Source organism: Nyctereutes procyonoides, unplaced genomic scaffold (assembly GCF_905146905.1).
Source record: "Nyctereutes procyonoides isolate TBG_1078 unplaced genomic scaffold, NYPRO_anot_genome, whole genome shotgun sequence".
NCBI lineage: Eukaryota > Metazoa > Chordata > Mammalia > Carnivora > Canidae > Nyctereutes > Nyctereutes procyonoides.
Window position 1 is genome coordinate 5521704 of NW_026575035.1, and position 288358 is coordinate 5810061.

General features: G+C 35.4%; 2 protein-coding genes across 7 annotated transcripts; both read right to left on the bottom strand.

Moving 5' to 3' along the window:
* Nucleotides 1-71521: 71521 nt before the first annotated feature.
* HNF4G (hepatocyte nuclear factor 4 gamma) lies at nt 71522-193425 on the bottom strand. 6 transcript variants are annotated; one of them, XM_055318136.1, is made up of 16 exons: nt 193381-193425; nt 191856-191945; nt 144496-144550; nt 141621-141710; nt 99352-99527; nt 98206-98282; nt 97449-97633; nt 94144-94315; nt 89348-89442; nt 86198-86304; nt 83866-84021; nt 80765-80852; nt 78605-78757; nt 78242-78478; nt 77177-77299; nt 71522-74081 (listed from the first exon to the last, which is right to left on the bottom strand). In XM_055318136.1, the coding sequence occupies exons 5-16, from the start codon at nt 99388-99390 to the stop codon at nt 73960-73962; spliced, it is 1554 nt and encodes a 517-aa protein (XP_055174111.1). In that variant the 5' UTR covers nt 99391-99527; nt 141621-141710; nt 144496-144550; nt 191856-191945; nt 193381-193425; the 3' UTR covers nt 71522-73959. The 6 variants fall into 6 exon arrangements, with proteins under 6 accessions (XP_055174111.1, XP_055174110.1, XP_055174109.1 ...); XM_055318135.1 differs by lacking the exon at nt 193381-193425 and adding an exon at nt 192453-192589; XM_055318134.1 differs by lacking the exons at nt 191856-191945; nt 193381-193425 and adding an exon at nt 192453-192582.
* A 27596-nt stretch (nt 193426-221021) lies between these two features.
* On the bottom strand, nt 221022-222229 carry LOC129505357 (RNA-binding protein with multiple splicing 2-like). The gene has a single exon (XM_055318371.1). The coding sequence runs from the start codon at nt 222227-222229 to the stop codon at nt 221585-221587; it is 645 nt and encodes a 214-aa protein (XP_055174346.1). The 3' UTR covers nt 221022-221584.
* Nucleotides 222230-288358: the final 66129 nt, after the last annotated feature.

A 288358-nucleotide genomic window follows, 5' to 3' on the forward strand; every position in this document is an offset into this window, starting at 1 on the left:
TCTCTTGCTAAAAATATGTGACATAACGTTTACTAGGAATCTGTGTGTTGGTTGTATATAGTCTGAATATTCACTTACTTTTATATGCAGACTTAGCTAATAATACATATGCATGTATGTATACACACGTATGTATATGTCTTTGTGAGTAAAGTTAAATGATTAAACTAAGAAGTCATTGTAAAAGTTTTCACATCATCAATCTGATCTCTTTGTGACTGTCATGACTTCTATGAACTCACTCCCCACAAATAGCCCATTTGCACATACATGTAGCATCTGGCATGTCGTTTCAGGACAAATCCAGCTCTGGAGTCTAACCCCAAAACCCTGCAGCTGCTGCCTTCAGCTGTATAACTTAGCAATCTTGTTGTCTTTGTAGATTTGTTTTAGATGGCATTGTTATTTTTTAAAATAAAATGTTAAATTGCCTCATATAAATATTATTTATGTATTCATCATTAATATTGATTAAAATTGCCAAGAGGCAATAATACAATAACACAGGAGCCCTGGGGCGCCTCAGTCAGTTTAGCAGCCAACTCCTGATTTCAGCTCAGGTCAAGATCTCAGGGTCCTGGGATTGAACCCCAAGTCAGTCTCCTCGCTCAGGAGGATGTATGCTTGAGGATTCTCTCTCTCTCTCTCTCCTTCTACCCCTCCCCCTGCTTGCCTTCTCTTTCTCTCTCTCTCAAATAGATAAATAGATCTTTAAAAAAAAAAAAAAAACAGAATCCCAATTCAGAAATCAGACTGCCCTCACATATCTCACCTCTCCCAGTATCAGGTTCATTGGTAAGTCATTTGACTTCTCTGTGCTTTGACTACCTCATTTTCCAACCATAAATAAAAACAATTAATACCCCAAAAACACAAAGCATCAATCATGGAGAACTATTACTATTTTCAAAGCCTATCCCTTAAGGTATTGATATGGTTGCTGCTTTATGTCTTCTTCTTTGGCCATCTTCTGAACTCTCCTTTTTCATATTTTATTGCATCTCATTCCTCTAATGTATAGGTTATTAAAGTTTCTACTTGTAGCGGTTAGGAAAAAAATGAGGAGGGTTTGTTTGTTTTGCTTTGCTTTTCCAAGTATCATGCCTCCATGAAATGGACTTCACAAACTGAATACAATCATGATAGTAATTAGGATATTCAACTGCAAAATGTGGCAAGGTGAATTAGAAGCATGCCCACTATTGTAGATCATTTCCCCTGCCACAAGTTAAAAATATACGTTATAATAAAAAAGATAAGACACTCTCAGTTATAAAACAATGACACTCAAGTTTTCCTTCATCCACTTCTTGAATTCAAGAAATCATTAGAAATTTTAATAATGCCTAATGCCAACATTTGATGAAAGCTTAAAATTGGCTACTGGCCTTTGATAATTGGCTTACTAATATAAGAAATTAGATAAATGCTACCTGGAATCTTGTTGTAGATTCCACATGATTAATCAGCACAATATGGAACACAATGATTCTGAAGCCAAACAATTTGGCTTGAACAATATACATTAGGAGCCTAGTACAAAAATCAATCTATAAACTGTTTCCCATTTTCATTAAAAAAGAATTTTGGTAATGCAGTGATTTAATAGCTCAGCAGCACAAATATTTGCCTGGACAGTGCTATAAAAAAGGGAACTAGACTGGAAAATCGGGCACTACAACCCTAGATAAAGATATCTAGGCAATGTTTTCATTTTCCTAAATCTCAGTTTAGTGCCTTGTACTATACAGTGATATAATTTGACTAGATTTGAGTAGCAAATAGGGTCCAATGTCTATTTTAATCAATTAATGATAACTCCCTGGAGTCTCGTGCTAAGACTCATTTTTATATTCTATTTTCATCTGGCCTAAGGAGAGGGATGCCATGGACGAAGGCAGAGGTAGTGGTTGCATGCATGTCCTATTTTTACTACAACAGAATTGCATAAATAAAGAAGAGCCTTTGTAACTCTAAAAAAAATGTATTAATTGCTATGGTCATCATTAAAATTATTTATAGTAGTACTTTCTGGGCCATCTTTTTTTGAAAATAAATTTCAGATATGGCATTCAACCGAAATGTATTTGATCTGATGAAAAAATGAGTACAACTCTGTGTTTTAAACAGAAATCGTTCTTTACACAAAAATTCAAATTACCCAATATGATTTGGTTTAGATCACATGAAAAACACATAAAACTCTGCTTGGGAAATTGTTTCCTCCACACAATTGGTATCTGATTCTTCCTAAATAGCAGAGCATACACTAATGTGGGTTGTGCACACACTGGAAATGCTGCTGATCCAGTAGCTTCTTGAGAGCAGAGGCCACATCTTAGTTAACACTCTGTTCCTCCCTAGGGACTGACACATAAATGATGTGCAAGAAACATGGATAAAACCATACTGTTCAACTGTATCCACTTAGTATAGCATTCAGTCCAAACATTTATTGAGCACTCGTTTATTCTAGTATCAAGCAGTGTTAGGTGCTATTAAAGTTTTTTTTTCTTCAATCAGTTATTCATTCTTTAAGGTCTTTTTATGATCAAAAACTTGTTTATGGAATAAAATGAATTGTCTTATCACAGCTATGATCTACAGTTTCTCACTGTAAAGCACAATGGAGAGAACTAAGTTATATTAAAAGGTACCCTGGCCTCTATTTCAGTTAGCATCCTATCTTCATACAGGGCACAGCTTGGATGCCTCAGGAGATAGGCTTGCGGGTCAGGTTCATGTGCAAGAGGGTTGTCCATGAATGCCCAAGGAACAGCCCCTGTACAAGGGGAAGTGAGCAAGCAGCACTGAGGAAAGGGAGAAGCTGAGCTGTGATGCACTCTCCATGGAAGTCCCACCCAGTTCTGTGGAAAGTTCTGGAGCTGGGGTGAATGTTAAGAAGTGCCCCAAGTTGAGGCTGATCCCCGCATGGTTTACATTAGGCAGAAGTCTCCCCAGAAAGGGAATGCAATCTTGGGCCACAAGCTTCTGTTTGACAGAGAGAATCTGCATGGGAATCCATGGTAGTGGAGGCCTGGATGGGGCACCATTTGCAGCAGGGCAGGAAGCAAGCCCTTCCTTTCTGAAGCAAGGGCTTGCATCATGCGTCACTGTCTGCAAACAGTGCTATGCTTCTCTCTTAAGAAAGTAGAATTATCTAAAAAAAAAAAAGAAAGAAAGAAACGGAAGAATTATCTAAGCACAAGACAGCATCGTCACGAAGACCATCAAATCATATGCTTGGCCATCGTTTCTGAGAATTCCGGGAGAAGGAACATCAGCTGTTGGTGGGTATAGCAATCAATTTGCAAGACTTGGTGCAAACTGTGGCTTGCACTGGGCTGCATCGCCAAGGTGGCAGGAGGTATGGGGACCGAATCAAGCTTCCACGCAACTTAGCAAGCCTTGTCCTGGTGACAGGCTGTGTCTCCCCAGAAGAAAGAATTGTCTTCTTGTAATCTGCCTGCCATAGGGTCAACATACCCAGCTTTTAAAGAAGTGCTGTGTGTTTTCAAGAAAGACTCTGTCATTATTGCTCTGCTTACTTACATATAAACACTGTGAGCACATATATAGCCTGTTTTATTCCTTTTCTTTTTTCCTTCAGATGTTAACAGTGACTATGCTGGCAGTGGTGAAAGAATTTTACTTCTGTACTATCAGTCTAATGAATTGCATATTGTCAGGAATTACTATTTAACCACATACACATCACATGATACCTTTCTTATTTATACCACTACACAAAAAATGCCAGAAGAGACCTGGCAGTAATGGAATGAGTTTTGTTAATCAAGTTAAGCATTCTGAATTGAATTGTCGGGGTTTGAGAACAACTGAAAATCTCCACTGCTAATTCCCACAGGATTAGGAATTTCTAAAGTAAAATTTTGGAGGAAAAACATTAAGCGGTTTATTTTTATTTGTATTAAAAACTCACCATTTTCACGACTCATACTAAAAGTGTACCTGTTCAATCGTACTTACTGTCATAAGTTTTCATCTGTATTTCTTTTTGACATACTGCTGGCTGTATAAATAAAAATAGTAAGTAATAATGATAACAAAATAACTCTCGGAATCTTTAAAGTTTACATCTGTGTTCTCATTTGTTTACGTATATGAAATTATATATGGAGACGACCCATTTCCACTGTTCTTCAATTCAAATCAAAGAGTATTTAGGTAACAGTGCCACCTATTGCTACAAAGTTAAAGTAAACCCTATTTGTTACCATGCCCTTAGCATTTGATGCTACAATTCTAATTTTTTTCTGTTTCTGTCTGTTATCCTAAGTTTTCATTTTCATTTTAAAGTAACGGATGATTTCAAGTAATTTAAATATATGAACTTTTTCAGGAAAACTACATTTAAAAAGATTTATTTGAAGGTTTAAATACCCAGTGGGTCAATAACCAATATAAGAATAAAACGATTTAGGCTTGATTTGTTTTCTGCCTTTGAAAACTAGATCATAAAAAAGTATGGCAGAAATTTGTATTTTTAATTAAATTTTATATCAATATTAAACATAAATAATAGGTCTTCGATTTCGTCTGTGGCAAAATATACTACAATATATTTAAAATAGACCACTGGAAAAAAGGAAATAAAATTTCCATTGCTGTGAAAAAAATCATGAATTTCTTTTTAAAAAAAATTGTTCATAGCATTAATTTGGATTTATGTCAAAACACGTAAATTGTAATAGTTTGAACATTTTATTTCATTGTTTCCATTTTGTAGTAATAGAGTTAAAAATCTACTACACATTCACATTCATACAATTAGTATCAGTTGCCTATTTTCAAAAACTTGTATATGAATATCTTTTTAAATAAAAGTAAAATTTTAATATATATAAAAATTAAAGTTTACTTGCTTAATTCATTCTAAAAGACCACTCATTTAGACATATTGTGGTATTGTTTTTGTATATTTTTTTTATTGGAGTTAGATTTGCCAACATATAGTATAACACTCAGTGCTCATCCAGTCAAGTGCCCCCTCGGTGCCCGTCACCCAGTCACCCCATCCCCCCACCCACCTCCCCTGTGATATTTTCTATTTATTCTTTATTGTATGTTAAAAATAACTGCATAAGGCTGCATGAATGATAAGACTGTCTAAGAATATAAAAAGAAGTTCTTGAATTTTCCAGCAGCAAAGTCATCAATGAAGTTAATTTTTTAAAAAGCAGAATTTTCTCTTTATCTTCCCAAATGAATTGTGGTATAAAGTAGTATTTATAGAGTCTGGTATTTAAAGTTACTTTAGATGAGCAAAAGAACAGTTGAATTTTAATATATGCTTCTTGGTCCTTAGGGAAGATATCATAAATCATGTATTTCTAAACCTAATTATATAGATTATATGGTTTTCGAAATTGCAATTACTGGAGTTTGTATATAATCTTTGTAACTTAGATGTAAAAATTATTTCAATCTTTTGATTGTATCTTTTAATTTTTATATTCAATTACATTGAGCTGTTTTGTTGATTATATATGTTTATATGAAAAATGGTGATATTCTTGGATCATCTCAAATGGTGCCGTTTAAATTCAAATTAAACTTTATGAATGCCATATACAGTCTCAGTATGCTGAAATACTGAATTAGTTTTAGTATCACTGTTTGTATAGCTATGTGTATGTTTAGAAGACATTCGAGTTTAGTGAAAATGTGTCCCATTACATATGTAGGAAAGTAGGAAACATCTTTTTTTTCTTGATTCCAAATAATTTATGCTATGTGTAAAAATGTAATAAAACATCTTGCAGACCAAGAATTTTGCTCACAATAGCTAGCACAGTTCTTGGTACATAGTAGGTGTCAAATACCTATCTAATCAAGATTAAAAGAATAAATACTATGTGACCCTAGAAAGACCAAAGACATTTTTTTCTCAGTTTCGACTCTCCTGTGTGTAACTGCTTTTCTTATTTGATGTAATTAATAGTTTTAAACAATTCCCTTCAAGTATAGATAAGTTAACCTTACAAGACAACATATATTTTGAGGTAAAAAAAAAAATTGGGGGAAAGATCCATTTGTTTCAAAAATCTTTGTCTTCTACAATATAAAAAATACTTAAAAATTGTCAGTGTCTTCACAAACTTTTTGAATTTCCCCATCTTTGAAATAATCATTACGTTTCAACTGGAGAAATAGAAATATCATAAACTAGAGAAGCTGGACTAGGGGAACAGTGGAAATGTACCAACGAACTATTTTAAAATATGCTCACCCAGCTCTGTAGAAAGCAATGCATAAGAGACACCGCTTATGTAAAACATGTATCATTGTCCATAAGAGTAAAGGACATTGATAATATATATCAGAAACAAAAAGAACATGCTTGCTTGTGAAAAATAAATACACACTACTGCCTAGAGACAGAACTTGATCATTCTTGCAGTCTGAGCAGTTTGGCATATTTTGTGCTGTTAGAGTTAAAACAAGTATTTTGTATAAAGATCTTCAAGGTGTTGAATTTGAATATTGGAATCATGTTTCTTTATATAAGATTATCATTAAGGTATAATTCAATTTGGAATAAGAATGAAGAGGGTTAGGCAATTAGGCCTAATGCTGAATTATTTGTCTTCGTTCTCTACCTAATTTTCTAAGAATGCGGACTAGGAATGTAAAGATAAGATGGCTGTACCCCAACAGCTAACATCATCATCGCTTTTATGTCTTAGCTTGACTAGATCATTGCTTTAAATGAGCATCACAAAACCAATGGAGCTTTAGTCTCTGCATTACCTTTTCCTCATAATCATTTTCAATTTATTTTTTTCTTGCATGTCATCATTTTAATGTAAATCTTTCTTTTTCTTTTCAATAAAATGAAATGATTAAGTAATTCTGCCTTTTGCATGATTAAAGATGATGGATAAGCTTGGGTGGATAAATATCAAGGCTCCTAACAGAAACTGTGCACCTCACATGTCAGAATCCTTCTAGCTTGCTCACTGTTAATGACAGGAAAAATTAGCATGTCTGTGGATAGCCTAAGAAGAATCAGCAGATAAGGAAACTGTATCATCTTTTCTTAGGAAAATTTAAATCATTTTCTTTCTTTCATTTATTCTTTCTTTTTTTTCCTTTCTTTCTTTCCTTTTTCTGTAATTAATCCCTAGCATAAAGAGTAGAATTAAATTATATATATAAGTCCTAACCACAATACAGGTTCATATAAATTTTTTTTAAAAAGCCTAAAAAGTCAGTAGTTTTTAATAATTGTTTAGTAAGTACACACATATAAGCCAATGTAGGATAGAGAGAAAATATTAATGTAAGGATATGTACAGCATCATTGATTATATAAAACACTGAACGCCATAAAAGCTAAAAGCATTACTTTGGTCACCTTGTCATAATGATTTAAGGGGTAAACACAAAGAAAATTAATGATAATTACCACTTTATTTTTCGTAACTCCTTTATCTTTCAGTTTTCACAGTTTACTCAGGCATGTATCAGAAAGAAACTTTTACAAGAGAGCACATATTATATTGTCATTGCTTCAATATATAAGAACTGAAATGGTGCTAAAAATTAGTTTGGGAGCCTCTTGAGATTCAGATTTTTTTTTAATTTAATGCTAAAATCACGATTATTTTTTAATTTTAATATTTTCAAGGACTCACTCATATTTTCCTCAGTCAATCTTAGTTCTATCAAATGAAAACCACTGGCTTCTAAGCAGAGGTCTATGATAACAGTAAAGCACCCCCTGCATTCGTTTTGCCAACCAGGACCACACAACAACATTCCCTGACCTAAGTTTTGCAGACATCTGTATCATGGTAGTCTTGTATTCCTTTTTTGACAGAAGAAATTACCATGCTCTGATTTTTTTTTTTTAAAGTATGTTCTGGATGGCAAAATTTGGGCCACAAAATGCTAATTTCTAGCCTAACACCATGACAGCAATCACGGCCATCACAAGGATGGAATAAAGAGAGCAATCTAACATCCAGGGGTATGAGTTTCTCATCAGTGGCTGGCAGACTGCCGTGAAGGCTTACAGTAATCCCATTGGACAGCCCTGGTTGATGAAGCCTGGGAACAGGCAGCCACAATGTAGGGAGTTCACAATTGCAAGCATTTGTCCATAATTTAAAGCTATACGAGAAGTGAAGAGTATTCATCTGAACAACAAGCTGTAATTTTACTGGAGTAACATTTACACAGTTTTTAACCCATTAACTTCTTTCCTTATGCACATTGACTTTCTTGTTTTAAAAAATACCTCTCTAAAAGGCGACGTGCAAACACTAACACAATCTTATCTGTTAAGCTGTGCAAACCTGCCATAAGAATAAAAGCTTCTTGTTTGGAAACAGCATCAGTGAGTGACATTTCTAAATCTCAAACTTGGCAGTTTTTTGATAGTTTCCTCTTATGTGGTGCTTTTAGTACTTGAAATTCATTTTTAGCATATCACAAGCATATCTAGGCTGGTATTTAGCTTTTTTTTTTTTTTTTTCATTTTCATGTGTGCTGGGTCTGACCATGTATTACTTCAGCCTGAGATGTTACCAAATGTAATAATTCAAGAAACTCCAATTTTGACGTTCCCATGGAATTGTGTGTGTGTGCACATGCAGGTGTCTGTATGTGCATGTGTGTAGGGGTGGATAGTTGCCCCATTATTTTACAGAAATGTATAAATCTTAGCAACTTACATTTTGCTTCTCTTATTACCTTAGAAATAGGGCATCTTTTCAAGAAAAAGAAAAAATGTATTTTTTGTATCAAAAATATGGAATGATAGTTATTAAATGTCTATAGCACTTTTTAAAAGATTTTTATTTATTCATGATAGACACTGAGAGAGAGGTAGAGACATAGGCAGAGGGAGAAGCAGGCTAACCACAGGAAGCCCTATGCAGACTCAATCCCAGGACGCTGGGATCATGATCTGAGCAAAAGACAGCTACTCAACCTCTGAGCCACCCAGGTGCCCCACAAAGCACTTCTTTTAAGAACACCAATGGTTAGATTACCTAAGAGGTCATTTTTTAAGAGATCACTTTAAATTGAAGAGTTTGCTATCATCCAAAGCTCAGAATTGGATAGTTAGTGCTGCTTTCTCTCCTTTATACACAATCTACTCTTTTGTCCAACCCCTTATACTTTTGCCAAAATACGCTCACATACATACATGTTACCATCACACCACATTTTACTTGTTATCCGAGCTTTAAAAAAACTAAATGCATTTATGTATCACGCTATTTCAAATATCCATCCTTCACCCAGTGTTTGAAGAAAATCTATTTTTACACTGTAGCAAAGGCTGCTTCTTTACATCACTGTTCCTTACCCCATCTCACTCCTTCCATTGAAATCATAGGGAAGTGGGATACCTGGGTGGTTCAGTGGGTTAGGTGACTGACTCTTGGTTTCAGCTCAGGTGACGATCTTGGGGTCTTGGGATCAGGCCTCACATTGGCCCAGTGATGGGCTCTGTGCTCAGTGTCTGCTTTAGGATTCTCTCTCTGCCTCTGCCCCTCCTCCCACTTGCTCTTTCTCTCTCTCCTTCTCTCTTTAAAATAAATAAATAAATAAATAAATAAATAAATAAATAAATAAATAAATAAATATTTTTTTAAAAAAGATTTTATTTATTTATTCATGAGAGAGAGAGGGTTGGGGGGCAAAGACACAGGCAGAGGGAGAAGCAGGCTCCATGCAGGGAGCCTGATGTGGGACTCGATCCTGGGTCTCCAGGATCATGCTCTGGGCTGAGGACGGCATTTAACCACTGAGCCACCCAGGCTGCCCAATAAATAAATCTCTAAAAAATAATCCAATAAAAATAAAATAAAGTCACGGGGAAGTTCTCTGATACCAGAGATAGAATCTTTTACACTTTGGTCTTCTAGTTTCAATTACTCTCTTTCTCAATAAATCCATTAAAAGCTATTGTAATTTTGTTTGCCTATTAATCCAATCATTTTAAGGAGATCAAACCTCCCATTTGAAATCTGTTTATTGAAGTAGCAATAAACAGAATGAATATCAGCAAATTGTTTAAAATTTAAATATATTATTGGGGCAAAGATCACATTCTCTACTATCTATTGCTGCAATATGCAAGTACAAGAAGACCAAAGGTTCACTGGCATTAAACCACAGCATGTCTGGCACGCATAGGTCCTCTCTTCCTCCTAAGCCAGCTTCCTCTTTTTGTGAAGCTGTCACAGATACACTGTGGTTATTACACCAATATGTCTATGACATATGAAGAAACAGTTTTTTATTCATATCTGATCGAGAATTCTCAAGAATAGCAAAGTATTAATGCCAGATGGCTCTAAATGTGGCATTTCTAATTACTCAGCTATTCTCAAATTACCCTTTGGGATTCAGGCTATGTTTCTATTATTTCTTATATTTCTTATAAGAAATATATATTTCTCTCTATATATATTTTTAATATATTTCTTGTATTCAGGCCTATATTTCTCCAAAATCTGTTTGTTATGCTAGAGATCATCAATAAATAGTTGTACATTATCAAGTTAAATTCAGACTCCTTATCTTAACACTCACAGCCCCAACTGTTCTTTCTTCATTTTTAAACTTTTAAACTTTTTATTGTAAAATAAGACACTGATCTGGAAAACTACACATACAAAAATAGTATTGCTTGGTGAAATATTATAAGGCAAAACACTCCTGTGATCCCACTCAGGTCAAAATAAAACGTTGCCAGCCCAGAAGCTGCACCACATGATTCATCCCAGTGGAAGCCCCTTTCTCTGCACTTGTTTATGGTTTCATCACCCAAGTGTGTGTGCAGCCCTAGTCACTAGAACAGTGTCTTGCCAAAATTTTAATTTGATATCTTTTACATTAAAAAATTATTCATATTCTCCTGCTCTCCTCTTCTTTTCTCTATAATTTTTCAGGTAAAGAACACACCACTGACAGCATCTTAAAGAACTTACAAACATGCAGCCTGAGTTTATGAATCCAGATTAGCTAATTGAGTTCTCATGGCACAATATAACATTGTCCTCTGTCTTTTAGAGTTCCTGAAAATTGCTAACTGTAGGCAGAGACTCCATCAGGCTCAGGATTGATTCTTTTGATGGTGTGTTCTTTCATCAAGAGACAGAAAATCTCTTTTCCTTTTATATTTGCAGCTGAAATGCAAAATGCTCAGATCCATTCATTCATTAAGGATTGCAAAATAGTGATAGCTTAATTCTATTATTTTGTTTTCACTTATTAGGTGGAATGATTTCACAAGAAGGCTCTATAGGATAGAATTAATCTACAGCTGGCCTTAGAAAGTTGTCTCTATTTCCAGGGATACCTAGATGTATGGCTTTGACTCTTGACCAAGATAAGTGCAATGGAATTTATGATATATTGTTTAAAATTCTAAACTCCCCTGGTGACTCCCAAACACTAAGGCCAATTTATTTACTAAGAGATTTCAACTGGCATTAACTAATAAGATAGCCCGAGTGGTTATGTACCAGAGAGGTATAAAAGACCTCCTGGAAGCTTCTGCCTTGAGCTCTTCTGAACCCAAAATTCATTGCTCAGATCTTGGTAATTGATAGGATGCCTGGGTGGCTCAGTAGCTGAGTGTCTGCCTTTGGCTCAGGGCATGATCCTGGGTCCGGGATTGAGTCTCGCATTGGGCTCCTTGTGGGGAGCCTGCTTTTCCCTCCTCCTGTGTCTCTGCCTCTCTCTGTGGGTCTCTCATGAATAAATAAATGAAATCTTAAAAAAAAAAAAAAAAGATCTTAGTGGTTGAGTCAAAAGGTGAGGTGTATCTTTCTATGAATAAGAACCATGGAGAGCTTACACCTGAATGTCTCTTGATCTCTAATGTCTACCTGCATTCTTTCTTTGAATGTATCATCCTTTTTGACTTTAGAAAATATCCATAAATGAGCATGTTCTGTTGAGCCTTAGGAGTCTTTTAAAAAATCTAAAACTAAGAAATCTTTTCAAAGACAACTCCCCTCATCTACTAGTTTTCTTAAAGAAAAGAAGATGTGGTATATATACACAATGGCATATTACTCAGCCATTAGAAAGGATTAATACTTACTATTTACGTAATCATGGATGGAACTGGAGAGGATTATACTGAGCAAAATAAGTCAATCAAAGAAGGACAATTATCATATGGTTTTCCTCATAGTTGGAATATGAGAAACAGTGCAGAGGATCTTCAGAGAAGGCAGGGAAAACTGAATGAGAAGTCATCAGACAGGGAGTAAAACCATGAGACTCTTAACTATAGGAAGCAAACTAAGGACTGCTGGAGGGGAGGTGGATGGGGATGGGGTAAATGGGTGATGGGCATTAAGAAGGGCAAGTGAAAAAAAGGATGTATTTATTTATAATAGACAGTGTATGTGCAAAGGGACAGGGAGACTCCCAAGCAGATTCCCTGCTAATCGTGGAGCCCAAGGCATGGTCTATCTCACAGCCTGAGATCATGACCTGGGCAGAAACCAAGAGTCTTATGCTTAACCTCCTGAGCCACCCAAGTGCCCCTCACCTATTAGTTTTTTTTATCCAATGGTTTAATTCATATGGAAAGGCAGGATAATGTTGATTTCTTTCCTCTGAATTCACCAGTTTTCGAAGTAGTGAATTGATTCCCTGTTATCTTCAGCAGGTAACTAATTAAGTTTTTTAAATATATTTTTTAAAACTTGCTTGTTTAAACATATTTAACAAGCTTATATTAATTTCAATATTTAACCTTTATTTTTTTTATTTACTTTTTTCCTGAGCCTTTAACTACCTTCATTTTAATAAGAATGCTGTCAATAGTAAATTATGACTAGTGATTACAGTTATTTTCAAATATTCACACAGACCCTGGAAACACCTTTCAGAACTATTCCTTTAAGATACTTTTGCAAACACATCCATGTGATGCCAAGACACCTTTCATGGAATGTAATACTATGATGGTGAATGGAGGTAAGATACTTCAGTTTCTCAAAGTGCAGTCATGTCTTTATGTACCCGATTTGGCATTTATCCTAGGTTCCTCTGGTTCTTGTCATGGGCATAATTGGAATAACAGCCACCTGAACTGGCCTATCCTTCTGAATGTTGCCTGCCATTCTGAAAGCATGACCTTACATTTGGAGAATAATGGTGCCACTGACTGGTGTGGATATTGAGATGGTACTGAGGCTAGGAAGTGAGGGACACATCATTAGTTCAGAGTGCCTACCGGGCTGCTCATCAGAACCACCTCAGGAGCTCTGCAGCCCCTAGAGCTTAGATCTCATCCCTAGAGCTTCTGAATCGATCAGTCCACGGTCTCAATGTTTACCCTTTTAGAAGCTCAAAGCTACCCTTTCTCTCATTTGTCCCAGTAATCTTTGATGACTGTCATGCTTCCTGGTATATCAAGATGCTCTAGAGTTATCTTTTGTGTTTCCCCTCTGCCCAAACTTGGTATTATCTATTATTCCATCAACACAATCTGTATCCTGGGAAGGCTCATTGTTAGTGGGTCATTTTCTCTAGGCTTTTTCAGTGAACATAACTAATTAATAAATAAATATTTAAAAATATTTTGAGTTCATTCTTATATTTTGAATTCAAAGTGAGAACTATAGGGTGTTTACTAACCCTCTTCTTTGCATATTTTCTCCAGACTGAATACACAATGAACTCCAATGGATATTTGAGGAGGTTTATTTTAAATGGAGAGAAGTTACAAATGTTTAGAATATAAAGAAATCACAAAGATTAGGACGATAACCCAGAGCTTGTCACTAACCCTATGTACAAATGAATGAGAATGAGAGTATTGTTTCGGAACCTGAAAGGATAGACAATTATGTAGAGTCAATTGTCTTATTAGGAAATATGATTATGGTTACTGGACACAGCCAGTTCAAGAAAAACTTGCAGGGAGGAAATCAAGAATTATTACTCTTAATCTCACTCTCTCTTTCCTCCTGATTTCCTTCTCCTGGCAAAATTCATGTTATACATATTATTTTATGATCTGTTTCTTATACTTACTCTGTCAATAACTATTCATCAAAAGCAGTATTTCAATTGCTGTCACATGCATATACCACAAATAATGTAGTCAAGTAGTAAATTTTTAATCTATTTTTCTGTTAATTTTCTACTATTATAAAAAAACTTTTTTATGGAAATTTATGTGACTATTTGCATAGGCTTGTAGCTCTATCTTGGGTAAATTTGTAGAAATACAATTGACATTCTAAACAGTAAGTACATTTTTAGTATTTGGGGGATATTTTGTAAAATTCCTCCCTAGAAATACAGTACCATCTTGTACTTCCCCCAACAATATTTTTTTTCACACTCCTGATTAAATATGTGAGCTCTTTCCTGGCATCAAAAACCTGACTCCACTGCTTGCTAGCTCTATGAGGCAAGTTATTTAACCAGTCTCAGCCTCATTGTACTATAAATACAGATGGTAGCTATGATATCTTCCTATAGGTCTGTTAGAAAGAGTAAACAGGATGCTGAATGTTTAAAACAGTGTCAGACACATAAAAATCAGGCAATAAATGTCAGTAGACATTATAACTAAAAGTACATCTTTGCCAATTTGACAAGTCCAAGTTACTCATTAACCTGAATTTCTTTAATAATCAGCTTGTATATTTTCCCATTTCCTTATAGGTGATTTAGGTTCATACTTTATGAATTATTTATTTATGATTTTACACATTATTATTTATTTTTGTGGCATTTATTTTAAATACTAAGAAAGGCATCTGTATATTAGAGATAGTTTGTATATTATATATGTTTCAAATTATTCTCAGGTGGTCATTTGGATTTTAATTGCACATGTAGGTAATTGATTCTGTAAATTTTTTAAATGATTTCTGACTGTTGCCAAGCTTAGAAAGGCCTCCACAACCCAAAATTACATAAATAACTTTATATTCCACCAAAAACAGACTCTTAACTATAAAAAACACCCTGAGGGTTATCAGAGGAGAGGAGGGTGGGAGGATGGGTTAAATAGGTGATGGAGATTAAGGAGTACACTTGTGATGAGCACTGGGTGTGGTATGCAAGTCTTGAATCACTAAATTATATACCTAAAACTAATTTAAAAAATTTTTGTTAGGGATCCCTGGGTGGCGCAGCGGTTTGGCGCCTGCCTTTGGCCCAGGGCGCGATCCTGGAGACCCGGGATCGAATCCCACGTCGGGCTCCCGGTGCATGGAGCCTGCTTCTCCCTCTGCCTGTGTCTCTGCCTCTCTCTCTCTGTGACTATCATAAAAAAATAAAAGTTAAAAAAAAAACCTAAAAAAAAAAAAAAAAATTTTTGTTATATAACTTTTTAATATAACAATAGTATATAATTTTTATAATATTGTTTTTACACCTATGTTTTTTATGCATTTGCAAATTATTTATTTATTTAGTTTAAATTCAATTTTCCAGCATATAGTATAACACCCAGTGCTCATCTCTCATGTGCCCCCATTAATGCCCACCATCCAGTTATCCTATCTGCCCACTCCCCTCCCTTCTGCAACCCTTCCCTTTGTTTCTTTCCCAGAGTTAAGAATCTCTCATGGTTTGTCTTCCTCTCTAATTTTTTGCCACTCATTTTCCCCCTTTTCTTTATGGTTCCTTTCACTACTTCTTATATTCCACATAGGCGTGAAACCATATGATAATTGTATTTCTCTGATTGAGTTATTTCACTCAGCATACCACCCTCCAGTTCCATCCACATCGAAGTAAATGGTAAGTATTCATCCTTTCTGATGGCTGAGTAATATTCAATTGTCTACATATACCACATCTTCTTTACCCATTCATCTGTCGAAAGACATCATGGCTTCTTCCACAGTTTGGGTATTGTGGACATTGCTGCTATGAACATTGGGGTGAGGTGTCCCAGTGTTTCACTACATCAATATCTTTGTGGTATTTACCAGTAGTGCAATTGCTGGGTCATAGAGTAGCTATATTTTTAATTTCTTGAGGAACCTCCACACTGTTCTCCAGAGTAGCTGCACCAGTTTTCATTCCCACCAACGGTGTAAGAGGGTTCCCCTCTCTCCACATTCTTACCAACATCTGTTGTTTCCTGTCTTGTTAATTGCAAATTATTTAGATATAAGTTGTGATATAGGGAATCTAAACATCATTTTTCCAAATAAGTAAGACCTAGACTAATAATTTTTTGTGTACAATGTATGATCTTATCCCTGATTGGAACTATATATTTTATGTGAAATTATTTATATAAACACAAGTATAACTCAGGACTTTCTACTATTTCACTTGATAACTATACTTTCTTATACAGTGAATATAAAATAAGGTAAAGATTCTTCTATAACTCTTATTTTCAACAATTTAATGAATATTTATAAAACAATATATTTTAAATGTAAGTAGGTCATAGCTCATTTAAAGTTCTGGGAATTAATTTACTAAGAGTCATCAACATTTAATAAATAAGAACATAGATAATGTTAGACTTCACTATACATATTTGGGTTTTTTTAAATATTTAATTTATTTATTCATGAGAGAGACACAGGGAGAAAGAGGCAGAGACACAGGCAGAGGGAGAAGCAGGCTCCACGCAGGGAGCCCGACATGGGACTCGATCCCTGGTCTCCAGGATCAGGCCCTGGGCTGAAGGCAGCATTAAACCACTGAGCCACCCAAGCTACCCTATTTGGGGTTAATATAATTTTATGAAACTTATATTGCTTTTGTAGGTGTGTGTGTATGTGCATGTGGATCAAGTCACATGCTAAATATGCTTCATACTATAGGTTACAATAAAAAAGATTAAAAATCACTACTGTGATATAATTAATTATTTCAGATAATATTACAGTATTTTTTCCAAGTTCCAACGCCCCCTCCAAAATTTGTCCATATGGATATGTACTGGCGTTATATTAAGGATCACCACCTTTACTTCTCATTTTAAAAAAGTTTGTCCAAAGTAGTATGCCGGACATATCCATTCCCATTACATTTTAGCATTTTTCAACATGTTAAAGAAATCTAATTTGGATCTAATATGGATTTGTCTTCTGTAATTTCTTCTCTGCATCTCCCTGAATTTTATTCACTACTAGGCAATATAACAATTACTCACTGAATTTGCGAGCTCCCTTCACATCAAGAAAATCTTATTCCAGGGGTGCCAGGGTGGCTTAGTCGGTTGAGCAACAAACATTTGGTTTCAGCTCAAGTCATGATCTCAGGGACCTAGCTCAAGCCCATCAGGCACCAAGCTCTACTGAAAGCTCCAGATTCTCTCTCCTTCCTATTCTTCTCTCTCCCCATTCCTCTCACTCACCCCCCTCACCCTGCTTGTGCGTACACATGTGCGCTCTTTCTCTCAAATAAATAAATAAATAACCTTAAAAAAAAAAGAAAGAAAATTGTATTCCATTGCCACATAGGTAAGAGCTATTTTCCCTGTCAAATGAATGGGCATTTTTATCCTAGATTTTTTTTTTAAGATTTTATTTATTCATGAGAGACACAGAGAGATTGGCAGAGACACAGGCAGAAGGAGAAGCAGGCTGCCCTCAGGATGCTGGATGAGGGACCTGATCCAGAACTCCAGGACCACTCCCTGAGCCCAAGGCAGATGCTCAACCACTGAGCCACCCAGGCGACCCTATCCTAGAATTTAAAAAGCAACTGACATGTTACTGAGAGTTACAAATAACAATAAAACATCTGCCTACACTGAGAAATTGAAGAAGTAAAGTTTTCACATGTTACCTGGTGCTATATAAACTGTGATAGGAAAACAGTGATGCAATTAAACTCTTTTCTAAACTGAGCATTCATAAATTAATTGTCTCAGTGTTTGAGATACATGCATAAATATAGTTATATAAAGAGTTCTTTTTTTTAAGATTTTATTTGTTTATTCATGAGAGACACACACACACAGAGAAAGACAGAGGCAGACACAGGCAGAAGGAGAAGCAGGCTCCATTCAGGGAGCCCGATTCAGGACTCTATTCCGGGTCTCCAGGATCATGCCCCGAGCCAAAGGCAGACACTCAACCACTGAGCACCCATGGGTCCCTATAAAGTTCTTTATGGTACACTCACCATCACCAAAGCCTCACGTCAGCATGTAATATGTGCCTGAGATGTGCTAAGAACTCAGTATGCATCACCATATTTCAACCCATTCAACCCAGCCAGTGAAGTTTAAATCTCCATTGTACAAATGATGCAACTGATCCTTATGAGTTTACAGACTCACCTAAGTACACAAAACTGGAATGTGGCAGATCCAAGACCAGAAGTCAGAGTTGCTCACTCTTCTGCACTCCAAAAAGGGCAGGCAAAAGAGAGAGAGAGAGAGAGAGAGAGAGAGAGAGTTATTTTATGGGTTCTATTGTTCTGGAAGCCAAGAGACAGGGAGATTTTTTTTCCCAATGCCAAAATCCCCTTGTGGCACCTGATGCTCTCTCTGGGGGGACTGGTTCCCATTCTCTCCCAGCCATTCCTTCTGCAGCAGCTGGCCCACGTTCAATCTCTCTCCTTTTCCCCCTTTTTCCTGAATTCTCATTTTTCATTCATGTAACTTTTTGAGAGAATAAATGATTCATCTAATTGAACTTCATATTCAGGACAAAGCAAGACAAGTTGAATGTTTTCATTTTTCACTTTGGGGGAAAAAATAAGCTTTTAGTCAAATCAACTTAAGAAACAGCTTGAATTGCAAGATAATACTGCTCCTGTAAGTAATTGCTTATGTGCTTGTCCTATTCATAGTGGAAGAGCTGTGATTTATGAACATTTTTATTTAAAGTATAATCTTGGATTTATTCCAAATAATTGTCATCTTTGAAATGTTGTCAACCTGGCTAGCCACAGGGATGCCAGAATTAAAGTATATATCAGCTCACCACATGGTCTGCCCATTGGGCTCAAGTACGTTTTTATCCGCTTCTCTTTTATCGCAGATTTCCTTACTTCACATTTATATTTAATCCATTGGCTTCTGTGATTTCTTTTATACCAGAGAGCATGTAAAACACAGGAGAAAATGACTAGACATATTCACTTAGCAGGAGCTTTCTCCCTGATTCTCTCTCACTCTCTCTCTCTCTCTTTCGGCTGAAACTCCATTAGGCAAAAGCGCCCCTGGTATTAATCTAAGATGATTAGCTGTGAAGTGGCACACAAAGGCAAGCCCGGGGTGGAGCCATCTGAGGGTGGGAAGATACTTTAGAGCAAAAGGATCAAGAAGAACATGAGTTTAAGAGGCAAACTTTCAAATAATACTAGGCACAGGAAATAACGTTAGCTACAGCTGCAAACCAAATGGGAAAATAGATCCACCAGGGTAGAGATGAATATGGGCCTCACAGAAGCTGTGCAGGGAGCCCAGAGAGCTGGGCTGTTGTTGTTATACTTCAGTTACGTTGTTTTACCCTCTCCTTGCCTCTCTCTTCTTTTCTTAAAAATTTAAGCATTTGACACCTTTTCTCCTACATCCTGGCCACATCTTACTCCTGTATCTAGCCTAACTCACCATTGATGTTGTGTTTACAGGCAGCACTACTCACCATATATACCACACACTCTCCCAAACTATATATTATATACTCCCCTTGCAATCACATTAGGCCATGAAACTGGTTCCAGCCAATACTAATTTATCAGAGGTGATTTGTTTCACTTCTAGGCCAAAGAGTTAAGAGCTACCGTGCCATCTCCACCTCCCTGGGGAGAGGTTAACTAACATTACAACATGTAGGAACCTGAATGGGTCACGTGATGAAAGAGCATCTCCATTCACTGGCATCAGACTTCCCATGAATAATTATTAAAAATTGTATGTTAGGGGAGGCCTGAGTGGCTCAGTGGCTGAGCATCTGCCTTGGGCTCAGGGCATGTTCCCAGGTCCAGGGATCAAGTCCCACATCAGGCTACCCGCAGGGAACCTGCTTCTCTCTCTGCCTATGTCTCTGCCCCTCTCCGTGTCATAAATAAATAAATAAATAAATAAATAAATAAATAAATAAAATCTTTAGAAAAATAGTTGTATGTTAGACTATTGAGATCCTGAGGTTAGTTTGTTCCTAATCTAGTATATACATTAAACTATGTTTTATTTTATCTTATGGCGGGGGGGGGCGGTTAGTGTTATTTATTTACTCAACAAATACATGCAGGGAGAAAGGAGAAGTCACAGCTCTCATGGAACTATCACTGTAGTCGGGGTCAAATACAAAGTTGTATAATGTGGCAGGCTGTATTTTTCCAAAAATGACCACAGAGATATTTCTTATATCTTTTCTTAATTTTTTTATTTGCTTACTTATTTTAATTTTTTATTTGAGAATACTTGACACACATGAAGCTACACTTTACTTTTTTATTTTTTTCTAAAGATTTTATTTATTCATTCATGAGAGACACAGAAAGAGAGAGAGAGAGAGAGAGAGAGAGAGAGAGAGGCAGAGACACAGGCAGAGGGAAAAGCAGGCTCCATGCAAGGAGCCCGACGTGGGGCTTGATCCTGGGACTCTGGGATCACACCCCGGGCCAAAGGCAGGTGCTAAACCACTGAGCCACCCAGGGATCCCCCCAAAGCTACATTTTAAACTAACATGTACATTGGTATTCATTTCTAACATACAAATTAAATGTACAGAATACACCGGCCACATTTTAGGAAACTGGGATTTGACTTCCATCCATTTGATATTCCTTCAAACAATATGTATAGAGTTTCTACAGTACTTTATTAATTGTTTCAGCTATGCCCTGGGAATAGTAAATAAGACAGTTCCTTGTTCTCAGAAAAAGGGTAGGATAAAAATTAGGCAAACAAATAAATTAGTGAGGTAATTCAAAAACTAATGTTTTGTTAAAGGTAATGCCCGTATTATGTGAGAGAGCTGACTGAGGGACTGTCCAACTGAAGAGTTAGGACAGGCCTAACTATAGGCCTCTTTGTCTTAGAACTAGACATGAATGAAATAAAGAAGCTAATCCAAATATTTCAGAGAGAGGTCCTCCGGTATAAATGATCTTAGTGCATGAAGGAAAAGAAAGAAATCCGATATGATTAAAGCTTCAAAGCATAGTGAACCTAGAAAGAGTAGTAGTATATGAGGCAAGAATCTGCAGTAAAATTTTGCAATTTTTAAAAGAATTTTGTGAGTATTAAAGAAATTTAAGTAGGAAAACATACTAATCATGTTTGCATTTTCATAAATTCATTCTGAGCATAGTGCAGAGAATGGATATATTTTTAAGGCAAAACTGACCAGAACTCTAATAAGCTAGATGTGCAAGGTGAAGAAATAAATAAATCAATAAAAGCTCCTAGGATCCAGATCCATGATGATACCATTTGCTAAGAAGAAGGAAGCTGAGAGAAGTACTTGCTTCCAGAAGGGATTTATGATGTCAATTACTCATTCAAGTGGAGTTGTTTAATAAGAAATCAGTTGTAAAATACAGAGCACTGTGGAAAAGTTAGAGTGAGATAAAATTTGGGGATATATTTATGAAAATTTCATATAACTGGATTTGGTTAAGATCACTTAGTGAGAAGGCTTAGTTAGAGAAGAAGAGTCAGCTGAGGATAGAATTCTGGAATATTCCAGTATTTGGTAATTCAGAGTCTCAATTCCTCAATCTCTTACTCGGCCTCAAAGCAGACTACTCAAAATTGCTAAAAGCTTTGCCTTGATGGGATCCAGAGGAGAGATTCTAGTGAAAATTTCAGGTATGGTGGTAAGCTATTGGTAAGAAATAAAATCAGTAGGAAAACACTTTTGAAAAATCTATAAATCATGTTGTTTAGGGGGTTGCTCACTCTATCTGCAGCCTAGGCTTAGGTATGAAATTGTTACCTAACTCAGAGAATCCTCATCATATGGCTCTACATAGGGAAAGTCAGGGCAAACCACTTCCTTTAACACGTACAGGCCATACAATCATAAATTCGAAATAAATTATCACCCTGCCACAAATCTTGATTGGGTCCCAATGAATAGCCCACTAGTGAAATATTCACTTGGCTAGTCAAGGAAGTGATAAGGGGGCCACAGAAATGAGTAATTGTTCCAAGAATGATCTGACCTAGTTTGTTATATGGCTTGGGGACATCACTCAACTTTTCTGTCTGTGTTTTGAAGCAAGTGCTATGAAATGACCAGCAGAAGAAGTTCCATTTGCCATCTTCATGGCCTATTTTCACAGGGAAACCACCATCATTGCCTACCAGGTAGCACATGTAGAGTTGTTATTGGTAACAAAAGAGACATCAGGGACAGAGGCAAAAGATGTCTCCATGAAATAATGATGTTCAGCTCTTGAAAGACCGTTGATGAATTCCAGAACCCCAGCAATAGGACTTTCTATAACACTGCAAGAACTGTATCCTGAACAAACCAGAGAAAGAAAAATGTTTGTATTGCAGTCTTAATTAGCAATCTCATGAAGGATCTTAATAAGAAAGAATTGTTTGAGAAGGAGAAAAATTGTTCACTCAATTTATTTTGGTAATTTCTTGCATATAACTAGTCAATCTTTTATAAATATACTTAGCAAAAGTAGACTTACAGAATGAGCATGGATTGTTTTGATTGTCATGAGAGATCTTAGTGCCACAGATTAAATGTTGCTTACATTGGATTGTAGTTGCTGTTATCAGTTTGAAGAGGAATAAAAACAAAGAGAAAGGGAGAAATGGAAAGAGTATAAAGGGACAAATGAATCTTCACCTTAGATGAAGCCATAACTCCAGGGATCTAGCAGTCTTCAGATTCATATGAAAGTTAGGATCCTGCCATTCACCATCTCTTCTACAAAGTTTCTCCCATCCCAACACATGCCTAATTTACTTAACAATCTTCTATGAGATTTACCATTTTTTAAAATTTATTTCCCAGTTATACCTCTCACACCTGGAGTTCCCAATTCCCTCTGCCTTCCCAGCAAAAAATTAAGCTAGTTAGGAATTGAGTGTACCAAAGTTTATATCCATTACTAGTGGAACATCTTAGAAGCCAAGATAATACATGGGCTTAGCTTGATGACTATGGTATATCCAGTCATCCTGTCTTACTTTTAGATTTAGGATTTTTTTTTAATTTAAGTAAGCTCTAGGCCCAACATGGGGCTTAAACTCACAACTCTGAGATCAAGAGTTGAAAGTTTTATCTACTGAGCAAGCCAGGCACCCTAGATTTTTGTTTAATTTTGCCTGAACTTTTAAATACCAAATACCTTTAGATGGTCAACCAATTAATTAATTTAACTATTAAACATTTATTGAGCACTTATGCTATACCAGGGATCCCCTTATGATATTCTGGGTATTAAGCAGTGAGCAAGATAGATGTGTTCTATGCCCACAGACAACATGTGGTCTTGCATGGAAGTTGCCATTCTATAAAAAATCTCAATGAAATTAGATGACTGTTATGTACAGAGTGATTCTGAAGCTCATTGTAACTATCATCAGGAGCATCAAACAAATCATGTCCTGTCTTAATATGCAGAAAGTCTATGGAGAAATGAATCCCAACCCTCTCCTGAATTCTGATTCACACTGGCATAAATTCCTGACTTTCAAATAAATTAGTATCACTAAATTCTTTGTCTTTAAGGTAATCAACTGATGCATTTCCCTGACATCCCTAAAATGCACACTTTGTTTCCAATCCATGTAAATCCTGAATGCATAATATCAGACACAGAAATATCATAGAATAAATACTGTCCAGTAAATCAGAGATGGCAATGTAGTTTGAACTTAGGTGCCAGTCTACACTTTTGAGAAAGATATTTGAATCACACATGAAGATCAGCAAGAAAAAGGACCAATAGAAGTATGAGTGATGTGGACCTAAGAAACATAACTCATAACATAATTTTCCAGCCCTACGCTACATGGAGCACACCCCTTTGGACTAGATGGAGAACACCTCTATAAGACTGAATTTCTTGAGGGCTAGACAGGGTCCTACTCATTTCTGCATTTACTGAGGAGCTTAATAACTGTAAATGCAAAGACGGTTCTAGACAACCTCCCCCTACTGAGAATTATTACTAGGAAAGTTCTTTGAAACCTCATATTTTTTAAACAAATGGAAGAAGATTTGTTGGGTTTTTCTTGGAAAATGATTTATCGCTCCACTCTTCACTACTGCGTGATCAAACTGCACCTTTCTAATTCATACGATGTCTCTCACATTCATATGTTGATGACATTATTCTCTAAATTCATGCTCCACTCAGAGAAGATGGAAGCACCAAATGCAGAAAAAAAAAGTTATATCAATTTGGCAAGATATGACATATATGCAATAAAAGGGAGACACTCTTTTTTCTACTTTTTTAGTGTATTTATCCAACAATTCAAGCTCTTATAGGCTAAAAATTTATAGAATAGAGAGAAAAAAGAAAAAAATATGCATTTGTACTCAAATAAACCATGTATAACTCCTTATTAAAAAAAACTCCAAGTTCTGATAGTTTTCTCTCCATTAAAAACATTTTATTGGTAAAGGATCACCTGGGTGGCTCAGTGGTTGAGCATCTGCCTTTAGCTCAGGGCTTGATCCTGGGGTCCTGGGATTGAGTCCTGCATCTGGCTCCCCACAGGGAGCCTGTTTCTCCCTCTGCCTATGTCTCTGCCTCTCCTTCTGTGTCTCTCATGAATAAATAACTAAAATCTTTTTAAAAACACACATTTAAAAAATAAATAAAAAACACACATTTTATTGGTATGAATGCATAATAATTGAATTTTTTACCTGAACAAAATGGCAAATTATTGTGATGTTTGTTCTAATAAGATTTTCTTTGTTTCTTCAGGTAAAAGTGTTTTCACGATTTTCTCTTTACCAGTACATTTCTTAGATCTTTCTCCCCCGGTATTTCTAAGCAACTTGTCATTTCACATGCTTATTTGGCACTTCCCTAAGTGCTTATAAAAAGCCTTTCAAATAATCATTCAACCAGATTAAAATTTTAGAAGAGAATGCAATCAGTAGTTTTGTTGGAGATAGGGTCGGCAACATTAAAAGAAAATTGTTAATGTTGTCTATACCACTTACATTGATTCATGGTGAAAAATGTTTCTTAGTTTATTGCCTCCATCTGAACAGCAAATCTATGTAGAAAATCTGATCAAAGCACACTCTTTAATAATGCATCATGTCTCACTATTGACATTCTTAAGTTGTGTTGACTTTTACAACACTGGTAATGGTAGGAGAAGCCTAACATTAATAAGTAGACTGATATTTAAAATATATATGCTCCACCTGAGTATTTGGAAAGTCATTTGAATGCTGTCTGAGGTCAAATATATTGTAGAAGAAAAAAGTCTTTCCAATGGCTGATGGAATAAATGTAGATGAATGCAGACTAGTATTTGTCTCTATGCATTTTCTTCTCATCTAGTAGAAACATGAGGCTGTGTATCAGAGTTGCACTTTAGCTATTGGGTACCCAGTGGATTGGTCATGAAGTGGCTGATTTGTGAGTGGTGAGTTTTCTGATTTCAACACTAGCAAAGGTGTTCCAAGAGTGTTGTCTCCTCAGTCGGTATTCTAATAACCTTTCAGCGCTGAATTGAGATAAAGCAATGGACGCTACTAATAGAATTTGCTGCAGGGAGGCCCATGGTGAATTGCTGACTTCATCATGAACTCTAGTGGTATAGGACACTAAAACAAAGCTATAGTGAAGGGAAAAAAAGTGAATAGAACATAAAGAGGAAATATAATTTACAAAAATTCTGTATATTCAGAGACTGTGTAAAACATTATGTGGTTTAACATACAACAACTTTGTTCAATAAATCTGGCGTCCTCTTAGGTTATATAAGCACTATGGCAATGCACATGTTTTTTATGCTGTTTTGCAGTACTTAAGATGGTATTATACATTATAATAAACAAAATGCAGGAATGTCACAGTTGGCTAAATTCCTATCAATTATGAACTTAATTTTTACACACATTTAATACTTATCTCATTTCAGACTTTGCTATACTGAGAAATTTTCTTTTAAAGAAAAATGGTTTATACAGTTCACTTCCTGCCATAATCAAGGTCTTTCTAACCTGATATCTGAAGGTTATGCTTCAGTGAATAATTCAGTAGGTTAGTGAAACTCTGGCAGCAAAGAAAGTGCTAATCTTAGATGGAAGCTGTGAGGGATATTAAGAAACAATTGCAAAAAGTGACATATTTAATAGAGAAAGATTACGCCGTGCTACATCTATTTAATTTGAATTGATAAATTTTGCCAGTATTTTATGAGATGCAGACTAGAAATTATGTGAAACTTCAGAGTGTCACTTTAGTCTAGGAGAGAGAATAAAGACCTTAAAAATATTTTATTGTGATTTGGAAGGCTTCTCTACCACTGAAGAGAATTTTGAAGAAACTGAAAATGAATTCACTGTAGGTGTTTATTAATTTGAATTTTAAAAATAAAGGATATAGAAGATGATTTGCCAACAGACACATAAGGTATGGAACCAAAAAAGGAATAGTGTCATGTGAGTCCTTGAAATGCGGGAATTCCTTCTGGACTATGACCCAATGCAACTGGCTTCTCTCTCCATTTTTCAAGGGAAATTTAGTTGATCTGGTTGAGACAAGTCTGAAATTATGAATAATAGCAAGTGTGAAAATGATATTGGGCAGTTTGTGGCCTTAATCACTAAATAGATCCACATATGAACCCATCTTTGACATTTATAATTATCTTTTGCAATGTGTTCACCTGACAGTATTTCTAAAAAAGAAGGCATACATTCTTCTAATGCTTCATCTAACAGTCCTTAATTCAGGAAATTTAAAATGGAAAATTTCTTAACAAATGAACTTGAACAACATTTATGTGTGGGGAAAGATATCTAGGATAAAATATCCCAGAATTCATTCTCCCTACCCAGAATACAGTCCATAAAAAGTAGGAGTCCACATCAAATAATCTTGGGGGAAATACATACTCTGTCTTCCTGACTAGTCACAATATAATTTAACAAATTAAAAAATCTGAAATGTCCTGCAGGAAAACAAATACAATTGTTTAAAGTATATATTAACTAAAAATCACATCACTTAGACATATCTCCCTAACTTGTTTGACTTCTGTAGTCAATCCTCTTCCATTTAATACCTATAAAAATTCTGCAAAATATATATTTTTTAAAATTGCTCCTTATATTACCAAACATTTGTTGAACTGAAATTCATATGTTTAAGTCTTAGCCCTCAATGTGATGGTATTCAGAGGTGACACCTTTGGAGACTAACCAGGTTTTAAATGAGATCTTGAGAGTAGAGCCCCTCATGATAGCATTAGTGCCCTTATAAGAAAAGGAAGAGACACCAGAGCTCTCTCTATCCATACACATGTACCCAGGAAAGGCCAGGTGAATGCACAGAAAGAGGGTGGCCATCTGCAAGTCAGGAAGAAGCCTCTCACCAGAACCCAGTTCTACTGGTACCCTAATCTTGGACTTTCAGTCTCCAGGAATATAATGGAATAAATGTGTCTTGTTAAGCCAGTCAGTCTATGGTGTGTTGTCATAACAGTCCAAACAGATGAAGACAATTGCTTTATCATTTCTCATTTTATATCTTATTTTATCCATATCATACCTTGGATCACCAAAGTGTCTTCTGTCCTTAACCCACACAGAGACATGCATCTCAATCTTGTAAAAGATAGGGCCTTTTAAAAGTAGAAAGGACAGAGGCCTTGGCATTTATTTTCATATGCAGGTTTTGCTGCTATGTATCCTGGAATAATTTCCATACTGAGTAGTAGTCTTCTCACCTCAAGTTTAGTATAGTAACATTACATTGTAAAAATTAAACAAGTCACTTTATATAAAGATTAGAACAGATTCTGTAGTCGGTAGACAATTAGTGTGTACCAGGACATCATTATGATCATCATTACGGAAAATCTAAAAACCAAACCAACCAACTCAACAATTACTAGTATGCATGTGTGTGCTATAATAATACCACAGCAACTTTTCAGTACTGCGATATAGTAGGCAGCCTTAGGAAAGAAGTCTGCTGGTTTTCTGATCCCTTTCCTTCCTAGCCCTCTGGCAGATTGAGAGAAGTAACCTTGCCTATTTAGTTACAGTGACATGCTGTCAGTGCCTTTGCTCACATCCTGTGGATCTTAATCTGTCAAGATACTCCTGCCAACCTACAGTCTGTAGGCTATGAATGCTTGAGTGGGCTTTTTATTGGCCACTTGGCCCATAAGAAGCAGGTTGGACATACTGGTGAAATCAATTATCTAACACCCCCGTTATTCTTTAAGAAATGACTCTTGAGGATGTGAAGGTAATCTGGCTGCAACATATGTTACCCCATTGATCATCAGGGTTGATTAGGGTAGGCAGGTGTCACCTTCCTCCCTCACCACTCCAAGTGCATCCCTCTCTCCAGAAGCTGCATCCTCAGGAGAAGAGGACAATCTTCCCCATAGAGGAGGACCTATCTTCCATCAAGATATAGGAGTAGCCACAGTGTCCTGCTAAAGCCTCCAAACAAGCTCTCAAGGTCCATTTGCAAGACAATGTAGGGTAGTCAAACTTCCAAGACTCCACACACATCCAAATGAGATGCTGCATGTGGTAGTCTAACTTCCCTGAAAGAAGAAAGAAAGAAAGAAAGAAAGAAAGAAAGAAAGAAAGAAAGAAAGAAAGAAGAAAGAAAGAAAGAAAGAAAGAAAGAAAGAAAGAAAAAGAAAGAAAGAAAAGAAAGGAAGGAAAAGTACTCTTGAGAGTACTCATTTGCCATTGAGTGGGATAATTCTGAGATACGTGCATTTCTCAATTTCCTTGGGGAAAAGAAGCTCACTTCTCAATTTTCTTTTACTTCATATTCCAAGTAAACTATTTGCACTTGCAGCTTTGTCTCAAAGTCTGGTTCTAGAAGAACCCAATCTAAAACAGTTGCACCTTCTTAGAGTGAGTAGGAGGCATTTGTGATATAGTTGTGACTCACACACACAGAAACAGCTTCCTCAGGGATGCTAATTTTTTGATCAACATACTCTGAAGTCTAGGCTAGTGACTGCAATTGTTACAAATTCCATTGATTTCATTGCCTTTTCCTAAAAATTGTGAAGACTTATTTTCTGGGAACATTATGAAAACTACCAAAACCAAATGAACAAGCTGGGAACTGAATGTGCACTTTATGTAATGGAAACACTAAATGTAATATAATTGACCCAGAGTCTGAAATCATCTCAGATCTCTGAATTCCACCATAGGAGAGTCCAAAGTACTTCACAAATTTCTTGAAATTTCTAGGTAAAATTGTGAATTTGTATAATCACCTGTGTCCCGGGGACCATACTTCTATGTTAGCATCTTAAATTTATACAAAATCCCTACTCATACAAATTAGCAGTAAGTGGTAACTTTACTGAAAACTGGCACAAGTGGGAAGTGAGAAATAGTTTATACTGTAACAAGGAAGAGAGTCATTTTTCTCTCATAGAGCATTACACAACCCATTGTCAAAATATTACCTGGCTATTTTTACACTGTAACAGATTTTACCCTGGTTTTACCAAAAGCCATCCCCTGAAGCATACTCTTTCATGCCCCAATCTCTCTCCCTTCCTTTCTCTTTATACCTCCTCTTTGAGAACCAAATTATTTGTTGCCTAGACCTTCAGGATTTCACCATCTTCCCCAAAGTCACTACAAGATATTTTCCCCCCTCTTAAAGAATTCTGGTGCTACTTCTTTACATCTATAATGTTTCTCTTTATCTCAATAGAATAGCAACAGCCAAAATAATGGGTGTTTGTAATTACCTATCTCTTCTCACTCCGCCTGTGGTTAAATTATAGTGTTCAAAACAACTTTAGAAGATAAACAAGTGAATATTGTTCATTGGTTATATATTTATTGTATCTCTAGTTGAAGTAACATAACTATAATATTGAGTTTTAAAGAAATTCTTGTGTAGGAAAAAACTACCTATTATATATTATATATATATATATATATAATTTTTTTAAAAAAACTACCTTTATAAATTCAAATTAAAATCGATGAAAAATTTTATAAAGTAGTCTAATACTTCTGACATAGGCAAATTGACATGGCAAGAATTACAAAGGTAGTGTTTGAATAAATGAATGAAATTTTTGAAATATTTCCCTAGGGTAATGGTGACATTTTTATTTTTGTTTTTGTTTTTGTTTTTAATAGGAGTCTAATGTGGGGCTTGAACTCAAGAGCCTGAGATCATGACTTGAGCTGAATTCAAGAGTGGGACGATTAACTGAGTCACCCAGGAGCCCCTATGGTGATGTTCTTAACAAAAAGTGTTTGGGGTAATGTTCATCGTGATTCAGATTCTATTTCATTTATTTCAAATTTTTATATATTTAAAAAATGTATTTGCTATTCCCAATTGTACCATTAAATTTATTTTATCAGAGCTAATATACTAACTTCAATTAGTTGTGACTCTGCACTTTACCAATTGTTCAAAGTTTAATACTGACCCTATTAGGGAAAGTTAGATTGCTTTTCTTATTTAACATGTCGTACACACCCCCTGCATAGATACACAGATAGAAGATGATAGATGATAGGTGGATAGCTAGATCTATGAGAGAGAGAGAGAGTTCCAACGGTGGTACTCTTTCAATGAATTGTCTTCAATATTTCTACTTTCAAAATGTCATCTTCTACCCTTTCCTAAAGTGAGTCAGCTTCTATAGTCTACTGAATATTTGAAATAAAAAGAGTAAATCCCAGGCTAAGTACTTCCTCAAAGAGGTTTCCTCTCTACTTATTCCATGCTTCTTTAATACAAGATTCTAATTCTTTAGACTCCAAATTTCAGAAACAATGACAAAAAAGACCTTCATGCTGCTCCACTAAGCTTTCATTATTTAACACCTTTTGGATACTTAGTTACTTTTAGATTGCTTCAAAAGTTTGGAACAGGAGAGGGTGAAGGTCAGAGCAACCCTCCAGAATGCTTCTCAACATCAGCAGTCATTCATCCACCATATGTATACAACATTATGCTATGAAGACAAAATGGATTTTGTTTTACAACAAATATAAATTTTATTTTTTACTTGCTGATTTTCAGAGTGAATGCAGTAAAGTACTCACATTTCTATTAAATGTTAAAACATTTGTCTTTGGACTGAATGAGCCACAGCTTAATTTCAAACTTCACCATCAGTGCAACAGATTTCAGAGTCTAAAATAATTAAGCAAAATCTTCTCCATCTGTATTTTGTTTCCTACCTGTCTTTCAAGATACATTACACTTTTTTTTTCCAAAATATTGTCCTTATATTGACCAATTCTACCCTCACAAAAAATGGGTAGGTTATGTCATTGCCCCAAATTCATCAATGAAGTAATAGATGAGAAAAGCAGCTGGCCCTTAAGAAGGGCAAACATATTTCCATCCCAGCCCCTCCCATTTTGACTATATCCCCTATCACCTGGTTAGTTATGAACAAACAGTTCTATGAAGAAGTAGTGGCTAGGGAAGCAGTCATTCAGTTGTAAACCTCAACTATCCAACCATTATCTTAAAGCAATTGTGCTTTCACCTTTGTACCCGGTAAAACAGTCCACCAACACATCGCTCCAATCACTGCTATTGATAGAAAAACAAACAAAAGAACGACCCATCAGCTTTTGTCCAAAATATGTGATTCAGTGGCTCTGTTTAGACACCATATAGAAAGGACATTTGTCTTGTAAGATACCAGCCTTTCCACTTCTGCCCTAAATCCTATAATTTTCACTTACCTTCTATTTCATTTCCTCTCCATCCATCCATCTCCTCACTTCTGCCTTCGAGCACACCCAGGACATTTACTATTAAAGAAAAAAAGAAAAAAAACACTGTAGCTTCGAACTAGTATGTATCTTATTTTTCTTCCCATTGTGTTTTCAAAAACTTAACTTTTCACCATGTCTCTTAATAAACTTCAAAAGATATGTATTATAAATACTTGACTGTATTCAAATCTAACATTTGAAATATATTAAATAGCACTCAGTGAAAAATACTTCTTTCTCCCAACGACTGCCCAGCCTCCCTCCCCAGAGGAAATCACTTTTATCAGGGGATACATCCAGAGATAGTCTAAACGTATTTAGGCATGTATGTTTATATCCTGATTGTTTTTTACACAATGGATTACATACAATGTGCATTGTTCTGAATTGCTTTTTTTTCACCTGATATTAATTATCTTGAAGGCTGCAGCATATCAGAACATATGAAACAGTCTCGGTTTATGTTTGGTGTTTGTTTTATTTGTTTGTTTGCTTATTTGTTTTAACAGCTGCTCAGCTGTCATTGGGTAAGAGTACTATAATTTATTTACCTGTCAATGAGCACTTAGGTGTCTCAAAATTTAGATATTTCAATAATACTGCAAAGGTTATACTCTAGAGATACCATTGCTCACATGGGCAAGTACGTATACCAGATAAATTTCTAGGCGTAAAATCGCTTATGTATGTATGTATGTATGTATTTATTTATTTATTTATTTATTTAAGATTTTTTTTATTTATTCATGAAAGACCCAGAGAGAGAGAGAGAGAGAGAGAGGCCGAGACATAGGCAGAGGGAGAAGCAGGCTTCCTGCAGGGAGCCCGATGTGGCACTCTATCCTAGGACCCTGGGATCACAACCTGAGCCAAAGGCAGATGCTCAACCACTGAGCCAGTCAGGCATCTCAAATTGCTTATTTAAAAACAGAAAACAAAAACTTCTTTTAAATCTTTTCTCCCAATGTATTACTGAATTATTCTATGCTTTAGTAAAAATAATGACCCACTAATCACTAATCTTCACTACCCTCTTGTTTGCTTGCCTTTCTGCTGATATTCATTTTATGCCCTTTTCTTTATTTGCCTTGACCACTATTTGCAGACTCAGGTCATCTTCTTTTTAGTTAACCAGAATTCAACTGCTTCATGAACCATTCTCTAATTCTTCATTCCTTGAAAACACACCCCTGTCTCTTAAGATCTCCATGAAATCTTCTTTACAGTGAACTTTCATGACACTTATTGGTCCCAGCTTTATAATGCAGTCATTTGTGTTAATATTTCAGTAGATCCCCCCTGGTTTCTGTGAGGGCAGTCTATACCTTTTTTATTTGCTTGTTCCTTAGTTGCGCTTGGCACAGGCCAGTGTATTAATAGACTCAATAAACGTTTGCTGAATGAATATACATATTACTAAACAAATGAATGAAAAGACATGAATGAGTAAATGAAAGAAATATAAATTTTGCAGAGAATAACATTTAATTCAGTCTGAGAGGGCGAGGTGCATCCTTCTGGACTCTTCAGTTTGTATCTACTTGATAAATTTTTATCTTCAAAGCCTTTGTTAAATGAATAAACTCAGGGTTCTCTACCTACTAAAAAACAGATAAATTGTAATCTCTTCAATAGTGTTATCCTTATACATTTAACATCCAAATAAAGACGTCGTTTGGAAAGTATTATCCTACTTTGATCATACATAAATGGTCTACATATGAATCTTTGTGTAGTATTTGAGAACAAATGCATTGTTCATGAGGCAGTGTCTCTACAGCCCATCATGGCTTGAGGAAGTTTTGCCTTCTCTGCATCCCCTGCATTGTTTCATGTTAAAGTCTAGATTCTACTGGGGTTTGGGGAAAAAAAAAAAAAAAAAAAAAAAAAAAAAAAAACACCCTGGGCTCCATATAAAGCAAACTCCAGGGTTTCTGATTAGTTCTGTGAGAATTCTACAATTGAGAGAACTGCTATCATGAGGCACTGCTAACCTCATTTGCTAGCCCCACTGTACAAATAACAGAATGTGGGATCTTATGAGATAAAGCACTGTCCTTCACAGACAGCCCATGGAGGCCACTTTCTTATCTCTGACTCAAAGAATTGAGTCAATTGTGCAATATTATAAGCATTAGGAGGGCTTCAAAAAGAAGTTCAGACATGCTCAAATTTTGTAGGAAAAAAAACTATTTAAAATGCAGTTCATAGGATATGGGAGTATAGAAAAAAAGACCAATGAAATATAAATTACAATGAAGGGATCTTGTCCTAATTCTACTTCTTTCTTACATTGTCCAGGTCCTTTTCCTCTCTGTCCTCCATCTTCTCATTGAATAAATAACGATTTAGACTAGAAAATGTGAAGGTCCATTTAAGTCCTAATGATCTATTTAGGAGTGGGAGCTCTGCAGATAGAAAACCTGCCTCCCAGATACAGTTCCACTATTTCGTGCTAAGTGAGTCTTGGCAAGTTATTTAAGTCTCTGAGCTTCTGTTGCCTTATTTTTTTTTTTTATTTGGAGCTAATGATGCCTACTTTACACAGTTATTTTGAGATTCAAACAAAGCAAAATAAGGAAAAATAGTTGTAAATTCAAAGTCTATTCAAATGTAGCTATTATAACAGTATCATTATTTCTCAATTATGAATTGAGACAATTCTCATTCTCATTGCACAGTGTTTTTTAGATAGCATATGTGGTGAATAAGCGCGATGGGGTTTTTTGATGATGATGATTGGTTTCCATAACCTCAGCTCTATTGTATGTATAAGGTTTAAAACTTTGGGAAAGTCACATTGTCTTCCACCTACAAGCTTTCAATACTTCTGGAAAACAAACAAACAAAAAATTAGAGAAAGGAACAAATGATAATATAAAAGTGTCAAATACCACGCAGAAAAATTTGAAAATAAGCCAACTAATGCCAAAATGTGCTAAAAACATTTCCAGATTCCATATAGTCACTGCCATCATCATCATAATCACCATCATCATCATTGGTAACATTTTACATTTGAGCTCCAGATACTTTTTTAAGGATTTTGCATGCATTAACTCAATTAATAGTAAAATCAAGTATATATCATTTTCATTTTGCAGGTGAAATTATAAGGAATAGCTTCTTTGATCAAAGTCACATTAGCAGTAAATGTCGTCATTTTAGTTCACACAGTCCAGTTCATAATCTGAGATTATCAATGTAAACTACCTTAATTTGTTGAATAACAACAACAGAAAAGACATAACTTAATAGTAAGAATTACTCCAGGTTCATAGAAATAAAATTCAGTATTGAAGCTTTTCTGATTACTCCTATGTTTTCAAATATAACATGAAAAGAATGAAGAGACAGAGTGTGTGTCTGTGTGAGATGAGAGGTCAGCAAAGCAGAAGAAAACATTGGGAAAAATTACTTGAGGGTTCACGTTGATTTTTGTCTCTTTAAGGTAAATTAAAGAACCACTCTTTCTAATTTATCATTTCTGCGGAAGATGAATATTGATGTTAATTGCAGTTTGGGGACCATTATCAATGACAACAATAATGGATTCAGTACGGAAACAGTATTAGTACATAGCATTAATGCATAAAAGATATTTCCATGCATCAAAATGTAAACAGAATGCATTAGCCAGTTTATTTTCTTTGTTTTTCTGCTTTGATTATTTGCATATCTTAAAAAGACTGCCAAAAAAATAGAGAGGGAAAATGATGAAGAAATGCTCATTATTAAGCCCATGTGCCTATGCCAAAACAGGAATAGTATGTTATTACTGTTTTTTGTTTCTTTATCCAAGTGTGAAGATTGACACTATTTTTCTTTTTGAAGACTTATTTTATTTGGTTATAGAATGCAACATTTTCATAATCAGTAACATTTGTCTCTACTCCAATTAAGAATTAAATGAAAAGTCTAAAACCATCAAACATTATTATTGCACTAATGCTACCAACTGGAAGCAATTTGAAATTTTGAGAAACTAACTTGCCTTAAATGCTTTAGGCTTAAAAAGCTTTTAGAATCTAAGAGCAATTATATCACTGATTTTAACAACATGGATTGGTCAAAGGCTCAAATTGGTAAAGGTTGTGTTTCACTGAGCATGATTTATTTACTTTCCATATAGAAAATTCTATTTTATTTTTAAAATAATAGGCTGCTTGACATATGCCTGGCTAAAGTTACCATGAGTGTGGGTAATATAGAATTGAAAGGACCATCCGCACAGATAACCACAGAGAATGAGAGAAAACTATTTCCCCAAACCTCAAAGACCTTGAGTTCATTTGCATATGATCAAATGTACTTAATGGGTCTAAACAATTTACCAAAGTGAAGCAATTGAGTTTCTTTGCTTTTGTGTGTTTGCTTGTATGGACTTTGGGGTAGGTGCCTTCATTTACAAATGAACCTTTGTATGTGTATATCCCAAGAGATGAGAAGTGGTATTGTGAGAGAGATCCTTGAACTTCAGGATTCTATTTCTTGGGAAGAGAGGAAGAGATCCTGACCTCCCAGTGTTAGTTACTGTGCTTGGTAACTCAGAGCTTCACATTAAAAACTAGCTCTTGAAGTGTTGCCATTCCTAGATTCAGGCAGTTATAGAAGTTCTTTGTTTTTAAGTTTAGTCTGTTCTTACCCAGGAAAGAGCATTCTTCTGCCTGAAAATTTAAAAGTCCCAGTTTCCTGAAAGCACTTGAATAAGATTCACAGGAAACATTCTGTTCTCTAGCAAAACAAGAAAGAAGGAGGAAATAAAATGCCTAGATTTCTAATAATATGTAATTAGCAAATTGTTTCCCCTAAAACAAGACAGAAAAAGGAGTCCTCTTAAAAGTACTTCTTTTATTTCTTGCCTTTTAAAAACAAAGTTCTTAACTGTGTTTGTTTATAGGATATGCATACAAGACATAAATTGCATTATATAAAATTCTAATATAAATTCAGATATGTGCATATGTATATGTACATGTATCTATATCCATCTAGATGGATAGGAGTATCCATATGGTAGATATAAAGAGAGAAAGCCAGAGGGAAAAAGAGAAGAAAAGAGAGGAGAAAGCAAATAGAAAAAAAAAAAAAAAGGATAGAGAAGAAGAGACAGATCTTTATGACTTGGGATCTTACAGGATCTGATAACCGCTTCATTTGCTTTCATTCCTTTTGCTTCCTAGCAGTCATAGAGCTAAGTGGAGCATTCTTACCTGACTCAGAAAAAAGGAAAATCTCCTAACTCTTCTCTAACTCCTCCAATTAAATCCCTGCCAACAACCTGTACTTAGTCTCAAAGCATCAGTACATAATGCTGGGGATTACATTTTATTCTACTCCAGAATTGTGAATACTCATTCAATAGTATTTTCCCACAAATAAAAGTAAATCATAAAACTGAAATCAATTCAATTTGTAGTCTATATTTTAAAATCAATAATAAAACACAGAAACAAAAGAGGAAATGTAGACCGATATAAATATAATATTCAGGAAAAATATAGATTAAGATAAGAGCATTTATGAAGCAACAATTAGCCGGTGCATGTTCAAATTGTGAAAATGAATATTCCTTTCATAGAGCATCATAAATGTTCAGGTTGGCCTAAACCTAAAGAAATATATAATTTTATCTCCACCTAGTGGATACTGATGGTAAGGCAGGTATTAGAAGTAAAATCTAAGAAATTCCCAGCATATAGTATAGCAAAGTAGGTTTGCCCTAAAAATCTTGGAAATGAACCCCAAATTGGTTTATGACGTCTTGAGGAATTCTAAGGAATGCTTCAGTACTCATGTGTTTCATTTTTTTTAAATCTAGGACCAGATTATTCTGTCTCTGGATGTTGGAAAATGGGCCCTGCTCCTCTGTGAGTGACGGGTCTTTTTTTAACAACATTAAACCAACTTTATATTCGTACATTTGAACTATGTATTGCAGTTGGTCTTATATAGGAAAATATGAACTCTCAATGGAATTGGGATTGCTTTATTTGATTTGGTGGATATTTGGGTGAAATTTTTGTCTAAAGAAAATAGCAAGGTTGATGATTAACATTGGAAGCTGAAGGGAATTCCAGGTAAAAAAAAAAGCTAAAAGATAGGAAGTGATCCTTAGATTGTATTGAGGACCTGCCTCTTAGCCATTATTTTGATGCTCAGGAAGGAAAAGCTGAACACTCAGGAATACTCATCCAATACCAAAGATTTAAATAGGGGTTATTTAGTCTAACATAATTTCTTTAAAAAAAAATAAAAATAAAACTATTTCTTTAACCAGCAAAAGCATTTTTACTCTAAGAGCAAATGAAAAATTTTATTTTGGCTTTCTCCTTTAAGTGTTCAAGGGAATGTTATAAATATTTAAAAGCTGTGATTTACGGCTATAAGATCTAGAAGTACTGGACTGAGGTAATCTGCACCATGTAATATATTTAGCACAATAATGTTCATCACAAAGACAGATATCTGGGGTATGTGTTGGGGGGAGGGTAAAATGCACTTCCTGGAAAGCCAAAGAATAGATGGCATTAAAATACCATGATTTCTGAACACACAAAAATGTGCATTAAAATAAATCATTGCTAGAAAAACAAGGTCATTGGTAGTTTTAAAAAAAAATATTGGGCCCAAACCAAGGAAGACTTCAAAAATCAAAAATTTTGTTTCAAAAATATAGCAAGAGAAAAAAGAGAAAAATTCTTTGGTATCAAACAGTGAAAAATGTTAGAACCTATAGATTTTCCATGGTAGATAGGGATTGAAGACAAGTAATTGAAGGACGAGATAGCCACATATATAGAAAGGTATATTAATACTAGCAAAATATTATTCAAGAATATAAAAATTATATCACTTAAAACTGTAATTACAGGTAAAAAATAAAATAAAATGACAGCAGAAAAATAAATAAAATTCCAAAGTGGTCCAGCAACTGAAACATAAAGATTTATTTTGTTTGTGCTTTCATTGTTTGTTTCTTTAGATTGCTCTTTGGTTTTTGTTTTTAATTTCCCAAACTTCTTATATATAACTTATTCCATTCTTTCCATTTAGAAATCTTGGGACACATTAGTTCTTACTTTATAGATCAGGTTTTCTAAACCATACTTTCAATTGATAGTTTCAAATAAAATTTCCTATCCAATTATATTTTCCCTTTGATTGAAAGTTATTTATAGCTCTGTACTATCCAGCATCCTGCTTATTTTTTATTATTTCTCACAATCCTTTACTGGTTTTATATTTGGAAAAGGTTTTGGATATCATTTTCATAATGTTAGCATATTTAATTTCCCGCTACTTTATTCTACTATTTTAAAATTGGTATTAAAAACAATATTCTTATTTAGTAAAGATTTTTATTAAAAGCTTGAAAATGTTGCAAAGATTCCTCTTCTAAAACAAATCTTATACTCAAATCCAAAACTGAACTATGCCTATCAGTATTTAGTATATTTTTTCAGGCCTGTGTCATGGTAGCTGAGAAAACTAATTTAGTCACATAGTTGCTTTTACGTAATAACAGCAATGAAACTTTTTCCTATATACACTTGCAAATGTTTTTGAAATTGTTCCTGGGCCTTCTTCTCATTTCTTGTGAAACTAAATTTAGATACTATGCCTGCTGTTGTCCTTCTACTAAAGATTTAAATTTAAGAAATAATAAATGCCTGTCTAGACAACCCTAAAATTGTTTTAGTTACTGATGTATGGATGACTGATAAATGTCATCTTTTCTGCATGCAGTGCATTTTGAATCTACTCTACTGACATTTGTCTATAGCTGACCTGTGTCTGCATTTTAGATTTACATGAAACATTTAAGTTTTACAACTATAAACTTTCAATTTCATTGTTCCTACTCTACATCCAATACAATAAAAAAATTAGATCCTCTACCATGTTTCTTCCTCCTCACATGGATATTTTTAATTAAACCAGCAGGGAAGATTGTAATCAAACGAAAGGCAATGGAATTTACTTCATCCCTTACCTAGTGAAACAATTATTAAATTCCCTAGCTTCATATTTCTCATACCGATAAAATTAAATCTGCAGCTCTGCAAGGAAGGGCAAAAAAAAAAAAAAAAAAAAAAAAAAGCAGTCCCAAGTAATCAAAGCCTATAGGTCTTCAGAACAATAATGCAAAATATATAACTCTGTTGTCTGGAAAATTGTTAGCTTACTCCTGTAGATATCATATCAGTTTTCCTCATTTTCACTTTATTGGGAAGTGTTCCTATATTTTACACATAATAACAGAACAGTAGCCCTTAGAAATGTGGTTATAAGACCTAATTAGGTTATTTCTGAACAATGTTTTTATAGAATAATGGCTTACCTTGAGTTGACCCACAATTCTACTGAAAGAAATAGTTTTCTTGGCTTATGTTATATTATAAACAAGAAATTATCAAGAACATGAATATGAAGAAGAGTTTTCCAGGCTGTATTTCTATGAGTCTTTGTTAGACATCTCATTAGCCTGATACACTGTGACATGTGACATTCCCACTTTTCACCCTTTACACTGTTTACAATGCTTGGACAAGTTTAAAAATTTATATAAAAAACAATCATCCTTACATTTTAAACATATGGAGAAAGCAATTTACATAATTCCTAGCCAATAAAGAAACAAAGGCTGAGCGGCTGTAGAAGTGATCACTTCAGCAACATGAGCAATGATTCCTGACAGCCCTCCATCTGATTTAGGTTTGCACCAGACATTTAGCTGGCAATGGCCAGTGAAGATGTTCTTTCCAAGTACATATTTCGTTTACAGAGCTTATCTCAAATGTATCAGTATTTGTCTCCATCACTTGACTGAGATTAAGAGCAGAAAACATAACGTTTATCACCATCAAATACTTGACTCGGGGTAGGCACTAAATGAATGTTAAATGAATTAATGAATTAATTAATATTAAAAGAATGAATACACATGGTGATAGTTGAAATGTTGATATTGTTACCAAATCCAGACTCCATTGTCTTTAATGTTAAAATACAGAAATGCTTATTAAGTTTCTGCAGGATCCTATAAAGAAACCTGAAAGTTGCAAATGAGATTAAGCAGCCTGTAAAAGCACAAAGACCCTGAAAACAAAGGGAGAAAAACATCCTAAGTGAATACTATATGTGGATGAGATGGGAAGAAAAATAAACAATTACTATGGACGTAATCTTACAACATTTTGATTATGAATTGAAGCTTTAAACTATGTTAATGAAGGAGCTTAATGAAAATTAGGCTGCAATCCTAACTTCATGACTCTCCTATATGATTTATTTTGTTTGGATTCAAAAACGAATCCATTTTCTGTGAGGAATGCAGACTCTAATTTATGGAGTGATTTATATGGGCAGATGCAGACAACGTTGGCTGAAACTGGTATTTGGTCAGAGATCCAGGAAATGGAGTTATATCTGTGGTAAATGTGACTAGAGTCAATGCAAATTTTGCAGACAATATAATTAGTAAGATGATAATGATTTTTGAAAGCAATTTACAAAGATAAATTATGCTATCTTGCACTGTTTGGAATATGGATATGGATATAGGAAATCAAGAATACAGTACAAAAAAAAAGTAAAAGGAAATCTTCTCAGGAAAAAAAAAAGAATATTCCCCAAAGAGGATATAATGAATGAAATTTTAAAAAGTAGGTGAATCCATTATTATTCTCCTTAAAGGGAGTATTATTATCTTCATTAATTTCCTTAGTTATTTTTTAATCAATTTCTTACTTATTCTCTGCTAGTTAACATAAATGGAAAGTATAAAAAAATCCTTGCAACCTGAATAGATAATAAATGAGAAGATAGAGTCAATAAATTTGCCCAGAATGCATTACAGAGAGATTAAAACAAAAACATACGAACAAGACTTTGAAATATCATGATCAGAATGCAGATACTAGAAATGTCTAACAAGTGGTACTAAGTTTAACTTTTGATAATGCCATAATATGTTTTCAGTGAACTGACCTTTCGACAACTATTTATTGTTATAAACTCTGGGCAAAATACCATAAAACAGCTAGCTTATGGGTTTAAAGAGTCAACAAAAGTAAGCCTGTTTTGGTTGAGACCAGAGCATTGGACATAGAAACTTTCAAAGGATGCTTTGCCTATCCTTGTGGCTTTGGCCTGAGGGCAGGCTGAGCTCACAACCTGGCACAACAAATCGAGAATATCTGCCATCTTTTTGGCCTCAGGAAAAGGAAGACAGGACAACCAGAGAAGCCAGAAAGCAAGGGAGGAATTTGCACAGAGAGATCTAGAAAAAGGGAGCCCAGTTCTCTATATAAAATCTATCCTAGTCTTAGACACTGGACCCTGCATGTAAGAAGTCCAGAAACCTCCCTGCTAATATAAACCCTCAAACTGAGCTGCCCACAGCAGTTGGAACAGAGTTTGCTGTTTGAGTCTAACCACATTAATTAGATGGCAGATCAAGTGTCATATTTTTTGGAGGAAGCTAACAGAATCCAGAGACTCCACACCCCAACATGCAAAATGCAAATAATGCAATCCCAAATTGTTCATTGCATAAAGCACTCGGGAACTGTGATTTGTTCCAAAGACAGAAGATAATCAACAGCAATGACTGTGACACTGCACAGATGTTGAGATGAGATAAGGATTTCACAGCAGCTAATATAACTCTGCTCAATGAGACAAGAAAAATATTTTTGTAATTGAAGATAGTAAACTTTCAGCCACAAGCAGAAAGTGTAAAAAAGAATTGAAAATTGAACTGTGTCTCCCCCAAAGTATGTTGGAGTCCTAACCGCTGGTACCTATGAATGCAACCTCCTTTGGATATAGGGCTTTTGTTAAGATGAGGCCAAACTGGATTAGCATAGGCTCTGAATGCAATAAATAGTGTCTTTCTAAGAAAAGACCCAAATGAAGAAGAGACTGAGGGAAGAATGCCACGGGAAGATGGAGGCAGAGATTCACGGGAGGTTACCACAAGGAGAGGAATGCTAAGAACTGCTAGCGATCACCAGAAGCTAGAAGAGTCATGGAAGGATTCTTCTTGACTTCTGAGAGCCTTCTGATGGAGGGTGGCCCTGCTAACATCTTGATTCCAGACTCATAGAACTGGGAGAGAATAAATTTCTATTGTTTGAAGTCACCCAGTTTGTGTTAATTAATTTGCAGCTACCCGAGGAAACCGAAACAATCATCAAATGGAAATGTTAAGACTGAAAAGCAATATAAAAAAATTTAACATTCACTGCATGGGCAAAATAGAATAGAACAAAAAGTCAGTAACTTTGAATCAACCCAGTGGAAAGCATCCAACTGGAAGACTATACAGGGACCTGCAAGAGAAGTGAAACTATCATAAAAAAGAAAGTTGAAAAGCATAAGACAATGTAACCTAGATGAATAACTGTTTCTCTACCAAGGTGTAGGACGTTGAAAGAAACTGCAAGAACTATAAATTCAAGAGAAAAAAATGTGAGAATATACTTATAAGTTTATAGACTTTTTTTTTATTGGGACCAAGAAACCAATGATCAAAAGAGGAATGAAAGTGTATTTATATAGAAATGAAAGTAAGGGAAAGGTACCTTGCAGAAGATGCTGGGGATGACCCATTCTGAATGAGAGTGTGGTCTCAGTTATAGGTGTGCTCGTGGATAATTGAAGTAGTTGAGAAATTTTCCTGGAATATAAGGATTTTGGAAAATGAGGAACAGCATTAATAATAGAGGCATTAACATAGATATGAAAATCACAGAGGCTGGTGAGAGGGAAGACAGGGAAGGATTAGTGGAGGTAATAAAACAAGTCTTGTTCTAAAATTTCAGAATAAACTCATTTAAATAATATTTATTGAGCTCTTACTTAGTACCAGTCACTGGGTATAATAAAGCAAAAAAAAAAAAAAAAATAGCTGGTCTAATTTTTAAGAGCCCGAGACATAGTAGGAAGTCGAGAAGTGGGAAGTGAAGGGTGGTCACACTTCTGGGAGTGGGAAGTGAAGGGTGGTCCCACTTCTGGGTACTGAAGAAGAAACAGCTGCAATCTTAAAGGGAAATGGTAGAGATAGGAGAAGTACAAATTAGGAAGAAGAGATAAAAAGATGGGAGAAACAATTGTATCATTTCAGAGAAGTCAGAAGGAATTGAAAGCTGTCCCTTAAAGAATCCATAAAGTGGAAGGAAAAATAGTCACAAGCAATTGGTCAAAGGTTGATTTTGAAAGGGACAAGATTGAGCTGAATAGAAGTGAGAGAAGTAGGAAATAGATTTTTGTAATTAATAAATCGGTTACCCAATGGGGTATAACTGTAGATAACGGATGGAAGGAACTGCACTGTGGGTGAGTGTTCATGTGACTGTGTACATGTATATGCTTGTGTGTAAGTGTGGGTATAGTGAGAAAAAGTGAGCTTAAGAAATATAAAGGCTAGGGATCCCTGAGTGGCGCAGCGGTTTGGCGCCTGCCTTTGGCCCAGGGCGCGATCCTGGAGACCCGGGATCGAATCCCACGTCGCTCCCGGTGCATGGAGCCTGCTTCTCCCTCTGCCTATGTCTCTGCCTCTCTCTCTCATTCTGTGTGACTATCATAAATAAATAAATAAATAAATAAATAAATAAATAAATAAATAAATATTAAAAAAAAGTTCCTTTAAAAAAAAAAAAGAAAAGAAATATAAAGGCTAGAGAGTTAGTGTAGCCGATATATTTTTCTTCTAAAAATTGCTTAAATTTAATGAAATCTGGTCGCAATAGAGTAGAGTAAGATATTTTTCCAAAGAGTAAGAACAAAGGCATAATGTTGGTATGTGAGTGCAGGTGGTAAGCAATTCAATTTTTAGAAGCTTTTCTTTTCAACAATCAGCCAACCATACCCATCTACTCATTTAAAGTCACTGCTTTTTATTTGTTTTTTTTGTTTGTTTGTTTGTTTTGTTTACTGCTTTTTATTTGTGACGGTACCCCTTGAACTAACACAATATCATAATAACATCTCAGTGGTTTTTAGAAAGAGAAGATCTGACTTAAATAAATTGTTGTCTCTATCTTCTGCAAGTACAAATTTACAAATACAATGTGGTGAGTAAAAATTTACGTGACACAGAATTGAAAGCAGTAGCACATGGAGCAGGAGAAGGTAGGAAAGCATAAAAAGAATTTTATAATTTAGCAAACAATCACTATAAGTTTTGTTCTGTAACAATAAGAACAAACGTACATAATTATATTTATGAATAGCAAAACTTGTTGCTTTTATGGTTGTAGTTATTAAATCTAGGACTAGTCAGTCCTTTTCACCCAAAATAAAAGCGATGCCATTTATCACCACTCTGCAGAGGGCGCTGTTGACCTGGTTTCCCACACTGGTCACTGGAATGGGGATAGACAGTCTTTTGATCTATTCAGTTTTTTTAAGTGTGGGGAGAGGCCGTGGGAGCCGGAAGGAAAGAATCCTAAGCAATTTCCACGCCCCAAGGTGGAGCTGGACCCGGGCTCAATTCCATAACCCTGAGACCATGACCTAAGCAAAAATCAAGGTTGGTCGCTTAACCAACTGAGACACCCAGGCACCCTAATCTACTTAATCTTGTTTTTTTTTTTTTTTTAGATTTTATTTATTTATTCATGAGAGACAGAGAGAGAGAGAAAGAGAGAGAGAGAGAGAGAGAGAGAGAGAGAGAGAGGCAGGGACACAGGCAGAGGGAGAAACAGGCTCCTTGCAGGGAGCCTGATGTGGGACTCGATCCCAGGACCCCAGGACTGAGCTGAAGGCAGGCGCCAAGCCACTGGGCCATCCAGGAATCCCCTAATCTACTTAATCTTAATAGTTTAATATCTAAACTGGTTCCTCAAAGAAATGGAAACTTTTAAAAAAAGGTTTTTAATAATGCATACTCATCTTTTAAGAAAAGGAAATTAATCTTAACATCATTTCAAAATAAGCAGGGCTACAATATCTTCTCATATTTTAGAATCTTTAACAATTTCTGCCTTATCACATATAATTTGCTGCCCGATTATTATTCATTTTATGTTATATTGCAAAGCATTTTGCTATGTTTCTAAAATTATTTTTTAAAATGGCTTTAAATATGTGACTACCCCATTATTTATTTGAAAGGTATTTTTTCTTTTTTTTTTTTTCAGTTCATATCCTTAGTGAAAAAGTTAATTACAACACACAATGCTGTCAAAAATATGTCAGCTTGAGCATAAATCTGGAAAACAATTTGTTTGGATACATACAACACACGCATAGATGCATATGAAGTGTAGGATTGACCTGGTACTCTGGTGTTAACTACGGAATCCTTCTCATGAAAATTCATAAAATCCCCAGTCAGTTGTGGCTCTGGAGAACATCTCTCTTCTGATTCTGGGTTAGGTCCTCAAATTCTGTTATTCTGGCTTTCAGTTATCTGATTTCCATCTGCCTCTCCTGTAAGAATAAAAACAAATTTGCAAAGAATTCCTTTCCAAGTTTATAAATGTTCAACAGTAATTTTTAAAAGTAAAACATATGTTATAGGCAGTATTTCCAAAGCTCTGGCCATCCCTGTTTCTCCTCACTACTGTACAGGCCTCAGAGGTTCTAAGTCCCAGTGGTCCTTTGCAGGCGACTGGGACTTCTGGGGAAAGCCTTCCTCTAGGTGTTGATAGGGTGACAGAATTTTTGAGTCCTCCAAACCACTCAGTGATCTGGAAAGAGCTGCTCCTACTGGTGCTGTTTGGAATGGAGAAATCCTATAGTTGCATTTTGTATTGCTTCATCGACATTTCTCCCAGTGGCTGTGATTTGATTAAATAGTCCAAATATTACTTAGGGGTTTGTGTTGTAACTATCTATCCCTGTGAATATTTAAATTAACCTAATCTTTTTTGGAGTGCATAGCACAAATATAAATACAGTTTTCTACAGACCAAATATCTCCTCACAAGGATCTGGAGAGAACTAGAGGCAGTTGTGTATGAATGGAACAACGGTCAATCTCCGTTCAGATATTCCAGTTCACTGTAAAGATGACAAACTTATTTTACCGATTTAGCCTGCAGAGGTGAAGTGATGGTTTATTTAGAGGATGCTTATCCAGTACTAAAAGATCGATGTGATAAAAAGATATACAGTGGGAAGGAGAAGTATGGTATGAACTTTTCTTGCTGATTTCTTTTTGTTGGTTAGGGTTTCGTCACTTGCTTGGTTTTATTATCACGTAAGTATTTGCTTAAAACAGTGGGAGTAGGATATTCTTGCATTGCTTCCTCTGATTCTGCAGTGATTGGAGCTGCTTTAAGACATATGGCCACCCAGAGAAGGCTCACAACCTAATGCTCCTTCAAATAAATGTCAGACTCCTGTTTTACATTTATTTATTTATTTGTTTATTTGTTTGTTTATTTTAAGATTTTATTTATTTATTATGAGAGACACAGAGAGAGAGTCAGAGACATAGGTAGAGAGAGAAGCAGGCTCCATGCAGGAGCCCGATGTGGGACCCGATGTGGGACCCGATCCCAGAACTCCAGATCACGCCCTCAGCCAAAGGCAGACGCTCAACCTCTGAGCCACTCAGGCATCCCCTGTTTTACTTTTTTTTTTTTTTAATAAGAAAGATGCTGGGATCTATAGGTAGAAGGAGGGAAAACAGAATTGTTTGTGGCAATACTATAATGCCTTGAAGGATTCCTCTCCGAAGTCCAAGCTCTAAATTTGCATTTTCCTCTTAGCAGAAGACGAAAATTTCTTGAGTCAAGAGGCTAGCATGACAGCTGGGAACGAGGGGTGGGGAGGTGCAGACAGGCTAAGCTCACCCTAAATATTCCATCTTTCCACTATTGACAGAACTTCCCATAAAGAGAGTTCACGGAAATACAATTTCCTTCATCCTCTAGTGTTTCTGGTGGTGTTTAAGTGTCTAGAGAATATTGAGCAACTTCCATTCTTGTCTTCTCCTTAAACCAGGTCTCATATTTTCAACATTTTAACCTTAGTTGTCTGAATTATTTGGCAAGGATTACTTCTGTGTCTTATAAGCATTACATATATGATGATTTTTTTTAAAAATTTCTTTACTTGCTCAATATACAAATGGGCATTAAAAACACTGGACAGATATGAGTAGTACCAATCCTAAACCAAAGAGAAAGTTAAGCTTACTTTCATCAGTTTTGTCTCTCTCCTTCCATCCCTCCCAGTCTCTGCCTCTCTTCCTCTCTCTCCTTCTGCCTCCATCTTTGTCTTTATCTATCCTATTTCTCTTTCAGCAATCTTCTTCTTCTTCTCCTTCTTCTTTCTTCTTCTTCTTCTTCTCCTTCTCCTTCTCCTCCTCCTCCTCCTCCTCCTCCTCCTTCTTCTTCTTCTTCTTCTTCTTCTTCTTCTTCTTCTTCTTCTTCTTCTTTCTTCTTTTCTTTTTTTTCCTTACACAAAGCCCCATGTCACAGCTTCCTTCCCTGGCTTCATTGCCACATGCTAATCCTTTCAGTAAGATTTGTCCCAGCCTTATCTACTCCCTCGAAATTTATCCTTTGGTGTCATGTATCTTTGGAATAATAGTTATGGATATAATGAATAAAAGACACAATGGGATATGCGTAAGTTCCTCGATAATTTATTTGTATTATTGAATTAATTGATATAAATTTTCAACCAGGTCCACAGTGAAGTTTCCTTCTTTCTTTTTCTTGTTTTCTAATGGGTAGACCGTTTCAAATCCCTTCAATACACCAGGTAGAAAATTTGCAATATTTTTAAGGTAATTATTTATCTAGGTAATGAGAATAAACAGCTGTCAAACATCTCTATATGAATCCAGGTAGGCTATGATTAAGAATCACCTGTGAGTACCAGTTACTGACTTTGTGCTCTGAGAAAGCTATGAAGCCTCTCTAAGCTTCAGTGTCTTCACTGCAAAATGGATACTAGTGGTACCTACTTCACAGAAGGGTTTCAGAGTCGAAGGAAAAAAATGTACATAAAGTACTTAATATAGCATGTGAGAAATAAAAGACTTATGATAAATATTATCTTTGTTACTTGTCTTAAGTCATCATGAAAATAATCAGATCTTGTTGGTTTAATGGCTTAATTTAATATATTCTGTATTCAAATGGTATAGAATACAGGAATAGCAGAATTAAAAGTGACATAATCTTTAAAGTATCTTCAAACTCTAGGGTCTAATGACTCTATGATTCATACAACTATGAATTACCCTTGCGAATAAGTTTCCAGTCAAATACACCTCTAAATATAATATTATTAATGGTTTTTGTTGTTGTTGTTTTCCATTCTTCTTTGTAGATGTTTAACAGAAACCTGATGAAACTCAAAAGCAATGAGATTCTAGGATCAATTTTCTTAGATTTACTTGAGTATCAGATAAAATAAATGTGGGGAGGGTCCCTGTTTATTGATGTTGAGAAAGTGTAACTAAAATCACCATTGAAACAAATGGAGGTTGATGATTCCCCCATCACTTTAGATGACATCATTGTTAAAGATCATTTCTTTGGGGATGTGTTTGCTGTCGAGTCCTATTGACATCAGTGAGGATGCCTTCATTATCTGGTTGCCCTGACTGGATGTTCATGCCGTGAAACTTAGAAAATGCTTCTGCCAGTACACAGCAACAATTTGATGATTTTAATGTTTTGCTCTTTCAAAACTCAGAGTTGTGGGTTTTTTTTTTTTCTAAATGGCCAAAGGCAGTAATGCCAGACAGGCTGTCCGATTATTTGGTTTAAAAATCAAACTAAACTCCTAAGTCCAGTTATCATCTTTCTGACAGATTTTGAAACAGAGCACCAGAGCTACACTACAAACTGTCAAAAAAAAGTTGTGTTTCAATTCTATAGTTTCCCCAAGGCCTGGTTACCATTTGGTATTCTTAACTTACTTATTGAATTTTCACTCAAGTAGTCTGGGTTTCTGAGAATTGTCAAGCTGTTCAATTAGGAAGAAAAGCTCGTTTGTAGAATGGCAATGTAAACATAGCTGAACTAGAATTATGTCAATTCACTAATTTTTACCTCTTATAGGAATATGTGTCATATTTGAACATGATTGTCACTTGGCTCAGGACGATCAATTTCTAGAGTTCTCAGTGCAATGAATAAAATTAAAGAGGGATGGGATTTAATTTTATGCCAAATTTAAATATTTTGTTTCAAATTAGTATATCTATTGCAAAATGGTTTTACGAATTATATTAATAGAATGTAGTTATTTTCTAAAGAGAGGAACATTTGGAATATGTTTTTCCCCCTCAAAAACTAAATGAGTGACAGTAGTAATTTTGCTCTACATTCTTGACATATTTCATTTTCAGGACATTTTTATACTTTCCTATATTCCTTTCAAAATGGAAACATTATGGAAATATCAGTTATTAATGACCCTAGAAATTCAAGTAATTTATAGATTATGAATAATCTAGATATAAACAAAAGCAAGCAAGCCAAACTTCCAGGTATGTGGCAAATGTTTGCTTATAAATGATTCAGGTGGTTTCTTTGTTTTGTTTTGTTTTTTAAAAAAAGAAATCAGGTAGATTTTTAGATGTTCATTTTAGAAAATATATAGCATAAACTTCTCATTTTACAGATATGAGGAAAATACACCAAAGAAGGCAATGAACTTACTCATAGCCAGTCTATAGTGTCACAACAGAAGCTGTCCTGTATGGTTTCCAAGAGCTCATGCTGCCAAATGTGATCTTTTATTCATTCCAACTTTGTTGACCCACACCAATGAATATAGCAATGAGGATAACTAAGAAGAGTTCTGATAACCATTCACCAACACAAATATCCCAAGATTCTCCGTTTATTTCAAAATATCTTGCAAAGAATAGAAAGGCAATTTGAAACAGGTTTATGATGTGAAACTTGGTTCCCTCTAAGATGGAGAGGTCACTGTGGAAACAAATTAAAGCTCCAGTATACTTTTTTTTTAAGTAAACATGGTGATAAATGAGGTGGGAAAGATACAATGGAAAAGGAAAATATTTTATACCTTAAAAATGGAAAGTTGGATATTGATTGACATAAATTCTTCATCTTTGCCCCAAATGTACATCTAACTGGCAGCTGCTTCACAGCACTACTACTTTTGTATATTTGCATATGTCTATATGCCTACAAAAATAGGCAGAAAAAATAAAGAGGAGAATAAAATTAATCATAGTGAGTTCATCTGTATGTAATTCATTTCTCATAGCATTTTTGATGTTGTTAATTCTTGACTTTAAAATTGTTGGGTTTTTTAAAGATCATGAGCTCAACACCCAGAATATATTCTTCTCTTCCTTAAGTATTTAGACGTGTCTCCAAAGATCCACAACTTCACACTATGTTTCCCGACAGTAAAATGCAATGATAGAAAAAGCCAATTACCTGGAGTACTGTGTGGATACCATATTAATATTTTCTGTCATTTTTATTCAGGTGCATGAATGATGTACTGTGCAGTTTGTTTGATATTCAATGATAATCTATTTTAATTAAAATGTGTCTGTCCAAATAAACATTATGGAACATATAGTAATTTTACATGCAAATGGAATGAGATGATTTTCTTTTATACCATTTGCTAAGGTGTATTTTATCATTTGGATTTAAAAAAAAAGCTCTTCCTATATTGTAATGATTTGGCATGAATTAGTTACAGCAGTAGCCTTTTTATGAAATCCTCCAGAACCTCTTTGACTAGTTTTGACCATTCTGTCAGGAAAGGAATGAGAGAGACGAGGCAGAGCAAGGGAAGAGTATTTGATATTTCATTCTATGACCAGCAGGCTAATTTGCAATTTGCAGAGTCTATAGCCCAACATTTCCTATCTGCCATGTACATGTGGAAATATGACACATAATGCATATATCTTAATTCCAGAAATTGAGAAGTAAAATTAATTATTTTATCTTTCTTAAAAGATAGCAATAAAATATAACAATATCACTGTGTCATGAAATTTTTAAACTTATAACAAAAATCAGTTTTTATCTGTTTCCCTTATTTGTCATAATCTTGCCAGTCACATTATTGAAGGGTGTCACCATAGTATTAAATAATTTAATTTTGTGTGCTGCATAAAGTGAATATCGACAATACCCAGTAACTCAAACTCAGATCATACGCACTGGCTTCAAAGAACTTTGCTGTGCCAAATGTGCTTTTTCCTTTATAATAGCTCTCTGTCTCTCTGTCTCTCTCTCTGTTTCTCTCTCTTTAGGTCAGTAACATATGTACTGTTTCAAAAAGTAAACTTTATTTTTTGTCATAGGTTGGCAGTGTCTTTAATTATTTAAACTAATCTTTGGAGACAAACTTTACTTTTGCAAATACTGTGTAGAAGATTATATAATTCTCTCTATTATTCTTTCATTATTAATTTTAACAGAGCATTTGCTTTGCTTTGCTTTCCTGCGTAGGTTATGGCAGTCTGAAATCTGCTCAATTGCATGGGTGCTCTGCAAGCAATTTGTATTCATTTCACTTGAAAAGACAAAACACATTTTGAAGCTGTACAAAATATTAAGCCAAAACAAGCAGAAGCTGATCTGGTTTGAAAAATGAAAAGCAAAAGCAAAATTTGGAAAATTCTCTATGGAGTCACTTGATGATATGATGTAGGTAGGATTCTGAGAGAAGAACAGTTAAGATGGTGCTGGCAAGATTTGTATCCTTTAGAGGTAGCAAGACAGCTACCAGGCAGGATTTTGAACACGCAGTAATGACTAAAAAGTTGTAAGGCTAAAAGAGTTTGTACAAAGTTGTATTTATCACAAAGTTTGTGGAATTATTAGCAATTTCTTCTACATGGATCAGATAAGGATAGTTGAGGTGTAACAGCTAGCTGGGATGATTGGTCTTGAGTGGGAACAAAAGCTTTTCCATTTTTAAATACCAAAATCATTTAATCATTTAGTTTCTTTTTTTTTTTTTTTTTAAATTTTTATTTATTTATGATAGTCACAGAGAGAAAGAGAGGCAGAGACACAGGCAGAGGGAGAAGCAGGCTCCATGCACCGGAAGCCCGATGTGGGATTCGAGCCCGGGTCTCCAGGATCGCGCCCTGGGCCAAAGGCAGGCGCCAAACCGCTGCGCCACCCAGGGATCCCAATCATTTAGTTTCAATTCCTTATGTGGGCATTCTTATCTTGTTCTTGATCTTAACATGATGTAATATATAATATTGGAATACTCTAATATTGTCATATGGTAATATTCTAATATGTAAAATAAAGAGAAAAGAATAAGCTAAGCCCAATGTTAGTATAATAAGGAAAATAACTACAATCAGAATAGAAATAGATAAAATAGAGACCAGAAAAACAAACAACCAAAAAAAATCAATGAAATTAAAAGATTTTTTTTGAAAAGATAAAAAGAAAACCTGACAAATTTTTACTAGACTAAGAAAAGAGAAGACTCAAATAAATGAAATCAGAAGCAAAAGATGAGACATCACAACTGATAACAAAAATACAAAGTATCAAGAAAATACTATGACCAATTTCATGCCCATAAATTGAATAACCTAGAAAAAGGTGGACAAATTGCTAGAAACAAACATCCTATGAAAACTGAATCATGAGAAGATAAAAAGCCTGAAAAAATGAAAAATGATACATACAATATTACAAAGCTATAGTAACCAAAACAGAATGGTACTGACATAAAAGCAGACACACAGATCATAGAACAAAGTCGGAGGGACACTCAGGTGGCTCAGTGGTTGAGCATCTGCCTTCAGCCCAGGGCATTATCTCAGCATCCTGGGATCGAGTCTCACAGCTGACTCCCCACAGAGAGCCTGCTTCCGCCCTCACAGAGTCTCTGCCTCTCTCTGTCTCTCATGAATAAATAAAATCTTAAAAAAAAAAAAACTGAATCAGAGTCTGGATATATAGGTCAATAATTTTTTTTAAAAGATTGCTAAGAGCACAATAGGAAAAAGATAGTCTCTTTAATAAATGGTATTGGAAAACTGGATATCCAAAACTGGTATCCAAAACTGGATATCCTGTAAAAGGAAACTGGATCTGTATCTTACACTATTCCCAAAAAATTAACTTGAAATGAGTTAAAGACCTAAATGTAAGACCTGAAACCATAAACTCTGAGAAGAAAACATAGGGAAGAAGCTTCTTGAAATTGGTTTGGCAATGATTTTTTATTATTTTTCTTTATTTTTTATTTTTTTTAAGAGATTTTATTTATTTATTCATGAGAGATATATATAGAGAGGCAGAGACATAGGCAGAGGGAGAAGCAGACTCCATGCAGGGAGCCCAATGTGAGACTCGATCCTGGGATCACAGGATCACGCCCTGAGTTGAAGGCAGGAGCTCAACTGATGAGTCACCCAGGCATCCCTGGCAATGATTTTTTAGATATGATACCAATAAATAAATAAATAAATAAATAAATAAATAAATAAAATAACAAAATTAAAAAAAAATAAGCAAGTAGGATTATATCAAACCGACAAAGCTTCTACACAGCAAAGGAAACAATCAGCCAAATGAAAAAGCAACCTATGGAATGGAAGAAAATACTTACCAACCATGTATCTGATAAGGAGTTAATATCCAAATATATAAGGAACTTCTACAACACAAAAGCAAAATAACAATAACAATAATAATAATAATAATAATAATCTGATTTTAATATGGGCAAAGGACTTGAATAGACATTTTTTTCCAAAAAAGATATACAAATGCCCAATAGGTACTTGAACAGATTCTCAGTATCACTAATCATTAGGGAAATGTAAACCAAATCTACAATGAAATTAGGATGGCTTTTATCAAAAAGACAAAAGATAACAAATATAAATGGTGGTAATGTAGAATAGTGCTACCACCACGTAGAATGGAACTGACATTTCTCCAAAAATTAAAATAGAACTACCATATGATCCAATAATCTTTTTCCAGGTATATATCCAAAGGAAATGAAATCAGTGTTTTGAAAAGATATCTTCATTCCCATGTTCATTATAGCATTATTCATGATAATCAAAATATGTAAAACAACTTATATTGATGATGAATGCATAAAGAAGATGTGGTATATATAGACAATAAAATATATAATGGAATATTGTTCAGTCATGAAATGGAAGTCTTGCCACTTGCAACAACATGGGCAAATCTAGAGTCATGGATGAATCACATTATATTAAGTGAAATTAGCCAGATAGAGAAAGACAAATAGTTATAATCTCACTTATATGTGGAAACTAAAAAAAAAAAAAGGTGGAACTTCTAGAAATAGAGAGTAGAATGGTGCTTACCAGGGGCTAGGGGGATGGGAAAGGATTGATGAGGGGAGATGGGGAGATCCTAGTCAAAGAGTTCAAGCTCTGGGTTTCTATCATATATGGTGACTGTAGTTAATTATAGTGTGTGATATACTTGAATTTGCTGAGAGAGTAGACCTTAAGCCCTCTCACTATACCTACATGTTCATAAAAACTTAAGTATGTGTATGATGGATGTGTTAATTAACCTGATTGTGGTAATCATTTTGCAAATATAGAGGTCAAATAATCACATTGTATACTTTAAATAGATACAATTTTATTGGAGTGCTGGTTAAGCAGCTATCTTTGGCTCTGGTCATGGTCCCAGGGTCCTGGAATGTAGCCCTGTGTGGGGCTCACTGCTCAGCAGGGAGTCTTCTTCTCCCTCTCCCTCTGCCTCTCACCCCCACATGCTCTCTCTCTCTCTCTCTCTCTCTCTCTCTCAGATAAATAAATGAAATCTTTATTTTTTTTAAGATTTTATTTATTCATGAGAGACACAGATGAGACACACACACAGAGAGAGAGAGAGAGAGAGAGAGACAGACAGACAGACATAGGCAGAGGAAGAGACAGGCTCTATGCAGGGATCCTGATGTGGGACTCCATCCCAGGACTCTAGGATCACGCCCTGGGCCAAAGGCTGGTGCTCAACCACTGAGCCACCCAGGCGTCCCACTAAATGGAAGCTATATATATATATAAAAAGAGAGACAATTTTATGTCAATTATACCTCAAAAAAACTGAAAAATAAAGAAAACTCTATGTGAGTAATATTACCATCCAAAGCAACAAGAGAACACAGAAGACTAGTTAGTGATTTTATGAAGTCATAAACCAATAAATGACTGTCACAGGGCTTCAGAATAAAAGAAAAATGATCTTATAGATATTTTTGAATAGCAAAAATTGGGATACATTTAGTCACTAAATAAAAGTCTTTTAGCTAGTCAATGTCTTATAAATATTTGACATAACAGGCAAAGTCAATTAAAAATATTATCTACGGAAACATCTCTTGGTTGGCCAATTGATGATACAGTGAACCTATAAAATTTCACCAAAATACTCTGCCAACAAAATGACAAAAACAACATCCAAATTAACATTCTTATCCTTGGTTTTCTGTTTCCACACAAATTGTAGTTAAGTTCTCAAGTAAGGTGATAGTCTTAATACATTTACGCTATAGAAATGTGGCTATGAAAATAAAACTTTTTGTTTTCTTTAATTTTGTTTTTGGTAAAGTTTGGAAGCATCTGTGAAGTATATAGAGGGATACAATCACCCATTAGCTAATACATCTAAGCTAACTGAAAGTTCCATGAAAAATATATCTGCTCACAATACATTAGAACACAATACATTAGGATGGAAGAGGTGCTTCTATGACTAAGAAATTTAAAATGCTCTTTATTTGTTTCTCAAAGAGCTTTTCAAAAATAAAGCTCTATTTATAACATTTCTTTGGCAAATGCTTCTCATGGTAGATCTTCAAGGGATGTTTAGTAAGTTCTAATGATCCTAAACTGACAGAAATCCTTACAATGGAAAATTCAGATCAGACGAACACCCATTCTTTAAGACTTAAGCTGAGTGAACATCTAATATGGTTTTTCTCTATTTCTTATGCTTGAATTGTTGTTGCTTTTAGTTGTTTCCATTAATATGCTCATCAGTTGATCTAACTGCTTTTGAAAGAAAAATTACACTGTGGCAAAGTCATTGAAACCAGCAGATAGACCATTCCATAGTGTGGATGCACATCTCCTCAAGTACCTGAACAAATATTGTAGGAAGTAGGATTGAAAATAATTCTCTCATTTGTAATATTCCATTGTCTGTCTTTTCTTATTAGGTATTTTAACATTAATTTTGTGCCTCACTTTTCTCTGTCCCTCTGCCTCTCATAAAATAATCACAATTACCATTCATACATTGACAAAACTGAATTCACTTCCAAATATCTACCTGGTAGTATAAATTCAATACCATTGGACTCCTTGTGCCTTTTTCTGGGCTAGGATCAGTTGTCATATTCAAGGTATTTTCTCTGCATTTGGTTGGAAAGAAAATTTTAACTCTACCTTTTAGCACATTGTTATCATTCCCTCTAGTTAATTATTACTCTACAGTTTAAAGCAAGGGTTTGTATCTGATATCTCTAAATTTCCTTTCATCATATAAATTATGTACTAATTTTTTGTCACATATAAGTTAGTATATGGGCCCATCGATTTCACGGGATTTTCAAAGTTTTTAGTTGGTTACCTTTCATCAATATCTTACGTAACAAGCAGGAATAATTAACAAAACTATTAACTGAAGTGTCCCTTGACTAGCCATCTGATCATATACTGAATCTAACAATTTTCCTCATGCAACACTTACCCAAAAAACCCCACAAGTTATCATCCTAACATACAAATTAGCTCCGGGTTTTCTCTTATTGATGTTTTTGTTTTTAGAAGTTGAAAACCTCAGGTTAGTAGGCAGCAAATATGACCATCAATGATACTGAGTTCTTAAGAAATTACTGAGGATATGAATAACAAGGCAATAGATAAGAGGAAACAAATATTTCTGTACTTAATTTTGCCAAGAACTTTTTAATGATTTATATACTACCGTATGAGCTCTTTTTTTTTTTTTTTTTTTTTTTTTTGGTCCTTGTATGAACTATTAATGGCAGCCACATTTTTAAAAAAATACAACAACCTCATGGACAATGTTATTTCTTCCATTGGAACTCAAACTATTAAATCCATTACCCATTTTTGTTTCCTTGTCAATGCAATCTGTCTCTTTGCTTTGCCCCTATTAACGCCACATTGAAAAATTGAATCTGTTCCTTAAGCTCGTCTCTAACCTCTTTTATTATTTGAAAGAGAGTTTAGTGCTTGGAAACTTGCTCAGGGAAATAGAATTCCCTTCCTAAAATTTTCCACAGCACAAACATCAGTATTGCAAGCATGTTCAGCAGTGAGCCCCTGGCCTGCTTTTGAAGAATTGCTGAACAAAATGACTGAGGTCAATATGGGGCCTCTCAGAGGCTCAGCTAATTCATATGTTACAGGTGATGCAGATCCCGTCAGACTAAGAGAAAAGCCACTGTTCTCCAAGGTCCATTGTGTGTGTGGGGTGTAGGAATGGAGGGGGAGAAGGGGAGATTGTTTGTCTGGTCTGTGTGCTTTCTGGACCTAAAGGAAAAAACCTTAATAAATTCAAAGCCAGTTTCAGATACCTTAAAAGCCCATTGCTTTTCTAGTCTAAGCTAGATTCTGTTTTTTTTTTTTATATATATATATATTAAATTGTTTTATCACTTGACAAAATTATTGATCATTATTAAATGTGATTTACATATATTGAATCAGCTAGAATAATTTGAGTGTTCAGTATTGAACACATTCTGTGAATGAGGTCATCTATAAAATAGGTCAAGGTTTTTTTTTTTGTTTTTTTTTTTTTTTGTTGTTGTTGTTGTTTTCTCAGATGTATGGGGAGAAAGATAAGCCTAGCAAATTCAGCCATCTGAGCTGTCCTGAACTCTGATCTCTGCCTTCTGGCCTCCTCAATTCAGTGAGACCACTTTGCTTTGCTTTGGAGTCCTTTCCCAACCTCCTACAGGATTTGGTTGTTTTCTTCACTTAAGGAACTGAGGTGATTGTAGGAATCACATGATTTTTTTTTTTTCCTAAGGGATCATGATCTTGAATTTTCAGCTCTCCAATGCCTAAAAACAGTAGTTGCATTTACTTTATCCACTTTTCTCTCTTTTTAATTATTTTTACTGTAGCAGAGAAAGTCCATTCTCAATGGCTTCCTCCAGACAAGAAGCAGAAATTCCTACATTCATTTTTGAATTCTAAACATTTTAATTGCAGTGTAGCCAGTATAAAAAAAGTACACAAGTCGTAAACACATGGACTAATTTTAATAAGAGACATCCATTTATATGGCACCCAGATTAAAAATAAAACATTACCAATTGCCCAAAGCCCTCTGCATGCCTTTTTCACCTGCCATAACCACTATTTTGACCTCCAACAACATTGCCTGTTTTTTACTTTTATTTATAATACATATTCTTGTGCCTTACTTCTTTTACTTGGCGTTATGTTTTTGTGACTGTGTGATTGCATGTGGCTCATTTATCTTATTGTTGCAGAATATTCTAGTCTCTTCCATATACATACCACAATTGGGCAATCTCTGATTTGAAGCTATTACTAGTGGTGCTGCTATCATCATTCCCAAAGAGCTTGTTTAAAAAACACATGCACATATCCAGTTAGCTATCGCCCTAGAAATTAAATTGTTGGGCCATAAGACATACATTCATTTAATACAAGTATATGTTGAAAAATATTGTCTTCGTCTTCTTTTCATTCTTTTCCTTCCCCTCTTTCTTCTTCTCTTTTGATTGATACTGCATTTATTACATTCACTACTACTGAAAATTCACTATTGTATAGCAGTATGGGAATAAACACTATTGGGTCTTGCAATCTATACATCGGTATATCTTTCCTCTCTACTTTTTTCTCAAAATATTTTTGGTACTCAATATGTGGGTCTTGCATATATTTTATTTTTTTTCTTAACTATATTTTGATATTCCTGTAAATGGTATTTTTATTTTATTTCCCAATTGTTACTTGATACACAGAAATAATTTCTTTTTTCTTCATTCTTTATAGTCTTTATGTCATTTCTTTCTTTTTTTTTTTTTTAGATTTTATTTATTTTTTCATGAGAGAGAGAGGCAGAGACACAGGCAGAGGGAGAAGCAGGCTCCATGCAGGGAGCCCCATGTGGGATTAGATCCCGGGTTCCCAGGATCAGGCCCTGGACTGAAGGCAGCGCTAAACCTCTGGGCCACCTGGGCTGCTCTGTGTCATTTATTTTTTTTTTTTCTTACTTTAGCCCACTGGATTTAACTTCCAGTAAAATTTTGAATAGAAGTGGTAAGAATAGATATTTTTGACTAGCTCCTCAAAAAGAAAATGACTGATATTTTATCATGCCTTTGCAGACTGAAGAAGTTCCACTCTTGCTTTTGTTTTCTGAGAGTTTTGAAATTAATTTTACCAGTTTTTCTCTGCATTTACTGAGATTATCAGATGAGTTTCCTCCTTTATCCTGTTACTGTGCTGAATTACATTTGTTGAATGTTAAAACAACCTTGCATTCTTGGGATAAATTTCTCTTCTTTGTGATATATTATCCTTTAAATATATTGTCAGGACTTATTTGAAAATATTTTTGTTCAGGATTTTTGCATCTGTGTTCATGAAAACTATGTCTGTCAGCTTTTTTACTTAAATTGTCCTTTTCAAGGTTAGCTCTCAGGGTTATTCTGGCTTCAGAAGGAAATTGGGAAGTATTTTGTCCTCATTTATTTTCTTAAAGGTGTGTACAAAGCCAGTCATATTTCTACTTTAGATGCTTAATAGAATTTTCCACTAAAGTCTTCTAGGCCTGGAAGAAGGTTTTGCATTAAGAATTCAATTGCTTTGATAAATATATGGTTACTTAAATGTTATAGTTCTTCTTATATCTATTACAGAAATTTTTAAAAGAAACATCCATTTCTTATAAATTTTTGTATATTCCCATAAATTGTTAATGATTTTCTGTTTTACTTTAATGTATGAAGAACTTATATTGATGATTACTCTTTCTTCCCTTATGTTGGTACTATGTGTTTTCTCTCATTTTTTCTTTATTATCCTTTAAGGGTTTATCAATTTCATGAATGTTTCCAAGAACAAATTTTTGCATATATTAATTTTCTTGAATATGAGCCTCATCTTATTTCATTGATTTTTCTTCCTCCAGTATTTGTTATTTTTTTAAATTATTTTGGATTTACTTTATTTTGTTTTTCTAGCTTCTTAAGGAGTAAGGGTACTTCCTTATGTTTTTCAACATTTGTTTTATAAAACAAGCATTTAAAACTATACCTTTTTTTCTAAGCACTGCTGTAGCTACATTCCACAAGTTTAGACATGTTATGCTTTCATGAGATTTCAGCACAAATGTATTCTAATTTTCCTTGTGATTTCTTCTTTGACCTAAGGGTTATAGAACCATGCCACTTAACTTTAAATATCTGTGACTTCCTAGATATGCTAATTTTATTGGTTTCTAATTTGATTTTGTTGGAGTCAGAAATCATATTCTATATGATTTCAGAAATTTGAAAATTATCAAGACATATTAATGGTACCACATATTGTTTATCTTTGTGAATGGTCCATCTGGTTTTGAAGAGGGCCTAATCTGGTTATTAGGTGTAATATGTCTCAATTAAATAAAATTGGATAATTTTGTTTACATCCCTTCTATCCTTACTGATTGTCTATTTCTCAATAGATTTTTGTCTCTATCAATTATGAAAAGATGAGTGCAAAATCTCCTCTAGCTATGAATGTGAATTTGTCCATTTCCCTCTCTAGTTATCAATTTATTTCATTTAGTTTTTAGCTCTGATATTAAATGATGCAGATTTATTATCGTTGTGTTCTTGATTAATTGAATCTTTAATATTATAAAATGTCTCATTAACATAGTCAATAATTTTTTGTTATTGCATTTTTAAAGAATATTTCTATCCTTTATTTTTAGTATATCTGTGGCTTCATTTTTAAAGTATGACAACGTATAGTTGGATCTTGCTTTGTATTCAGCCCAAGCATCTCTAACTTTAAATGTTAATTTATGTTAAAGGCTATTATTGATAGATCTGTGTTTATCATTTTGTATTTGTTTTTTATACATCCAATATGTTCTTTTTCCCTCCTTTTCTCATTTCTACTTTGATAGTTTAATTCAGTATTTTTAAGTATATTCCATTTTGTCTCTGTCATTTTATTGACAGCTCTTCATAGTACTTTTTTGTGGTTGCTCTAGGGATCAAAGTATTGCTGTATGCAATACCTCTGAAGTTGAATGTCTCTCTTTTAATTAGTGAATTCAACAAACACTTGTTTATGTAAGCTTCATTCCATGTAGCTCCACTAGCAGTGCAATGGTGAATAAATTGGACATGATTTCTTGTCTCATATAGCTTACTTTCTAAATGGGAGAGAGGGCAAGACAGGAGGTGGATGAACAAATAATAAAATGATCGTTAGTTGAGATACACTGTGTCAACGACAGGGAAGATAACTCTCAGGGGACAGAGTCAAGGAAAGTCTCTGAAGAAGTGACATAGAGTGGACACATCAATTATTAACAATATGTTAACCATGTGAAGAGTATTCTGGATAGAGAAAACAGCATGGCCAAAAGCCCTAAATATCACTAATCAAAACTGTCCAATTTTGTAATTTCCTAATGTGTTTTTCTGTGCCAAATTTTTTAAAATGACTTTTTCAAAAGCTATTTAAAACCTAACAAAATATCTTCACTTGCATGAATTGTAATTTCATTTGTTAAGATGTAACTGTTAATAATAGTCTTTCTTTTTATACTTATTGCTACCAAAATGTCAGGATTTTGTAGCTGTTACTATGCACAAGGTGAATAAATAATTTTGCAGTTTTTCAGGTGGTTTCCTAGAAAAGGCTGTTCTTTGTATCTCACCTTATCTGAATCCACCTGGGAGTCAGGAAGCAGTCTTGGCCCAGAATGAATTGCTGTGAATACTTGGCCAGGTCTCAAAATCTATATGTGACCAGCACCCTGAGCTTTTTGTAATTATAGAAAATTCTCAACCTATAGGAATTAACTTAGAGTGATTCTCATTTACAGCACTCTTGCAATTGCACTTGTGTAATTATTTATGGCACTTAGGGCAGCAAGAACACAGACTATGTCACTCAGACTGTCTGGATCTTAAAGATTGCCACATAAAATTTGGACCCTTGGGGTGTGTACTCGGGGTCATGCTAGCTACCTGGTTCAGGTGCACTATTAATTCTTGGATGAGGATTAACCACTTCCTTGCATATCTATCATTCTCTTTTTAGCCAGATGTATCTTATATAATAATAGAAATACGTATTAAAGTAGATATTGTATATCCCCTTTAATTATTGTTTATAATGTCAAAATGCTTTTTTCTATACAATACACAGATGATTATTTTTCATTTCTTAGTTCAATGATTATGTTTCTATTCATGTTTGTAAAATGTTGGTCAGCAGTTCCTTTAGCGAGTTTATGGAATTTCCTATTGCAATGCTTTACCACAATATGAAAATAGCATTATCATTTTAGAGTACCATATAAAAAAAGCATAGGCAATATTTTTTTGAGAATTCCTGTATGGGGACGCCTGGATGGCTCAGTGGTTGAGTGTCTGCCTTTAGCTCAAGGCATGATCCCGGATCAAATCCAACATCAGGCTTCATGCATGGCGCTTGATTCTCCCTGTGTCTCTGCCTCTCCGACTTTGTCTCTCATGAATAAATAAATAAAATCTTAAAAAAAAAAGATTTCCTGTATGCATTTGAGTTATGATCAATACCGGGTTTTGGGGATCACATTTTAACCTGAGATTTTATTTAACTATTTAGAAAAATAGATTTATTCCTTGAAAATCATATGACAGCATTATGAAGATGATTTATCATAAATAGCATGAAGAAGAACTTCATTATTTTCTAAGATGATATTTTAAAGAGAATTTTCTCCAGAACATGTTCTAAGAAACTTGGAAAGGAATATGTAGATGTCAAAATATATTTAAGACAAATATCTAATACTTGCCTTAGATCATGATTTTGAACTAAACATTCAATAATCATAATCAGATATTACTGATTCTTTAAATCTGTGCTCTCAGGCTTCATCCTGCGTACCTCTAATAATTGTTGTGAATATTCTTTTTAGTATTTTCTAAGCCTCAGATTCCATGATAATCACATTTTAGAAACTCTCTCAATTCATCCTTATCATAGCCTACCCAATGTTAATAGTATAATCACTCAGTTGTCTGTGTTTGTTTTGTTTTATTTTGCTTAAAGATGAGGAAATTGATACACAAGAAGAAGCTGCAATAATTTTACAGATACTGCACACTAGAGCCCACATTTGAATATAGGCTGAGCCATAATCTTTATGGTACACTGCATCCTAACTTACTGCTTTGTCTGTCATAAATATTAATAACTTGTCAATTATCCTCACTAAATTTCAAACTCCTTAAGAACAAAAATGTACTTTCTTTATTTTTTGTATTTCTGTCCAAATTCAGTTTAGGACATTAGTTCATTCTTTGAACCTAGTAGGTCTAAAATAAATATTTGTGAGGTATTAGATAGGCTTTATATTAAAATTCCCCTTAATTTTATTTTTATTCAAGAATTATCATGATATATTTTATGGTAAAAATATTTTCTGCATATTGGTAAAGAAATGTAGAGGCGATTCTACAGCAGTTCTGTAGCATAATACTTTCATTATCCTGCAGATATGCTGTCATGCTGTGTGTCTTGTGATGGGATTATGAAATGGGATTATGAAATGAAATCATTTCAGATTTTCCTCTGTAGACAAAGCAAACCAACCCTAGATTAAGATCAGTGTTTTTCTAGATACACACCACTACGTTTTGATTTGTGTTTCTGATCTTATTCATCTGCCAGATAACTGCTCATTAGATCTTTACATTTATATTTAAATTGAATTATTATGCAGTACAAGGGCACCAATGACTTATAAATAAAATAATCAATAATATAACCTAATTTCATTTCTCTCTTTTACTATCATTATCTTAGGGTAAATGGGCTTTACATGTTTTTCCTAAATTATCAGTATATTAAATCAACATCATTCCATAGCTTTAAAAAATAAACAGGCAATATTGTAACTATCTACTAACCTGCCTGCAGCCCTAATGTCTGGTATAAGCAGGTGAATGACTTGTGTGAATTACAATTTAGATTAAATGAGCACAAACCCCTAATATAATAAAAAACCCTTTGTGTCTTGATGGTTTTTTTGCCATATAAAATATAATACATTCGTGCTGCAAAATATCTTTTTAACAAAGTTTGTATTTTAAAATATGAAAAATAAGTTGATGAAATCTGTCTTAAAGTCTCTGAAAAAGATCACAATTTAATAATATAGCAGGGATTAGGTGATAATGTTCCACTTATTAGCAGTAAGTTGAAGGGCACCTGGGTGGCTCAGTGGTTGAGCATCTGCCTTTTGCTCAGGTTGTGATCATGGCGTCCTGGGATGGAGTCCTGCATCAGGCTCCCTGGGAGGAGCCTGCTTCTCCCTCTGCCTATGTCTCTGCCTCTCTCTGTGTGTCTCTCATTAATAATTAAATAAATAAAATCCTTTAAAAAAGTTGATTTTTTTTACTATTTTCACTTTTAAAAGTTAATGTGATAAACTGATTATCTTATAATAATAATGTTACCATTAGCTAAAAATAATCCACTGAATTAGAAGTAAATATATTCTCTTCAGCTTTTTTGCTTTTTGAGCTTTACCAACAAAAAAGAATTCACAACTGTGACTAATCTTCTGTCTAACTTAGAAATCACTACTGATCACCTAATAATTGCCAGGAATTTGCTTGAATCTTGGGAATGCAAAATGAACCCAACTTGTACCTGCTCTTCTGGGTTCATTCTAATTGGCAATAAGCAATAATTTATAGCATTGAAATAAGTGCTATAAATATTCAGTATAAACAACAAACAGTAAAACATGTAAAGAAGTCCTTAATTTTACCTGAGAAGGTTATAAAAATGTTTACAGAGGGGTGAAGGTGGTAATGTTACTACATCTTATAGAACAAGTAGGAGCATGCAGAGAGGCTAAAGAAGAGAAGAAAACATCAGCAAAAAGAGAAATAGTGTGAAAAGGGGAAGCTAGAAGTTTGTCATCCAGGATTCTTCCATTACAAAATCCTTAACTATCATAACTTTTTAAATTTTTTTTATTTTAGGGGAGGCAGAGGGAAACAGAATCCCAAGCAGGCTCCATACCCAGCACAGAGCCTCACTTGGGGCTCATCTCCCTACCCTGAGATCATGATCTGAGATGGAATCAAGAGTCCGTTGCTTAACTGGCTGAGCACCCAGGTGCCCCTAGGTAACTTTTTCTAATGAAAACTCAGATCTCACCAGCTTTTTCACTTCCATTACTATTTCCATCTGTAATTCGACTTTGTCAACACTTTCCATGCTTTCTTTGCCTTCTCGTCCATGCTGTAATCGGTACCTTAATTTATCTGAAGATAAATTTCAGAAACGTTTCATGGTTTTCAACATTTCAACATCAATAATTTTGTTAGATTATTTTTATAAGTTTGACTTCTGATGGTATTGTAATCTACACCTCATAAATCTGATTTTCACCAATTTTGTTTTTGATGATCTTGTAATCTGCAGGATTGATTAATTTCATCAAAATAATATAAATGAATTCTGTATGCTGTTTCAGGTTGATTTCCCTAGGAATCAGACTCTGAGATTAGGAGGGAAGATATTTAGTGCAGAATGCTTTAGGATGCACACCCAAAAGGGAGCACCCAGCCCACCTTTAGCAGAACAGAAGCTGTGATGCCTGCTCGGTAGAGATGGTCCTGCCATTAATGATTGATGGTCAAATAGTAACCCAATCATGCATTTCTGGAAGAAAGTCCACTTGAATATGTTATACTATCCTTTCGTTATAGCATTGAATTTAATTTTCCAGTATTTTGTTTAGACATTTTGCAGTTATAGTCATAAGAGTTATCAGCCTGTATGTTTCTTTCAGCTCCCTCCATTTATCTTGGGTAGTTTAATCAAAGATTTCACCTAATTTATTTGTCATTTCAGAGCACTAGTAACTGGATTTATTACAAATTATATATTTTTTCTATTTCTTAAGTTATATTTCTTTTTTACTTTCTTGTTTATGTATTATTTTTATAGCATTAATTAGGTTTATTTCTTGTTCTTTTTGTAATTTTTAAATAATATAGTGCATTTCACTTTTGTGAACTTTATTGAGATATAATTTATATACAGTAAAATACATACATTTAAATGTAAAGCTTGGCTGGGCACCTGGGTGGCTCAGTGGTTGGGAGGCTGCCTCTGGCTCAGGTTGTGATCTCAGGGTCCTAGGATCAAGTCCCGCATCAGGCTCCCTGCAGGGAGCCTGCTTCTCCCCCTGCCTCTGCCTGTGTCTCTTTCTCTCTCTCTGTGTCTCTCATGAATAAATAATTAAAATCTTTAAAAAAAATAAATGTAAAGGTTGGCAAAGTTTGACAAATATGAACACCACCAAAATCAAGCTGTAATTTATCACTACCCCCACACCCTCAAATGTCCTCCTGCCTCTTTGAAATCAGATTCAAACCTAGGCAATAATTGATTTGCTTTCTCGCAGTATAGACCAGTTATCCTTTCTTTCTTTTTGTTTTTTTCCAGTGTATACTTTTGTCTGGTTTCATTTGCTCATCATGTTTTCAAGATTTGTCCATTTTGTAATGCTTATCAGTAATTCATCTCTTAATTTCTGTATTAATTTAATTTGTGTGAATATACCACAGTTTCCCCACTAACAGTTTTGGATGTTTAGGTTGTTTCCAGTTTTCAGTTATAAGGAATAAAAAACTCTGCACAAGTCTTTATTTGACACATATTTTCAATTCTTTTGGGCAATATCTAAGACTGGTATTTCAGGCTAATATAGTAATTGTATGTGTTTTTTTTTTGTATGTTTAATTCATGTAAGAATATGAAAATTCTTTCCAAAGCTGCTGTACCATTGTACATACCCAATATCAAATTTGGAAGAAGTCTCATTGTGTCTGCTTCCAAAACAGTGATATATATTGGTATATATTTAGTTGCATGTATTTGTACCAAATTTTTGGTACTTTTACCCTAATCCAGAATACAAATATTTCTTTTTATTTCTTTCAGTGAGGATGTTTCTGGTCCAATTTGACTCATTTTCCATTTAGCAGAGTGATTGATTGCAAAAAATCAGTGTGGATCATATTCTGTCCTACTTAAAAGCATTTGGTGAATCACATGGAAATAAATTAAAATCTGAAATCCTTAGCATGGCCCATTAGGAACTGTGTTGTCTGCCCTCCACCCACCTTTATACCTTCTGGTTTTGGCCCTAATGGGTTTTTTTGTTTGTTTTGTGTTTTTGTTTGATATTTTATTTATTTATTTATTTATTCATGAGAGCTCAGAGAGAGAGGCAGAGACATAGGCAGAGGGAGAAGCAGGCTTCTTGAGGGGAACTTGATGTAGATTCCATCTACATAGAACTCGAATTCCAGGACCGCAGGATCATGACCTGAACCAAAGACAGACATTCAACCACTGAGCCACCTAGGTGCCCTGGCCTTCATGTTCTTATTCACTGAGCCTTAGGTACAGTCTTCTTTCAGTTTTTTCCTGAGAGCTCTTTCCTGATCTCAATGTAAATTTATCTAGGCAACTCAAAATGTCTGGTTATTGGACTACAAAGTAATGATTGGTTATCTGTAATTATTTGTATGACTATGGCTTAATGTTTTTCCTCTTCAAAATTCCCTTAGAAACTGAGAGCTCCAGTGCCTACAAATTTGTGGCAAAGTGTAGAGGTTTAATATATTTCGTATATTATATTGCATCAATGTCACTGGATAACTTTGTAAAGAATTATGTACTACAGAATTATGTGATAAAAACATAAATGAACTTGTATTCTAATCTAATCTAAAAATAATTATATCAATCAGGTGATTTTTTTCAACCTATAAAACTTAATGAGATATCAAAGTTTTGTCATATATCTCCCATGTTATTTTTAGTTTTCTGTTTCCTTGATATTTTTTAAGACTCCTCTTTCATGAGACTGCTCGATTTTTCTTATTCTTTTTTTCTACAATGGTATATTCAATTAATCCTATTTTATTTTTTTAAAGATTTTATTTATTTATTCATGAGAGACAGAGAGAGAGAGAGAGAGAGAGAGAAAGAGAGAGAGAGAGAGAGAGAGGCAGAGACACAGGCAGAGGGAGAAGCAGTCTCCATGCAGGGAGCCAGATGCGGGTCTCGATCCTGAGACTCCAGGATTACACCCTGGGCCAAAGGCAGAAGCTCAACCGCTGAGCCACCCAGGGATCCCCTATGAATCCTATTTTAGTTCTATTAATAGTTATTTGCAAATTTTTAATTGTATTTATGAAATATCAATAAGAAATACACACACACACACACACACACACACATAGTTTTACCCTGTTATTTGCAACTAGTGTAAAATTAGAGTCCTGGCATACAGTGTCTTCTTCCCTTTCATCTCTCCCTGAACCCCCTTTGAAGCACCTAGTACTTTTTTTTTTAAGATTTTATTTATTTATTCATGAGAGACGGAGAGAGAGAGAGGCAGAGACACAGGCAGAGGGAGAAGCAGGCTCCATGGAGGTAGCCTGACAAGGGACTTGAACCTGGGTCTCCGGGATCACACCTCAGGCTGAAGGAAGCGCTAACCACTGAGCAGCCAGGGCTGCCCCACCTAGTACTTTTTTGTATTGTAGGGCAAACTTTGTGTTTTCTAAAGAATCGTTTTTTCCAAAAAATGGATCCAGCCGGATATAAGAAATGGAGCACTGGCTACTTTTGACAGGTGGTCACCACAGGAAAGTTCACAGATTTCTTCAGTAACTGTTTGTTTCCACATCTGGGTGGATAGAAAGAATTGTCTTTGTCCCTCATCCTATCCAGTTCCATCCTCCCCACCCAAGGCATTGCCTTCTACTTAAATATGCCTGTGTATTTTACAACTTTATCTGTGCCTGTAAGGAAGAACGGGGTCGGGGGATGACGGGGAAGAGGGAAAGCTGTAGGGGACAAGTTCACCATTGAATCGAGTCCCTTCTTTCATATAATTATTACACTACTCCGAAGTTAGGATTGCTCTATCTCTTCTGTAACTGAATACAACTCTCACAACTTGGAAATTGCTGTGGCTTAGACCCTCCTTTCCTGACAACCCATCTGCCTCAAGGGAAATCAGGTGAATCACACTATGAGCCCCCCCGCAGTGGGTCACTGCTGTTGCTCTTTATGTCCTTTGATTTGACTTTCATTGGCTGTCACAAGCTCTTCTCTTGGTCTTAGCCTCTCCTGTAACAACTTTGAAGTTTTTGAGGATTCTATATCTGGAATTTCATATCACTTTCACAGATGCACCATTATGCTTTTGGTTAATCACGGGCAAGTGTGCATTTCTTTTACTCTGATGTCGTCTGCCTTGTATTTTGCAGAAAAAAAATTGAAAGTTTCAGGACACATACTCTTACTCTTAAAAGGCTTTCTTTCTGGGCAGTTCAATGAGATCTTGGAGGGAAGAAAGTGACGTAAGTTAAAAAAGATCAGCTCAAATGCCCACGTTGAAATGGATGTCAAATGGCACTGGAATATAGAGTACAATACACCTTATTATTAATATATGCAACATTTTATCTTTATTCTAAATTGCAATCCTCCTGTGACTTAGAGCAAGAACTCTTCTTTCTCTTCTGAATTTCTCTATAAAATTAGAGTATATTTCTTATATTCTCCACAAAAATATAAAAACTATATGTTTCATATTTTAACAGAGTACACAGTTACTTAAGTAGTAACTACTAAGGAAGTAAAAAAATATATTGATTTGTAAAAAAATTGGGAGGATATGGTAGGAGTTGAGTGTTTGCCCGGAGATACAGTCTAAAACTGAAAAAAAAAATTGAAAAACGGTGATATGATCTAATGCTTTCAAACTATGGAGAAAAAACACCAGATAAAGCAGCTACACTATTGGAGTGTTTTGCTGAAAGACAAAATGTGGAGGCAGTGGTCAAATGGGAGTACTGCAGGTTTTCACTATAAATCTTAAATATAATTTGTGTTTTTAAATGATGTGGACATGTTACCATGATAAGAGTAAAAATAAAAGTAGAATCTTAGAAAAATGAAATTTAAAGTCTTCATATTTTAAGAGATTTTACAAAAAAAGGTTTAAATATGAATGGAGGACAATAGCAATGAAAACATCTAGGTTAAAAAAGTATTGCCAGAGTATATGTACACAACATTTAAGACAGGCTGGCTCATTTATTTTAATTACTGTCACAAAATTCTCAAGAAAAACTACACAATGTAGTGTAAATGTGAGTATTCTCCCTTCAATCAGTGTCCAATTCTATGATTATTTGGAGATGTGCTAATTAATTTTGCTCTGGCTTCTAAAGATCAATATTGGTGAACTCTATTTGAATTTAATTAAATGTCCACATAAAAAATATTATTAGTATCTCTAGAATTTCAAAATCATTTTAAACAATAATGAAGCACTCTACTTCAGGTTTTTTTTCCTCAATTTTTATTTAGAAAGTTCAGTGAAACAACATATCACAGTTTAGAAATATTTTAATCTCACTATAATTTAACACTTACAAAATTTAGTAAGTTTTGATTTTCAACAATAAAATTTATAAAAATAATTTTACATTTATAAAATGAATCACTATTTCACAATAAATTATTCATACTTATTACCTGAAAAAAGTTTTGTGCTATATAAAAGCCATGTTTTTCATTACCAGTATTTTGAAAATATGCTGAAAACTTCAGTTCCTCTTTGGTCAGCATTTTTGGCAGTTAAGTATACAAAAATATTATATTAAAAATTCCCTGACCATAGTTATTAAAACAAAGTCGTTAGCAATAATTTCTAAAACAAAGCTGTTTAATAAATGTATGCAGATAAGTTAAAAGGCTCACTAAAAATGAATCTTCTGGTTTTATGTTTTAAAATTTTTTTTTAATATCTATTAAGAGAACAGCACAAAAAGTTAAACAGAACCTACAAAGGATATTTGTATTTTTAAAGATGAAAAACATGAAATTGAGATGCTAAATTTCCACAAAATAATAATTAAATAAATTTTGCTCTTCCCTCACTCACTCTCAAAGATACATTTTATAGTTTGCAGGTACCAGGTATTGAAGGAATTTTGATTTTATTAACTCAATGATACCTTCTAATCAGTTTTCTACTCTGAGGTAATAAGTTAGTTAATAATAACAGAACATTTTTATTTGTAGGGTAAATGGGGGTTATGAAATTTTAGAACTTTTGAGGCTCTGTAAAAATCATTGAATTCAGTCTCTTACAGATTGGGACACTTTCTTATATCGCTGATAATTACTCAACCAGTTTTTCACTACTTCAGGACATGTGTATGTTGCCTCTGTGTGTGTGAGAGAAAGAGAGAGAGAGAGAGACCACGGTTTCTTGACGTGGCCCATCATAATTGTTTTTAAATAAGCTTCACTTTACATCAAATAGGGCTCCAATGAACTATACTCCTCAGTCCACTTGATTTTTGGAAATCTGCCGCGTCAGTGATTTGAATTTGTGTTTGTTTTCATCATAACCTATTTTGGATTATATCTTTTATTTTCTTTAATTTGTTTTAAAGTGTTTTTTAAATAAAGTTTTTTTTTTAATAAAGTTTTGTGTTTTTTTTTTTTTTTCCCAGAGAGAAGGCATTAAAACCACAGTGGTTTCTTATTCATGCTGCAACAAATTTACACTCATTGATTACATGTGAATATGTGCTAAGGTAAAAGATGGATAAGATTCTGTCATTGCTCAATTGCATATATTTAAAACCATAGTGAAAAACTCACATTTTTCATTCCACCCCAAAGATTTGTTTTCCTTAATGTCAAGCAGACCTGGGCATAAAGGTGGTGGCTATCCTACTCTTCAGGTTTAAGAACTTTGGTTACATATCCTCAAAGCAATAGATTTCTTCATTTGTAAGTGAAAGATAATAATAGCTCTTTGACAGGTACCTGTGAGGATTAAATGAGGCAATGCATATGTGACAGATGGTGGTCTGTCGGCCAATAACAGTCTCTCAAACTGGTGCAGTTTCAGTGGGCACAAAGTTTATCACCTAAACACTGCTCTCTCAGCTTCCCTGGGAACTGGATACACATATTCGGTTAGTTTCTAGTCAATAGATGCTGACTTCTAGACTGTTTTAGGAAAGAAAATCAGTGTCTCTCTTGGTCGAGACACTGTATTAAGGGTTTCCCTTTTTTTTTTTTAACCTTTTATCCTGTATCTTAACTGTTAAAACAAACATGCTTTATCTTAAGATACATCTTCAAATAGAGGCAGATTTCAAGGAAGAACCAGTCATCCTTGGAATGGTTATTTATAATTTCCTAAGCTAAAGACAGGCATATATAACTGTGAGCCAGAAAGATATTTCTTAGCCACAGGATAACCAAAAGTGATTCTTCTTCAAAGAAATATTTCCTCTTCAATAGCAACTGCTTTATTTTTCTAATTTGCAAGTTTAAAATTGATAAAAACAAAACAAAACAACTTGGCATATTTTACACTGATCTGGAGTTGCTGATCTACTGTTCTTAGTCAAAAAAGAACACTTAATTCTACATCACATCACAATGAAGCAATTATTTACAGATTTAAATTAATATCAAGACAACAAATGAAAGTAGTACATGAGATTCAACTAGTTGGGGAACAGTGCGAGGGAAGTTGGAAAAATATATACAAACATACTGAAACTCAGATACACATTGTTTGTATCTGAAAGTTTTAAACAACAGCAACAACAAAAAACATGAGCCTATAAACAAAAAAACAAGATACCATCTTATAACAGCACCATGCAGAAGCCTTGGCTCACAGTTTGCCAAAAGTACTATCCTGAGTTATTTCAAGATCAACAAGTTTTCACATTTATGCAGTGCCGTTTGCGAGTAGACACATCCTCACAATTGCTTTTGTTTGGAGAGAGGCTGGTGTGAAATCACTGAAGCTTGGTTGGCAGCTATTTTGTACTGTTCTTGTCCAGAGCCTTGTGGTGGGGAAGGGAGTGGGGTCTCAGGAGTTGCTAAAAAAGAAGCAGAGAGTTGTATGTGATTGTCATCCTAGCCCAACCCATTAAGTCCTGCATGATATCAGTATGCATTATTTTTAGTTTGGAGATATTTTTAAAAGCCATATATAAAGTGATTATAGAATACGAGCTCATTGAGGTCCTTTTGGAGTTGCACTGCCTTCTGAATTCCTAGACAGCATTCAAATGGAATAGAGCATGCTTAAACATCTTAATAGTTACTTAATAGTCCCTTATAAGTCACTTCCTGCCTTTCTTAATAGCATTTATGAGTATTTCATTCTTAGAGACAGACCCAGCAGAAAAAAAGTCAATGAAAAGAATTAACAGAAGGTCAGTTCTTTTTTTTTTTTTTCAAATCTTAAAAAACAACTTCACATTTTTTGCAATAAAAATGCACATAAAATAAAATAACTTTGGCTTGGATTCCACTAACTCAAACATATTAGATGATATAATAAGGTAAGATACTTTTCAAGTGCTCTGAAACCTATACTGTAGTTAAAAGCATCTAAAAACTAATGGCTTTTCAGCTTCAAAATTACTATTACAGTTGAGCTCACCCTTCCCTTCCCCATCAATGCAAAGAGCAAGCCCAAGTAATTAAAAAAAGTTACGGTTTGAATACTTCATTGTCTTGAAGAATATTTCCTCCATATTGCAAACTTTTACTGTACAAAGGCCAGGAAAATACACATGAACTTAATTTTTGTGTGTGAATGTGTTTAATGTTTTGCTTTGCATGATTTATGAACTATTCCAAATAGGGGCAAACAGAGCGAATTTTCCTTTAAAAATGATTCTTGTAATTTTGTTGAAAGAGGGAAAATAAAAAATAGGATGTGAATTTTAAAAGATGAGGGTCAGCAAATATGCTTTTAAAAATACTAGAAAACTAACATTTAAAAAGTAAAAGATTCAACCACCAGCAGAATTGTTAAACTTTCTTGCCAGTTGATGCCTATAATGTTTAATATGTTGTTAATGTGTTTTATTTTCTGGGTTTATGAATAACTAATCTCTAAGAGAGATGGTATTGGGTTTGTCTCTCTCTGCTTTTGACTGAAATGAAAATGTTAACATTTACCTCACAAAGATGGTTCCAAATTGTCTTTCAAGTACATTTATATCCACAGGTTAAGTATGTCCTGCTATTTCCATAATTTGTATATTTTTCTAATAATTGTATTTCTACCTGTATGATATAATCAAAGAACTCTGTGTTTCAGATATAATTTACACATGGGTTTACTAGTGCTTGTATCTAAGGGATAGCAGTGGTAATAAGTATTTGATTTAGTGTTAGGAGGAGATAGGTCAAAGGCAAATCTGGGATAACTTAGTATAAATTCAGAAACAATTCTAGAAATTTTGTCATATACAGATTTTTAACCGAGGGGTAGCTTATAAACATAGAATTTGTGTTAAATCTGTAATACTATCAGATTAACTTAGCTACTAACCTCTACTATTTATAACCATTTTAGTTCCAAAGAGCTTTCCCAGCAGTCCTCACTTTGCACAAATTTCACACATACGAATTTCAGTTATCACAGCTTAGCTAAATAGCACCAGTCCGTGGTTTGAATTTCAGTGAGCATGGTAACTCAAAGTTAACTGCGAGTAACTGCATACGTACAAACTTCACTGCTAACTCTTTGGTCTATTAATTACTTTGATGACAGATGTGCATTATGATCAGTGACCAATCACATCACAGCTTTCAGTCTGTTAGTGATTGGCCACTGAATATGTTTTATTCAGTTCATGTACCGACAACTTAAATGTGTAGTTGTGCGCTGCCTCCTTGTCTCCTAGTGATAAATTCTCATGATATTTTGCAAAAAAAAAAAAAAAAAGAAAGAAAGAAAAAAGAGCAAAAAGTCATAATACAGGAGGTGAATGGAGCACGGATGGAGTTACAGAAGTAGCTGCCCCCAGGAATGCAGACACTGCTACTGTTTGAGTTTCTAAATCTGCATTCTGGAGCTTAGTGAAGGAAAACTGAGGGACATTAGTGAAAAAACTGATCGCATTGAAAAGGATGAAGACATGGAAAGTACAAAAGGTAAAATGTTGGCAGCTGATCCAAACTTTCAAAAAAGTAAAATTCATCAAGGCAAAGAAGGGTACCCACTTCCACTTGCAAGTTAGAGGACGGAAAAGCAGCAAACACTGTTTAAACTACACATTATAATATATTTTTAAAGATTTTATTTATTTATTTGAGAGAGAGAGAGAGCATGAGTGGCAGGGAGGGGCAGAGGTAAAAGCTAGGTGCGGCTCAGGGAGCACAACTTGGGCTGAATCCCAGAACCCCGGGATCATGACTTGAGCCAAAGGCAGGTGCTTATTTAACTGAGTCACCCAGGAGCCCCTACACTTCATATATATTTTTTAAATTTTATTTATTTATCCATGAGAGAGAGAGAGAGAGAGGCAGAGACACAGGCAGAGGGAGAAGCAGGCTCCATGCAGGGAACCCGACGTGGGACTGGATCCTGGATCTCCAGGATCACGCCTTGGGCTGAAGACAACACCAAACCACTGAGCCACTCGGGCTGCCCCACTTCATAATTTTTTTAACAAAGAAATAAAACTCATTAATTCTCAGTGAATCTAATGTTAACATTACCATGTACCAAATAAATATCAGGATTCTTATTTTTCAATTTCCCTCTACATTTATATCCTGTAGTTAAGAGAGTCCTTAATATTTTGGCAAGCCTTTTTAAAGGTCACAAGCAAACTATAATTTTCCTATTGATTATTAAGATTCCTTTGCATGGTTCCAGCTTGCAAAGTCCTTTTTACGATCCTACACTACCAGACAAAACCAGGACTGCGTGTAGATCCTGTCATACTTTAGAAACATTTACGCACTCACATCCCATTTCAGGAAGCAAACCTGTGCCTAAGGAGAATAAGTGATTTGCTGAACACCACAATCTCCCACTGTTGAGTCCTAGAGAGGAAACTGTACTTAAGTTTTGCAGTTCCTGGGTACTGATAGATTCTTTCCCCAAATGCCACTTTTTCTCAATTAAGTTTAAAAGTTATTATGGTTGAAAAGTAGCTCAGGTACTTACAGATCTGGTCTGTATGAACCAGTGACGACATGGGACCTAAAAGTATAGTTTGTCCAGTTAATGGATCTTGAGACAAATGTGGATGCATGGGATGATGGAGATGACTAGCGTCATTGGAAGCACCTACAGAAGATAAAAAGATGCTTGCGTTAGTGATATTTAATCAGGGACGGCAAGTTTACCTTGCAACAAATGTTTTGATTGACAGCGTGGATATTGCTATTTTTGCAAAGTGCTTTTTGGGATTTCAAAAATAAATTAATAGAACTGCCACCATATTAAGGACAAGGGCAGCTTTCACTGTGCATTGGCTAGATTAATGTTGTATCATATTATGGTGTGTATTAATAATGGACCTTGTGTGCCGTTTCCTGGAATCATTAGGTTTGCTGCCTGTTGTTAAGGCAATTCCAAGAATCACTTACCTCAAGTTGATAATATTTGGGATCACACTGATAGCATAAACAACTTTTATTTCAGAAAGATGTCATTAGGAACACATTAAGAATCAGAAAACTAAAACTAAAATAAAATAAAATAAAGTGATTTTACAAGGAAATGTAATCTAGATCAGAACACAAAATAAATGATTTCTTAACTTATTCCTGACATTTATTGCAGCAATGAAATCTCATTTTTTCCTTTCTCACTGTGTTACGTCAATTAATTACTTCAGGAGGAAAGTGTTTATTTTTAAGGTATTTACTATGAACATTTCTATAGGTTATGTTGCCATGCTGGTATCTTTGAGCTTTTAAAGGAGTCAAGCTTAGAAAAAAATAATACACTCCGAGGAGAACTAAATATAGGAAATATATTTCTATTTACCACCTTCGAAAAGATAAAAACTAAGGCGAGAGGAACTGGGTGGCACAAAGATGGTGGAAACTGGTAAGAATGAGGATTTCAACACATTCAGGTATTTTTGTCTCCATCCAATGAGTTTTGCAGACTTTCTAAATGTAAAAAATTGGGTTCATTATGCCACGGACAAACAGTAAATAGGTCAACTCTGTACAGAGTGCGATGCTAATAAGTAAAGTGGAAATTCTCAAATGTACTCACCACCCAGTAGCATTTCCTGAAGTAGGTTGTCAATTTTAACCATTCCAAAGAGCTTAACGAACTGTATTTGCTCAATCATTTGCCAAGTGATGCTCTGCAGGGTGGGCAGGAGCAGAAGCAGCTCTCCAAACCGCCCCCGGGAGTCATACTGCCTGTCGTTGATGTAATCCTCCAAACTGAGCTGCACCTGGAACCGCATGTTCTTAATCTTTACTGGATCACTTAGCCCCTTTGCATCTAATAAAGGAAGACAAAGGGCAATCTAAAGATCGAATCTTACTAAAGTGTGAGGAGTAAACGTTCTAATATGAAATAGTTCACTTTTCATTATAATTATTTTTTAATGGAAATCTGAAAACAAACCTGGATCAAAAAATACAATTGCCTTCAAACAAGCATATTCGTTGTCATCAATCTGAATTTCTTGAAATGGTCGTACCAGCTCGTCTAGAACCCGGTTGGCCACACGGCTGATCTCGACTTCACTGCTGTTGCGGTGAATTACGTAGTTGTTTCCTAGGAGAAAAAAAGATCAGCCGCTGTCCAACAAAAAGATCATCAGATGGGATTTAAGTGTTCTTCCCTTGAAGGAGTAGTAATAGTACTTCCTTCCAGTACTGTTAGCTGGTTATGTTAGAAAAGTTTAAGAACACGTCAAGGATCAATGACATTGATAATATGATCACATGCATTTTAACAGCCCCAGTCACTAGTGATAACACGAAAGTACAGACCAATAACAAGCTAATAATTGACAAGGGAGACACAAAATATAATGATTAGCCTGCCACTGTGTCAGTTATCTATTAGTGTCTTACTCATTAATGAGCGTAACACAAAACCTAAAGAAACTTTCCTGCTTACACTGGATAAAACTAGGACTCCTTTACTGATGTAGGGGTGTGTAGCTGTAACAACTCTTGGGACGCAATTTTAACAACTAGAAGTAGATGAATTCAAGAAAATTCAGAAACTGAATCGAGACTAGACTACCTAATCCCTAAATTCAGAAAATCCCTATCTAATTCAGAAAGTCTCTGGCTCTAAAAGACAAAAACTCCTAGGATAACAGCCTAAACTGTTATTTTCTGGTTTTATAAAAAGCAGTATATTCTGAATTTTTTCACTGCAGGCAAAGACAATTTTCAGTATAACAACATGTGCAAATGAACTTAAAAAATGTAGCCTTGCTCTTATGAAAAGTTAGTTATCTAATTATTCGAGGTAAAACACTTTAGAATTAGGTAGCAAGGACATTTGGTTTTTTTTTTTTTTTCATTTGGGTTTTTAAGTATATTGTATTCACATCTATAATGTGTTATAGGTGTGAATTTACAATTTAAGTATATTGTATTCACATCTCTTGCAGTTTTCTAAATGCAAGAGAGTGTTTAATAGAATCTAACAGCATAGTCTATGCAGTCATATTATGCGCTTTAGAATCCTGGCTCTATCCCTTACGAGATTTGTGATCTTAGGTAAACATTCTCTGCCTGCATTTCTTCACCTGCAGAATAACAGTACCTACCTCTTGGGTTATCATGAAGATTACATGAGGTGTGTGTATTTACATGTAAAGCACTTAGAGCAATGCATCTTACATAGTACGTCCTCAACAAATATTAGCTATTGTTATATCACATTTAATTTATTTCTATTTTGAGACACAGTATCTATCAAAAAATAGGATACACAATCTGGTCATCATTTCATACAGCCAGAGAGAGGTGGGGGTAATAATTATTAGAGGGATCTCAACTCTCTCAACAGGAAACCTAATTTAAAAGGCAAGTAAGACTTGGGGATTGGAACAATTGCTTAAGGAAAACAAAAGCTTTCCCTTTGTACCTTATCCCATTCAACCTGCCATCTTACTTTGCCTCTTCCAGCACTGCAACTTAACTATCAGAATTTTCAGACATAGTCACCAAATTATTTTTTTTTAACCTGGGATGTTGCATCATACTGTAAGCAATAAGATTATGGGAAATAAACATGTTCCTTGGAAGTGTATAAAACAATATAATTATAAGTATTAAGTAGACACTGAAAGAATGTGAAACAACACGGAGATTCCAATAAAGTGGTCACATGAATCACTAATTCTTTGTCCTGATATGATTTAAACATAATTCAATTTACCTTTATTGAGCAACATCTTTTATTTTTAAACATTCTCCCCTAGTTTTATTGAGATATAATTGACATACATCACAGTGTAAATTTAAGGTGTAGAGCATGATGGTTTGATTTACATATATGGTGAAATGATTACCATAATAGGTTCAGCTAACATCCATCATCTCACTGATAACCCTGAGTGTCTCAATGCCCTCTAAACTTCCTTGCAATCAAGTCAAGGAAATATAGGGCCTTGAGTGAGGACAATATCAATTAAATCCAATTTGTGAAGTGAGAGTACCATTTGACAGTGTCTACGAATGCTTGTTACATACAGAATAGATCCTGTGTAAGGATGAAGCATGCATAATTTCTTCTTAAATTAAAAAAAAAAAAACTTACCCAAAAGCAAAATATCTTTATACACCATGGATCTCTTCGTAGCTCCAAGCAGTAAATGTTCCCCTGCGTGAGCTCTCAACAGTGCCACCTTAATGAAAAATTTCAAGTTTAACAATTAATTATAAAATATAGTGATTAAAAGACGTTATAATATATATCTGATTAACTCCGTGTTCTTTAAGTCTGGGACCTTTTTTTTGTTTTAATAAACTATAATCTTCATAGATACGTGCCATCGTGAACGCTTCTATTTTTCCACCTTAGCATGTAATAGAGTTTTACTTTTCAAAATTTCTAAAACTTCCAAGTCAATACAATGGAAACAAACAAACAAACAAAAAAGTAGAACAAAAAAGAAAGAAAAGTGTTTTGGAGTGAAATAGAATCAAACAAATCAGAATTCACATTGTGGCTTGGCCACATACTACTATTTCACCTTAGATAAACTAAACTGAAGGTTTGGGACTCATTTGTTTTCATCTCTCACAGGGAGGCAATGATAAAAATCTCAAAGTGTGGTCATGAGGGCGACATAAGAAAATATATGTAAAACACTCTGTTACACATAAACTGAATAAATAAAAACAACGCAAAGACTTGTGACATACTGAGAAGAGGATGAATGATTTGCTTGCTGACACACTTTCTAGACCGAACCTCTCTTTGCACTAAGCTCTCAACTAAGCCTTATGTGTGTACTCAATTGCCTACTTTAACATCTCCACCCCAAAGAACAGGAAGCATTCCAAATATAACACATCAAAGTAATGTGTCTCCAACATCTTCAGCATCTTAGTCAATGGCCCCATAAGCCGAAATGCTTGTTCAGGTCAGAAACAGAGTCCATTTTTATTCCTTTCTAATTGTACAGCAAATCTGGGTGCTGCTTCCCCATTGCTACCACCCCAGCCAGAGCCTTTACCATTCTTCTTGCTTGCCTCAAGGCCCTTCACTGAGCTAATGCATATTCCTGCTTCCTTTCTGGCTCCCCAATCCTAAATCCTTCTTGATGGAGTTTCCCAGATAATATTTGTAAAATAATAATCACTTAATATCACTCCTCTGCTGAAAACTTCTCACTGGCTTCTTATTGTCTTTACAATAAAACTCAAACTCCTTAACAGTGGCCTCACGGGGGCTAGCTCAATGCTTTGCCCCCCACTCACTTCTCTGGTTTCATCTTGTGACAGCCCTTACTCACTTTTCTCCAGGCACATTACTCCTACTTGCCTCAGAGCCTTTGAACATGCTGTTCCTGTTGCTAGAATGCTTTGTCCTTAGATCTGGGCATGCCTGGCCCCTTGTCGTTCAGGTGTCAGGAAAAATCTCTGATCTCCAATTTAAAGTGTGTCTTACCATCCCACCCCAGTCATTCTCCAACAACTCATTCCATTCCATTTTATAGAACTTCCCCCACCTAGAATTCACTTAGTCATAATCTGTATATTTTTTATTGTCTGTCTCTCCCAAAGAGAGTGCAGACTTTATGGGAACAGTGACGCAATGTGTATTTTTTACTGCCAAATCCTTACAGTTCCTAACACTGAACTGTAGTCCTACTAAATATTTGTTTGATGAATTTCCTGAGTGAATTTCACTGATCTAGGATCAGTTTGAAACACTGTTGATTGGAGATAATAACATTCATGAACTCCAGAGAAGATTAAATAAAATAATATGATATATAATGCAACTGCAAGCTACTTCGCTAGTGCCTTAACCACAATGGGTATTTGCCAACCCATGGCTATTAATTATATTGTTAGTATTCAAGTGTCATTTAGTAAATAAAAACTATTTCTGACGGCTTACTGGATTTTAGTTTTCAAATTTTTAAATCATCGTCTTCATACATAAGTCAGCAACTTTTAAAGAGGAGTGATAATAAAAATATAAAACTGATAAATAACATAACCCTACTTATATGGCTTGGAGTGAGACACGTAGGTTTTAGCAATTTAGCATTATTCACTCTGAAATAACCTTCTGAGCCAGCTATCTTTATGGTATGTCAATAACCATGACTCACACCAGGAAGGCAGTTACAGAATACTTTAAGAATGATTTCAGATTTCATAGCACTTTTTTTTTTTTGGTCACCATATGAAACGCTGTCCTAGAAATATAATTGCTAACTTCTTATGATCACTTTTCATTCTGGTTGTGTAAATATTTTGCCTTTCTTGGGTTTTTAAACAATCATGCACCTTTCCTTTTCATTGTTTCTTTGTTTTTATATATTAGTGGTAAAGAGCACTGGTTAGAGGGTGCAAAAATATGCACTGGCTATAATACACACTATGGTTTACTCAATGTGGGGAATTAAAATTTTTCAAATTTCATCTACAAAATATTAACTACTTAGATGTAGGCATTCAAAATGAATCTGAAGCGAATCATCTAGTTTTTACAGACTAGGAAATTAAAATTCTTAACTATTAATTAAAATGTCTTAAGATATATCTGACAAAATATGAAAATATATGTATTAGGGAAAGATAATTGTATCTGAATTCTATTTCTCTGTAGATTTCAGAGTATGATTCTAGAAACATTTTTGCCAAACCTATTATTTTTATATAGTAAGTGTTAGAATAAAATTGACAACATAAAAGGCAAACTTTTATGTTAACTGAATAAAGTACCTACAAAGACACCAACACAACCTATGTGGTTTCTGTCCAGGAGTGGCCTGGTATTTCGGTGGAATTTTATATGGAACCTTCCATAAACACCACGAGACAATAGTGTACCATTGCCTCCCAGATATTTACTCTGCCAGTACTTTTCTCACAATGGCAGTTCCTTGCTATTTGTTTTTCCTCTTTACTTAAGATTTTTAAACTCCAAAAGGGAAAAACTGTGTCTTCCTCAACTTCACCCAATTAATACATTTGCAGGACCCCTAAAAGAGAAGTTAAACAGTTGTGCCTCTTGAGAGAACAAAGTGAATGGACAAGAAAACCAATTATTTTTCTCATTATTTAACCTTTGTTAAAGATGGTCAAATCTATTACACATATAATTTAAAAAAACACAAAAACTTAGTAAAGTTCCAAAGACATTTCCAAAAGCATTCATCAAATCCTTTTAATTTATACCTGATCATCCAGTGGCAACTCAGAGAAGGCAGGAATATATTTAGCCCATTCCACCAAGACTAAGAGCTGTTGTTTCATAGATTCACAGACATCACCGATACTGGCAATTTTCTTAACATTTATGTCAGTGCTTGCACCAGGGCTTGAGACTGAGATCTAGCATTAAGAAGATCACATTAATTTTTCATTTAACATAATATGTGAGCAATACTTCCATGACTGCAATAAGTAAACACCTTTGAAGTGGGCACTCTCATTGCCACAGTATCTTGAGATATAGGAAACATTTTAAAATTGAGAAAAAAAATACCTATCAGCACAAGCTACATTGAAAACATTCACTTGTGGGATGCCTGGGTGGCTCAGTGGTTGAGCATTTGCCTTTGGTTCATGGTGTGATCCCAGGGTCCCAGGATCGAGTCCCACACCAGGCTCCCCGCAGGGAGCCTGCTTCTCCCTCTCTGCCTGTGTCTCTGCTTCTTTCCCTGTATCTCTCATGAATAAATAGGTAAAATCTTTAAAAAAAAAAAAGAAAAAAAAAGAAAAAGAAAAAGAAAAAGAAAGGAAAGGAAAGGAAAGGAAAGGAAAGGAAAGGAAAGGAAACATTCACTGCACAGTACCATATTCTGGGAGCAGTACCTTTTTTTTTCCCTCACTGGCAAAACCATAAAATAAGTTACTCAACTTTCAGGATTTTCCTAATTCACAATGACTATACAAAACGATATGCCACAGTCACATGAAATATGCTCTGTGATATTATTTTTAATTAAAAAATGGTAATTCTACTAAGAAAGCCTATCTATAACTTTTTGAAATATACGAGGAAAATGTTTTCAGTGGATATAGTTTACTAAACTGAAGAAAAAAAGATTTAGAAGAGAAGCCAGAACTAGTTATGTTGCTGCATTAAAGGGAGGCCATCAAAGTAAAATTAAGAAACCAACTTTTGACTTAGCAATATTGAAAAGCTTAATGTGTGGAAAAAATTTTCAAATTATATATGATTTCTAAGTGGTTGAACTGTATAAAATAAGACTGTATATAAATATAAGTTTTAAAATGTTTTTCTAAAAATTACTTTCTAAAAGTTCTTATAAACTTAATTTTTGGACATGTATGTGGGTGAGTGTGACTTTCTATGCTTATGTTTATTTCTTCACAGCTTCCTTTTAAGGTATTCTATAAATGCTCTACAGGATCATCAAGTAATCTTCAGTACTGATGATAATGGTGATGTTAGCCTCATCATTCCACCCTCATGCTATCAAAATAGAAAGTAGTTGTGCTGACTCATTATAGAACCTGATTAATAGTTAGCTATTTCATAATTTTTTATAATAGAGAAATATCATTAACTTTTCTAATGGGGCAATGCTAAAATAAACTGTCTTCAAAGGTTTCTTCTTTGATACTTTTTTTTTCCTTAAGGTGGGCTCCATGTCCAGTGTGGAGCCCACATGGGGCTTGAGTTCACAACCCTGAGATCAAGACCTGAGTTGAGATCCAGTCAGATGCTCAACTGAATGAGCCATCCAGTCATCCTTCTTCATTTGATTTTTTAAAAAGATTTTTTATTTATTTAATCATGAGAGACAGAGAGAGAGAGAGAGAGAGAGAGAGAGAGGCAGAGACACAGGCAGAGGGAGAAGCAGGCTCCATGCAGGGAGCCTGACGTGGGACTTGATCCCAGGTCTCCAGGATCACGCCCTGGGCTGAAGGCAGTGCTAAACCGCTGAGCCACCTGGGCTGCCCTCTTCATTTGATTTTTAAATGATTTATTTTTATGTATACAACTAATGACAGATATTTTTAGACTTTGGAACTGATATGCTCATTTAGGAATTTAAAATAATTAACTTTCTTCATTGGTTTCTGAATTCTGGCTCTTCCCTTAAATATTTGTTTCCAAAGCAGATGCCAAGGTGAGTTCTTGAGTTCAGAAACCATTTTCATGGAAGGAAGCTCTGATGATAGGAGTCAACCAAGCTCCCCAAAAGTCATAGTAACTGATTTGACAGATTTTATTAGTAAACAACCTACTGTCCCCAGAGCATTGTGCTATGCATTTAGTATTTTAAATCAACCTTGTAAACAAACTTTTATTTAATAATATTAGACTGAAATGCATTGCATTTTTTTCGTTTAAAGACAGAAGTTGTTCAGGATGTATCAAAATTAAGTCAATAGTCCATCTAATATTTTCAAAGTAAAACTGTAATTTATTTTAGAAATGAGCCCATTTAAATGAACTCACATTATTTTCTAATTATGCCTAAATAGACATTTGATTCTGTTGAACAGGACTAGATACTGAAGTGCAGCAAGTTACCTGGCGAGACCGAATTTCTGCTTGTGCCAGCGTGTTAATGGAGGGGATGTTGCTGCCATCAAATGTGCTTCTTCTGGTGCTTATTCTATCGCGTTCGTTTTGCACAGCTAGGGGAGAAAAATCACAGTATTCACTGGTCAGTTCTTTTCGATATATGTCAGGAAAAACAGTTCAAAGTTTAAAAGTAATAGTATAAAAAATAAGAAGGGGCTAAGGGGCAGAGGGGAAAGTATGGTACAACTGAAGATATTTATCATTTTGTACCACTTTCAAAAAGTAGAAGGCCAGTCCTGTCATTAGAATTCATGAAATATTGCCTTTTGAAGCTTCATGATCATATGCGTGTCAGAAAGTGTTGGGTCAGTCAGTTCAACCATGCTGTTATCTGTAATAGGACGGCCTTCCATTCTCTCCAAGTTAATAAAACTGTAAGATAAGTAGAGGAAAAGAATTGCCCCTACGATTGACCAACTCAAAGATTATATTCACTGTCAGAAGATATGAGTCATACACTTTGAAATGTTCACATTTTTTTTTCTAAAATAGTAACAGAAATAGAAAGTAAATTTATTTAGTTAAGGTGGTTTTAAGCTTGCAATCTTATGATCTCTCATGAAACAATGTCCTTGGGACAGTTTACAAACATTATTAATAAAGCAAAAGTTACAGTAAGGGGTGTTTTTGGAGGAGACTGAGATTTGAACATCAGCATTTTGGAAACGTGGAGACATCTTCAGTATTATATAAAAAGCTTCTTAGAGGGAGCCAGATCTACTTGTTGCAGAAAAGAAAGGAAAAGCAATGTGTGTTGAATTCCTTATTGAAATTCCTTATTAAAAACTACATTTTAAATATAAGGAAGAGTGAGAGAGGGAGTATTACCTTGTATATATCAAAGTTAGATTTTGTTTATTTACTTATTTTTTAAAGATTTTGAGAGAGAGAGAAAGAGAGAGAGAAGAGAGAGAGAGAGAGAGAGAGCAACCACAGAAGCAGGAAAGGCAGAAGGAGAAAGAAAACATCTCAAGCAGACTGATGTGGGGCTGGATCCCACGACCTGGAGATAACGACCTAAGCCAAAACCAAGAGTTGGATGCTAAAGTGACTGAGTCTCCCAGATGCCTTTCCATGTTAAGTTTTAAAACTTCGGGGATTATATATTCCGTTAACCAAAAAGGATGAAAACAAGGCCTGTACCCCTAAATTATTTACATCAATGCTCTATTCTATTCTGCTGGAGAGATAAGATGTAGAACTATTAGAAATTATGATGCAATTATTCTTTCTGTAAAGAGATTCACCAATTTCTAAGGATGCCAAAATCTACTATTTACCCAAAACTTAGTATCAACCATCAACCCATTAATCTGGGAGAGAAAATACTGGACTTTTGCCTTTAAGAGTGAGTAGTGTTTAAGTTGGAGTGTATCATTAATATTTTATCTTAAAATCATATTTACTGGCAGCTTACAGTTTTTTCCCCATAGAAATTGTCATTGATTTTCAGCCTAAACTGACTCATATGGAAATGCATATGTAGAGATAAAAAATTAAAAAGTAAGCTATGCTTTTATGAATTTCATTTACATGATCAATCCTCAGAAATGCGGCAAGATATTGTGAACATTTGTAATCTTTTTACTGCTATCATTTTTGACATAAAACCATGTTTATATAGGTTTCTATCTGAATAACCTTGATATTATGCCATTACTGTAAATATGAGAAATATATCTACTTTGAAGCCCAAAAGTTTCTTCCTAATCTATTTAGAAAAAAACTAATGCATTATTCTATGAATGGTTGGAGACATAATTTAACTATTTTAAAGTAATTTTATTTCAAAACTTGTAAACTTTTTTTTTTAAGATTTTATTTATTTATTCATGAGAGACACACAGAGAGAGAGAGTCAGAGACACAGGCAGAGGGATAAGCAGGCTCCATGCAGGGAGCCCGATGCGGGACTGGATCCTGAGTCTCCAGGATCATGCCCGGGCTGAAGGCAGACGCTAACCCCCTGAGCCACCCGAGCTGCCCAAAACTTGTAAACTCTTAAAGGAAATAGAGGGTTGTGACTTCCTTATACCTTTGTAGGAGTAACGCTGGAATTCAAATAGAAATAGATGAAGTTGATTAATGAAGTATGTAATTAATCTCATAAACTATGAAATAGGCCATTAGAAATAAGTCATTTTATAATAACAAAATGCCTCTCCTTTAATTTTGTAAACTTCCTTTTGCCTTCTTTTGGAGACGAGCAATCTGAATGAAACCAATGGAATTTTTGTCTATTTAAAATATTGTGACAATGACAAAACTAGGTTCAAGATAAGCTTGATATGATTTACATTTCCATAGTATATTAACTTGATTTCATTTTTTTATGGTTTCTGAAATAGTCCTGAAAAATATTTCTTTGTATATAATAGGCATAAGCATGTGACAAAACTGATAAGCATATTATGTTGGCAGCGGCTGTCCTCTGCCAAATGTTAAAATGTGTTCAACAGATTTGTTTCCAAATTAACCATAGTAAGAATGTAGGATAATATAATAAGATTATTTACTATGTTCAAAATGAAATTAATGTACACTAAAATAGAATATCTAGTCCACTGTTTCTGTTTCTCCATAGAATATAAACTCCCTGAGAGGAAGGATTCTTTTTCAGTTATGTTCAGTTATGTTCACCTTAGCATCTGGAACAGGTTTTAGAAGGAAGTGCTCAATAAGTCTTTTTTAGATAAATCAATGAACAAAAAGCAAACATTCAATCAATATTTATGAGATGAATAAAGATATTCAATTGTTATTGACAACAAAAGCGTGTTTAAAAATACATTTATAATTTCAACCTATTAATAGATTTTGTCTTTTGTCTTTTGAACTGGATATCAGGATATTATTTAGATAATGATTTGTTTCCAGGTATATCACAGTAGTAGAGGTAACAGTGTCTGGAATCAGATAGTCATCAAAGATTGGTGTCAGTGTCCTTGGGTAAATTCTTAAATTCAGGGAATTAAAGATTTAAAGATTCTTCACTGAGGAAAATCAGAACTCCTGTGAAAAGGTTATGATTAAATGAAGATGTATGTGTATAACACTTTTCATCAATAATTATCATTATTATACTATATATTGTTACCTTCTTTTTTCATTCCTGCTCTAAAACACTTTCTTAATCGACAATATCTACATTGATTCCTTTTGTCCTTGTCAACAACACATTGCCGACTGAACCTATAATATCAAACAAAGATATATTAGTTTGCAGAAAACTATTTATCAAAAACAGCAACAACAACAAACATGCACAAATAAACAGATAAATAGATCTTGCATAAAATAAGTATGGTCAAATTTGGCCCAACAGGAAGAATGTGTAAGAACAATTACCTGCAAATTTTCCAGTCTAATGATCAGCATATACATGGAAATACAAGCCTCACTTCTTTTTTCTTTTTGCAAGATTTTATTTATTTACTTGAGATGGAGTACAAGCAAGGGGAGGGGCTGAGAGAGAGGGAGAAGCAGACTCTCTGCTGAGCACGGAGCCTGATGCAGGGCTCGATCCCAGGATCCTGGGATCATGACCTGAGCGGAAGGCAGATGCTTAATCAACTGAGCCACCCATGCACCCCCCCACACACTTCTCATGTAGTCTTTATAATAAAACAAACCTGAATGATATCTCACTTTCTGCCAGTATGCATAATATACATTATTACTTCTATCCTGAGTCACAAAAGCCAAACCTAGTTTAAAACTCTTTGGCATGTGAATTCTAATTGCTTATTGCTAAATGATTTCAGTGTAATGGAGAATATATCAGAACTTCATTCCTCTGCACTTTTATGCTTTTCTCTTTTTAAATATTCTTCTATTAATTTTAAATGTGCCTCACATGCAATTGAAATCTACTCTGCCAAATTACATATCCAGAGTCAAGTGAGAACAGCATTTAGAGTATGGTCTCTGCACAATTGGTACTACCTCACACCCAATAAAATGGCTATAATCAGAAACAAAAGGAAAAAAAGACAGATACTAACAAGTGTCAATGAGGATGTGGAAAAATTGGAACCCTTATAAGTTGCTTTTTTGTAATATAAAATGATGCAGCTGCTTGCAAAGAAAGTTTGGCACTTTTTAAGAGAAGTTAGGCATTAAAATTACCATATGACCCAGCAATTTCACTCCTAGGTATGTACACAAAAGAAATGAAAACATATGTTTCCACTGGAACTTGTACACAAATGTCCAAATCATCATTATTCATAACAGCCAAAATTCAGGGACAATCCAAACGCCCATCAGCTGTATAAAATGTGGTATACTTAGACAATGGATATTATTGCTGGGCAATGAACAAGAATGGAGTACTGATACAAGCTACAAACATGGATGAACCTTGAGAACACTTCTAAGTGAAAGAAGTCAGACACAATAGGCTACGTTTTATATACAGGCATACCTGAGAAATTCTACTGTTTCGGTTTCAGACCACCACAATAAAGCAAGTATCATAATAAAGTGAGTCAAATGAAATTTCTTGCTTTCTCAGTGTATATTGTTATGTTTACACTATACTGTAATCTATAAACTGTGCAAGAGTATTGTCTAAAATAGCAGTGTAATACCTTAATCAGAAATACTTTATTGCTAAAAACTGCTAACCACTATCTAAATTTTCAACGAGCCACAATCACTGATCACAGATCACCGTAATCAACAGAATAATAATGAAAATGTTCGAAATATTACAAGAATTACCCAAATATGACTCACAGACACAAAGTAAACCAATACTGTTTGGAAAATGGTGCCAACACTCCCTCAATGCAGGGTTGCCAGAAACCTTCCATTTGAAGAGGAAAAAAAAAAAAAAGCAATGTCTGCAAAGTGCAATAAAGTGAGGTGTGCCTGTAATTTAATTTCTATCAAATGTCCAGAAGAGGCAAATCTATAGAAACAGAAAGTGGATTAGTCCTTGCCTGTCATTGGAAGGGAGGGAGTTAGGGGAAATGGAGAGGGACAGCTTAAGGGTAGGTCTCTTTACAGGGTGATGAAAATGTTCTAAGTTGATGGTGGTGATGGTTGCACAATTCTGCGAACATACTCAAAACCTGAATTTTCCACAGAATAAAAAAGAGTACAGTCTATGGAATTAGATGTGAACTTAATTCCCAGGTCCACTAATTCACTCTTGATGGAACTTGGGATGGTATTTAACAATCTCAAATTAATTTACAGTTGTCAAATTGGAAGGATTTTTTTCTTTTTTTTTAAACTACAGTTGTTGTGTGAATGTACTTTTGTGGTTTTGGGGCAAATATTATTCAATCATATGGTAAAATAATAACATTTCTTCAAAATTATGTCATAAAATTACCCATATCTACATGTATTGCTATAATACTGATTATTTGTGGCTAATTATTAATGATGGGAATAAAAGAACATTTCTAGTGATCTATAAAAGAAGACATTTCTTCTAAAAATGATGGGTAGCCACTTCAAATGGAGCGAATATAAAGCCTCCTATAAAGGAACTGAGTGGGAAGAGAGATATATCTTCAGGATGAGGAAAAAAAAAAGAATTGTTCACTTGGGAACTCATGGCTAAGGAGACTTCAGGAGAGGGAACTAGATTACCAATATATACCAGGTGGAAACACACTCAATTAACATTGATGCAAGAACTGAATAAACATGTTAAGCACCTTCTGTTACAAGATCCTGGGGTAGGGATTGAACAAAGGAATATGACTTGTCTCTTCCATTCAGGAAAGCAACAATCTAATAGTGTATACATACAAGTTTGCAAATAGTCATAATAAAGGAAACATGATTTAAGAAGTATTGAATCAGCAATTTAAAGTGCTTTGGGAAGGAAAGCCCAACTTTTGTGTGATGGAAGTTAGGGTGGAAATGAAATTTGTACATCTGAGGAAATGGATCAATTTGAGATGAGACCAGCAAAATATGAGCTTAAAAGACCTTGATGCTCCTACACTTTCATCATTATAATAACTATTTTCCAAATGGAAAATCATAGCATTTGCTTAATACCAAAATATGTAAAGAAGGCTAAGTTGGCAGCAATACTCATGATGGGAAGGTGTGAGGAGTTAAACTGTCCATGTGGTGGGAATATTTTTTAAATTCCAAGAGTTGCTATAGAAACCTCCTTTCTCACTTTTCCCATACAAGATGGGAAGAAATCAAATCTTGGTGCTGTTATTTTCTGATTCTTAAAAGTATTTGTTGGATTAGTTGTTTGGATCACACCATTTTTCATATATATGTGTTTCATCTTCAATAGAACACATGACTCAAAATATATTGTTTACATGTTATTTTGTATTTATTTTTATTCTTAATTTTGTAAAAGCACTGAATATTTAATGTAATTATAGAAATTAGAGAAAATGCTTTTAATGAGGCAAGTTTGGGATGCTTGGGTGTCTCATCGGTTGAGCATCTACCTTTAGCTCAGGGCATGATACTGTAGTCCCAGGATCGAGTCCCACATCTCGGACTCCCTGCATGGAGCCTGCTTCTCCCTCTGCCTGTGTCTCTCATGAATAAATAAATAAAATCTTAAAAAAATAATGAGGCAAATTTACTGGTTTATATTTTGTCTCTAGAGCTTTGATGTACATAAAAGCAAGAATTATCTAAATATATTTTTGTTTGTTCATCAAGAAGGTTTTAAAGTAGATAACTAACATTTTTTTTAAAAACCAACTTTAAGCTCTCCTGGAAAAAATTACTAGAGAACACTAGTTAGATATTTGGAGAGTTAGATATTAACTTTTCCCAGATTCCTAGAAACCAAATGGCAACATATTGTGAGAGAGGTAACTTCTTTCCAAATGTCTAGCTTGTTTATAAAACAACACAGCAACATGCTTTTCATCAACTGAGCATTGATATTTTTCTGTTAGCTTCAGTCATTTTTTAATAGTCCATATTTCACATAGATGTAATCTGCATTCCAGAACTGTCGCTCTGAATACTCGAGGTGGAATATTTAATCCTAACTTACACTATGATGTTGACTAGATACTATTTTTTTAAAAGCCTCGTAGAAACATTTGACATATACAGTATAGTTAAATACATTTTAGACAAAACATTAAGTTCAATGGCAAAATCGTGGCATGAGAAATACATTTAAAATTTTAGGACTGAAAATTTAATTTCATTCATTTACATTGACAAGCTACCAGAAATCATCCCCACTTTTATAATCTTGTTCAAAAGACTCAGGATGTAGAGATGTCGAAAAGAAAATCAATGTGCAGGAAAACACAGATTTAAATATGTCCATTGGTCCGTGAATATGTGGTTAAACAATAAAAGAACACAAGAAAAGACAAACACCAAATTTCAGACAGTAGTTATCCCTGGGAGAGAAGAGAGAAAGTGATACAAGAGGTGTGTTCACTAGAGGCTTTGATTATATTGGCCTAGGTTGGGTGATAAGTATGTGGATTTTTAAAATACATTTTTAAGTCTAAAATATTTCATAAAAAAACGAACCACCAGTGGGAATACAACCTGCACTGGCATCCACATATCCTTTTAACACAGCTTATGGATTTTGTCTGTAGAATTACAGAAACATGAAAGCTCTGATTTTTATTTATTTGTTTATTTATTTAAGAGAGAGTGAGATTTCTATTTATTTGTTTATTTATTTAAGAGAGAGCGAGATAGTGAGTGGGAGGAGGAGCAGAGGACAAGCACTTTGTGCTGAATGGGAAACCTGATGTGGGGCTTGATCTCATGACCTGAGCCGCAATCAGAAGTTGGGCACTTAACCAACTGAGGCACCCAGGTGCCCCAAAAGCTCTGATTTTATTCCCTTACTTCTTGCACACCATTTTGAAATGCCTCTCAAAGTAACTTTCTCAAAAGGAGCATCTCAAATACCTGCAGGAATATACGTGACTCTTGCGTATGCTGCGTCTGAAGAAGCCCTTGCACCCATCACAGCTTGATGCTCCATAATGCTTTCCTGTGGCTCTGTCCCCACATATAGCACATAGACAGTTGACACCATTGTCTGTGGCATTCATACTTGTTGTCTCTGGAGCAGAGCTATCTGTTAAAGAAAAAGCAGAGTAGGCTTCAAGTTAATACAGAGTATTTCTGATTTATATTACCCTACTAATGATTCACAGGCTCAAAGCAGTCCATTCCTTGACCTCTTGGAGCATACCTGTGCTCTCCCTTGAACCACTGGCCACTTCTGCCCATCTCCATTCCAGTCTTCCCTCTCATATTTCTGAAAATCAAACTTTGGGACACCATAGGTCTCAGTCCCTCCAAATACACTCTTTCCCAAGGAAAGCTCTTCTAATCCCATGATGTTAAATACAAGTGTATGAGAGAAAATCCACAGATTTTATCTTTAGCCCTGATGTCTTCCACGGGCATCAGTCTGAAATGCCCAAATACCTATTTAACAACTTCACCTTGAGGTTTAATAAGAATTGCAAATTAATGTTTCAAAAGCCAGAACTCTTCTATTTTTCCCCTTGAACTTGTTCTTCCTTCAGTCTTCTCCATGTCACTCAATGGTACCATCCAGTACCTAGGACCAATACCCTGGTGGTCTTCATTGGATTTTCTCCTTCATTATTCATATCCAATCTAATACTAGGTCTATATTTGAAAGACATATCGAATCCATAATTTTTCCCTTTTACCATAGCCACCCTTATCCAATCAACTATAATCTTTCCCCTAGATTACTGCAATAGCCTCTTATCTAATTTTTCTGTTTCCACCCTTGCTCCCCTACTGTTTATTACCCCAAAGTGCTCTTGGAATAAGAAATTCACACCATATTAGCCTTCTGTACCTAACCCTCAGAAACAGAATAAAGCCTATACATCTTATGGCTGGTATAAAGCCTTGTGTGTTAAATCCCCCTCCAACCTCTCAATCCCATTACTTGGTACTACTTTCCATCGGCTCGCTGCTCAACAGTGTTGCCATTTTAACCCCCTTGGAGTCTGCTCCCATCTCAGGAACTTGCTGTTCCTTCTGCTGGAAGGATAGTTCTTCCTCAACAAAGCCTTTGAGCTGGCTACCTGATTTCTGCTCCATTCTCACACTTTCTGTGAAATATTCTCTGAACACACATCTAAGAGTCATTGTTCATCTGCCTTTCAAATAGAATCTAGAACCCTGATTATTTTTTAAATAACTATTTCATTTTTAAAAATTATATTATGTATTGGTATGTTCTTTCATCATCCCACTTTACCTATAGAATATAAACTTCATGATGTTAGAGAACTCAGATATGTCGTATGCACTCCTGTCTTCCAGCTCTCAGAACTATGTCTGGCATAAAGTATATGTCTAATCCATAGTTTTGAAGGAAGAGACTTTAAGAAATCCACATAAATATTTTAATTTAAATATTTCTCAAATGGATTAACACTATTGATTATACCTTTAAAATCTGTATGTACTCAAAAGACAATGAATATTTTAAGGTAATTTACTAAAAATTATAAAATTGGGGCAGCCTGGGTGGCTCGGCGGTTTAGCGCTGCCTTCAGCCCAGGGGTGATCCTGGAGACATGGGATCGAGTCCCATGTCAGGCTCCCTGCATGGAGCCTGCTTCTCCCTCTGCCTGTGTCTCTGCCTCTCTGTCTCTCTCTTTCTCTGTGTCTCTCATGAATAAACAAATAAAATCTTTTGAAAAATTTATAAAATTGTAAGATAATATAGGCATAATAACAATTTACCATATCTTGAATATAACAGAAGATAAACTAAAGGCTGTCATGCACCAATTATATTCCGTGAAAACACACATATTCTACTTACTAAAACTTCTGAATAGACAGACATTAACCATACAGAATTTGGTCAAGTTGAGAAAAACCTTAATGAGAATATGTTTAAGGGTTTATCATGTGATGTTATAGAGTTTAAAGCTAGGAATTCTTCTTTTTGGTAACATACACAAAATAGATATTAGAAATATGACAGAAGTATTAGGATTGAATGTATTCTAGGAGATTATGGAAATACGAAAAAATTCAACTCTTGCTTTCTGTTTAATGCCGTACGTACATATTGTTATTACTACAAAACAAACAAGTTAGACAACACAAAATTCAGTTATGTTAAATACTTATGCTAAATCTGTCCTTATTTAGTAATATAGTCTTTTTTTTAAAAAATCATGATCCTCTTGAGAGAAATACTATTAAATATCTCTAGTCAAATCTAAACATAAGGAATAAAAAAACTGACTTCCTAAGATTTGAACTACAGGTTTCTTTCAATTCTCTTTGTGCTAAAATTTCAGAATTCATCTTCTGATGATTAAAAAGAATATCTGCAATAATAAGCTAGTTTTTACTATAAATATAATGAGAACAGCAGTTGTAAAATTGAGGAGCACAGCAGAACATTCCCATATCCTGAGTACAAGATACATTCTCAGTCCTGAACTACACACACACACACACACACACACACACACACACACAGGTTTTTCAAAGTATACATAATTAGTAGATTTCAGGTGTTCTAACAATTATAAGTAATCTTGGACAAGATTTTACCTTGGGAAAAAATTTAAATACAAAGTCAACAGTAAACTGTATTATATAAAGACATGAACTCTAAACAACTCATGCCTTATTTAAAGTTAAAAAGTTACAGTAGATAAATGCCAAGAGCTTCGTGAGGCTAAACATTAGCTTGTCAAGTAGTAAGGTTATAATATAAGCCTTTAATTCCTTTCATATTGTGTTTGGTGCAAAAACTTGATAGTGATTTTAGATGCAGTTTCTCATCAGTGGCCATGGAGAACCGAAATGACAGGAGGAGGCAACCAGTAAGTGCCTCCAGCGTTCCATATGTCATTTTAAATACTGCATAGAAAATGTACTTCACAGCCAGTCTGCCAATATTACTTACTACTGTGATTTACAGTAAATAAAGTAACTGCTGAAACTGTTCTTTTTACCTTAACTGGCCCATGACGGAATGCTGAGGTCACGTTATTATGCATAACTAGACTTTTAAAGAGTCTCAACACAAACCAGCCACAACATTACTAACTTAAATTTTGTGATAAAATGCACAGGCTCAGATATGTGGTCTTAAGAAGCAAGAAAACACAGAGCTGCCAGCTGGGACACTCAGCATTACCCCTCCCATTATACCCGCTTTCCTTTATATCTGCAAGCAGATGAGAACTCACCATTTGAATTATATAGAATCTGCATGGTTTCAAACTCCAACGTTGTGTAAGTTGGATCCAAAACCTCGCTGTAATTTGCCATCTCCATGTCCAGTATCGGTTCCGATACCCTCATCATTGATTTAGAGACACACATACAAGTGGCACCGCAGGCCAGTGCGTGTGATGGCTGTTGGGCTTCCGATCTGTGAGTGGTAATCCAAAGTTAACTGTAACTGTTAGCAGTGGGTTATGTGCTGCAGTGGGAGGAGCTGTAAAACTGTAAACTCCTCCACGGGCCATATTCTGCTCATTTCTTTCTCTTTTATGGCATGCGAAAGCAATTCCTTGTGATAATCTTGGAATGCTTCATGGAATCACCTTATCTGAAGTGCTTAGTGGACTAACATGATTTCCTAAATTGATTTCCAGTAGACAATAAATGATGTCATTAAGTAGTTAAAAATAGAAGAGAGAATCTCTCGGGTTTCAAGCATTTATACCATGATTTATCCCATGTAAGAGGATGAAAGCACCTACCACATGTTCTAAGAGATGGGCTTTTACTTTGAGAAATTTGATGTTAAGATGGTAAGTGGACACTTGACATAGGCACTTAACAATTTCAATTTTTCTTACTGTACAATCAAGCTAACTTTGTTTATTTTGGGGTAAAACATTTATGATTTGAAATGATGGGGATTTAGGATATATTCCAGTAGTAGCCTGGACATAATCCTAATATGATTTAACATATTCTCCTTCACTATCTACTTACATTTGAATCTGCGTCCCTTGAATGTTTGGAAACTTCCCAAGGACAGTACCACTATAGTTGCTAGTACATTGTAGCCGCTGTAATAAACAAGAGCCATGTGAGTAAGGTTCCGTTTCTTTTAGCTTCTCATGGCTATTAAATTCTAGGCCCTAAACTGAAATAAAATTATCCCTAACATGTGTGGATCTATATACATTCCCATCATCAACCTAATATCAAGCATCCATATAGCACATATAGCTTTTACATGCACGTGTGATAGGAGACATTTAGAATTTAGGGAAACATTTAGAAGAGAGTATTCAATGGTTATATTTTACTTCTGAGAATATGTTTATTGATTTTATATTCCAAGAAAGAATTCTAGCCACATTTGTATTATATAAAGTCAGAATCTCATTTCCTACATTTGTTAAAAACTATGGCATAGTAATATTTCTAATTCAGTTTCTTAATACCATTAATTTTGTGAATATTATATCTTAGAAATACTTATATTTTTCATCTGGGAAGCCCAGTCTCTTAAACTCAAAACCATGTGAAGAATTTGTGAAGAAAACAGTGGAGTCATTTTAGCAACCAGATTCACTCAATCAAACAGTGATCACTGGAATAGTCCGCTTGTCTTCATATCTTGTAGCACTCCTAATTGTGAGGGTACTATCTGAAGGATCTATTTGAGGGACTGATTCTCTCTAGTGAAGGCCAACTGTCCTTAATCGGTTTTTGGAGACATGGACAGTATCCCATGGTTTTCATTTGCATGAATTAGTTCTCACTTGTGGTGAAATAACACGGACATGTTTCCTTGTGAACCAAAGCAGTGAACTGTGCATAACCCACAGTCTTTCTCGTCTGTGTAGTAACTAAACAAGGTGAGGAATATCACCCATAAAAGTGTTCCAACAGAAGGAAAAGAAGAAAAAGGTAGACAGTCATTAATTTGTAGGACTCAAAACACTAAGATAAGTGTGGGTATAGCTCAAGAGAACAACGCTATCGTTCTACTTCATCCCGTGCCCACGAGTGGCATCACTATTGAATCAGAGCATTTTCATCGAGTGGAGAAGGGGCTACAGATTTATCTCAGAACAGATCCTCAAGTAGTCACTAGCAATTAATCAGAGCTGGCTTTCAAGATAAAACCTGTTTCCCATCCATGCTATTGTAAATTATTTTCTCCATTTTATAGAGTCAAAAACTTGAGAATTTCCAGAAGATATAGCAGATCCAAAGAGCAGGCATATCTCCTCAAGTGGGCAGTTTGTCTTCCTAATGATATTCAGATGTGGAAACACCCACAGCATCCAGTCAGCCTCAGCCTAGCAAAGGGAAAATTTCTCTTTAGGTTTTTGAGTCTCAAGAAATTACAAAGTACAGTAGAAGTCTTCTTTTCTTAAATGCTGGGATTGGTAGTTTACTGAACTGGTTAAGTAAATAAAATAATTAAAACAATTGCGAAAATGGTGTATCCATACTTAATAGAGTATTTGACTTAAATTTGTAAATTGCTACTGTTTTGTTGGATAACCAAGACTTTTTGTTCAAATAAGTATTCACTGCTTGTGATTTTTTTTGCTTGTGATTCTTTATTAAATTTTTGTTTGTATAAATCTCACACACTGCCTTTGACATCTAGTTTCCTTTTTTTTTTTTTTAAATGGAGGAAAAAAAGTCAAAGCTAGCAGTAAAACCTAAATGCAGAAGCCTTCTAGAATTTTATATATTTTCAAAACATTTTATCCATTTTAATAAATCAATTTGCTTTTAGCCACTTCCAAAGTATTCCCCTAGGTTTTTATTGGGGAAAAAAAAATCTATTTTAACATTCATGTTTTAGCAAATTATGCAATGTTTAACTAAATCATGATGAAATAACAAGAACAGATGACATAACCATGCTACATAATGAATACAATTGATGACTATATATAGTTGGTCAGATGGTTGTCAGGGTACATTGCAACACTATTCAGAATAGCCAAGTTGGAAATAATATAAATGCCCATAAATGGAAGGAAAAGAGTATGCTATACAATGAAATACTATTCAGCCTTAAAAAGGAATAAACTATTGATACATACTACACCATGGATAAGCCTTAAAAATGTTACGCTCGGGCAGCCCCGGTGGCTCAGTGGTTTAGCACCTCCTTCCGCCCAGGGCATGATCCTGGAGACCAGGGATCGAGTCCCACGTCGGGCTCCCTGCATGGAGCCTGCTTCTCCCTCTGCCTCTCTCTCTCACTCTCTCTCTCTCTGTCTCTAATAAATTAATAAACTCTTTTTTAAAAAAGCCATTATGCTCAATAAAATAAGCCAGTCACAGAAAAAGATACTACATAATTACACCAAAATGAGAAATCTATAGTCAAACTCATAGATCCAAAGAGAGGAATGGGGTTGCCAGGGGGAGGGAGAAATGGGGGGGTGACTAATCAAAAAGTACAAAATTTCAGTTAAGGAAGATGAATAAGCTATAAACAATCGCTGTACAACACTGTAACTGTCAATAATATGGCACTGTACACTTAAAATTTTGTTAAAAGAGTAGGACTAATGTTACTGTTCTTACTAAAATAAAATAAACTAGATTTATGAAGAAAATCTAAACTATATCATGGGAAAATGATCAACCTTATCAGTAATCAGAAAAAATGTAAAATAAAACAATGAAGGCTGTTAAACAAAAAAAAGAGATTCCTACTACTTAAGGAAGTTAGCCTACCCTGGAAACGAATTAGTACATTCCACAAAAGGAAGTTGAAAACTGAGTTAACCCAGGAAGTTGGCTAAAGGGAGATTAGAGTTTTTCTCATATTGATTTTAACATGAGATAACTTGTTAGTAGTTGATTTCCTTATGACCAATCCCTCCTCTCTACTTCTAAAGTTAATTGGGCTAAATTCAGAATATTTCTATTTGCTTAAAAAAAGAGTAGGGGAAGGACAATGAGATGGATGAGGAAGCAAAGAAAAAAGGAAAAGAAGAAAATGTGGGAAGCAATTTTAGTCATGGTTACTTTTAGATTTCTAGTTATGCCTCATATCAAAGCAAATATCACATTCTTTAGTATTTTTTGTGTTTTCCATACTATAGTGATTGTGGAATTTTAATAATTTAGTGGAAGTGATTTTTGGAAACATTGTCCATGGCATAATTGTACAAAATAAAAATTATATAATTTGAATGTATAAACCTTAAATACACAAAGTTATGGTATTTGCATATTTTCACATTGAAGTTCAGTTATTTTCAGGAAAAAGACAGATGGATAACATACAGGGAGCCTTTCATTATTGCTTTACCAAGTACTTCTTATAGGTAACATTCATTAAGGCTACATTAGATTAAAAGCTTAAGTAGTTATTAAAAGAACTATATTAATTTTATGCCTAGGTGATATAGAAACAATTATCCTTAAGTAAATGAGACTTACTAAACCCGACATTCATCATTAATTTATGAGTACTTTTAAGCTTACTAAGAAAGGTTTAATTGGGAAAAACATCAAAAATTCATGCTAATTCCTACAAGTAATTTATAATAAGTAGCATACATTTTCTAAAGTAGAAATATATTAAGTTAATCTAGGTCCAAAAATATAAATGTGTATGATAAACTATGACCTACTGAAAATCTCTCTTAACAGAGGTCACTTTGTAGTATATGTTCGGTAAGCTGGGCAAAATATTGCTGTTCTTCAGGGTGCTATCATGGTTTGTAGACAAAGATGTACCCTCTTAGCCTGGTCAGGGCAAATACCCCATGGAGAAAGACACGGACTTGTAGATAAAAGTTCTATTTAAAAAAGTGCAACTTATATTCTTGAAGAATGTTTCTCTCAGAACAATGGTTTTCTAAGCCAAGATGTGAAATACGATATTTAAATTTCTTTAAAGATGAAAACTACATGGTGTTTAAAGAAGACAACAACTCACTTCACTACTGACTATTCAGGATAATAGCAGAAGCATTTCTATCTTATCTGTAAGACTATTAAGTCTGTTAAATTGTTCTATATTCCATATTTGATTTAATCATTCTTTCATAGCATGAGTTAAAGTAGAAAACAGGTAATAAAAATCAAGGTTATTTTCATAAAATAATTTTCGTGAAAATGATCTTGACTTTTCTTAGCCTGTTTTCTAAATTATGTAAAATAATTTTCATGAAAATAATTTGGAATATTAATATCAATATTAAAACATTACACTTTAAAGTTAGAGTTAGTAAACTTTGTTCTGTAAGCTGATTTCTTTGAGGTTACTTTTCGTTAGCCAAAATATTATATTAACACCAAAAGAACATTAGTAGTTTCTCTTCTTTCTGTATTTCACCTTTTCAAGTATGATGATTACATAAATGTGATCTCTAAAGGTTAGATGAAGAAGAATAACTATCCACATCAGCTCAGTGTGGTTTTCAATGTAAGGAAACCATTAAGTAGAGAATCTGCCCAGTAAAGTGATGTATTAATCTAAAGCAAAGCCACCTTCCACTTCTCAAAAATGACTTAACTAAAAAAAAAAAAAGTATTTTCCTTGCTGTCACTGTCTTAACCTAAACATCAGTCCTCTTTTGAAACAGAAATTTTGTCTCTTCTCTACTTTAATAGGGAAAACAAGCATATTAAAAAATTTAAAGAAACAAAACAGACATTTTAATCTTCAGAGCAAGTTGCGATTACCAACATGCAAAGAAAGAAATTTGGAACTGACTGTAATGATGAGATTCTATTTCCAAAGAACTTCATAAATCCTTTTTAAAGTCCAGATTATATAGCATTTTTATATAAACCAAAACAATTTTCCTTGTCTTTTTTTTCTTTTTACATCTGACAATCAAGCAATAATCAGCAGAACCACATAACTTGCTTAATCAAAGTCATTCCCAATGTTAAAAATTATCTATTAGGATTATTTTGAAACACACTTCTAACCTAAAATTGCTGAAAACTTTTAATATTTAAACTGAACTTATGGAGATTTTGTTTACATATTTTTATAATTCTCTTTATAAATAATTATAATTATCCATGGTTCATTGTTCAATTTATATTGCTTTTTAAATCATGACCATAGTCCAAGGAAGTAATTGTAAATTGTTATTTTAGATTCATCTTTTAACTGATCAATGCAAATAATTCCCATCACTACTAAAAGAATGCCATTTTCTAGTAAAATCTAAGTACACTGGACAAAGATGCACCCTATCAAACAGCTGAATTAGTTTAAAAATATGTTACTATTCTTTATAATATTCATGATTTACTTCAACTATTCATATTTTTCCGATTTTCTCATTAAAACATCAGATTATTATTTAAAAGTAGTTATAGAAATAAACGAGATAAAGTTTTGACTTTACTCAAAACTAAAAAAGAGTGGAGACTGTATTAGCATGAAATCAGTTACTGTTAGGCTAGATCAAGAGGGATTGTACAGCCAAGTTGTAAATGTAACCAAGAAAACATTCTGAGAAACAGCAAAATGGTGATAGGAGAAATCTGCATATATTAAACCTACTTTCAAGGTCAGTTGCCTTGTGATTCAAAACAGACTCTCCTTTTCAGAAGATAAGGAGCTGATTAGTACTAAATTATTAACTGGAATATAGATTATACTGTACGGAAAATAAAAAAATCTGGATATAAGGGACGTTAGGATTCGACAGCTACTTATTTCTGCATCGCCTTTTTACAATGGCTATTACCATTGTTGCTACTGTCAACTCAGCAAAGTTAGTCAGAATATTCAAGATTGTGGTGGCATTCTGATATCAAAGTTGCTGCATTATGCAAAACGAAGGGAAGGAAGTTATCAGTGTTGGCCAGTACCTATTTCAAATATGTTCTGAAGAAGTATAATGTTTAATAAAAATAGCAGCAGTTTTACTAGCTGGGTGCAAAGTTAAGATTTGAATATTTTGAACAAACATATTGCGGCCATAAAATTTAGATAGGAACCGTATCTATCCATCCATCTAGCCATCCATCCATCCATCCATCCATCCATCCATCCACCCAGCCTACTTACATAAATACATACATGAGAGTTATTGTTTCTTCATTTAAAAAAAGTAGTAACAGACCATACACACAGTCAGAGTAAAGAACTGCTCAACATTCCTCTTTAATGCTTTTTTTATATAATAAAAAGGAACAACATATTAATGTGATACTTGATTTAGATAAAACTAAATAATATTTGCCACTCTGTTTAATAAAGGTAGGTATGTGATTGACTCAACTGAAATATTACATTTATTCCACCTCCTTTTAGATACATTTCTTTTTGAAAAAAGCAACTGGGTTTTTGAAAATACCATAATGAAGTGTTTCTTTTGGGATAAAAATACAGGACAAAATTAAAATGATATTAATAGCAAGCAAATATTAATGTAATTTGAACTATACATCATAGTAAGCTTGTGGCCTTTGGCAAAGTGTTGAATCTCAAAATTAAAGTAACGCAGGCTATTATCACTCTCAAATAAGTAATTTGTAATTGTTTAATGTTTAACTTGTACATTAGGTCAGTGATTCACAAATTCTGCTATGCATTAGAATCATCTGGAAAAGTTTTGAAGACCTCAAGGCCCAAGTTACATCATATACTAATTAAATTAGAATGTAGGGTGGAGTCAGGTATCAGAGTTTTAAAAAATCTGTAGGTGATTCCAATGTGCAAGAAAGTCTAGAAACCACTGCTTTTAGCTGTAAGTTCCTGAAGGCAAAGACTTTATATTCTTTACTTATTATTATATCTCCAGGCCCAGAATAGAGTCTGCCATATGGTCAACACTCCCCAAATAATTATTCAAAGTATGAATAAAATACATATGCAAATAATTAACTTTGACACAGCAGAGCATTTATATGGAGTTCATAGGTATATTTTGTATGCCAAGCACTTTTCGAGTCATTATGTATTTTTACGTGAACAATGAGAAAATTTCTGCCCTCATGAAACTTATAATCATGTAATAATAATTTATATCTTTATAAAGAGATGGATAATTAAAACCACTGTCTTTCCACTGGATCTACAAAGCTGGGCTGAAAAATATCATTAGCATTTTATACACTTAGACTTTGAAATAGCTAACTTACTGCTTTGTAGGTAAATATAAAGAGGTATAAATCCTCTTATTCACTAATTCCTCAATGACTGTCTTAATTTACACTATTGTTTATTCTTAGGTATTTCAGAGGGACCATGCTGCAAAAACTGAATTGGCAAATAGAACCTTTGCTCCTAGGAGAAACAGAGGATTAAGTTCCTGTGAGCCTCTGATCCCATTTTTATCAACCAATCAATTTGCAACCTGGCTTTATGTGGTTTCTGTTCAAGACCCCTTATCTAATACATACATGTACATATCGTTGATTCATTAACATTGAGCTCGCAGCATTATAACTCATGCTTGAATGAAGCTCATCTAAAATGTATTTTCTCTGTAAGGCATATCCCAGCCTTCCTGCAGTTTAGGAATACTAGACAGTACTTTAGCACCACACTTGGGGGGCCTTTTAAATAGCAAAATCACCAACAAAAAGCACAGATATGAGAAAAACATGGCATTAAATATGTTATGAAAAGGATATTTATTGGTATGAGAGCTGAAACATGAAGGCAGAGCACTGCCTTATATAATCTCAACTGGGAACATGCTCATCCAGCAACTTAAATTTTTTATCAGTCAGCAGATCCACGAATGACTGCAAACGGACCTTGAATATTGATTTTGAGGTTAGCATATATTTTACAAGTAGGCATATGTGTAATCACGGAATCTGCAAATAATAAAGATCATATATATATATATGCATTATTACTGACGTTTTCAATATGCAGGAAAAAGAAAGATATTCATTGGTGGTGTAACATATTAATTATACATTGAAACAAAGAAAACTTCCTGAGAATTATAGTTTTTTGTAGTCTTTCAAATAGAAAGTTTCAAATAGAAACTATATATATATACTATATATATATATAGTATATATATATAGTTTTTAAATTAAATATTTGAAAAGCTATGTGACCATATATCTGTTATTAGTATTTGGGTTTAAATGTAAAGAAACAATTGATAGATATTAATAAATCCTTTCTCTTTGAGGTTTGTCCATTTCTGTTGATCCAACCTCCTAATGTTTGTAAGTCATTTTATTTGATACAAGAAATCAAACAATAACTTTCAATACTAGGCCCTTAAAAGTAAGAACTCTATTTCTAAATCTTTAATACAAAAAAAAATCAGCCAGGGCACCTGGGTGGCACAGTTGGTTAAGCACCCGATCCTTGGCTTTGCCTCAGATGGAGCCTGGTGTCAGGTCCGTGCTCAGCACTGAGTCTACTTAAGATTCTCTCTCTCTCTCTCTGTGTGCCCCTCCCCTGCCTAAGATAAATAAATAAATCTTTAAAAAAAATCAGCCAGTAATTTCACTGTGATATTGGGTTATGACAGTAAATGGAATGTTTGTTCAGACAAGCACCTGAACCTTTGCTCCTTGCAGAAATAGAGGGTTAAGTTCCTGTGAACTTCTGATTGCATTCTCATCAACCAATCAATCTGCAACCTGGCTTTATGTGGGTTTCTGTTCAAAGACCCCTTATCTAATTATATTATATCTATATATTATATAGATATAAAATATATATACACACTAACTTTAATTAGAGCAATTTCATGTTTCAGTGATTAATATGCATCATGATAGCAGAAATATTTTCTTCTAACTGTTCTCTCAGTTGTGGAAAAGAAAATGAAAAAGAACAAGCAATTTAGGTTAGAATTATGGACCTCTGGAAAAATATAAAACACAAATATGTAAAATTTAAATAAATATTTGTATCAGAATACTAGGAGCAAAAACTTATTTTGTTTAAGTGTTAAAAGCACATCATAATAATTTTTATTGTATTACCACTATTTTTAAATGAAAATGTAAAAAATTAATATCAAGTAGAGAAAGCTATATAGTAAAATTGTATAGTATATGATCTATTTTTCACAAAAGCTGAAGCTTATACAGTTTTGATGGGACTCTTGAAAAGAAATAAATTTCTGGAAACACACTGCCAAGGCCCGGACAGGAACCAGAAGGGGCTCATGCCAGTGATGGTCCTTGAAATTGAAGTTTCATTAGCTTCTCTTGAAATCTAACCCTGACCTATGAAATACAATAACTGTCTTTATTTAAAATTATATTTTCTAATTCTTCCTTTACCTGTGGGGCAACTCCCCCTTTTTTCTTCCTTATCCACCTCATAAATATTCTTTTTTTTTTTTAGCTTACTGCTATTTTATTTTCTTTTGGAATCTCATGCATTTAAAATTACCATCACTATTTAGAAATATGATTCCAAATTTTTATCATGATTACTCCATTGCAAAATATAATTTTGCATCATCTACCAATTGAGCCAACCAGGTATCCTATAACCTTAATTTATGGTTAATCCTTTTTACCCTAGAATGCTTTTCTGTCATATACAGTAAAAGTTTTCCACAATATTATAAGTGGGGACCAAAAACTTTAATCTGGTTACTGTGAAGTTAAAAAAATGACCCAGGTGAGCCTACAGAACTAGTTGGTTTAGAGGTGAAATATCAGGTGGCTTAATCCAAGTCTTTCCAGGTTTCAGAGGTAGTTTGGACATGATAACATTTGTCCACTAAGGCTAAAATATTAATGGAGAAGGTTCTGGATATTGTCATTGGTTAGAATTACACCAAGAATATAAGAATTGCCAAATATTATCCCCCAAACTCTTATTATTGTGAAACAGGTCATTGCACATTATATACATATACATATATATGTATATACATAAAATTATAAATATAAAGTAGAACTCATTTTACCACAGCAAACAAAAATCTTTCCTTGCTGATTTTCCTAACTTGATCCTGGTATAATTATTCTTCCAGTAATACACACACACACAATATTAACAATTACAGCAAATTTAGCCCACTTTAATGTTATCAATTCAATCACCAAGTCAGATTTATCCTAAATAATACGTTTCTCATTTATCCCTGGCTATTCATTCTGTTTCCTAACGCAAGATACAATCACTTCCTGTGTGAGCTATTGCAACAGCCTCCTAATCTTTCACTTGCCCCTCATTCATTTCATTATGTTTATTCTATTCTGTGTATAGGTGACTATTTCTAAAATATAACTTTTTTATGATGTTATTCTGATAAAAAATGTAATGACCTAAGAACTTAAAAAGCATATAGCATGGACATAAACACATAAGGTAGGTTTTCAAAATTACTCATGGTACAACATTAAATGATGAAACATTACTCAAGACAATCATTTTAGGTCAGACTGATCTTGTAATTTCTGGAGTCTTTTCTCCTCACTGAGGAAGAGGTTAGGTATGTAATTATAGAATGTTTTGAATGGGTTGCTCATATCTCCTTTTATCGTCTCCAAACTCAAAGCAATTCTTTCTAGGGTTATATAATCTTACCTAGTTATTCATATTCCTTATTGTATCTAGCACAATACTATGCATATGATGCATGTAACAAATTCTTATTTAATGAATATATTAATAGAAAGTCAACCCACATGAATATCATAGGTTTCTAAAAGGTGCTTATATCTCTGTGTTCAAATTCTAATCTATGGCTAGATGGGAGTGTATAGTTGCAAAACCTTATCATGCTATACTTATGTATCTGTATTATACTTCAATAGAGTATAAAAATTAATCCGCCATAAGATTGTACCTTAAAGAAGTGTTACTATTTCTAGCAGTTTAAGGTAGCCCATATAAAGTGTTTTTATTAAATGTTTTCATTTTTTGGCACACAGCAGCCCATTAAGAATATTCTTGGAGAAGTGACAGTGATTAACAGTATTATGAAAAATACAGAATAGCAAATATACAGAGTTATTTTTTTCTGGTCAGTTATAATCAATTCATTTTGTTAATGAAATGTAAGTAAGAAATGTTGGTAAGTTTTTTTTACTAAGTTTAACACACTCTTCAGTATTATGGATTTTGGGGAGGTTTTAAAAAATCCATTGAGTCCCTCTATGTAAAAAAAAAAAATCTTCAGTAACTCCCTAGTTCCTCATAAACTACTAGTTTCTTGTATAAGCTATTGTACATATGAGCTTCTCCGTAAATTTAATGTACTCAAAGAAGATTCACATATATACCTCTTCACTTCTTTATTTATTGTTCATCACCAGGGTCCAGAATATTTTTTTTAAGATTTTATTTATTCCTGAGAGACACACAGAGAGAGGCAGAGACACAGGCAGAGGGAGAAGCAGGCTCCCTGCAGGGAGCCTGATGTGGGACTCGATACTGGATCCCGGGATCACGTCCTGAGCCAAAGGTAGATGCTCAACAACTGAGCCACCCAGATGCTTCCGGAGTCCAGAATATCGAGACAATTACTTTATTATGTATGTAGCAATGGAATCAATGTGTTTTGTTTGTATGACTGAGGGAAGAAGAAAATGATTTTTTTTTTCTATAAGAAGAAGCCATTGCAGCAATAGGACTTAGGGATTACTTAGCCTATCAGAAAATGATGGAGATATAATGTTCAAATCCTTGATTCTAGAAGGCTAAATTAGCATCTAGGAAAAGCACGACGGGGGAAGAAATTCATCATCCTATGGATTCAAGGAGGTTACTATTCCTTCGCATCTTTGACTGACTTTCCCTTTTTTATGCCATCTGTTTCATGGTATGCTTCAGTTCACTTTGTCTACCTATTTAAAGACAAGAACCAAACTCCAGTGAAAGTGTTTCCATTATGTAGGCATGGCATAATTCCAGCTTTATATTAACTTATATGTAATATCTCTCTTGAAAAAAAATGTAATATCATGTTTGAAATACCACTCCACCAAAATTTAGGTGGCATATTAGGAAAATCATCAAACCATAGCAGTAGTTCTCAATGAAGGGTGATTTTTGCCAGCCCCAGGGAACATCTAAAGATGTCTGGAAACATTTTTGGTTGTGACAACTGAGAGAGAAAGGGAGGTGATACTGATATTTAGTGGGTATAGGCCAGAGATGCTGCAAACATCTTCCAGTGACAGAGTGATGATGGCTCAGGGCAAAGAATCACTAGGTCAAATGTCAATAATGCTGAGGTTGGGAAACCTTGACCTACACCTGGGTTATGTGTCCTCATTTAAAATTAAAAATATTTTGAATGCGAATCAATAGTAATAATGTATTAAGCATTTTGAAAATAGCAAGGATCAACTGTGATCATATGCTTGAGCCTTTTGGAAATTATAAAGAACTGCTTAATCATTATTTATTTAAACTTATTATAAAATAAATGTTTACATAAATATATTGTGATATATATTCTAAGCTATATATACATAGCCCCTTAAACAGTATCTCCATAGACAGGCAGTAATACATACATAAAAACTTAAATAGGGATGCCTGGGTGGCTCAGATAGTTAAATGTCTGCCTTTACTCAGGTCATGATCTCTGGGTCCTTGGATTGAGCCCCCCACATCGGGGGCTCCCTGCCCAGTGGGGAGTCTGCTTCTCTCTCTCCCTCTGCCCCCTGCTTGTGCTCTCTCTCTCTTTCTCTCTCAAATGAATGAATAGAATCTATGAACTAATATCGAGCATAGCAATTGTAATTGTTGTGCAGAATCTTTTACAAAGAAGTCTAACAATATAGCTTTTCCCCCCACTGAAAAAGAGCTTTGTTGCCTCCAAAGTTAATTTTAATAACCACATATTATGAAGGGAGACATACAATAACAGGAGATAGGGAGTGAACTGTAACTTTATAATAAATATGTAACAGGAATTTTAAAAGACAGTTTTCATTCAAAAGATAGTGATTGCATTTTTTTAAAAAATTGTTTATTTATTTATTTATTCATGAGAGACACAGAGAAGGGGGGGGAGGGCAGAGACACAGGCAGAGGGAGAAGCAGGCTCCATGCAGGGAGCCCGACGTGGGACTCCATCCCAGGTCTCCAGGATCATGCCCTGGGCTGAAGGCTGCGCTAAACTGTTGAGCCACCCAGGCTGCCCTGATTGCATTTTTTAATGTTGTTAAAAATACGCTCTTATACTCTTTGAATTTTCTATTTGTGCGTTTTCTTAACTGGACTGTCAACCCAATAGTCACTTACACTCAGTTTTCTGTGATATCTTTGCTGTTTTAGCAGCAAGACAGGTCTTACACTCTAAAGTTTGGCAATCTCACATTCTCTCATGGTTGCAATTATATATATATGAATACACACATGATATATAAACCTATAGATATAGGTATGAACAGGCAGAGAGAGATAGACACAAAGACAGAAACAAAGTCAGACTAACACAGGCCTGTTCTCTCATCCAGCTGCATCTTGGATGTCTCTGGACTAGCTCAAACTCAACATGCGCTCTATTGTCTTCAGAAAGTACTTATACATTCCTGAGTCGAATCTACTTCTCCAGCATTCTCTTACCCTCTAATTGGCACCATCATCAGCCCTGAAGCCCAAAATAAAAATCTAGTTTTATCAAATTCTCTCCCTCTTCCCACCTCATCTACTCAATAGTTGATCCCCATCACATTTATTCAAAAACACCTGTTGAAGCATGACTTCATTCCATCCTTTCTATGCTAGTGGTCATGGAGGTGTATTGTTAGGGACCCTGCTCGGGAGGCACGGTTACCAATCCATGGCCACAGCTGCTGCCCTTCTGAATCTCCCACAATGATCCATAGTGAAGTCATGTTCCCAGCAACCACTGTTTCATACCATACACAAAGACTAACTTTTATATATATATATATATATATATATGTATATATATATATATATATTATTTAGCCATAAAAAAGAATGAAATCTTGCCATTTGTGACAACATAGATGGACCTTGAGGGTTTATGCTAAGTGAAGTGAGTCAGAGAGGAAAGACAAATACTGTTATGTTCTCTCTTATATGTGGAATCTAAAAAATGAAACAAAACAAAACAAAACAAAAAAAACCCCACCATGCTCATAGATATAAAAGAGATTGGTGGTGGTTGCCACTGGCAGGAGGTAAGAGACATGAGGCAACTATTTAGTTTTTATTTTGTTTCAGGTTAAATAAATTAAAATTTAAAAAGTCTTCAATGATTTCCCACTGCTCTTATAATGGAGTTCAAATCCTTCTACATGTATCACAAGACACTTCAAACTCAATGCTGGTCTTCCTCTTCAGCTTCATCTTTTTTCAGTCACCCATTACCCTCTAGGCTTCAGTATTAATGGATTTCCTCAGTTCAGGTGTTCTCTTGCCTCCAAGTCTATTTACATAGTTACAGCTTCCCTGTTTCCCTCATCACACTGTTCTTCCAATATAAGATCAACATTTGTTATTGTAATTACACTGGGTTGTGTTTTTAGCAAGACTCCAAGCTCTTTGAAAACTGGTACTTTTTGTCTTCTTACAGCTGCATACCTAAAACCTGAATTTATTGGGGAATATAGCATAAGATGGGATCTAACTTCCTTTTGATTTGTATTTAAATAATCACTTTTATATATATGCATGTTAATTTATATATAAATATTTCATATTTATTAATATGTATATAAATATATTACATATTAATATACAATTTATATATACATATATGTGTGTGTTTCTATATATATAGTAAATCCCTGTGAAAACAAATCCTATTTGGACTTATAAGATTAGCAAATGGCTCAAGGCCTCTGTCCAGGTTTCCTTCTCAAACAGTGTCTCAAAGTTCTTGCTGGGGAAAGAAGGTAGCATAGATGTCCTAGCCTAATCTTACTCCAGGAGAATGAGATTTCTTATCTATAAAGACAGTCTCCATATGGTCTCTCTATTTTTACACTATTGTCTCTGTGTATATTACTACTACTAATAGCATCACTGTAGCCTAATAATATTGTTTAATATTAATACGGTTAGTCTCCATTCATTTTTGTCCTCTTTTTTTTTTTTTTACAAAATTACTAACTCATTCTGTTTATATCATTAAAATTAACTTTACAATCTTTTTGACAAGTTTTACCCAAACTATAAATCAATTCAAAAGCTTCTGAATTCTTTACACATTTTAGTTTTCTTACCCCAAAACCTGGCATATCCATTTATTACTTTTTACGTTTTATTCTAAAGCACTTAATTATATGATTATCTTAAACGTGACACACCTCTGTTCACAATTATTTCCAAACACCATGTATTTTAAAAACATATTACTAAATTTTAATGGGATAGTTAATACTTTTTGAACCAGTTTTGAAACTTTATTATAAATACTAAATAGTTTTATAAAATATATTTGAAAAAAATTACTGTTTCCCTCACATCTTTAATTATAAAAGCCTTAAATGATATATCATTAGAAAAAGCAAATTTTACAATGTATGTAAATCAAAAATTAAAAGTCAATTTTTCCCCTTCCCAATTTTACCCCTTGATGATAGAATAATAGAGACAAAAGTTATAATAAAATAGGTAGGAAGGCAAGTAGATGGGTTATATATAAAAATAGGTAATTATTTATTTCTTCAGATACTCTATATATAAATAAATGAAGTATGTATTTCATGAACGCTCATTCTCATCATAATGTACACACATACATGTAGAATTTCCTGTGCATGTAAGCTTTTCATATGCCTACAGAAATTTTCAGCTCAAATGAAACTGTAATGTTCAAGAATCAAGACGTGGATACATGGAGAATGATCTCATTTTTAATCACTGAAAAAAAATTATTTTCCAAAAAGATTTTTCAATGGTTCCCACCTAAGCTCCTGTGTGACCTTGCATCCCATCAAAAAATTGGCAAAATTGGAGGGCAAAATAATCCGTACGGATTACCTCTTGATAGTATGTAGGAGGAGAAAAGTCAGATTTGGGAAAAGTCAGTGCACAAGCAGCATATTTGGACAATATTTAGGAACTATAATTTTAAGTGTAGTGAGTCAATTCAATCATGAAATCTACTAAGCTTTGAATTAAAAAGGAGGTCAGAGGGAATGATATTCTAGTAATCAAGATACATGCTACCTACGTTATAGGAATTAAAGGATATGAGAATGAGGTGGCTTGTTAATTATTTCCTCTGATTATGTTACCTATTTATCCCCATGTACATTTAAATATTAATCAGAGATCCACTTTAGTACAGTGTTATTCAAAAGGATAAAATGAGGGAAGAGTTCAAGTACAAGATAAACAGGCACTTACAATGAAGATAAGAGTTCTCTGCTTACTGAACCTAGTATTTAATAACTGCTAAAGCTGCTTGTAAATTTTATGATAGATTTTATTTTTGCTATCTTTAACTCCCGCATTTATGAAATTAGTCTTTGTTTGAACTTTCAAATTCAGATTTTTATACGAGAATCACTAGATGTACTTTCAGACCTATATAGCTTTTAGGCTATACAGCTTCTAATACATTAGAAGATGTGTGCACTGTGGTAGAAAAAAAAAGAGTACCAACTGCCTAATCTGGAATTACTTACATCATCATCTTTAAAAGCACACCCACATTTTTCAAATGCAGAACGCTTTCATTTTCATTAAGAGAGAAAAATCACTAAACTAACCAATTTTAAAAGTGCAGTTTCACCTCCAAGAATCTTAAACTCTGGGGATGTCTTTTCCAAATTAAAAAAAATAATAATTAAAATGCACCGTGTTAGTTATTACAAACAGACTGTCAAGGGTCATTCCACTTAAATCATTGAGTAGTAAGCAGAGTTAATTATTTAGAGTCTGTGTATCTACAAAATATTTAAAATGTAACAGAGTTAAATGAATTCACCACGTTCTTCTTCAGATGATTTTTAAACTAGTGGAACAAGTGGCAAGAATCCCCAAGTATGTATACTTGCAACTCTTGTATCATGTACTTTCTGTAACCCCTGTATTATGGAGATTGCAATATAATTCTTTTCAGCATAAGGCACATTTGTGTTTGTTTATGAGTAACCGGACAGTGAAACTGACTCAAAAAGACTGCAAGATAAATCAGTGTTCTTATATATTTTGCTTTAACTTTGTCCATATTTTAGTGAATGAATATAATTTCAAAACATTGTGGTTTTTTGAGTTACAAACTTCTGAAACCTTTGTACTGCTAATCTTGTGCTGAAAAAAGGATTAAAGAATCAGATAAAAAGAGAAGCCAACTCATGGTAGACCGTGGACAATCGTAAATTCATTTGGAAATTCCAAAGGTGTATTTGGGAGAAAGAAATGTGTAGTGTAAATGAATCAGAAAGAATCAGCTAGCATGGACCTTAGAGACATCTAAGACTAATACTTCATTTGTGCTTGAGGAAACAAAGAGGTTAAGTGACTTGTCAAAGGTTCACCAACAAGTTAGCAGGAGAATCGGGTTTAGCAATCAGTAACTACATCAAATATTTAGCGGGTAAAATCAGTACACCCAAAAACTAACATCTTTTCAAAAATGTCACCCTACAAAAACAGAGATCTTCTTTCATTTTTTTCAAGTTTTTATTTAAATTATAGTTCCTTCTTTATAAACCCCAATAAACTACTGATAAAATCTTCTGAAAAGAATATTACTCAGTGATAATCATAATAAGTATTAAGAATTGAGTATATCCCAGATTCTGGTAAAATTTCTATAAACACCTTCATTAATGAATGGAATTAAGAAAAATCTACCTTCCTTTCTACTCACAGCCCACCAAATATAATAGGTATAATTCAAAATCACAACATTACAGACCTAGGCAGATAAGAGACTCAAACTAGCTTCCACAATTCATAATTCACTGTATAAGATCCCAGGGTTGCTTATCTGTAAGTAATAAGAGATTATTTAAATTTGTAATAAAAATATCAAAAACCTAATAGTCATCAGGGGAACATAAATATACAATTTAGACAAAGGGAAATGTAAACAGAAAACTAATACATGGGAAAATTCTAAATTTGGTGATAAGCAAAGGACATTCATCTCAAAATACAATTTTATGCCTAGCAAATTAGCTTATTTGGTAAATGACAACACTATATGTTGCAGATAACCAATACGACTCATACAATGCTGATAATATATACTGCTTTCCTCCAAACATGTATATGCATATGGACATATAATGAAATGTTATAACCTTTGCCCTAGTAATGCCAGTTCTAAGAATGTGTCTTTCTTGAGATTTGATAACCACCACTCCACTGGTATCTTAAAAGCAGAAATGCTGTTGTTTAATATAAAGGGTAAGGTTATATTTTCTGTTTTCTTTCCTAATCATGCTCAGAATTTTATTGGCCTTTAGGATTATGGAGGTAACTCAGCCTCATGTATTCTGAAAATAGTCTACAAGGATTCCTCAATCCTTAGGTCACCTGGATTTGTATTTACTGACTTTGAACTAGTTCCTATCCACAGCAAAGGATTACAGCTCTTGTGATGACATGATTTTCCCATAAGTTCCCATACACTCCCACTGGCACACCCAGAGCTGTCAGCAATTGCCTGCCCTGTGGGTATAAGTAACTCCCTTTCTAGCCCACTCAAAAATTCATTTCATAATTTCGGAGAGTTAGAGTCTTAATTGGCACAGCAATATTTCAGTTCTTTTTTCTTTTCTTCTTTTTTTTTTTTTTAGGATTTTCTTTATTTATTCATGAGAGACACAGAGAGAGAGGCAGGGACACCGGCAGAGGGAGAAGCAGGTTCCCTGGGAGAAGCCTGATGCAGGACTGAATCCCAGCACCCCAGAATCACACCCTGAGCCAAAGGCAGGCGCTCAACCATTGAGCTACCCAGGCATCCCAGCAATGATTCAGTTCTAACATAAACAGTCCTCTAACTTTGGTAAAGTAACCTACCAAACAAATTACTCTCCAAACCCACAATAATTATAACACATCAGCTTGTCGTGGCACCATGAATAGGAAACTCTGACCCAGATTAGCTGTTATTGCGAGAGTATCTTGACATCTCTTACTGAAAGCCAAAACCTCTGCACATTCAATCATTTTGAGCTACTGCTATTGCTAATAAAAATGTTATATAGCACTTATTAGACGATTACTCTTTGCCAGGCCCAGCAAATGTTACTTTACATTCTGTACTTATTTAATATCTACAGTGGCGCTGTAGGTGACCATCATTTTTATCTTTATTTTATAAGAATATGGAGGCATAGAGAGTTTAAATAATTGCCCAAAATGAATTCAGTGACAAAAATCAAACACAAATATAGGGCTACATAATGTCAAAGCCCGTTCTCTTATCCAATGCTTTCGTTTACCACATGAAATTTCTTCAAATATTTGATAATTATTTACCTATGAAGTTTTCTTTATGAAAAGTAACCTCGCCCTCCTTCCAGATCCCAAATTGTCCTTCCTGGTGACTCTACCACTATTTTTGAGTTTTTGTGTGTCTGCCCAGAGAAAGTCTATGCATACAAAACCTCTGTGTGTGTGTGTGTGTGTGTGTGTGTGTAGTATGTTTGCATACTTTTAAAACACAAATAAATAATAATATACTTTATGTCCTACAAACGTCTTTTTTGCTTGAGAATATAACCAGGAAATGTTTCCATATCACCCTCTAGTAGGAAATTACTTGTCCAATGAACAATTAGGTTGTCCCTAGGGGTTTCCTATTATAGATGATGTTATCATGAGCAACTACATTTTTCCTACCAATGTGTGTTTTGCAGAGACAGGTAGAGTCTTTTTTTTTTTTTTTTTTTTGGAGGGACGAGGTCAGATGAGGTGAAATTATTTCAAAGTGATTGTGAAAATTTACACTCACTCGAACACTATGTGGTAACAGAATACCCATTTTCTCACAACCTCATCAATACCAAATATCTGATACTTTTATTTTTTGCTAAACTGGACACTAGAACTATTATGTTGTTGTTTACACTTGCATTTCATTAATTAATGTATACATTAATTAATGTATTTCATTAATACCTGTATAGACCAGGTATTGTAGATACTCTCACACACGTATACATAATTAAACTTTATAAATGTAATGTGTATACATTTGTAGCAAATATATTTTTCACTACAATATATATGTATATTTATAATTAAATGGTTTTAATAATATTCAAAAGGTTGTACAACTATCATCACTATCTAATTCCAGAACATTCTGATCACATTCTAAAAAAACTCATACTCATTACCAGCCCCTGGAAATCACTAATTATGTTTATCTTTTAGATTTCCCCATTCTGGCCATTTCACATGAATGGAATCATATAATATGTGTGTGTGTGTGTCTTATTGCTTTCACTTAGCATGTTTTCATAATACATCCATGTTGTAGCATATATAAGTACTTCCTTCCTTTTATGGTTTAATAACACTCTAATATCTCCCATTTTGTTTATTCATCCATCCATTGATGAAAATTTGAATTGTTTCTACTTTTTGTCTATTAAGAATAATGTTTTATGAACATTGACATGAATTTTTAAAAAGATTTTATTTATTTATTCAGGAGAGAGAGAGAGAGAGAGAGAGAGAGAGACGCAGAGACACAGGCATAGGGAGAAGCAGGCTCCATGCAGGGAGCCTGATGTGTGTGGGACTCGATCCCGGATCTCCAGAATCACGCCCTGGGCCGAAGGCAGAGCTAAACCACTGAGCCATCAAGGCTGCCCTAATTTTTATACGAATATATATTTTAAATTATCTTGGGTACATACTTAGGAGTGGAGTTGCTCTTTGAAGCACAAAGGTTTTTAATTTTGGTGAAGTTCAATTTATTTTTTATGGTTGTTGGTTGTTTTGTTTTTCTTTTCTTTTGTTGGTACTCTTTGTGTCCTATCCAAGAATTCATTACCTAATCCAAGATCACAAAGATCACAAAGATGTAAAGCTATGTTTTCCTCTGACGGTGTTATAGTTTTGGGTCTTGTATTTAGGGCATTGATCATTTTAAGTTAATTTTTGGATACAGTGTTAAAGAGAGTTTCAACTTCATTCTTTTGCATATGAATCTCCAAATGTCCCAACACCATTTGTTGAAGAGACAATTCTTTTCACAGTAAATTGTCTTGTTTTTTTTTTTTTTTTAAAGATTTTACTTATTCATGAGACACACAGAGAGAGGCAGAGACACAGGCAGAAGGAGAAGCAGGCTTCCTGCAGGGAGCCCAATGTGGGACTCGATTCCAGGACCCCGGGATCACGACCTGAGCCAAAGGCAGATGCTCAACCACTGAGCATGGTCCTTGTCAAAATCAATTGACCATAAATGTATAGTTTTTACTTGGACTCTCATTCTTTTTCACTGATGTACACATCTATTTTTATGCCAGTATCTACAGCCTATTTTTCACTTAACATTTTTTAAGTATAATTAACATACAGTGTTAGTTCCAAGGGTGCAATATAATGATTCAACAATCTGTACATTTCTCAGTGCTCATCAAGACAATACTCTTAATCCCCTTTACCTATTTCATCCACCTCTCTTCTGGCAACCACTAATTTGTTCTCTGTATTTATTGGTCTCTTTTTTCTTTGTTCATTTGTTTTCATAAGAAATTAAAAGAGGAATAAATCTCAGTAAATAATATACCTAATAAATAACACAGAGGCAAAGATAGCATTGTTTCCTATAGCTATTGAAGAGGAGCTCATCATTATGAATTCAGGGCGAAATCTTTATTTCATCTTAATTCTTATAATCAAATCTATTTTCCTTCTGGTTGCTCTATTATGTCCACAGTTAGGATTTCTTCCTATGAGGAATCAGATGTGATGTCCTATCCCAAATAAAGTAAAATATGTTTTTTTTAAAGATTTTATTTATTTATTTGAAAGAGAGCAAGAGAGAGAGGACAAGTGGTGGGGAGAGGCAGAGGGAAAGGCAGGAGTAGACTCCCCACAAAGTAGGAAGCCCTGACATAGGGCTGGATATCAGGACCTAGAGATCATGACCTGTGCTGAAGGAAGACATATAATCATCTGAGCCACCCACTGACCCTAAAGTTAAATATGTTTTAACAACATACAAACACAAAAGCATTTCTTTCTGCCAATAGAGGGAACAGAATTTGCTTTAAAGTAGTTTTTTTATGTATGTAAGGGACTTTGGATACCTTTAATGTAGGTTCAAATACAAATATACAGCTGTTTGGTTCCCAGTAATTAAACTCTTCTCATTTACAAATCACTTATACATCCATTCAAATCTAGTGGCAAGAAACAAATGGCTTTGGACTCTACCTAACCAGGCTATTCTGAATCACAGGTCATTTGACCTGAGGACATGTACTTTCTACAACAAAATTTGTACTTGATTGATAAGACAACATGTCAAAATCTAGTAGACACTGCTTTAGATTTTCCTTTAAACTGCAATTCTCATAATCACAAAATATTATGCTGGTCATCTGAGACAAGCAAAATTTTTTCTACCCTCATTGTAATATCATTTGCATATGTAGTAATGATATATTTGATGCTGCTCCATTACAGTATAATTTCCACATGACATTGCTTCTATGTTTTCTGTATCTTTTCCCCACTTTTCTGATTGCAGTGACATTAAGTCCTGTTGATTTTTGTGAAACAGAAGCAATATGTTGCAGGAACTCTTTCATGACAGTTACAAACGGTCATAACATCAGTTTTGCACTTTGCAGGGGAGGTTCTCCCTGTTTATAAATTAAACGGTAATAACAGGCTCTAACATTTGAGAATAAATCCCCTCTTAATGTTAAGTGGTGGAGAATTCTGGTGCAGCCTGCCCAAAATAATTAGGAGGCTAAAAATGTTCTAAGAGAAACTATAGTAGTAGCAAATGTCTTTTTGTGTGTCTGTGTGACTAGCTAATAGTTGGAGGCTGCAGGGAAAATAAAAAAATCTCCAGGGGTGCCTTGGTGGCTCAGTCAGCTAGGCGTCTATCTTCAGCGCGGGTCATGGTCCCGGGGTCCTGGGATGGAGCCCCATGTAGGCTCCCTGCTCAGTGGGGAGTCTGCTTCTCCTTCATCTTCAGGCCCTCCCCACCCTGCATGTGCTCTTTTTCTCCTCTCTCTCTCTCTCAAATAAATAAATAAAATATAAAAAAAAACCCAGTGTTGTGAAGGCAATGTAACATCAACAAAGTTGAAAAGAAATTAGAGGATTAAGATATATTCAAAAAGCTTCTGGAACCCTGCCAGTGTCAGGTAGAGTTCATGACAAAACAAAAACAAAAACAAAAACAAACAAGCAAAAAAAAAACACAAAAGAATACAGACTAACAGTGATTAGAATATTTTCAAAAATAATTACCTTTAAGAAGTACATTTTACTGTAAATTTAGTTTCTCTTGTAAATAATTTTCTCTGCCTTCCATGTTTTCTTCATTGTCACTTATATTATTAAAATTGGATTTAAATATAAAGTTGTTTTTGAAAAAGTAACAGATTTTACATGTTAGTTTTGATATTATGTTCTTTTTCCTTTAGGTATTTATGTCTTTCAATTATAAATTATTAGCAGCACATCCCTATAAATATAAATATAAAAGTTCACAAAATTCGGGATCCCTGGGTGGCGCAGCGGTTTGGCGCCTGCCTTTGGCCCAGGGCGCGATCCTGGAGACCCCGGATCGAATCCCACGTCGGGCTCCCGGTGCATGGAGCCTGCTTCTCCCTCTGCCTGTGTCTCTGCCTCTCTCTCTCTCTCTCTGTGACTATCATAAATAAATAAAAATTAAAAAAAAAAAGTTCACAAAATTCAAAGGCTTTGTTGAGGAGGGAGAGGATATGCAATTGATAAATAAAAGGGGAAAGAGGAAAATATAAAAATATAGATAATGTTTTATTTCTTAAGTAGGGAGATAGCTATCCTGTGCCTACCCTAGTATTATTCTTTAGACTGTATATATGACACGTTTCTATACATTATTTCATTGAAAAAGGTGAAATGTTTTGCCTTTATGTAAGTTATTGTGCCTGCCTTACACAAATTCCAAAGTGGACAGCAAGCTCAGGGACCTGCTACCTCCTAAGCATAGTGAATTCTGAGGCCAACACTAATTTTAATGGTTAGTACCTTAAAATCCTGTTTAAGAATATCTTCCTTATTCTTAACAATGTAATAGAAGTGATAATAGTGAATGCCACCACATGAGGATATCAGAAATGGAGATTCAGAGATTCTATACTTATATTATTAGAGTTTTCTGTATGACTTTGCATGATATGAAATACTGTTGATGATTTTGAAGAAGAGGATAAGATGAGAGGGGTAGGAGGACACTGTTTAATCTTTAAATCTTAAAAATATAATCTGTGTCAGTCACGTAAGCACGAATAAAATGACCATAAATTCATTTAGCTCCAAAATCACTACCTTTCCCCCCTCTTCTATGACACTCATCTCATTCTGTTTTCAATTTTTGTTATTTGATGACATCTTCTAGCTTACTACTGGATAAAAATTATTAATTGATGGAAATGAAACTTCATGAAACTATGCAGTTTCCTTACCACCAAAAACACTGCCTCATACATAACTGGCAAGCCATAATTTACAATCAATTTAAATAAAAATTGCTACTGTCACCTTCTAAGGTAGATGTTTATTGTTAACCTAAAACACTTTTTTTATGATTTTGTATTTGAGTGCATATTTATTTCTACATAAGCTGAGTTAAATGACATTACCTTAAATTTGGCCCTTTCAAAAATTACATTTTACCAGCATTTGTTCATTCAAAAAAAATTAATGACCACTTTTTATGTGCTAGGCACTAATCTAGGCAATAATTTCAAGGATTAATAAGTCATAGTACCTGCACTTGATAAAATTGTTTCTAAATACACATGATTCATGATATTTGAATGTACAATCTTTATTTATTACATTCAATAAAAACAAATTCAATCTTCAGTCAGTAGCAGTATTCTCAATGGTCACAAATTAAAGCCCAATTTATGCAACTATAATAAAAACCTAATTAATGTTCATCTCATTATTTTAGGCAATAAAAATGACTTAAATTTTCACTTATCTACTGCATGATTTTTCCTTAGTCTCCTACATTGTCAGCTCTGTGTCTGTGCGTATGTGTGTGAGCACTAGGACAGGGAATGCTTTTTCTTCACTCTCTGCAAAAACGCTTTGTCTGACTTTATTATATCATTTATTTCATGCTGTCTGTTAATTTATTGAATACATGTTCATAGCCTCATTGCACTCTATTTTCTGTAGAAAGGTTCAATGTTTTATACAACTTGGATTTTCCCACAATTTTTTCAACAAAGTAGGGATTCCATTAATTTTCATGAATGAACTCAAAGTTTACAATCATTTAGTAACCCTAATAAATATAATTTAAATATCAATGGTATGCTGCTCAGAAACTTCACCTTTGTTTAAATATTAACATGGTGAGGGTGGTCATTCTATTATTTGGCATTGGTGTCTATGTCTGCAAATCTGCTTGAAGTAGGAAATGTAGCAATAACAAAATAAAACATACTCCTAATTACTTGGGACAAATTTTCAAATTTCTTTTGGAAATGAATCACAATAAAAACATAGCAAGGTTTAAAAAAAATAGTAGCATAAAATTGATTTTTGCCTAAATAAACTCTTAAAATTTTTAATATGCCTCAGTTTAATTGTTAACAATAGAAATAAAAGTAGGTTTACAGGTTTCACATATATTTCAATATTCTATTATTCACATATATCTGAATATATGGGTGTGTATACGTGTACACACACACATATTTATTTAAATCATGTCCCAACTCTGTTCGGTCATGCATCTCTTGCAGATAGTAAGTCTGTAGGCTGCCACCTGTTTTTTGTGTCAAATCAAACTTGTTCAGAGAATTGTCCCCACCTCTTCTGCCTCCAAAAGGGAACAGTCAGAGACTGCTTTGGTTGGATAGTTATTCTCTCACCTTTTCTCAAGAGAAATCAGCCTCATTGTTTACTAATCAAAGCTAGAAAATGTCTTTCTGGCCTTCCTCATGTGGCTACTGTGAGGATGAAGGAGCCACTCTGTGAGATCAGCTGGGATTGACAGAAAGGCAATGGACTTCAGTGTAACTCAAAACAAACCACATAACTTCTTATGGGCTTTGGTTCTTCCCTGCAAAATGAGGAGAAGATTCTCTTTTTTTTTTTAATTTTTTTAAATTTATTTATTTATGATAGTCACAGAGAGAGAGAGAGAGAGAGAGAGAGAGAGAGAGAGAGAGAGGCAGAGACACAGGCAGAGGGAGAAGCAGGCTCCATGCACCGGGAGCCTGACGTGGGATTCGATCCCGGGTCTCCAGGATCGCGCCCTGGGCCAAAGGCAGGCGCCAAACCGCTGCGCCACCCAGGGATCCCGAGGATAAGATTCATCTCATAAAATTGTTTTAAAAAATAAATGAAATAAATTATGTGAAAACTTTACATAATCTCTGAAGCAGTGCGGTAAAGTCAGTTATTATTAGGTGACAGTAGGACACATATGTAAAACGTTGCACAACATAGAGGATTACTGGAAAGCTCCAGTGTAGCGCTAGAATGTGCGTTTTATCTGAAACAAAACAAAACAAAACAAAAAAAAAAACCCTCTGCTTTAACCAGCTTTTTGGTTCTCTTTTTAATCTTTCATTATGTAGCTACTGAAGGGACAGTAAAAGACTCTTTCTTGCCTTATGTGTTTCCAGCTGGAAGAATAATTTTACAATAAATAATTATTTAACCAAATAGGATGGTATCTAATCTCAGGTACTAGTTAGGGTGATTCATATTATCAAGGCTGAAAGACTTTAGAAAAAAAAGAAACAAGTGGGTGGACCGATAGGGACAGATTATAGGGAAGGTGGGACTTTAGCTGGACCTTGTAACAGTGAAATAATTTCAAGAAATAATTTCAAGAAACAAGTATTCCAAGCTAGAAGTAAAGTATGAAAATAGGTATAGACAACTCATTTTAAAAGCAATTTCCTTCAGTATGCAGGGAAAGAATGAAACAAGGTCATAATAATGTATGTTGGCACAAAACAGTAGACAAGAAAATCAGCATTTCACTGGATCAAACTTTGCCTGGGAAGAATATCACTGACAGAGGCTTGACATGTAAGGCTACAATGGCCTCTTTCTCTAAAGATGCTTGCTGGCTTCCAGCTTTGCTTTTCCTGTGCTCTCTCTTGCCCACAGCAGTCTGTCTGGACTTCCCAGGAAGAGCTGGCTTCCTCTGCTTATAAATCTTATAATGGATTTATAGACCTGTGTCTTCCAACAGATTTGTATTCCTTGTTCATTGAGAATTGCAGTGATCTTACAAGCATGTTTTCATGCTCCTTAAATTTCTATAATTAGAAAAAAAATTTCCTAAAAGATGCTATGGTTTTAATGTACCATTATTCACTGCATATTTTCATTACCTTCAACAAGTATCTATTAGTACTATATAAAAACATATAAACATCATAGGGACGCCTGGATGGCTCAGCGGTTGAGTACCTGCCTTCAGCCCAGGGCGTGATCCTGGAGTCCCGGGATCGAGTCCCTGCATGGAGCCTGCTTCTCTTCTTGCCTATGTCCTTGCCTCTCTCTCTCATGTCTCTCATGAATACATAAGTAAAATCTTAAATATATATATATATATATATATATATATATATATATATATATAAACATCATGAAATTAAATTCTTTATCAAAAATTATGTACCAGTTATATTATGACCATTATAGATATGTAATATGTGCTTGTGCTAAGACTGTATATTATCACATTTACTCTTCTAATAATCTTTTTTGGGTCATTATTATTATTATCATTTCATTTTCTAGAAAGAACTATTACTTACAAAGCCTAAGTTACTTTCCTCGAGTCATAGAAGCTCTTAAATGGTTGAGATGATATTGAAAACTCTTCAAATATAATCAAATGGATTTTAAGGAATGGATGAGGCAAGAAACTTCCTGAATTTCCAAACTATAAAGGGTGCTACAATAACTTTAGCCCTAATTCACAAAGTGTATAGGTACTGAGCCTACCAATGTAGGAAACCAGGGGGAGAGGGAGGAAGAAATTCACATGGTTAAGCACAAATCTTTTTCCATTGAGTATTTTTATACGTGTGTGTGTAGTTTCAGTCAGCTAAAAGGTAGTTAGAATCTTCAAACTGCCCTGTTTACTCAACACAAGTCTGTTTTTTATTATCTGTGTTATGAACATTAAAAATTTTATGGTACATAGAATCACAAAAGAAAACTGAAGAGAATAATTTTTAAAAAAGCATATGGAAATTTCTTTCAGAACACTGACTCTACTACATCAGTGTAAGTGAATCAAGTAGGTATGTCGGACCCAATAAACAATTTTTACTAATAAAAGCTGTTTCCTCCATCATTAAATAAATGGCCTTCAAATATTTTCAGCTTTTTAAATTTGAAAATGCATTGCTTAATTGCCCAGTGCCAGGCTCCAAATTGCCAGCCTGTCTAGTGCTCAGTGGGAAACATACATATATAAACATTTATGACAATCTGTACACAACGTATCAGAAATAAGAATGACAAGAGGTATAATCATTATACGGTAGAACAAGTCATATTTCAAACATAAGGTAGCAAGAAAAACAGTTCTAGTAGAAGGTGTGGTCCATGTACAGTGAGACTTTTCAATATATATGAGACCTTAGATATCATAAGCAAGTCCAACAAGGAGAAAGGAGGTCTTTACAAGGTGTCCAGTAATAAATAATTTACGAAGCAATTTAGAGACCTCAGCAGTCACCACTTACAAGGTTGTGGTAAGGGAACGGAGTCTATATTTGCAGAGAAGAGTAGAATCAATACAAGGAGCACGCTGTCAGTGTTTTCTATAGTGTCAATATCTCAGACTGGCTGTGCTCGGGGTGCTCCTGTGGAAACAATCTCCAAAAGTATACTATTGAGTGACACACTGCATGGATTAAATGATTTACTTTAATCCCCTAACTGCATGTTGAAAGACCAATAGCCCAAAAGGAAGACTAGAGAGCCTGAGGACAAAGCAACCTATAATAACAGTGTGATTTTGGAATGGTTTATTCTTAAGAAAGCCCTAGTGCCACAGCAAGTTCCATCCAGAACAACGAGTAAAAATGAGAAGTGGCCACAATAGACTTATAATATCTAGCTACCAGGAGGATCATTCACAACACTGAGAGATCTGATTAAATAGATTTATTGGTCAACTTTCCTGTATGTAAGTCATCAGATAAAATGTTGATTTCATCTTGGAACAGCAATGAGCAGTCTTAACTCCTTTTTAGTCTGTATGTATGGGATAAGATCAGGTAGCAATTTCTGAAGTGTGTCTTATTAAACTAAAACATGGCCTAAGCACCAAATAATTAGGTGTAAGAAGTACTTATTTCATTAAATCTGAAGGTTATAAAATTAAATTGACCGGAAGCATAGAGCAACAGGCAGGTTCAGAGTCACATGGAGTGGAAAACTTTCCATCACTAGTAAGGAGGTAGGTTTTTAAAAGTTGGCTCTCCAATCCCACTGCTTTGTGATTTTGACCTTTTAAATGAGAAGATGGGTCCAATTTAGTTCTAGTTCCTTCCAGCACTAACAATTCTACTGTTATCAGCATCAATTACTGTTCAGTGGTATAGCAGATTGATCATTTGTGAGGTACTGAGGTGTGTGGAAAGGCATCAAATTGTTGGAATAAAGAACTAAGATGTAAATATAAGAAGAAATTTGTTTTTCTGGATCAAATTCTGCCATTTAGAAGCACTTGCATCACATTTAAAAGGTAGAAGAGATGCAGAAGCTATTGCTTCATGCAGTAGTAGGAAGCAAATAAATGCCTAAGCTTCACCATATAGAAGTTTCTATAAAGGCCTCTGTTGTTTTTCCTGGAACTCAGCCACCTTGATGTTGGCGATAGTTTGATCAGTGAGGCCAGCTCCTCGGCTCCAAAGTTAGCAGTGAACCTGAAAGCTAATAGCTTTCTTTCCTGAATTTCCTTTCTCTAGGCTTTCCAGTGGTGTTGTGAGCACTGTGTTCTTTGAATTTAATCCCTTCCTGCTTCAAATTCCTAAAGTCGTTTCTGTATTTCTTACTAAAGCATAAATGTGACACTGTCTTTTAATATTTTTTCATAGGTGAAAGCCATCGCAACACATATATTTCACTTAAAGTTTGAGGAAACAGAATGAAAAAAGATATCAGAGACACTGGGATAAAATCTACCAGGAATGGATGATCCATTTTGTCTCCATTGAAATCTCAAACTTATTTGTACCATGAAGAATTTGGTATATTAATCCTTAAGATTCCTAACGCGTAAAAGTTCTAAGATCGTATGATTCTAAGCTTATTGTTCAGAATGTCCAAATGTTCAATTTTGTCAAATTATATATAACAGAAGCAATTTCTAAACTCCCTACTAAGTGGTCCTTAGTGAGGAATATCATTGTCCTAGGGTCTGAGTACATAAAGATAGAAAATACACTTTGTATTTTCATGGAGTCAACCTATCTGTGGAGAGAAAAATTGACACAAATAATTAGCATGAATAACTGGGCAATTACATTATTCTAACTTAGTTATTTCTGAAATTCAGAGGACAATTCATAATTGAAGAAAAGAGTGATCGATGATATTAGCTCTAACATTGTTTTACAGAATGTGCAAATTTTAATTGGTGAACAAGTGCAAATAAGACTTTGGGGTAAAAAAGAAAGCAAGTAATGGATGTTTGAAAGAATGCATGAGAAACTCACTAGACCTTTAGAGTGGGATCATATTATGGAGGTTTAGAGAGAGCTACACAGGTTTGTTTTCATGCATGATTGGAGGCCATTAAAGATTTTTTAAACAAATAAGTGTACACATCAAAAGATTAAAAATTATTAAAGATAAATCTATCTTAGAAGTATTAAATGTGGCAAGTCCTAGAGCCAAAATCATGTTATAAATTTTATTAGTATAATTTTAAAAAAAGAAAGGCTAATCCGCACATAGAATTACATGCAAAAGAATAGCCTGTCTGTGAGTTGGCAAAAGAAGCCTGTCCCAAGGTAAACATTATCATGAAAGAAATTAAAGATTTTGAAAATGAATTTTAGGGGGATCCCTGGGTAGCTCAGTGGTTTAGCACCTGCCTTCAGTCCAGGGAGTGATCCTGGAGTTCTGAGATCGAGTCCCACATCAGGCTCCCTGTATGAGGCCTGCTTCTCCCTCTGCCTGTGTTTCTGCCTCTCCCTCTCTTTCTGTGTGTCTCTCATGAATAAATAAATAAAATCTTTAAAAAAAAAAGAAAATGAATTTTAAAGCAATGACATCATTCAGAAAAGAATGAACAAATCTAAGTTTTGTCATATTTTAAATTGATGAGATGTTAAACAAGATAATTAAGTTACTCAGTTTTTGAATTCACTTCTAAAGGTGAATTTTCAAAATCAACTTAAAAATTGTAAGCCTAGAAAAGGTTTTTAAATTTTTGTTTGTTGTAGGACACCTGGGTGGTTCAGTAATTGAGGGCCTGCCTTCTGCCCAGAGCGAGATCCTGGAGTTCTGGGATGGAGTCCCCCATATCAGGCTCCCTGCATGGAGCCTGCTTCTCTTTCTGCCTCTCTCTCTCTCTCTCTCCCTCTCATGAATAAACAAATAAAAAAATCTTAAAAAAATTTTTTTTGTTTGTTTGTTTGTCTGAATTTGGCCAGGTTCCATCTATAAGGATATAGAGTGATTTCTGCAAATGAACTATGGCAAATTATTACTAATTTAACTAAAGTATACAATATGGTTAGGCAAAGACTATTGTTTAAGTGTATTTTGTCTTCTCTCTCAAGGCTTAGCTGATGCCTCTGCAGATAACACAAATTTAACATACATATGATCAATGAAGGAAGAAAGGAAAACCAAATCAGGTTAATTAAATCTAGTTATTAAGATATATTAAAAATACTGTCAATGTTCAGAGAGAAATTATGCTGAGGTCCCTTTAAGAGGGTCAATTAAATATTACTTTAAGATATGTAGAGAGCTTACATGGAAATAATTTGGCAAAGCCTGTTTTTTTTTTTAAGATTTTATTTATTAATGAGAGACAGAGAGAGAGAGAGAGAGAGAGGCAGAGACACAGGCAGAGGGAGAAGCAGGCTCCATGCAGGGAGTCTGATGTGGTACTCCATCCCGGGTCTCCAGGATCACGCCCTAGGATGAAGGCGGTGCTAAACCACTGAGCCACCTCTGCCTCAAAGCCTGGTTTTTAAAGACAATCCGGAAGAGCAATCAGGTTCATCTGTAAGGTCGGGGCCAACAAAGCCAATGTAATCATCAAGAAACAACAGCTAGAAATTAAGAATCTGGTTAGGGTTCATTCATTCATTCATTCAAGACTGGTAAGCCATATGTAAGAATAGGCCCTGTCTAATCACTTAGGATTTATATCTGATTCTTTGGATCCAGTGTATAATGGGCAGCTGGAGTAGACTTAAGTGGAGCCAGTAGCTTTGACAATCATCAGGATCTGTGTGTAGGCAGCATGCCCTAATTCCATGCCTATCAAATGCTATATCCCAAGATATTTTATCTTTTTCTGCTAAAAGTATTTAACAAACTAGAGTGGTAGCAACCTGCTGTTATTCAGAGTCCTTGCTCATTTTTATCTATTTCAAGAACAGGAACAATCAAAATAGTAATCATAGGAAGGAAAGTCAAAAGAAAAAGTATGATGAAAACTATAGAAATAAATTTTAAATTATGTTACCTTGGTGGGTTTAAAGAACAAAACTAACTTTTGAAAGCTATGTTTATCTTGACTACTAATGCTTGCAATAAATAAAACATATGTCTTTAAAACTGGATGCTATAAATTTTATTGCTAGCAGTGTCTGTGAGAGAAAATATCAGAGAAGGTGAAAGACATATCATAAAGAAATATATTTAACCAGCTCAAAACATGAATTAAGAGTTTCAATGATCTAGACTAAATGTGGCTCCTTGTTCTATGGCCTTAGATTTTACATAGAATTTCAAATGGAAATTTTAAAAACGCACTTTAAAGATTAACTTTGGATTACATTAAGCAGAAAAGTTGATCAACTGCCAATTATACACCAATTCACAAGAGAGTTATCAACTTTGCAATACACAGAACTCTGATTTTTCTCTTTCACAAAGTCTGTTTACTCAGTGGAAATTCTTTGGGATATGGTGCCAAAGAAATGGACGTGAGATCTAGCTTCACCATTATGGGATGAATAGATTTTAACAACTGTCTTTCTTTCTACAGAAAATGATAAATATTTGGCATAGAAAATCTGAGGAATGTAGAATAATATGCAGAAAACCCCACAGCAATCCTATCGCTCTTTTCACATATATACAAATTTATATATTTAACATATTTATAAATTCATTATTAATAATAAATAGGAAATTGGTGACATCTTACCATTTTTTTTAAGATTTTAAAAATTTATTCATGGAGACACAGAGAGAGAAAGAGAGGCAGAGACATAGGCAGAGGGAGAAACAGGCTCCATGCAGGGAGCCTGACTTGGGACTTGATCCCGGGTCTCCAGGATCACGCCCTGGGCCGAAGGCAGCGCTAAACCACTGAGCCACGCGGGCTGCCCTATATTACCATATTTGACCTACAAATAAAGCCATTTGTGTAGTTCAACAGGGTATAAATGTCTTATTAGTTGCATTAGTTGTGCAACGACTTACACAATCAGATGCTAAAAGCTCGGGCACTATAATCCAAGATATCAGGGTTTAAATTTAAGCTGTCCCAATTACTTGCTATATAACTTTGGACAATTTTCTCTTAGATTTAGTTTCTTTATCCATAAAATGTGACAAAGATCCACAACATCTTTGTGGGGTCTCAATAAGATTACTGTGAAATGTTCTCAGCACAGAGCCTTGCATTCATTCATTCATTCATTCATTCATTTCTTCAGAATGTTTACTGAATTCATTTTATGTTCCACTCTCTGTGCCAGGTAGTTGTGCAAACAAGGCTGACATAGTTACTGCTCAAATGAAGCTTATAGTCTATTGAGGAAGATAGATATTCAAGGGATACTACAAGGTGATTAACTATAATCAAAATAAATATGTTAAAGGAAATTTAAATGTTATGAGAATATAGAAGTGGGAAAGGAACATACCTAGCCTGAAGTGACCCTGAGGGTCAGCTAATGCTTCCCTGAGAAAGTAACATTTAATCTGGGACCTGAAGGAGGGGCAGCCAGGCAAAAAAGTGGAACAAAAGAATCCCAGAGAAGGCCCTGAGCCATTTGCACTTTGGAGCATTTAGGCTCAGGACTCAGAGGTACATTTCCATAATTGTGATAACATGCATTGTATATTTGTATATCTTGCTCTTTTCATTTACCATCCTGATATAACAATTGTAAATACTTATACACCTAACATAGAAGTACCCAAATACATAAAACAATAACAAATATAAAGAAAAACATTGGAAATAATGCAATAATAGTAGGGGACTTTAATGCTCCACTTATATCAATAAACAGATCACTTAAAAAGAAGATCAACAAGAAAACAATGGCTTTGTTTTTTTTTTGGGGGGGGTGCAAAAAGGTAGTTTTATTAAAGTATAGGGACAGTACCAAAGGGCAGAAAAGAGCTGCCAGAAACAATGGCTTTGAATGACACATTGAAACAGATGGATTTAACAGATATATTCAGAACATTTCATCTTAAACAACAGAATACAACATTCTTTTCAAGTGCCCATGGAACATTCTCCAGAACAGATCACAAATTGGCCCACAAAACAAGCCTTAAAAAATTCAAAAAGATTGAAGTCATACCTCTGACCACAATGTTATGAAACTAGAAGTCAACCACAAGAAAAAATCTGGAAAGACCAGAATAAGTGACATGTTACTATTTTATGAATGAGTCAACCAGGAAATCAAAGGAACTAAAAAGTACATGTAAACAAATTAAAATGAAAACTCAAATGGCCCAAAAAAACCTTTGGGATGCAGCAAAAGTGGTTATAAGAGGGAGCTTTATAGAAATTCAGGCCTATCTCAAATAGCAACAAAAATCTCAATAGCCTAACCTTACACCTAAAGGAGCTAGAAAAAGAACAAGAAACAAAATCTAAAACCAGCAGAAGGAAGGAAATATTAAAGATTGTAACAGAAATAAATGATATAGAAACTAAAACAAAACAAAACAATAAAAGAGATCAATGAAACCAGGCTGGGTCTTTGGAAAAAAAAAATCAATAAAATTGATAAACCTCTAGCCACACTTACCAAAAAAAAGAGAAAGGACTCAAATAAATAAAATCACAAATGAGAGAGCAGAAATCACACTCAATACCATAAAATACAAACAATTATAAGAGAATATTATAAAAAAAACTATATACTAACAAATTGGACAACCTAGCAAAAGTGGATAACTTCCTAGAAACAAATAACAAAACCTAAAATAGGAAGAAATAGAACAGACTGATAATCAGCAAAGAAAATGAAATCAGTGATCAAAAAACTCCCAACAAACAGAAGTCCAGGACCAGATGGCTTCATAAGCAAATTCTACCAAATATTCAAAGAAGAGTTAATAACTATTCTTCTTTAACTATTCCAAAATACAGAAAAAGGAAGGAAAACTTCAAAATTCATTCAATGAGGCTGGCATTCCCCAGAAAACAAAATGAGATAAACACACCACTGGAAAAGAGAACCACGGGCCAATATCCCTGATTAACTTAGATGCAAAAATCCTCAACAAAATACTAGCAAAAAACCTCCAACAATACATTAAAAAAGTCTTTTACTGCAATCAAGTGGGATTCTTTCCTGGGTTACAAGGATGGTTTAATATTTGCAAATCAATCAGTGTGATACATCACAGTAACAGAAAGGATAAAGAGCCATGTGATCATTTCAACAGAAGCAGAAAAAGCATTTGACAAAGTACAACATCCATTCATGATATAGACTCTCAACAAAGTAGGCTTAGAGGGAACATACCTCAACATAATAAAGGCCATCTATAAAAAATCCACAGCTAACATCATCCTTTTTTAAATTATTATTTATTTATTCATGAGAGACAGGAGAGAGAGAGGCAGAGACACAGGAAGAGGGAGAAACAGACCCCATGCAGGGAGCCTGACCTGGGGCTTGATCCGGGGTCTCTAGGATCAGGCCCTGGGCTGAAGGCAGCACTAAACTGCTGAGCCACCCAGGCTGCCCCAACATCCTTAATGGGGAAATATTGAGAGCTTTTTCCCTAAGGTCAGGAACACAACAGGGATGTCCACTCTCACCACTTTTATTCAACTTACTACTGGAAGTCCTAGCCTCAGCAATCAAACAACAAAAAGAAATAAAAGGCATCCAAATTAGTTAGGAAGAAATGAAACTTTCACTCTTTGCAAATGACATACCATATAGAGAAAACTCCAAAGACTGCACCAAAAAAAAATGCTAGAACTAATAAATGAATTTAGTAAAGTTTCAGGATACAAAATCAATGTACAGAAATCTGTTGTATTTCTTTACATTAATAATGAAGCGTCAGAAAAAAAATAATGAAGCGTCAGAAAGAGAAATTAAGAGAACTATCCAATTTACATTTGCACCAAAAACAGTAAGTTACCTAGGAATAAACCTAACCAAAGAGGTGAAAGACCTGTACTCTGAAAAGTATAAAACACTGATGAACGAAGTTGAAGATAACACACAAAAAATGGAAAAACATTCCATGCTTGTGGGTTGGAAGAACAAATATTGTTAAAATGTTTATAATACACAAAGCAATCTATGCATTTAATGTAATCCCTATCAAAATATGAACAGAGTTTTTCACAGAACTGGAACAATTCTAAAATTTGTATGGAACCACAAAAGACTAAATAGTCAAAGCAATTTGGAAACTAAAAGCAAAGCTGGAGGCATCACAATTCTAGACTTCAATTTATATTACAAAGCTATAGTGATCAAAACAGTATAGTACTGGCACAAAAACAGACACACAGATCAGTAGAAGAGAACACAAAAGTAACAAGTAAACCCGTAATTTTTGTCGAAGTAATCTTCAACAAAGCAGGAAAGAATATCCAATGGGGAAAAGATAGTCTCTTCAACAAATGGTGTTGGGAAAGCTGGACAGCAATATGCAAAAGAAAGAAAGTGAACCACTTTCTTACACCATGTGCAAAAATAATTAAAAATGGATTAAAGGGCACCTGGGTGGCTCAGTGGTTGAGTGTCTGCCTTTGGCTCAGCATGTTCCTATGTTATTAAAAAACAAGATTTGTAATGGCTGCTTAATGCTCATCATGAAGATGTATAATAATATACTTAACTATTCTCCTATTTAATAATTTGATTTGTTTCTAATAATTTCTATTTTAAGAAATGTTGAGATTAAAAAATTCATATTTACTTGAGAGAATTGTCCCATAATGACATGTTGGGACAAAGTGAAAAACATTGTCAGTTTTACTAAAATTGTATTTCATTAAAAAAGATTTACATTCTGAAAGCTGCTATCCACTGGCTTCCTTAACTTTAGTCTTTCTTAACTTTATATTTGAATCTTTACATATATCTGTAATAACACTACTATTAATACTACTACTAATCCTAGGGTAGTTATAATCCAATGAGGTATTTCATATGAAAGTATCATCTACATAGAAAATTGTGCTAAGTTGGTTATTCTTTTCATCAATCCTATTAGTTATTATTGACCAACTATATTAACATACAGGAATAACTCTAAGCAACTATAACTAATAATAATACTTATTAAGATCTTAGCCTGTTTTGTCTTGCAAAGAATGTTATGATAAATCTTCAAGGAAACTATCTGCTATACACTTGGTTTAAAAATATTATCTACTTTTGATTTAAATACTAGTTTTCTCCTTGGATTTAAGGAAAGTAGACTTCTTAATAAGCTCAGCTTTGTATCAGTGATACTGAATTTCCATGGACAGTTGCATAGACTGTATACTTTTTTAGGGAGAAAAGACAGATGAATAACCTGAACAATTTACACTGTGAGGCCACTTGGTGAGATGCAGGGGGCAGTGTAACAACGGCTGAGAAAAGAAAGCAGAACTACAAGTGTGTGCAGGGAAGGGCCCTGGGATCCGGAATTTCCTCGGGGAAATTGGTGGATTATCCTTTTTATAAAAAAAAAAAAAAAAGATAGTCTCTGTCTACTTTGTTAACAGGACTATTAAAAACCAAATGTACTGAGTAGTGCAGGGAACTCTGCACCATCAGCACTACTTAAAGAATTACATTTGTGTTAGAAAGAAAATGTGAACTTCTCTTGACTGATTTATTAAAATAAAAGCAGAAATTTTATTCAAACTATCTGAAATAAATGAATACATATCTAGTAAATCATCACTCATTTTTTTTAAAGAAGTATAATATCAATTTTGTACTTATTTTAGTAAACTGCAAGATGATAAACAATTAGTGATTTCCTCATAATTGGAAAGTTAGCATCATAAACACATCATTTCAAACTTTATTTTGTTGGTGCATGTTAAGTTCATAGGTCACTGAGTTCAGAAGTGTTCAAGCATCCCTCCTAAACACCCAGTCACTACTGAATACTCTGTTTGTTAGTCAAAAGAGAATAAAACATTAGATTAAAATTTCAACTGGAATATGAAAGCTTAATGGGGAATTACTTCAAATAGGAAACAATAATAAAACACTAGTTTAAATCTGATATAAACATTATCACTGTCATTTAGAGAATTAAAATGTGAGTGCTTAAAATTTTGTTGGGATAATTTAAAATTAAAATTGTTTTGATGAGAATAAGTGTGATCACCAGCAGATCAATATTTAAAAGAATATAAAGTCATCAGTATTCTGGCATATTCTACGGTATTTATGAGTACTAAAGGTGCTCAGGAAAAGCAAAAAAAGAAAACTAGTCTTTAATGGAAATTATCTCCTTTAAGATTAACAGAAGAAGGCTGTACTAAAACCCTCCTAAATTTTTAGATGAGACTTTTCTTCCAGGCAACTGGCCAATCCATCTGCCTCTTTCTTAACTATAGTAACACTGTGAAATGTTCCTTAATCTCCTTGTTCTAGAAGGTATCTACATTATACTGCAAAGCATCAAGTAGGAGACACTGAGGTTAAGAGCAAAAGATTTTACCTTTGAAGATGACCCACTTACAGTTCTATCATTTTGAAGATATTGTCCTATTGCTCTTGACAGTCAGGCTTGCACTAGTTTTTATCAATATCATGATTTTACTCAGGCCTATATAAAAAGGCTATCTGAACATTTCTAATAATATACACTAGTTTTTATTGAACAAAGTATAAATAAATAGACTGCATTCATGTTAAGGAATGAAGACACACATGCAGTCCAGAAGTGTATGTAAGTGGCCATCATTCATTTTTTGTTGTTGTTCTGGCATTATTTGATTTTTATTTTTTAATGTAAATTTCCAAAAGCTAAAACTTTCATAAGACATTCGAGTGTACATTTTTTTTTATTGAAACACAATTGGTAATATTGATTTTAAATTTCCCTGTGGACAGTCTCCAGGAAGCCCATTAAGGCTCTGACCCCTCCCGATGACATATGTGCTCTCCAGGGAGTGCCCTATCATCTCATCATTATCTTTTATTCATCCCCATACACTTGCTAGCACCTGCAGAAATTAGAGATGGCAACAATTCAAAGACATAATAACCATGATAGAATGAAGTACAGGTAAGTGCTTCATAAAGAAATACGCTAACATACTGTTACTAAAATTCCAAGAAAGGAGAGTTTTTCCCTGACTTACTAAGTTTATTCATCAGAGAGATGGCCATAGAGTTGGACCTTGAAAAACAAGTGTAACTGCAACTGGTACAATGGGTAGATGAGTATCCCATGAAAAGTCTGGGGTATAAAGCATTCGTACTTTGTCTAATTCTAGCACAGGAATTAGAAAAGAAGAAATGGATCATATTATGGTAATGGTGGAAGGATTTCCAGATGTAATCTAGTCCAAGGGCTCTTCAAATCTTTAATTTATGGACGTATCTTTTAAACAAATATCAAGCATGCAACCCATAGGTAAAATACAAAGTATGAATTGTGTGGGAAATAAAAGCACTCCAGATGTGTTGGACTCCGCCGAGCACTGTTTGACAGTCAGCAACCTAATTCCAACCTCTGATGAGAGAATGAGACCCAGAGAAATGATGTTACTCCCTCCAGATCATTCATTATTAGGACTGGAGACCGAGAGTCCTTTACTTACGCTGCAGTAATATGTATAACACTATGGATTACCTCAGCTGTTTTTGGGCAAGGTTCAAGAAATAAGATAAAATATTATTCAGATATCACACTTAGGTATGAAGAAATTAATAGTGGTGAAGACTATCTTAAACTCCAACTGAATTTTATTTTAAATGCTATAGTTATTATTCACTCTTAATTTCCCTGATGAGAAATTATATAACGTAAAACTGAAAATCCTATAGAAGACCTGTATTTGCATATTAAAGTGCAGTCATGTTGTCGCGTTTTGCCAGAGCTGCCAGCTTTACTCTCTTTGACACACTTCCAACATGGGTTCCATCATGGCTGCACACATGTACAATCAATATGTGTCCTGCTCAGAAAAGTGAAGGTTATTTTCCCCAGGTTTGGATTTAATTCAATGCACATGTTAGATATTTTCCAGTTAACCTATTAAGGCTTTGTGTTATTAATTCTTGATAAATTACTTTGATTAATAAAATAATTACCTTACGTATAACAGAGATAAGCCAAATATTACCTATTAGGCAATTAAATATACATTCGATAAAAATTACATTACTCTTAAATTGCACAGGATTGTTTCCAAAAACAAAATTCTTACTTGGACACCAAAAAATATCTAAACATTAGGGATTGAAAAGATTTTTCAAATTTCTTCAGCTTATGGTAAAATGTTCCTTCATGTCCACACCCACAGTAGTTAAACAAATATAGAAGAACACTTGTTATATTCCCTCGTTATCTTGTTTCTAATAAACAAAATGTTCATTCAGCAAATAAGTAGTCACACAGCATAGCAATTTCTTTACACAAAACACCCACATACACATATACCCCCCCCCCCAAAAAAAAACAGTAAAAACAGTGACAGGACCTCGTTAATGACACAGCCTGGTATGATTTTCTAGACTGACTTTATCTCTGATTATTTACTGTGCTGTGAATAAGTGGTTGGCTCTGAAGGCAGTCTTCAAACGTTCAAATCCTGGTTCTATCACTCATTAGTTATGTGACCCTGGGGAAATGTACCTAAATTCTTTTTTGCCTCAATTTCCTTACATGTAAAAATGAAATAATATCATACATAACTGAGAAGTATGTTAATACATGTGAATTGTTTACTAATGTAACTGACATTTTTAAAATACTCAGTGTGAGTTATTATTAGTCTGAAACTATGAACAAGTGAAGGATTCACACATTTCTTTTTCTCAAAGGCAGAAGAAAAACCAAATATTCCATATGGATTATAAAATAACAACAAAAAAAGTGTAGATTTTAAAAATTCTTAAGATATGCAAGAAATAAAAAGTTTAACTTGTAGGAAATATAGCCCTCTTCCACCCCTCCTTTTTGGTGTATACAACTGCTGTTAAAGGCAATCATTTCTACTTCTTTAGGTAAAATAATCTTTTGTCTTCATTCATGAGCAAAACCAGGAGAGGCAGATCTGTTAAAAAGGGTTGGAGCTCCGGCAGGACAATTCAGAAAGTTGCATTTGAAAGGAGAGTATTGTGCTTAACACGTAGGAGGGGCCAATTCTGAGCCAGGCATTTTGCGAGGCCCTCTTCTTTCTCATTTAATCCTAATCAGATCCTACACAGTAAGATGTGTTATTGTCCTCAGTTTTATAGATGAGAAAACTGACACTCAAAAGGTGCAGTAACTTGAGCAGGAACACACACCCCTGACAAGACCAAGATTCCAAGGTAAATTTATCTGATACCAAAGGCATTCGCTGGTCACCACGTCACATATAGGGACTCCAGAGTCTAACAAGCCACTTTATTTAGTTTATTTAAAGTGCGCTCATTATCTAGCTAGTCTGTTGCCAGATTCAACATCTAGCTCTTACTTTGCTATAAATTTTACCATCTTCACTAAGACAAAAATATTTGTTTAAAAATCCGATTCTATAAGACTTGGATTTTGGAATCTATATAACAATGAGTTTTAGGACTTTAGAAATGCCTGTGGAAGTATTATTAGAGCTCTCATATATAGGAGTTCCCTTAAAAGATTTTTATCCTCTGTCCCTAGAATCTTTTGAATTTCAAAATCATTTGAATTTATGTAAAGTCATGAATAATGGGAATTTGTTTTAATAATATCTGCAATGGTGCAAGTGGTAATGCAAAGAAATGCAAGGTCTAGCAGAATAATAAACACTAGATTTTGATTTTATTTAACTTGGACATAAATCTTATTTAGAACATTTGTATACACAGAAAATGGGTGTTTCTTGCTTAGATATCCTTTAAACTTCCACTCCAAATTGGTCACCAGAAATGAACTGTTCTTCAACTCTTGTGTATATAAAGAAACTTGAAGGATTTAATTCTGAATATACAGGATTCAATAGGCAATAATATTCTTCATTCTCTATGGTGTGATTTTAACAAATATTTTAGCACTAAAAGTCTGTGATTCAAAAAGTGACCCCGAATCCTTTCAAAATTTAATGGTACAGTTTAACCACATGGAACACACTCATGTATCAAGTCAAATGGTTTCTTTTTTAACTTCAGGATAATCTAAAACAAAACAAAACAAACAACAACAACAAAAAAAACCAGGGATGCTGGATGCTGGGGTGGCTCAGCAGTTGAACATCTGCCTTCAGCTCAGGTCATGATCCCCTGGTCCTGAGATCAAGTCTCACATCAGGCTCCCTGCAGGGAGCCTGCTTCTCCCTCTGCTTGTGTCTCTGCTTCTCTCTGTGTCTCTCATGAATAAATAAATAAATCTTAAAAAAAAATCTAGAAAACCAAAATATTTAAGATACTTGAAGCTAAACTGGCAAATGTCTCTTTCACATGACAAACTCTAGTAGAGGTGCTATCAATAAAAATGGCAAGATGCTGATAAAAAAGTAGAATAAGGAGGTTATTTAATTCTAATAGATAAGTAACCCAAAGTATCAACTACTACATTAAGTAAAACTTTTGTGCTTAGTTTTCAAACTAGATCTATTCATGAATATTAGGAATATCAATACTTTAGTCAGGGACATCTACTTGTCACTCTTCAAGTCTTTTCCTGTGGAACTGGAGCTGTTTCTTTACCTCACATCATTAATTTATTTACCTAGCCCTAGAAGAGGGGAGGGACTTACCTGGCGGGTAAATTTGGAAAGACTAAATCGGGATGATGAATAGCTCCATCTAAGTCTGCAAGTTTCCACAGAAGTTTACACAGTTTTTTTCTCAAAAAAAAAAAAAAAAAAAAGACATGAATAAATTACAGAACTATATACAAATTAAATGAATAAATTACAGTACATGCAAAAACAAATTTTAAAAATAGTGTCTCATTATACATTATTTCCTCACAAATGCTAAACCACATAACCCTGTAAATTTAGCCAATAAGTTCAGCATATGTAAAAGCAACATAAGCTGATACTGAAGTTGATAATAAGAAATACTCAAAAGTTCAACAACTTGCATTGGAAATTGAAAGTAAATTAGAAAGTCATAAACAAGACTGGGAACTGGGCATTTTCTTCTTGGCACTTTAAAATAAAAACAATAAATAAAATCTCATTGAAGCTGTAGGTTTCCAGGCTCATCAACATAACTGATCCAAGGCCATTAGTGGCTCATAAAATAAGAAAGCTCAATAAAATAATCATAAACTCACATGTTTATTTAGTTCTGAGACCTAAGTGATGGACCTTTGTACCTGATCATGCCTAGAGACAGTTTCGTTACACACGCGCGCGCACACGCACACACACACACACACACACACACACTAATGTGCTCTTAATTATGTAAACACACACACATTTATGGGCATCTGTAATGCCATCATATCTATACTTTGGTAAACAACAAAGGGGCATTATTTAGTTTCCTTTTCTAAATAAATAAGTTGAGCAATAGCTTTTTATTTAAATTATAATTATTCTAACACTTAACTTCTAAGTTTCCTCTGAATGGCAGATAAACCCAAACTAAGAAGAAAGGCTTGACTAATGTGGACATATTTTATCCCTCTCTAATTGTATTTCCAGCTTTCAGAACTTGCTTTATCATTATCAAATTCATTTAAGTAATTTTTAAGGATAGGGGATCCAAAATTTTCATACAATAATCATCTTTCTAACTTCTTTCTAACTTCCTAACTTACCCATAAATGGATTACCAGAACTTTGTAATTTCTTAAGTGGCAGTAGTGTCTCAGACAAATTTAGGTTTAATAATGCATATGTTTCCTACACAACAAACACATTGTTTTTACACACTTAAAAAATGTCTCTTGTTAATAACGCAAAGTTTAAGTAGAGTAATACTATATCCTTGATTAAAATAGTTGTGTCTGGTCAATCTTCAACTTAGTGAAAGCAATGTTTATTCACACGTTAAGTTTCTATTGTCTACAATCGGTATCCCTCTCATTCCCTCTGGTATTTTCGAAGAAGGAAATTGAATTCTCTTCCTTTCAAGGTGATCTCTGCAGCTAGAATTTTGATATCTTCTTCTAGATTCATTTCTAGTCATGTTTAGGGGTGTTCTCTATTGACTCTCTCTGCTTGACCCATCCCAGATTCTCACCTCCTTCCCATCTTAAACCTTCTCTTGACTATTGTCCTACTTTTTTTCCTAATTTTTTCCCCCTCAGTTCTAAGAAATTGCTATTTGGGCTCTATGTCAACATCATCCACTTACTTTTTTTTAACCCCATTCTGCCTCAGTCATGGCAAGAAACTTTTTCTCTACTAGTTATCACCAGTCAAGGGCACAACTCTTGTGCCCTTGATAACTCTTTCTGTGATAACTCTTTTGCATAGTCGTCTATTTGGACTCCCCAGTTCCAATCAAATTTACCTTTCCTGATGACTTAATCTTTCTAAAGTGTAGTTTGGTTAATCTTTCTAGTGTGGAGTGTAGAGACAGTGGAAGGCAAAAAGGATCCCCAATGATTCTTCAGTAGCTAAAGAACCAAATGGATTCCTCTTCCTCTGGACAAACTTCATCTTGATTTCAACTTCATCTTGATTTCACTATTCCTTTCACCTCTGACTTAGTAACTCTGTTAAAGTTACTATTCTTCCACAAAACATTTATATGCCTGCCTCAAACTTTAGTGTTTCCTTTGTCTAAAACAGTATTTTTCAAACATTTTAAACTATGACCTAAAGTGAGACATAAATTGTGACCAAGTATACACACAATTAAACATGTATATTATATGGGATGCCTGGGTAGCTCAGTCAGTTAAGTGGCTACCTTCAGCTCAGGTCATAATCTTAGAGTCCTGTGATAGAGCCCTACATTGGGCTCCCTGCTCACAGGGAACCTGCTTCTCCCTCTCCAATTTGCTCATACTCTTTCTTGCCATCTTGCTCTCTCTCTCTCTCTCTCTCAAATAAATAAGTAAATAAAAATTTAAAAAATCTAAACATATGTTATATGTCAGTATCACATATAAATCCAAACAATCTTCATGACATAATGACACTGGAACTTTTTACATGTAAATCATGATCCACCAAATTTATTTCATTGCCCAAGAACGAAGAGCAACCCACAGTTTAAACACCCTTGCCTATATTTTGTAAATCCCTGGACTTTTTCTAGGTTTGACTTGATTATATACTTCATTACCCCATCTATTCACTTCATTCAAAATAACAAGTAATAATGTCTTATTGGAAGTCAGGCATTTCTGTCTGCACTGGGAATAAAATGACAATGAGCAAAACCAGCCTGCTCTCCTGGAGCTTGTAGAGTCCATCCCAAAAGACAATGATCATTCATGTTCCTCTATTCTTGAAGTATTTACCTATTCCATCTATTTCATATCATGCCACTTTACATTTCTTCAGCTTTTTAATCTAAATTCCACCTCCACAAATAGGCTGTACTATCCTTCAAGAGAGGGATCTTCATTATACATACCTGCACTCTGTACCATCACTTAGTAAGGGGAACAATGGGGCAAAGTGAAAACACAATGAGTTCTAGCCTTAGTTTGCCACTTACCAGCTTTGCAAGTTTAGGCCAGGCACTCAACTTTTCTCAAGTTCAGTTTCCTCATCTGTAAAATGAAGAGGTTGCGCTATATCAGTGGTTTTCAAATTCTACTGTGAAAAGTGTTCAGGATTCAAGGCAGGCTTTAAGACATGAGAGGAAGGGTTTTCACTCAAAAGAGGGGCATGGGGACTTGAATCCCCTTCTCTTTTCTCAACTGCAGCTTACAATATTCTTTGAAAAAGAGAAAGGTCTTGATGCTAAAAAATGTTTTAATTATTCAATCTCAGGATTTTGCAATCATGTGCTCCATTTTCCCTGCCATACAAGTTGAAGTGGAGGAAGAAGAATAAGGTAGGAAGAAATAAGGTAGGGAAGAGGGAAGATGGAAGACAAACAATTTTTAATAGAGTTTATACACTACAATGTTTCAAAAACTGTGTTAGGAACAGTATATATGTTTCCTTATTTTTCTATTAATAATTTCACAAGATAGGAATTATTAGGCCCATTTTATACATGAGAAAAATGAAGCTCAGGAAGGTTAGATCACTTGATCAAGTACTATAATTAAAAAGCAGTGTGGCCAAAATGTTCTCTTTTCCATTATCCCAAGCTCCCTTTAAAAGAACCTAACAAGGACATTGCATTTGCTTTTTGTTTTTTGTTTTTTTATGTTTCCTATATTTCATTTTAATCCTCACAACCTTGAGGTATATAGTTCTGCATTATTCTTATTTTGCCAATTAGGAAACCAAGGTTCTAAGAAATGAAAGTGATCTTCTCAATGCCAAATAATTCAATGGGAGCAAGAATGGAATTAAATGCTTGAATTCATATTCTGTGCTCTTCCCATATACCAAATTTTCTCCTTTAAAAGAAAGAAAGAGAAATAGGGAAACTGTAGGAGGGAAGGAGCCAGAAAGGAGGAAGCAAGCAGAGAATTATAATTCCACTGCTTATTTAAGAGGTCTGGTGAGTTTAAATGAGATAATTTAATGGAAAGCACCTTGAAAAATCTGAAATACTCTATCATCATTATTATTATTTATTCAAACGATGTGCAGTAAAGTTGACATTTGATATTTTTTTAAAATTCCATGTGGTAACTGCAAATATAAAAGAGCTATATAATGAATTAATTGCCTAGACACACTACAGAAACTCCTATAAAAGAAGGACAATCTGACACTCTTGAGATTATGATACAACAGTTGGTTATATATGCCTGCTTTCTGCTCATGATATACAGTCCCTACTGGCAGTAGAATAATTCAAATTTTCAATTTTTCTTGAATTTCATCATAAACTCAATCAAAGGCATGGAAGTCAGTATTTTAATATCCTTGCACTCTGTGAAAAATAATAGCATGCTCTACTACCTGAACTCTTAGAGCATTTTTTATTTTGATTGTCTTCCCATTATACTGAGAGATTGTCAGGACCTTATCAGGAAGATCATCCAAACAAACTAGAACATTATTAAGGTTCCAGCAGTGCAGTAACTCACTGAATGTATGAGTGATTAAAAGCCATACAGTTGTGACAAGGACCATAAGGAGATCAGACAATAGAGTTACATTTCTTTAAAAGGGGCAAGAAAAAAGAAGGACTAGAATGATTTAACCCTGTGAATCCTTTCCAGTATTTAGGCTTCAGCATTATTTGATCAATATTTAAAGCCTTATGTGACTGAATTCCTTATGGTAAATAATTTCCAACCATCAAAACAGGGGAAGATAGGATTGACAAACAATTACAACATAATTATTGCCTTGCCACAGTGCCAGAGTCCCAAAAAATGATATTTTGATAAAACAAGATGTCTTGACATTAGTAAAATACCACCATTTTTAGAATTTATCATTGACTGTAGTTAAACTTTTTTTGATTCATTGAGATATTTGGACTTAGAAACATATTCCCATTTTATTTAACATTCACAAAACTATTAATTAAATGCCTCCTATTTGCCAGACATTGCACTGTTTACTGGAAATAAGGCATTACGAGAGAATGGATGCTCTTTGGAGGAATGAACAATCTAGGGTGAGAGAGAAACAGCTAAATTAATTTTTCACAATGAGATGTAATTGAAAAAATGCCTCTGCCATGTTGTTAAATGAAGCCCACTGACCTTTAAAACAAAACAGTACCAAATTATTAACTGTATTCTCTTAAGCAGAGAACAGTGATTATTATAGACTTTATTTTCTTCTGTATATGTCACCTGGTTTTTGTAAGAATTTTTTTTATACATTTATAATCAAAAGTAAAGAATCCAAGAGAGAAATTTTTAAATGAGTATTTCGGTAGAATGGGATAAAAATCCCCAGAGGAACACTGACTGGGTCAGGTAAAGCCTGAGAGCAAATTGATGTCTGAATTGGCTCTGCATGGTGAATGACTTATTGAGTGTAGAAGACAGTGGATGATAGTTGAAGCAGTGAGAAAATCATCTAGAAGAGTAAAGAATTTGAAAGTCAGCATTCCATATAGATTTGAGTGGTGGATGAGGAGAGATGGAAACTAAATGTTCCTCAGGAGAGAAAAATATTGAGACTGAGCTATAAAGAGCTTTAAATGCTGTTCTAAAGACATCCAGTTTTTATCCTGTAGTCAGTGGAGAGCCAAGGTTCTAGCAGTTGAGGCCTCTAAACATGGGACATTCTCAGAATTCTCTTGTTAAAGATGTTTCTGACTCCAAATGTTTGTGAGGGTAAAACTCTTGGTTGCAGATGAAAAATTCTAATGAATAAAAATTGAGTCCAGTGGATTTGAAAGGTATGTTGAGTTGGAACTGACAGGACCTGTTCACCAAGTGGATGGAGGAATGAGAAAGAAGAAATACCAACACAACTCGGAGAGATCTGAAGATTGGAAATTGAAGGGCAATAGGATTTGGGCAAATAAAGAGTTAGTGAAAATACTGGTCATACTGAGGAATATTCACTGGATAGTTTGAACACAGGTCTCATACTAATGAGAGAGTATAAGTGGCCCTTTCTCTTCAGTAAAGTGGCTACTTATATAACATTAGCAAGTCAGTAACGTTTTAATCTTATCAGTGAAATTCTTAAAAAAAGAGCTTGAGGAAGTTTTTAATGGCAAAACAAACAAACAAAAAATCATATACACCAAGAATACTCAAATTTATATACTTTCCTTCTGATATAAATTGGATTATTGTCCCAATTATTCAGTTTCTTATACTAGGATTATACATCCACACCCTGTGCTAGGTACTTTTACAGTGTCTGTGCTGTGAGTGGAGGAGTATACTTCCCCACCAACTAATGTTGAGGTTGGCCATGAAACTGCTTTGACTAATAGAATGTTAGTGGACATGATGCAACAGAAACTTGGTTTTCATGGCTTGGCTTGCTCTCTTGTGTACCTGTCATCTGCCAAAGAATATGCCACTCTATCCACTGTCCCTTCAACTGTACTTCAGACCTGAAATATAATCAGAACTCTGTGGTGTAGCCCTAATCCAAAAGAGCCTGGCCTAGATCAATCCTATTAACACCCTTGAGAGTATAAAAATAAAGAGTAAGTCATTGAGCATTTTATGGCTTGTTGTTGTTGTTATGCAGCATTAGTGTAGCAATCACTGACTAATACAGGTTTTCCTTTACCTCAGAGTAAAGAAAACAGAGGTGTGATTTTTTTTTCTAAAGACTGATTCCTTGTTTTTTTATTTTTTTAAGACTGATTTCTATAAAAGCATAGTGTACTTATAGAACATATATATAATGATTTTATGCAGAAAATCCCAAAGTTGAAGACAGTATCAACAGACGACTCTATAAATAAAGGTCTTTGCATATTTATTGGTAAGGTTATTGCATTTCAATGAAAATTCATGCATGATTTTTAATGAATATTAATAAGCTAATTCTAAACATCTATGTGGTATTCAAAAGAATAAGAACAGCAAGACAATCTTAAAAATAATATTTTGTTTGCTTTTATGCATGTATGGTATATTTTATAGTTTAAAAATATTAAAATAAATAATAGAAATGATTATAGAACTGAAGAGATCCTAGAGATTAAACATATAATAACCAAAATACAAAGTGCATCAGAAGCCTAAAAAGTAAGCAATAAAAATATTTCTTATGTAAAGAACAAATGTAGAAAAAAGAATAAAAATATGGAGAGAAAACTAAAAACAAAACTAGAAAACTAACCTGGGAGATCCAACTAACAGGAAGAGAAAATGAAAACAAAGAAATGGGAAAGAAGTAATCATTAAAAAAAAAGAAAAAACTAGAATATATCTCCCATACTAAAGTAGAATATAAGCTTCAAAATTGAACAGGCCCATGGGGATCTTAAGTCAAAGGATGGATGAAAAAAGGCCCACACTCATCTCCTTTTGAAATTGTCCAATTGTGTTGCGTTGTGAGATTTTCAAAAATATGTAGAGCTCTACAAGGGACGTTTTGGGGGAAGAAAATCTGAGACAACATTAGGCATTGAGGGTTAAAAAAAATGAGGGTACTGTAAGACCAAATTGAGAAACAAAAAGAAACATAATTTGAAATTTCAGGGTTAAGAACAAACCTGTCTGAAAAGTTAAAGCCCAGATGTAAAGTAAATGTAAATTTAGAATGATTTCAAGCAATTGAGTTTAATAAACAAAAGAAAGAATCATTTGAGCACAGTTAACTTTTTTCCAATGGTATCTTAGGTTTCTGGGGATGAACCGATATCCAAGTATAGCCTCAGCTTTAGACAGTACTTGTGGACTATCAACATTATTTACATGTTTCCAACTTTTAGAGTCAATATAAATATAAAAAAGAGGAAGACTTGGTGGTGGTTACTGAAAGAAAAAAAATAAAAATATAAATAAGCTTGAGAACATAAAAGTTTAGCTGACCAAAAGTAAGCCACAGGAGGAAGGAAAGGGTGAAGAAATTAGTAAAAGTAATAATAACTTGTCTTAAAAAATTAAGAGTCTAGATTTGTTGAAAAAAGAAATTAATTTTTAACTGCATTATTTCAAGTTATAAAAGTAATCAATAAAAGAACAAAACGAAAAATAGAAATGTCAAATATTGAAAGGAAGGGCTAGGAGAGATGGGGTAGTTAAGAGGGACACATCCTCAACTTTCAGAGCAGGAGTCAATTATACTATTTTAAAGTTGAGGGCATGTGATCAAGAATTATAGAGTAGCACTCCAACAGAAAAGAATTAAAAAGCAACAGTTAGGAGTTGCCCTGAAAATCTGTTGAGAAGAAAGCAAAGACAAGGCAGAGAGAGAACTTATTAATTCTAACCGTCCTGTAACATGATTGTGATTAATCAAAAAAAAGTAATTTTTAAAAGACTGACTCAGAATTCATGTCCCATAAAAGTACTAGCTCTACACTTAGAACAATAAAAAAAAACTTTCATCTTAAAAAAATAAGTACCTAAAATGGTATGAGAAGAAGCCATCATCAGGCTAATGAATTAATTCGAATGCCCAAATTTAACATTATAAGGGAAAAAAATGCAGGCATTGAGTATGAGAGGAAAAGAAGGGAGGAGTAGCACAATATTATTTGTTAAATAAAAATAAGGCTGACACAGAATGTTAAACATATTTAGAAAATAAACAGATTTTGCAGGTTTAATTGTTATTACTCAGTACTTGTGATATTTGCACGCAGCATGTACTATTTTAACCATTTTCTCTTTGTTATTTTCTAAAAATAAGGGAGAAGAAACAAGCATTTGTTAAACACCTACCAGGTAAATGTTTAGATATGTTTTTATTTGTTCTACGGAATAAAATTTGGTATAATTTTACCAGCATATTGACTCTAAAGAAATAGCACTAAGAGATTTATCTGAGGTTAGCAAATGATGGAGCAAGGATTTATCTGGATACCAAACTACTTCTATTATATTATATTAGCATAGTCATTTTAGTGATTATTAATCTTACTGATAATATATGGTCTACTAAATTATAATATCAAAATATTAACATTAATTTTATTAATATTAATCTTCACACAACTGTACTATGTTTATCTATATCTTCCTTAGCTTCTGCAATAGGCAAAATAATGGCCTCCAAAAATGTCCTAATCCTTGGAAGTTCCAAATATGTTATTTTACATGGCAAAAGTGACTAGAAAGATGTGATTAAGTTGAGGATCTTAAAAGAGGGTGAATAGGGCAGCCCGGGTGCCTCAGAGGTTTAGTGCAGCCTTCAGCCCAGGGCATGATCCTGGGGACCCGGGATCCAGTCCCACGTCAGGCTCCCTGCCTGGAGCCTGCTTCTCCCTCTGGCTGTATCTCTGTCTCTGTCTCTGTCTCTCTGTGTCTCTCATGAATAAATAAATAAAATCTTTAAAAAAAAAAAAGAGGGTGAATATCCTGAAAAAGCCAGATGGGCCTAATGCAATCAGAAGGGTCCTTAAAATATGGAACAGGGAGTCAGAGGAGTCAGAAAAAGGGATGTGGTGACAGAAATAGAGATTAGAATGATCAGATTGTTAGCTTGGAAGATGGAAGATGGAAGAAGGGGCCAAGAGCCCCAAGGAGTAGAGAAAAACTCTAGAAGCTGGAAAAGGTAAGGAAATAGATTCTCCATCAGAGTCTCCAGAGCAATGCAGCCCACTTGAATCTTAAATTCAGTCCAAGGAGACTTCTTTGGGACTTCTTGTGTTATAAAATATATATATATATAATATATGCTATTTCAAGCCACTCAGTTTGTGGTAATTTGTTATAGCAGAAATAGGAAGCTAATCCTAGACTAGCTTCAAAATCAGAAAGATCTGGGCTTATGTCTTGTTTCTGCTATGATTTGGGGCAAGCTTCTTAACCTCTATGAACATCTTTATCTGCAAATTTGAAATTATAAAAAGCAAGTAGGGTGATCACGCACCTACGGTTAGAGCTCATTCATGGGCAAACACTATTATTACGTACCAATTATGGAAGAAAAATAAAATCTGTAAGAAAAAAAGGGTTAAGATTGGTTTTTTTTGCTTCCAAAGCCCCAAAGTTAGCTAGCCAGTGATTTTTCATAGCATATTGGCTACAAGTTGAAATATGAAGGAGGAAAACTGTTCCAATATTGAAACCACTTCATGATTTGAGCTCATTCACTGTACTCCTTTAATATCTAGCCTCTTTGGGGGAAGAGGCAATATCCTTGACTGGCTATAAATTTATGAGTGTAGTTGCTTTTATGGCTCTGAATGTAATAGAACTTAAGTAAATACTGATAAGTTCTCTATTCTTCTGAGAAGTTTCCACCCACATAATATTGTCCTATCATTGGAAATCCCCACAGTTTTGATAAGAACGAAGGCAAGAACTCTTTTTTATATAATACTTGTCAATTAGAATCAGAACAGCATTCATCATTTTAGTTGGAAAGGCTTGGTATTTTTTAAAAAACCCACTTGAAGTCTGTATAATGAAATTTTGCTTTTATTGTCTTTGGAGCACCTTCAGCTGGTCCTTGGGAGGTTAATGTTGACTTTCAGGTTTATTTTTTTCAAGCATCCTTTAACATGGTTTGCATTTATAGATTAAATGGTAAACTGGATTAAAGGAAATAAGTATCTTCTGTCTCTCCACATAAATTGACTATATTTGAAAACCATGTCCATCTTTTCAATATAGGGATAGGTACTGCCTTCATTAACTGCGCCTGTAGGGAATTATAGTAACTTTTTCAAACCATTTAGATACCAGTCGTTTTTCAGGAATTCTTTGTGTTCACAGTGTATTTAAAGAGGTTTTTCCTCAGATGCTACATATTAAACTTTCTGTGTACTGTATCATAACATTGAGCTAGTTAATTTCTATCCAAGGGGTCTCACAAATAGGCGAATTCTTACTAAAAAGCAAAATCATTCTAAAAAGTGATTAAAAAAAGTTGAAAAGTGAAAAAAAAGTGAAAAAGTTTAAAATGTGACTAAGGAAAAATGATTTACTGCATGATTCCCCCTATTCCATAGTGTATAGTTTTTCACTGGTATGTGCAGCCCTTTATTTATTTATTTTTATTATTTAAAAATAAAAATTTAAAAAAATAATTATTATTTTTAAAGATTTTATTTATTTATTCATGAGAGACACACAGAGAGAGGCAGCGATATAGGCAGAGGGAGAAGCAGGCTCCCCACAGGGAGCCCAATGTAAGACTGGATCCCAGAACTCCAGGACCACGCCCTGAGCCAAAGGCAGACACTCAACCACTGAGCCACCCAGGCATCCCAATGTGCACCCTTTAGAACATGTTTTACGTTATCTGAAAAACCTCTCTTTAGGGAACCATCATCATCATCATCAACATAAATATTATTATAACTTAATAATAATAATAATAATAATAATAATAATAATGTCTCTACTCCCAGCATGGAGCCCAATGAGGGCTTGAGCTCAGGACCCTGAGATCAAGACCTGAGCTGAGATCAAGAGTTGGGACGCTTAACGGACCGAACCACCCAGGCACCCCAGGGAACCATTACTGATATCAACCAAAAGATCTTGCAAATCTTGCACTTATTTAGCTTTGGACTAAGGAAACTTTTGCTTTGGGTATTTCCTTTCTGGAATGTGAGAATGAGTATCAGACATCACCAAACAAAGTCCCCATATCCTGTATGAAACTAGTAGGTGTTCGTCAAATGCTTATAGAGTTTCATATACATATATGACAGCACACTCACACACACACACACACAAACACATGTGTATGAGTAACATTCCAGAAATGGGGAGCTTTTCCAGACTGCTTCAGCAATCTGAAGATAAATGCCTGTCCATGCTGACATCACATCATTAGTGTCTGAATCACTCCAATGGATAGGAAATGTTATGGATGGAATATGCTTCCCCAAAATGTGTGTGTTGAAACCCTAATCCCAACTTGATGGTATTTAGTGGTGAGACCTTTGGGAGGTAACTAGGTCATGAAGGTGGGGTTTTTATGAATGGGATTAATGTCCTTATAAGAAGAGGGCAGAGAACTCGATAGTTCTTTTTCTGCCATGTGAGGACACAGCAAGAAATCATCTGTCTGCAACCCAGAAGAGGGTTTTCAGCCAAAACCCAACCATGCTGGCACCATGGTCCTGGACTTCCAGCCTCTAGAACTATAAGAAACAACTGTTTGTTGTTTAAGGCACCCAGTCTTTGGTAATTTGTTAGAGCAGCTTGAACTAAGACAGGAGGTATGAATAAACATGTATATGATTAAATGCATAAATGAACAAACATTTCCTGAATGAACATATGTATGAATTAGTTCCTTGATTTTACACAAGGACATAGCAGAGTTTACCTCTCTTTGCTTACGCGAAGCCAAAGTACACAGTTCATTTATAAACACCACTACACAAGCAAGATTTTGAAGTGACAACTAGAATAAATATTTTATTACCCAGAATCCTATCACCCAACAAAACTATATTTTTTTCATGTTCCTACTAGTTTCCTGATCATATTTTATATTGTTTATTCATATAGCACAGAGAAATCAGAATTTTTTTCTACATAATGAGAACAATTCAGACACAAGTTTAAAATTCTGCACATATATTAGGTTTCATATTCTTGACAGTCCACAGTGATCTCTCCTTCCTAAGAACTCATGACACTTTACGAATATCCTGCTGACTAGGGATATGGCCGTATATTGTTACAAGACATACTTGGTACTATTATTTGTCCTAAATTCTATTCAATTTTATATGTTATTTGCCCAGCTACTATGAAGCTCCTTCTTATCAGGAGGTAGGAATTATGTTTCCTTATATAATCCCACTTAGCCTAGAAGAATGAGGAAGATGACAGAGAGATGACAGATAGGTAGATAGATGGGTAGATAGATAGATATTTGTTGAATGACTGTCAAACAGATGTAGTCATTATAAGTGAATAAAAATGAAATGAGAAAAATTTAAAAATGCCTAATATTTTGTATTGTTGTATTTTGAATATAATTAAAATGGTATGTTTACCTAAGATAGAAACCATTACTGTTTCTTAAAAATGCATATTTTAAGATAAACAAATTTTTCCATTAGTATCATATCTGTTAAGGAGTAGTGAAAAAACTCAGAAAGTCATTAGGAAAATGAGTGTAAGAATGATATTCATTATTCTCTTTAGCTTTCACTTTTGATTTAAAAAGCATACGTGAGATTAAAACTGTTCTTAACTTTGACCCAGTTACAATGCTGAGGCAACATGAACTCTGCCCCTTAAATGCCAACCTGTAAGTGGAGGTTATTGCTGCTTCCAATGAAGGTGTAAATTCGATTAAATAAATATACTACACATATGGCATTTAGGAAATGAAGAAAGAAGACACAATTCCTCGACCTTCAAAGAACTTACAGGATAGTGTAGACATTTATATATATATATATTTAATTGTCAAAGTCGGAACAAGATTTTTGTTTGCTTTTGTTTTGTTGTTTTTGTTTTGTCTCCAGTGGAAATCATTAAAATTTGATTCCTGTTCCCTTAGGGAAAATAAGCTTTAAAAATGAGTTGGAGTGTCTCTTTGTTCTCAAGATTTCTCTCATTTTGACAACTATTTTCTGTAAGTCTAGCTCTTTAAACACAAACATACATTGGTCTTCTTTCTCTTGCTTATTTCTTCCTTCCTCATCTCTTTAGTTAGATTATACATTTTTCTCCCACCCTTAATGCAAGACCGGGTCTTTAATTTTATCATGTTTACCTATATACACATTAATTCAGGAACCTTATGAATAGTAGGAGCTGCTACTATTATTACCTCCCAAATTTATATTTCTAATCCTAACCACCTACCAGTGCCCAGGCTAGTCTTAAAACATAAATTAACAGCTCATTATATTTTCCTTAAAATTACTATGATTCTCTAATTTGTTCTCTACTGAAAATAGCCATCACCTCACTTCTGGCAATATATACACATATATGTATGCACGTAAACACACATGCATTTGTAAACATGTATATATACTTACAAAGTGTATATAGATTTGTATTTTCTTAAGATATAGCAGGTCTTTCATTCTGTATACGACATTTGTCACAAACTCATTTTGATAATTCCTTAGGAAGGAAAACCTAATTTCTGCAGCTTATTAATGACAAATTTTAATTTTCTTAAAAATTTTAACTATCTCATGATGAATGTTTCTTTGCTATGGTCACTCTTCTCAATTAATTAATCATCCTATTTTGAACCCAGTCCAGTGCTGATGCCAGGCTCCCCCTGGAGCTGCTTAAGGCCCATGAGCTCACAGTCATCTCTTGAGTTCACATCTTTGTTCACTTTGACCACGAATCTAATTTCACATACAGATGCTCTTTCTAACCACTCCCTCCAGCAAATCAAGCCCTTATTCCATCAGATCTTAGATGCTGCTTTCCCTCATCTCCAGAAAGGAGCCTACTCTACCCTATGGTAATGCTCCTAAGAATAAATACCCCTTTGCTGAGCAAGACCTGAGTAGCCACCAACCCTGCTGCCACCACTCCTTCACCCCAAATGTTCCACATACCTTCTCAGAGGTATTCTCTAATGTACACAGAAGATCCACCTATTCGATTGAATGTTATATGTGCTGCTCCATGAAAGTTTCAACCTAAGATATTGCCTCTTTCCTCTTTCCTCAAATAACTCATGGTAAAATCTAAGGGAATGACTTTAGAGTAACATAAACCCAGGTTTTAATTCTGGCTCTGCTACTTGTCTGATTCTGGACAACTTCAGTTTTTTCACTTAAAGATTTACCGCAGGGGTATAGTGGGGGATAGGCATAAAATATACAGCCCATGGTGGGCACCAACTTCCCTTCTATCTTAAGGCCAAGAAAGGAGATCACATAAAACTACCTGATAAATCAAGGCTACCTTATTATACTAGAAAAGGGGAAGGGTGGGCAGCCCAGGTGGCTCAGTGGTTTAGCGTCGCCTTCAGCCCAGGGCCTGATCCTGGATACCCAGGATCAAGTCCCACGTCGGGCTCCCTGCATGGAACCTGCTTCTCCCTCTGCCTGTGTCTCTGCCTCTCTCTCTGCGTCTCTCATGAATAAATAAAATATTTAAAAAATAATAAAAAAGGGAAAGGGTGGCAAGAATTAATACACATCCTCATCTTCTCACTTCCTGTTAGATGAATAGACATGTGAGAGATACATGGTTCTTCCTCATGAAAACTGATGCACATGTATTCTCTTTACAATGCAGAATAGTCCATTGTTACTAATATGGAGCTTTGGAATCTGCTCTGAATACAACATACTTGGTAAATGACCTAATTAATTAGTCAATGGATCTGTTCTGGATATATTAGACTTGATAAATACTAAAAACATCAACTGGTTAAAAATAGATTCTTTATTCCATGTGGCTTGCATATAGAGTGTTTATTTTACCTTCACAATATGAGGAAGAGATTTTGATTACCAACCTGGTAAGAATGGTAAGAACTGCATTTCTTATACTTTCTAAGTAAATACTGAAGTCAATTGTCAATTTATACTCCTTTTTTTTTTTCTTTTTTTTTGGAGAGAGAGAGAGCACATGTGAGTAGCAAGTGATGGGGGCGTGGAGACAGAAAGACAGAGAGAATATCTTAGGAAGGCTCCATGCCCATGCCTACTGGGATATGCTCCATTTTTTTAAAAAAGGAATTAGACATAAAAATGACCCAGATAAAGTAGAATAGCAAACATAAACTTAAAATGAAAACTAAGTAATCCAATAAAACACAGTTATATTTTTCACAGGAGTATGCTCTCAAGGAAATAGAAAAAAGATTTTTAAAAAATCTTGAGACTCCTGCATGGCTCAGTCAGTTAAAGATCCAACTCTCAATCTCAGTTCAAGTCATGATCTCAGCGTTGTGGGATCAAGCCCCAAGTCCATGCTGGGCATGGAGCCTGCTTAAGATTTCTTCTCTCTCCCTCTCCTGCTGCCCAGCCCCCCTCTAAAAAAAAATCTCAAGTATGACAGATCAGCAAATTCTTATAGTAACCCCATAAGTCCCTTCTTGAGTTGTGTTATATATCATACCACCCTCAAACATTTGTAACCTCATTCTTAGTAGGTGGTGCAATGTATTCAATATTAACTCTATACATTCCTTTTTTCCTAATAATATTTATGTTGAATTTTGAATAATTCAACTACGATCTTATACAGAAAATAAGATCCTCAAAGTGTAGAAAATGAGTTTTTTAGATACATGAGGCTCTGGACAAGTTTGTAAAATTTTGAGTATTTCTAGACAAAGAAGTCCTGGATAAGAGACATTCTACGGTTCCCATAAGCACTTAGACAATAATGCTCACTAGGTGGAAAAGTCCACACAACTCACTGTAACCAGTTCTGACTTAGAATACCTAATCCCATAGAGCTATAACTATATTAAATTAGGATCTTTTTTTGCTTTGGTTTTGGTTTAGTTTTTTGAAGATAAGATTAAATAAGTTTGCATATGGAAAATATGCAAACATTGCAACTACTAATATTTTTAAGCTTTATTTATTCATTTGAGAGAGAGAGATGGAGAGTGGGGGGAAGGACAGAGGGAGACCTCAAGGAGATTCCCTGCGGAGCCTGACATGGGGCTCCATCCCACAACGCATGGGATCATGACTTGAGCCCAAACCAAGAGTTGGACGCTTAATAGACTGAGCTACCCAGGTGCCCCTACAACAAAAGTAACTTATTGAAGAATTTTTGTTAATAGAGCATTATGGTTAGTTTTAAAAATCTTTTTAACATCTTGCTCAAAAATATAAAAGCAATTATCACTTTTATGAGCTTTTCAGTTATTTCACTAATTCAATAGCATTGCAGATGTGTCTGCAAAATGAAATGTAGAACTGAAATAATTTATCAAGATAAATGTTAGTAAAACATTTTCTTTAATTACTTGCATATTTCACTTTGCTATACTTTAAGATCAACTACCCAGAAAATTATAGTTCTCTATGTTCATTCATAACACCAGGTTGTAGCAAATCATTTAATTGTTCTCTAGAGCATAAATACTTGAACATTACTCACCACATTGACTGTCACAATTGATTATGTGTGTAACTAAAGATACCAACATTTTATGAAACTTAATTTTTAATTATTAATCCCCTCCTATCCGTCTAGAAGCAATGTTATTACCAAATACATCTCTTAATAGAGATAGATGGAAGAACTATATGAAATATATCACTTAGGTTTAAAAAAATTAATAAATTTTATGTTCTCAAAAATCACATTTTGTGTTCTCAAATAGATTGTGTAGTCCAGTGTCCATTTTTTTTTTAGGAAGTCAAGTTCCTAAAAACTTAGTGTTTTACTGTTTTGAGCGTTGATTTACTTAATTTGGAAGATGAGTTATCTGTTTGGGTTTTGATGAGATAGAAAAGTGCATTTAAGGACTGTTATTGCACAAAAAGCATGGGTGTGGCTGAAATAGGGAAGAACTCAAGACCTATATCTCATTTTTTATATATAATTGACAATCTTATTCCCTACAAAATGTTAACACTTATAGTAATATGCATATACACAAGTGTTTCCAAGTAGTTTGATTTATTTTTTAATTTTACTTAGTTAACCTACAGTGCAATATTAGTTTCTGGAATACAATTCAGTGATTCATTACTTACAAAAAACACCCTGTGCTCATCACAAAATGTGCCCTCCTTAATAGTTTGATTCTTAATAGCAGCATTTTCTTATACAATTCCTTCCATTCAGTCAAAAAATAGGTGTTTCATGATGTAATAGACTAAGTTTTCTCCTTAGCACTGGAGCTAGAGCAGTGAATAAAGAGGGCAAAGTCTCTGCCTTCATGCACCTTATTCTTGTAAGCAAGAGAGGCATACAATATATATATATATATATTAAAATGTCAGTGACTGCTAAGTACAATTAAGAGAGATAAAACAAGATGAGATGACAGCATGATTAGGGCTATTTTTGATAGGCTGATTAGATAAGAGCTCTCTCAGAATTTGACATTTAGGAAAAGACCTAGCAAAAATAACTGGGGAGAAAAGGGCTTCTGTGTGGAGCACAGCAAAACACCAAAGCACCAGCAATCTGTGTATTCTGGAAGTTTCAGGTAGACCAATGTGACTGGAGAACAAGAGGATAAGTGAGGATGTACTAGTAAATGTACTAATGACTTAATACACATCTTACTTAATGCTCAGTATTATCACATGTGATATACATTACTTTCTTCATTAAAAAAAAACAAAACATTAAGATCAGAACTATGAAATAACTTGCCTGTGATTGAGGCAGATCAATCACTTAATTCCAGAAGGCCCAAATCAGTATTATTAGTTCCTGTGCTATTTTGCTTCCAGCAAGGAACAAAACAAGACATAACCTATAATCCTGGAGTAGGAATGAGGCTGCAGATATCAGGACGGGCTGGTGGTATAGGGTATAGAAAACTTAAATTCAAGAGGCCTGACATACTGCTACCCTGGTGGATGGTTGTGAGCTATACTTTCATCCCGAAATGGTCCATTTGAACATTAAAACCCCTATATAATCATTCATTTCTTTATTAATTATCCTAAACATGTCTATTAAAGGCCTAATACAGAGTTAGGCAATGTAATTAAGAATTATAATGAATAATAATTGAAGGTGCCTTCATAGATCCCTCATTCAAGTGGAAGGCAAATGTATAGACATATCATTCAAGATAATATAGATTCAATAAATGAGCAGAAAAAGTGCTATGAAAATATAAAGCCAGGAAAATTTGGGAATGAAGCTGCATGATCACACTGGGCCTCTAATATTTTATTCTGTCAGTCACTGCATAACATTCTATGCATCCTATGAGGAAACAATATTGCATAAATTCCCTCTTAAAGTCTAAAAATTTTTTGGCAGACATAAGGCTATACTAAGTTTTTTCTCTCTTTCCTATAACAATCCCTGTAATTCTAAGTTATTTTTCTAATAATAAGTCATATGCTCAGAAATCTTCACAGATCATGAATTTCTTCATTGATAACAATAATAATGGATGGAAATAATTTAACCTAGGTATAAAATCATGGCCTATTACTCAAAAAATGAAACACGTGCATAGGGAAACTATGCATATTCTTCTTTCTTTTAACACTTAAAAAATAAAGTCAAGGTTTTTACGGTATAATTTTAAAGGAACGATACTTGAAAAGCCCGAACTTATACAAGGGGTGACATGTGTCTTCATTAACAACCACTCTGGATGCTTTACAGCTGGAAATTTAGCTTTTGAAGGTTTGAATTACCCCAAGAATAAGAAAGGAGTCTGACCAGTGATAAGCTATGTGCTGAGGCTCACATAATGAAACTCTAGATAAGAGACTAATTGTAGGAGCAGGTCATTGAACTCCAAGGCGAATTAACTCCACCTTGAAGCAGCTTTGTCATTCTCTATAAAGCATATGCCATCCCCGTGAGGAATTAAAATCCTATTTCTCTAATACAGTGCTGGTGAAACGAAGAAAACATACAGAATTCTAAGAAATGAATAATTCTGAGTCAGAAAATTAAAATTTTTGATGAGTTCAAAAGTAAAGTGTTGAATTTTAGGTTGCATCTATGATATAAAAACAAACTTACCAATGTTCCCAAATGGAAACAAGAAAAGTCAGTTCCTATAGTCTCCATCCTCTGACTTGAGATAATATATCATAAAGATGGTAGCAATGTCATTACTAATAGAAGGAATCAGTAAAATCAAATATGTTTTAACACAAATGCAATGTTAAAAGGGGTTTATGATTACTTTGTAATTAATGAATAGCAAATCTTCCATTTGAACATTAAAATTCAATTTGATTGGTTATAGTTAACCCTTGTTACAATGACCAGTAGCCCAAACTTGAACAGGTGACAGTCTGTTGGCCAAGCATAATTAATAATAGCTTCCCTTGCTACTCTCAAGAGTATCCTGTTTAGAAAATAAGTTATGCCATCTTTCTCAAGATTTAAAATAGTATGATGGGGTGTCTGGCTGGCTCAGTCGGTAGAGCACATGACTCTTGATCTTGAGGTTGTGAGTTCAAGCCCCACGTCTGGCAAAGAGCTTACATTAAAATATATTACTTCTTTTGAAATAACATTTGATGAAACATTTCAAATGTTTTTTTGCCACTGATTCACTCGACTGTCAACTAAAACTGAACGTCCAGTTAATTAAGCTGAAATCTTATTGGTACTGTGCTACATACTAAAATTAAAAAAAGGGATCCCTGGATGGCCAGCGGTTTAGCATTTGCCTTCAGCCCAGAGCATGATCCTGGAGTCCCGGAATCGAGTCCCACATCTGGCTCCCTGCATGGAGCCTGCTTCTCCCTCTGCCTGTGTTTCTGCTTCTTTCTCTGTGTGTGTGTGTGTGTCTCATGAATAAATAAATAAAATCTTTTTAAAAATTAAATTAAATTATAAAAAGGAATTCATAAATATGCCCTTCCTGGCAGAAAATAAACCCAAAAAAGAAAATAAAATGGCCCATCAATGGACATATAAAACTAAAAGCTAACAAAATAGAAATATAAAATCAGCCACATGAAAAGACATGCATATGCTAGGACAATGAACTCATTATTTTTTTTTAAGATTTTATTTATTTATCCACGAGAGACATGGAGAGAGAGAGAGAGGCAGAGACACAGGCAGAGGAAGAAGCAGGCTCCATGCAGGGAGCCTAACGTGGGACTCGATCCCAGGTCTCCAGGATCATGCTGTTGGCCAAAGGCGGCACTAAACCGCTGAGCTACCTGGGCTGCCCAATGCACTCATTATTTAAATAACATGTCTATATATAGAATAAATTCTATATAAATTTAATTCACTTGATTTAATCAGTTTTCTTAAGAGATTAGTTGTTTGATTAACATGTTAGATATTATTATTAACACTAGAAAATCAAAGGCTTAATAGTCAGAAAGTATAGTTTTTAGTTAACTTGATATTTGATATTTTAATTAACTTGAACTTGATATTTAAATAAAATATGCCCAAACAAAATATATGCCTATTATTGAAAATTTTGTAAAATACAGAAAACTAAAAAAGCCCTATAATTTTATCATCCAAAGTACCATTTTTAATATATTCTTACATTAGATTGTTATAGATGTATGTCATTAGATAGTTATAGATGTATGTATGTGCATATGCATTAATATGTATACATGCTATGCATATACATATATTAAACACGTACATATATGCATGTGTACATGTTTAATATATGTATATTATATAGATTATTCTCTATCTGGAGTGTTTTCAATCTTTTATTTTTATACAGTATTACATTGTGAGCATTGTCCTATATCATTATTATGTGAAAACATTATTTGAAGATAGGATAGTACATTAACGGTATTTACTTTGACAATATCACTAATTTTTTCAAAACAGAAAAATATTCTAGAAGTGGGATAATTAAGTCGGATGATATGAATTTCTTCATAAATTTTGACCCACAGTGTCACTGCATTCACCACAAAAGTGGTCTTAATTTTCATTATCCACTAGTGCAGAGCATAGGCTTTGCAACGGGAGTGCCTATGATGGAATCATGGCTCAAACACTCACTAATTGCATACTTTAGTCTTTAAACTCTTTAAAAATCAGATACTCATTTGAAAAGTAATGACAATAAATGCTTTGAGGTTGTATTAGAACCAAAGGATGTTGGAGACCTACTAAAACTGCAACAATTATTATTGTACCCACTAGTAATGGTATAATGTCAACACTGAATAAAACACTTTTGCTCTTTGAAAATCATTATTTATATCATTTATTATAAAATTTAAAGTAATTTTGAACTTATATGACTACAGTTTGGCAGTGACAACTAGCAATTCCCTTAAATATGATCCTCCCTCGATGGCAAGAGATAAGTAATTGGGCACTTTGGAATTGGAGATCACAATTCTCAGCAGCTGGCTGTAGCTATAGTTTTCACCAATGGAATATGATCATAAGTGAAGCTTGCTACTTATGGGTCTAGGCTTGAAGATATTGTGCATGAAATCCTCCATGCTCCCTCCTTTCTGCAAGCTGAAATACCTATGTGCCTGTGATTTAGCCTCAACCAGGCAGAGTAAAGACAATGCCCTGCAGCAAGAGTCATAAAAATGACAGAGACGACTGTTTTGTAAATAAAGTTTTTTGGAACACAGCCATATCCATTTGTTTGTGTATAGTCTGTGGCCACTTTCACCCTACAAGTGCAGAATTAATTGTAAGAGACATCATATGGCCCCCAAATCCTACAATATTTGCTACCTGGTCCTTTACACAAAAAACTGCCAACCCGGGCTCCAGGAGATAGCAAACCAATTCAAGAGAAACAATCTCAGTCCCCAGGGGACCATGTGAAACACAAATAATCATTCAGCCTAGACCAGGGGCTTAGGGGTTGCTAAGTGGGAAGGAAATAAACTTCTACTTTATCACAGCAACCCTTTTGGGCCATTTAGTTCTAGCAGTATAATTTGCATCCTGGCTAATATTCAAGGAAAGCTGGTTTTTATGCAGTTATGCCATTTAAATATGTCATTTTTATTAAACTTTGAGAATTTTTCTTGTTCATTTATGAAGTTTTAACATGTTAGATTTAAACCTGTCTGTAATAATTATGGAAAATAATGTTCATAGATTATTTGATTTTTAGGTTAATGGTATTTCTATATAATTCTAAAGATATTTCTCTTCTAACAAATCTATCCATACTTACAGTTTCTTATATTGTTTTACAGTTAGTTTTCCTTTTTTCCAAAACCAGGTAGATATGTCTTTTTTTGTGTTTTTTATCTTAATATTTCACTCATCTTTTTCATTCCAAATGGCATCTAGCAGTACTTACTGAATAGTTAACTCATAGATATGTTACAATTACTTACATATTATAACATATTCAGAATTATATAATCATATATTATACATTTATAAACATGATTTCAGAGCTTTTATATTATTCCATTGTTCTATTCTTTTCTCAAAGCAGTATCATAGAGCTTTAATTATTATACTTTTAGGGGGATCCCTGGGTGGCTCAGCAGTTTAGCTCCTGCCTTTGACCCAGGGCATGATCCTGGAGACCCGAGATTGAGTCCCGTGTCGGGACTCCATGGAGCCTGCTTCTCCCTCTGCTTGTGTCTCTGCCTCTCTCTTTCTCTCTCTCTCTGTGTCTATCATGAATGAATAAATGAATAAAATCTTTAAGAAAAATATTATACTTTTAGAATTCAATTAATATCCAGTATATCAAGTTGTTCTTATTCGTATTTAATCTCTAACTTTTGAGGGAATAGGGGTATTTTTAAAAAACTCTATTTTGTCATGTGAGAAATATAAAATAAATTATAATTTATTTAATTTATTTATCACGATGATAAACTAAGAGTGACATCAATGGATTTTCACAATACAGGTGGAAAAAAAATCACACTACAACATTACATATACCATATGTTTTTATTCTCAAAAGCAAGTCTGAAAATAATCTAATGTCATAGAGTTCTTCATTAGAGTACGGCTAAGACAAATAATTTTTATCTTAGTTATTAATACTATTGGTGTTTTCATTTTAGTTACTAGAAAATTGTATAATGCAGTTAAAATCATGAGATCAGTTAGTAGGAGAGCCTGAGATTCAGTGCCACTGCTGTCTGTCATAATTTCCAGTTTCAGTAATCTGAGTATTAATTCTACAATGGGTCTGGCCAAATCATTGAATGCAGGCATTTTATTATATATTTTATCCCAGAACACCTTAAAAACCAAATTTGTATGTTGTCATGAAAATCCTTATCTTGAAACTCCGTATGCAATAATGATCTCATATCCTTTACAGACCTTAAGATATGGATATTATTTTTTAATTTTATTATTCTGATTGGAATTGAAACAAATCTATGGCATTCATGCGAACTAGAAGCTTTATATTTGAGTCTTTCCATGTAAGAATCTCTACGTATTTATTCACATCTCTTTACAAGTCTTTCAAAGAGTCTTATTTTTAGTCTTGCATATTTATAATTTTAATAATTTATTATGAAACCTCTGATATATACAAAATAACATCTAGTATCTGTTCAGTTTAATAGTAATGAAATAAATATCCATATGCCTAGTGCTTAGTTTATGAGGTAGAACATGAACCGTGACTTTGAAGGACCCTGGATACCATTCCTTGATAGAATCCCACTCCTAGAGTTAATTACTATCTTATGCTAATAACTCCTTACATTATTTTGAGTTTTACAACATACCCGTAAACTAATAACAGTGTATTGTTTAGTTGTTTCTGTTTGGGTCTTTATATAAATGAAAATGCTACTATATTGTATTTTTCTTTGATTTGATTTTTGAAACTGAATTTTCTGTTTATATGAGATTTATTTATGTTGATGGATAGAGGAGTGATTTATTTTCTCTTTTATAATAAATCACCACGTGAATATACCACAGTGCATTTATCCATTCCATTATTGATAGACATTTGGGGTATTTCCAATATTTGCTTTTACAAACAGTGCTGCTATAAATATTCTGGTGTATGTTTCCAGGTGCACATATCAACACGTGGTTTGTGGACCTACGCCAGTTCAAGGATTGTTTGTTATAAGTCCATGACGGGATAAGTACAGGAATAGAGGGTAAGCAGTTAGAAGCTTTAATAGTAATTGGATTTTGCTGTAATATCTGAGCTCAGAATCAGTCTTATTTAGCAGGGCTTCACCAGTATGATGGTGTTGAACTCCTGTGGTAAGTCACACTGTGGCATATGAGTCATGTGCACTTAACAATCGTGATACTTTTAAGATTACGTTAGCAACTATAATCCAAAAATGTGTAAAAGTTGGATAAAATATAAACACATACATAACTTTATAAGTATCTATACATTCTTTTCAATTGGTAAAGAAGTCTGTTTTAAAATTTTATCACTTAACATTATTGCTAAATTAGAGAAATAAATTTCTATAATTTATTTTATTTTATAAAAGATTTTATTTATCTATTCAGGAGAGACGCAGAGAGAGAGGCAGAGACACAGGCAGAGGGAGAAGCAGGCTTCTGCAGAAGCCCAACATGGGACTGGATCTGGGGTCTCCAGGATCACGCCCTGGGCCGAAGGCAGGCGTTAAACCGCTGAGACACTCAGGGATCCCCCATATAATTTATTTTTAATGCCTAATTCATTGACAGCAATGTAAGCTTCAATTGATTTATTGTTATTATTAAGACAAAATATACCTTTCAAGAATGTAGTAGTAGCAATAAGCAAAATAAAGAAAAAAAAGTGATTTTAAAGAAATGAAAACTAAAATATTGAAACTATCTACTTATTCAACCTAAGATGTTGGTTGACTATACTGTGATGCAGTCACACAATAGAGAACTATCTAAAAAAAAAAAAAAAAAAAAAAAAAAAGAATGAAAAAGGTCTTCAAGAAATGACAGAAAATCTCAAGAGATATCATGAGGGCGGGCAGGGGGGAAAGAAAAGGCAGAAAGCATGTATAATCACAAATAGAGCTATTTGTGAAAGAGAAAAAAATAAATTAACATGCATATATCTTCTAATCATGCCAAAAAAATCCCAATGAAATTAGTTACATGAGAGTGGTATTGAGTGGAAGGGATACAGGAGGGAATGTGGTTTCTGTAAGGGATAGCTTTTTATACATAGTTTTTACTTTTGAAAGCATAACATACCATGTTGGAAAAAAAATAATTAAGAACAAGAATCAGAAAAACAAACAACAAAATCCCCACAAAACAAAAAACAACTCTGAAAGCAAGGTGAAATAAATATAGTTGAATTGTATTACAAATAAACATCATTACCATGCTGGAGGAGAAAGAAGGGAGGAAAAAGAGAAGGGAAACAAAGAGAGAGAAGGAAGGAAGGAGGGAAATTTCAAAACTAGGATTCCTTTGTCCTGAATAGTTCGAGAAGCCCTGCTCTGAGGTCCATTTAGCAGTGTAACTGCTAGCTCACAGTTATTGCTGAATTTTGCCATTCATTCCAAGTAGTTTTCTAAAGCATTGTACACCTACAGCATATGCCAGTTCTAGTTGCTCAGTAATGCTGATATTGCCATTTATTCCTGGAAATAAGGCAAGATATAAACACTCATTGTGGTCTAAATTTGCCTTTCCAGTGTTACAGATTAGAGTCAGCAAATTTACAAATTTTTCTTGGCTACTTTGCTTTCTTTTCTATGAAATGACTGTCTTATCCTCACTTTTTTTATTTTTTGTCTTTTTGTCACTAGCTTACCAAGTTTTTATATATTTTAGATTCTAAATTCTGTTGGTCACGGGCAATGCAAACATTTTAGTCTGGCTTTTCGAACTGTCATTTCACTCTTCCCACAGTGCCTTTCAAGGTGGGGGGAGCCTTGAATTTGAACAAAGTGAAATTTATCAGACTATCTCTACGGTTGTGCTTCTTTTTTTTTTTTTTTAATTAATTTATTTATTTATTTACGATAGTCATACAGAGAGAGAGAGAGGCAGAGACACAGGCAGAGGGAGAAGCAGGCTCCATGCACCGGGAGCCCGACGTGGGATTCGATCCCGGGTCTCCAGGATCGCGCCCTGGGCCAAAGGCAGGCGCCAAACCGCTGCGCCGCCCAGGGATCCCTACGGTTGTGCTTCTTTCTAAAAGTAATCCTTTCATAAAAAGAAATCGGAAACATATTCTGTTATGTCCCCCTTCTAATTTATTAATCTATTTGGAATTGATTTTTATGTTACATGTGAGTGAGGTGGGGTCCAGTTCTATCTTTTCCATAAAAATTGCTAATTTTCCTAACACCTTCTGCCAGAGGACTAAGCTCCCTCTACTGATGTGCAATGCTAAAAGAACAAGTTTCCATGTATGAGTGGGTTGTTTATGAGCTAAGCACTCTGTCCCAGCAATTTATTCCTGAACTAGCACACTGTAATAATTATAATAGGTTTAAAATGGATCTTGATATCTGATAGGGCAAGGGGTGCTTCCTCATACTGCTTTTTCGGGAATGAATTAGCAATTTCTGTCCTTTTGATCTATCGTATGAATGTTAAAATGAGCTAGTCAGCTTTCATGAAAAGTCTTGTTGACACTTGATAGGAATTGTGTTAAACCATGCAACAATTTGAGGAAAATCGCCATTTAAAAAAGTGTCTTTTTATCTGCAGTGAGCTTCTCCATTTATTTGGAGGTATCTTTGTGTTTTTCAATACAATTTTATAATTTCCATAAAAAATCTGCATGATTTTAATTACTCTTAGATACTTTACAATTTATGTTGTTGCTATTAAAAAATGGAACATTTTCCAAGTTAAAATATTAACTAAATATTAATACATGGAATTGTGCTTGAATTTTGTTATCTTGATTTTATAGTTAAAAATGACTAATAATTCATTGAGGCTTCTTGGTGGCTCAGTCAGTTAAAGCATCCAGTGCTTGATTTCCACTTGGGTCGTTCTCTCCCAGGTCATGAGATAGATAGATAAATCAATAAATAAATTTCTTTAAAAAAAGACTAATAATTTGTAGAGTTTTTTCCTAAATGGGAAATCATGTCATCTACATAACAAATCAAAATTTGTTTCTTTTCTCTCAAAGCTTAATAATTTTCTTTCCTTCCCTCCCTCCTTCTCACATTATCATTTCTGGAATATCTTAGTGGTTATACAGGTCATGCCTATTCATTTGGGTAAGAGACTACACAAAGCCATGAATACCAACCAGGAAGCGAGGATCACTGGGGTTCATGTCAGAGGCTGGCTACCACATGGAACAATATTTTTTAGAATTTTCTTTGTCTGCTATTTAAAAAGTGAATCTTTCCCCCTTTTTTGGTTACCAATTATTTGGTATATCTTTCCCAATTTTTGTTTTCTATATTATTCAGTTCAGGAGTTTTTCTATTAACAATAGAACTGGGATTTGTTTTGTTTTGTTTTCTGTCCAATAATCTCTTTTAACTGGAAATTTTAATCCATTCATATTTATAATGATTATTGCTGTGTGTGGATTTGTTTCTACCATCTACTACCTTTCTGTTCTTTGTTAACTTTTTTTTGCCTTTCTTCGTCTTGATCAATGTTCAGTGATTTTGCTGTAATATATTACAGTGTTCTGTTGATTATACTCTCCCGTATTACTGGCTTGAAATTTGTTTGCTTTGTGAATATGAAGATAAGTGTCTTTCATAAATTCAAAATCTATTACAGCCGCCATCACTTTGAATATTGTCTCACCTTGATTTTCTCTCTTCCATCTATCTGGCTGTCCAATTAGGTATATGTGACACTTTTTCTTTTTATCCTCCTTATCTCTGAAAGTCTCTTTCATATTTTCTAGCTGTCTCTCTGCTCTATATTCTTTATATTTTCTTCAGATATTTATTTCAAAAAAATTCTCACTTCAGCTGTGTTTCTGCTGCTGTATAAGCCATAAAATGAATTTCAACCCTCATTTGTTTATTTTTTAATTCTCTCAAACTACTGTTTGGTACTTTTTCAAATATATCATTGCTTTTATAGTCTTGCCTTTTACTATATTTCAGAAAATCTATACTATTTTTAACATATTAAATATAATTAATTTATGTTTCATAAGTGAAAATTCTTTTTGGGTCTTTTTGGGTCTGTGTCTGGTGTTTGTTTTTCTGAATAAATTTATGCTTTGTTCTACCTTATTTAGTGCTGATTTCTTAATATGATCTCATGCCCTTTGAAATGTTATCTGTAAGAATTATTTAAGGCCTTGACTTAGAGTGCTTTTCTTTTTGTGAGATTTTTGCTTGCTTCTGCAAAGTACTTGGGGAAATTATCAACCTTAAAACTGGAATTTATTTTTAGATGTGAATTTGAATTACATGAGGGTGAAGTTAGGAATTTTCTTCAGGTAAAACTTCGCTTTGAAAAAAAAAAACTTCGCTTTGCTTACACTGCTCAGAAACAAAACCAAGAAAAGTAATTATTCCTACTCTCCTTTAAGAACATATTCATCCTCTCTCTCTCCCTCTTCCTCTCTCTCCCACCGCTTCCATAACCATTGTATTTGTTTCATCGAACTAACAATAAGAGTTGCCTTCCAGAGATCCTATTGATACAGAGTGCTTTCCAATACAACCCAACCAATTTTTGCCAGCCAAAGCTGTTTTTTGTTTATCAAAAAATGTTCTCAAATCTTAAACTGTATGCCATGAGGAACTGCCAAATATCCCAGGAAAAACATCTGTTTCAGTGCTTGCTAACTTCTCTCAATTTGTGATTTCATGGTGTTCATGTGTTTTTAAAATTCCTTTACCCTCCCCCCAACTCAGCTATACAATTAGTCTTTTTAAAAAAACATATTTTTCAAAAACTATACATTCTGTTGGCATTTTTTAGTTTTTACTAATGGAAAGTTTTCTCTAGATATACAGTCCACCGTATTATCAGAAATTAAAGGGAAGAGTGACCATGGGATTTCTGGTTGGAAGAGAGCAATGAAATGTTATGATTCTTAGACTCAGGAAGGCCCTAATCAGCCTTCTCTCTTCAAAGGGGACAGCACAGAACTACTCTTCAAATCATTACACCTTTATGATATGTCAAGATCTTCACTAATACTGGAACAAGCCTAAGAATAGACACCACTTGCTTCATTATTGAGGGAGGGTATTATTTTAACCATGATGAGCAGCAAAGAACCAATAATCCTCCACTATGTTAAATCGAGAGTCAAGAGATTCCTATGGTAGAAGGAAGGGGTGATGGTTAGAAATCGAAATGCAAGAGAGAAAGAGGCAAAAAAGACCTCCTTTATATTCACATGTCTGTCTGTTGTCTAAAAAGAGAGGGAGAAAAAAAGGTCTTATGCCGTATTGAATATTCAGTTTAAGACATAATGCAAACAACTGAGATACACACTTTTGAAAGATGGTCTAAATTAGATCAGTATTTGCATTCAGAAGTCTAACATGCACACATTTAATATGTATAAATATGAACAGACAATGTAGAGTCCCTATAACCTGTGGTCTTCTTCTTCTATTCCCTCTCTCAGTTAAGAGTACCACCAGTCACTCATTTAAGCAAGCTAGAAACTTGGAAATCATTCTCCAAGTATCTCTTACTCACTCCCCAAATCCACTCCATTATCAAATCCCCTACATTTTGCCCTCAAAATTTTTCTGAAATCTGTATCTTCTCACCCCCTCTATAGTACCTTCATTCAAGCCTTCAAAATGTGTTTACCTGAACTACTAAAATAGACTCTCCACTGGTCTACCCATGTATACCTTTGCCCCTACCCAGCTGCAGCCAGAATGATATATTCAAAATGTAAATCTGTTCTCATGATCTCCCTACTTAAAACATCTCTAATGCTTCACATCGCTCTGGAAAATGACAAAAGTCTTATCATATAGCTATAAGATCCACATTTTGGTCCCACATACCTCTTGAATAATATTCTTCCCAACACTCGTTTCTCTCTTTGCACCAAAACATTGTCCTTCTTTCTTGTCTTCATATTCACTGTGCTCCTTCCTGCACCACAAAGCCTATATCAGTTTCCCTACAAGAAGTACTCTTACCTTTCTTCCTTCTTTTCCAAGTTAGTTTCCACTCATTATTTAGATATTAGCTCAATTCCCCTTTCTCAGTGAAAGTCTTTCTGTACTTCCTTGATTAGATCATATCACCTATTGCACAGCCTTATGGCACAACGTACTTCTCATTCAATAAGCCTATAGTAATTGCAATTACTGAATTATTGTGTGCCTTTACTCTAGCTGAAAGTTCCACGAATACAAAGATATGACCTAATATACTAGTGCCCCTAAGAAGCAGTTTATTTCGTTAAATTGTAAAATGTATCAGAAAAGGAAGCATATATATAATGTATTTGTACAGGTTAAATATTAATAATAAATGAAACACTGAATAACATCACCCAAATAAAGAACACATTGACAGGCTGTGGAAGCCTCATTTGTGCCTTTCTACAATCATATATCCACCTGCTAGGTACATGCTCAAGTAATTAAGCATTAACAGGAGATTTTGATCATTTTTCTCAATCTTCCCCCTTCACAGAAAATAACTAATTACATTAATATTTACATATTACATAAAACAGTGTTTATATTTTCTTGTTTTTGAAAACATATAAAAAATCATACTCAATATATCCGTCTCTGATTTGCTTCTTTCACTCAATGTCAAGTGTCTGAGGTCCAACCACATTGATGGTTTACTTCAGGTTCATTCATTCGTACTCCCATATAATACCCTTTGTATGAGTGGAAAGCAATGTCTTATTTGTTGTTCTAGTGATAGACACTGGAATACAAAACTCCTCATACACATGTACAGTGCTTGGCTAGTGTATACATCCAGGACAAGGACTGCTGGCTTAAAGTGCTACTCAAAACTTTCAGAGATCATTTAAATGAACAAATCATGAGTTATATTTTTTGCTACACCTATCATTTATTGAAGTATTATATAAGTTTTATTCATTTTCTACATTTTTCTCAATATACCTGCTATAAATCTAAACCAAAGAAGGATACATTTTAAAAAAATCTAACCTATTGCATTAAAATATTCATTTATTCAACAAATATTTATTGAGACACTCATTATGCATAAGGTACTATACTAGATGCCACAATATTCTTAATTTTTTTTAATACTTATTCCAATAGTTAAAATCTGGATGCTATTAGGTGCTCAATACTACAGCCTACTCACTGGTCTTCCGAAGGTAATGTTCATTCTGATACTAAGAATGAGAGGGAGAGCATGAGTGAAAACATACCTGCAAAGAGCCAATATGGGGTATGTTGTCATTTATTGCTAAAACTGTCCTAAAAATATCACTTATTATAGCTTCACTTCCAATGTAATAGTAGTATCTTTAAACATTACCTCTCCAATTTTATTTTTCCAAAAGTAAGGCCACTTGTATAACAATATGGAAAAGAACACACAAATTTAAAATGTTTAAATCTGACGTGTATCTTGGTTTTAAAATAAATCATTCTATTTGTCTCCCACCTCACATGACCCCGAGACCTGGAAATGGCTTTATATGATGGAGTTTTAACAGGTGACTATTACTCCTGAGGACTAAAATAAACATTAACATAGTTTGATCAGTGGCAGGGAGTTTCATAGTACTTAGCCAATCATTATCACTTCCCAACTACTCTTTTCACTTTATACCCTTTTATCTTCCAATAAATAAGAATTGCAATAAAGGAAACATTGTCTGGTGGGAGTTCAATGATATAATTAAGCTTCACACCGGGCTATAATTTGGGAGTCCCAGAGAGAAGATATTTATTGCCAACACACCCTAACAAATATAAAAGCTGCTTAATGACTGCATGAAAGTCGGTGTTAGAAGAATTTTTTGTGCTCACTTCCTGGTTGAGAGGTGTAAGAGAGGATATAAAAGAATCATCCACTTTATTTAGAGAAATTTTTCCCATAATAGGAGCAGAAGATATAATGTCTAAGAATAGCTTAAATTCTTTAAAACTCATTGTTTTCATAACCTTACTTAAATAAAAAGCATGTTTTCAAAATTGTATTCACTAATACACGGTGAAGCTCATGATTTGTGTGTGTGGTGTTTGCGTGTGCTGTGCTTACCTAAACTATTTACATGAACTGTATCTTAAACACAGTGCAAGGGTATGGTTTCATGAGGTTCATTAACATAAGCAAATACCTACCTGTCAGCTGGTAGTGTGTATTCAGTACTTACTAAATGTGAAGTGACACACATGGGCAAATTCCACGAAAAGTAGCAGTAAAAGGTGCCTACAGCCAAAGCAGTAATAATAGTTGTATGCCAATTGCATCTCAATTTTAAAGATTTATCACTATTTTTATTATTATAAAAAAATTTAATAGTTTAGGAATATTTATCTGAAGTAATACTTATATACTTCCATGTATGATAAATTTGTACAGAAAGAAACGGAATTATCTAAGGCTTGTTAAGTTTTGCCATGAACAAAACACAGAGTTTCTAAACATAACTTGGTAACTACTTTCCTAAATTATTAATTCCCTCCCCTTTGTATGATGAGTATAATATTCTTACTAATTTACAATATAGAAATATTTGTACTAGTATTTTAAATTGATTTTAAATCATAAGAAAATTAAAAATATCTAAACATATGTATCCTCTATGATCCAGTAATTCTGTTCTTGGAAATATACTCATCAGAAATGAGGGCTCAGGTCCAACAAATGACATAAAATACATTCAAGGCAGCTTTATTTGTAATAGTCCCAAACTGGAAACAACCCAAATACCTAGTGACAGTAGGCTTAGTAAATTGATTGCTGTTTATTCATTCAATGGCACACTACAGAACAATGAAAAAGAATCAGCTACTAATATATACAGCAGTACAGTTAACAGGCAGATTTAACCTAGGTGTGAGTAAGTGTACCATGGTATTTTTTTAGGGAACTGGAAATACTTTACGTGTCAATGGTTATGTTTTACATATGTAAAAATTTGAATGTGTGCTTAAGAAAAGTCAAAATTCAATAAAAAAATCTTCAGTTAAAAGCAAAAGCAATACAACAGTATGTGTCAAAAGCTAAAGAAAGCTGACTTGTTGACTTACTAAATTAATACTAGAGAAATAAATCAACTTTTTAAAAAGCTCTGTCCATGTACAAACATTCATTACAAAATTATGAGTAGGAAAAAAATTAAAATTGACCTGTACAACAATAGGAAAATGGCTAGGTGGATTGTGTTATTTCAACTCAATGGAATTTTATGTGATATTGCAAAAATAATTCAAAAAATTTCTCTAATAAGAAAAAAAATTAATTAAATAATCAGTGAAAAAATCCAAATACAAATTACTCATGGTGAATAAATATAAAAGCTATGCATGCCCATAAACACACATATATATAAAAGAGTAGGTAAAAAAGTACAAAAACAGAAATGTGTGTGTGCTGAATAATGGGAAATTCAATTTTCATTTTAAAAAATTCTTTGAAGTTGTTACAATTCTGCTCTAATAACAGTAAGAATATGTATAAATATATTCAATATTTCAAGAATGAATTAATGTAAAATGTTACTAAGGGATAGATCTAAGTAAAAAGAAAAGAGATTATATTTCAGATAAAGTAAATGGCATAGAGAAGACATAGAGGAAACCCTAAGCATGAAATTATGCAAAAGTGAAAAAATTCTAGGCGAAAAATTGAAATCAATGTGTAATTGGGTGTAGGTTTGTAGAACAGAAGATCAAGGAAGAGAGAATCCTGCCTTAAAAGAACAAACTAAGGCAACTGAATATCAGCTAGGTATTTGAGCAGGTAAGTGTTTCAAAATACCATCTCTGCTATAAATTAGCTGTATAATGTCCATCTAAAAATAAGAACAATAATAATAGAATCATTGGGCTGTTTTGAAGACTAAATGAGTTAAAGCAGGTAAAGCATTTAGAACAATGCCCGCCAATGATAAGTACTCAATAAACATTAGATAATGCAATAGGAAAATTAAGACTTGCAGAAAAAACAAAGATTAATTTCATTTGATTTTTTTCCAAATTTAGCCTTTAAAAATTTTCAAACTCACGGCTTTATCAAAGTTATATTTAGTTTGGTAAGGATTTTTCTCATTACTCAGAAGTTTAACATTAATTTTATCTAGTATTTGCAGGGGCCTGATTCACACAACAGCAGCTTTGCAGAAATTCAACAAGATACACCAGCTGTATGAGCATTATTCGTTTCATATAAACAATGGTAGTTGTTTCCATGTGATCCTCAAAGCTAATTTTAAGATCTGGAACTTAGTGGGTATTAAATGGCTAGAAAAACAGATAAATTACAGCAGGGGACATATTAGACTTGTGGTTGAGTATTCAACAGAGCTATTATTGCTTCCGTAAAAGTCTATCATCTGGACCTAGAATATAGACTCTGGTCCCCACCTCTCAAAGCAAAACATTAGAGACAGTCATCAGGGAGCTTGTATTGCTCTCCCCTCCTCCCATCTTAGTGACATTTCTTTAACAATTTCCTGTTCTGAAATTTGTTATATGGTTCTCTCTTTCCTCCCCCTCTATGGTTCTTTTGCTCCTCCATTCTCCATATGAAATATAGCATCATAATGAATGTACAGGTAATGTGCTCCACTTATGATTACCACCCCCCAACAAACAAACAAACACACAAACAAAAATAGTGATTTCCAAGGATTCCATCACTGACCACATGACGAAATGAAAGGTGCTGCTCAGGACAATCCTGACAAGCACAGTGCCTGAGAACAGAGGAGATGATCTGCACCAGTAACAGTCTTCAGCCGCTTCAGTAGCAGCACCTTAAAGAATACTGAGAAATGCAGATTCTCAGCTCTATCCCAGAATCAAAATCTCTCGTGGTGGGTCCAATAATCTGCATGGTTATGAGCTTTCAGGTGATTCTGATGACCACTCAACTTTGCGAATCACTTGTAAATGCCACTCCATATAAACTGCCTTACAACTAAATCTTACAAGTAGCAGAAAGTCTAGCAGAACCATGAATTCTCCGGTGTAAACTAACCCTTATTAACTCTATTTGTCTTCAAACATAATTAAAAAAGAAATGATAGGTTTTTCATATTCATAAATGTGAGAAAATATTTGCCCATGAATTGATTAAAAAGTCTTTGAAAACAGAAATCTGACATATCTAATCTGAAAAACCAATTCAAAGTTAGATCGTCCCAAAATTAAATAAAGAGTCAACCCAGGCAATGAAAGAGTGGTATGGACTGAATCTCATTCAACTCACTACTGGATCCTCACTGACCAACATGGTATGTGGTCCTAAGCACTTGAACTGTGACTAGTGGGAATTGACTTGTGCTGCAAGCATAAAAATGTACTAGATTTTGAAGACTTACTAAAAAAAAGCAATGTAAACTATGTCATTAATGATTGTTATACTTACATTGATTCACATGGAAGTTATTACATTTTTGATATATTGAGTTAAATATAATAGATTCTCAAAATTACTTTCCCTTATTTCAACCTTCTTGACATGTGGCTAAGTAAAAATGTAAAGAAGCTTCCACATTATTAAAAAAAAAAGTTTTAAAGAGATTAAAGAATGTGCCAGACTTTTTTCTACTTTATTAAAAATTTTGTATTTCCTTTCTTCTCTTGCTCTCCTAGCCTTTTGTTTTAGCCCTTTTCACAATGTTCACTTGTTTCTACTGCTGAGACCTCTCAGCCAGCTGGGCTGATGTGATTATCTCCAAACAACAATAAATATGAAGAAGGCACAAATCAGAGTAAACTCCTAGAACCCTCTCTGTGGAGGTGACATTTAAACAGAAGGAAAAAGTGAAGACATTCAGGTCATGTTTATGTATGGGAGGTGGTGGTGATTTGGGAAGGAGTTTTGAATGAAAAGGGCCAAAGTTGTGAAAAATAACTTGGCTGTTTTTGATAACTGAGAAAACATGGATGCATGGATGTGGTCAGAAGTAAGAGAATGACCAGGTCATCAAATGCCTCAGAGATCGCAACAAAGGGTCTGGATTTTATTCTTGGCACAATGGGCAACCAACTGGATGGGTTTAAACAGGAAGTGATAGGTTCTTACTTATGTTGAGGGAAACACTATGGAAAATGAGAGAACAGTTAATGGGCAGCTGGAGTTGTCCAGGTATGCCATTATTGTGGCTTGGATGACACAGCAGCAGAGATGGAGGGGAAGTGGAAATTGCAAGGCTCGTTTGGAGGTGATATTGGCTGATCTCTAATTCAAATTAGATCAGGTATATAAAGGAAGAGGGTTTATGGTTTATGTGAAAAATTGAGAAAGTTTTTTTTAATAACTACTTCCAGGATCATAAGAGGAAATTAAACATCACAGAGATGAAAAGAAAGGCTATTTCCATTTATTACGTAACTGCCAAGTACTAGAAAATGGTGCTAGGTGGTATCTTCTATTGGTGTTGTCCAATTAAACTTCTCACAACCTTATGAAAGTCGGTAGTATTCCTCTAGATTAGAGACAGGCAAACTAAAGCACAAACAAGTTAATAACTTGTCAAGGGTCACTCAGCAACTCGGTCTACTGTCTAATTCCCTCTGTCTTAAATGCTTTACACATACCACCCCATGCCAAGACTGATAATTTTCTCTAAATCAATGAACTACTGTTCCTAAGATATTTATTGCAAGATGGCTAAAGACATAATGCAACCAATCTTCCACAATTTTAAAACAGACCCACTGGAGTGAGCACACTGCTTCAAATGCCTGTGATCTGCAATTATATCGTGAGTGAAACGAAAGTGTTTGTGAGAATGAATCGTGGCACTTTTATTGCAAGCTGAGTTGTCAGGATTCTACCTGAGAAATTTTGAAACAATCTGTTTAATGCATAACTTCAAATACAGAAATTGCCCTTTGTACCTGAAAGGCCTTGTGTGTTTGTTTATCTCTCCTGACCAGGAAAGAGAGGATGCAGCCATGGATAGCGTCCCTCAGAACTGGTCTGGCATTTTGGCCCTTTTGCTACCATTATCAGTGGTGCTTAGCTGCATGGCTCTTTAATTCATGGAATAACTGGTTAGCAGTCCCTGAATTATTGTATATATTCCTTTGTGCATCCAATGCTTCTTAAAACTTAGTGCTTCTAAATTAAGTTGAGGCATATATTTTTTTAAGATTTTATTTATTTATTTATGAGAGAGAGAGAGAGAGAGGCAGAGACACAGGCAGAGGGAGAAGCAGGCTCCATGCAGGGAGCCCGACATGGGACTCGATCTTGGGTCTCCAGGATCACACCCTGGGCGAAGGCGGCACTAAACCGCTGAGCCATCTGGGCTGCCCAGCATATATGTTTTATGTGAGGTCTTGGATACAGTAGAGAGTGAAATCCGAAAGACATATTTAAAATGTTTCTCCAAAATGCAAACACAGTACCTGCCCTATTTTGGAGTTAGCTTAATTGGCCATTGCTCTTTAACTTTTCATAGTCTCAGTGCCCCAAATATACATACCCACAGAATTTCCCTCTACTGCTACTTAATCAAAACGCTGTACCAGTTACTCAAAGGCCAAACCTAGAGAAATAGTAGTATGTACATATGTAGCATATAGAAATTAAAAAAAAATAAGACTTATTATTCATAGTCTGTTTTATTCATAGAAGGTCCATCTTTGTATGTCTATTCAGTGAATCTAGAGGATAACCTCAAGCCACATCAATTTTTGCCATTTGTCCTAATCAGACTGGCCAAAAGGGAGGTTGCATGAAAGCAAGAATGACTATGTGGATTGGGGGGTGAGTATTAGGAGAGAAGAAGGCTTTCTAGATGTCAACATGAGTGGTTTTGGTTTTGGACTGAGTTGATTTAATTTATAGTCTAAAACAAATATATGCATGGACCATAAGGAAGATCTGAACATATAAGACTGTAGTAAGACTAAATTACTTATGGTTACCCTGCTATTATGTGATGAATTGTGCCTTCCCCCTCAACCCCCAGGACCTCAGAATATGACTGTACTTGGTAAAACAAGGTCATACAGATGGGCCCGAACATAAAACTGGTGTCCTTAAAAGAGGAGATTAGGGTACAAACATTCATGAAAGAAAGACGAAGAAGAAATCAAACCCACCAACACCTTGATCTCAGACATCTAGGCCCCACAACTGTGAGAAAATTAATTTCTGATGTTAAAACACGCAGATTCTGGTATTTTGTTAAGGCAGCCCTACAGAACTAAAATACCTAGCTTAAAAAAAATATTTTATTCCTTAGTTTTCTTCAAGCAGAAAAAAAAATTATTTTGAGATAAGTTCTGCATACATTACCCATATCTGGAATACACTATATAAAAAAGAGGAGCTATACAATCTCGTTGGTGTATGTATTTCTATAGAAATGAATACATATATTTGTATCTGTATCCAGGAATAAGTGATTTGTATATTACAAAATTTACTATAAACCAACTTGAATGAGAATTATTATTGTATTTATTTCTCCAACTATTTTGCTAGTTTGTAAACTCTAGGGATCCTATTTATTCCTTATATCATTTAAACCACTACATGTTTTGCACATAATACTCAAAAACTCTTGCCTAATTGAATTATAACCCTTTTTAAAGAAGGATACATTTTTATCATAGCTACTTGTTTCAAATATCCAAGTTATCAATTCAGTTTCACAAAAAGAAATGCCAGGTTTTTGACTCACAAGAAAAAATATGTACTTTATATAGGTAGAAAACAACGTTACTCAAAATTGTTTTAGGCTTAAGTAAAAGAACTACGTGTTATGCATGCATACGGTTTGTTCTCCCTTATAAGTTAAGTATTTAATGCAATTTGACAACATATATCAAACATACTCTCTACTTAGATAACAATTACTTTGCAAGTTGTGTAACTCTCAACTTTCTGGGAATCAATGCATGAATAGAAAAAAAATTGACCATTAAAATTCATAAGCCATGTGGTAATGGAAAGTAGTTCAGTATATACTATATATGCTAACTATAAATATCCTTATATTTCTTATTTAACATATCCATAATGAGGATAATTTCAGGTAGCAGGATTCTTTGTCCAGAAAGAAGGTGATCAACTAAACTAAGAAAGAAAAATCATCTTTTAAAACACTCCAGGACTTGGGGCACCTGGGTGGCTCAGCAGTTGAGCATCTGCTTTGGCTCAGGGCATGATCCCGGGGTCCTGGGGCCCCACGAGCCTGCTTCTCCCTTTGCCTTTGTTTTTGCCCCTCTGTCTGTGTCTCTCATGAATAAATAAATTAAAAAATATTAAAACAACAACAACAACACTTCAGGGTTTTAAATTGTAAACCTTGCTTCCTAAAACATTTCATTATCAAATAAATAATCACAACTTAGGAAACTTTTCATACTTATCCATGACTCCTGAAGAGAAGATAATAATGTACACACAATTACAATTAAGTTAATATTCAAAATGCTTCAATTCATTTTGCAAAGCTAGTTAAAATTCTGAAAGTCCATCCCTTAAGCATCAGATTTTACTTCCTCAAATATGTGCCTATTATCATTATTATCCCTGATTTTAATAAATTAGTTTCCATTAGAAGCTCCAGTTCAGTGTCTTATGATCTATTCCAACCTGTCTCAGGCATCAATCCACCACGGTATTTGTTTACATACAAGTATCAGGTATGCTCAAATGAGCCCAGTGAAATCATTTACATGCTTCACATAAATAATGATGGGATATGAAAAATGAGGAATATAAAATTACCTTACTTCATTTTTAGCCTAAAAATCAAATGAGATTAACTGCATAAAATCTCTCTTATAAGAAGAAATCGCTCTTTAGCAGAAGGGCCTCAGTTCGCCCTGACACTTACTTATAACTAGCTGTGCAGTCTCTGCTGGGTCTTTATGTCTTTGCCTCAGTTTCCTCTTCTGCGCAGTGGGAGATAATAATACTTTAGACCTTATGGTGTTAGTGTGAAAACTAAATGATTTATGTGAAGCACTGGGTGCCCAGCACACAGAAAGTGTTTAATAATTGGTAACTAGGCACAGTAGTTAATGGCGGTAATAAGTTATGTGTATGTGTTTATGCTTACATTTATATGTATGTATATGAAACCTACAGAAATAGGGATAACTATATAGAAATATTAATTTAATATAGAGAAAATGCAAAGGAGCAAGTGATGTCAGTGTTTCCCTTGTGTACCACTCTACTGAATGCTTTAAAAGTCATCTCATTTAACTTTTTCAAGTAGGCTGTACGCCTAATGTGGGGGTTGAATTCATGACCTCAAGATCAAGAGTCTCATCCTCTACCAACTGAGCCAGCCAGATGCCCCTCATTTAACCCTTACCAACACACTGTGCCCATGAGTAAGGCGGGGTTCTGGTCAGTTGGCTAACATTGCCCCCAAACTATCCAAATGGTATACCTTCAATGAGAAGGATTTTGCAAAGATGCTTTAAAAGACCCTCTGACATTCCAGATTAATTGGTGAGAAAACAGCAGTCCATGCTAAGTCTGCATAAACATATTGCACAGTACTTGAGCAGTTCTTAAAATGATTTTGAAATGGTTACACAGAAGATATACAGAAGATATACAGCAATGTGTATGGACACATTAAACCTAACTATTAATTTGCTTTTATGTACTCATAAGAGAGTATTTAGAATATGAATGAATCCCTCAATGGAGAGTATGAGTATTTCAGTTACTCTGGATTACTATCCCTTTATTTCTCTACCATGGAAAGAAGCCACAAGAATTAAAGATGGATGAGATTTGCAAAAAAGGAGCAAATGAAGAAATGTCAAAACTTCTAAGAAAGAAAGAAAGAAGAAAGAAAGAAAGAAAGAAAGAAGAAAGAAAGAAAGAAAGAAAGAAAGAAAAGAAAGAGAAATACTAAATTGTGAGCCTGTTCAGCACGTAATTTTTTCATATTTCTGAAGCTGACAATGGTGCACGTCAGTGGTATGGGGAAACAACTCAGTGCCCTGGACAGGACAAGAGAAACAGAATATATTGAACCAAAGGATTATGTTTAAAAACTTCCTTGAAGTTTTTATCTTTGAATTTCCTAAGAGAAACAAACAAAAAAATTAAAAATTTAAAAAATGGGTCATTCTATATATTTCCTTAGCAAATTAACTAACAAATACATATAATTTTACTTAATTCATCTAGAATCAGTTTACAAATAAAGGACAAATAAGAAAATTCAGAGTCTAGAAAATGCTCTGAGATTCTGGAATTTTTGTGAAATATTCCACATTAACTGCAAATTCTCATTTTACTCCCCAACCTTTACCAGGGTCTACTGTACCATCTCCCAGAACTCAACAGGACACTATCCCCTGTCCTACTGGAAGAATGTCCTCCCGAACCCTTGCAGATCAACCCAACTATCACTCTTGCATCGAACTTACACACACACACACACACACACACACACACACACGTTAAAAAGACACTGGCTCAAAATCTAAAAAGCTATATTTAATAATGACTGCACAAGCCTCTGAGTCTTTGTCTTCCCATGGTTGTCAAAGGACTTAAATAAAATAATGTATGGGAAAGCACTGTAAATTGTGCATATAAAAGAATTCTATAAACTGTAAAGCTCAATTATTAGTATCATCATTTTAGTTATAATGATATTTATTATTGTTAGTGCTCAAAAAAAAGTCTAAATTCTGTGGCATGATATAAAAAAGTCTCTATCTTTAGGCCTTTTCCTATTTTTGTAAACTAACTTTCTACTACCTTTTCTTTTTTTTTAATTTTTTTTTAATTTTTATTTATTTACGATAGTCACAGAGAGACAGAGAGAAAGGCAGAGACACAGGCAGATGGAGAAGCAGGCTCCATGCACCGGGAGCCCGACGTGGGATTCGATCCTGGGTCTCCAGGATCGCGCCCTGGGCCAAAGGCAGGCGCTAAACCGCTGCGCCACCCAGGGATCCCTACCTTTTCTTATTTTACCACACAATGGGGCCTCATAAAGTCATAAAACCAACTTTATTTTTTTAATTTATGTATGCTATTCCTTTTAATGACTGAAATATCATTTATTTTATTTTCTTGACCCAATCTTAGCCCCTGTATAAAAATAAATTCATATGGGAGAGAATAAACTTATATCTGATAAAGGACTTGTAGCTATAGTATATATAGAACTCTTACAACTTGATAAGAAGAAAATAACTCAATTTTTAAAAGATAGGTGGAGATGCATAGATTTTTTTTTTTTTAATTTTTATTTATTTATGAGAGTCACAGAGAGAGAGAGAGGCGCAGAGACACAGGCGGAGGGAGAAGCAGGCTCCATGCACCGGGAGCCCGACGTGGGATTCGATCCCGGGTCTCCAGGATCGCGCCCTGGGCCAAAGGCAGGCGCCAAACCGCTGCGCCACCCAGGGATCCCGATGCATAGTTTTTGAACAAAACTTCACCAAAGAAAATACATGTACATAAGCTCAAGAAAAGATGCTCAGATTCATTAGTCATTAGGGAAATGCAAATGAAAACTACCATGAGATCTCATCACACACCTTTTAGAATGTCTAAAATTAAAAAACTGGTCATACCAAATATTGGTAAGAGTGTAAAGAAACTAGAACTATTGGTGGGAGCATAAAGTAGTACAATCAGGAAACCAGTCTGACAGTTCCTTCTATGGAATCCAGCTATTATACTTCTCAGTAATTACAGTTGACCTTCGAACGACACAGAGGTTGGGGACACTGACCCCACACACACATGCAATTGAAAATACACATATGACTTCTGATTTCCCAAAACCTTAACTACTAATAGCCTTCTGTTGACTGGAAGCCTTCCTGATAGCACAGTTGATTAGCACATTGCATGTTATATGTATTACATACTATAGTCTTATAATAAAGTAAGCTAGAGAAAAGAAAGCATTATTAGGAAAATCATAAAGAGGAGAAAATACATTCATCTCACTGTACTGTATTTATAAAAAAAAATCCACCAAAAAATGGGTCTGCGCAATTCAAACTCATATTGCTCAAAGGTCAACCGTATACAAAACAAATGAAAGGATATGTCGACACAAAGACTTTGTACCCGAATGTTCAAGCACCTTTATTTGCAAAAGCCAAAACTGAAGCAAAACTGAAACAATCCAAATGTTCATCAACAGGTCAATGAATAAACAAAGTATAGTATATCCATAGAGTGTCATCCTATTTAACAAGCAAGCAAACAAACAAGCAAGCATTGATAGATGTAACAAAACGAATGAATCTTAAAACAATATGCTGAGTGAAAGAATTCCCCATGTTCCCATGGATAAACAATTCTAGAAAATGCAAACTAATCTGCAGGGGCAGAAAGTAGATCAGTGGTTATCTGAGGTAGGAGCAGGAGGCAGGGTTTACAAAAGAGCCTGAAGAAACCGTAGGGATGTTGGCTATGTTCACTAACTTTATGGTGATTGTTTCACTGGTATAAACTTATGCAAAACATTTAAATCGTGCACTTTACATTTGTGCTGTGTATTGTATGCCGGTTGTACCTCACATATCTGTTTCTTTAAATAAGGAATAAGTTACTGATACACACAAAAAGGCAACGGAATCTTGAAATTATTATGCTAAATGAGAAAAAGGACGACACAAAGGGTATGTACTATACTATTCTATTTATATATTATTCTGGAAAAGGCATTTACCAGAGTAATAGCTTTTTTTTATTCATATCCCCAACCAGACATGAAAAGTTTAGGAGAGAATCATTTCTAGTCATTATTTTACCCTCATATAGAGAATACAGTGCCTGAAAATTAGGTTTTTAACAAGCATTTTAATTCTTTCACCTTTCTTCTCTTTTATAGTTGTTTCATTCAGTGAACATTTTTTTCATTAAGCTTCAGCTAAATGCCCAGCTAAAGAAGTGGGCAAGAACAATGCAGTTCCTACCCTTGGAGGCCCAACAGTCAGCCTGAAAAAATGATCATCAAACATCCAACCACAATATGTGATGAAGTTGGTAACAGTCAGTCACATCAGGAACAAGATACAAGGAAATTGATATATTGGATCAGGAAAGATTTCAAAGGTGTTTTTTTTTTTTTTTTTTTTTTTAGCACAGACCTGTGAGGTAAGTGGAAGTTGGCTAGGATGATGAGGGAAAAATGATGGTGATGGTGGCTAAGAGTGTCCAGAAGAACAGAAACAGAACTTTGAAAGTATAGAGAAGCATGCATTTGAGGAACCAAGAGATGTATTCCAGCAGAAGCCTAAAGTAAGGGATCTCAAGAAAATCATGGACTCAGTCACTTGGCCCTTCACGCTAAGAGCATTAGAAGTTAACAAATTGTTTTAAATGGAGGGGGAAAAAAAAACCCAAACCCAAAAAAGATAATGGTCCAATCTGTATTCTCTACATCTGTCTACCTGCTATCTGGGAAACTGGAGGCCGGTAGGACTAGGAAGGGAGAACAGTTATTGCAAAAATTCAGGTTAGAGGGACACCTGGGTGGCTCAGCGGTTGGGCATCTGCCTTCAGCTCAGGACCTGATCCTGGGATTCAGGATCAAGTCCTGCATCGGGTTCCCCACGGGGAGCCTGCTTCTCCCTCTGCCTCTCTCTGTCTCTCATGAATAAATAAATAAAATGTTTTAAAAATTCAGGTTAGAAATAGCAATTATTTTGCTGAAAATTAGCACAAAGTAGGGAAACATACTCTATTTAAATACTCAACAATCTGACCCTGAATGCTGCCAGTCAACCTTAAGGGGAAAAAAGAGGGAAATCTTTCATAACCCAACCTATTTATAGACTTTTCATGGCTCCTCATGGCCTAATGGACACAGCTCAAATCTTTGACACCTAGGCACCATCTCCCCAGTACTCCTTCTCCATGTCATCTCTTGTCATACCACCTACTCCAATTGTAACCTCCGCTGCCCCAAACACCTTTCTGATGTAGAAAAGATCCCCACTCAACAACTTCTAATCAGAAAATCATTAGCTCCTCTCTGGCTACTCAAGCTACATGTATCCTTTGTGCTTCTGTTTTCCATGGTATTTCTACCTATTATATTAATGAAATAGTTGTTGCCTTACATTATAGATGATTATATGTGTTTGTTTTCTAAGTAGATTGTTTGTGTTTGAGATCAGGGATGTTATTCTATTTATATTTGTATTTAGGCCCCTAGTAAGGTGTATATAACTTAAAATTCCTGCTAAATTAATATATATCAACTTTACATGCAACTTATTTCTTTTATTTTAAACATTTCTTGTTTTTTTTTTTTTTTTTAAGATTGTATTATTTATTTATCCATGAGAGACACAGAGAGAGAGGCAGAGACACACGCAGTGAGAGAAGCAGGAGAGCCCGATGCAGGACTTGACCCTGGAACTCCAAGATCATATCCTGAGCCAAAGGCAGACGCTCAACCACTGAGCCACACAGGCATCCCTTATGTGCAACTTATAATCATGATATCTGAAACAAGTAAATGCAAAAGAAACAAACGAGCAAGGGGCAACTGGGTGGCTCAGTGGTTGAGCATCTGCCTTCCACTCATGTTGTGATCCTGGGGTCCTGGTATTGAGCACCATGCATGAGCCTGCTTCTCCCTCTGCCTATGTCTCTACCTCTCTCTCTGTGTCTCTCATGAATAAACAAATAAAATCTTAAAAAAAAAAAAGCAAATACTGGGACAGATGTCATAATCCTACGTAAGCTAAGAGCACAAGCAAAACACGAGACAGTATATGAACTAGAGGAACAATACTCAAAGATTCAAAAATAAAAAAAAAAACAAAACTAAATTAATGTGCCCAGATGACATTATTAGCCAATACTTTAAATGAGATGGAGAGACATTGCCTAGATGTTTATGTTGACTTTTTGCTTTCATAGATAAATGTGATTCTTCTTTACTGAAATATAGACAAAGTATCAAACATTCAACAGATAAAATGTTTGATATAAATAATACAAGAATTAATACACATATACTTTGCAAGTAATGAGTATTATCCTCATTTTATAAGTTTTTAAAACTCAGGCACAGAAATATTAACTTATTCAAGGATACACAGCTGGCAGAGAGCAAGGCTGAGATTTGTGCCCAGATCTTAATGATCCAAAGTCCATCTTCTGACCACTGAACATATTTAGGACAATCCTTAGACACTGCTTAGCTAAAAAGCACCATGAAGTCAGGAACGATGTCTTTCTTATTCATCATCGTATCTCTGAGGCCTATTAGAAGGCTTACCCAGGTCTCTAGGGCTCCATAAACTCTTGAAGACATATGTAATTTGTTTGTGTATGTAAATATAATTTCTCTAGAGAGAGGGCCAATAAAAACAGGTGACACTTATTAACAACTTACTATAAATCAAGTAGTGCTTTTAGATGCATTATCTCATTCTATCACAATAGCAGCAATACAGAATACATTTTGGGTACTTAATATATGCCAATTGTTCTAATGTTTTCATGTATTAACATATATAATCAACATACCAATTCTATGATAGGTATTTGTAATTCCATATACTTCAAAAATAAGGAAGGTGGACTTCCCAAGTCCCCTATTCCCTGCTCCCCTTTTAATAAATGGTTGGGCAGGGATATAAACATCTCAATGTGACAACAAACAAAGCCTTCTTTCTTGGCTCAAATGCCATGAGTTGGTCACCCTCAAAGATCTTCATGTCCTTCAAAATATTAAGAAAAAGAGAAAAAAGGAAAAAAGGAAAAAAGGAACCCCTTATGTATTTTCCAGAAAATCATCTTGATAAAATATGATAAAAGATCATGTATTAAATATTCATATACAAATATACACACATTATATCATGTATTATATATGTATTAAGTTAGGGAGTATAGGCAATAAAGCAGATCTATTCTTGAAGGTGTACTCATAATGAATGGGCAAGATAGTACTGAGTTACAAAGGTACTTACTTACATAAATAAATGTGCATATATACAGCTCCTGATACATCAGAAGCAAGGTTGTTTGGGCCCTTATAGACATTTTGTGACCAAGAAAAGTGTCTTCCCCAGGGAACACTCAGACAAGAGCAAGGGAATATAGCTTGGCCTGGGGGTGGAGGAATCAAGGTTACAGTTCTCACTTCCCCCTCAGTGGATCATCCTTATGCAGGGAGCAACCCGATGACCAAGTAGAGCAGCCATGGTTACTCTCATAGCCTAGAGCCATGGTGCCTGGATTTGAACCTTCAGTTTTATCACCTGTACATGTGTAGCTTTGGTAGAGTCTTTAAATTTCTCTATGCTTCATTCTTCTCATTTGAAAATGGGGAGATTATTATTATGAACTCTAGAAATTTGTTTAAAGAATCTAGAAGGAAAAAATGCATGCAAATGGCTTAGAAAATTTCATAGCACATATTAAGAATTCAGTAAGTACTAACTATATATATATGTATATATATAAAGAATATTCCTAAATAGGTTGTTCAGCTCTAAGAGTAAGCCTCGCTTGAAGTGCTCCTTATGCCTGTGTATGAACCGATTAATATCAATAGGTGACAGTTTCTATGTGGAGGGTGAAGAGAAGTGATTCTACATGAAGGTATCATTGTACACACCATTATTTTGTTTGCATCTAGCTTAAGGATCCGAAGGTACCAGCACCTCTAGCCATTCATTTAGTAAATGGATGGGTAGTAACTAATGGAATGGCATCCTTTACAAGCTCAAAATGAGATGGAATTTTGAAACGCATATAATTCCCTCTCTATTATATTTTCATCATTTATTTATATATCTATTTACTTAATTGAGAGAGAGAGAAAGCATGTGCTAACACACACACACACACAGAGGGGAGGGCTAGAGGGAAAGGGAGAGAGAATCCTAAGCAGGCTCCACTTCCAGCGCAGAGGCCAACATGGGGCTCAGTCTCACAACCCTGAGCTCATGACCTGCACTGAAATCAAGAGTTAGGGCTTGGCCAAGTGAGCCACCCAGGTGCCCCTGTACATTATTATATTTTTAGAACAAAATTCTCAAGCTCCCTAAGTCAGATGTTCCAAGACTGGTTCATATAATTTCCAAATTATAAAACTCCAACAATGAGAAATCATGTTTTCAACCAGTTAGGCAACACTTTAAACACATCAATATTATCCAGTGTTGGTGAGGGCATGGTAAATACACGGTGGGTGCTTAAGGCTCCTTGCAATATCTATCAGATTTAAAGAGACCATCCCCCTAGATCCAGCAAGTCTCATCTCACAATAAATCTATGTCTTTGCAAAGATAATGTACACAGACATTCACTACATCACTATTTGTAAGGTCAAAGTTTCAGTCTTCACTTCCTCCTCAGATGGTCACCTCTGTACAGTGAGCCTCCCTATGACCAAGTGAATATTCTGGGGGATACTGGCTGGCTACATTGGGTGGACATATTAAAAAAAAAGAATCTTCAAATATTGACAGAAATATTTGATATTAAATGAAAAATAAATTTCAGAACACTGGTAGGATATGAACCATTATCCAAGCTTTAGAAATAACGAGAGAAAAGTTCCTGTGGTTACACACATGAAGGGATACAAGCCCAACTATCAATGGCACTTTACACATATGAAGTGGAATAGGGGAGTTCACTTTGTATTTTACTATAGTTTTCATGTTGCTTTATTACTTTTAGATTTCACAGAAGTAACAAAAATTTTCAAAGAAATGGGGCCCTCAAAAATAAAATTTGCATGTATTAAAAAATTTTTTAGCAATCCTCAAAATTAATTTGTGTTGTTCCATATGCTTAGAATCACAACTGCAGAATAAAAGGCTTATGCGATCTTAATAGACATATGTAGTAAAAGTGTTGTGCTACCTTCATAAAGCATGTCGAGAAAAATTCTATTTGTACGCCATAAAACGGAGCTTAGGAGAAATGGAAAGAAGAGAATAATGGCTTTCAATTTCCATTCCGCCTTTTTTTTTTTTTTTTACATAGGTAACCTATACACCCAACCTGGGGCTCGAACTCATGACCCTCAAGACCAAGAGCCACATCCTCTAATGACTTAATCAGCCACGCACCCCTTTACTCCACTTTTAAAATAGAAAAATGAGTAGTTCAGCATCACTCTTACCTCTGTCTCTTCCATCCCCTCCTACAAATCGAACCAGGGAGGAGCCAACTCTACTTGGCCACAGACTTCAAATACATAATAAATAGATCAGGTGGCCTGATGATGTGTCCATAGAAGAGGAAAAACAGAGGAAGGTGTGGCGAGTGGGTGGGGACAGCAGAATTATTATGTAAAAGGAGCGCTAGCTGGAGAGGAAGACTATTTTAATGTTGAATAAATGTTTGTGGAGAGACAGAGAGAGGCTGGGTGTAAAAAGAATGGAAAAGTGAGAAAAGGAACAAAACAGCAACTAGGAAATGTTGCTATCAATGAGGTGGTTAGCTTTCAGGACATCCCTTTGAGTTTAGAGCTTCTGCATTCTGCCACCCGCTAGGCCTTGGCGTCAAGTCAAAGTTCAGGGAAGACTGCAGGTTGCAGAGGGGTCCCCGGACTCCGTGCTGGGCCAGCCTTAGAAACAGGCGCATCAGGTAGTTAGCACACATCCCATTCAATCCAAAGACCTTATCTCGTGCTGGCCTATTTCCCTTAGACATGGGACGGTTATTGCTTAAGGGGCGCGTTGCTCAAACAAGCTTCCAAAGGACATCTCTTCCCCAAGGAGGTCAAAATGAGTTCAACAGAACCGTACATAGTTATGATGTATGTAACCATAACACACACCTGTGTGAGTGTGTATAAACTCTATAGCTTGTTCCGCAAATCATCTCCCAGCAGCAGCGTCCCTGGAAGATGCCCACTCCCGAAGTGTCCCTATGGGAGGGGGGGAAGGGGGGGCAAGGTGAGACTGCAGCCAGGCGTCGGGGTAGATGCTCCAGGCCCCGGCACCTCCCCACAAAGCTCGGCGGCCCAGGGGTATCCAGAAGCCCTGGCCTTGCCCCAGGCCTCAAAAACCAAACAAAACCCCCCAACCAACTGCACCAAGGGCCCCAGAAACCTGCCAACCACGTGACCCGCCGACGACACCCCCCCCTCCCCTCCCCTCCGCAAAGCTTTTCTCTCCCAAACGAATCCAACTTTTATTTTTACTTGTCCTGGGTGCGCAGCCTGCGCGTGCCCCCCGCGGCCGCCCCTTCGCGGCCCCGCGGGACCTGCTCTCATCCCCGCCCGGCGAGGGGATCGCAGGGCTCAGCCCCGGCGGCGGCCCCTCCGAGGGGCCCGGGGACTCCTCCTGCCCGACAGCGGCGGGGAGCGGCGGCGGCCGGGGCTGGGCCCCGCGCGGGCGGGCGGCGGGGGGGGGGGGGCGGGCGCACCACTTACCTGCGCGGACGCGCTCCCGGAGGTCCCGCGTCGCACTCAGCGCCGCAGCCGCCGCATCTCCCGGCGGGTCCCCCCCACCCCCACCCCAAGGGCCGCGGCGTCCGGGGCCGCACTTTTCCGAGCTTGGGGAAGTTGGCTCCAAAGCGCGGAGCTGGGGGTGGAGGTGGGGGTGGGGTGGGGCTGGGTGATGGGGGCCGGAGGCTCGAGGGGGTCGCTGTTGTGGTTTGGTTGTTTGGGGGGTTGGTGTGCGTGTTGGTCGAGATCTCCAGCAGGGACTTTTCACCATATGCCCGAGAGTATTAGTTTTGCTCAATGGCGACGGGGCAGCGGCCCGACTCTCCTACCGAACGATCGATTTACTAAACAAACTGAGACGTGGGTGGGGAGGTTAAACAGTAACCAGCAGCCCCGAGGAAAACTGAAAGCGGCCAGGCCGCCGGCGCATTTATTTCGCTGTCGCCGGGCCGGGCCCGCCGTGCACCGCCGCGGCTCCGGGGCCCCCGCACCGCCACGCGCCCCAGGCCCCTTCCCACCCTCGGGGCGGGCGAGGCCCGGGATGCTCGGCCGCGGCCGGGCCGCCCCCCCCCCGCCCCCGCGCTCGCGCCCGGGGCGCCCGCCTCCTCCCCCGCTCACGCCCGCCCTGGGGCGGTGCGTTTGGACCAGCGTCGGTGGACAAAAGCCGCCTGACCCCAGAATGCAGATCCCGCTCGGAGCCAATGAGGCCCTGCAGAGGGCCGGAAGTGTCATTAAAGGGAGTGGGATGGGTTCCTAGGGACGGCGCCGCGGCCGCACCGCTAGGGGAAGCCGCAACCGTTGCGTTGAGCTGCGCCTTGGCCGCCGGTAACCTCTTCCCCGAGGCCGGTGCCCCCGAGAGCCGCGGGGCGAGCGGGGGCCGAGCCGGCCACCTGTGGCGTCGGTCCTTAGGTACCTCTGCGTCTGTGTGGGATGGAGAGCAGGCTCGCTGCTCGCTCCCCGCCCGACCCCGGGCGCCTCCTGAGCCTTAGCCTTCGGGACACGATCCTCAGACCCGGTCCTGACGCGCTGGCCCTCCGGATCGGGCTGTTGTCAACCGGGCAATATGGCCCAGAGGCTGTGGCTTTAAAAAACATCTCAGCAATTTAGCTTGGTGGTTTCGGGAATGAATGACTTCGGGTCAAACAAGTAATTATCCTCGAGATAAATAGTTACCTAATCCGTAAGGGTTTTTTTTTTTTTTTTTTCTTTTCTTTTCCGACCTGGGGTTGGCGGTTATTTTAAGACTGTAATAACAATGCCAGGGAGATCAAAGAGCTAGGTGTGTGTGTGTGTGTGTGTGTGTGTGTGTGTTTCTTCCTTTTTTCTCTCTTGATCGGGCTTACTAAACTTTCTCCGTTTCCTCCTTCTGAATCTCTCGCTGAAAGGCTCTTTTAAAAACAAGTAGCTGGTCGTTTTCGTAATCAGAACAAAAGGGAGAAATCATATACTATTTCCTTTAAATCGACCTTCTTGAGCTAAACACGTTCTTTCGGTCCTTGTTGCCCACGCGGTCTGCAAACCGTGTGGCGAAACGCGGCCTCTTTCCACGCCGGCTCCAAGAAAGCCGCCCAGAGAGTTGCGGCGGAAGAGTAACAATTAACGGGTTATGCTTATTCGACAAATCTGTCACAGGGGTGTTGTTCAAAGATCACCTGTGGACATTCTCCTTAAAACTATTCCCAGATCCTTAGATGGTGATGGTTGTCACACGATCTGCCAAACTGTAAATATAATTCCCAGAAAACGTTCAAAGACTCAAGACAGATTCTCCATCCCCATTCGCGGAAGCTTTAATGCTACCTGGCATCTGTTGTTCCCAGCAGAGAAACCACATTTTAGTTCTAGAGTCTCGGTTTACTTGACTGCGAACAATTTACAATGTCAATGGGTTGGGTTTGGGGTGATCAATTCATCATCGATGCGTCGTAGAGTCACAGATCTACCGGGAGATGATCGCCAACATGTTCTGTGTTCAAATTTTGAGACCACATGTAGAGCCTTTGCCAGAGAATTTTTGTCACCACAAGGGCTTTGACTAACGATGAGAGAAATGGCAGTGCAATCAAGGAAGTAGAAACTCTGTTAAGACTGAGTTATCCTCTAAAGGAATTACTGCATTTGTTTGATCTAGAAAAATCTCCAAGAGTTTATGTAGCACTGTCAAGCCTCTGTCTTCCAAGGCACGAAGGGGGTGGTTTCAGATGACTAAACAAACAAACAAACAAACAAACAAACAAAACAGGGACATTAAGAACCAAAGGAAGGTTATGAGGACTTGGACCGGCAGTTGTTACTACATCAACGGATGCCAGCTGACAGAGCTTTAGAGCATCACTTGTATTTTTCCTGAAACTAATTTATTACAATTCTTCGTGGCATGGGTTTATGATGCTGAAAATGAAAAATGTGCTCTACGGAGGAGTCGTCCTCTGATGCTCTGCGGAAGGAGGTGTGGGGCGAACACCACCAGAAAGAAGAGATAAGGATAAATGTTTAGGAAAAGGTTCTCCTAAGATTAAAAAAAAAAAAAAAGTTCTGTTTCAGGATTTAGTGTTTAGGGGGAAACTATATACCTATGTATTTGTCGTATCTATGCTTAAAACTAAACAGAAAACGTAGAGTCAAAACCCCTTTACTTCATTTTCCTGTTAAATGTCTCATTTAGCTTGTTTTTTTCTTTTCTTTCTGCTTTGATCATCTTTTTTACACCTTTTGTTGTTGTTGTTGTTGTTGTTTTCTCTTCCTTTCCAACGGCACCTGATCGCCTTGATAAGAGCTCGGGTTTGTTTATTGTTTTTTGTTTTTCCCGCCCCCTCGCCCCCCCACCAGGAGCGGTTCTGATACGATTAATTAAAGCAGAAGCCACGGGCGGAGCTGTCCGGAGGTGGGGAGGATGCTGGGTGCTGGCAGGAGCGGGGCAACTAGCGCGGAAAGACTCCTCCAGATTTAAGCGCTCAGGGACCCCATTTCCGAGGGCAACTGCACGTCCCTCGCCGGTACAGAAACCCATGGCAGGGCGCAAACGGGAACTGCCGTCTTCCTGCCGAGGCGCTGCAGCTCCGCTGACCTGGTCCAGCACCTGACGGTCCCCATCGCCCTGCACCCGCCCACCGCACGCGCGGCGCGCAGCCAGCCTCACGCGCCTTTACACGCACGAGGCAAAAGAAGAAAAAAAGATAAAGAAAGAAAACGAGAAATAAACTCATCCAGCTCTCCACCTGCCGGTCCTTTCTGGATTTGGGCTAAAGCCCAGCGATCCCTTCCAAAGTCCTCCTAATCTAAAGGACCGCGGGCGGGATGTGGCCCCGGGGACTCAGGTGAAATTAAAGGTCTGGAGCGGCGCTACGCGCGTCCCCCGGCTCTCCGGCTGGAGTCGTATTTGACCCTGGGGGCGCAACAGCGGGTGAAGCAGCTCACGCCGGAATTAAAAAAAAAAAAAAAAAAAGTCCCTGGAGGCCGCTGAATGTTTCATGCATCTGAGCGGCAGGCCGGGATTCCGGTCCCTGGGACTGGGAGCGGGGGAAGGGCCTGGCCAGCGAGGCTGGGGGTGGGGATGGAGGCGGGAACAGCCTGAAGCCACCCCGGCCTCGCGTGCAGGGCCGGGGGCTCCCCCCACCCCACCCCACCGCCGCTCACGACCCCGGCGGTCCTCGTCCCTTTTAAGGAAAGAACTGTCCTTGCTCCCTAGCGCAGCCCAAAGCGAGGGCGCAGATTGCCAGAGCTGTAAAGCTGCAGGCTTGCGCCCCTGGGAGGGGGATGCCGAGTCGTTTTCATCTCCCCTGACCCTGCACAGTTAGCCCCCAGCTAGGTCTGCGCTGGGCTCGGAGCTGTAGCGGACTGGGACGGCGACCCCAGGGCTTTGGCACCCTCGCCTGCTCTGTGGTGTGCCGGACTTTTCACGGAACACCCACCTTTAACGCCTGGAATTCAACGATGGTAAAACGAACAAAACCAGTAGATTGAATACGGCGGAGGGATTGATTAGCATCCCTCCTGCAGCACCACTAGCCACGCCGTGCAGATCCTCAAAAGCAACGTCCAGGATCTTGCCGGGCCCTTCTGGGGAGTCAGGTGCTTAAAAATAGTTGGGAAAAGGCATGGCCTCCAGGACTACGAATCCTACCTGGTCACACCGATCAAGATAAAAATTAGTCCTTATTTTATGCTCAAATCACAGAGTAAAGCCCAAGTAAGGCCACAGGAATGTCTCCAGACTACCTAAATTGTTAATATAAACCCAAGATTTCAGTTTTAATGTCTGAATGGAAACTGCTCTGCTTGTGTTACGAATCTGCCTGAGACACTATGAAAATCGAACATTAAATGATTCTCAGTGTCAACCTGCAGTTCCCGCGCCAAAAAAAGCAAACTGTTAGACTGGATCTCTTTTCCCCCCACCCCCTCTCTTTGTAGATTTCCTACTGAAGTATTGATTGCCAAGGTCTCTGCAAGATTTGCAGACTTTTACAGTCATTTATGGTGCATGCAATAAAAAAGAAGTGATATGAGCATGCTAGTTCAAGGTGTAATGCAAAGATGTATTCCGTGCCCTTGGCAACTATCTGTGGGACTTGTTTGTCTTTGCAGAACACGCCCTTCTCTGCAATGAACCCCTATGTGACAAAGATTGGCCCTTTACATTTCCAAGGCCTTGGCCCCTCAATGGAAAGTCACACGTGTTCAAACCAGAAAATTCGATATTTCAGCCTCATTTTAAATCCGGGGTGGGGTAGGGGGATTTTTAATCAAAACTGTGGAGACAAAAAGAAAAAGAATCTTTTCAAAGTTCCCTACATCCCTACTATCTCCCTATCATAAAGACACAGAAAAAGGAAAGCAATTACTAAATTATAATCTCTAACTGCCCCTTGCATAACAGGGATCCACTTCTACTGTGAGAAAATAAAAAGATCAAGATTATATAGAAACAACACACTATGTTAGGTTGTATATGCTCAGACAAAAACAAAACAACACACCAAAAAACCCATCTCAAACGTTTTGCATGAAAATACATGTCTTGTTAAATGCGGATTTGTTGCTGAATTTTAGTTTTGTAATTTTTCAATTAAGAAAACAAACATGCAAAAGGGCTGTAACTGTAGATAAAACCTAAAAGCCTCATTAGAAACCTTATACCCCCTTACCCGTTTTACCAGTTTTTTTTAAGGCTATGTGTAGGAGATGGGGGTGGGGAGAGAACAAGAAAAAAGAGACTAATTTCTAAAATTTCCTACTTTGAACCAAATCGGTTTTCTCATCTAGTGCTGCAAATAAGAATAGCTGATACACAGCTTCTGAAGGTATTCAGAATCCTATACCTGCCATCTAGTGGTCATAAAAGAAAATGCTGATTCTAGACATCCTTTAAAGACTCCATCTGTTTTCTTAGAAGCAAAACAAGTCTAAGAAATGATCAAGAAAATTTAACTTTAAAGCTGAAGGAAAGGAAATATCCAATTGTGTTAGGGACTTTATAAAATAATCATTCAATTGAACTCCATTTCCTTTTGTTTTTAGTAATCATTAAGGTTACTGAGCTTTCCTAAGACAATCATTTTATTATTATACTTTTCTTCTGCATATCCTCTTCACATAGATTTTATGTTGTTTGGGTTTTTTTTGGATTAAACTCATTATAAGTTTTGGTGCCAACTGATATTCAAATTTTAAGAAAATTGAAAAGGAAGCTATTGTCTTTCCTATTTGGACTCCTAAGTAAACATCTTCCATTTTATAAGACATGAGAAAGAGAGAAGAAAGGAAGAAATTTGAAAGAAAGGAAGGAAAGAAGAAAAGGGAGAGAAGATGGAGTTAATTATACACTTGATTCTGATGCCTTGTTACAAATATTTTACTCCTTTGAAAACTGACTTCATCAAATATTAAAAAAAGGATAAGTTAAAATCTATTTAGCTATGGCAACTTAAACTATATTTTGTTGAGTTTCATATTATAAAATATCAAGCATATGTAGAAAGTATGCTGCATGGAATAGTCATTAAAAGATCATCCCTATATTTCAATGAGAGCTGATTTTTTTTTGAGTGATTACATTGTGCCAGGCATAGTTTTGTGGGCTTTTAATGATTTAACACGTGGATATTTACAACCCTAGAAGATCTGTATTATTAACACCCTTTTGTAGGTGAGAAAACTGAGGATCAGAATTATGAAGCTGGCAAATTCTAGATCTGGTTCCAGCATTAGGGCTGGCATCTTCCATGTCATACTGCCTCTCATAGAGAAAAGAGGCCAAAAGAGACCACCAAAATTCATGTGATGAGATACAATAGATATGAGATACATCCAAAAGAAACATTTGTTTGAGTGTTAAAATTTGGTCTGCAAACTATCAGACGTCCAAATGAAAACAAAAATTACCATTCATAAAAACCAAGTACTAAAAAAATTTATTGTCACAAGTAAATCACATACTCATTTACCTCATCTGCTTAGTATAATTTTTGACAGATATCATGCAAACCTTTCTATAGATTTGTCTGCAATTTATGTCTACTTATACTTTAATTTCAAGTAATGAAGTTACCAATGCAGAGCAAAAGAGTTCTTAAAAAGCCCTCCAACATACTGCCAAAGATTTATCCCTGAATTTTACTGGTGCTGTCAGTTTAATTATCTTCCCTCCTTGACTCATTCTAATTTCAAATTTAATTTCCTAAACAAAATGTATATACATTCTGAACATACTTTTCTCTTTTCTCATTATGCAAAATGCTCTCTTTTCAGGGCGGCTACTTTAGAAATATGAGTTGGCTCAGGAGTCAAGAATCTTAAATCATCACAATCAAATATATTCAAATTCTCTGCATAAGAACAAGCTTTCTCTTCTGGAGGCATATTGATAATTTTAGAAACGGTATGTCAATGATTAGCCTTTGACCCAAGGTGTTTTCTGTTTTGCTTTGTTTTGTTTTAATCCACATCATTTGAAATATTAATTATTAAGTAGCACTGTATCACCTAGGTTGAATTTAAGAGCAGTGAATGTTTTCAAAAGCTGATAGCAGCTGGCTTGGGATTCCTGCCATGGTTTAATACTCACAAATGAAGTCACCAGTTCAGCCTTCCTGATCTCTTACATACCTCCAATCAAGATCAGACATCAGATAAAAGCTGGAGACTACAGCAGTCAGGCCCTTTGTATCTCTCCTGTGTATCCATGTAGATCTAAGTGCACCTTCCCCTTCCCGGGAAGAAATACTGACATTCACGGGAAGGAGAGATTCAGCTCCTGGTTAAATTTAATCCCGTCACCTGTGTTCTTGATCCCATTCCTTCCTGCCTATGCCTGGCCTTGTTCTATCAATTATTTCTTTTTCTTATATCTTCAAACTCTCCCTCTCTAGTGGCTTTTTCCCTGCAGGCTATAAATATGTTTGTCTTACCAACAAACTCAAAATTTCAAAAAGAAAGAAAAAAAATTAAAGGAAGGAGGGAGGGAGGGAGGAAAGGAGGGAGAGAGAAAAAAAATCTGCTTGCTCTAGTCTGTCCCTTTCTAACGTTGCCCTATATTTTTGGCCTTTGTGGACAAAATTCACTAGTCAGAGGCAATTCATTTATGGTCTGTTTATCAACACCTTCTATTCACTGATCAACACACCAAAATCTGGCTTGAATTGGTTCCACTCCACAGATGTTGGTCTTTGGAAGGGCTGTAATACCTCCTGGTTGGTATTCAGTTCATCTGCTCCAGTAGATTAGAGTAATGGTTTTATTTTTCTCACGTAACAGAAAATCTGGAGGTAAGCAGTTTCTACCTACCAGGGCAGTTAAACAATGTTGCCACGGCTCAAGCTCTTGCTGTTTTCTGGCCCTACCATCCTTATTGTGGGACTCACATCCTCCTGGTTACAACATGCTTCCTTCATTTTATTTGCATTCCTGGAAGTAAGGAGAAGAAAGAACAAAGAGCCAAATGATCATAGAGACTATCAAAATCATCTCCCTTTAAACTGCTTCATTCTTTAAATGTCAATGAGTAATTCCTGTTTATACCGCATTGGCCAGACCTGGATCACCAAGACCCAGCTTACAGCTATACATTACAGGAAGGTAGTTTTGGTAGCCAGATTATCGAGCAAATTATTCTGGGGTTTTGATAATCAGTATTAGTAAATTGAATTTCACTGTGTAATAAGCTACTTTGAACTTAGTGGTTTAAAATAACAATAATTATCATGTCTCACAATTCTTTGAGGGTGGTGGGGCAGTTCTGACATGGTTCAGCTGGTCTCATGCTCATGTCTAGGACCTCAGCTGGGATGACTAGGTCTTCTCGCCCCTCATGGGACGTCTCAACCTTTAGGAGGTTAGGCCTTCTTTCCATGGTGCTCTGAGAGTTCCCAGAAGCAAACGAAGGCAAGCCCCAGTGTCCTATTACTTTTGAAGCATCTGTTTATATCACATTTGTTAATGTCCTATCAGCCAAAGCCACTCATAAGGTTAAGCCAAAGCTCAAGAGGTAGAGGGTTTCTACTTCCTGATAGGAAGATGGTATAGTCACTATGCTTTTAGGGATGGAAGGAACTTGTAGCCATTTTTCCGATCTACCATAGTAAGAAAGTACAAGAGAATAGGTATGGGGTGGGCAACAGTAGTGACTGCGCCATCTTACATATTTACACCCTGTTTAATCTGTCAGTATCTTAGTTAATGATACTTAAAAAAAGGTCTGTCCATTCTATGCACCTCTTTAACTTAACTCTACCTCCAATTCTTAAATTTTACACCCAGTATTGTTAAATTCTCATGGTTTTGCATTACTGAAAATCTGATCAAAATTAGTCTGTTATAGACTGTTTCTACCCCCCTACCCCCTGCCAATCCAAATTCATATATTGAAGCCCTAACCCCTAGTGTGGCTGTATTTGGAGATGGGAAGGAGATCTAAAGAAGCAAATAAGGTAAAAATAGGTCATAAGAGTGGGGTCCTGATCCAATAGCATTAATGTTCATATAAGAAGAGACACCTAAGGGCTTGTTCACTCTCTTCGTGTGCACTCATCAAGGAAATGCCATGTGAGGACATAGCAAGAAAGTGGCTGTCTACAAGCAAGGAAGACTGCTCTACCGTGAACCACATTTTCTGATGCCTTGATCATGGACTTCAAGCCTCCAGAACTGTGAGAAGAAAAAAAAAAATCTGTTTTTTAAACCATCCAGTCTGTGGTTTTTGTTATGGCAGCTTGACCAGACTGGTCCATGGTTTCTCTCCCAGAGAAAGTAAACAATTGCATAATACGCAGAACTTTATACATAATGTCAGAGTGCCTCTGGACATGTGGAATGCCACCTAGGAACCTCTGAGCCACTCATGCATCCTGGGCTACAAATCCCCGTTCCCCAACAATAGCAAGATAACTTTCGAAAATATTTACTTATTTGGGCATCCGTTTTAAAGCCTTTAAGAGGTTCCCACCAGCTCCAAACTGCTTAGGGTGGCCTGCAAGGTCCTTCCTAATGTGGCTTGGTTCTTCCCTGGTGCTACTGCCTGTCGCAGTCACTCATAGCTTCTTTCTCCTCCAGCCAAATTATAGTAGTGAATTGCCTTGTTCCTGAAGTACCGAAGCCTCCCTCTGTACTTTCTTCTATACCTGTTGTAACATCCACCCAGAATGTCCTTCCTTTCTTACCTTTCTGGTGAACATTCACCCATTATATGAAACTGCTTTCCTATAAACGAGTCTTTAGCTATAGTCCCCCCATCTCACTGCCTGCAACAGAGTCTGTCAGTTTTCCCTCCTCTGCTACCTCGGTGTCCTTCTGTACCCCCACTGGTCTTACTTCTTCATCCCTTAAGGTTAATTGTTTATATGTCTGTAATCCATGACAACAGATTTGGTGAAAATGAACTGATAAATTTGGCTTTCACCATCAGAATGTTTTATTTTTCTGTGATTATGTAATATATATTTGAAGTTCCTTTTATATTTTCCTTCAATAAAATGTTAAGGTAGTAATAGAAATTGTTTGCCTTTTGTCTGTCAAAGCCTTACTTCAGGAAGCATCTCATGCTCTCAATTTATTTATTCATCTTACTCCATATAGATAAGCCATTAATGGAATATGAGAAATAAATTTGTAATTACTGGTAGCTTAATGCTTTATTTCTTCCAAGGAGATCAGCATTTTAATATTGCCAGGCAAAGATTTTAAATCAAGGAAATAAATCTTGAGTGGTGGAATTTCAGCCATCACCAAGAGTTGGGGCAATGTAGCCCTTAAATTTTACCACATTTCTGTCTAACTCTTTCTTTTATGCCTAAGGTTATCAATATTCCAATTTATACAATTCAGGCATGGTAGATTTAAAAAAATTAAAGAACCGGTGAATTTCTGTGAGGCTATTTGTCAAGTTCAATAGATGCAAAAATAACCCTCCTGCTGTTACCACCTCTACACAATTACTAATGATGGCAATGATCATCAGTTAAAAATGTTCATGTACCAGGCACTATGCTAAGCACTTCACATATTATTCCCATGTTACTTTATTTAATCCTCATAAGAGCCTTATGCAGCTTTACAGATGCAAAAACAGAAGTATCAAGCAAGAGTTAAGTGACGGGCACAAAAAATTGCAGTAAAAGGCTTGAACCCAGAAATCTCACTTTTGTTTCTTTTAAACAATGATGGTATGGTATACAACTTGCTCAAAAGTGCCCTTTCTGACAAACTTGGATTTGATTGTGCAGGACATGGTGGGACACAAATCAGCTCCTCCCTGTCCCCTGCCTGTGGGCAGAGGTAATGCTTTAGGATCCTCATTATGTTTAGCCAGCATTTTAATGTAGTTCAAAAGGATCTTCAAGCTGGTAGAGTCAGTTCTACTATGGCCTTCAGATACCTGATGTTCCTATCTCTGTATCATCCAGTCTATTTTGCCTCACTGGAATTCTTGCCAACTTGGAATCCATGATGAGCTGTCAGCACTGCTCTCACCAACACCCTCGCCTTCTTACTTCTTGACTTTTGGCAGGATGTTCACATCAACTCACACAGTCTCTTCCACTCTCAGAACATCTCTTCTCTAGCCTCAGAATTGGGGAAACACAGTGACAAAAACAAGCTTTCACACCATAAACTGGAGCTTCAGCAAAGCCTGGCAGGTATGAATATTTGATTCTTTCTTTACATCTGTTATTCAAAATGGCCATCCCAAGTCCCCTCCAATCTTCTGAAACATACAACCTCAATCTGTGACTCATGCAAACAAGTTTTTTTTTATTTATCATTTGTGCCTCATTCCCCTTTACCCATGCTCCAAATTTCTTCGGCCTGACTTTCTTGAATTCCAACTTTGTATTTCCATCTGTTTGGAAAGATCTTCACCTGACTGCACCCTACCATCACCTCAACTGAACTCATTGAAATATCCTCTCCCCATAAAATTCTGATTTCTGAGAAAGTAGCCATAATTTTCCAGATCACTTGTGCATGACACCTCAGAGTAATTTCCAAATTTCTTATTCTACATGGCCACTTAGTCACAGACTTCTGGTGTTTTCCTTTTTTTAATTAAGTAATTAACTTATTTATGAGAGAGAGAGACAGAGATAGTGACAGAGATAGCAGGAGAGCACAAGTGGGGAGGAGAGGGAGAAGCAGGCTCCCACTGATCAGTAAGCCTGATGCGGAACTCGATCCCAGGACCCTGGGATTATGACCCCAGCAGAAGTTAGACACTCTACCACTGAGCCACCCAGGCGCCCCGAATTCTGGTGTTTTTTCTTTGCAAAAGCTCTTGTATCTGTTTTTTCACTTCCATTGAACCATGTAATACATTAACTGGTTTCTTTGCCTTCAGTTTCTTCCTTTTCCAAACCAACCAACATGCTATTACTTTCATTTTTCCTAAAACAAACTGTACTTTGTTTATTAAACTTTGTGTGTCCATTATTTTAAATGGCATCTGACTAACTAAAGAGAACTAGTCCAACTTCTAACAGGAGCATACATGGATGTTCACATCTAGTCCCCACTTATCTACAGCTTTTTTTCCCTATATTAATTAGATTAGGCTAGGCTATGTGGTAGCAACACAAAAGTAAAAAATCTCAGTGGTATAATTAAAAAAAAAAAGTGGTCTACTTCTCAGGTGAAGGCTGCTTCAGTGCAGCTGTACTCTAACAACTGGTAATTATCAGTGCTACTTGGAACTTGTGGCTCTATAACTTCAGCAAGGCACTTCCATATTCACTACAGCATGAACTGGGAGAGACTGGAGAATCACCCAGGAGCTTTTCACTGCCTCAGTCTCAGACAGATACATGCCCCTTTGGATCAGGATTAATTGTCCAGAAATGGCTCCATGGCCCCACTGAACAGTGAATAACAAGGAAGTGTAATTGCTGTGTGCTTAGACAAAAAGCATATGAAGTGGAACCTAGTAAACTCATAGCATTTGTCACTTCTTAAAGTAAGGCTTGGGACCATCCATTCACCTGTATTGGTTATCTCACTCTCCAGGAGTATTCATTCCACTTCCCCTTTAAGGCATTACAATAAAAGCTCCATACATTCAGGAAAAACAAAAACTATTCTGATCATCATAATTCAGAGAGCTTTCTATTTTCCTTAAATTCTTAGAGAAATATTTTTTCCTCTGTCATTCTTTTGGTGCTGCGATAGCTATTGATGGTATCCTCTGAATATTTCTGATTCTCTGTCTTCTGTACTTTTTGTATGGCATTAGGTAGGTGGGATTATGTGACAAGTTGTGAGCAGAAGCAGTGCCACTTTCTGTATGCTAGGTTGATAACTAGAATTAAATTCCAGTAAAACCCACACACCATCTTATCTAAACAGGGGTGTGAGAGCAGACCTATGACCATGGGATACATTGATCATATGTTGCATGACTCAGAGACAGCCAGGTTCATAGAACTCTGGATCACCCTTCCAAAGGCACAACTGAGGGGATCCCTGGGTGGCTCAGAGGTTTGGCGCCTGCCTTTGGCCCAGGGTGTGATCCTAGAGTCCCGGGATCAAGTCCCGCATTGGGCTCCTGGCATGGAGCCTGCTTCTCCCTCCTCCTGTGCCTCTGCCTCTCTCTCTCTCTCTCTCTCTCTCTCTCTCTGTCTATCATGAATAAATAAATAAATAAATATTACAAAAAACAAAAAACAAAGGCACAACTGAGGCATGGTGTTAGAGGAAACACCTGAAAGGATGATGTGCCATCCTTCAAGATAGAAGTATTTGTTAAATCAGAGATCTCTATATGATGATGCTATGTCTACAAGAGAAAAGATACCTGGGTCTAGGAATCAGGAGGTGAGAGCAAAAGTGGCCTCTATCTCATTCCAATGATCCACTGAGAAATATCATGTTTCTTATTCCCAAAACTCTGGGTTCTCTGGGTGTTCTTTTTTTTTTTTTTTTAAGTGTTTACTTACTTATTTGACAGAGAGAGAGAAAGAGAGAGAACGAAAGAAAGAGAGAGAGTGCACAAGTGAGAGGGAGAGGGAGAAGTAGATTCCCTGCTGAGCAGGGAACCACACATGATGTGGGGGCTCAACCACAGGATCCTGGGATCATGACTTGTGCTGAAGGCAGGTGCTCAATGACTAAGCCACTCAGGTGTCCCCAGAGGTCTACTTTTGAAGGGGACGTAACAGGGTACCTATGGAACTACAAGTTATAGCTGCTATCAGAGCAGCCGGGATTCCTTGTGCCCAGGACAACCCCTGATTAGCAGGAGGCGATAAGAGTACTTTTACACAAGTAAATGCCAAGGTGGTAGCTAAAGGTGAGGGTCATTAGGATGGAGAGTGGAGGAGGGAGAGGCTGAGTTTTGTTTTCAAGATCAAATGTAACAACGGAGGTATGGTTTATCTCACTAGCCTCCCTCTTCTGAAGTTACATTCGGGAAAAGGAGTCCCTAGGAACCATGAGGAGCTGCTCCCTGATCCTGTGTGAGAAGTACATCTGTATGACACAGGTTGTACATTATGGTGCCCAAAAGAATGTACCTCACAGGGAACTTAATTGATCAAGCTGTTGCACTTTGATATCTATTACTATATTTACCCCTGTATCACTTTCCCACATGTTCTCAGAGTTGGTGACTAAGTCTACTCAGGTAGCCCATTTCTAGGAGATAAAAGATTACCCTGACAGCCAATCTTGGCTATAGAAACTCCTTTGACAGCATGGCCATCTAGGATGCTTCCACCCAATCTTCCTTTCCTTCACTCAGGGTCAGATTCACATCACACGCTGCTATCTCTCCCACCCTTCTCGGGATCCTCCCCCATTCTCTCTCATAGGTTTTTCCCCTTATAAAATAATTACATGTTTATTCCCATCTTGGCTTCCATTTCTTGTAGGACCTTAAGGAACACACTATTTCTAGGGTATGGGGTCCTAATCACCATTGGAATGGGGGTGAGAGGAACTTTTTTTTTTCCCACAGATATCCAGATCAGGAACTATATCCAGACCTGCTATAACGACTTTCATATATCACCCACAACTTTAAAAACTCCGAAGTATCCCCCAAAGAATGGATAGGAGTTTTTTTTGTTTTGTTTTGTTTTGTTTTGTTTTGTTTTTTAGTTTCCCTTCTTTAGAGGGTGAATATGTCTTGACCGCATAAAGGAGAAGGAGCCAAATATCTGATTATCAGATTCTGAGTGTGGTTATCATAAAAGCTTTTCACTAACTATTTCTGAATCTAAACCTCCAGGGATATGTTAGATAGCATTTCCTGATGCTCTTGCCATGGGGTGGGACCAAATGGCCAGATCTGGCTAATGAGTTCTAAGTAAGTGACAGCAATGTGTACATATTTAGGCCAGGACATTTAATTACCAGATGTATTTTTCCCTCTAAAATGGTGGCAGCAGTGTTCCTTCAGACTGGGTTCTGAAACAGGGACATCATAGAAGAGAGCAGCCAGGTAATACATAAAAAATGTATCCTGCATGGGCAAGAAATAAACCTTTGGTATTCTAAGTTATGAGAAGTTTATTATTGGAACATAATTCATCCTTAGTTTCTCCAACTAAGTGTGCATCAGAGTTACCTGAAAGATTTGTCAAAATACAGATTTTGGGTTCTCATCCTTTGAGTTTCTGACTTAGTAGATTGGGGATAGTACCCAAGAATCTGCATTTCTGAGAAGTTCCCAGGTGATGCTGATGCTGCTGCTCCAATGACCACACTTTGAGAATCTGATCTAACCAAACCTGATGTATACAAGTATTAGCCCTAATATTCTTTTGCAGCCTATGTAACTATGAGCATGAAGCTGTTTAAGGACAAGCATAATGGAGGTCACCTTTCTGCACAGTGGGGATTCTATTTAACTCCTAAACAATCTGGAAATTGCTTTTCCCATCAATGGAAATGGGAGATCATCCCATATGTACTCTACAGTGTGGGCAATATACTGAGTCAGCAGTCAAGGCATATTCAGCGAAAGACAGAAGACTTTGCGACCATGCAAATATAAAAGAAAGCATTAGTAGTTGTATTGGTCAGCACTCAGGGAACAGAAGCTAGTCAGTTTAAGTGGGAATGGATTTAGTACATAGTATTGAATAGCTTATAAAAATGTTAAGAAGTATGAAAAAACAAATTATAGGCACTGTGTCTGTTCTGTCCACTACTGTATCTCTACTTTCCACAAATGTCTCATACTTAATGCATGTGTTTGATTGAATAATGCCAGGAATTCATAACTTTTATTCCAGTCTGTTATCACCCTGCTCATTGTGCCTCATGATCAGCAAACATACGTAGATTATAGTTGGGTATAATTGAAAACTGTTTAACATGACATTATTTGACAGAAAATTTACTCTTATATTTACTCTTCATCTGTATGGTTATAGGTAAGATATGGGTTCTGCTTAGGGTTCAGAATAAAATTTCTGAAGAGGTGAGTTTACAGGCATTATGGATCATTTTATAGAAGCAATCAACTCCTAGCTTTTACTGAAGCCACATTTCAGAGTCACCAAATAAACCTTTTAAAATTGGTGTATTTTTGCTGAACGCACCCTTCAAATAAATTATTTCCATCATATTCTAATAAAGTTGATTCAAAAAGGAAAACACATACAAGGATCCTGAAAATTAGGTGGCAGTAAAGAACTAATCAAATACTAGAACAAGAGATTCACTGACATCAAACAAAAATGATTTTTTAATGAATTTTTTTGTTATGAAAGCTGAGTCCATGTAGCCTAGACTATTTCTACCTTCTGTACATCTTATTTATCATATGACACCTCTCTGTTACAGAAAAACAAAGTTGAATTGAAGCTGGTCAATTCAGGAGTGAAACAACTATTGTTGTTGCTGAATAGGAATTTTGTTAAGCTAGCAACCAGGTATTTGAAATCTGAATGATTTGGAAGGAAACAGTTAAAAGAAAGATCATTGTTATAAGGTCCATTTTTAAGTATCTCTACAACACTGATATGGGAAAGCATTCCTTTTCTTAATCTTCTTTATTTATGTGAATAAACATGTTCATGCAAACGTCACATGTTACCAAGCACTGTTCTTATAGCAGGCAGTATTCAGTACACACAATATTAGCTCCTTACATTCTCTGTTAGCATCCGTAGAGCATAAATTGGTAATTGTGTGGTAACTATGCAATTAACTCATGACACCACTGTACCTTTTCATTAGCGTCACCAAGAGTAGTATTACCCTTTCAGTGACCCTAGTGTAAGTGATAACATCCTTAGCTGTTAAAGTGAAAAAAAAAATTAAGAGAATTTAGTGTTGGGAAGGGTGATGGAGTGACAGCCTTGGAGACTGGAGCCCTTTTTTATCTATCTTGGCACTAATAGTGAAAATGCAAACCTCTCTAAGCAGCCTCATTAGTACATCTCACCTCTTTTTTTCTAAGAACAGACAATTTCTTACTTATTCTTTTACTTGCTAAGATGACTTGCAGAGCTATCTATTGAGTTCACGGTTTTTTTTTTGGTTTTTTTTTTTTTTTTTTCATGAAGGTTAATGGCTGAGAGAGCCCTCCCAGTGTCACTGGTTTATTTGTCCGGCTTCCAGGCAGTACTCAAGCTAACAAATACACTTGTTATATCTGTTCTTAAAGCATGACTTTGGAAATCCTTATCATTAATTCTCATTTATTTAATGTCTTCTTAAGTGAAAACAAAAACTATTAAACATTACTTTTACATAAAAAAAAGATAAAAGGGGGCATCTGGCTGGCTCAGTAGGTAGAGCATGTGACTCTTGATCTAATGAGAGTTTGAGCCCCATGTTGGGCTTAGAGATTACTTTAAAAAATTACTTTTAAAGAAAATCATTCAGTGTTGATTAGGTTTTTGCTCTCTAGGTTCATGTTCTTACTGAAAGTAAAATTTAAAACAGATTATATATTTAATAGCATATCCTTTCTTAAACTATGGGACAATAGAGAAGGTGTTTATGCTGGAGGAGGTTGTATATCACAGTGATTACAAGTAAGAGCTTAGAAATCAGATTCACCTGGATTTGGATCCAGATGCCCACACTACTGTTTAATGAGAGCATGTAAGAAAAAATGAAGTATTAGGAAATGCTTCTCTGAGTTATCTGCATATGAAGGAGAATTAGAGTTATTTAGGCATAGGAAAGAATGTTCTAGAAAGAAGACTAAGAAATTGGCATACGAAATGGCCCTACTATGAGAGAGGGCTCACCACACCCACCATGAGTTCTAAATGTGTGTATGGTGTGTACGTGTGTGTGTGTGTGTGTGTGTGTGTGTGTGTGTTATGTGTGAATGTGAAGAGAGGGAGGTGGGAAATGCAAGGTACAACAGAAGGAGTTTTATAAAATATTTGCTTTTGAGAAACCACACTAGTTGCAGTATAAATAACAGGACAAGAATCCATGTGGGTGATTACTTAAAAGGTTATTGTGAAATTTCAGGCAAGAAAATGAAAGCAGTTTTCACTAGGGTGCTGGCAGTGGGGACAGAAAGATGGAAACAGATTCAAGAGCTATTTAGGAGACAAAGCTGATGGGACTTGGATATTGGGAAGTGAGGAGAGGGAATATTATGGATAACTCCTAGGTTACGGCTTGCAGAACTAGATGGTTATTTACTCACATGGAGGATGCTAAAGAAAACCAGATTTGTGTGAGAGGACCTGAGATTGATCAAGGTGACCTTCAGATTTCCACGAGTAGATCATGAGTCCACAGCATCTTATATCTACCTTTTTAGTAACTTGGATCCACTTTTGTGACTTCCCATACATTTTCCACACTGAGGCCAGAACCATCTTATAAAATCTCAAATTTGATTACCACACTTCTCCTCCTGCTTAAAACCCTTAAATTACCCCTTACTGCACTTAAGATTAAAAAAAAAAAAAGTTAACAATCTAAAAAGGTTGTCTGATCTCTTCCCACTTCTTCTGTGGGTATTAGATTATGGCACTCTTCCCCTCACTCAAAATTATACACCCTTTACTGCCTTCTCTAGTTTCTTGAAAGCATCATGATCTACAGCCAACATGCTGAAACCTCTTGACTTATCTATCTTTTACCTAACTTCAGTTATCAGCTCAAACTTCTTCAAGGAAATCTTTTCGATTAAATGTTCTTCTGGTCCTTCTGATTTTCTTTTAGAACACATTACTATTCGTAAATTTGTAACTATGAGACTATTCAACTTCAGAGTCTTTATGGAAGACTTTATATTTGGGTTGGTAGGATATCACAGTTTATTTGGATGCTATAGTGGGCAAAATACTATCCCCTTCTCAAGGATTTCCATGCCTTAACCTGGAGCCTGTGAACATGCTACTTTATATAGCGAAAGATTTTGTAGATTGTGCCTTGAGATGGCAAGATTATCCTGGATTATTTGGATGGACCCCATTTAATTTCATGGGTCCTAAAAGTAGATAACCTTTTCTGCTGTGGTCAGAGAAAGAGGTGTGGTGGCAGAAGCAGGTTCAAGAGATGCTACTTTACTGATGGAGGAAGAAGGACACAAACCAAGAGTGTAGGCAATCTACAGAAGTTGGAAAAGGTAACAAAATAGATTCTCCTTTAGAGCCTCCATAAAAGAATGCAGTCCTGCTGCACCTTAATTTTATCCCAGTGAGACCTGTGTTGGATTTAGGATCTAGTGAAGTATAGGATAGTAAATCTGTGTTATTTAGGCCTATAAGTTTGTGGTAATTTGTTACAGCAGGAATAGAAAACTAATTCAGATGCAACTGTGAATTATGTTTGCACTACAACTAATTCCAAGTCTAGTTCTGGTCCGTAGGTTTCTAATTGAGAACTTACATTGTTTTATCATGATGTCAAATCTTATGAAAATATAGTAGTCTAAATTTGTCAATAAAAAATACCTTTAACTTTGATCGTAATTGAATTCACAGTAGCATTCATAATAATATCAAATGTTTTGCTTCAGAAAAATAAACTTTCAAAGCTCTACACTGATTCCATAAATTGTATGAAGTAATACTTGCTATTATTAAAACTGGCTTACATAATTATTGCCCATAGCTCTGAGAGTCAAATTAATTCAGAATAACAGGTTTTTGATCTATATGAAAAGTCATGTACCACAGTGTGATAGGTAAATGTACCTTTTGCCAGCCACACTTATTCAGCCTTTGTCTTCAAGCGCCATCTTTTTAATTTAACTGCTGCTTTTTGAAATAGTTGTTAATGCTTCTTCATCAGATTTGTTTCTTCTGTTTTATATGTGGCTAGTGATATCATTACACTCCCTCAGTGGATGATAGGTTCCACAAATACTTTAAATCAATTATACACTTATTACCAACTCTCCTGAGAAACAAATTTCAGTACTAATTTTTTTTTACAAATATGATTGTTTTTACTTTCTTGCTGCCAAAAGTGTTTATTGCAAAATAAAACAGTATATTTTATGACATTTTATAACACGATTGTTCATCTTCTATTTCACATTTCATGTAGGCCTAACCTTTAAGTCCCCTTGTTTCCCCACTGGCCCAAGTGACTAGGGTCCCATGGAACAAGTGGCTGAAACACCAAATGGCCACCACGGAAAGCAGGGCTCAAATAAATAAACTGATGGCCCCACCATCACTAAGACGAGAGGATTAGCTCTCCCTAGCCACAAGTGTCCCTCTTTGTGTCATGCAGAAGTTATACTCTAATCTCCCTGGACCTCTGTCCCTCAACCATCCTTTAACCAAGTCTGTGTGACTCTATTTTCTTTAGGATGATTTTCTGAGGAGTCTTTAGCTTTGTCTCCTTCAAAACTGAGAATTTTGTCACAAAATGCCACTTCATCAATATCCATTTCCTCTCACGGAACATTTCCACCCCTGATGAACGTTTCCACCCCAAATACACCTCTTGCTGCTCCCTCTTGCCTACAGTCTGTCAGTCCTGGGCATGTCTGCTTTCATAATTTGAAGAGTTTAGGCCTTCCTCTGGAACCCTGCCATATGCTTTTCTTCAACTCTCTGTGTTTCTAAGTCATTTCTCATGGTAACAGAAACTCACATAGGAAAAGTTTAAAGTCTGGAGTAACTGCCTTGATAATCTATTTTCTTGAAAAAAATTTGCTTTGTAAATTTATCAGATATAACTGTCCATCCACAAAACCAGTTGTACTGGAAATGGAAATTTATATTTTGATGCCAAATGTAGTATCTATTTTAAGTTACCAATTTCCATGACAGAAAATTAACGTCAGTCTACTCTAGGTAATTTTAGTTAATTCTGGATCCTTCTTCAGTCCTCTACCTTCACCTCATCAAAATTTTCAGTGGCTTTCTTAATGCCAAACACTAAGCAATAAAGACTCTCTATTATCCATCTGTTCCTGTTGGTTTCTCCTAAGTTGCATATGGTTTTGGAAGATTCTTGGTCCTTGGTCTATTAGTTGTTGTGTTATTGTTCCTGGATCCTGACTGCAGGTCTTCTCTAGATTCACTCTTCTTAGCTACTTCCACACTTCTCTCAGGGGCACAAGATCTATTTGGATCTTACTCTGTGCCACTCTCAGGCTGCTGCTGGCCCATATGCATAGACACACAGACCCTTTCTTCTGCCTCTACTCCCTATTGACCAAGGAGAGAGTTCTGGGTTTTAAATCTCCCTGAAAAGAATCAAAAATGGCCAATTAGTATACTCCACCCAAAGAACTTCTGGTCTAAATGATGCAAAGTGGAATCAGTCACTACCAGAAGCCATGCTTGAGTCTCAAGAGGAACCATACTTCTAAGTCAGAAATCAGGCTAAACTTTACTAGTCTACATTACAATAAAAAGAGTTGCTAACTATCTGTGTGTCTTTATTTTTAGTAAATTAAATGTTTTCTATGCTGGAGTTTAAGACTAAGGCCAACTGTGTTCTTTCATCACTATCATATTATTTTATGTTCTTGCTCCTCTATATTTGGAACCAAAAATCTTATCTTTTTTTTAAAAATTAGTTTTAGTTCTTACAGAAGTGATTTACAGACCAAAGAATTATGTGATCTGATTTTTTTTAATTTAAAGTTTATTTTCTTTAAATAATTTCTACACCCAATATAGGGCTCAAACTCATGACCCTGAGATCAAGAGTCTCATGTTCTTCTGACTGAGCCAGCTAGGTGCCATGTGACCCAAATTTGAAATTATCTTTACCTGAGGTGTAGAAGAAAGTGATGCATAGTAGTTAGTGGGAAATAGACTTGTTTGATTTAGTTATGTAATTTTAGAAATATATCCAGTGTATTATTAGCAAGGCAACAGACATAGGGTAGAACTGTAATGAAAAAGAAGACCTATGCCTCCACCTTTATCTTAGTAAGGCAGATCAGTTAAAATCTCTTTACGTAGGGCTAGTATTTGGGTTCCAATCTCTATTATGTACTGCTGCTCCAATAATTGGGGCCAGCTCTCCTGCCTTATAACTTTCATGGACTCTAAAAATAAATTCAGTTGAGAAAAGGACCCTTAACACAGATGCTTTCCCAGGGAAATACATATATTTGTTTTATTTCAGGTAAGACAGGCAAAGCAGACTTTGGTCATATTTTGAAAGAATACCTTTATTTTCAATTATTTATATGCTATCCTTTTCTCCAAAGAATTTAAGATGAACTCCAGAAGGATCTAAATTGTTGTTCCAGTCTGAATGGTGTAAGAAAAGAAATATCTGGTCCCCTTATTAATTTGAAGATATATTTATAGAAGCCAGCAGAGCTTCCCAACCTTTCCTCTCCCCTGATTATATACTTACAGTGGCATAAATTCACTTGTCTATTAAGAAGACAGGGTTATGACATTAATCCTCTTCTTTTTCAGATCTCTAGGAGGATAGTAAACATCTGGCCTCTATAACAGTAAATAAAAGAATGCATATTTTGCAAACATTATGTTTTTTTCTTAAACTATCTTCAAAGCAATAAGAAGATACATCCTACTGAAAGTTTTTCATTCTAATTCTTTACTGTTCACAAACAGCTGAAAGATTTTGTGTTCAGAACTATGATCATACTATGTAGACTTAAAGAGAAGCAGAAGGCATGCCGTTTTGCATAGAAAAATCTAGAACCTGACTGAGACAGCAAGATATATTTATAAGAGATGGCTAAAGATAATAAAAACATTCTATTATTCTTTGATTTCAAATAAATGGTCACATTTATATTTTGTGGCTATACAAATACAAGTAAGCAGAGTAGGATTAGTCAAAGGAGACTGATAAAGGCTGGAATTCCACAGATCACCAAAATTGAAATGAGGGGCATAAGTTATGCCTAGAATTATGCATAAGATTTGGAGAGACAGAGAAAAGAAAAGTTATTCCAACTCTACAAATAACGTTAATATAGTTTCCTATTATCTTCCACTGATTGATATAAACCTTAAACTCTTCTAATTCATTATTTTTATATCATCCTCTAAACATTCTATCATTCTCTGATTTTTTTTAAATACAGGTATCTAGCTCACCAATGTTTTTAAAAGAGGTATAAAAACATCATTTCAGTGCAAATACAACTGTAAAACAAAGAAAAATTTCTTATGAATGTATTTTAGAACTCTACAGTTTTAATCAGTAAACAGATATTTCCTATGATCAGAGGACCTTTGAATCTACTCTCTGTTCTGAAGAGAAGTAGGAAAAATAAGAAGCTAAAGGATAGGTTATAGTTCTTGCTTTCGAGGAGCTTGTTTTCATCTGCTCAGAAATTCTCTTCTAGGTATTATCAGAATATCCTCACATCCAGCTCCCCTCCTCACACACATATAGACTTCAGGGCCTACTTCACAGAACCCTACATGTTCTGATACGTTATGATGGATTGCCAATCAGAATACTCAGTACTCAGCCCCAGTCTATCTCATTATACAGCCAAAGGGAGGAACACATCTCAATCAGGCTAATAATAGTTTTATATCCTCTTGGTCATAGGGTCCAAAAGGTGGATATGTGACCCAAACTGGGATAGAGTCCTTCTTTGATTTTTTTAAAGTGGATGGAAAATGGTTCTTTCCTCTAGTATTGTAAACTGTTAAGGTATAAACCCAGACAAGTTCCTCACTATATTGAAGTACCTGAGTCAAAAATACACTATGGGAAGTCTAGACTAGTGATGGTGGTTGTGGCTGAAGAGAGAAAGCTGGAGAAAAATATAAGAGAGAGGGCTAATGTTATTTGAAGTCCAAACTCCAGCTTGTGTTACTGAAATACACTCTATTCCTATCTTTCTATGGTTTGATTATGTGAGACAATACATTTATATTTAAGCTTTCTGAGTTGGGTTTCTGTCACTTGCAACTGGAAGTTTCATAATACATAATTCAGGATGTGTGAATGAATATAGGACAAAAGAACAATACATAACATAATATATAAATAAATTTCAATAAAAGATCATAGAAATAAAGGATACATGTGGGATTGAGCCATAAAAGAAGGAATCATGGAGTACTAAATCTTGTTGAGAATTTTGAAGATAAAATTTTAATGGTAAAAGGAATGACAATTCTTTACTTATATAAGTACATAAGTAAAGAAGCGGAGGCAGAAAGACTAAAGTACACATAAATTTCAATTATATGCATAACCTTTGACTCAAAAGTATTAGTTCATTTTGTCAAATTACCTGAAAATCCATTATGAAGAGTCTAATTTGGGATAGTAAGTCTTTTGAAAAAGATATGAAAGCTTTTAGAAGGTTATCAGTCACTATACTCTGGCATACATTAGTGTGGTTATTTCAATTTTTCTTCAAATATAATTGTTATCAACCAAGTTGAAGGAATGGGTGTTATGGTAGAGTCAAGAAGCCAAGAGAAATCATGACAGTCTTAAAGAAGAAAAAGGAGGGAAAATTTGTCCTAACAATGATCAAAACTTATCCTAAAGCTACACTGAGACAGTGAAATATTTGTGCAGCAAAAGAAACATAGGCACACACACTAGGAATAATGTGTTGATTTAAGATATGCAATCTTTTAAAACTTTTAATAAATGGAATTCTCTAAATTTTTATTGTACCTTACTTAAACTTGGATCTATATTATGTTGTGTCTAATATAGAATACAGATAAATGGCAGTCCTGTTAGGATGTAGAGCTGTGAAAAACCCTTGCTTCTATAGCAACAAGAGAAACAAAGTTTTCAAAAAAACACAATATCCTATGCAACTAGCAAAGAACATTGAATACAGGGAAAGCTCAATGAATTGAATTCCATACAAAATAAGTCCTCCATATGTGAGCAGAGAACCACTACTGAGAGTGGGCATCTAGCCTAGATAGGGGTGGACAGAGGAAAGCCTTGCCATAGATAGAGAATAAATAGGAAGAGAAGGACTCATCTAGGCCTTATACAAGAGGGTAGACTGGAGAGATGAAATAGAATCTGAAAGAACCCCAAATATAAAACAAATTGCACTAACAATTGTCCTGTGCCTCCTCCCAATGCAAACTTAAATTTCACCCCTCACATACACACAAAAAAAGAGAAAGAAAGAAAGAGAGGAGAGGAGAGGAGAGGAGAGGAGAGGAGAGGAGAGGAGAGGAGAGGAGAGGAGAGGAGAGGAAGGAAAAAAACAGCTTTGGAGAAAAGCAGAATGAAATCACAGAGAACCACATTTAATTATGCGATGTCACATGTGTATCCAAGTCTTGATTCAAAAATATCTGAAACTTCAATCGAGCCTCAAATAATAATATGATCAAAATGGTAGCAAAATGGAAGTTTGGGAATTACTCTATGGGCAAATTCAACTGAATTTAAAGTTATAACCCAATCCCCATTTAACTCAATTTTAGGAGGTATCTAAATAATTAACCCTTCACCCTAAACGCCAGACAGAGAAAAAGGTTTGAATTTTATGAGAAATAAATAAAACTAAGTAAAAGAAAATTATATCTTCATCTCTATTGTTCTATATACAATGTCTAATAGCAATTAAAAGTAACAAAAGAGGAGCATCTGAGTGGTTCAGTTGGTTAAATGTCTGACTCTTGATTTCGGTGCAGGTCATGATCTCAGGGTTGTGAGACTGAGCCCTGCATCAGTCTCTGTGCTGGACATGGAGCCTGCTTAAGATTCTCTCTCTCTCTTTCTCTCTCTTTCTCTCGCTCTCTGTCACTCTCCTCTCTTTCCCTCTCTGAAGAAAAAGAAAAAGAAGCAGAAGAAAACTAGAAAATATTCACTTATTCCTTATTTCACAATGAAAAAATATTACCATTATTACCTTACTACTAGACATTTTTCAATAAAAGATATATATTAAACAGTAGAGTTGGCAATTAGATTAGGAATATCTGACACCAAAATCTTCATTTTTATCTATTTATTTAAAAAGCACACAGCCAAACTGTGGAAGGAGCCATGATGTCCTATGACAAAATGACAAATGAATGGACAAAGAAGATAAGGTGTGTGTGTGTGTGTATGTATATATATACACACACATACACACTATATATATATATACATATAGATAGATAGATAGATACACATGTGACATACACAATCAAGACTTGGATACACATGTGACACACACACACACACATATATATATATATACACCATACACACACACAATGGAATATTACTCAGCCATCAGAAAAGATGAGTACTCACCATTTGCTTTGATTTTGAAGGAACTGGAGAGTACTATGCTGAGTGAAATAAGTCAATCAGAGAAGGACACTCATCATGTGGTTTCACTCATACGCGGAATACAAGAAATAGTGAAAGGGATTATAAGGGAAAGGAGGAGAACTGAGTGGGAAAAATTAGAGAGGGAGACAAACCATGAAAGACTCCTAACTCTGGGAAACAAACAAAGGGGTGTGGGAGGGGAGGTGGGTCAGGGGGATGGGGTAACTGGGTGATGGGCACTGAGGAGAACACTTGATGGGATGAGCACTGGGTGTTATACCGTATGTTGGCAAATCGAATTTAAATTTAAAAATGTAAAAAAAAAAAAAGAGGTTAAAAGGTAATATCTTATTCATTACTTATTCACTCATGAAACATTTATTCCATGATTGTGTCAACATCAATGGAAAAAATAAAACTACTTTGCCACTAAAAAATAATAATAAAAAATAAAAAGCCCATAGTCTGAACAAAAACAAATATAGCCCATGGGTCTGAAGACATTAATTAAAGCATATTTTTTTTTGATATAGATCATACCAATGTTTTGGACCAAAAGCTTGGATAGGTGTAGGAAATAAAATCTGTTTCATATATAGGATTTCAATTCTTCTCAAACATATATGCTTAATTTTTATATCTTCAAAATTTGATGCCTCTAAGGAAGATATCTAATGAGAAATTGAAATTATCTTAAACAATTTAAAGGTGAAAACACAAATCAAAATATATGGGATGCAATAAAAGCAGTGCTTACAGGGAACGTTATAGCATTTAATAAATATGTTAGAAAAAATATCTAAAATCAATTATATAACCTTTTATCGTTGAAGCTAGAAAAATGGGGGAATGTCAAATTCAAAGTAAATAGAAGAAAATGAATAATATGAATTAGAATAGAAATCAATACAAACAAAAACAGGAAATCAATAGAGAAAATAAGTGAAACCAAAGCTTGTTCTTTGAAAAGATCAGTTAAATTGATAATCTTCTAACAAGGCTAAGAAAAAAGAGGACATAGATATTAATATCAATATCAATGGAAGAAAGGATAATACTACAGATCCTATGGCTATTCAAATAATAAAGGAATAATATGAATAATTCTATGCCCACAAATTTGCTAACCTAGATTAAGAACATAGATCTGTTTGTATGTTCTAACCTAGATCTATGAACACAGATGCAAAAATCCTTAACAAAATATTAGCAAATTGAATCCATTAATGTATAAAATAATTGTACACATGAGCAAGTGGGATTTATCCCAAGCGTGCAAGGGTGGTTCAACATTAAAAAAAAAAATCAATAAATGTAATCCATCACAGCAACAGGATAAAGGGGGGAAAATCCCAATATCATATCAACAGAGGCAGAGAAAGCATTTGACAAAAAAACCAAGAGCCAGTCATGTTAAATACTCTCAGCAAACTAGGAATACAGGGAACTTCCTCAGCTTGATAAAGAATATATACAAAAACCCTACAGTGAATGTCACACTCAACGGTAGAAAATAAAGTTTTCCTGTTAAGATCAGGAACAAGGCAAGGATGTCCCTTCACATCACTCCTCTCCAACATTGTAATGTTAAGTCTGAGGTAACGCAATAAGGCAAAAGGGGAGATAAAAGGTATGTAGACTGGGAAGGAAGTGGTAATACTATCTTTGGTTACAGATAACATGATCATTTATGTAGAAAATCCTGAGGAATTAACAATAACAACAACAATAAATTCCTGGAACTAATAATCAAGTATAGCAAAGTTTCAGGTAACAAAGTTAATATACAAAAATCAATCACTTTCATATATTCTAGCAATGAACAAGTGAAATAAATTTATTTTTTTTTCCTTTGGATGACTTTTTATTTTGCATTTCATATATGATCCAGCTTCACATTCTCACAGGATCTGCAATTACAACAGCCACCTCGTCTCCCAAGTCTGAAAACGTCAAGACAGCCACAGCTGCGGCCAAAGGCAAAGCACTGATGTGCTCACGAAACAACAACAAAAAAATCGCACAATTTTTTTTTCCTCCATTTTTCTGAAACGAACACCTGACACAAAGGCTCATTGCTGGAGAATGGAAAACCTTTTCTTCTTCATGCCTCAAACTAAACATTAAACTTATCTGACAAGGCGAACAAGGTCTCTTTAATAATTAATTGCACACACACACGAAAAATCCTTTATGATGCATAAATATTTTGTTACACAGGGTACAAAAATACTTTCACTTTTTGGTTGGTTTCGAAGTTCGGAAAGAATGAGGAGCACGGGCAGGGGTGGGGTGCGCAGTGGAGAGGTAAGCAAACCAGGCAGAGACAGGATTTTCTTAGCGGTCGGTGGCCCCTCTAGGAGGAGGTGGAAGCGGGGAACCCGGATTTGGAATGAAAAAGAAAACGCTACCTCTGTCAGGTGGTCGTTGCTGTTGGGCCTGGAAGCGCGTGGGGGTGGCGGGGGACCCGGGCTGTGGGACGGAGCGAGCTCCGGGGCTCGGTCCTCACGGAAGCAGGGGGATGTGTGTGTGGGGGGGGAGGTGTGGAGAGAGGGACCGGGAATGATGAACCGGTTGGTGGCCAGGACCTGTTGCTATGGTGACACAATGTGAGAACAAACTGTACACTCACATATACACAAGTTTAAGTGTCTTAATTCATGCCAGAAAACATGCAAGATTAAATGCCTCGTTTCTCTGAGGTGGAGCTAGGGAAGCAAGTCTGGACCGAGGTGGGGCCTCGCTAGGCCCCAGGGAGACCTGGGCTGCGTCTGGGCATCCCAGCGGGAAGGCCCCCTTCCTCCCGGGAGGCCTCGGCCAGGGGCTGCGGGGAGGGACAGGGCCCAGGAAGAGGAGGAAGCAGACAGGAAGCAGTCCACTGAGTCAGGCTTAAAATTCACAGTCTTTGGGGGGCAGCGGCAGCTCAGAGCGGCTTCCTCCCCAGCGGGGCAGGGCCTTCGAGCTGCGGGGACAGGACTGAAGAACTAACAGAACTGCCGGTATTTCCATCCTTGCTGGGTGGTGTCCGAGGAAGGGTACCAGCGCACCTGAGCGTGCAGGGCAGCGGCAGCAGCGGCAGTGGCAGCTGGGTAGGTAAATGCAGCAGGTGAGATGGCGGGGGTCAGCTCTGTGGTATACAGTGGGTAGGGGGCCCACGCCTCTGGGGACGCAGGGATCAGAGCAGCCCCCATGAGGTCACAGGGGTCGCGTGCGATGAAGTGTGCTCCTAGGGCGGGGTGAGCATTGGTGGGATTAGGTGTAGCCATCAGCTTGTTCTCGGCCATCTTGGTGTTGGCTTTGGCAAACTCTAGCCTCAAGGTCTGTGGGTTCTCAGGATCAAAGCGAATACCGTTGAACGCGTTCTTGGCTGCTTCTGCTCCTGCTCGGCTGTCAAAGATCACAAAACCAACGGGCTGTCTGGATGTGAGCTTGATCAGGGACCCTTCATAGCCCTTGAACGGCCGGAAGAGCAGGTACAGTTCTCTGGGTTTAATGTCCACAGGGAGGCCACTGACGAATAGCGTTCGGACCTCCATCTCCAGAGCGCCGCCGGAGCCCGAGCCCGTGCCGGTGCCGGTGCCGGTGCCCGTGCCGGGGCTGTGCTCGCCGTCCCGCTTCAGGTTGCTCATGGTGCGGGGGGTGGGGCGGGGGTGGCGAGGGAAGGGAGCGCGGAGGGCGAGCGCGGCGCCCGGCCCCGGCGGGGAGGTGGGAAGGGCGAAATAAATTTAAAATAGAAGCACGGTACCCATTCACATTAGCACCTAAAAAAGTGAGACATTAACCTAACAACACATGGACAAGATCAGTGTGAAGAAAAATACAGATTCCGATGAAGAGAATGCAAAAACTGAATATATGGAGAAAAATTCCACATTAATGTATAGCTACACTCAATATTGTTAAGATGTCAGTTTTTCCCAACTTGAGACTCTATGCAATTCCAATTAAAATCTCATCAAGTTATTTTGTAGATATCAATAAACTGATTCTAAAATCAGTTTAGATTCTAAATCTCCATTAGACGGAGAGGCAAAAGACCCAGAATAGCAAACCGCAATAGTGATACAAAAGACAAAATTTGGAGGCCCAACAGTACCCAACTCCAAGACTTTAAAGCTATGGAACCAAGACAGTGTGCAATTCGCAAAATAGACAAATACATCAATGAAACACAATAGAGAGCTTGGAAATAGTCATGATATAGGCAACCACTCTTTGACAAAGAAGCAAAGGAGAAATTATAGTCTTTTCAACAAATGGTGCTGGATAACTGGACACTGATATACAAAAAAAAAAGAAGAAGAAAAAAGAATATAGACACAGACCTTATATCCTTAACAAAAATTAACTCACAATGATTATAGACCTAAATATTAAATGCAAAACTATAAAACTCCTAGGGGAAAACATAAGAGAAAACCTAGATGGCCTTGAGTATGATGATGATGTTAGATACAACAGCAAAGGTACAATCCATGAAAGAAAAATTGATAATATGGACTTCATTAACATTAAAAATTTTTGTTCTGTGAAAGATATTGTCAAAAGAGTTAGAAAACAAGCCACAAATAGAAAACATCTGCAAGAAAACATATTTGATAAAAGCCTATTATCCAAAATATACAAAGAATTTTTAAAACTCAACAATAAGAAAACAAGTAACCCAATTAAAAAATGGGCTACAGACACATCACCAAGGAAGATATACAGATAGCATTATAAGCATAGGGAAAAATATTCGATGTTGTACGTCATCGGGTAAATGCAAATTAAAACATGATACTGCTACGTATCTATTAGAATGGCCAAAATCAAGAATAGGGAATGAACTAAATGGTGGCACATCCAGACAATGGAATATATTTCAGCTGTGAAAAGCAATTAATTATCAAACCGTGAAGGAAACTTAGATACATAGTACTAAGTAGAAGAAGCTAATCTGAAAATATTGTATACTATATGCCATTCTGGAAAGGAAAAAACTTGTAGAGACAGTAAAAAGATCAGTGGTTGCCAGTTGCTGAGGGTGCAGGGTGGGAGGATAAATAGGTGGAACGCAGAGGATTTTATAGTAATGAAAATACTTGGTATGATATTATAATGATGGATACCTGTCTTTGTACATTTGCCAGAACCCATACGATGTACAATGCCAAAACTGAACCCTTAGGTAAATTGTAAACTTTTAAGGATTTGGTGTATCAGTGTAAGTTCATCAATGGTAACAAGTTCATCAATGTCCCACTCTGGTGGAGGATGTCAATAATGGGAAAGCTGTGCATGTGTGAGGGCAGAGGGTTATGGGAAATCTCTGTACTTTCAACTTTTCTGTGACCTAAAATGCTTCTAAAAAATAAAGTCTAAAAACAATTAATGTTTCTATATTTTTTCTTGTCTTGAAAAGGAGAGGAGAATAAACTACCCTGAGAAGTCAGACTTTGAGGAAACCATTTTGATCAGTTTAGCTATGTGCTACTACTAGAATGATTTTAAAAGTCGTAAGGTTTAATGAGAACTGATTCTACATTAACATTTCTAGGTTGAAATGTTAGAGTTGAAAAATAATTGCTGTTGATTGTTTTAATGTTTCCCTTAGTTATCATAGTGATTGCATTCCAAATTTGCATCCTCACTTGCGTAAAACTTTGTGTATTGCTTCTATAAGTTTTACTGACTGAAAAACTCACTAATAAAATTGGCAAGAAAAAAAAATAAAATAAAAAAATTAAAAAAAATTGGCAAGAAAATTATACGGGATAAAGATACTACACATCCGAAAATCAATTCTAAGCAGTGTTCACCTCAGTTACAAGTGTATATGAGCCTCCATATTTAAGTGAACATTACATGAAATTTCATATGCCACAAAAGCTAACAAAACACTCTGTTACCAATAAAATTATTGTGTTATGCAAATGCACTAATAATCTCATATACTTGTTTTATTGAACAATCTTTACATTTTAATATACTGAGAATATTGTTGCCTTTTGGAAAAAATACATGGATTATTTTTAATAATTTTACATTTATTTTTCATTATTTTCATTTTTTAGATACACATAAAGCAAAACGTTCCTTTAGTAAATTTTACACATTTGTTTTGTCTCTGGCTACGAAACATCACTTATATCTATAATTTTTCTTCATTTCATCATGTTCATGTTTATAAACTTGTTTTTATTTCATTGCTTAGAAATAGCTACATTGAAAAGGAAGTCTCTTTTTCTAAAAGAAATATTCAGAATCTTTGCAGATGATACATAGTATATGAAAGCAATACATACACAGGCTTTTTTTCTGTAATTTCCTTTCTTAGGAATGGCGTAAGGCCTTTCTCTGATTTTCTTTTACTTTAGTGATGCTAACAGTGTTACCATAGGCTTATCTATTACTATACAGATGCTTTTTCATGTTATTTATAAAACTTGAGCTACACTTTCCATATGATTATGAAACTTGACATTTAATAGTATATATATGTAGTATAATATATAGTAAATATACAAAATAGTATATAGTACGTATAATAGTATATTATATTATAAAAAGATAATCCATACAGTTATCCAACTTTAAGTGCTTAGTCTATGTGGGGCTGATCTTTTAGAGAAATTGTTATCTTGAAAATGTAGCAATAAACTAATTTAAAATAAATAGCAAAGAATAATGATATTAAGTTGGGAAAATCTTCATGCTTTGAAGAAAAAATAAAAGCAAATATAAATTCAGAAGTAATTAAAATGTTTTAGATGATCTTTAGAATCATACAAATACTTAGTATAAGAATAATTTATTTTCCTTAATAGGCCAATTTTCAAATATTAATGGGAAGATTCAGATGTATTTCCCTAAGAAGCCACCAGATGGCTATATGGGGCCTTCCTTGATTTTGAAGTTCAGTGGGTTTTTTGTTTTGTTTTGGTTTGGTTTTTTTTTTTGTTTTTTTGTTTTTTTTTTTTTTTTTTTTTGCTTTTTTTCCCTTCCTACAAAACTAGATTAAGTAAGATTATTTCTTACATAATTTTCATAGAGCTTTGAAATAGCTTAAGTGTGATGCAATGATGGATACGAATGCAATGGAGTGTGCATATGTGTCATTGTTTCTTCTGATTTTATTATAAGTATTAAAGACTAATAATGATGAATTTTAAGGAATGTCCAAATCACAAAACTTTAAACATTGAAATATTTAGCTCTTTTCTAGTCCAAACTCTTAATTTTACAGGTTAAGTACTTGAGATCTAAAAGATGCATTTCTCTATCATTTGGGCTTTATTTTCACTGGCAAAAGTAAAGTGCATTTTCTAGATAATTAAAACACAGGATTGGGGAAAGGACAGCAGAACTACCTCTAACAGTACTCTACAAATAATTTTTAAGGAATTATTTCTTTAAATTACTTAAGAAGTTATATTTATCCAAATGCTAAAATTTTCTAAATTTTCACTTTGCTTTCATTCTGTCAGTGAATTTATAAAGAAAATTAGGCAAAATAGAAGGAAGTCTAAAATATTTTTTGATTAAATATTATCAGCACATTTTGCTGTGTAATATAATTATCTTAAAAATAATTAGCTTTATGTCACGATAAAAATAAAAATAACTAAGCTAAGAGTACCACAATTGTCTCAAGTACTACTATTAATATATTCAATTCTTAGAAAGCTTTATAAAAGTGCATTAATTTACCACATTTTTATTTTCCAAAAATAACATTTGATATATTTTCTGAACTACTTCTAAACTGTTTTCATTAGTTTGTTTTGGTTATGATTTGAAGTATACCTTATATTTTTATAAAGTTATATTTAAAAGTATATTTAATGATACTGAAATGATTTAACATAATCAGCCTTTACTATCCTTCCTGTGGGAGAGCTTAGTTGTACATATTCACAATTATAGGATTTTACTGAGAATGAACAAGTTGCCCTCTACTCTGAAAATGCAACCGTTAACCTGGGAATGTTAATATTACCTTGCTACAGTCCCACAGCCAAGAATGGAAGCAGAGCTTGGAGAGTTCCAAGCAATGTCTGGGTAATGCCATTTTAGTGAGGACAAAATTTATATACAACTCAGACTTATTAAAATGCAGAATGATTTATTTTCTGAATCTGATCTCATCTTACTCTGAAGTACCTTTTCATTGATTAAGGAGAAGAAAAAAGAGGAAAGCAAAACCAAACCTCAATCTTAATATGCCAATACCTATTCCTGTGGTTAGTGTCTTTTGGATGGTCATTTTAAATTTCTTCCCATCTGGAAGGGTCTTTTCCTCCCCTCTTCTTTACTAATATGGTATGACACAATGGAGGGCAAAAAGCGCCTATCCTCCTGGTTGGGGAAGAAAAGTCTTCTGGTTGGTCTGCTGTTTTCCTCAGTCCAGGGATGTCCCTGTGCCTTTGTATCACTGGTATTCTGCAGTAGGGTCACTCTGGAAGTCATGGTCCACCAGTATTCTCATTTCCATAACCCCTCTCCAAATACTTAAGATCCTCTATGTATGCCATATAGACTTGACCTTTTTTTATTTATTTATTTATGATAGTCATAGAGAGAGAGAGAGAGAGAGGCAGAGACATAGGCAGAGGGAGAAGCAGGCTCCATGCACCGGGAGCCCGACGTGGGACTCGATCCCGGGTCTCCAGGATCGTGCCCTGGGCCAAAGGCAGGCGCCAAACCGCTGTGCCACCCAGGGATCCCTAAATTTGACCATTTCTACTTTCATCCTGCTTTGGCAGAACCATGATGTTATGATGTGTTCTATAAAATAGTCTTTGTTCAGCTTTCTAAATAGGAAGTCAGGCACAAAAAGAGCCTTTGATTCAGTTTCCCCATCACCTTCTTTGGGCTTTATTATTTCTCACCAGAACATCCTACCTTCTCTTTCAGGGTTTAGTTGAGCGGTTGAGTAAAGAGAAAGTTGATTCTGCATCATGATATCATCTGCTCCAAATCTTTCCAACCTCACCCCAACACCAAAAGACTATCTTTTCCCTTTCAATTGCAGGGATTTTTCTTACATTGTTCCATCCTCTCTTCTATGTCTTTTTAGAAAATTCTTAAGCTCAGACTCTCAAACTTTGCTCTGTCTCTGCAATAGGAAGTTTTGTGAACTGAACACAATGTTTTCTCTTGCTCTCTCTCCCTTTTTTTTTTTTTGAAGGAAGGTTTTATTTTTCAAAAAAAGCCTGATGTTCAAAACTTTCATTTCTCTATGAAAGTATATTTTAAAAGTGTGATACTCAAAGTTGAAGAATAACCACTATGTTTTAAACTCTGTTCACATTACCTCTATAAAATAAGAAATTAAAGATTTAAATAAGGGGACTTGGAAAACCAGACTCTGTAGTAAAAAAGAAACATACTGATTTCATATTTCAAGCATATCATAACAAATAATCCTAAAATTTGTACAGAAACACACACACACATCCACATAACAAAAATGATCTTTTTTTTTTTAATTTTTTTTTAAAATTTTTTTATTTATTTATGATAGTCACACACACACACAGAGAGAGAGAGGCAGAGACACAGGCAGAGGGAGAAGCAGGCTCCATGCACTGGGAGCCTGACGTGGGATTTGATCCCAGGTCTCCAGGATCGCGCCCTGGGCCAAAGGCAGGCGCCAAACCGCTGCGCCACCCAGGGATCCCAACAAAAATGATCTTAAGAAAGAACAACAAACCTGGAGGAATCATGATCCCAGATTTCAAATTTACTACAAAGCCATAGCAAGTAAACTAGTATGATATTGGCACAAAAACAGACATATAGACCAACAGAACAGGAGAGAGATCCCAGAAATAAGCCCATGCTTATATGGTCAATTAATCTACAACAGAAGAGACATGAATATACAATGGGGAAAAGACAGTCTCTTCAACAAATGGTGTTGAGAAATTGGACAGTTACATGCACAAGAATGAAACTGGACCACTTTCTTACACCATACACAAAAATAAACTGAATATGGACTAAAGGCCAAAATGTGAGACCTAAAGCCATAAAGTTCCTTAAAGAAAACACAGGCAGTAATCTCTTGGACATTGGCCTTAACAATATTTTTTCTAGATATGTCATCTCAGGCAAGAGACAACAAAGCAAAAATAAGCTATTGGGACTACACCAAAAAAAAAAAAAAAAAGCTTTTTCATAGTAGATAAAACCATCAACAATTAAAAGACAACCTACTGAATGAGAGGAGATATTTGCAAACAACATACCCAATAAGGGGTTAATATAAAAAATATATAAAGAACTTACACAACTCAATAGCAAGGAAACCCTCAAATAATCCAATTAATGTCTCAAATCCACTGTTACTGTTTCATTACTGACTAAATGATAAAAATGTTCACACTTAGTCACTGTTTCCTGATACTGCTCCATAATTCTCAGCAATAATGAAGTGGCATAAAATTTGTATTTGATTGTCACTGTATTTTGTTGCTTGCTCATCTGGAGGGATAAAATAAAATAATGTCTCATGTAAAAAGCTCACTTACTTACTCATTCATATATTCACTTATTCATTCATTGAGTGCCAGATGACTACGAAAAAGAACTACAACAAAAATAACAATAACAACACAACACTACTTTTAGCCCAAACATAGTCTCTCTGTATGATAATGTAGCATTTAAAGAAGTCTTCAAAACACTAAAAGGGCAAAATCAGAGCATCATTGTGTGGTTAATTTTTTCATGGAGCAGTTAACTGGAGAGAATCCTCTGGGAAAGAAATTGGTTCTGTTGCACTTGTTATTACTTTTATAATCAGGAAAAAGAGCATCATAAAAAGATGATTTTTGACCTCACCCTGGCCTAGAGTTTGGCAGCTCTAATTAAAAAGTGAATGTACCCAATGTCTTACGAATAAAGCCCTTTTATAACAAATAACCTTTTGATGGAGAAACCACACTGTTTGTACACCAAAAAGCAATTTTAAGGCTTATCTTGAGTTAATGCCAGGGTAAATAGAAGTTGAAGCTTCTTGCCCTTCTTTTCTCTTTACCAAGGAATCAAAGCAGATCTATTTCAGCATTCCACTTTTACAAATATACTACTGTAAATTTTATGCAGTTTGTAAGGACGAAATCCCTTCCAGTGACATTTTGGAGCAAAAATGAAAATTCTGGATCTATGGTTGTGTGGTGACTAGATTTTAACAATCTGTACAGAAGAAGCCTTATTGTGAGGGAAGCCAAATTTAATACTGAAATGTTCCAAAGAGTTGTCAACAGTTCACTTAAGGAAACATTAAGGAAACATCTCACTCTTGAAATTTAATTTTGACCTAGTTTATAAAAGTTGGAAAGCTAGAGTATTTATGTTTTAGTTAAGGAAGATTTTTTGGGAACCCGAGTTTAACTCCACAACGTAATGTATGGGATTGTGACTACATTAAAAGCAGGTTTGTTTGTATAGGAATTTCAAATTGGCTAGTTCTTAAAAATCCTCTAGTGACAGAAAGAATTTCAACAATCACCAGAAAATCAGTTCTAAAAGAGAAGATTCTATAATCTTTTAACCACTGATCATTCCATCGTGATTATTAAATGACAAACAAGATGAGCAATTTACAGCTATACTTCTTGTCCCAATAAACACTTGCAAACAAACTATCAGCAATGAATATTTATAGACTAAAGCTCAGGAGAGCTTAAGCAGTTCTTCATATGGTACTTTAATAATGTCATATAATATCCTCATGCCCTTTATAATTTATAAAATACTTTCATGCATTTTCTCTTATTTGGTCTTCTTAAAATGTGGCTGGTTAGCCTTTTAAGATTTTTATGTTTACTACCATTTTACAGATAGGTAAATCATGATAACTGAGTACTTTTAAAAAAGGCTATGTAACTAAACAGAGAAAGAACTGGGGTTTAATCAAATGTAAGATTTCTGATTCAAAATCTTTTGCATCGGTATAAACATATCATTCTTATCTATAAATGTGTCTCCTTTATTCTCACTCAACATTTACAACACCAAGACATCACAGGGGTTTGATTTGGCTAGTTGTTCCTAATGCATTTTTTCTTAGCCCTTAACCACCCCATTAGTTTTATCCTATAAAAGATATCTAGTCAGAAAGAGCAAAAAAGATAGGCCATCTCTCTATAAGACTTCCAGTTTATGTTCCACATGTAAGGAGCCTAGAACACTCTATCCTAACAATAAGTCAAAAGATGAACAAAATGAAACAACAATAATTCTTATGGATCCATAATAGAGTGGAGGACACGGGACAAACCACTGTTCTTAATGCTGGAGAAACAGACACGTGAACACAAGGAATACAACCTTAGAGACTCATGAGCAGAAGCTGCTTCTTGGACCAATATCAGGATAAGAAAACTCAAACTGTACCTGGACGTTTTTGGAGACTCAATGTGGACAATCCTGATACTTCAAAAGTCAAGAGGGACCCAGTTATAAAGGGCTCCCATACTTTTTAGTTTTTGCTGTGGGAGCCTGACCAGGCTCTCACATTAATCCAAGAAAAATCACCTCATATGATTCAGGCAAGAAGAGAAGAAAAAGAATCATTTTGATCTATGCCAAAGTACTTTGTTTTTATCAAAGTCTGCCCTCAGGGGAAACTAGTTAGCCAGAGTCTAATGTGCTGAGATAGCATCAGTCTAACTGACCTGAAGGAAGGGAAATATCCAATTACGGCCTATTCTAGCCATCCTATTCTACATAAAGGAAGGAGAAAAAGCCTGAGAAACTTTTGTGAAGTTCACAACCCAGAGGCATAGTCTTTAAAAATTGAGTCCTAATCATAAGACTGTAGAACTTTTCCCCACATATACCTAACTTCCACATTACTAAAGGCCAATTTACAGCAGTTCCTTCCAACCAATACAGCATGTGTCTCTACCATGAAAAAATTAAAAGTCATATTAAAAGGTAAAAAACACAATTTAAAGAGACAGCAAGCATCAGAACCCAACATGATATATATATATATATATATATATATATATATATATATGATACATACTAAGTGAATTAATGGATAAAGTAGACAGCATGAAAAACAGAAAGGCAATATAAGCAGAGACAGAAATCCTAAGTATCAAAAAGAAATGTTAGAGATCAAAAACATTGTAACAAAATAAAGAATACCTTTGATGAGCTTATTAGTAGACTGGACAGGACTGAGGAAAGAATCTCTGAGCCTGAGGATATATAGCTATAAACCCCCCAAACTAAAAAGCAAAGAGGATAAAGACTGACAAAAACAGAACAGAATATTCAAGAAATGTGGAACAATCGCAAAAGGTATAACATATACCTAATGGGATACTAGAGAAAGAAAGAAAGAAACAGAAGATATATTTGAAACAATGATTGAGAAAGTCCCCAAATTAATGTCAGACACCAAACTATAGATCCAGAAAGCTCAAGGAAAATCAAATAGAATAAATGCCAAGAAAACTACACCTAGGTATATCATTTCCAAACTACAGAAAGTCAAAGATACGGAAAATATTCAAAAAAAAGCTAGAAGAAATCTTCTTACCTATAAAGGAACAAAGAATTACATCCAACTTCTCAGAAATTATGGAGGCAAAAAAGTAGAGTGTAATATTTAAAGAGTTAAGAGAAAAAAAATCCACCAACCTAAAAACTGTACCATACAAAATTATCCTTTAAAAGTAAAGGATATTAAAGAGTTTCTCAGATCAAAATTGGAATTTGTTGCAAGTAGAGATCTGTTTTGCAAGAAATAGTAAAAAAAAAACAACAACAACAAAACTTCAGAGAGCAAAAGAATAGTATGGGTCATAAACTTGGATCTAAAGAAAGAAAGAGCAACAGAGAAGGAATAGTGAAGATAAAATAAAAAAATTTCATTTTTTATTCTTAAGTGATTTAATAGGTAATTTATTTGAAATAATAGCAACAATGGTTTATATTTATACTTATGTGCATATATTATGTGTAAATATGTATCTATGCTTAGCTTATATATAAATGAAATGAATGGTAGCAATGCTAGTGAAAGACAGGTGGCAGGAATTGGAATTATTTTGTCACTATAATTATACTCACACTTCCAGTGAAGTGATATTATTCGAATGTGGACTTGGATCAGTTGTAAATGCATATTGCAAACTCTAGGGAAATCAATAAAATTTTTTTAAAGTATAACTGATATGTTAAGAAAAGAGAGAAAAATTGAATCATATAAAATGCTCAATTAAAACCACAAAAGGCAGAAAAAGACTGGAAGTCAAGAATAGGAACAAAGAACAAGGCAACAAATAGAAAAAAGTAACAAATATGATAAATATTAATCCAACTATATTGATAATCAGTTTGAATGTTAATATTCTAAATCACCAGTTAAAAGACAGAGATTGTCAGAATGGATCAAAAAACCAGACCCAATTACATGTTGCTTCTAAGAAACCCTCCTTATATACAAAGGTATATGCAGATTAAAAGTAAATGAATGGAGAAAAACATAACATGTGAACACTAATTAAAAGAAAGGAAGAGTAGGTATATTAGTTTTAGACTGAGCAGATTTCAAAGCGAAGAAAGTTATCAGGGATAAAGAAAGGCATTAAATTACGATAAAAGGGTTAATTTTCCAGGAAGATATAATAGCCCCTAATTTATATGCTTATAGTATTAGAACAACAAAATATGCGAGGGAAAAACTGATAAAACAGAAGGAAGAAATAAATAAATCCAGTACCATACTTCACTCCTCTATTAAAAATGGATAGAGCTAGCAGGCAGAAAATCAGTGAAGACATCATGGAACTTAATAGCATACCACCAATTAATTAGATATAATTGACATCTATGGATTACTTCATCCAACAGGACAATACACATTGTTCTCAAGCTCACAAGGACTATTCACCAAGAAAGACCAAAGACCAAATTCTGGGCCATAAAACACATCCTAACAAATCTGAAAGAACAGAAATCATACAATGTCTGTTGTCAGACCACAGTGCAATTAAACTAGAAATTAATAACACAAAATAACTGGAAAATCTCCAAATACATGGAGTTTAATCAGTGCAATTTTATTTTATTTTTTTTATTATTATTATTTTTTAATCAGTGCAATTTTAAATAACACATGGGTCAGAGAAGAAATCTCCAGAGGATTTTTTTTTAAAACTTGAACTGAATGAAAATGAAGATAGAACTTATCAGAATTTGTGAGTTGCAGTGTAAATGATGCTTAGAGGGAAATTTATAGCATTTAAAACATATATTGGAAATTATATGGGCCAGGAATCTGATCTACAGGAGCATGGCTGGAGGCTGGGGCCCCTGGGCCAGTCTGGTGCTGACGCAGCTGGGAATCCTGAGTTGTCTGAGTCAGCCTAGAACCTAGGTCCATAGAAGGTGGTCTGGCACTGGGGTGGGCTGGGAGCCTAGGTCCCAGATTCCAGATCTGTGAGGCCTAGCCTTAGTGCTGATGTGGGCTGTGATCCTGGGTTCAGGGAGCTCACCTGGAGCTTAGGCCACATTGCCAGGCCTGGTGCTAAGGTAAGCCAGGAGCCTGGGTCCCTAAGAGCCATTCTGGGTTTTAAATCCATGGGAGCCAGGCTAGCTCTGGCACAGGCCTGGTATTGGTGCAGGGGTCTGCAATGAAGTTGGGTGCTCACTTCACTCTTCTTCCCCTGTGGGATGAAGTAGAATATTTCTCTTTGTGCTGGACTGCCTGGGCTTGCAGGAAAGGTAATAGAGATAATAGGGTCTTTCCTACCCTCTCCAATGTATCTTCTCTTACTTCTGTGCTCCCCCCAAGTGCTCTAATTCCTCACCTGAAATCTTTAGCTTTTGTGAAAGTATTTTTATGTATGGATATTTGTACAAATTGATGTTTCTGATGATGAAGGGACGGCACTAAAAATTCCAGTGCTACCATCTTGCTGATATCACTTCCACAGTAGAGTATTTTTAAAAATTCATCTTTATTTTTTTAGCTAAAATCCATACTTTATTCACATTTCCTTAGTTTTTAAAACTTAAGGGTATAGTTGACACACAATGTTACCTTAGTTTCAGGTGTACAACATAGTGATGCAATTTCTCTATAGTATGCTCATCTCAAGTATAACTACCATCTGTCACAATACAACACTATTACAATAACTGACTATATTCCCCAGGCTGGACCTGTTATTCCTGAGACTAATTCTTTTTTCAAAAAAAAAATTTATTAATGAGAGATACAGAGAGAGAAAGAGAGAGAGAGAGGCAGAGACACAGGCAGAGGGAGAAGCAAGCTCCATGCAGGGAGCCTGACGTGGGACTTGATCCTGGGTCTCCAGGATCAGGCCCTAGGCTGATGGCAGGTGCTAAACCACTGAGCCCCGGGTCTGCCCCCCTGAGAGTAATTCATTCCAAAAATTAGAAGCCTGTATCTCCCACTTCTCTTCACCCATTCTGTCCAACTTCTCACTCCCCTTTCCTCTGGTGACCATCAGTTTGTTCTCCGAATTTATGAGTTTGATTCTGCTTTTTTGTTTGTTCATTTTTCATATTCCAGATAAGAGTGAAATTATATGGTGTTTGTTTTACTCAGTCTGACTTATTTCACTTAGCATAATACCCTCTAGTCCATCCATGTTGCTTCAAATGGCAAACTCTCACCCCATTTTATATGGCTGCATAATATTCCATTGTATATACATATACCGTCCCTTCCTTATCCATTTGTCTATCAATGGACACTTAGATTACTTCCATATCTTCGCTATTGTAAATAATACTGCTATAAACATAGGGGCACACATATCTTTTCAAATGGTGTTTTCATTTTCTTTGGGTAAATACACAGTAATGGAATTACTGGATCAAATGAGATTTCTATTTTTAATGTTTTGAGGAACCTCCATAATGTTTTCCATAGTAGTTGTACCAATTGACATTCCCACCATCAGTGTACAAGGGTTCTTTTTCTCCACATTCTCCCCAATACTTGTTATTTCTTATCTTTTTGATTTCCATTCTGATATGAGTCAGATGATATTTCATTGTGCTTTTGGTTTGCACTTCCCTGATAATTAGTGATGCCAAGCATCTTTTCTTGTGTCTTCTGGCTATCCGTATGTCTTTGAAAAAAATTCTGTTCAGGTCCTCTGCCCATTTTTAAATTGAGTTGTGTGTGTGTGTGTGTGTGTGTGTGTGTGTGTGTGTGTTGGATTATAGAAGTTCTTTATATATTTTGGATATTAACCCGTTTTCAGACATATCACTTACAAGTATCTTCTCTCATTAAGTATGTCGCCTTTTCATTCTGTCGATTGTTTCCTTTGCTGTGAATAGCTTTTCATTTTGTTGTGGTCCCAATAGTTTATTTTTGCTTTTGTTCCGTTGCCTTAGGAGACATATCTAGAAAAATATTGCTATGTCTGATGTTAGAGGAATTACTACCTGTGTTCTCTTTTAGGATTTTTATGACTTCAGATCATACATTTAGTTCTTCAATTCACTTTGATCTTATTTTTGTGTATGGTGTAAGAAAATGGTCCAGTTTTCCCAACACCATTTATTGGACTATTTTCCTCATTGTATATTCTTGCCTCCTTGGTATAAACTGATTGACCATATAAGAGTGGGTTTATTTCTGGACTCTCTATTTTGTTCTATTGATCTATAAGTATATTTTGTGCCAGTATCATAGTGTTTTGATTACTACAGTTTTGTAGTGTATCTTAAACTTTAAAATTGTAATACCCCCACCTTTTTTTTTTCCTAAAAAGTGCTTTGGCTATTTGGGGTCTTTGTGGTTCTGCACAAATTTTAGTAGCATTTACTTTATTTCTGTGACAAATGCTGTTGGTATTTTTAATTTTTTTAAAAAAATTATTCATGCGAGAGAGAGAGAGAGAGAGCGAGAGAGAAAGAGAGAGGCAGAGACACAGGAGGAGGGAGAAGGAGGCTCCATGCCCGGAGCCCGGTGCGGGACTCGATCTTGGGACTCCAGGACCACGCCCCGGGTCAAAGGCAGGCGCCAAACCGCTGAGCCACCCAGGGATCCCCTGTTGGTATTTTTATAGGAATTGAATTGAATCTGTAGATTGTTTTGGGTAATGCGGACACTTTAACAATATTAATTTTTTCAATCCGTGACAATGGAATATCTTTCCATTTGTTTGTGTCATCTTCAATTTCTTTCGTCAGTGTTTTATAGTTTTCAGAGTACAGGTCTTTCACCTCTTTGGTTGCAGTTGCATTTTAACAATCTCACCAAATGATTTTGAAATACACTGATATTTAAGAACAATTGCTTTAAAGAGTAACATCCATAATCCAAGCAGGGTATTCCATGTTCTTAGACATTTGGATCCATCCATCATCTCATCTCTCCTCTATATTCCATTTCTCTTCATGCAACCTCTATTCCAGTCAAACCAAATTCCTTGACATCTCTCAATTCACCAATTTCTTTTCTTCCTTGAATTTGTGTCTTTGTTCATGCAGTCTGGTCTACCTGAAATGCCTTTTGTGCTGCATAGCTTTATTTCAATTAGGTAGATAATTCAGGCTTTCCCCAGTACCCAGTACAGCCTAAAGGAGACATAGAAGAAACATAACTATTGAGTCTGAATCATTTCCCTCATGATGCAGACTTTGTAGATGTTTTTCTTTTTGAAATTAAGTGAATTATGGAGCTTCTATGAAATGGTGTTGCACTTAATTATACACTTTAACATACACATGTCACTTTCAGACATGAAATATTTAATATAGAATATTTAATATACGAAATTTAATTTTTATTCTTTTTTTATTTTTTTTAAATTTTTTATTTATTTATGATAGTCACACAGACAGAGAGAGAGACAGAGACATAGGCAGAGGGAGAAGCAGGCTCCATGCACCGGGAGCCCGACATGGGATTCGATCCTGGGTCTCCAGGATCGCGCCCTGGGCCAAAGACAGGCGCCAAACCGCTGCGCCACCCAGGGATCCCTAATTTTTATTCTTTAATTCAACAACTTTTCAATATCTATCTGTGCTTAAAAGATATGAGTATTTTGCTTCTGCCATGAAAAAGATCTGAATACTGTAATATCAGAGAATAGCCAATAATGTTTATCTTGATGATGCACATTAAGAACCATTTACTTATATTAAATATCTTCTTTTTATGAAATCAAGAAATTGTTCAAAATATTTGAGAAAGATACATAATTGAAAATTTTAAATTAATAGTAAATACAGAAATTTTACTGTCTGTTTTATATGTGTAATCACCTAAATAGCCCTTGATGGTGTCTGTTAGACTTCTGAAAGACCAGCAAAGAGTGGGGGACATATTAGGCAATCAATATATAATTTTCATTGATTGCTGGATTGATTAGGGGGCTCTGAGCATTCAAAATTACATTGAAAATATTTTTAGAATGTTAGCTGGATCAAGAGAATCACTCAAATATACTATTCTGTTTCAACTCTTTTAAATGAATGGATTACATGTAGTCATGCCTTAAATGATTTGAACCAACATCTATATTAAAAAATATACAAGCAAAGAAGCAATCACCATATATATATCCCTGGTATTATGGGGCCAATTCTCATTTTTCCACTTTAGTCCTATTTTCAATTGGCCAGATTTGTCAAATCGTATTTTGCTTCTGTGATTTATTTCCTCTGATTTCCAACTTGTTCTACACTTTGACTTTCTGCATCCTTTCCATATAGGGCCTTTATCCCCTCTACTGGATGAGAAGTTCACTCCAAAGTCTTATGGAACCTACAACATTCCTCTTATCTCCTTCATTGCTCCACCTCCTACACACCCAAGAGAGACTGAGGAATGAAGAGTTTTGGCTCTGCCTATTAACCAGAATATCCCTTAAACATATTTTTAGATACTCAGTTTATCATAGTCACTTAGTGTTGTAATTATTATATTTAAATAACAATAAGAGCAAAACTAAAAATAACCCATATTATCTATTTACAACATGTTTGCTTGATGCATTGTGCACTTGTAATAATTTTTGTACATATTTCAATTTAATCTTCACAACCTCATGAGATATACTATGTCCCCTCCCCAAAGAAGGTGTAGAAAAAAAAATTAAGCAATTTCCCCAAACTCTCAAGTGTCAGTGACAGTTTTGAGTCTAGATTTGTTAACTGTAGGACTGTCCTCTATCATTACATGTTGCAAGTTCTACAAGCACCAAGTGAATCAATTTTCTGTTCATTTATCTGTTCTATTCATTATGTACTCAGTAGTAAGCACTGTGGATATAAAAAGCAAAAGAAACCATAGCTTTCCAAAAAAGGTACAAATTTTATGTAGATATACATGTAAATAAACAAATATAATGTGGGTGATAGAGTCTAATGGAAGTAATCTTCAGAGACTTAGAACAAATTATTTTAAGACTTGTGTGGAATCAGAAAAGACCCCGAACAGCCAGGGGAATTTTAAAAAAAGAAAACCGTATCTGGGGGCATCACAATGCCAGATTTCAGGTTGTACTACAAAGCTGTGGTCATCAAGACAGTGTGGTACTGGCACAAAAACAGACATAGATCAATGGAACAGAATAGAGAACCCAGAAGTGGACCCTGAACTTTATGGTCAACTAATATACGATAAAGGAGGAAAGACGATCCCCTGGAAGAAAGACAGTCTCTTCAATAAATGGTGCTGGGAAAATTGGACATCCACATGCAGAAGAATGAAACTAGACCACTCTCTTGCACCATACACAAAGATAAACTCAAAATGGATGAAAGATCTAAATGTGAGACAAGATTCCGTCAAAATCCCAGAGGAGAACTCAGGCAACACCCTTTTTGAACTTGGCCACAGAAACCGGAGAAGGACAAACAGTGTATGTCCTCATTCATTTGGGGAATATGAATAATAGTGAAAGGGAATATAAGGGAAGGGAGAAGAAATGTGTGAGAAATATCAGAAAGGGAGTCAGAACATATAGACTTCTAACTCTGGGAAATGAACTAGGGGTGGTGGAGGGGGAGGAGGGCGGGGGGTGGGGGTGAATGGGTGACGGGCACTGAGGGGGACACTTGACGGGATGAGCACTGGGTGTTATTCTGTATGTTGGTAAATTGAACACCAATAAAAATTAATTTATAAAATAAAAAAAATAAATAAAAATGAAAAAAAAAAAGGAAGTAATTGGAAGACCTTAGAATATGACGCGGGAATATGGAAAGGAAAGGTTTGAAGCTTTCCCTGAGGACAAGGATCTAGGTGATTATATCAAACATTCCAGAAGAAGTTGAAGCTCCAGCTAAGCTTAAGGTTGAGGATAAGACTGTCAGGTGATTTTTTTCTCATTTTTTGACATGTCTCTAGTCCCAAAATGTATAACCACATGATTATGTGCTTCGATATATATACATATACTGGAAGTCAATACTTTTTTTGATCTTTATGAGAGTTCTTAAGATTTTGAACATAACAGCTCCCTATTCTTGTTTAAAAATACTAATTTGCTCCATTCTAATTGTGTTTTCTTAATAGCGTTATAATTCTAGCACTTATGCACTAATAGTCTTCCTCAGACTGGAAAATTATCTTACATATCAAAACCAGGTCCTTATAACCATGGACTTATGTGTGGGAGTACTTTAGGAAGCAATAATAAGACAGCAAGTGACATAACTACATGAAAACATTCATCTTCCTTTGAAAAAAATAGTGTGGCGATATACTGCCTTGTCCCATCTTCATGAATTGCCTATGGGTACAGGATAAACTTTTGGGCATTTCTGAATTTAGAAAAAAAAATTCAGCTCTAAGAAATGAATGTGAGATTGGGACTACTATCTTATTTCCATTCATATTTCAGAACTATGATTTAATTTATATATATTACTAGGCAAAGCAGGCAGTACATTCAGAAATATGGATGTAAATGAAATCTACAAGTAAATATAGGTAGCAAGTGTCCTAGTACCCTACACATCTTTATATGAAATTGCATTTCAGAATATATTGAATATAAAAAACCTGATGCCTTATTATCATGATGAGACAAGAATAGAAAATGGCAGGGACTATAGGCAATTTATTTTCATGACAAGCCTGCAATCATAAAGAATTGTAAACATAAACCATTCTCATTGGCATTTTAAGACTGTAATATTGTCCTCCAAAGATGTCACACCTGGGCCTCAGTTGTTTTAAATGACTAATTTCATATTTCTAGATGTTCTTGACTGGTCTAGTTATGAGACCCAACCACTTCGAAAATAAATGTATATTATTCTTGTCTACTCTATTGAATAAAATTATGCCAACACAGAATGAATGCTATGTTTATTTATGTAGGAATCATCTAAGCAACTTGATAAGAATTAAAGTGATTTTGTTAAAAGTATACTTTTTGAGTTCACATTTTGATGTGAATATAAATAAGTAAACTCTAGAGAAGATGTTATTAAGTATACTTCTTAAAAATGAATTAGACATGTTTGTGTGTGTGCATGTATATATATGTCTGCATGTGTTTGTGCCTGTGTCATAATTAGAGCTCTTATGAAGTCACCTACCTAAATTACATTTGCTGATATGCTGACATAAGGCCAACTAATTGTTAGAAAAGGATATCATATAACCCCAGAGACTTAAATACATTTTGTGACTCAAATATGTATTCATTATCATATGTATTCTATAGGAATTATAGAAAAAATTTTCAATTTTAACAAAGTGAAGGAGATCATCTTCAATTTCAGTAAACCTATTGTTATGATATACTGGCTAAACATACTGACCTTGATCTAAAAACACATTTTTGTTGTGCTATGTTTTTGAGAAATATAATTTTAATATTATATTGAGATAAATACTACTATGTGCCTATACATTTCTAGATTCCATTTATTATTACAATTTAGTAGGGATGATTAATGAATGAACTGTGATTTCATTTATTTCTGCTTGGTTAATTTACTTGTTCTCTTATTACCAATTCAAATACTTCTCAGTTAAGACAGATGCTCTGTCAAATCAAAAATATTTATTGGATTCCTAATGTACATTGAGAAGAATTATTAAAAAGTACACTTTTAGGTGACTTAGAGAACAACACTTCAAACTTTTTAGCATAGTTTGTAATCACTTTTTGAAACACTACCTTCAAAATCTGCTGTAAAGATGGAGATGTTCTATCTAGAAAAATCCACATTTGAATATCTAACAAAATTATCCATGGAATTTCATGCAGTTCAGAGATCTCTTAAAGTTTAAGATATATCTTGGTTATAAAACCCTACAAAAGTGATGTTGGACTAGCTGTACAACTATGGGAGAGTTAGTTAAACTCATCATGCGTCAGTGTCTTCATTTGTATGTTCTGAAAAATTTTAGTATTTATCTTTTGGGATTGTTCCAAGGATTAAGTGGATTAATATGTATTAAGTTCAATGCCTGGCTCAAAGTTGTACTATATGCATGTTTGTTTGTATTCTGGTTGTTGTAAAAATATTTTAGCTGGGCCAAAGGGAAAGTAAGTTCAATTTTGTAAACCTCGTTTTATGAATATATCGATTTAGGCTAAGTTTTCAGATAATTTTGGATTGGCAGAGAGGGAAACCGATTGTTTTCAAAAAACTGTGAATATACTTTTCAAAGTAGAATATTTGTGGCATCTGCGTGGCTTGGTGGTGGAGCATCTGCCTTAGGCTCAGGTCATGATCCTGGGGTCCTGGGATGCAGTCCCATACCAGGCTCCCGATGGGCAGCCTGTCTCTCCCTCTACCTATGTCTCTACCTCCCTCTCTGTCTCTTTCATGAATAAACGAAATCTTAAAAAATAAATAAAAGTAGAAAAATTATGTGGCATGAATCACAGAAATATACTCAAAAGCAGAAAGCTCTGGTAATGGAAACCAGGGGCAGCCAGCAGAAAAGGTGAGGGGCCCTCATCTTTTGATCCCATGCTAAGGAATTTGGATTAGATAAATCAAAGAGGATCTATGTCTCTATCATATACCTTCTTATTTCAACCCCCTATATTTTTACTTTGTACAAGTCAAACAATGGTATAAGGAGAAACAATACGTAAGCACAAACACAGCTAAAATTAAATGGCAAAGAAAAATTAGTATTTTCAAAGCAGCAGCAATGAACAATTTTACAAAAACATTATGGCATTACAGAGAAGGAATGGTGCATTAAAGAAAGAAAAAATAAAAGATCCAAAATAGAAAAATATTTAGCCTTAACGGTGGAAATATGTAAAGACTAAAGTAGTATGAAGGTACTCTCTGATGCTAATGAAATGCATTACATTCTTATGAATTTCACTGTTATGCGGTAACATTTTGAAAAACATCAAGTCTATTTCTTTTTCCTTTGATGTGACTTTCAACTTGGCAAGCCAGAGGTGTTTGTCCTTTTATCTGGTAGACCTAAGTGGAAATGGAGAAAGGTTATATTTTGCTACAGGAGGAATAAAGTTATGTTCAGGTTTTTATGCACAAAATGGAATTCTCTAGCAAGATTAGTCTAGAAAGAGGATTTCTCATGGTTCCTGTAATCCTCCTTCCTTTTTAGCATGTTTTAGGAAGTCAGAAGGAAGCAGCTCTTAAGAGTTGCTCCCCAGGATGTCTGGTTGGTTCAGTGGTTGAATGTCTGCATTTGGCCCAGGGCATAATACCAGTCCTGGGATTGAGTCCTGCATCTGGCTCCCCACAAGGAGCCTGATTCCTCCTCTGCCTATGTCTCTGTCTCTGTCTCTCTCTCTGTGCCTCTTATGAATAAATAAATAAAATCTTAAAAAAAAAAGAGTTGCCCCCCAAGGGGGAGAGAATGCACCTTTTGTCTATGACAGCATGCTGGTTAAATGATAATTAAGAAAATATGAACAGAAAGGAAGAATTAAAAAAATCCCAACTGCATCTTTCACTTTAGGAATGGCAAGAAAGAGAGATGAGGAGGAAAGTGGGTATTTTTCCTGCTATATCCTGAAACAAAGATATGTGTTAGATAAGGTAAGGGACATAGTAAGAGTAGAGATCCTGTCCTAGTTTCTTGTTTGGTTCTCTATGAAGGACCATATTTCAATCTTCTTCCAATACACATCAGTGGACTAAGAGACTGTTTATTTTTGGGGGCAGAGTGAACTCTTCCTATGATTGTTTTAATGATCAGATCAGAGTAGAATTTAGATTAGATTGGCCTTTTATTTTCTTCCCGTTAGCAAGTGAGTAGAATCAGAGGAAGAAAGCTCAATTACTTAAAAACTAAATAAAAGCTATTATATTAATTTCTTGCATATTTGAATATTTGTATGAGTGAAACTCAGTACATTTTATATGCTTGATCTTTGCACTCACCCTCTACTATGCTCCAGTGCACTAGTGTCTCTAGGGTGGGAATAGGTCATGTTTTACATGAGTCTGGTGCCCTGGTTTTTATGTCTGGTTCCTGTGGTTTTGCAGCTGTTGCCCAGCATACACTCCTTGATTGCTTGGCTCTGGTGGCTCATGGGGGTTTCATTCTTGGGTCCCACAGGACTGTGGAAATTGGAGAGACAGTTCTTGGCAGGCTACCAAATCCAGGCACTGTGCAGACATAGGATGAGGCACACTCTCCAGTCTTTCAAAGGAATCCACTTTGTTTGTCCCAGAACTTTGGCCTGAAGGGCAGACTTTAGACTTGGCACACATTTAGTGGCCTATGGAGCCGCTCTCAAGGAATATAGAGTAAGGATGCCATCTTGGTGCTTTTCCTCTGCCTTGCTCCAGTTCATCAGTATCACTCAAAAAAGAGTTAAATCCTAGTCTGCAGCCCTAATTTCTGCAACTGCTGCTCAGGGGACACTTCTATATCACCATGCTCTGAGGGCCAGAGGGCTCATGCTTGTGGTCCCACAATGCTGTATGTATTCATATACTTCTAAAAGATGATGCCTTTTAAAAGCTGAGTTGCTTCCAGTCAGCAACATTCTAGGTGCTAGTTCCTCCCCTATCAAACACAATGAGTCTTGGCACATCCTCAACTATTGAGAGTTATTAAAATATAATAATAATTAAAATATAATATGCTCCTTGCACAAGAAATTCAAGAGTTGACCAGGAACTGTGGCAGAGATGAAGAACAGATTTCATCTCCTACATGAGACCATGCCTTCAAGAGTGAGAGAAAGACTGGTTATTTCATCTACCATAAATGAACCAAGGTAGAGAGTCAAACAAAATAAGAAACAGCGGAATATGTTCCAAATGAAAGAAAAGGTTAAAACCTCAGGGGAAAAAAAAAACTTTAATAAAACGAAGATAAGTAATTTACTTGACAAAGAGTTCAAAGTTATGGTCATAAAAATGCTCATTGAATTGGGGAGAAAAATGTAAAAACATAGGGAAAACTTCAACAAAAAATGGGTAATATAAGACAGTACTAAACAGAAGTCACAGAGCTGAATAATATGATAATTGAACTGAAAAATACATTAGAGGGGTTCAATATCAGATTAGATGAAACAGAAGAAAGGATCAGTCCAGTCGAAGACAGGGCAATGGAACTCACCCAATCAGAGATAACAAAAGAATAAATGATATGTCTAAGAGTTTTGCCTTCCAGGATATTTATCGCAAATGTTATTTTTTTAAATATGAAGTTGAGGAACATCAAAGAAAAAATGTTTAATGATACTTGTTAAAGCACAGTAAGGAGGATTTTATTTACAGGGGTGGGGTGCCACTCCAATAGGTATGGTGACTACCATAATGGGGAAGAGAGTTTGGGCTCAACTCTGAATATTGCCTGGGCAACCTGGAATGTATAGCCAAGGAGCAGGGTGGAGGTCAGCAGACAGAAAATTACTAAGAGAAAATATCAGGGGTAAGGGAGGTTCTGGCTTATCTAAAAGATAGATGGGTATAATCAGACATCACCTGAGAGATGATGGAAGATAAGAAACCCAATCAGATATTGAGGGTGATCAGATATTGAAGTGGGAGATGTTTCTGTAAATTCAGTTAGCAGAGTTCTTACTAATACTGCATTTTATAAGAAAATGTACAGATGGGCCTAGGAGAGGGTTCAAAAGCCTGACTGAAGTTTGGTCTACAAAGAATCTTTGTCTGAAACTTTATCCATATATTTTACAATTATGAAGTTACTATATTATGTTCCACTTCCAGCACAATGAAATGAAACCAAAGTTCTACAAGTTAAATGTCTTCTGTTAGAAGAATATTCTTTCAGAACAATATGCTTAAACAAAAAGCAAGTAATAATAATAAATATCTTCAGTTGTTTTTATTTCAAACATATTCTATTTCAGTTGTATTAATTATCCTCCTATAGTCAGTCACAAAGAATTGAGGACAAAGAATAATATGTTCTATGGTTTTAATTTATCCAGATCTTCTACTTTAGGAAACAATGACATTTTCTCTGAGTATTCATAATGTACTTTACTTTCTCTAAGTAAAATCTGGAAAATTCCCTGTAGAAAACAATAAAATCAAAAGCATTTTAAACATGGAATTTTTCACAAAAGAATACCATGGTAAAATTAGTTCAGGTTGCTGGGCGAGAAGGAGAGTAAAGTACAGATTGTAAATAGAAAGACTGCATATTAGCTTCCCAGTTCCTTAATCGATAATTATACTGGAGAAAATAATTCTGATTTTGTAATGTATGAAAATAAAATAAAGACTGATGATTTGGATTTGGGAAGAATTCCAGAAAGGACTGAAGGCTGTTCACACATTCTTTTTTATACCATTGCTTTTCACATAGTAGGTACTTAAAAAATGTTTTCTGAATGGATCAATTATCCTTTAAAACACCTGGAATCAGTTAACCTAATACATTTACCTGAACTACAGAGTGCATTTTTCCAGAGCTGAAGATTTGTCTGCAGCACATTTGAATAATACAGCCGTTTCATTTCCTCCATCTCATTTCCCTTCACCTTCAATCTTGGCTTTCCTGTAAATGCCTTCAACTGTGCTGAAAATTTCACCACTGACTACTTTGTGCCAGTGTAGGGTCTGAGCGGTGGTCCAGGCCCAGACCAATGGCCCCTGGGCATTTCCCTTAAGCAGCTTGAACATTCAGTTCTGGAGTTTGGATTTTAAAATACCTGCCAACAATATGCCGGAGGTACAATGAGGCTTTGGATTTTTCTTTCTTTTTTATTGAAGTGGGTTTTTTTTCATACACTAGTTATATTTTTTAAGAGTTTGCACTCTTTTCAAAATGTTTCCTAAATGAAATTATTTTATTTGACGCAACTTAGAAGGAACTCAATGACAGGATGGTTATAATATTTTATTTTATTTTAGCTCCTGTTGTTTCTAAGGAAGAGCTTCTAATTTAGTTATGTGTGAATTGCCATAGTGAAATTTTAATTTGAGTGTCTGCATAAAAAATGTGTCTTTTCTCAGCTCCTCCATTTACTAGTTATAGACAGTTTATAGGTTAGAGGTCAAAAAACAGCTAGGGGTCAAAAAAAACCTAATTCTGAATTCCAGCAATCTTCTATAGAAGTTGTGGCTTGGGCAAATCACCAGACCTCTCCAAGTTTTTGTTTCCTTATCTTTTTAATGAGAATAATAAGATTAAATGAGGTGTTGCGTCCAACATTCCTTGAATATCTATAAAGATGAGTTTTACTCTATCTTCTCACTTCTAATTGAGAGACCCCAGGTTACTCTTTGTGGATCTCACAAATTACTCTATCATCTCTGTAATAGCAGATCTATTGTCCTAGACCATTCCTAGTGAACAGAATCAGAGGCAAGGATGCTAGTGGTGATGCTTTACTTGTGGGGTAGTATAATACCAGAAGAGCAAGAGTGAGTGTCAAGGGGAGTGAGGCAAGGAAAGATGTGAAGCACATTACTGTGTGCACTACTATTTCATGATGAGCTGTGAAGAGTCACCATGTCACTCTGTGTGCTGGACTTTTCTGGAATGGCTACACAGACAAATTATCTCAGAGTAATTCATAGGAGGATAAAGGGGGGAATTTATCTGCATGGCTTCACTAACTCTTGCATTCCCATTAGTTAAAGTTGAACCTATGAGGAGTTAATGATCTTACTTAACTCTGAGGTGAGGCATTTGGAAGTTCCTTGAAATCTGGATCTCAAGATCTATAGTGGTGTAACATTTCTTTCTAGTTGAGGAGTGGTGACAGGGGCTGGCTGACTGGGTGACTGGTGACTCTGAAGAACAGAGGATCCAGCATCCCAGCAGCAAATATAGATCCTATGTAGGCCCAAGACTGTCTTTTAAGAATATGCATATGAATTAAAGGAATCAATTAAAATTTACTCTGAGTATTTCATTCATAAAAATTTTCTCTGATTTTAAATTAGATGCATACCTCAAGAGAGATACAACATCACCTGTTTATAACCTGTCAGCGACAGTTTTCATCTGAAGGGCAAAGAAGATGTGCACCTTCATTCCCTTTCACTATTGCCTTCCTCATGGGATGGCTCTGCATCACCTCCACAATCCTGCTTAGTTATTGCAACTTCAATTTCCCTTATCTTCCCATACTATAAGAGAAATCAACTATCTGCAGATATACTTCAGTATCTGAAAATAACTGGCCATTTCCTACTGTAAGTAGACTCAGCTGTGTGTGCCAACAACACAGGTAGTCACATTCTGGTTTGCAGGTTTTGCATCTTCACAGCAACGTTGTTAAATCCTTCCTGAGACTGAGGGAGACCAGACTTTGTCCATCCTTTTATCAATGGGCAGCCCTTCAGTGATGATTCCCTTCTATTGTGTGTTACAGGAATTTTTTGTTGTATGCTCAGAAAACAAGAGGAATCAATGCTTTTGTTTTTTGCTTTTGTTTTTTTTTAACAAAGATTAATAAAATATCAGTTCAAAAATGGGGAGAAGATAGTATTAGTCAAAGATAATAGTTATCATGATAGAATAAATTGGGTTTTTGAGACTGAAAAGCAGGTTCAAATCCTGATTCTACAATTAATTACGTATCTTACTAGGAACATGTTGTTTAACCTTTCTAAACATCTAGCTTTCCACCTGTAAGTGCTAGTAATATCTCCCTTACAAACTGTCACATACAAAATGAAAAGGTTTATGAATTGTTTAGCATGTATTAAGCTCTTGCCACATAGTACTGCATATTAGAACTGGAAAACTTAAAGTTATTATATGTAACTCTCTCATTTTTCAGTTAGGAAACTAAAATCTGGCAAAACTATATGACTACCCTCAGGTTGTATGATTGCTTAATGAGAAAGACTGTTGTATAATCTGATTCTCTTAACAAAATCTAATGTCCTTTTAACTCTAAAGCAATGCCACCTCCACCTTCATTACGAGTACTACCAAGATCATATTTTTGACCTGGAGAATGCTTACATTTCTCATTGTGATAAGAGCATATTTTGGTAATCTTATTTTATATTAGGTATTTATATTAGAATCTTATTTTGTCTAAAACAAAATTTTGTACAAAAGCAAATGCATTAGCAAAGCATAATTTATTTAAGGACTATATAACTAAATTCAGAACAACTTGATTTCCCTACACTTTCAACTTCAGCAATCAAGAATAATATATTTAAATCATGATTTAACAGTACTTAGTTGATATATTATTTAATGTATTGCATCGTGTGCCTGCATGATTTCATCATTATACTGAAAAAGCAAGTCTACTGCATAAGTGCTATAGTTTCAGCTACTCCTTTAGTAGTAGAATTTCTCATTATCCATATCTATTTCATTTTATTCTATGATAATTTTGAAAGAAAATGCCATCCCTTATTTTCCTGTATATAAATGTATATTTATATCATGTCCAAAATAACCAAGATGAAATGGTGCTTAGTATAAAAGTCCTTTCATGATTAGAAGAAATGGTTTTGTAGAACAAAGGTCCAAACTGAAACCATAGCACTACACACATGACGGCCTAATGGCTTTCTTAAAAAATATTTCTGGCAGAGTCGATTTTGTTAAAAATAACCCTGTAAAACTAACTTCACTTCTGAAAAACAAAAAACAAAAAACAAAACAAAACAAAAAAACAAAACAAAAAACAAAACAGAGTAATAGTTCTAAGGTACAGAATCCATGGTAAATGAAGCTTTTTGGCATAATGTTTCTGTGGTAAAATATTTAAAATCAAATTATGATAGTCATTGGTATATTTAGTGCATGAGTATCTTACACTCATTGGCCATTTTAACTTTGGATAAATCACTTAAACTCTCTGAGCCTATGGCTCCTTTTGCACAAATCATAAACAGTAATTACTGTCTAGGAATAATGAGATATTTAAATATCTGTCCTCTTTGGAAGAAAACTATGTCAAATTAATTTTCATTTCTGTATCTTGCTCCATTGCTTATATTATCTTTGCCTAGTAATTTCAAAATTGTTCTTTGCCTTATCCTCCTTAATCAGTGCATCAAACCATGACCCTAGTCTCACCAATATTCCTCCACTAACCATAACTCTTTTCCACAAAAAAGCTAATTTTATTTTCTTAAAATATTTCATTTATTTATTCATGAGAGACAGAGACAGAGAGAGAGAGAGAGAGAGAGAGAGAGAGGCAGAGACACAGGCAGAGGGAGAAGCAGGCTCCATGCAGGGAGCCTGACATGGGACTCGATCCTGAGTTTCCAGGATCACACTCTTGGCTGAAGGTGGCACTAAACCGCTGAGCCATCGGGGCTGCCCAAAAGCTAATTTTCTTAAGAGAGTTTTCTCACTTTTGCTGTGACCATATTTGAGAACAAAAACATTAGTAAAACTAAAACTTGGTTAGAGTGCCTGAAGTATAAGTACAGACAGATAAAGTGAGGTTAAAAGCATAATCGGAGTGATTTCCAGATTCTGGTTTAGCCTAGAAAGAGCTAGATTGAGTGAACAAGTAAAAAGCTCAAAAAAACTGAAAAAGCAACAAGTCATCTTAGATCTGTCAGAGAAGTAAGGTCACAGGACAAACTACTGCTGCCCTCATAAATGGAGAGACAGGTTAATACAGAGAATCACAACTTACCAGAGCAGAAACTCTCTGGCAAAATCCTCCACAGGAACCACCGCTGGGGTAGGAAAATATGAATTTTAATTTTACAGACTATGAGTTCAGAGTGGAAAACTCTGAGAGTTAAAAACTCCAGGGGTGAACAATCACAAGAGGCTCCCATACTTACATGATTTTGACCTCCAGAAATTTAAACAGATTCTTATAGTGAATATCAGAGAAGAATCTCCTCCTGTTTCTAGCAGGAGGAGAAAAAGAACCATCTGGAAATATTCTGTAGCAGTCTGTTCTTAAAAAAAATAAAGTTTATTTCTTATTCACAAAATACCCCAGATGTCAGTGTCCCCGGGCTGATAGGATAGCTCTGTCACTATCACCCTTGGCTTCTGTGTCTGGTACCAAAGTGGCTATTCCAGCTCTCACCATCAGATCTTTATCCTAACTGAGCAAGGACCGTGCATACTCATTCCTTTATTTCCTCAGATTTACTGCAGTATAATTTACAAAAATGATATACTTAAGGTAGATAACATAGTGTTTTGATATATGTATACTTTGTGAGATGATTACTACAACTAGCTAATTAACATATTTATCGTCTGATATGGTCACCTATTTTTTTGTTTTGTTTTGTGATGAGAACACTTGAGATCTACTCTCTTAGCTATTTTTGAGTATATAATACATTATTGTTCTTACTGTATAAAGTATATTATTTATAATGTAGTATATGAAATATATCTTGTGTGTAGTAAGAACACTTGAGATTTACTCTTAGCAAATTTCAAATGCACATTATTATTATTTAATATAGTATATTGTACACAGTATATCATTGTACATAGTATATCATATGACATATTATATATTGTATATAATCACCATGCTGTACATACATCTCCAGAACGTATTTATGTTATCACTGAAAGTTTGCATCCTTTGACCAATATATCCTCATTTCCTTTATCCTCAACCCTTAGTAATCATCATTCTACTCTGTTGCTATGAGTTCAACTTTTTAAGATTTCATATGTAAGTGAGATCATATAGTTTGTCTTCTGTGTCTGGCTTATTTAACTTGGCATAATGTCTTCCAGGTTAAGACTTTCACTCAAGAGAAACTATTTTATCATGGTCTAAACTACTGGTGTTTCATCACAGCCTGTTCTACCTTGGGGGAGAGAAATACACAATTCTAGCAGACTGTAACCATCATGTCCCATATTTAATGAGGTAGTGAGAAGAGGGAAGTTCACAGCTAAAGGACACAGATTCATTAAAGATAGATTTAATTGTAGGACTGTAAAATGCTTCCCCCATACACACACTTTACCACCACTTTGCTAAAGGCCTATTTATCTCAGTTCCTTTTAGCTTAGGGTACATTATGGGTGACTATCAAGGACACCCAATTACACGCCATCTTCCAGGTACCCCCACCCGAAACCCGCGCCCCCCCCCGACCCGATCGGCTCCCCGCAAACGCAAATTGGCCGTGGTCCACACGTGTCCAACAAGCGACCCCCCCACACCCCCCCCCCATGAAACCCACGCCGCACCGCCCAAACCATGCACTCCCGCTTCATTCCAGCCACGTCACAACAGCTGCCCAGTACCGCCGCGCCCAGGACCCAACACCGCTCCCCCCTCCCCCCCCAGCACGGCCCACCCCCCCCTATGTACCCTGACCCCGCCCTTCCCGCTCCTCCTGCACAAACTAAGCCAGCCCTGGACCGGTTCCGCCCACCCCCCTACATACCTGCGACAGCGGGTATCTTACATACCACGCCCCCCAACCCCCCTGCCCTGATCCCCGCGAGCCCCCCGCCTGCCCCCACCTAAGAACCCCACCCATACCCAAGCACTGTGGGCAGCCATACCACCCGTGTATACCCTCGGCCCCCATGCCAGACACTGGGCCTGATCCCCCACTTAATGTCAGACACCAACAGCACTGCCCGAATCCAGGCAGCCTAGGCCCAATACCCCACCAGGACAAAATGCCAAGAAAACTATACCTGGATGTATCATTTTCAAATGACAGTAAATCAAAAATAAGGAAAACATCCTGAAAGAAGCCAGAGGCAGGGGGGGAAACATCTTACTTCTAGGAACAAAGATAAGAACTATGTCCAACTTCTCAGAAACCATGCAAACATGAAGACAGTGGAGTGGAACATTTAAAGTATTGAGAGAAAAAAACCCCACCAACCTAGATTCTGTACCCCACAAAATTATCCTTCAAATGTGAAGGAGAAATAAAGACTTCCTCAGCAAACAAAAATTAAGGGAATTTCTTACCAGCAGACCTACCTTGCCAGATATATTCATTAGAAAGAGAGAAAATAATACAGATCAGAAACTTGATGTATGTTAGGAAGAGCATCAGAGGAGTATAAGTGAAGGTAAAATAAAGATTTTTATTTTTATTATTCTTAATTGATCTAATAGCCAACAGTCTATATAAATTTTTAAATTTTTAATTATTTTCATGAGATATAATTGGCATAACATTGAGTAAGCTTCAAGTTTAAAACTTGTTGATTTGGGGCAGCCCGGGTGGCTCAGCGGTTTAGTCTGCCTTCAGTCCAGGGCCTAATCCTGGAGACCTGGGATGGAGTCCTACGTCAGGCTCCCTGCATGGAGCCTGCTTCTCCTTCTGCCTGTGTGTCTGTCTCTGTACCTGTCTCTCTCTTTCTGTGTCTGTCATGAATAAATAAATAAAATCTTGAAAAAAAAACTTGTTGATTTGACACATTTATATCATTTATATATTGCAATATGGTTACCACCATACCATTAGCTGCCACTTCTATCATGTCACATAATTATTATTTTTTTGCAGTGAAAACAACTGAGATCTAGTCTTGTAGCAACTCTGAAGTTCACAATATAGCATTATTGACTATAACAGCTGTGCAGTGATTAGATCATAGAACTAATTTATCTACTTGTTACACATTTGTACCTTTTAATGAAATCTCCCTAATTCTCCCACTCTAATATGTAAACATAAATTCTTCCATACACAAGAAATAGATATGCATCTGGAACTTTCCTGCACTCTATTAAAAAAAAAAAACCTTCCTTGACTTTCTGGAAGAGAAATTTGACATATGTCTGTGATGAATTATCTGTAGGAACTATTTTTAGGTTGAGGACAGTGGACTACATAAATGAATGCATCTTAAAAGAATGGCTTCCTCATGAGCTACCATTCAGGACTAAAGAAATTAGAGATATTAAAAGGCCTTAAAGAAATAACTGAAAAAAATTATCACAGTCTCCAATGACTGGGGATACCTAGTCTTCCTAGCATCTCCCTTGTGGTGAAGCTTTCTATTTCTAATTTAAAAATATAATATACTAGTTAAGAGTCTGTTTCCTGGTTTGCTTCTATTTTTCCCTATGCTTGTTTTGTTTCCTAAGTTCCACATATGAGTGAAATTATATGTTGTCTTTCTCTGACTGACTTATATTGTATGGCTGAGTAATATTCTATTGTATATGCATGCCACTTCCTCTTTATACATTTGTCAATCGATGGACATTTGGGCTGTTTCCATGATTTAGCTATTGTTGATAATGCTGCCATAAACAGTAAGGTGCTTGTATCTCTGAATTAGTATTTTTGTATTCTTTTGGTAAATACATAGTAGCACAATTGCCAGATTGAAGTGTAGTTTTATTTTTAACTTTTCAAGGAAACTCCACACTGTTTTCCAGAGTGGCTGTACCAGTTCGCATTCCCACCAAAAGTGCAAGAGGGTTCCCTTATCTCCACATTCTCACCAATACCTGTTGTTTCTTGTGTTGTTGATTTTAGCCATTCAGACAGGTGTGAGGTGATGTCTCATTGTAGCTTTGTGTTTTCCTAATGATGACTGATGTTGTGTATCTTTTCATGCATCTGCTGACCATCTGGATGTCTTTTTTGGAAAAATGTCTAATCATGTCTTCTGCCCATTTTTAATTGGATTATTCATTTTTTGGGTGTTGAGTTTTAGAAGTTCTTTATATATTCTGGACACTAACCTTTTATCAGAAATGACATTTGCAATTATCTTCTCCTATTCCATAGGTTGCCTTTTAGTTTTGTTGATTGTTTCCTTCACTGTGCAGAAACTTTATATTTTGGGGGGCGGGGGATGGGTTAAATAGGTGATGGAGATTAAGGAGTGCATTTGTGATGAGCACCAGGGGTTCATCATGTAAGTGTTGAATCACTAACTTGTATACCTGAATCTGATATTACAAGGTGTATTAACTAAGTGGAATTTAAATAAAAACTTAAAAAATAAAAATATAAAAGAGAATTAAAGCATATTATTTTGAGACAACTGAATAAATTATTCACAAAGATAAGTAGTTCAGATAAAAAATCTAATCGGTGGGAGATATGGTTGAAATATGAAGAACAAGATAGGTAGGACATAGGATATTTTTATCTTAATGTTATAAACAAATTGAAGCTCATTGAAGATTCATTTTTCCCTCTTCATTATTGTTTTAAAAAATAATCAATTCACTCTTTATTAAATTAAAAGAATTTAGAAGTATCCTCAGTGTCCATCGAAAGATGAATGGATAAAGAAGATGTGTTGTGGTATATTTATATATACACACACACAATGGAATATTACTCAGCCATTAGAAACGACGAATACCCAACATTTGCTTCGACGTGGGTGGAACTGGAGGGTATTATGCTGAGTGAAGTATGTCAACTGGAGAAGTACAATCATTATATGGTTTCACTTATACAGAGAAAATAAGAAATAGTGAAAGGGATTATAAGGGAAAGGAGAGAAAATGAGTGGGAAAAATCAAAGAGGGTGACAAAGCATGAGAGATTCCTAACTCTGGGAAACGAACATGGGGTAGTGGAAGGGGAGTTGGGCAGGGGGACGGGGTGACTGGTGACGGGCACTGAGGGGGGCACTTGACAGGATGAGCACTGGGTGATATGCTATATGTTGGCAAATTGAACTCCAATAAAAAATTATACAAAATATATATATATAATAAAATACAAAAGGTTCCTTTCATTTTCACTTTCCTTACAACTCAGCTCTAAGTAAGACAAAAATAGTGAATTGTTTGGTTTAAATTATTCCAGAATGTTTTCCTACAAATCCATTTGTAATTTGTTTGGTATGTACATGGCATCATACACATTACTTTAGAACTATTTTCTTTTTATTTATTTATTTATTATCTATTTTCTTTTTAATTTGAAAGAATTTCATCAACATCTTTTCATGTCTGTGTAACTGGGTCTCCTCTGTGCTTTCCAAATACAGTGGTAGTATGCCGCAGGGTAGATAGACCATAATTGTTTTATGTACATTTAAGCTTATTTCACTATTTTGTATAGTTTTTAACTTTTAATTTTAAAATAATAACAGATTAATCAAATTTATAAAGCTTCCATAAATTTTAACATCTTGCATAACTATAGTACAATAATCATAATTAGGAAATTAAATCAATATAATACTTATAAACCATTAAGAAATTTCACTCAAATGTTTCCAAATTGAACTTGAATTTGGATTTGAGTTGAATTCGTGGAATTCCGCTAATGCCCTTTATACTGATGCATACCTAAACCTAAAGTCACTCATTGTGTTTAGTTGTCATGTCTCCTTAATTTCTCCATTGTGGGAAAGTTCTGCAACCTTCTTTGTCTTTCAGACCGTAAACACTTTTTTTTTTTCAGACCGTAAACACTTTTGAAGATCACTGTCCATTCATATTGTAGAGAATGTTCCTCAACCTAGGTTTATGGTATTTCTTCAAAATGTAATCCACGTTATGTATTTTTGGCAAGAACACTACAGAAGTGATGTTGTGTCCTTCATATACCATACATATCTGGAGGCATATGATGTCAATTTGTCTCATTGCTGGTGATTTTAAATTGGTCAATTGGTTAAGTTGGAATTTTAAAAATAGCTTTAAAAATATTTTTTAGAGGTTTTACCACTGTAAAATTACTCTGTTTCCTTTGTAATTATTAAGTATCCAAAAAAGAGTATTTTGAGAATAAGAAAAATCCTGGTTCTTATTCAACTTTTGCCCACTAAGTTTAGCATCTGTTGATGTTTCTTGTCTGTAATAATTATTAGTGTTTTTTTAATTATTAGTGGTTTGTTTACTAATTGATAATTTTCTATTTTATCATTCTATTTACTAACCAAAATTCTGTTGCAATAAAAAGTTATCTATTCTCTTTATTTATTTATTCTTTGAGTATTATGTGGGTTATAGTCCATTACCATCAATATTTATCTCTTTACTCAACTTGCCCCATATTTTTTACATTGGGAGCTCCTTTAAATTGTCTTCTGGGCCTTTTTGACATAACCTCATCATTTTTTTAGTGCATTCTTAGTTTCTGGACTTCCCAGGACCCAGAACTAGAATCATCCATTTCACCAAGCAGGCTCAGATATATTTACCTACACACCTACACACATGTTTCTATTTCTATATTATTTGTGTATGTGTGTATATATGTTACACACACAGAAACACATTTATTAAAAACGATGAGTTCCTACTTACATCTTCAATTTCTATCCAGGACCATAGTGTTCACTCTAGCCTTCTTCCTTACCTTATTTGTTACTACTTTCTCCAGCAGTGTATAACCTGGTTCTCATTATCCACACTATATTTACTTATTTGTTTAATCCTAGAATATACATTGTTGATATGTATATGAATTGCTAACATACAATCCTATGAAACAAATTTACTAACTCTAGACCTATATTTGTATATTTTTGTTTGTTTAGTCTTACAATATGTAGTTGAAATATTACTTTCCAAAATTATTTAAGTTAGTGTTTTTATCACTCCCTTCATTGTGGTGTGTTATTAATTTATAATGCAGTTATTTTCTATTTTACTGTTTGTATCCCATTTTGGATTTCCCCACATTTGGTTGATCTTATTATTCCATTATTTTGATAGTACAAACAATGCTGGCAAAAAGTACCTTTGTTCTAACATCTTCATGTGCATCTGTAAGTATGGTTATAGGTCAATTCCTAGAAATGGAACTTATAAGTCAAATACATGCACATTTAAAGTTTCTATATACATTGACAAATTTGTTTCATAAATGTTAATACTATTTGTACAATCCAATCAACTACTTCTGACACTTCTCTGTTGCTTATACAGATCAGCAATAAATTTTGTTTAAATCTTTTTAAATTTTGCTAATCTCATTAGCAAAAGTTATATCACTTGTTATTTTAATTTGTTTTCATTTGTATAATGCTAGAGTGGAGTATCTCTTAATATATTTTATTTGAATAATTCTAGAGTGGAGTATCTCTTAATAGTATAGAATTTGTTTTTATCTGAATAATGCTAGAGTGGAGTATCTTTTGATATATTTAATATAACTCTGGATATATTTACATTTTTCCTGTGAGTTGCTTATTCATTTACTTTGCCTATATTACTTGGGATTTTTCTGTTCTTTTTAATTTTTGGAGGTTTACAAAATTTACAAAAACATAAATTTATATATAATAGAAGTTAACCCTACTATTTGTTACATATGTTGCAAATATTTTTTTCCCAGATCATCATTTAACTTCCAGGTTTCTGGGTGGCTTTTGCCATCAATGTTTTTACTTTTTATGGAGTAAAATCTATCGATTCCTTTATGAATTCTTGTTTTCTTATGAGGTTTAGGACAGCTCTCTATATAGTAAGATAATAAAAATACCCACAAAATGTCTAAAATAATTCCTCTTCATTGATTTGTGAACATTTATACCATATTCTACGTTCTTGTAGAAACCTGAACCTGTGTCTGGATGCACAATTCTGGTAGTTTCCAAAGTATGGCCTGTGGACCCGTCAAGTCCATATGACTACAAACTGAAAATAACCGAAATGAACATGAACAGCTAAAATATAAATGTTTTCATGTAATCATATAGACTAATTATATAAGGCAATGACAGTAAATGATCTGCTGCTATACGAAACCACATGGTTGAAGCTCATAAAAATTGGCAAAAATATAGGCATGAAAGAATGTATATGGTATGATTTTATTTATGTACCTTTAAAAAAAAAAGGCAGGAAGACCTAAACTACAGTGTAGTTTTGGGGACATCAATACTTTAGGGAAGTAGTTACTCAGAATGGGCCTAGAGAAGATTTCTGGGTGTTAGTAATGTCCCACTTCTTGCTGTATGTGTTAGTCACATTGATGTATACATCTGTCAAATTTCAAGATTTATATGCTTTACTATGCAGATATTATACATTATTTTAAAATAAAAAATATAGAAGATTTGAATAATGCAAATAAAAAGCTTGAGCTCATGTGTGTTTATAACGCTGTATCCAGCAACTGTAGAATACACATTTTTAAAAAGCATATATAATAGTCAACTTACAAAATGTCCACCAACTATCTTTATCTCCTGATAGTCACTGCCCTTGTGTAGTTCCTCCCATATGTAATAAAACTGTCATACGTAACATGTAAAATACTATGAAAAAAACAGAGTATGACTTTCGAGGCTAGGGCATAACAACATTGGGGCTTCTCTCTCTCTCTCTCTCTGTTAAATAATCTACTCTGGAGGAAGCCTGCTGCCACTTTGAAAGGATACCCCAAGAGTCCTATAGAGAGGATTGTGAGGCAAGACAATGAAGTCTCCTAACCAGAATTAACTTGCAAGGCATATGAGTGAGCTTTGGAAGTGGTTCTTCAGCTTCATCAGTCTGCATTACTGTAACCCCCATCGACATTTTGTCCATAACCATTAATGACAAACCTTGAAGTTTTTGCAAGTTTTTGTAACAAAATATATTTAATTTAAAAGTTCTAAAACCAATCTTCATTCTTTCTGCTTCTTATCAATACAAAGAGTGTAGTATGCTTCAACTTTGATCAACCTGTCCCAATTTATATTATGCTCTTGTCCAGTATTTTAGTTGTCCTGCTCAATTTTAACCCAACAATTTAGACTATATTAGCATTATATTATTTTATTTATATTATTTTATATAGCCAATGTTTATTTAGATTCACTCAAATATTTACATTTAACTCCTTCTTGTATCTAATTCCTTGTGATGGTTGGCAAATGGTAATTTTATATTGCTATAATTCTTTCCACATTTACGAGTTGGCATTCTACTTCAAGGAAGAACAGCCCCTATTCATTAATTCATTTATTGATTTATTCATTAACTTATATTCACATATATTCATTCACTTATTCATTTACTCATTCACCATATCAATGGTGACTCATTGATTCTTAATTTGTTCAATATATTATAATTTTTTTGATGTATAAATTGTCCCAAATTTAGTATGGTAGTCCCTTCAATATAGCTTCTACAACCTTTACATATGCACCCATCATTCTTTGGGTACTTCTCATAGTTTTGCATAAAAGATGTTTCAGGCTCATGTTTGTTGTTTTCTTTTCATGTGCCGGCTATATAATTGACCAAGGAGCCTTGATTCCTTTGAATCTAACTTTTAATACCTTCTTTGATATATACTAAGATCCCAGGTATATTTGGGTTTGTTTGTTGGTCTTTTGTTGTTTGGCTATTCCCCACAGTTGCTACACTGACTTAAAGATAATAGGTTTATAATTAGCTTATTCCACAAATATAGTGCTCTCATGTGCAAGGGATACAACAATGGGGTGGAGAAACAAAATTCCATCAGGAAACATATATTTTGTTTGCAGAAGAAAGAAAAAATAACATGAAGTATAGGTATAACAGGAACGTCTGGGTGGCTCAGTGGTTGAGTGTCTGCCTTTGGCCCAGGAGTGTCTGGGGATTGAGTCTTGCATTGGACTCCCTGGGAGGAGCCTCTTTCTCCTTCTGCCTGTGTCTCTGCCTTTCTCTCTCTCTCTCTTTGTCTCCCATGAATAAATAAATAAAATCTTTAAAATATATATATATATATATATATATATAGATAGATAGATAGATAGATATAACATGGTATTAGGTCTACCATATAAGGACAGCTGTTTATCCTTATTTTCATTTCTGAACTACCTAGACTACCTCTGAATGCATCCTATTTGATACATGTTTTAGAATTAGTTTTTGAGTTCCATAATATTGTGAAGGAATATCTTTAGAATTTCTGTGACTATATACATCAATTTGTAGAGAATTGGCAATATGATACCTAGATTTCATTTCCATATCAAGGCATTATCTTAGTCTTTATCTTAGTCATTAATAAACCTCATTTGAATTGTTTTATAAAAAATTGCTTCACTGAAAGCCTCTTGTGCTATAATTTATAACTTTCTAAAATATTTTATATGTGTAGTCATTTTCTTACACATACACACGAGATTTGTTGAACAAGGATTGCAGAAAAGTATGACCGAGCATATGGTTCAATAATGAGGCAGGTAACAGGGAAACTATGATATTGGTGAGAAGAAGAAGAAATGAGAGAAATGAAAAAGATCAACCAGCAGGGTGTACTAATGAACTCTAGCAGTCTGTTGTGGTATAAGAATTTAGGAATCTTCACGTGACATTGTAAAGAGTTTTTGAGGCAGTTATGATACATGAGATATCAAGGAAAAGAGGAATAAAAAATGTTGAATTTCAATCATTTTGACATGGTTAATGGAAATCTTAGTGTTTTTCAAGAATTATTTCAATGCAATTTACTTTAAAAAATAAAACTTTAAAATTTTTATTATTTTATTTTTTTGAGAGAGAGAGTGAGCATGTGAGTGGGGGTGGGGGAATGGCAGAGAAGGAGAGGGAGAGCCCCAAAGTTTTATTTTAAACTATTACAGGGTCACTTGTTTAAAATTGTTTCTACTTAATTGCAGTAAATCTTTTTCTGTACATCTTTTTCTTCCTTTCTAATTTCTTACTAAATTTAAGCCAATTGACCAAAAATAACAAATATTAAACCATTTTTGTTATTCAAAATAATGTCTTTATTAATGTACATATAAGCATTCTGTACAGTTATAATTTTTTAAAAGATTTTATTTATTTATTTATGACAGACACAGAGAGAGAGGCAGAGACATAGGCAGAGGGAGAGGCAAGCTCCCTGTAGGGAGCCCGATATGGGACTAGATCCCAGGACCCCAGATCACACCCTGAGCTGAGGGCAGATGCTCAACCACTGAGCCGCCCCCCAGGCATCCCTGTATAGTTATAATTAACCAATGTATTACTTGGTCTTAAATATGTAATTTTATGTTAATTTTTCTTTAATGCTATTTTATACAAACAATAATGTTATTTTATATCAATCAAGATGAGACAGAGAGCTATGGTTTTAAGCAGGTTTTTAGTATTGAATTTTTTTTTCTTTTTATCTTCTGATCCCCTTCACCCTTTTCTCCCCTATCTCCCCACTCCCTTTCTCTGACAACCACCAATCTTCTTTCTATATCTATGAGACTGGTTTTATTTTGTTTTGTTTTAGATTCCACATAAGAGAAATCATGTATTTGTCTTTCTTTGTCTGACTTACGCCACTTAATATAATGCCCTCGAGGCCCATTCATGTTGTTGCAAAAGCAAAATGTCATTCTTTCTTTGGCTGAATAATATTTCATTATATATTTTGCCCATGCCAATCATTTGGAACATTATTGCTTCCTTCTTTATTTTAAAAAGCTATGTAAACATAGACCTTGCTGTCTGTAGATCTTTTGAACATTACATAAACTGATACTTAGTTGATTTAGCAATAGTAGTACAATGATTAGTAATGTAGAAATATTAACCCAAGGAATGTAGGGTGGCTTTGTCAAAATATCAAGTAAAATTTTGTTTCTAAAGCACATTTAATTAATATGGATAATCTAAAGAATTCATTATGTATCCTATATTAAAAACAAAATAAAACACAGATTACCAGCTTTCCCATTCCATCCCTATTTTCTTTGGGTAGAGGATGGCTCACTCTTTTTGGACTAAATTATAGTTGTTATAGTGAGTATGCATTTACTGCAGCTTTGCCGAATCTCAATCATTGTACCTCCTTCAATTAATTTTTTCTTAAGACACAAATATATACATTTATATACATATATATGCACAATTTATTTACTATTTATCCATCAATGGACACTCAAGTTGTTTCCCTATCTTGGCTATTGTAAGTAATGCTGTAATCAACCTAGAAGTACATACATCTTTTTGAATTAGTGTTTCTTGTTTCTTCAGGTAAATACACAGAAGTGCAATTACTAAACTGTATGGTACTTCTATTTTTAGTCTTTTGAGGAAATTCCATAATGTTTTTCAGAGTGGCTATACCAATTTACATCCCCACCAACAGTGTGTAAAGATTCTCTTTTCACCATATTCTTGCCAACACTAGCCAGTGTCTCTTGTCTTTTTGATATTAGACATATCATTGTGGCTTTGATTTGCATTTCCCTGATGATTAATAATGTTGAGCATCTTTTCATGTGTCTGTGGCCATTTTCTATGTCTTCTTTGGGAAAATATCTATTCAGATCTTCTGCCCATAGTTTATAGGATCGTTTGATTCTTTTGCTATTGAGCTGTGTAGAATTCCCTCTATATTTTGGATATTAGCTACTTATCAGATATATGATTCCCAAATATTTTCTCCCATTCAGTAACTGCCTTTTCATTTTGTAGATGGTTTCCTTTGCTAGGAAGACATTTTCATTTTGATATAGTCTCACTTGTTTATTTTTGCTTTTGTTGCTCTTACTTTTGGTGTCAGATTTAAAAAAAAAATCATTGCTAAGATCTATGTTAAGGAGCTTACCACCTATGTTTTCTTCTACAAGTCTTATGGTTTCAGATTTTATGTTCAAGTCTTTAATCTAAGTTTAGATTTACAAAATAATAATAATACAGAGAAGTGCTATATGCCCACACCTAGTTTCCCCTCTAGTTGACATCTTATATTAATATATACTATACTATACTTGTCACATCTAATTAATCAATATTGATAGATTGTTATAAACTAAATTCCAAACTTAATTCACAATTCACTAGTTTCTTCCTAATGTCCTTTTTCTGTTCCAGAATCCCATGTAGGACCACTAGACAGTCTATTTTAAATTAATCTGTTGCTAATGCCATATTCATAGTTATTTTAATAAAACTCTGTCCTAAGGCCAACTTCCAGGCATAAGCAAACCAGTCTGGCTTCATGTATATTATACTATGATGTGACAATCAAATCCTCTTTATGATTCTCTTGCTTTATGGTCAGACTAAATGTTCATTAAATTTAGATATTAACTAATTTTCCCAGAAGACAACAAATTGTATTTGGATGTACCTGAAGCTACTGAACATGTGCAACTAGTCTGAAGTGAGAAAATACACCAGGAAGGCCACTTCTTTTGACCTGTGATGCCACTCTGTTTTCTTTCATTCTGTAGTTGCTCAAGGGTCTTAGACAGACTTCTGAGTATAATTTCTGTTACTCCCAAATTTTTGGTGAATAACGTGAGGTACTCACGAATATCAAGTACCATGGTTTGAGTGCTAAAACTAAGAACCAGAAACACCTGAAAACTGCCTTGGCACAGTGAATCATGACTCATCTATATGCTTGCGTTCAACAGTAGGGAAGTAGAAGTACTAGCCCCGAAGCTCATGATATATTAAACAGCCCTTAGCAAAACAGATTGGCTGAGTTGTTCAATTAGTTTTTCAACACTAATCCAATACACCTGTGGTCATATGCACAGAGCCTAGGAAAACATTTCCCTGAGGATGAATATTCAAAGTAATAGAATATTTAAAAATAGAAAAATAATAAATAAATTTCCCCAGACTTTTCTTACAAGAGTCTTCAGATATTTAACCAACTTTGATTCTAACAAAATATTTTGGAATATAATAGAAAGTATGCTGTTGGGTACTAAAATATTTGGTGATTCATAATATTTATTCTATTCATTCAAATATGTATTGAGCCCCTAATATGGGCCAACCACTGTACCAAGCCTTGGGGATACACTGGATGAATTGCCATAAGGAAAAAAAGGCAGTATCTACTCTTACGAAGCATATTTTCTGATGAGAGAGAGTCTTTGGTTAAATAGAAGATGCATATAGCATTTGTATAGCTAAGAAGAACATCAAAGTGGGACACCTGGGTGGCTCGTTGGTTAAGCTTCTAACTCATGGCTTCAGCTCAGGTCATGATCTAGGGTTCTGGGTTTGAGTCATGTGTTGGGCTCTGCACTTAGAAGGGAGTCTGCTTGGGATTCTCTCTCTTCTTTTCCCTCTGTCCCCCACCCCCCACTAAACAAATCTTAAAAAAATAAAGGAGCATCAGAGAATTTTCAGAAGGGATGGCTGCACTTCTTGATTTAAAATCATAATTATGGTCATTCCCAGTGTATTATAGGTTTTACATAAAAATACATTATGAATTCAAAACTCTTGTTTATATTTCTTTTTGTAGTCATATATACTTTCAGCATTTACAAAAACTTTTCTTGTGACAATGTGCTTCTTTATAACCTAAGTACATTAATTGCCATAAGTTTTCAAAGGGCACTGCATAGTTATACTGTAAGGGAGTTCAATGAGCAAGTCATCATTTACCCAACAGACAAGCGTTATATACTGACAGCATATCTTTCTAAACTTTGAAATATAGTGAGGAAATATTAGGTGACATTACAGGTCATACAGTAGATAAGTAGATAATTAAACTAGTTTAAAAATCATAACCAAACAAGCAAAATATTGCATATCTGTGCTATGTGCATTTTGGCATGCTATTTAGATTCCTCCATTGATAAAGAAAGTACTTTTAAAAGCATTGTAAGGCTGGATTACAAGTTGAATACATTTTTGAAAAGTGCATTTTTTTTCACTGTGTAAAATTCTGTTCATGGAAAAATGTGGCCAATGGATTAACAATATAAATATACCATTTTGGAGATGGTTGACTCATAATAATCTAATATGTGAGAGTACAGTGATTTAAGAAATTTAGAGCTTTTATAATGGTTTTAAAAATTTGTAGATGTATTTAATACTGCTTACTACCAATAGCTCTCAATTGTATCCCTCTTTAAAAATTGTATATTCTCAATCTATAATAGAACAAATTTCATTTTATTTGTTAAATTTTATTTTGAAAAAGTTGAAATTGTAAAAATGAGAAAATTAAGTATATTAGTGCCATATTTAAAATACCAAAATCTCAGAATTTAGTGGCCTCAAATACTCAGAATTTAATATTAAAAGAAAAGACAAAAAGACACCTGAGAAATAACCCAGGGGTTATTACAGATGCAAACTAAAACTCTACTCATTTTTTTGGCAGACCCCATGTTACATTAATCTACTTGCATATTATGTATCTATCCCAGACCTCAGGAGTTCAGGCACTTTAATACTGTTTATAAATGCTTTAAAATCTTAGTTTAAAAACAACCAATCAGCACAGAAGTCATAAGCTTTAATAATGGAAATCTTATTCCCAAAAACAAGTGATTTTAACAGGCTGGCATCTTGGCACTGTCCATTGAGTTTTACAGAATCACTGGTTTGCCACACAAGGTGAATTGAGCAGTGAGTGTAAGAAATACTGACATTCAGAATAAACATGAACAGACCTAAGAACACCACACTGAACAAATACATCATCTGAATGCATTACTCTGAGATCATTTTTTTCCCCTAAATTCCCTCAAGATTACTCACAAAAGACTTGCTTTCTTCATCATTTTGATCTCAATCACCACCCCAAATGTCTGACTTCATCTCCCCTCTGTCCAGTTTTCATTCTCTTTTGTCAGTCTCATTTCCAACTCCCCTTGCAGGCCAGCTATCTCTTTCCACTGTGTGCTTGGGTAGTATGAGTTGGCTTAAGTTGAAGGGCAATCTCGTACATTGTTAATGTTGTTGCAAATGTTCTTTCTACTCATCATGTTAAATGAAAGGTGGACCTTCCTCACCACATAGCCTACATTCCTCAAAAATCTAAGCAAATGGCATTCATTCTTTTTCCTTCCTCTCTACTTCCTACTTGCCAAGTTCAAATCAGAGAAAAGCTCAAATCAACACTGGCCTGGCTTCTATCAGTTATTCTCAGACCATTGCAATTTCTTTAATTAAGAATCAGTGCCAACAAATCTCAATCTCCTTCCACTAATCCTGTCCTTGTTCTGTGAAATGCAGCTACAGCTAGTTGAGGAACCATGTGAGTGTATTCCATCCTGGCCTCCTAGAGCAAGACAGGTTTCTGGGCACTTGTGATTCTTTCTCTGGAGGTCCTCTTGCTGCTGCTACAGAGGCCCTGTCCCTCCTCATTCTAGTAGATGGTATAACTTTCTAATTCATTCAAAGGCTTTCTGCAACTCTCCTTTTTTCTCCTGCAAAAGATTATTACCTTCACTTTTCAGCTTTTCTCCTAGTCTCAGAGGAGGATTGGTATTTATTTTTAAGCTTAACCATCTTGCTTATGCTCACAATCAATTGCCTCCTTTTGCTTCAAAAGTGTGTTCTAAAAGCTATCAAATTCTTGTTTCGTATTATTGCTCAACCTAAAAATAGTCCCAATATCCCTTCTTTAAAAAATTACTTTTTCAGGATCCCTGGGTGGCGCAGCGGTTTGGCGCCTGCCTTTGGCCCAGGGCACGATCCTGGAGACCTGGGATCGAATCCCACATCAGGCTCCCGGTGCATGGAGCCTGCTTCTCCCTCTGCCTGTGTCTCTGCCTCTCTCTCTCTGTGACTATCATAAATAAATAAAAAAAAAATTACTTTTTCTTTCCATGTTTTTCTATACATTCAAGGAATAATAAATATCTTTTTAAAAAAAGAGTTTGAATTAATTGCCTTAACAGTCATTCTCTACTCAAACTTTGAAAATTTGGTTTCTATTTCCTGTTAAAACTACCTCTTGACAGTCCCCAGCAACCACAGTCACCAAGTCTACCATATCTTTTTTTGCTCTCATGTTTCATTGCCTTTCTTTAGCAGCTAACATTTTTTTTTCAGTATCCCAGTTTTCTGCAATGTTTTATTCAGTCTCAACTCATTGATTGATTCAATACAATTTTTTGAGACCTAGCATGTGACTGACCCTGTCCTGGAGCTGTTTGTGGACAAACAGTAAACAAAGCAGACCAAAGCCTGTCTTCACTGAACAGATGTTATGAGATAAGTAAGTTATATAGTATATTAGAAAGTGATAAGGATTATGTAGAAAAGTAAAGAAAGGAAAGGAATAGATAGGGCCAAATGGGTTTGTAGTCTACAATTTCCTTAACAATGGTTAAGAAAACCTCATCGGGAAGGTGCTATTTGAACAGAGATTCAAAACAAGCCAGGGGAGGAGCCAAATGGAAATCTGGGGAAAGGACTCCCCAAGGAGAAAACAAGCCAGTGTCAATCCAAGACAAGAACATAAAGGCATGTGTGGCTGATACAGAGTGAGCAGGGGAGAGGGAAGCATGACATGAGGCCAGAAAAACAAAAAGAGTGAACAGATCATATATTAGAGGTCTGGGCTACACAGACAAGGCTCACCTGGAGGAGACAGTTCAATTTTGTTCTGAATGATAAATAGGAGTGTACTGGAAAGAGAGAACAGCATGTGTAATGCATCAACATGTTATATTTGCGGGGGTGCAAATGGTTTCAGGTAACTGGAGCGGGGGCCCTTTTGAGGATGAGAAGAGGAGATGAGAAAGGAAGGAGCCAGATCATAAAAGGATATGAGCACGAGAGTAAGGCAGTTGAATTTCAATCTACAGCCAATAAGGAGTCAAGGCATGAGGTAAGGAGTGTAGCATCCATGATATGGAGAAAGAAATTTGAACCAGGTGCCACGGCTCCTAAAGGCAACAAATTTCCTGACCTCTTGGATTTCCTTAGCACCCTTCTCCAGCCTCCTTACCACATTCCCCAACCCTCACACACATCTAGACAGTCTGCTCCAGTCACATAGCCTATCCTTCTTATTCACTTGGTTCCCTCTAACCTTTTTGCATTGGTTATTAAGCTATCGTCTCTCACAGTCTTCCATTTTATGCTTTGTGATTTTGCAGTTAAAACTCAGCAAATCTGTGGTTTTGTTTTGCCAGCTGTTTCCTATTAGGTTCTGCCAATGAAGAAAGATTGGAAGGCTGGAGGAAGAAGGGAAATGTTTCCTTCTTTTTGCTTGCTATTCCCATCTATGTCACCTGAGGAGTGATTCTTAATCCCTCTCATACAGCAGCAGTTGGCTCAGTGGTAACGGGTTTACAATTTTCACTTTATTTTACAACCTAAATAGTCATATCAGAGACACTAGCACCAGTCTCCCAATGCTCAGCTTCTCAGAGGTGTGGACTCAGCTCCTTGGGGTTCCTCTGAAGAATTTCTGAGCTACTAGCATCAACAGGACAACACTTCTTAGAAGCTGTGGATCTCAACCCCATGGAAACCTGTTCCAAGTTTCTAGAGTCTAATGACCAATTGTTCTTTTTTGTTCCATTAGCCCTACAGATGAAGGCTGCCCTTTGAAATTACTATCTATGTGTTATCTCAGTTTTGTTTGTTTGTTGCCTTTTATAGTCCTCCAGACCTCTATTAAATTTCTCCACTAAAATAGGTGGTACAAAAAGCTGTTTTCTTGACTAGACACTTACTGGTACATTTCTTTATTTTCCTTCTCACTTCAAATATTCAGCTGAAAACACTTTATATGCCTTTGTTCCTAGTGAATCTTTAAGAGAACCTTCTGTTTTATATGTTTTTACTTAAAAACTCACTTCAAACGACTAAATAAGAATCTGAGGGCCTACAATGTTCAAGACCTTGTTCTAGATGCTGTAAGAGGTGCATAATATTAGTTGTGGAGCAGTGGTGTTCTCTTGATGGATGAGAGACAGAGACAGAAAGAATGACTAAAAGATAGATATGTCAATATACACATAGATATAGATATATGAGCTGAACAGTAACAGAAGATCTACCCATATTGTATTCTACTTTGTCAACCAAAAAAAAGCCCAAAACAAAAAAACCACTACTTACTGTCTCAACAACTGGTGAGTTTTAATGAACACTAATTCATTAGTGTTTAATGAACATTAATTCATTTTAATGAATTCTTCTTGATATGTTTGTCTTATGCCATCTTAAGATTGAAATAATGTAACCTTTGTATTTATTTTGCATGGATAGTTCCATTCCCTCACATATATACTGAAATAGCAAAAACTTAATACTAAACTGGTTCAATAATAACTCTCTTCATGCAAATGTGCTTTAGAATCCATAGCCTTCTCTACCTCTTTCCTCCATGCCTTCCCTTCTTGACGAGGCTGTGCAAGGGGAAGGGGTGGAGGTAAAAGACAGTTGGTAGGGGACTGTTAATTTGTGTAAACAAAGCAGCAGTCTAAAAATTGGATGAGAAAAATCTGCAGGCCCAGAAGGTGAAAAGAGAGGAAGCTAAAACAGAGGAGTCAGCAACATTATAAAGAATGAACATTGGCTCTAGTTAGAAGCCTGGAAAAGCACATAGCAGTTAAAAGGCAGTTGTTACATGGGGCCTCTTAAGAAGTAGAGAAGACACATTTCATATCCTTTGTTTGAGATGAATGAAATCTCAAGCTGCTAAATTTCAATGAACTGAAAGATACATTATTTGTGGAATATGTTTAAGAATTCCTAAGAGTGCTAGATCAACAGGAACTGGCATAATTTATTATATTCCAGCTGACAGAGTGAAGAATAAAGACAATTCTGTGTAAGGGTCACATGAAAAAGGAAGTCAAGTGTAAAAGAAATCGGATCTTATTTTTTTCCTGATCTCCAGCCAAACATTCAGTTAAGAGGTGAACTTTTCTTCCAGCAAAGAAATGGCCCTTGCCAAGAATGTGGAGGTAAGCTATCTTATTCCAGGCCAAGCTGGGAATGAATTATGAAAGCGAAACTTATATCTTTTGGGAAGCCAGAGCAACTAAAGATCTGATGCAAAATGTTAAAAGGAATTGAATTCAGGAAGATCTGGATTCTAACTTAATCTCAGAGGGAATTCAGGGATTTTTGTGGTTTCCTTCTCCCTCCCCCGCCCCTCTGGAATCAAATTTTATAGCTCTTATATTTGTAGAAAAACATATATACTGTTTTCTGAAGTTTGTGTATGCTTTGTGGGGCCTTTAGATTGCTAGTTCATTTAAACAGCAGCAGACGGTATATTTAATTTATGACACTTCTGTGTAACATGGGGCAATGTTGTCCTTTGAATGTTCCTGTGGCATCACCAACAATTCCTTTGGCCTGCCAAACAACATGTCCTTGAGGAAAAATTATCAATGATTAAAATCAAGCACAATGGCAATACTTTTTGATAGTAAAAAATTACAGAAATAATGATAATTCATAATTTGCATATATTAACTATTCAAAGTTACTTTTATTATTTATATTCAAAGAAGAAAATAAATCATTGTCATTTGGCACTTGTTTATAATATAGGTTCATTTGTAATTAGCCAGTACTGGATTCTCTTGAGGCAAATAAAAGCATTACTGGTAAAAGAGTATAATCTAATGTAGACAATGTATTTTTAAAATATTTAAAAAGGCATAAAGAATTTGGCAGCATAATTTACAGTAATAAATAGAGTGTTGTTTAAATAATATAATGTATGATAGAAAATCATTACTCCCTTGCCTCACATTTTGTAAGGTGAAGATGTTATACCCATTCATTATTAGACTATGTTTTACTAAATTATTGTCTAGATCTAGGTTTCAGTAGGAAAGAATGGGATTTACCTTATAAACCAATCTTCTTTACTATGAGTTCTAGGTTCATTTTTCAGTGTACAAAGTTTGAATCTATTTAGCAGAAGGCAAAGACTCTGTGGTCTACTTATCTTAAGACCATGGGCAAATCAGCAATTTCTAAGTGTTTTTTGTGGAAAGTAATGCAAATACAGATGAAATGCCATTAGAGCTGTTTCTTGATTTCAAGAATATTTTGATGTAGCAGAACTTTGTCTAAAAACATTCCACTGTTAAAAACCACAATGGCATACTGTAAGTCCAGTAAGAAAAATAAATAAATTTGGATCATTTTACCACTTTTCTTCCACTGGGTATGTTGGAAGTCTATGTTACTTTTTTCTGGTTAGCGTGTTCATGATATTTGAGGTAAGAGTTTGTATTCAAAGGTACCAAGACACTAATTTTTCCTGTTAACAGAGATTATGACAGAGAGAAAGCATTCAGCAATATCTAGTCAAAAATACTAACCTAAAATATAGTGGTAGATAGAAATATATCAAGAATTAAATATATTATAGTCAATAGCCAATATGTAGGGAAGTATGCTAATAAAAAAAGAAGAGTGATTAAGTGGCACAAAAGGAAGCCAATCACTAGTATAGGAATCCAGATACCAACAAAGAAAGGTTTGTCTTTCCTTAGAGAAATAAGAAAGAGTGACAATTAAGGAAAGTAATTGGTAGACAGAATCTAATGATTCTTGTCTCCTACTGTTTCTATCCTTATGTAATCCCTTCTCCTTGAGTGACATTCTACTAAGGGACAGAACACCATAAAGGTGATTGGATGTCACTTTTGAAATTACATTACAAAATGACACTGGCTTCCATCTTGCTCAGTCTCTCCTGCTCTCTTGCTTGCTCTGATGAAGTAAGCTGCTACACTGGGACGTGTCCTGTGCAGAGGCAAAGAACTGAAGGCAGCCTCCACTCAAAAGCCAGTAAGAACCCCAGACCCTCAGTCAACAGACCACAGTGAACTAAACTTTGCCAACAACCACACAAGTGAGTTTGGAAGTGATTCTCTTCCTAATCAAGCCTTGAGATAACTGCAGCCCTGGTGGACATCTTGATTATAGCTTAGTGAGAGTCACTGACACACAGGCATCTGCTAAATTATGCCCAGGGTCCTGATGCAAAGAAATTAAGAGATAATAACTGTTAGTTGTTTCAAGCTGCTAAGTTTTGGAGTAATTTGTCACACAACCATAATTAACTACTACAACAAGGAGAGTCATAAAAAAGAAGAAAATTTCAGGTAAATAGATTTAATTAGAAGGGAGATTAAAGTGTATTCCTTTTTCAGGGCACCTGGGTAGTTCAGCTGGTTGAGCATCTGACTCTTGGTTTTGGCTCAAGTATGATCTCAGGGTGAGACTAAGCCCCACCTCAGGCTCTGCACTCAGCAGGGAGTCTGCTTGAGGACACTCTCCCTCAACTCCTCTCATGCTCTCTCTTTCTCTCTCAAATAAATAAATAAATAAAATCTTTTTTTTAAATTGTATTCCTTTATTTTAAAAAATTTATTTATTTATAGACAGAGAGAGAGAGAGAGTGCATGAGTGGGGAGAGGGACAGAGGGAGAGACAATCTCAAGCAGAGTCCATGCAGAGCACAGAGCTCAACACAGGGCTTGATCACATGACCCTGAGATCATGACCTGAGCTGAAATCAGGTCAGACACTCAGCTGGGCATCCAGATGCCCTTAAAGTGTATTCCTAATGGATGGAATAGCTAAGAAATGCAGAGAGGTAGGAAATTTCATGGTGGGCCTGAAGAAAAGCAATTATTTAAGTTTTCTGAAGTAAAATGTGCATGAAGATATTTTAGAGGTTAGAATTTAGAACAGTACATTGAAGATGTACTGTTTTCCAGGTGATCTGGAAAGTCAAGTTTAGGATTTATATTTTATTTAGTTGAATTATGTACATGAAGGGAGCTAACTAATACTTTATGAAGTTTTACTGAGAGTAATGTATAAGCTGAATTAAAGGGGAAAAACTTCTAAAATGTACTGTTGGAAGACTATATAAAAATACAGGAGAAAAATAACTGACTTTATATGGGAGTCTTGAGAGAGATAAGATACTTGCAAGGATTCAATCTTGGAATACTGGGAAAATAGTGAAACAACATTAGAAATATTGAATTCAGGAGGAGAAGCATGAAAAGACAAGCATTGTTTTTTGACCTTTCGAGGCAAGATAGCAAGAAAACACTGTGGTGACAAATCAAAGCTACTGGTGAACATTTTAGGATAAAATTTGCATATGAGTTATATTTAAAGATGTGTGAAATGATCAAAGTCAGAGTCTAGAGAGAACCTTGGAAAAGGACCACATTTATACAAGAATGAAAAAGCATAAAAGAGCCAGTGAAAACAGGGCTTTAGTAGAAGCAAGTAGTTGGTATTAATGTAGATGCAGATAAGTTCTTACACAAATAGGAGATCAAAAGCATTGTTTCAGACTAAAAACTGTGTAATCAAACTTACTTCACAGCCATTCAAAAAGAAATTAAGGAAAGCTGCCATATAATCCCTATATGGAACTGCACGTGTTATAGCTAATGTTTTTTGTGCTTTCCAAAACAAACCAGTTATAAATGAACCTTAGTATCTGAACTAAACTACTTGCAACATAGTATTTTTGAAAAGGAAGTATCTTTGCAAGACAATTACTTAGATTTTAGGTCCTTATTTGTGGCAAATAGATAAAAGTGTCAGCTGTGGACTTATTTACTTAACAAATCTGCATCTCCTACCTTCTACAAACAAAGCATCATTTTAGGTGTTGGGGGCATGACAGTAAATAAGATGGATATAATTCTTACCCACATGGATCTTACATTTTTAACAGAAAAGTTTCTAAGTAGGATGATGACTTCCATAAGAGGGTATGCTCAACTGTATATTCACTTGTGAAAAGGGCATGCAGTGACTTGTAGCACTTACAATAACAGGACTTGCTACCATGTAAGAGCCACTTTAGTTGTGTATCTGTGGGGGAAAAAAGCCTGGGATTTTTTTAAATCCACCTTGGCATTATCCACTTGATAGCTGCTCCTCCTGGTGGTTAGTACTTCCTATTCCACTGTTTACTTCACATATTGCTGCTCTGGGCCTGCAACTCACATTCCTCTTGGTACTATGATGATCTACATCCCACTCATGGTTTTTGATCCAACTCTCTTCCACAGGACACAGGAATGTTCAGCAGTACATTTCTACACATATGCCTTACTAAGTCAAGAATAGCACCATGTCAGTGGTAGTAATAGTGAGGCAGGGGGGTGGTCAAAGATGGAGTGCCCATCTGAGCAGGCCAAACCACGTTTTCAGAGTTGGCACTCTAAGTTCAAGAACTGTCCGGTTTTGTTATCAACACTTAGTGCCTGTAAACAATTGAGGTGTGATAAATAGCACCCCAAGTCTAATCCCAGGGTAAGGTTTCTCACTTGCATATAGGTAACCAAAGTCTGGGATATTAACCTGTTTAGTGATGTATCTAATCTTTTAAAATAATATGTAACATAAATAATAATTATTGTTGAATGAGTAATGTGGGGATATAATTTTATTCATTTTTAAAGTCTATGTATATTACTGTTCTTTTTCTTTTGCTTATACACACACAAAACACAGAAGTATACCTTAATTTTCTGAAATACCACCGTATAAACCTATAAGAAGAAGAGAAATATTTTCCTGTTATATTTTGGAAGAATATTCCTTTTTTTCATTTTTAAAAATTTTATTCCAAAAAGAGCGCATACCCTAAGATCTACCACTTAACACATTTTTAAGGGTACAATATATTATTGATTGTAGGCACAGTGTTTAGTATATCTCTAAAGCTTATTCCTCTTGTGTGAGTCAAAATTATGCATGTTAGAATATTCCTTTTTATAATGGATTCCATATTTGTATCATTATGCAGAACAATGGTACTTCTTTCTTATGAAATTTTGAACAAAAATCCATCTCTCTCTTAAAAGATGACTCTGGAAAAAAAGAAAGTATCTTGTTAGGCCCATTGTTTAGAGTGCTTTTTCAAAAAGTGGCCTGCTCAGAGTTATGAATTCCACCCTTGCTCAAGATTGTTTTATAATCCCCTAAATATAGAGCTTTTGATTCTTACTTGTCTTGAAAGGAAGGGATAAGATATTAAACAACTGCTATGGACTGAACGATGTGCTTCCCACCCCAAATATGCTGAAGCCCTAATGCCCAGTGTGATGGTATTTGGAAGTGGGATCTTTGGCAAGTAATTAGGTTTAGATGAGATAATGAGGGTAGAGCCCCCACAATGGGATTAATGCCTTTATAAGAAGAGGAAGATACAAGAATTCTCTTTCTCTGCCCTATAAGGATGCAGAAAAATGTCCATCTGTAAGCCAGAAAGAGTGCCCTCACCAGATATGGAATCTATCAGTCTCATGACCTTGGACTTCCCAGCCTCCAGAACTGGGAGAAATAAATTGTTATTTAAGCCACCTAGTAAATGGTATTTTTTTTTTTTTTTACAGAGCCCAAGCTAACACAATAGTAAAGATAGCTATTTCATTCACTTAAATATATCTTAACGTGATTGTTGTTTATGATACGTAATTACATGTTTATGCTACTCTACATTACATACTTAGAAAAAGAGGCCAAATGGAATTGTGCTTTTTGGAACATATGTCTTTCTCTTGTGACGGTCAGTGCATCTACATATTTGTGGTAATCAGGTAGCTTTTCTATAGAATTTGGTGATATTTAAAAACTCTATTACTGTCATAAAGTGTAACACTCCCTAATAATAACTATATTATATTTGCTTGAATGAGTTGAACTAATTGATAGTGTACCTGATGATAATTTATCTGTAAAATATTTTGCATTTATTGGCTTAGACTATTTTATAAGAACTTGAAGACATGAGATTGAGAATAGCTGAATGAGGTTGACCAACATCCCTAAGAATTAATATTTTTCATTTTTGTGGGAATTTCTTAAGATTCTTACATGACCATACAGTTGAATAGCAAGGAAAGGGTTTTTATTTATTTTTTAAGAGATTTTTAAAAAATTTATTTGAAGGAGAGACAGAGCAAAGAGAGAGAGAGGGAAAAGCAGACTCCCCGCTGAACAGAGAGTCTGACACAGGGCTCAATCCCAGGACCTGAGATCATGACCTGAACCGAAGGAAAACCCCTAACCACCTGAGCCACCCAAGTGCCCCACAAGGAAAGGGTTTTTTTCATTATATCTTCTTTTTTCTTGTAGATCTACAAACTTATAGAAAGTGCAAATTTACATTTATGAAAATCTATAGAAAAAGATAAATAATATTATCAATGCCAAGTATCCAAGTACAATATTATTTGTCCCATGATTTATAGTGGGGCTTCTGGCTTTGATTTTAATTTGAAATATTTTAGGTTAATATACATGTCCTCATATTAGACCATATTGAAATTAGAAGCTCTATAAAATATAATTAACACAATCACTGTTCTTAAAAAAAAAGAACTTATATACTGAAGTTATTTAGTGTACTTTGATTTTACTGTCTTCTTAATTTGTGTTGCAATTGGTTATCTGGTTAACTTAGTTCTAGAAAAGTGATACAAAAGAACAGGCTTTAAGTTTTTCCCACATTTGAACTGATTTGCTTTATTTAATTCTATAGCTTAAAACCTAACGCCCGCCATGGCCAGCAATGCCAACAATTAACCAATCAATCAGCAGAGCCTTGCTGAAGACCTACTACCATGTGTTCAAAATTGAGGAAGTTTCAATAGGCCTGAACACAATACACTTACTAATCCATGCCAAAAGGGACAAAGAAGACAAAGAGTCAAGCAAAATATTAACTTAGCAAGATTAGTACTTCATTACAATTGGAGAAAACTGGAAAACCAAGGAGTCAGAAATTCCATCTCTATTAAATGAGGTTATTATCTTTTATAGGTAATTCTACCCAAGTGGTAAACATGTGAACTTTATAATGATCAACATTAAGTGAAGCAGAGCATTGGACAATTTCCAGCAAGTTGGGAAATTGGGAAGGGTGGACAGCACACTTTGGACTACTTTGGTTCAATTAGAATATTTTCCTCTTCTATCCTTACTTTGTCTCTTTGACATATTGGTAAAAACTGCTGTAATGGTATAATTTTACATAGTGACAAGGTCATTGGTATTTACTCTTGCTGCTCCCATCTTCTCTACATTTTTGAAAAAGTTAACAGTGATGATAGAAAAAAAAACAAAAACCTGTAAGCTTCTCTCTCTCTCTCTTTCTCTGACTTATAAGTAATCACCTTTCTCCATCTGAAACAAATTAACTCCTGGAGAGGAGATGTTCCAAGAGCTTTCACATAGTCGTTTCCAAGGAAACAGCTTCTTTTGTCCACATGCGTCCTGCAGCTCAGACAGTAGATTGCTTTGTATCATCAGACAAGAGTCTAGAGAAGCTAGCTAGTTTACATATAACTTAAAGTGTCAAAATGAAACTAATGGTCCCATTGTAATCAGTACTGGATTACCATTTTTAAAAGTCTCAATCTACTGTAGGGACTTGAGGAAAATGCTATGGGTGGAGCTTCAAAAATATTGTTTACTATGTTGGGTATAATCATAAAATGGCTTCATAAGAGGAACCTCCTCATTTCTGTGGACTAACATCATTCAGTCTTGTGGAGCCCTCTACTGGATAGTTCTCTGTATCAAACTTATAAAAAAGGTATTTTGTTTTCCAAAATCCATCGAAATGTGAATTATATTGGTAAATATTATTTAGTTTTTTTCTAATGAATTTATCTGTATTTCAACAGTTCAAAGTTATTTTATCTAAACAGTTGTTCTTAATTTGCTTGCTATTGTTTTCTGTTTGGAGAAGACAATGTTGTTGAAGTCACTTGATCTATATGCATTCCTCCATGTTCACATAAACCATTATTCTACCTGAATCTTTTTAACCTGAAGAATGGAGTAATATGCTCTTTTTTACTGGGAAGTCTTCAAAAAACAAGCAAAATTCAAAATTTGTGTTTCATATTTTGTTAATTATCTTGAGTTCTACTTTTAAAAACCTTATCAATATATTTAAATATATTAAAATAATATAAGAAAAAATACTATATTTAAAGTGACATGATGAAACTTTAAGTGTTACAAGATGAGAACTGTATCCACTTAGGCAAGAGAGATTACAATAGTATTCATCATGCAATGGACAGTGTGCCAAGGGAAAATTCAAGATTCAGTATAAAGTCAAACAAAGAATAATTTTCTGATTGTGAAAATTTACAAATATAACATTTTATTTTAGAAAATGTATCGCTAGGTATAGGTTACCATAGGTTACTCCATATTAACTATGCAATACAAAATTAACTGTAATGACATTTGAATAAAAAATACTATATACTTAAATCATATTTAAGATTTAAAATTTTTAAGATTATAGGGATGTGAATTAGAGTTCTTTATAATTTATGGCTTCTGACTTTTTTTCAGTGTAAATTAACATAGGTACTTACTGGAAGAGTTGAGTATATAGAAAACCCTTTGTAAATGTTTCATCATATTCAGAGGATGGATGTTCTAGTGACTTCTAGACTATGATGTTTGTAAGCGTGCAAGCAGAATCTGTTGCTGGTAGTAGCCATGATAGGATCTAGCCCTCTAGGTTTAGTGAGAAACATTAAAGTAGGGTGTTCCTATCATTTATTGTCCAAACCAGGAAGCTTTTGAGAGTAAAAGGTAATTGATTATGCCATGGTAATAGCACAAATCAAAACTGTCTTGGGTTGAGACCTGTAATCACGCAATATGCAACACCAAATGTCTGTTGCATGAGGACTTAGTTATTTGAAGCTGAAATAAAAGATAATATTGGAAATCATGATTATCCTAGGTTTTACAATATTTTTCCATTTTTGCACTTAATGGTTTACATGAAGCCATATATTTAGGGGCTCCATATTTTGAAAATATGACTATATCAATGGGCTATAATAATTCTGCTTACTGTTACATAGTACTGATCACAAATATTAAGAGAATAGTATATATTAAGAACATTACCTTGAAGTCAAATTGTATTTGAATCCCACCTCCATGTCTTAATGTTTGATATTTAAGCATACTTTTCTCCATGTATAAAGTAGATACACTATAATATTCATTTCAATAGACTGTTATGAGGATTTAATGAGATAATAAGTATAAATAACAATAATATGTTGGATATATCACAAGCACTCCAAATGTGAAAGATATTATTATTTATTAACAGGAGCAACATGTATTCATTTAGTGCCTTTGAGTTTTCCAGTAATTTTCATATGCACGTTTCAATATTTTCCCTTATGACTCTGGTGTTTATATTATCTATTTGTATTTTATAGGTGAGGGCAGTAGTGTTCACAGAGATTATGTGATTTAAACCAACCTAGGGTCATATTGTGAGATGTAAAAACTTCTGGCAGCTATTTAAGGAAAGGAAGAATAGAAAGGTAAGTCAACTAAGTTAGTTAGATGTACAACTAGAGTTCTTTCAAAGGTGTTTCAGTATTTAAACTCATATTTGGAAAAGGGATTAGAGCCCCTCTTTAAAAGAGGGTAAAGATTCCTTAAACAACTAATTGTGCCACTTACATTGTTGGACTAGAATTAGAATTCCCTATCGCATGCCCCCTGAGGTATGTGACACCTGCTCACCAAAGGTTTCTATGAAATCCTGAGTAAAGTCTACAACTTGCAGGTTTTGAGGTGCGGTTGTTGCACCTTTTATGCTGGCACTGACATTTGTCAGCTGTGCAGTAGCAAATTGCAAGCCAAAATGCAAGTCCTTCCAGTCTTCATTTCACTTGCATAACTGAGTTCCTAAATTTGTCATCATCTTCTCTCTCCCAACTGGAACCTTTCCATCAGTATGGCAGTTAAGAGGATGCTTGGGTACCAGACTTTCTGGCTCAAATCATTGGTTTTGCCTCTTACTGCCTTCACAAGTTTGGGCAAGTTGCTTAATGGGCATCCTTTGATGGCCCTGGTCTCTTATCTGCAACATAGTATATGGGTTCTTGTGATGACTCAAAATGAGGTAATATTAAAGATTCTTGCAAGTGTCTGGGTCATTGGAAGGATCTAAAATGTTAATTTTCATTATTGTTGATACTCTTTCCATCTCCTAACAGTTTCCTGATTTGATTCTATTCCACCTGAGCCAGATATAATTGAATTTCATGATAAAGAAACCAATTATTCTAAACTATTTTAGTCTTTTATTAAGGTCAAAATCTGACCATGTGAAGAATTCTGCTCCCCCTGTTATATCTTTAAATGGAGATTTGCTTATTGTCCAAAATTCTATACTTGCCGTCTAGGAGGCAATACTGTTAGAATTCTACCTCTTTCCTCCAAAGACCGTATTCGACCCACTCAAAGAAAAATGTCTGCTTTAGGTTTTTGGTGTTCTGCTGTTCTACCTTCCATCTTGATGCTGGTATGGCTTCATGGTCAGATGCTACTTGTTGCACCTGGCTCAAGTCTTCTTTCACTCCTAAATTACTACCAATCAAGATGGCTTCAGTATCTCTGCTGATCTATCCAGTAACCTTGTATCAAAATGTATTGCTTTTCTTAAGGTCAATCACCTTCACCTCAATTCTACTGCAGCCAACAACACCCATGGTCATAACTTGGAACTAGTCATTGCTAAGAATTAGCCAGCATTCCAAAATATAAACTCTACCACAACTACCACCAAGAACTTTCACATTTTTATGCTTACCTGAAAATGTCTTTTACTTTGACCTCTGGGCTATACTTAATTCATGATTTCCTCTCTTCTCTCTTCTTCCCACTATCTCCTCTCTCTCCCTCCACTCCCTCTCCCTCTGTCTCTCAGTCCCCTAAAACCTCATTACTAAAAACACTAGATTGCTAATATCTCACTGCCTTGTCTCTTATTTCCTCTAAACAAACTTAAAATTCTACAACACCCCCTGAAAACTTTCTAACCCTCGATTAGTCTACTTACTCAGCCTCTCTCTTGCATCCTGTCTGCCAAGAATTCCTATATAGACATTAATTCGAATTGGCACTAGGTTAGTTTCATGGTCTTTAGTCTCAGCTGGAAACCCAATGCTGTCTTACTGAAATTTCTTAGGCCACAATAGAAATTCAGCTTCCATTTTTCAAAACAGACACTTTTAACCTTCTGTACTCTAATGAAAATTCTTTTGTATAACATTGTCACAATCACATGAAACAGACAACTCTGCTTCCTAACTCAGTACCTAAATAAAGGCTATTTGACAGGAATTCTATCAATTCTTGTCCCTTCCTCACTAACAAACTCATCTATCTGGTAATAATCATTTGAGTCAGGAATGGGGGTTTCAGATGCAGGCTCAGAGCTTGCAGATAAGGGTTCTTTGTTGCTGATGGGCTCTTTTTTTTTTTTTTTTCAATAACCCAACTCTTACTGTTTTCCTGACCATAGATGACTGTATCAGCATAAACCCAAGTTGGGTCAATTGGATTATCTTATCTGAGAATTTGAAATTTGGTTTCAGAGATCATAGGCAATCTTGTATGATTGTTTGAACTGCCATATGTAAACTCAGGAGCCATGTGCACATGGAAAGGCAGAGAAAGTGACATTGAAACAGAGGCACCAGAGGAAGCAGAGATGAGAGAACAATAGCCATGAAAAGAGTGATTTTGGATCTTGAGGAGATTCTGATTTCTCTTTCCAGTCCTTCGTGGGGTGGATCCCCTGCTTTGAGATCTTAGCAGATACCTCTGAAGGGCATTCTGCCTCCCTTTATTTAATCTACTTTGAATGGGTTGCAGTTAGTTGGAACCAAAAAAATTCTACTTAGGCAAAAGTTCACATTTATTCATTCTCTTTCTTAAATTTCATAAAATAGTTTTTCTTCTGTCATAGGTGAGTCCCTCTATATGTGCTCTGGATCTATTCTTCTCTTATGCCATTGGTCATTAACATTCTCTCCCTTATATCTTCAGCCTCACCTTTTCTTTCCACTCAGAAAATAAGCATCCTTTACCACTACAATCTTGAAAACAACGTTTCCTTTTTTTTTTTTTTTTTAAGATTTATTTATTTGAGAGAGTGAGAGAGCACATGTGCATGCATAGGGGGGAGGGGCAAAGGAAGAGGGAGAGAAAGAATCTCCAGCAGACTCCCCACTGATGGAGCTCCATGTGGGGTTCGATCTCATGACCCCAAGGTCATGCCTGATCCAAAATCAATAGTCGGATGCTTAACTGATTGAGCCACCCAGGTGCCCCAACAACATATCTTTCTTGAACTCCTGCTTCTCACACACACTGCCATATTGTCACAATTACACTCCGCAGAAAACCTTTTTCCCTCCACTGCCAAACTTCTAGGGAGAGCAGTGTAATCTCACAGTTTCCAATTATTTATCCCTATTTATGTCTTAGTCACTGGCAATTTGCTTTCTGCTCTCAAAGCTCTTCATTGACAATTTTCAATTCTTATTTTTTCTGATATATTATAGCATTTGACATAGAGTAGTTCCCCCTTCTCTTTTAAAATCAGCCCTTTTCTTGTTTCTGACATATGGTAGTCTGTACTATACATATTCTTTGTGAAACTGATCCCTACTAATTTTAATGACACAGAATTGTAAATGCAGAGCTCAGATCTGTCCTCTAAATTCTAGTCACATGTATAAATATACACTTATGCCTATATATATATTTATATCTGGTATATCAGCCAGAAATCTCAATGTCTTCCAGGAGCTTGGATTTGCTAAAAATTCTTAATTCATCCTTCTACCTTTACTCTAATTCTCTTCTAATCAAGGATTTAAATGGTTGGCAGATAACCTTTCCATATTACATATCTAATTACCTGTGCTCAGGCCTGTTGCTGACAGTAGTGGGCTCAGAACAAGGGTGCAAATGGGGGCTCACATACTACATGTCTAAATATTTAAAAGTGAAGGACAAATATAACAAGCTGTAAAAATTAAAAAAAAAACTATATCCTCCTGCCTTAAAATATGTGTTTTCAGTACAACAAAGTCACAATACAGTTGAAAGCTATTTTTTATGTATCTAATGTTTGCAGATTATCAGAAAACTGAATGAATCATTACTGCCCATGTTTGGGTTTTCTTATGTTGGGATGATAATACTTGTGTAAGAAATAAAAGAATAGAAAATTATTGTATACTTTTTTCAATAAATTTTATGTTTCTTGACTTTACAATTATATTGTATCAGGATTTTCTCATAATTTTGTGTGCTATAGAGAGTAATACCAAATTTAAAAAGCTTCCTTTGAATTGCTGTACCTTTTTTTTTTTTAAATTTATGATAGTCACACAGAGAGAGAGAAAGAGAGAGGCAGAGACACAGGCAGAGGGAGTAGCAGGCTCCATGCACCAGGAGCCCGACGTGGGATTCGATCCCAGGTCTCCAGGATCGCGCCTTGGGCCAAAGGCAGGCACTAAACCACTGCACCACCCAGGGATCCCTGAATTGCTGTAACTTTTAAATAGATTTTTATTAATGACAACTTGGAGAAATTTCTCTGCTGAAGCAGTAGCAATTGGAACTGTCAATAAAATTCTAAAAGAAATTCTTAAATCAGAGATGAACAATGAATTTTACAGATGATATTCAGACTCTGAAGTGGGATTATACATGATAAATTATTATTTTGCAGTACCTATTACAAAAATCTTAATTTTATTATATAAATCAATTTTAATCATTTCACATTCTTGCTTCTCTTAAAGCAATATCTAAATCTACACATTAATATAAAACTTAATATCACATGCATACCTCTTTTATGGTGTATCACTTATTTCTTACCAATTTTAAAAGTTATAAATTGCTTAATAATGCAAAATGCTCTTTGGCTGCCATATGTAACTGCTGCATATATCATATCATTTTGTGAATGCCTCCATACCTTGAATTGAAACACAATAAGCAAGAAAATGGATGCTTAGCACAACTGGAAAGCAATAAAGTAATTCCAAGTATTCATTATATTTGTGATACCTAAAGGGAAAGATATAACAAGTTGATGAAAATTCTTACCTAAATATTTGTGCAGCTCCAATTCTGCCCATACTTCAAAATAGTATCTACCTGCAACATTAATAGTGGCATAACCTATAATCCTCCATGGCTTTTAGATGTGGTCACCTTCTGTTTTAAGAATGTGTGTGGAGGGCAGCCCAGGTGGCTCAGCCGTTTAGTGCTGCCTTCAACCCAGGGCATATCCTGGAGACCCAGGATCGAGTCCCACGTCGGGCTCCCTGCATAGAGCCTGCTTCTCCCTCTGCCTGTGTCTCTGCCTCTCTCTCTCTCTCTCTCTCTCTCTTTCTCTCTCTCCTTGTGTCTCTCACGAATAAATAAAATCCTTAAAAAACAAAAAAAGAATGTGTGGAAAAAATATATAAAGAAGCATTTTCCTGGAGCTTGAATGGGTATAGTCACAAGAGTAGAAGTTCAGTTAAGATTACAAATAATGGAAGTCAGGGTGACCAACCTTTCTGAGTTGCTTGGAACTGAAGGGCATTCCTAAGATATAGGAATCTCAGTGCTAAAAACTGAGAAACTTCCAGACAATTTAGGATGAGTTGGCCACTCTACTAGAAGGTCCATATATTTTTTAAATTATTTTTTATTGGAGTTCAATTTGCCAACATATAGCATATCACCCAGTGCTCATCCCATCAAGTGCCCCCTCAGTGCCCGTCACCCAGTCACCCCATCCCCCCGCCCACCTCCCCTTCCACTATCCCTTGTTCGTTTCCCAGATTTAGGAGTCTCTCATGTTCTCACACCCTCACTGATATTTCCCACTCATTTTCTCTCCTTTCCCCTTATTCCCTTTCACTATTTTTTATATTCCCCAAATGAATGAGACCATATAATTTTGTCCTTCTCCGACTGACTTACTTCACTCAATATAATACCCTCCAGTTCCATCCACGTTGAAGCAAATGGTGGGTATTTGTCATTTCTAATGGCTAAAGAATATTCCATTGTATATATAGACCACATCTTCTTTTTTTAAATTTTTTATTTATTTATGATAGTCACACACACACACAGATTGAGAGAGAGAGAGAGAGAGGCAGAGACACAGGCAGAGGGAGAAGCAGGCTCCATGCTCCGGGAGCCCGACGTGGGATTCGATCCCGGGTCTTCAGGATCGCGCCCTGGGCCAAAGGCAGGAGCTAAACTGCTGCATCACCCAGGGATCCCCTAGACCACATCTTCTTTATCCATTCATCTTTCGGTGACACCGAGGCTCCTTCCACAGTTTGGCTACTGTGGACATTGCTGCTATAAACATTGGGGTGCAAGTGTCCTAAGGTTCATATATTTTAAAATGAAATTTGTGTATGTTTGTGATATGTGTGGCTCCAGGTCAGTGATTCATCTTGCCCATGTCTAAGGGTGGTACTATCTATGTCACTCCTTTCCTGGAACTATTTGATCTTTCCTCATTTACACCAAATAAAATCCAAACACCTAAGACAGGAAATATGACTCTTCCTGCTCCTTCCCATCTTTCTAGAGTTATCTGTCATTGCTCCTTAAATCCATACCTTTGCTCTATACTAATTTTTTCATACTTTCCAAACCAGTTTTATCTCTGCACATGGTCTTGTCTTCTGGGAATCCTCTTTCCCCAATTTATTGCCTGGGCCATTTCTACTTACTCTTGAAATTCCTTATCAAACATCACCTATTTTCAGGAACCCCCCTGGGATTAATCACCCCCCTGGGTTTAATCACCCCCTCCCCTGGTGTCAGTATAGCATGGCACTTAAGAACACAGGTTCTGAAATCAGATTGCCCACATTTAGATCCTCATCCTACCACTAACTAGGTATGTAACCTTGAGCAAATAATTTAACCTCCCTGTGCCCCAAGCCCCTTATATATAAAGTAGAAATTGGAATAATACCTACTCATTGTTGTGAGGGTGAAAAAAAACACCCTGAATAAATGTTAATTCATTATAATGCCATCCAGACACTATGATTGACTCATGGTGGATAATCAATACATATTTTTTAAAATTTTTAATTAATTTTTATTTATGACAGTCAGAGAGAGAGAGAGAGAGAGAGAGAGAGAGAGAGAGAGGCGGAGACACAGGCAGAGGGAGAAGCAGGCTCCATGCACCGGGAGCCCAACGTGGGATTCGATCCCGGGTCTCCAGGATCATGCCCTGGGCCAAAGGCAGGCGCCAAACCGCTGCGCCACCCAGGGATCCCTCAATACATATTTTTGAATGTCTGGAACAAGATCATGCTTTCTAGGATATTCACAAGTCACAATGGAATAGAAACAAAAGGATTGATCTAGCTTTAAAATTTTACCTCAGAGTCTCCAGTGATCTGACCATTGGTGTCCAGATGACCTGAAAGTCAAAATTAGGACACTGGAAATAGTCTGATACAAATATTTCCATTTGAAATTTGGAGTACTTGGTGGAATTCAGTAAAGTTATCAGATGAATGGTTGTCATTTAAAGGATATATACTGTATATTAGGAACTCAGACCCTAATTTATGACGCCTTAGGGAGGAAGACAGAAAAAAAAAAAGAAAGAAAGGTAGAGAGTCCCATTATCATTCACAAATGTTGTCTATTGTATTTCAGAAATTATGCCAGAACTGAGTTTTCATTAGAACTCCAGACCTGAATGGAAACTGTACTACTCATCAGAAGGGGCTCAAGTTTAGTAGAGAGAGCACATCTGCCCTGGCTATCCTAACTGGTAATCCTGTTTCCTGGACCTTACTTGCAAGGAGGTAGACAAATTGAACAATGTAGGAGCCCTGCAGATGTCCATCAGTCACTGGATTTGAGGAAAAAGAATCTGCCTTTGGCTGTTAGCATGCTCTACATTTCAGCCAAAATTGTTTATTTAATTGGAATGCGCTAAGAATAAAGTGGAAGTGCAAAGGTATGGAGCTAGGTATTTGCAAAGTCTCTGGAAATGAGGCAGAGACGTTTTAAATAGCTGTGTCAGAACTTTAATCCAATTCCGAATTCTGAACTTGTGCTTTTACCATTTTAAAACATACCTGGCCTCATCATTTACTGGAATAAATGTGTTGTAGGGAGTAAAAGTGGAGTAGTAAATTGTGTTTCTATTAAATCCTTTTTCAACATTTTTTCTTATAAATGTGGTGACGTGTTTCTACCAGCACAGCAAGGGAGGACATTTCAGCATCAACATGTCAAAACAAAACGTAGATAACAGCTATTTCATTTTAACCTTACAAAATCCTGAAAGGGAAGGAAGCTACATATGATTGCCTCTTGTTCTCTGTGTAGAAAGGAAAATGAAGCACAGTGGGGTCAAGTAATTTGTCAAAGGTCACCAAGTGAGTTGGTGAGACTAACAGTCTTCCAATATGCTTTCCACCAGACCATGTTAGACCTAAAAGGTCATGGATACACACTAGTTTCCAAGTCTGAATTGCATTTTGGAGTGTGGAACCAGGTGACTAATGGAGAAATAGTGTTTGGATACCATGTTGTTGAGCTTGGAAGAAACAGTCCTATTTAAGCCAAAGACTGAAACTGAGGGAATAATCTGATGGAAGACTTAATGTTCCAAAGCCAAGTGCTGCCTGCCTATGTCAAGATACATGCAGTCTTACCTCTGCACTAAAGAGAGAAACATCTGTTACAATGGAGCTACTCCGATGCAAGGAAGATGAGAAAAATGTTGATTAGAACACTGACAATATCCAGCTAATTCTATAAAAATGCACTACTACATAAAAACAATTTTATTTGTCATAAAAACTGCTGGATTAACCAGGTGGCATTGTTGGATGCAAATCTGGCTTTTCCCTTTGCACAGTAGATATTTAAATGTCAACAGATGATTCCTCCAATTTCCTTTCA

Bases quoted from the DNA above. Each gene is read 5' to 3' on its own strand.
- LOC129505357 (XM_055318371.1), bottom strand. From the start codon at position 222,229: ATGAGCAACCTGAAGCGGGACGGCGAGCACAGCCCCGGCACGGGCACC.
- HNF4G (XM_055318136.1), bottom strand. From the start codon at position 99,390: ATGGAGAAAATAATTTACAATAGCATGGATGGGAAACAG. The intron at 86,305-89,347 runs GTAACAATATAT...TTTCTCCCCTAG, and splicing joins AGCAGGAATGAAAAAAGAAG to CTGTGCAAAACGAACGCGAT. The intron at 77,300-78,241 runs GTGAGTACATTT...TATCTTCTGTAG, and splicing joins TCAGGAAATGCTACTGGGTG to GTGCTTCCAATGACGCTAGT.